Source organism: Rhinopithecus roxellana, chromosome 2, assembly GCF_007565055.1.
Source record: "Rhinopithecus roxellana isolate Shanxi Qingling chromosome 2, ASM756505v1, whole genome shotgun sequence".
NCBI classification, from domain to species: domain Eukaryota; kingdom Metazoa; phylum Chordata; class Mammalia; order Primates; family Cercopithecidae; genus Rhinopithecus; species Rhinopithecus roxellana.
In genome coordinates this window covers 36,488,376-36,776,733 of record NC_044550.1, presented here as the reverse complement: position 1 = coordinate 36,776,733, position 288,358 = coordinate 36,488,376, and the positions used below count along the sequence as shown (strand labels likewise).

At 41.7% G+C, this 288,358-nt stretch overlaps 1 protein-coding gene and 1 pseudogene across 2 annotated transcripts; both read left to right on the top strand.

Annotated features, from left to right (window-relative positions):
* The first annotated feature begins 73,360 nt into the window (after nucleotides 1–73,360).
* Nucleotides 73,361–277,051, top strand: SHROOM3 (shroom family member 3). Of its 2 annotated transcripts, XM_010361721.2 has the most exons (10): nucleotides 73,361–73,576; nucleotides 200,895–201,026; nucleotides 222,973–223,104; nucleotides 231,250–234,415; nucleotides 241,393–241,466; nucleotides 246,554–247,435; nucleotides 248,692–249,180; nucleotides 251,794–251,944; nucleotides 264,717–264,989; nucleotides 272,615–277,051. In XM_010361721.2, the coding sequence occupies exons 3-10, from the start codon at nucleotides 223,046–223,048 to the stop codon at nucleotides 272,981–272,983; spliced, it is 5,463 nt and encodes a 1,820-aa protein (XP_010360023.2). In that variant the 5' UTR covers nucleotides 73,361–73,576; nucleotides 200,895–201,026; nucleotides 222,973–223,045; the 3' UTR covers nucleotides 272,984–277,051. The 2 variants fall into 2 exon arrangements, with proteins under 2 accessions (XP_010360023.2, XP_010359956.2); XM_010361654.2 differs by lacking the exons at nucleotides 73,361–73,576; nucleotides 200,895–201,026 and adding an exon at nucleotides 207,033–207,177 and having other exon boundaries at nucleotides 272,615–274,345.
* On the top strand, nucleotides 133,159–158,363 carry LOC104661972 (annotated as a pseudogene).
* Nucleotides 277,052–288,358: the final 11,307 nt, after the last annotated feature.

Here is a 288,358-nt window from a genome sequence, read left to right as displayed (position 1 = left end):
CGTACTGATACATGCTGCAATGTGGAGAAACCTTGAAAAACATGCTCACTGAAAGAAGGCAGACACCAAAGGCCACATATTGCATGATTCCATTTATATGAAATGCCCACAACAGGGAAATCCATAGAAATATAAAGTAGATCAGTGGCTGCTGGGGGCTGGTTTGGTATAGAAGAGAATGGAGTAGGACTGCTAGTGGATATGAGGTCTCTTTTGGGATGATGAAAATGTTCTGAAATTAGATAGCAGTCCTAGTTGCACAACTCTGTAAATATACTATAAGCCAATGAACTATTCAATGAAAAAGGGTGAATTTTATAGTATGTGGATTTAATTTTATGATATGTGAATTACATCTCAATAATATATGAAGCATGAAACTTTATTCAATAAATATATTAAACATGTAAAATTCAATTAAAGTTAAAAATGAAATATAGGGAAAGAGAAGAAGACAATGAAGGAAGATGGAAGAGAAAATACTTGGCTCAAGAAAGAAAATAAGCTGGGTGCAGAGGCTCACATCTGTAATCACAGCACATTGGAAGGCCAAAGCAGGAGTATCACTTAAGCCCAGGAATTCAAGACCAGCCTGGGAAACATAGTGAGACCCCATTTGTTAAAAAAAGTTAAGGTGCGGTGACTCACACCTGTAATTCCAACACTTTGGGAGGCTGAGGTGGGCAGATTGCTTGAGGTCAGGAGTTCGAGACTAGCCTGGCCAAAATGGTCAAACCCTGTCTCTACTACAAATACAAAAATTAGCCAGGCATAGTGCCGGAAGCCTGTAATCCCAACTACTCGGGAGGCTGAGGCAGGAGAATTGCCTGAACCCAAGAAGTAGAAGTTGCAGTGAGCCAAGATCATGCCTCTGTACTCCAGCCTTGATGACAGAACAAGACTGTCTCAAAAAAAAAAAAAAATTTAGCTGGATATTGTGGCATGTGCCTGTAGTCCTAGCTACTCAGGAGCCTGAGGCAGAAGGATCAGTTGAGTCCAGGAAGTTGAGGCTACAGTGAGCCAGGATGGTGCCACTGCACTCCAGCCTGGATGACATAATGAGTTGTCTGAAAAAAAAGAAAAGAAGGAAGGAAGGAAGAAAATGAAAACCAAACAAGAGAAGAGAGGCTGATTCCATGATTTTCAACACAGTAGACATTTCCATTGTTCTCTGAGGCTCCCTTGGGCTCTGGTCTTCAGAATGTTATTGTTATTATAATAATTATTATTTCCTTTAGAACTTCTAATGAACACATTGACCATTGCTTCCAGGTTTTCTAATTGTCCCTTGCCCTTAAACTCCTCAGTGGCTTGGGTTTTATTCCAATAGAGCAGAGGATATGAAAGATTTCTTGGTTAATGTTTCTTGGTTTGCAGTATCAGTCAGTGTTGGATTTTACGTCTAAAAACTATATAAACTCAAGCTGAGACTTGTCTGGGTGTAGACTTCCTATTGCCAAATTTAATTTTATTATTTAAAGTCATGTTGAGAAGTCAAGTAGGTGGTCTTCTAAGCTAGGATAGACTTATCAGTCTCACTTGCCTGTTACTATTTTAGGAGGTAAGTAATTAATTTGAGATATTAGGCATAAGCTGGTCTTGATGTGTTCTCAAACTCCAGGTGGGTAGAAAGCTCAACTGTCGACACAGGGCCTGGCATGGGAAATGATTACATGGGAAGCCATAGCTAATAACCAGAAATGATACTTCATAATAAAACAAAGATAATGAGAGAGATTGAGAGTCTGGTTAGTGTGTGAAACTAGCAGTAGACTGAGAGACTTAGAGGGAAAGTGGGTTGTGGTCCTTCTTTGAAGTCACCACAGAGTCTTTCTGCTCCTTCACCCACTATGGTTAGTCAATCACCAAGGATACTGACTTTACCTCCTATTATTACTTAAATGTATATCTCTTCTCCATCATTTCTCCTGTTCAGTTCCTCTTCCTCTCTAGCCTGGTCAATTGCAATAACTTTGTAACATGTTTTCTAGACTGTAATATTGCTCCTATTATCCATCCTTCCAACTAGGAAAGTAATATTTCTGAAGTCCAAATCATGCCATATCCCTACCCTATTAGTTCTCTGTGTTGAGATCAGATGAAGCTATAGGCAGAGATGCTCTTATGGCATGAAGGACTGGGGTTCCCTTGCAAGACCATTAGAATTTACCTTATCTGAGCCCCTACTCAGGAGCCTGGAGGAATCGCTGAACTGAATGGTCTGAGTCAGCTGATACTCTCAGGTAACAGCACTTTGCTCATAATATGTGAAAACAGGAGCATGATTAAAAAAAAAAAGCAACCAAAATCACCAGCTAATAGATATTATGCAATAAGCACATTACAGAAACACAAAGTCCTGGTGTATACAAACAGTGCAGTCCCTGAGGACAGTCTAGCCAATAACTACACTTAAGTTGGGTCTCCAGATCTGATTTTCTAAGTTTCTGATCCTGCATCCTTTCATAAACTATAGCTGCTACCTCCAATCCCAGCTCAAGTCTCATGAACAAGAAATCTGTGAAAAAGTTTTACAGGGAGGTTTGAGAACTCCCTCTGAGCTAGCCAATCCACAGTCTTGCTTTCAGCCAAACTTCCATCATACCCAGATTTTAATGATGAGTTATTTATGTTCTCACTTAAGGAAATCCTTTCCTACCCTTTGAAACTTCTATTTATCTTGTTATTAAAACTGTCTTCCAATAGATTTCCTGCTCCGATACGACACACTTGGTGACTTTCTCCGTCTTACAATGGGATTAGATATTTAGTGCTGAAAGGATCATTGCAAGGATAGCAATCAAGTTTCTTCTCAGTGACAACTGCTTGGTCTTGTCTGTTGTAAAAGAACTTTGCTCTGAGCTTTGATAAATGGAAAATGTCCGCCAAGGGCCCTGGTGGGAAAGAGTCCGTGTGTCTGCCCGTCCTGGATCATACCCTTGTCATCCAGGAACTAACAAGTCACCCCAGTTTACATGCAGTTGGCATTGGATGGGTGTAGGCAAATCACCTGGACTATCAAAGATAGAGTGTCTAAAAAGGCTCACTTCCTCCCCATCCCAGGTGGTAACACTGCATCCCGAGTACAGAACATCCCTAACCCTGCATGCCCAGGGTACTGTTCTCAGCTCTGCTGGTCTGACCAGGTAGCTTCACAGAATTCTTGCTTGGCTAACTTGTAATTTTTTGACATGATGTGCTAGATAGATAAGATTTAGGATTCTTATCCATACAAATGAAACTTAAAGAATTTCTCCTGATTGAGTTGCTTAGGGTGATTTTTTTTTTTCTTTTAAATATATTAAGGGGATGTTGAGGCTGTAGTCAGTGGCTGATGATTTGAAAATTTCTTCAGCATGGGTTCTGTTCTGCTAATTCTCAGACCAATGAGGGCCTGTGAATGCTAGCAGAGAGAGGAAAAGGCTAGGGTTTTCAGATTAGTACCCTGGACCGGAACTTATTACCATGTGACCTTGGACCACTCATTTAACCAAAGCTTCCCAGCCGTTCCCCATGGAAAGGAGGTGGATTGAATGACCTCCCAGCAGCCTCACCAGGATATTGTGGCTACAGCAGAACAAGGGCTGCATATAGAAGTGGAACATGAAGACTTTTTCCTTACAAAGTAAATGATATGAATTGACTGTGGTAAAGTTTCTAATTCAGATTTTTTTTTTAGTCCAGAGTGACAGCTTTTAAAATGAGAAATTTATTTAAGTTATAAGGAAATATCTATCAACCCTCAGAAATGGCAAGATGATTATTTTGGTTTTGTGTGTGTGTCTGTGTGTGCGTAATCCTAGTGGAGGGTGGGAGCTTGCCTCTTAAGAATCATATGAAATATCAAATTATCTCAACTTCTGATAAATAGGGGGAAAGAGAGACGTTTTGAGGGGTTCAAACTTCTATAATTCTTTAGACATTTAACCCCCCAAGAGCAGGGACTACATTTATTCATTTGCAGTATCCTCCACTCCATGTCAGCATCTGGCACCTAATATGCACTCCATAAATGTTTGTTGTGGTTGAATGAGAGCATTTCCCCACATGTCTTTGAAAGACAGAGGCAAAAAGCAGAGCGTCTCATTAACAGACAGGGTTTTATTTAATTTTCCCCTCCCCTCTCCTTCCTTTTTGCCTGCCTTCCTTCCTTCCTTCCTTCCTTCCTTCCTTCCTTCCTTCCTTCCTTCCTTCCTTCCTTCCTTCCTTCCTGCTTGCCTTAAATAATCTGAATGATTTGAAAGAATCAAAAATGGCTCTTCACATTTGGTAGGGCTCTATGGAGCTTACCTGAAAGTGAACATGTTTCTAAATGTGTGCTGTAACACATCTGGGGCCGGGCACCCAAGCCTGTTCCTGTGTACTCTCTCATTTGCCTAGAAAACATAAATATTGATACAGGTCAGTGAAGCAAACTCTTGAGGGCTGTATTGAAATTCTTTTTATTGCAGGTGATGTAAACTCAATGAAGCAAAAAGAAGATATTTATTGAACCAGTACAAAAAGGGCAGGGGCAAAGAGATTACATACCCTAGAGATCACTGGAAGGGAAACAAGAATGGAGCTAGGAGTCTCCTTTTCCCAACACTGCCTCTCTCTGCTTGTTTTCTTCATTCACACCAGAGTCTGGGTACACAGCTGGTGAAGGCTCAAGATGCAGCATAGCCTTGCCCTCGGAAGACAACTGAGAGCTACAGTCTGGTTGTAAGTGAAGAAATCCCAGCAAAGACTTCTGGTTGGCCGGGCTTAGGCCACATGCCCACCTGGGTGGCCAGTGAAACACTGGTTGGGAACACCTTAGAATCACCGACTGTAAAGTGGAGGGTTATTCCCCTAAAGAAGGGATGCCTTTCCCAGAAAGGAGGGTTCTGGATAAACAAAGTGCATCTCTAGGGGCCAGGGAGTAGTCATAGAAACTATGGACCAAAAGATAGCACTTGCTGACCAAGAGGCCCCAGTTTACTCCTAAATGTTCAGAGGGCGCATTTAACTTCAGTGACTTCAATCATTTCTGTAAATTTTGGTAAACAGAAAAAAGAAGAAGAAATAGACAAAATAGAAAAATAGCAATATAAATGATGCAATCAATTCAGTCTGATATTCTACTCACTGAGTATATATCCCAAAGCAAGAATCAGGGACATCATGAATCTCATTTGGTCTCATTTCCCGACAGAACAAACATCTTTTCCTTTATCTAGCACTGAACCAGAAAAGCAGAGGGCCATTCCAATGCCGGAGGGAAATTGTGCCGAGCTTATGAAGAGGCAGGTGCCAAAATAGTGCTTTCCTAGAAGATTTTTCAGGACAGTCTTGACTATATGTGATTTTCACTGTATACACTGATGAATTTTATAATTTAAATGTCCATAAAATGCGGTGCCTTTTAGGCTTTTTGTATGTGCATCTGGGTGTATTATTCAGAATGAAATCTCTTTATTGAATCTTTCCTATTTATGAGAATTGGGTGGAAATGAACAGGACAACTAATGAGTGGATTTGTGAGGTGTGAGGTGTGACAATACTATAACAGAAGATTTTGTGTTGAGCTTCTTGTATTTTAATCATTTCTTAAAATTCTGCTTGATGCTTTAATGGATGTATTTGATTATAGACACACAAGACTAGCTTCTTTTAGGTCATCTAATTTCATTGTCCAGCTAATCCTTACATCCCAAAGAATTATCCAGAGTGGAACTGAATACTCCAGTAATCAGGGACACCTCCCATTCAAAGCAAGCCTTTGATCTTCAGATAACTCTGACCATTAAAATGATGTCCCCTGTACCTTAAGCCCAAATCTGAATTCCTATAATTTATACTCTTTGATAATATATCTCTTTCCAGGGTCAAACAGAAATCGTCTAATGCGTCTGCCTCTTGGCAGCATTTCAAGACTTTGAAGAGACCAGTCATGTCCCAACAAGTCTCTTGTTATCTTCTTTTGCTTTATTTTCACCAGCTGCTCCTGATGATGATGATGATGATAACAACACTAATAATAACACTTAACAATAATTGGGTGCATATTATGTGCCAGGTGTTCTAAGCAATATATATATATATATATATACACATACACTCATACAAATCTCATAACAATCCTAGAAGGTATTATCCCCATTTTACAGATGAGGAAACTAAGGCCCAGAGAGGTTGAATAATGTGGCTCAGAGAGGCCCAGAGAGATTAGATAATGTGCCCAAAGTTATACAGCTAGTGAGTAACAAAGCCTAACTTTGAGCTCAGGCAATTAGGCTCCTGGGCCTTCCTTTGCTAGGTAACACTACTCTGAATGTAATCCAGGTTGTCCCCATTTCTCTTAGAATAATGTCCAGAAGTGGATACAATCCTACAGGATCTGTCTGCCATGAACTATTAATGCCACTCAAGTTTTCATTAGCTATATACTACACCTCCTTCTAAACACTGAAGCAAAGAGGAGCTCATCCACTTCCTTAACAAATGTGGTTATACCTATGCCATTTTCAGTGTGTGGAGTTAACTCGCACCAAGCCAATCAGATCAGTAACCACAGCTTTTCCCCAATATTTGGGCAGCTAAAACTAGGGACCGCTATCATAGCAGAGAATTCTCACTGTGTATGAGAATCATAGACTTCTGTTGTGGTAACAAGGGGCTACTATTTCCATCTTTGGCTGTGGAATAGCTTTCTGTGGCTGCTGCTAAGCTCAGGAGAGTTAGCAAATCATATGCCTTCATTACTAGTTGGTTCTGTAACAGGAGTCTTTTTTTAAAAACTCATTCAAAACCTAATCTCTAATATTCCCTTTAAGGGTTTGATTAAAGTTGAGTACCTTTGAAAAAACACTGACATGATTAAATATGGTGGCCAGAAATCTATTTACAGTCAATAAGCCAGTAAGGCCTGGGGTTTCAAGAGATGTGACGCCTGTGTGTATGTGTGTGTGTGTGCACACGTATGTGTGTTGAAAGATAGACAGTTTTCAGAATTATTTTATGATGTTGCTATTACAAACATATTAGCTAACTCTGGAAACTGGTCTAAATTGCTGGGACCTAAATAAAACATCTTAGAAGACAATTATGGCATTCAAGTCAGTAAGACATCATTTGCTTTGTTTTTAAGTGTTCTATACAGCCATCCTGATAACAATATTCCAAAGCTGTTAAGCTCACATTGCATTCTATGCAAGCCAATACCACTCTGCTTGCACAATAGTTTCATAGTTTCACACAGAACAATGACATTGTAGAAGTGGGGACGGCAAAGTCATTGTGCCCCAGTGATGCCCATGATTAATAAAAGGTGACGTAGGTGATTAATCAGAAGTTGTACATGTTGCCAAATTTACAAACTTGTGGATTTCAGTATAGATCACTGTACTTTATAAACCTCTCATTCATTCATTCAATAAACATTTAAAGGTTCACAAGCCCATTAAGTACTGGGAATACAATAAAACATAATCCTATACTTTCACCACGTGATCAACTTAATATTACCAATAAGGGGGATTGGTAAGCAAATCAGTGTCATAATGTGCCTCCTGATGTGATGCACTGGGAAGGACACAATATCACCCTGTGGTTCCTGCCAAGCATGCTTAACCTCAGTCTAATCATGAGGAAACAATCAGACAAATCCAAATTTTGGAGTGACATATGAAACAATTAAACTCTTTTAAAATGTCAGTGTCTTGAAAGAAAAAATAACAAAAAAAAGGTAGGGAACTGTTGGAGGGTAGAAACATGATAATTAAATACAGTGAATGATCCCTGATTGGATTTTTTTTTTTAATGTCATTATTAGGACAATTGAGAAGTTTGAATATCTAGTCTATATTATATATGAATAAATACTTTATTATATGCTATATATTATATATTATATACTTATGATTAAGTATATATTATATACTAAAAAGTACCAGTGTAGCTTTTTTTAGTGTGATAATGATATAATTATATGAGAATATCTTTATTCTTAGGAGATACATAATAAGGCATTAAGAGGTAAAATGTCATGCCTAAAGCTTACTTTTAAATGGTTCTGTTGGCCAGAACAGTGCCTAGGGCATTGTTTTCAGCTCTGCTGGTCTAAGCTCTGACCAGGTTGCTTCTCAGAATTCTTGTTTGGGGCAGTGGCTCATGCCTGTAATCCCAGTACTTTGGGAGCCTGAGGCAGGCAGATCACCTGAGGTCAGGAGTTCAAGACCAGCCTGGCCAACATGGCAAAATCCTATCTCTATTAAAAATACAAAAAATTAGCCAGGCATGGTGCCTGTAATCCTAGCTACTCAGGAGGCTGAGACAGGAGAACCGCTTTAACCTGGGAGGCGGAGGTTGCCGTGAGCTAATATTGTGCCACTGCACTCCAGCCTGGGCAACAGAGTGAGACTCTGTCTCAAATAAAAATAAAAATAAATGGCTTAGTAAAAAAGAGATTATATATATGGCTATAGTAATAGCTATATTAATATATCTTTTATTGTTCACATTATACATGTATTTTCTATTAACATCTATATGAACATCTATATTACATGTCTAGTATATCTCACTATGTATGGTTATTATATTAGTTTCCTAGGGCTACCAGAACACATTCTCACAAACTGGGTAGCTAAAAACAAAAGAAGTTATTCTCGCACAGTTCTGGAGGCTTGAAGTCTGAAATCAGGGTGGTGGCAGGGCTGTGCTCCCTGCAAAACCTAGAGGGAGGACCCTACCCAGTCTCCTCCAGCTTCTGGTAGTTGCCAGCACTCCTTGTCATTCCTCGGCTTGTCGTTGCATCACTCCAAGCTTTGCTTCCATCTTCATGGGACATTCTCTCTGTATGTCTCTGTCTAAACTTCTTTCTTTTTGTAAGGACCCCACTTATTGGATTAAGGCCCATCCTAGTTCTGTATGACCTCATATTAACTTGATTGTATCTGCAAAGACCCGATTTCCAAGTAAGGCCGTATTCCCAGGTACTGAGTAGACCTGAATTTGGGGGACACTGTTCAACCCAATAAGGTATATAAATATATTACAGAGGGAGAGGGTGGGGTTATAGGATGGGAGCAGGTACAATGTAGCAAAATATTAATAGATGATGAATTTTGGTGAAAGGTAAGTGAGTGTTCATTTTGCCCTTCTTTCAATGATTCTAAAGTTTGAAATATTTCCAAATAAATTAAAATGTGGGGAAAATATACTGTATCAAAAAAAGACATTGCCTTTGTTCTTCAGGCTATGTCGATGTTATGGAGGACACTGGAGCGAATGCCTCATGATGATACCACTGCGGGGCCCTGCAGGAACAGGGAAGACAGCAGACAGTGCCAGCTGTGCTTGGAAATGTTAGGAAGCATTTCCATGAGAAGCGACAGCCAGTTGAACACAGTTTTGAAGGATGGTGTCAGAGTCAGAATCAGGGGTGAAGGTGCATCTGGGGAGCTGCCAGTTGACCCGAATGGTTGGAACAAGGGGCATGTGTGTGACAATGGTGGTGCCGAGGCTGGAGAGAGGCAGGAAGCCTGTTATCCACGATGCTGCACCGTGAAGACTGGGGGAGCTGTGGCAGAACTTTAAGCAAGGTGTAACCTGAGCAAAGTTTTGTTTGAGGGCTGAGGCTATGAAGAAGCTTGAATACAAACTAATTGGAAGACTGGTGGGACAAGGGGACAAGCCAGATGAGAAACAAGGCTAAGAAGAGTAGAGAGAGCAAGGGCAATAGCAGGAGGTACAGGGTTCCGGCAAATGTTTGTTTTTATAAGAAGAGAGAAACATAAGCATGTGTATATGCCGAGGAAGAAGAGACAGCAGATTGGGGTAAGCTGCAGATCCAGGAGAGCAGAGATGATGAAGGAAGCAAGTCCTGGGACATGGGACCCAGAGCACAATGGGAAAGAGCCCTGTTTCTACTGGTACAGTGAGCCAGGGACTGGGGAGAGGGGAGGCATGGGCCTCAGATCTTCTCAGGACCTCAAGAAGAACAAGGGAGAGGGGAACAGAGACCAGGCAGGGACAGAACCATAGAAGACTGACTGAGGTGGACAGGAGAAAGAAAGAGAGTGAGCCCAAAGGAGGCGAAAACAGGGTTACTGGTGAGGGAATTGGGAAGCAAAATGATGAGTCTTGGTTGGAATGTTATCAACTCAGGGATCAGTATCCTGCCTTAATTAACAAAACAGGGTTTCTCCCTGCTGCATCCTCCAGGCACACCTGGATGGGGCGTGTTAGGTTTCACCATCAACCCTTACAAGGGCTGATTCAATAGATTTGTGCCCAGGATTCCCAGAAAACAGGTTTCCATGAAAGCAACTGATACAGAGAGTTGGGTTAGTGGGTAGCCCTTCACCCTGCCCCCAAGAGCTTTTTATGTGAGTTTGTTTATGAAAGGGAAGGACGTCCATCATGCCATTCCATTTAACTGTTAACTATCCAGGGGTTACGGTAACACACAAGGCTGATGAGATGTGTAGGCTCAAAAACAGAGCAGGCCAAAGGTAAGCATGCCAGGACCTAGAGCTGAAATGATTTTCTCTAAAATGGATTTCTTTCTCCTTTTCTCACTTCTGCTTCCTTGGTGAGAGTGCCATTTGCAGTCCTTCATGTGGTTCCCAGACTTCCCTCCTTCTAGAGTTGAATCCAGTACAAAAGAACAATCATCTCTAGCATTTCTGCCAAGTCCAGCCTAAATGAGCATAGGGGCAGGTGATGTGCTGACTGCTTGGGCCAGGTCAGGTATTTTCATTGGAACTACCTGGGGTAAGGGTGGCAAAGAGGGGTCCCCACTGAAAGAGGTCTAGGCACAGGTAACAGGAAATAAGCAGAATCACAGAAACTTGTAGCATTGGGTTTAGTTCCAGAGAGCCGCAGTAGGGCTTTTAAATGCTTTTGTAAAATGAGACATTCACAGGAAGTTTGAAAAAATAGTACAGGGAGAGGAATTTGACATCGGTACAATGCATGTGTAGGGTTCCTTGCCATTTTGTCACTTATGTAGACTCTGTAGCCAGCAGTGCAATGAACATATGGGACTATTGCACCACCACAAAAATCCCCCTCATGCGACCCCTGTCTAGTCATACTCATTTCCCTCCACCCCACCATCCCTAACCTCTGGCAACCACTATTCTGTTTTCTACTTCTAAGTTTGTCATTTTGAGAATGTTACAAAAATATCATTCCTTTTAATTGCAGAGTAATATTCCATGGTATGGATGGATGTAAAACACTTTGTTTAACCACTCACCTTTCCAGTTTTTAGCTATTAAAATAGTGCTGCTGTGAACAGTTGTGCACATGTTATTATGTGGACATAAGTTTCCATTTTTCTGGAATAAATGCCCAGGAGAGTGCTAGATCATATATTTTTAAACAAACTACCAAACTATCTTCCAGAGTATCTATAACATTTTTCGTTCCCACCAGCAATGTATGAGAGATCAAGTTTCTCCGTATCTTGCTAGCATTTGGTATTTGTATTAGTCCGTTCTTATGCTGCTCTAAAGAACTGCCCAAGACTGGGTAATTTATAAAGGAAAGAGGTTTAATTGACTCACAGTTCCACATTGCTGGGGAGGCCTCAGGAAACTTACAATCATGATGGAAGGCAAAGGAGAAGCAGGCACCTTCTTCACAGGGTGGCAGGACAGAGTGAGTGCAAGCCAAGTTATAAAACCATCAGATCTCGTGAGACTCACTCATTATCACGAGAACACCATGGGGGAAACCATGATCTAATTATCTCACCTGGTCCTGCCCTTGACACATGGGGATTATGGGGATTACAATCCAAAATGAGATTTTGGGTGGGGACACAGCCAATCCATATCAGTATTATTACTATTTTTTAAAAAATCATAGTTATTCTAACAGGTATGTAATGACATCTCAATATGGTGTCAATTTGCATTTCCCTAATGACTAGTGATGTTGAACATCATTTCATGCACTTATTTACCATGATGTAACCTCCGCAGTTGGGTGTCTCCTCATGTCTTTTGCCCATTTTCAAATTAGATTTTTTTTTTCTTAATGCAGAGATTTTTAAAGACTTTTAGTAACATTCTTAGAGGCTTTTAAAAATCATTCTTCCAAGTACAGAATATATTTCAATTCAGCTGTCACTAGCAGGATGTTAACTCTAAACCCATCATTGCCTCAGCATGGATGCAGGACCCAATCCTCTGTTATTCAACACGGGCATTTTCCACACATATCACATTCAAAAAAACCCTGCTATATCCTCATCTCTTCCCCAGCCATTACCTGAACCTTACCCCTGAGCTAGAATCTCCAGAGCAGCTTCAACTTTAGCCTCTGGAGTTGCTCCTGACCTTATAATTTGCTATTGCACCACTAAGCTGAAACCAAGAGTTGAAACCACGCTTTGGGAATTATACCTCTTTTGCTGGATCCACATGCCCTGTGATATAAAAATAAATGTCGGCCAGGCACGGTGGCTCACGTCTCTAATCCCAGCACTTTGGGAGGCCGAGGCAGGTGGATCACCTGAGGTCAAGATTCAAGACCAGCCTGGCCAAGATGGTGAAACCCTGTCTCCACTAAAAATACAAAAATTAGCCTGGCGTGGTGGCGGGTGCCTGTAATCCCAGCTACTCGAGAGGCTGAGGCAGGAGAATCGCTTGAACCTAGAGGCAGAGGTTGCAGTGAACTGAGATCGTGCACTGCACTCCAGCCTGGGCAACACGGTGAGACTCCATCTCAAAAGAAAAACATAAAAAATAAATGTCAGTGTGTTCCTGTGTACTTGTTCCCCTGTGCACCAGCCAGTTTGTAATTTGTCTCCTATCTCAAAAGGCAAAGAGTAAATGGAAAAGAGTAGAAACTTGAAAATGTGACCCCCTAAAGACAGTGGGTCCCCCTTTGAGCATCACTAATTTGCAGGCACAGGAAGGAAATAAAAGAATGTGGAAGAGAATGTCTACAGGAGGAAGTCTTGGGTACACTGTACACCACATGGGACAATAGCCTTCCCTAATGTACTCAGAGTCTCTGACAGGTTATTTTTAACTGCCACATTGTCAAGTAAATGTTTGCACTTTGATAAGTGTCCTGTCCACTGGCTTGTTCTAAACTCTGGTCTGGGAGCTTACCAGAAGAGCCTAGGAGTGGTATGCAAGAGAGAGAGCCTGGATGAGTGAAATATAATAATTGTTTAGCTGCCAGCCTTGATGTCTATGACAGATCAAACAATCCGCTTGCATTGTGTTTCACTGCTTGCATCACCTGGTCATGAGTTGTCAGTGGAATTTGTGGAATGGATTGTTCTCGCGGAGTCACCCAATATCCCTGAACAATGGGAGCATACATTCTTAGTTTTATATAAGAGCTAATAAGGAACGTTCCAGCCACCCGATCGGAGGCAGGGAGCTGTTGCTGATGCTTGCCTACTTGTTCTCCTTCTTTCTCACTTTCCCTTTCTCCTTCTCCTCTCTGAAGGAAGAAAGAAGGGGGCAAGGAGGGAAGGAAAAAAGATCCATTATGTAGAGGTCACTAGAAGAGTGACACCACAGGTTGCAGGGAAGATAAATATGAAATATGGAAAATAAGGGGTACTCTGTGGTTTTCCCTTCATAGAATTTGCTCTTATTTATTTATTGGTTCTTCCTCAGTGAATAACCTTCTAGAAAAAGGCATCAGGCTGGGCGCGGTTGCTCATGCCTATAATCCCAGCACTTTGAGAGGCCAAGGCGGCGGGATTGCCTGAGGTCGGGAGCTTGAGACCAACCTGGCCATCATGGTGAAACACCATCTCTACTAAAAATACAAAAATTAGTTTGGCGTGTGGGGCATGCCTGTAATCCCAGCTACTTGGGAGGCTGAAGCAGGAGAATCACTTGAACCCGGGAGGTGAAGGTTGCAGTGAGCCGAGATAGCGCCACTGCACTCCAGCCCGTAATGCTGCAGGAGTGCTTTTCGTTGCACGTAACAGAAAACTAACTCCAACTGGGTAAAACAAAAAAAGAGATTGATCAACTCAGCACTGCAAAGTTCAGAAGTAGTGGTTTCAGTGTTGGTTTGATTTAGTAACTTGTCATTTTTTCTTTACCTTTTATGGTGTCGATTTCAAAGGAAGGCTGGCTCCATGCTACAGGGTTCATTTCCAAAAACAGGCAAGTCTTTTTCACAACTCGTGATGAGGAGACTTGTTCTTAATACTGGATGGATCGCCCATGACCAGCCCCGCTGGCCAGGGAAGTGTCACGTGCGGATTGGCTGAGGCTTGGCTTTCCTGAACCAATCCCCACAGCTGGTGGTGGAAGGGCCCTGTTGATTTAGACGCCATGGTTCTTCACAAGCGAGGGTGAATGGATATTGGGGCAACAACTGCAATGCCTGCTACTACATCTTCTTAAAAAGCTATTCTAATTTCTGCACTGATGATTAAAATCCTTTAAGAGAGCAACAAGCCTCTCATTCTGAAACTTGAGATAAAATCGAAATAGTAACAGTGAATTAATTTACACTGAAACATGTTGCAGGAATAAATTTTTACAATAACATTTGTCAAGTGAGGCAAGGAGTAATTTTATTTCTGTACAATTGAATTAGATTAATTTATTAACCCCAATTTCTACTTGGTAATAGAAAACTATATCTTTCTAATTCAAGCTAAATCCAATTACTTCTTGTTTAGAACTCAGTCTTTTCCTCCTCCTCCTCCTCCTCCTCCTCCTCCTCCTCCTTCTTCTTCTTCTTCCTCTTCTTCATTTTTATTTTTTAGAGACAGGGTCTTGCTATGTTGCCCAGGCTGTACTTGAACTCCTGGGCTCAAGCAAATCATCCTGCCTCAGCTGCCTAAGTAGCTTAGGACTATAGGCTTGCTCATGCCCAGCAAAAGTCAGTCTCTTGAATTTGCATTCTTTTGAATCTCTTAGTTATGGCATAAATCCTACTACTTAGCAGGATTTATTCTAGGTCTGGACTCCAGTCATATGATTTGGAGGGATTTTCTCAGCTTTAGCAATACAGAAATTGAATAGTATGGTATGTTCAAGCTTTGCTTGTTATTAATTTTGTTTGTAGAAATACACTGGGCACAATTTGTGCTGGGTCTCCTGATCTAGTTCTCTTGAGGTGTTCAGTAATATGCGGAGATCTAATACTCACTTTTCTTCAGAGATTCTCATTTTTAACATTGAAAAGAAATGGTCTTGTCTGAAAAACTTTTGCTTGTGAAGCATATGGAAAAGCATTTAGGAATAAATGACTACTGCTTCTGCTGTTTTGGCAACGGGTTAGTGTGATAACACAGAGATTAACAACATGTTGGATAAACATTGGTAAAGCCCAGCTGTAAACTTTTAGGGCATGGTTTTGGAACTTCACGTTCGTTTTGCTTTTTCTGTGGGGTATCTGCTTTGTGAGGTGGTACCTACAAGTTCAGAGCTTGTAGAACAAGGCCTTGATCAGCTGCTGTGATGGCCAGGTCACAGCCACAGCTTCATTTTTCATCCTCCAGGGTCTTGTTAATCTTCTTCAGTGCTTAACCGAGGGTAATTCCATTGAAATGGGTTGGAGTTCCGTTAGGATTAAAACTCCTATGTGTATCGGTCTGCTGTCTGTAGTCTATTTCATTGCCTTTCCTCTCTTCTGAGCAGATATTGGATCTAAGCTTCTAGGTGAAGAAGCAATAAACACTCATAAGATGAAAAGTATAACTTGGAGGAAGAAACCCCAGGGAAAGGTTTTGTCTCCAGGTAAATGGACAGATCACATGAGATCTTTAATTCCCATGCCTGTACAAGCTTCCGTAAATGACACATTTTGCAGAGAGGACCAGATTGACTAGTAGCACTCAGAAGAGAAGGCTGTACCTCCATCCTGTGGGTGACTGGGGACCACCACACACGGGAGGCTGGGTGCTGAGGAGTGAGTTGGAGGAATATCCTCCTAACTAGCTTCTCAGTGGACTCAGATGTATAAAAAGAAAAAGTTGTCAAGGAATGTACTTGTTTTCCCAGATTGTCCTAGGGTACGTTAATTAGCCTAAAACGGCAACTCTCTATCTTTCTAGTGTAATAATAATAGCTGTGCTGTTTGCTTGACTCTGTGATTTCTACCCTTAAAACCCTCCCACTCAGTGTACATATAGCAGAATCTTCTTACAGTGTAACCAATAAGATTATAGGATTTATATTAATACATTAGTCTAATGGTGACCCTAAAAGCACAGAACATTGAAAGTACAATCCAATAGGATAACCCAGTAACGTGAGCATTTGTTCTGTGTCCCAACACCAGCATCACAAAGTGACTCAGCCATAGTCACTCTTCAAATAAAAACAAATATAATTCATCCTGCAGAGCTGTGTGTGAGAATTTTACATTATATAAATTGATGGTACCCCTCAGTATAAACAGCACAGTCTTTGTAGGCACAGCCTTGGGTTTAAGCCTCACACTGGTCACTTTCTTAACCCTGGCAAGGTAATTAACCCTATCCAAATCAGAGCTTTCCATCCAGTGCACCATGAAGGGTTTACAGATGTGCTGAGAGACTGGTCCTCTCAGTTCTTGAGGAGGTACTTGCTGTGATATGAAAAAGACTAGAAACGTTGTCATCATCTCAGTTTCTTCATCTGTCAGTCATAATTGTATTTTTATCATGGGGTTGCTATAAGAATTAAATATAGATGTCTGCAAGGTGTTCAGTACAACACTTAGTAAGTGATTACCAAATGACAGCATGTCTAGTCCATACAGTCCTCGGCCAACCATTCACTTTAGCCAGCATTTGAAAAATGTCTGAAAGATAATTACTTCCAAACTACTGCACAAAGAGAATCCTGAAAGTCGTGAGCAAGACCATCCAACAAGTAATTCCTATCCAGGAAAGTCAGGCCATCCTAGATTTAATATAATGATGGCCATTGGAACAAATTCTAGCTTTGCCTGCCAACTTGCTCTTTAAGGCATCCTTCTTTCACAGTAAGTAGCTAGAAAAGTATGAATGCTTCAGTTCCCTATTCCACTGAAAATAAAATGATTTCCTCAAATTTGAGAGCTGTTACAGTTTATTTCCAATATACAATAGTACCCCTGGTCCACAGGGGAGACATTCCAAGACCCCCATTGGATGCCAGAAACCATGGACAGTACCGAATCCCATTGTCATCAATTGGAACACATTTCTGTTCGTGTCTTTCACCCACAAACTTAATGCCTTTTCCATCTTAACTGAGCACTTATCACACACTGTGGCCATAACTTTTGCAGTTTGAGGTGTGATAGCAAAACTAGCATGAATTTGTTTTTCCCTCTTCCCAATTTCATGGATAGATTTATTCTTACTGTAGATTTTAGCAACCTTAGTATACATTTTGTTTTTTTTCTAAAATCAAGAACTTCCACTTTTTCACTTAGCCAAACTTTATGTGCGGTTTCTCTCTGGTGTATCTGAGAGCATCACCAATGCTCTGGTGATTGCCAGCAGTACTGTACTTTAGAACCATTATTAAGTAAAGTACTTTAGAACAACAGTATTCCTGTACTTTAGAACCATTATTAAGTAAAATAAGGGGTACTTGAACACAAGCACTGTGGTACTGCAACAGTCAATCCGATAACTGTGACAGCTGCTGACTAATGGACAGGTGGCATCTATAGTGTGGATACACTGGACAAAGGGAGGATTCACTTCCCTGGGCCCAATGGAGTTGGACAGTGCAAGATTTCATAACTCTACTCAGAATAGTGCACAATTTAAAACTGATGAATTGTTTATTTCTGGAATTTTCCATAGAATATTTTTGGACCATGGTTGACCGAGGATAATTAAAACTACAGAATGCGAAACCATTAATAAGGGGGAATCAGGGCCCATATTATTATTTGTCCTCACACAGCTGGGTCTTGATGAGCTATCATTTTATTTTGTTTTACCTCTGGGGACCCTGGGCACAGTTCCCTATTCTGTGCCTACTCTGGGGACACGTGTATTAGGGTCAGAGGTGGCAAGACCGTCTGTAAAAGGAAATTGAAAAGACATTTAAAAACCTAAAGGAAGATTAGTGATTTCCCAGAGAAACTCAATAGCAGATGTCACTAGAATCAAGAACCATTGCTCTCATGCCTGGAAAACCTGTTTCCAAAATGTTCCCTTTTGCTGCCAAGGGATCAGCTGCTCCAGTAGTTCAGCATCTTGGCAACAGTGGGAAGAGGACAGAGGTGAAGAATCTCTGGGCTTATTAGACATGACCTTAGAGAACACTCATGTGGCAAAGCAGAGAATGAACCTACAGCGGGTGCAGGATGTTTGAAAGCAACACACTATGAAAATGTTTCATATTTAAAAAACAAAGTAATAAGCATGTAAAACGCTACCTTCTCTCCTAAACCAAATCAGCTGTTTGGATGTAAAAAATAATAACCAAATATTACATACACTTAATTTTTTAAAAGGAGTTTACTGGGAAGCTATTAACAAAATAGAAATTAAGGAAGTCTTACTCAAGCTGAGTTTTGTTTTTGCAACTGCAGAACGCACTCCCATGTCTGGAGTAGTGTCTGAGAGCACAGAAATGGGAATCTGAAAACTGGGTTTCCAATAACTGCTTTGCAAATTTTTAGCTCCATGACCCTGGGTAGAACAATCTTGATGCATCATTCCACACCTGTAAAATTATTATTTATAAGGTTCAAGAGTCTATGCCATGAAATTCAGAGACTCAGGGGTCCAATAAAGAGATTATGCATGAAAAGATCTGGCCCAGTGCCTGGTATGCAGTAGGCGTGCCATGAGGTAGCCTCCTGGTGTGTGTGTAAAGCACATAGCCCCAAGATTTCAGGGCTGAGTGGAGCCTCATGGATTATTCCATATTTTCTATTTGTCTTTGTATGTTTCCATTTGGATCCATTGTGCATTGATTTTAAAGATTAAACTCTCATAAAACAACCTCAGTTTCTGCATTTCTAAGCTATTGGGGGTAGATAGGACCTTCAATGAAGCCCCGAAGTCCAAATATATGTGCTTACCACGGTCACAGTGCTACTATGTGACAGATAAATTGTCTGTTTAGTTGTCTATGTCCCTTGACAAAGAATTTCTTGACATACAGGGACTCCCACTTTTTGAGCTCTGTATCTCCAGGACCTAGCACAACATCTGATGCAAAGCAGTGGCTCGATATATGTTTATTGTTGTCATTGACCATTGAAACATACAAAAAAAATGTAGTCTGATTGAATTGAATTTAGGCTTATGTGAAGAAATAATAAGTTACCAGAAGAGTGGTGTCCTGGTTAAAATGGGACACATAAGGGCAAGCACTTGCCATTGTCACCCAGTCCTTCGGGGTAATCAACATCCTTAGCCCACAGTTTCTCATCATAGTCACAAGAGAAATGCAGTCTCTGAGGGGTACTCTACCTGTTGTCCTGGGCCTACCTATCCACAAATCTATTCCTGCACCTTTCCCAGAAGGCTAACCCCTGCAGGCTACACTCTCAGTCTCCCTAGTCAACTGACTTCTAAAAGGAGAAATTGGCGCTTAACGTGACACACGCTCTGCTGTCCTCTTTTTGACTTCCTCCTTAAGGACCATGGAAAAGATTTACTCCTCCCGGATCCATTTTTGTATGATAATTAAAGGGCCCTTGTAGCAAATGGACTAAGAGCTTCCCAGGTCCAGCTCAATACCCCTTCCTTCCAAAAGATCATCCTATTCCTGCGTGGCCTCAGTGGTTACTCTCTGGTCTGAACACACATAGCACTTCGAGTTTCTAATTCATGTTTAATACTTGAAATCTACTACCTGGCATTGCCATTTATCTTTTTTGTAGGCCTTTCATTTTCAACTAGACTATAAGAGAGTAGACTCCATTAACTACATGTTTTGTATCCTCTACGCCTAGCATACAATAGGTACTGAAAATACCAGTTTTTTATAATGGTACTGATGAAAAAAATTACCATTCCCACTGGATATTTTTAGCCATTGGGAAGGCTGTGCCTAATGGACTTTGAAGTTAACCTGAGCCTGAATTCTGATTCTTCCACCATATTTGATATTTAACTTGGGACAAATTCTTTCCATTGCTTCTTTGAAAATGGGAGCAATATTCTCTTAGGATTATTTGGATAAAATATATTAACTTCAGACTGATTAGCACCTGGGTAACAATCCCAGCTGGAAGTTATGGTGATCCTGATGACAATAATAATACTTGAGGGGCTGCTGCATAATATCCTGACCAACATTTCATCCCAAATTTCCACTGTAGGAAGTAGAAACCAGACGTGCCAAAACATTTTAAAATAGCTATTTTACTGAAGTGATTTCATGTTTATAGAAAACCAGCCCACAATAGAAATCAGCCCCTCGCTGACGGTTTGTGGTCATTTGATGAATGGCCCGTCATCATAAAATAAGCAGGGAGGCTGGCTGGGAGGCACGCCACAACCATTTTATTGGAATGACTTGGTTGTCACTGCATCCCCACACCCCTCTCTCTCCTACAGCACAGTTTTGAGTGATTGAAGTTAGTTTGGGCAAGAATTCCAGACAGGGAAAAGCAAATAAGTGTGTCAGGAGGTCAAACGAGAAGAATAAGCCAGAGACGGAGGAAGAAATGCGGAGCTGATAATTGAAAGACAATGGATGTGGGGGTGGGTTACAGCAACACAGTGGGAGGGGGATCCAGACCCCGAGTTTTCTCAGGCATCTGAGTGAGACCCAGGGTTACAACTCATCTTACAAGATCTATGAAGCATGGATTTCAAAATATTTGGGCCACCCAGTATGGAATTTGGGCAAATGGCACTGTTGAATAAAGCCATTGACAAATTACTTTCCTTTCTTTTCCTTCACTGGCAGGACCTTCTGTTTATGCCTCCTGAGATGCAAAACTGGAAGGAGTAAATTTGCTGACAAGTATCCATGTGCAGGGACACTTGATGGAATTTTTATCATGCAAAAATAGTCTCGGATGATGGGTTGAGAGATTGCCAGGAATGTCTGGAATCTAACCCTCAGTTGAGCATATAGAGGTTTCATTTTAAGGTGGTGTCAAGGACAAGAACTTATAAAACTAAGCTGTATTGATTTTTTTTTCTTTGCAAATATTTGAATTTTGTAATAGGCATTCATTCCCAGCATAATCTTAACTAAATAGGAGGCTGGAAATCTGTGACGTAGTGGACCAAGGTTAGGTTTTAAGGGTAGGATTTTTTTAGTTAGACAGCTAACACTAGAGGTTTATACAAGATCATAACTTTAATCCCTCCATGCCCCTGTTGTCTCATCTGTAAAATAAATATAATCATCATCATCCCAAAGGTTGTAAGAATTAAAGCAAATTATAAAGGAAGCAGCCCCTGGCCTTAGGAGACCCTCAAAGTTTAAATGTCGTTTTTCTTTTCCCTTCTCTCTCTTATTTCAACCTCATTCCTATCCAACCCCAGGAATTTTCTCTGATTTTCTGTGTATCTGACAGAAGCAGCCTTTGGTGAACTTATAAATAATGCAGGCAAGGCTGGGCGTGATGGCTAACGCCTGTAATCCCTGCACTTTGGGAGGCTGAGGTGGGTGGATCACCCAAGGTCAGGAGTTTGAGATCAGCCTGGTAAACATGGTGAAACCCCAGCTCTACTAAAAATACAAAAATTACCCAGGTGCGGTGGCAGGAGCCTGTAATCCCAGCTACTTGGGAGGCTGAGGCAGGAGAATCGCTTGAACCCGGGAGGCGGAGGTTGCAGTGAGCCAAGATCGCACCACTGTACTGCAGCCTGGGTGACAGAGTGAGACTCCATCTCAAAATAATAATAATAATGCAGTAGAAAAGGGAGTGAGCCATGTAGCTACTGAGAGGGAGGTATTTCAAAGAAAGAGCTCATCAAGTGCAAAGATCACACAGTAGATGTATACGTGGACATTTCAGAAAATATCAAAGAAGCCAGGGTGGCAGAAGGAGACCAATCCCGAGGAAGTATGGTAGGAGAAGAGGTCTAGGAGATCCAGAGGGGCAGAGTGTATGATTGCCCGTATATGGCCTTGAAGGCCAGTAAAAGTACTTGAGCTTTTACTCTAAGTGGGTTGGGAAGCTGCTAGTGGTTCTAAGCTGATGAGTTATGTGTTTTGAAATGATTCTCCTGACTGCTATGTTGAGAATATGCTATAGGTCAAGGATGTGGAATGAGGAGGAGAGGGGCACATAGGCAGAAGCAGGGACACCAGTTAGGATCTCACTGAATAACCCAGGCAGGAGGTCAGAGTAGGTCAGTAGCAGTACAGGTCATGAGAAGTCATTAGAAAAGGTAGAGCAATTTAGGCTTTGCTGACGAGTTCAATATATAATGTGAGAGAGATCTTCTTAAGATTTTTGGTGCTTATGAAGGAGCTTTTTTGTGCAGGTAGTTGTTAAATTGGTGTCCTTGCAGGGGCATTGGGGGATGATGGGTGTAGAGCCTTCTATTCTGCCATCTTGCTACACCCCAAGTCAGCAGTGTTTTTTTCAGGCATGATAAATTGAGTATTCTAAAGGTGATTATGGTGATGGTTCTACAACTCTGTGAATATCCTAAAAGCCATTGAATTGTACATTTTATCTTATTTTATTTTTGAGAATGAGTCTCCCTCTGTTGCCCAGGCTGGAGGGCAGTGGCATGATCTCTGCTCACTGCAGCCTCTGCCTCCCAGATTCAAGCAATTATCCTGCCTCAGCCTCCTGAGTAGCTGGGATGACAGGCATGCACCACCACTCCCAACTAATTTTCATATTTTTAGTAGAGACAGGGTTTCACCATGTTGGCCAGGCTGGTCTCGAACTCCTGACCTCAGGTGATCTGCCCGCCTCAGCCTTCCAAAGTCCTGGGATTATAGGAGTAAGCCACTGCACCCAGCCTGAATTGTACATTTTAAAAGGGTAAACTTTATGGTATGTAAATTACACCTCAATAAAGCTGTTGGGAAAAAAAAAGGAGGAGGTGGTCAGAGAGTAAGATGCTTAAAATTGAGAGTAGGGAAGATATCCACATTGGCAATGACAAGAGCTAGAGTCTGACCATGGAAGTTGAGTAGCCAAGATGGCTTGGAGGAGGAGTCAAGGAAGACAGAGGCCCAGGTACTGGAAGAACATCTGTGAGGATGTGGGTGTCACTGAGAATGGTGGCAAGAGTCATGTTGGTGAGAGGTCTGACAGTGAGCTGGGGGGAAATCTTCACCAAGTCAGGAGTGACCTGAGGGTTTGCAGATGACTACAACAAGGAAGCATGGCAGGTGGGAATCTGATAGCAAGATGTTCCAACTGGGTGTGGTTAGAAAAAAATGTTCTGGAATTTGAGTATTGGTGAAGGACTTCAAAAATCTTTAAGTATTAAGGGCCTACTGTACTTTTCCTTAATTAATTAATTCATTCATTCATGCAACATGTATTTGTTCTTTTGGGGATACCATTATCTACTCATTTGGTCATATCTGCAGATGCTCCCAAATGTGGTGGAGCTGGCTTTTGATGGTCAGAGTCCCAGATTCTGTTATAATAATCTCCGTTCAATGAGTTCCCCCAGGACCTATTACCCACTAGTACAGTGGAGGGTTGTTCTGATCAGTATGCAACCTTTCCTTGATCACTGTCATCATATTGGCCATCATTATTCAGTTTCACTAATTTGGTATATGGCATTATGTTTCTTAAGCAGTAGGGAGCTGCCTGTTTTAGAATTAGATGGAAGAATGGTTGATAAGCTTTGTCTTTGGACAGATCTGGGTTTAAATCTTAGCTTTGCTATTTATAACTTCATAACTTTGGGAAACTTAATCTTGCTGAGTCTTAGTTTCTTATCTACAAAATATCTACCTCATAAGTGTTGGTGACAATTAAATAACATATGTGTGTCAAACTCCTAACAGATAGTAGGCACAACCAGAGATGTTAGTTCTCTTTTCTTCCCCTTGTTTTCCTTCCTTCACCTTTATGTTAATGTTGCTTCTGCTATTTTATTTCCAGCTTCTATCATGTCCAGGGTCTGGGTTTTGATCAGAAGCCTTCCTCTAGGGATGGCTGAAATTATCAAGCCAGCTTCCAGATTAGCATAGAGTCACTCTGTTTACTTAGTATGCCATGTTATGCTTCTCAAGGTGCTTTATAAAATGTTTCTAATCTTACTCTTTAATACTGTGAGGTATATAAGTGAGGCATTAGTATTCCTAATTTATGGAAGAGAATATAAGGTACTGAAAGTAACTAACATTTATTGGGCATTTATTAAATATCATTTTTCTAAATGTTTTACATACATTAACTAACTTTATCCTCACAGCAATCCTGTGAAATAGGTATTATTAACTTTGTCTCACAGGAAGGGAAACAGGCACAGAGAGGTTAAATAATGTGTTGAGGGTCGCATAACTTTTAAGCATGGGAGCCGGATTTGAACCCAGGCAGTCTGGTTACAAAACTTAACCAATATATGGCCTCTAATATAAGACAAGTAAACAAATTGTGTGGAGCTTGTGAGTGAAGAAATCCTTTTGCCAGTTACTGTTCAGGTATCTTTCTGGCCTCTGAGATGGAGTTTCGCTCTTTCACCCAGGCTGGAGTGCAGTGGCCGATCTCAGCTCACTGCAACCTCCGCCTTCAAGCCATTCTCCTGCCTCAGCCTTCTGAGTAGCTGGTATTACAGGGGTGCGTCACCACACCTGACTAATTTTTGTATTTTTAGCAGAGACAGGTTTCGCCATGTTGGCCCAGCTGGTTTTGAGCTCCTGACCTCAGGTGATCCACCCACCTCAGCCTCCCAAAATGTTGGGATTACAGGCGTGAGCCACAGCGCCCGGCCTGGCCTCTGGAATCTTATGGAGATGGAAAATATTGGTAGCTCACAATGATAACTAATAGAATACTATTGTTATCTTCAACAGAAGGAGGCCTTCCATACCTCCTGCATGAGTTTTATTACCCTGTTTCCTTCTAGCTCAGCCACCCCTGAGAAATGTTTTGCTGAGACAAACAAGACAGTCCCTCTGAGATAGTAGCAATAATTGCCACTCTTGTCCTATTTTAGTCCTGCTTGTTGCAAGCCAAGTTCTAATATTAATTTTTTATTTTTTTTTTTTTGAGATGGAGTCTCGCTCTGTCGCCCAGGCTGGAGTGCAGTGGCTGGATCTCAGCTCACTGCAAGCTCCGCCTCCCAGGTTTACGCCATTCTCCCGCCTCAGCCTCCCGAGTAGCTGGGACTACAGGCACCCGCCACCTAAGCCCGGCTAGTTTTTTGGTTTTTGTTTTGTTTTGTTTTGTTTTTTGTTTTTTTTAGTAGAGACGGGGTTTCACCGTATTAGCCAAGTTCTAATATTAAAGCCAGTACTACAAAATCATAAACACTCTCAATATCATAAGTCTAAACACATAGGGGAAGCTTTGGAAAACTTCAGGAAACAAGTAATTCATGAGGTCAAAATCAATCTCATAATGATCAAGTAGATTTTTTTCTTTGGAAGCAGAAGAATATCTGGCCTAAGATCGAACCATTGGGCACTCATGAAACTTAGAACAGTGGAACTATCTAGTCAGTTACATTGTGGATTATTTACTAAGTGCTAGAAATCTCATAGTTAAAACATTTCATCAGGAGTAGATAATCAAATGTTTAAAATATGAAGAGATTTGTTTTTTTTTCTTCTTGCTGGCACTGATTTAGTTTCTAACCACTAGAATTTCTCCCAGACCAGGAGTAGAGAAAAAAAAGAAGAGAAAACTAGAGCTTAACTATTTTAGTATGTTAATAACTTTGATATGAATCTGATGAAGAAAGAGTTGAAAATTGTTAGCTAAAATGAGATAGGGCATGTGTGTGCCTATGTGTATATTTAACTATTGTCCTGTGAGTCCTATTCCTATTTGAATTGGCGATAAAAAGTGGGCTTACCTTATATACTTACAAAATGCATGCAATGCATATGCAATTTGTTTATTTATTTACTTTCCAAAGACTTAGTCTCTCCACTGATGTTAGTTACTGAAAAGAAGTTCTCTTTTCCTTATTTGTAAAATGTTTTACATATTCATCCCCTCTATGTATGTTATAATAGATGTTCTACACAGATATGCATATTGCATATACATATTATGTTTCCATGAATAAATACAGCAGAATTTCACTCTAAGGGATGAAAAGATTATGACTTAAACATAAACAAACTGAAGCAATTCAAAGGATCTTTCTTAAGAACATGGAATAAACGTGCTAACTAAGATGGCTGAAATTATTTAAGAAATTAGGTAAAATATACATAAATTCCTTTACATTTAAAGAAAATTTTTAAAATTAGATAAAATATAAATGAATGCCTTAGGCTTTGATCTGAATGCAGCAGAAAAAGGGGATTGAGGCATGGCTGGGGGCCAGCTAGACTTGGCCTCTTGCTCTCTGAATGGCCCTGGTTCATCCCCTCTTTGAAGTTGAGTAGAGTTCACTGGGCTGAGGCACACTATAGTGGCAGGGGCTCGGGGTATTCATGAGAGGGAAAAAAGTCGCACTGCACTTTCTGAGAAGGCCAGGATTCACACATGTGGGCACACACACACACACACACACACACCCCAACCAGGAAATGGAGAATTTTGCCCTTGTCACAGAATAGGCGTTCTCATGGCCCCTCCGCACATTTCAAGAGACTTTGAGAAACTGGTTTGGGGCTGGAACTGTTTCCCATGCCTCTTTCTAAGATCTGAGAGACCAGTGCCCAATTTAGGAGAGTTCAAACACCAGGAACACAAAAGACTCAATTTGGAGTGCAGCAGCCTCTTGTCTGTCAATCCTATTTGCTGAACCTGCTCCTCCTTCAGTGTCCTAAAACGGGATGGAGCAGAGGAAGGACTGGGAATAAGGACAGGAGGCCTCTATGATGGTGCTCATTCTCCTTGCATAAAGAGGAGATGTTACTTCTTTTGAGGATGTGTGATTTTGTTTCCTACCTCCCCCTACAAACCATCGTGATGAGGAGGAGGACGAGGATAGTGATAAAGGCCAACAGCATTTATTGATCCCTGACTGTTGGGTATTATTCTAAGCTTTACATTCATCACCATAATCTACTTTCATTCTCTGAACAATCCCCAGCAGTAGGTGCCATTATCCTCACCTTCCCTGTTTCTCAGGAAAATAAACTGAAGCTTAGAGGAAAGAATTAACTTGCTTAAGGTCACACAGCTAATAAGTGATTATGGTAGATAGAATAATCCACAGAGATGTCCACATCCTAGTCGCTGTGACTACGTTGTGTTATGTGCCATGGGAAATAAAGATTACAGATGGAATTAAGGTTGTTAATCAGCTGACCTCTAGATTGGGGAGATTCTCCTGGATTATCTTATCGGGCCAAATATAGTCACAAAGATCCTCATAAATGAAAGAAGCAGTAGAGTCAGTGTTAAACTGGCGCAGAGTGAGAGAGACTTGATGGCCATTGCTGACTTTGAAGATGAAAGAAACCATAAGCCAGGTCTGTGGAAGGCTCTGGAAGCTAGAAAAGGAAAGGAAACCAATTCTCCCCTGGAATCTCCAGAAGAGAACACAGCTAGCTGACACCTTGGTTTTAGCCTAGTAAGTCCCATTTTGCACTTCTGACCTCCAGAACTGTAAAATACTAAATTTGTGTTGCTTTAAGCCACTAAGTTTGCAGTGATTTGTTACAGCAACCAGAGGAAACTAATATAGTGGTAAAGCTGAGGCCTGAAGTCTGGCCCTAGACCTTCTGGTGCGGAGCTATGCCTTGCTCCTTACAGTGCAGGCCTTGGTAGAAAGGAATAGACCACTCTGCTGAACAGCTCCACCAGACAGGCCCAGGCCTAAGAGACATCAAACAGATCATGAACACTCCAGAAATGGCAGACATTCTGTCCTCATCCAGCCAGGGAATGGTGGGGTGGGGTGAGCAAGTTCTCTTCAAAACACTGAATCCTTGGGACCATGGTATTCCCCCACTGATCACTTTCATTCTGTCTGGTCCTTCAGGGAGGTAACAGACTAGTCGGGGGCACAGTCAAGGTAAACCAGATAAGTACCTTACCGTGGGATAGTGCTATGATAGAGTTTATGGAAAAGCATAGGAGAGGCATGCTACCAGTCTCAGGGGCTTCAGGATGGCTCCTTGGGAAGGTGATCACTGAACTGAGTCTTGAAAGGTGAGTTTGGGGGTTGTGAGGCTGAGGGTGGTAGAGGAGGAAGCTGCACCTGGAAAGTCCTGGAGGTATACGAGAGTGTGGCTTACCCAAAAGTTGCACATGGATGTCATAGGACTAATTTATTTTTTATTTGTTTGTTTCATCCTATCACTGGTAAGACAATATTTGTATCAGTCAGAAGAGACCAAGTCAGGCTACAGTAACAAACAACCCCAAATCTCGTGGCTTAAACCACAGGTTTATTTCTTGCTCATTCTACATGTCCATGGTGCGTCTGCAGGGCAGCAGCTCATTTTAGTTTCCCAGTGACCCTAGCTGACAGAGCAGTCATCATCTCAAACATTATCAGTCACCATGCCAGAGGGAAAGGAAACTCTAAAGGATCTCTGCCCGGAGATGACATGTTTTTTCTGCTCAAAATATACTGACAAGAAATTGTTTCATGACTCTACCCAGCTGCAAGGGTCCCAGCCTAGAACTCAGTGAAAAAGAGCATTTCCTCTGCAGCCAAGGTAGAGAGCCAGGAATACTTGTTGAACAGAATTAATGACCACCACTGTGTCTGTTAGCCATTTAGCGTGCGACACTGTTCAACCAAACACCAAACAATTTAGAAAGACTGGTATCCACCTTCTTAGACTTCTTACTAGCCACTAGTGCCCTAAGTCTTCTCTAATCATGAATTTCAATACCATTATCCTCACTGTTCTACAATGACTTCCTGTTTTTATACTACACACCCATGACTTTTCTAAGAAAGCATGTTTCCAGTTTGCTTTTGCCATCAAGAAGCTTAGAGTCAAATTTGCACTATAGTACGTTCCAGGTAGCCCTTATTATCTGCAAACAGTTGGTACCAGAAAAAGTCTGTCTAAGGGAATCCACTGTAAAACAGGGAGCAAAATATGATGTTAGATAATGCAGAGCTGAAAAACAAAACAAATGAGTATGAAAATAAGTTTACTTAATTTTACTTTTAAAACACATCACATTGCAACCATGTGCTAATTCTCAGCATGAAAAATTAACCTTGTTGACTTTTTGGGTCCTAGCTTCCTCAAAAAATTTTAAGATAGCTCAATGGCTTATTCTTTTTTTTTTTTTTTTTGGACACATAGTCTCCCTCTGTGGCCCAGGCTGGAGTACAGTGGCACAATCTCGACTCACTGCAGCCTCTAGCTCCCAGGTTCAAGCGATCCTCCTGCCTCAGCCCCCTGGCCTTTTTTTTTTTTTTTTTTTTTTTTTTTTGTATTTTTTTGTATTTTTAGTAAAGATAGGGTTTCACCATGTTGGCCAGGCTGGTGTTGAACTTCTGGCCTCAAGTGATCTGCCCACATCAGCCTCCCAAAGTGCTAGGATTACAGGCGTGAGCCACTGCAACTGGCCGGCTTATTCTTTATATGTTGACTCTTTTGAGAGATATTCTAGTTAACTATGCAATGGATTTGCATTCTATTTGCTAGTTGTATTGGTTGTTTGCAATCCCACAGCCAGCTAGACTGCACAGACATTGATGGAACAGCAGGAGATTGGAGCTGGTGCTAAACTGCAGAAGCTGTTAGAGTGGGGCCTTGTTTTATAGCTGGTCTCTTCACTAGTGGATATTTCTGAGTTAGGAAGACTTTGCCTCCCTCTGAAACCCTGTAACTGTGGAGACCTGGATAATAAATACCTAGATAGAGAATGAGAATCACCGTGTGTGGAATGCATTTCTTGGAATTAATCTTGTCCTTGGCTTTTATTTTTTTACTTTTTTCCTTTTTTTTTTCAGATTCCCTCAACTACTTTCTTTATTTTTTTTGTATTTTTAAGGAGTTGCCTCAGATCTTTTGTAAGAGGAGGCAGGGTATAAACACACAATGGACATGAATATTGACTACTCAACTTTTTAATTACCCCCAAACTTGTTTTTTCAGAATCAGCCACCTTGGGGGAGATGGGGGTCTGTGAACTTTTCTTAAGGCACTGAGCAGAGTTGAGTGGCTGAAGATGCTTCATTGAAGCTTGATGTTTATCCTACACTTGTGGTCGGCTCCTTCCTCCAGGGAGCTGTAAATCAAGAACTGTGGGTGTTTCTTGATTTTCCGAGGCTACAGATCATTTAGATGGTCCACGGGGTGTCACTGGGTAACTTCCTGCTCTGGGACCTCTCTCTGAAATGGAAACTTCCCTCCAAAGGAGAGACTGTCTCCTATTTCATTAACAAATCAAGTTAACTCTGGTTCTTCACTTTAAGAAAATAACCTATCTCCTACCCTTGGCAAATTTCCTCCTCTTGGTCTCATGCATGCTGTTGCTAACACATGTATTCTTGTGGAAACAGTAGAAAAATATTAAACCTTTAAAATAAAGCCACAAACCCCTGCAATTCACCAAACAAACCTCTATGGAGTCTTTGCTCTTTGTAAGGGACTTTCCGTGTTTGTTCATGCAATCCTCACACCAACCCTGTGTGGTTAGTCTTATTGCTCCGATATTTAGTTGAAGGAGATGGATGCTCAAAGAAGATGCAAATTTCACCCAAGATCATTTAGTATTGGAAGTGGGATTTATACCCATGCTGGTCTGACTCCAGAGCTGCCCATCTTTATACGCCTCACCACTGCCTCACCTCTTTTCTTATGCTTCCCAGCCAGGTTATAAAACTTGGAAAAGAACAGCATACCTCCTATCTAAAAAATAACAAAAGAAAGTCATTCTGTAATTTCTAAATAATACTAAGTGTTGCAGATGTATTTTAATTTAAATAAAACTATGGAATTTTCCCTGATGGTCATCTTAAGTGTGAGAAACACACATTTTCACTTGTCAGGGTCATCTCATTGTAACGCAGAGCAAACAACATTATCTGTATTTTATAGATGAGAGACCCATCCAGGGTCCTACAGATAAAAGGGCCACAGTTGGGATTAGAGCACAGGATTCCTGACTCCTAACCCAGTTTACTTTCTTCTACTACAATACACCCCATTTATGACCCCAAAAAGGAATGTTCAACAGTATAAACGTAATGATTTAGGATGAGATGAGAGGTAGGTGGGAAGAACAGGAGGAATCACCTCCGTACCCTGTGGCACTCATTGCAACCCATGGAAATGTTTCTCTGTTTTAAAGTCCAGCATTTAGTTCTGGGTTCCAAAACAATGCTGATTCATTTCATAGAACCTGAGAACCAGAGAAAGATCCTGGGAGGAACTTTTATTTATTTGACTTTATTTCATTGCCCTCACTTTATGTTCTATTCAAAACCAAGAATGCCCACTGGGTTGTGAGTAATGACAATTTCCAGAGAATAGAAAATAATGCCCAAATAGCTTTGAGAGATTCTTGATGTCTTTTGTTATCCACTTGCCTTTTTATCTTTTTATATTTTGCTCATTGCTTCCATACAATTATCGCACTTATAGAGAGCATATTTTTCCTCAAACTACCAACTTCACAAACAGCAAATGATTTGTAGGTTATGTTGCATCAGCTGTGAGTGACTGAAGTGCCCCTCCCTCCCATACCCCTGCCTTTATCTTTATCCAGGAATGAAAGTAGCCAGGAAAGGCAAAGAAATCATTCAAGAATTTAAACATAAAATGCTGGTGAAATTCAGCTGTGGTAGACTTCTACCGGATGAGTTTAATGTTAATTAAAATTCCAAGTGGAACTGTATGTAAATGAATCATTCCATGTTCAGTTTTACGTAGCAGGGTCAGTCAGCTCCCTGCTCCACTGGCAGTGTGTGCCAGCTCTTTTTCTCATGTGTAAGCTGTGAATGCTGTTGAGCCTGTAAACCACTATAATAGGTTCAGAGACTTTAGGATCCCTGAAAGAGAAGGATCAGAACACAGCAGTGTTGAGTGTCAGGTTTCTCGGGCACTTGAAGGATTAGGCAGGACAAGTGAAGTGTTGCTTTAGGGACAACTATCTGGGAGATTCTCAGAGGCAGCAGGCTGGAGATTGCGGTCTTTGAGGTTAGAGTCTTCAATTCTAATCCCAGCTCTATTGTTTTACTGACTGTGCAACATGGAGCCAGTCATTTTCTTCTTCTGAGCCTTGGTATTCTCATTTCTATAAAAAGACAATTATAATAACCTTATTGTGTTGTTGTGACAATTAGTTTGATGCAATAAAGTTACTGGAACACGAGAAGCCCTCAACAACCAGTTGCAATTATGATGATAATTAATTTATCCATGCAATAAATAGTGGGCACTGCTATGTGCCCCACACTGTTCTGGGCATTGGGGATACAGCAGTAAACAAGACAGACACAAATCTCCGCCCTCATGGGGCTGGCATTCCAGTAGAGGACAGACAATAAGCAAGATAAGTTAAGTAAAGAATAGAGTTCATGGCCAGGCGCGGTGGCTCAAGCCTGTAATCCCTGCACTTTGGAAGGCTGAAGTGGGTGGATCACTTGAGGTCGGAAGTTCGAGACCAGCCTGGCCAACGTGGTGAAACCTTGTCTCTACTAAAGATACAAAAATTAGCTGGGTGTGGTAGCGTGCGCCTGTAGTCCCAGCTACTCGAGACACTGAGGCAGGAGAATCGTTTGAACCCGGGAGGCAGAGGTTGCAGTGACCCAAGATCCTATCACTACACTCCAGCCTGGGTGACAGTGCGAGGCCCTGTCGCAAAACACACACACACACACACACACACACACACACACACACACACACACGTCATGAATTAAGTGTTAATGAGAAAATAACAACGGGAAGGAAGATAAGTAGTATTAGGGGAGGCTGAAATTTTAAAGGGGTAGCTAGGAAAGTCCCCCTCTGGAAGCCGAATTTGTTTAAAGACCTGGAGGAGTTAAGGGAAAAAGTCAAATGGTTCCCTGGGGGAAAAACATTCCAGGTTGAAGGAACAGCAGGTCCAAGGCCCCTGAAGGAGGACAGTGCCTGCCATGCTCCCTGTGCCACTGGAAGGCCAGGGGCTGGTATTGAGTGATCCAGTGGAGAGCACTAAGAAGTGGAGCAGCAGGGAGGTCAAATCCAGCAGGGCCTTTGGTACAGAGGGAGGACTGCGGTTTCTCTTCTGAGTGTGACAAGGAGGGTCACAGGGAGGGCACAAACCCTGTAGAAGCACAAAACAGGACCAATCCCCATAACAGCAGCTCCACCCTTTCTCATTTACATTGGGTTAGAGGGGTTAAGCATAAGGAAAAAAGATGGGCCTGGCTTTCTGTGCCTCCAAGCACCACATCAAGCTGTGACATAGGCATCCAACACTCTCCCTTTGTGCCTACACCTGTATTTTTTAATGTACTCTCGTCACAGTGTATATCACCATGCTGTTCTTCAAAGTCAGTTTCCCCAGTATTTGTTCAATAAATGTTTACTGATCACTCATTGCGTGCAGGCACTATGTTAGGTGCTAAATAGTACAGCAACATAAAAGGCTGTAAACAATTCAAAAATCAACCCCTCACATGTCAGAAAAGGAACACTGGGTCATCAAAGCAAAATCAACTTCTCCTATAGGTGTGGGTACATTTAGGATCTGAGAAGGGAAAAAGTGTGCTTAGGTTCCGGGCTCCAGTGTATGTATACACACCCTCTCCTTAGCTTGTTAGCTTAGGGATTTCCCACCCTGTTGCACACGGTGTGTTATCTGAAGTCATTTAACCTGTTGACAGTCACATTCTTGGAATAAGTAAGTTCCATGCAGGTGAACTTGGACAAACAATGCCAGTAACCTTTTTAGCTGCTGGAGTAATTGGTCCAAAAGTTTAAAATAATAAGCTTCATTTTCCACTGAATCTTGTTGACAGGCATTATCAGCAGGGCTTGGAGTTAGAAGAGTATAAATCTCTTTGATGAATAGTTCAAAAAATTATTGTTAAACTTTTTGTAAACAAAGTTTTTTTTTAGTCATAATAATGGTTTTAAGATAAATTGTGTAGCTAATTGATAAGATGTATGCATTTAGTTAGCCTCAGTACATGGAAATCAAATGTGTTGTTACCAGTGCATCAACAAACGCACCTCAGTATCTTAATTTATCATTTGTGATAATAAATGGAGAGAACACCGTAGATTAAGGTGATTCACAGCCTTGTTCTAGCCAATGGCTTCAACTTTCTTTTCTTTTCTTTTTTTTTTTGTGAGATGGCGTCTCGCTGTGTTGCCCGGGCTGGAGTGCAGTGGTGTGATCTCGGCTCACTGCAACCTGTGCCTCCTGGGTTCAAATGATTCTCCTACCTCAGCCTCCTGAGTAGCTGGGATTACAGGCGTGCGTCACCATGCCTGCCTAATTTTTGTAATTTTAGTAGAGACGGGGTTTCACCGTGTTGGTCAGGCTGGTCTCGAACTCCTGACCTTGTGATCTGCCTGCCTTGGCCTCCCAATGTGCTGGGATTACAGGTGTGAGCCACCGCGCCCAGCAATGGCTTCAACTTTCTTGGCAACGGAGTTTATTGTAGGAGTGGCCAACAAATATCACACCCACTGACACTGATGCTACCAAATAGAAAGGTCAGCAAAGGGCCAGCAGCAACAAAGGGAGAGGAGGGGAATGTGAGGGTCCTAAGGAATCCACAGGCTGATGCAGCATCCCTTAATCCAGTTAACTGAAATGAGTTAGACTAAGAGTCTATACTTGGCCTTCAGCTGGCTCAATTCAAGGCTTTCCTTGGACCTACTGGGACTCCACCTTTAGGAGTGGTTCCTCTGGAGGAATCCCAGCACCAGGTAAACTTCCCAGGGCTCCTTTGACTTGCTGGAAATTGCCTGACCTCCAAGGGAGTGTTGTTTAAATGGATCAATTTAAGCACAGAAGGAATCCAGCTTGATTTGTGTGTGTGTGTAAGATTTTTTTTTTTTATCAGTATAGGCTCTCTGAAATGTCCCAGTGAATATGTGTGGTTTTTAAGCACAATGATATGAAATATATTAAAAATATACTAGAATGTAAGCTCTAGGAAAGGAGAGAATACAGTGTTTCCTTCGTTGATATTTTCCCAGCCCTAGAACTATGCCTGCCAATGATAGATGCTTAAAAAATATTTGTAAGATGAATGAAAGAATGAATGTGTTCACCAAGTTTCTGATCTCAAAGAGTTTAGGACCTAGAAGAGCAGATAGGGCACAGTCAGAAATACCTACGACAAAGGTAGTGACTGAGGCTTGTCTCAAGACAGAAACCATTAAGAGGAGAGGGTGAAATAGATTCTGCCTGGGTTGATAAGGAGACATTTCATAATGGAAGAGTATTTGGAGGAAAAAGGAGGAAAAGGAAACAGGAAACTGGAAATATGGGATGGGTCTTCTACAAAAGATCACTGTTAAAGAAAAGTTCTGAAAATCTTCTTTGGTAATAATTAAAACCCCAAGACAACATGAATCCCTGAGAGACAGTATGGAGAGATGTGAGAATCAAAACATGAAGTAGAGGCCCATCAAACGTTTGACAAATAAGTGCCATTTCAAAAACATCATCCCATGACCCAGTGCAGTGGCTCTCATCTGTAATCCCAGAACTTTGGGAGGCTGAAGCAGGAGGTTTGCTTGAGCCCAGGAGTTCAAGACCAGCCTGGGCAACACAGTGAGACTTGTCTCCACAGAAAATAAAAAAAATTCCCCAGACATGGTGGCACATGCCTGTGGTCCCAGCTACTCAGGAAGCTGAGGTGGGAGGATTGCTTGGGTCCAGGAGTTTGAGGCTACAGTGAGCTGAGATCATACCACTGCACTCCAGCTTGGGCAGCAGAGAGAGATTCACTTGGGGGCTAGGATGAATTTTTTTTTCGAGACAGGGTCTCCCTCTGTTGCCCAGGTTGGAGTGCAGTGGTGCAGTCTTGGCTCACTGCAACCTCAACCTCCTGGGCCCAAGCGATCCTCCCACCTCAGCCTTCTGAGCAGCTGAGACCACAGGCATGTGCCACCACATCTGGCTAATTCTAAAAGTTCCGTGCAAAATGAAGAGATTGTGAGGAACTCTGTAAATACAAAAGGTTATAGAAATAGTTTATAAGAACAGTGAACAACAATGAATCTCTTTATGACAGTCTTCCTCATAATGTTTGCTTTCACATCAAATCAGTCATGAGGACATGATATAAACTATACAAATGAGCTTTCTTGACTTCCTTTTTTAATATAAGAAATCGATTGTTTCCTAGGTCTCATTTCGTTGAAATTGTTGGCAAATAATACTGAGGGGATGCAATTCCACAAACTGCAACGTGAGCAAGACTGTATCTACAGTGTTCATCACTGTACTGCCAGCTTTTAGCACCATATCTAAACACAGTAGAGGCTGTTCATAAATATTTATTCAATGAATGAACCAATATTTTCTGGGTGGGTCCTGTGTGCAAAGCTCTGGAGAGCCATTCTGGGGTAGGTAAGGATGGAGTCATGATTTCTTATGAAGTCTTTTCAAAGACTTCACAGTCCAAGGTGGGGATGGGTGGGAGTGTGAGTGGGGAACAGACATAGATATAAATAGCTTTGCTGAAAGTCAGGGTGTGTAACCACAGCAGCATGTTCAAGCAGTATAAAAATAATAAACTATTAGATGTCACTTTACATTTATGTATTATTTTGTCCGTTTGATTATTCAAAAATGGGAAAAAGAAGAATTACTTCTTAAAGGACAGATTTCAGGGGTGAAGGAGTCTGGTGGGTATTGATGAGGGGCCTGGAAAGAACTTGGCCTCAGAGGATGGGTAGTAATTGTAGCTAACCTCTATTGAATAAGCATTATGTGCCAGCACTGTTTAAGCATTTTATTTGCATGAACTCATTTAATCCTCACAATATTCCACATGATAAATACTATAATTTTACAGAAGAGGAAACTGAGGCACAGCACTTGCTCAAAGTCACATGTCTAGTAAATGACAGAGTCATATAATCTGGCTTCAGAGTACACACTCTTGACCATTATAGTATTTTGTAGTTTCTATTGGTGGTTCAAGAGTGCAGCTACCTTTTTTTGGGAGAAATCCAGGTAGAAGGAAAGCCTGAGCAGCTAATGTAAAGGTCTTGAGGAGAGAGTGTACTCAGTGTGTATGGAAAATGATGAATTTGCAGAAGGTTGGCAGGGAAGTTTAAGAGGATGAAATGGGTAGAAACGCAGGAGGGAATCACCATCAATACAAGATGGTTACACACACCATGTTACATTTACACTGTAGAATATTATACAACAAATAACCAAGATGTTCTAGTAGAATATTTTACGAACGGAAATAGCTTCATGATTTATGGAAACACTAGCCAGCATTTTTGAAATCTTATGAGAAACCAGAAAATGTGTTTATCAATTCCTGTGGTTTACCTCATTAATCCTCACTGCAGTTCTATGAGATGGGTAATATTATTAATCCAACTTCGTAGATGATGAGTCTGAGGCTTAGAGAAAATAACTTCTTCTTATTTGGTTTACTATTTGAATCCTCAGACTCTTAACCACTTCACTTTAGTGCCTCTCTGTTAAGACATTTGAAGAGATATGGATAGTGTGGTATTATTTTTCCAAAAAGAAAAAAATACATATGAAATTCATAAACCAAACAGTAAACAGTGGTTACCTTTAGAGAGTAACATGGAGGAAGCAGTGGTAAGGCTTTCCCTTTTCCCTTTACATACTTTCTACATTATCTTCATCCTTTACAAGGAATTAATATTTAATAATTTAAGTATAAATTAATAAATGTTATTAAGAAATAATTAGTGCATATTGATTTAGTGTATATTTTTAATACTTAAAATAAATCTAGGCTTTAACATTTTTAATTGTTATTTATAAAATAAAAGCTATTTTATATATATTAAAATAATATATATTGGCCGGGCACAGTGGCTCATGCCTGTAATCTCAGCACTTTGGGAAGGCCAAAGTGGGAGGATCGCTTGAGCCCAGGAGTTCAAGACCAGCCCAGGCAACACAGCAAAAGCCCATCTCTACAAAAATACAAAAAGTAGCCAGGCCTGTTGGCATACGCCTATAGTCCCAGCTACTCAAAAGGCTGAGATGGGAGAATTGCTTGAACCCAGGAGGCTGAGGTTGCAGTGAGCTGAGATTGTGCCACTGCACTCTAGCCTGTGCACCAGAGCAAGAGTCTATCTCCCAAAATATCTATATATGTATATAGATAAATCAATTATATAATATACATATATAGATATACCAAGAAATTATATAGGTATATAGATATGTCTATATACATATACATTCCTCATTATGTTTGCTATATACGTATACATATATGTATATAGATATCTATGCATATATATCTATATATGTAGATATGTCTGTATAATATAATTTATATATGTAATATATGTATATATATAATTGTTTGGTCTATTTTATGTATCTTGAGACCTATTGAAGATTTTTGAACATGTGGGCAATTCTGGAGAGTAATTACTAAAAAAAGAGAAAATATGGGTGAGATTTTGTTTACTGAGTTTTTGTTTTTGCTTTCCCCTTTACTTCCCTTTCATTGTCATTGACGTCTATAAGTATCCATTGGCATGTGACCCAGATCGAGCCTTGTTTTCGTCTGTTCCCAAAGCATATGATGAATTTCTAACATACTACATTACTAACTTGTTTATTATGCTTATTGTTTGCTTCCCTCCTCGGCCTATTAACCTAAGCATCAGAAGAGCAAAAGGCTTTTGTCTATTTTGTCCAGTTTTATAGCCCAAGCACTTGGAAAAACTTCTGGTGTAAAGCAGGTGTTGAATAACTTTGTTGACTGAATAACAGCACGGGGTAGTTTTGTTTTGTTTTGTTTTTTGAGACGGAGTCTCGCTCTGTCGCCTAGGCTGGACTGGAGTGGAGTGCAATGATGCAATCTCGGCCCACTGCAACCTCCACCTCCTGGTTTCTGTTTTTGAGATGGAGTCTCACTCTGTCACCCAGGCTGAAGCGCAATGGCGTGATCTCGGCTCACTGCAACCTCCACCTCCCAGGTTCAAACAATTTCCTTCCTCAGCCTCCTGAGTAGCTGGGATTACAGGTGCCCACCACCACACTCAGCTAAGTTTTGTGTTTTTAGTAGAGATGGGGTTTCACCATGTTGGTCAAGCTGGTCTCAAACTCCTGACCTCAGGTGATCCACCCACCTCGGCCTCCCAAAGTGCCAGGATTACAGGCATGAGCCACCGTGCCAGGCCTACCTCCTGGTTTCAAGCGATTCTCCTGCCTCAGGCTCCAAAGTAGCTGGGATTACAGGTGTGTGCCACCACACCCAGCTAAGTTTTGTATTTTTAGTAGAGACAGGGTTTCACCACACTGCGCAGGGTGGTCTTGGACTCCTGAGCTCAGGCAATCCACCTGCCTCAGCCTGCCAAAGTGTTAGGATTACAGGCGTGAGTCACTGTGCCTGGCCGGTATATTTATTTTTTAAGAGCAAATATTAGGTTCACACACACACGAAAATAAATGGAGGGTACAGATATTTCCCACATATCTGCTGCCCAAACATACACACAGCTTCCCCCACTATCAAAATCCTGCACCAGAGTGGTACATGTATTACAACTGATGAACCTACATGGACATCTCATATCACCCATAGTTTATAGTAGGTTCACTCTTGGTGCTGTACATTCTATGGGTTTTGACAAATGCACAAGGACATGTGTCCACCACTGCAATATCGTATAGCATGGTTTCACTGCCCTAAAATACTCTGTGCCACCGTATTCATCCCACCCTTCCCTCTAACCTCAGCCAATGCTGATCCTTTTACTGCCTCCCTAGTTTTGCCTTTTCTAGAATGTCATACACTTGAAATCGTGCAGTATGTAGCCTTTTCAGATTGGCTCCTTTCACTTAGTAATATGCATTTAAGTTTCCTTCATGTTGTTTCATGGTTTGATAGCTCATTTCTTTTCAGTGCTGAATAATATTCCATTGTCTGAATGTACTACTTTATGTATCCAATGAATTATAATTTTAGAACAAGAAGTAGGGTAAGAGGAGTTCAACTTATTATTAATTATTATTATTATTATTATTATTATTATTATTATTTGGAGACGGAGTATCACTCTGTTGCCCAGGCTGGAGTGCAGTGGCGCAATCTCGGCTCACTGTAAGCTCTGTCTCCTGGGTTTATGCCATTCTCCTGCCTCAGCCTCCGGAGTAGCTGGGACTATAGGCGCCTGCCACCATGCCCGGCTAATTTTGTTGTATTTTTAGTAGAGATGGGGTTTCACCGTGTTAGCCAGGATGGTCTCCATCGCTTGACCTCATGATTCACCCGCCTGGGTCTCCCAAAGTGCTGGGATTAAAGGCGTGAGCCACCGCGTCTGGCCAGAGGAACTCAACTTCTAATGCAGGGGTCCCCAACCCCCAATCCAGGGACCTTTACTGTGGTCTGTTAGGAACCAGGTTGCACAGTAGGAGGAGACGAGTAAGTGAAGCTTCATCTGTATTTACAGCTGCTTCCCATCGCCTGCATAACCACCTGAGCTCTGCCTCCTGTAAGATCAGTGGCAGCATTAGATTCTCATAGGAGCCCAAACCCTATTGTGAACTTCACATGTGAGGGATCTAGACAGCACACTCCTTATGAGAATCTAATGCCTGATGCTCTGTCACTGTCTCCCATCACCCCCAGTGGGACCATCTAGTTGCAGAAAACAAGCTCAGGGCTCCCACTGATTCTACGTTATGCTGAGTTGTATAATTATTTCATTATATATTGTAATGAAAAAATAATAGAAATAAAGCATACGATAAATGTAATGCGCTTGAACCACGCTGAAACCATCCCCCTACACCCCATCCTTGGAAAAACTGTCTTCCACAAAACTGGTCCCTGGTGCCAAAAAGTTTGGGGACTGTTGTTCTAAAGGAATAAAATAGTTGTCCGGAGTGGACTTTTTAAAGCTGTAAGGTAAGGGCTGGGGTGATGTCCTGAGCACTGTGGGATAATGGCCTTTGGATGGAAACTGAGTTCCTTCATTCATTCAGCTGATGTTTATGAGCACCCTCCCTGGGCAGGCACGGTGCTGGTGCTTGAGGGTGTGGACACCCAGAGCCAGTCCCTGCCTTCTCACAACTTTCCCTCCGGCTGCACGTGCTGGGGTATGGCCCTAGCTGGTCTGTTGGGCTCTGCAGGGGTCCAAGCTGGGCTTGGGATAACCCGACAGACCCCAGGCCAGGGGGAAGCTCACTGGTGGCCGTCGCATCTCTCCCTCCAAGCAGGTTGAAGAAGGGGGCAAAGCAGACACCCTGCGCTCCAAACTGCAGGCTGGGGATGAGGTCGTGCACATCAATGAGGTGACTCTGAGCAGCTCCAGAAAGGAGGCAGTTTCCCTGGTGAAAGGATCCTACAAGACCCTCAGGCTGGGAGTGCGCAGGTAGGTGGCAGACCCCACCCTGTCCCTCCTACCACCTCACCCCACCTCTTTCCCTACCCTGCCCCACCTCTGGGAAAAGAGATTGGGTTGGTAGCTTGGCTTTAAACCTCCGTGTATGGATCCTGCCTTTTTTTTCTTCTTCTTCTTTTTTCTTTCCTATCTTGTGAGATGTGGGGAGGAAGCGGAGTGAAGACATTTCAGACACTGCTGTCCTTTGAAACACTCATTTCCCAGTAAGTATTGGCTTGTCAGGGATAGACCTCACTGGACTTCCTAAATTTTGGAGCCTGATAAAAAGTGACACTGATCCCAGATGTGGTCAGAGCTCCAATGAGCTTTTTGTCTGGTGGGACTAGAGAAAGCAGTTGGCTTGGAACTTTCAGTGGTATTTTGGGAACCACAGCTACACCACAGGGTTCTTCAAAACAGGCAGATTCCCTCTTTTGATATTTTGTTTTCTAGTCTCAATAGTGGTGGTTCCTCTGTTGGGAAAGTGTTGGGTTGTGTTTGATTTTAATGCCTTAGCATCAGAAGCTTTGTACTCCCAGGAACCAACTCTTGGTGGAGGAAATTATGGAAAGGGGAAGGGAATTGAATTATTTTTTTGATCTCTATTAGTAAGCACTGCCTGAGATATTTTACATATCTTAGCTCATTTAATCTGCACATGAACCCCATGAGATAGCTAATCACTATCCTTTTTACAGGTTAGAGGTTAAATAGGTTACTGGAGGTAGCCAAGCTGATAAGTTGAAAAGCCAGAATAGAATCTAGATTGCCTGATTCTATTTCAAGCCACTTGAGCGTCATTATCTTGACCTGCTAAGTGTTAGGCCCAAATATTTTGCGTATTTGAATATTTCTTCCTTAGATTTCAGCTGCCTCACATAGCAGCCAATGTTACAGTATTTGAGAATGTTCCAGTTGGCTGAGACTTTAGGAGTCATCAATGAAGCCTCACCATTTTCAGGTTGTAGAAAGTAAGCTGATCTTTCATCATGCCACAGACGGTCTCTTAAAGATCCGCATTAATTCATTTCTCAAATGTTTGCTAAGTGAGCCCATGCTCAGGGGAATAGTACCTCCTGCCAGCCACAGAAAACACAGCCATGACTGTGGTCCCACTGTGTCTCCAGGCTCTAGTGACTCTCCTTAGTGTGCTGGGATGTGTCTGGTCTGTCTTCAGGGCCATCAACAACAGTTGCTTCTCTGGTGGTCAGTGATGCAGAGTGGCTCAAAGTATAGGCACCGGATTCAGACAGACCCAGGTTCAAATTCCAGGGCTGTCACCTGCTAGCTGTGTGAGCGTGGTCAAATTACTTAACCTCACTGAAAATTCGATATCCTTATCTTTAAATGAGGATTTAAATATATGTATTTATGCCAAAATATGGCAACAATGTAAGTATCCATGGAGGGACAAATGTATAAAGAAAATGTGGTGTGTATATATGTACACACACACACACACACACACACTAGGAATATTATCCAGCCATAAAAAAAGAAGGAAATCTTGCCATTTGCAACAGTGTAGATGAACCTGGAGGACATTTTGTTAAGTGAAATAAGCCAGGCACAGAACCATAAAAACTGTTTCATCTCACTTATACATAGTGTATAAAGAAGTCAAACTCATAGAAGCAGAGAGTAGAATGGTGTTTGCCAGGGACTGGGGCATGGGGAGATGTTAGTCAAGGGATACAAACTTTTAGTCATAAGATGAATAAGTTCTGGGACTTAAGGTAAAACATGGTGACTATAGTTAGTGATACCGTATTGCTTACTTAAAATTTGCTATGAGAATAGATCTTAAGTGTCCTCACTACACATACACACACCCACACAGGTAATTGTGTGTTGATTAATTTGATTTTTGATTGTGGTAATCATGATACAGTGTATACAAATATCAAATCATCACATTGTACACTTTGAATATATTCAATTTTTGGCAATCGTATTTGGGCAATCCAACATACTTTACAAAGTGATTGGAAAGATTAGATGAAACACTCTGAGGTAAAAAGAGATGCTGCTGCTATTATTTCTATTATTATTGGCCAACTCTAGGCATAGGCTCATTCCTTGTGGATCCAGATTTGAGTAAAGTAAGCAGTCATCTCAAACATGGGGCTGATATTTCAAACAGATGGGTAGACAGGTTCAGAACCATGGGGCCATTCCTTGTTTCCAGAGAGTGCTGAAGGTTTGGAACTCGCTTTGGCATTGGAACCCAGGAGCCCAGTTTGGGAACACTGGGCATTGATCTGTTGAGTACTAATGGCAGAATCCACACTTCTGATGTGTTTCAACATGACTGTGGTGATAGATTGGCCTCTGGAAAGGGCTGCTCTGTTTCCTGCTATGAAGAATAATCATGGTGACTTCTGGTAGGCCTTCTAATAGATGGTGATATAAGATTTGAATTACTTCTTCTAGTAGAACCTTTGGAAACAGATAGTCATGGGGTTGAAATCTGGTCTAGTTATTTGCAAATTGTGTGACTTTGGGCTCTCTAAGCCTCAGTTTCCTCATTTGTGAAATGGAAATAATAATTCCTGCCTTGAAAGGGCATTAGTGAATTAAGCCTAAGTACGGGCCGGGCGCGGTGGCTCAAACCTGTAATCCCAGCACTTTGGGAGGCCGAGACGGGCGGATCACGAGGTCAGGAGATGGAGACCACCCTGGCTAACACGGTGAAACCCCGTCTCTACTAAAAAATACAAAAAACTAGCCGGGCGAGGTGGCGGGCGCCTGTAGTCCCAGCTACTCGGGAGGCTGAGGCAGGAGAATGGCCTGAACCCGGGAGGCGGAGCTTGCAGTGAGCTGAGATCCGGCCACTGCACTCCAGCCCGGGCGACAGAGCGAGACTCCGTCTCAAAAAAAAAAAAAAAAAAAAAAAAGTGTAAGTACATAGTAGATATGCAATATTTGATTATTATTATTCTGGATTAGGCTAGAGAAAGACACGTGGTAATATGGGAAAGTATTGTCATAATACCATATATGCTGACTCCCTGGTTATCTGGAGGCCCCCCTTTCATTCTCTTGGTGAGTTTACAACCATTTAAGGGCTGCTACCCAGACTTACAGGTCTAGAACTGGTCACGACTGTCTCAGAGTTTGTGGAATTTAGGAGTATTAATTCACAGTATCCAAACTCACAAGAAACTGAAGGATATAAACCAGAATGCTACTACATTGACTCATTTTGAAAAGACAACTATAAGTGGAAAAGTATGCCATATGGACCAAAAACCAGTATACAGTACTTTATCCCTACACGAAAACTAAACGGGAAGTCTAATTATAGTCAAGAGTTTGCATAGTGCTCTCCAACTCCACGTGAAGAGAATGGTTCTGTAGGCACCAGTATATGCTGGGATCCACTCCGATGGCCAGATGGTCCATCTTCCTATTAGGGGCTTGGCTGCCAGGCCGCTGGATATTTACATCCAGGAGCAAGGGCCCTTTCCCCTCTGGTCCCCAGGGAATCATGCCGCCAACTTTCTCCTCTCTGTTTTCATTCTCATCAACACCAAATCCCCTTCCTGATTGACACATTCTTTCTTTAGGTATGCTAATGCAATCGATAAGGTTACTGAGCAGTTCTTGCACTTTCTGCTTCTGGTGTGGGAAACATTTTGTCCCTAAGATGCCTTTTGAATATGTCTTATCTCATCTATTATGTGTTGATTTTTATAGTTGAACTTTATAGTTGAACTTTAAAAGGGAAAGGAGGATGCCTTTACATCTGACACATGCTTATAGATGGGGATTATCAACAAGCCTCAGGAGACATGGATGAACATTTCTCCCCTACCTTGCAGAGATCCGGGTGGAAGCCTCTTTCCTCTGGATTAATCTGGCTTTGTATTTCGTGGTGCCGTCACTTTCCTGAGAAGTCTTACCTTTATATCCTGGCACACGTCATCGTCCTGAGATTCTGTTTCCTTTGATTTATTCATGACAGAATGACTAAGGACATTTCGTTTATTAGCTTTCTTTTTTTCTGTGTGACCTCTATACTTTTAAAAAAGATTGGGGTGACTTCCTGTAAACATAATAGGAAGGAGGGTCTGTTTCATAGATAAATCATTTGGGTAGTCAGAATGTATATTTTGGCAGCCTTGTACCTACCTCTTTTTCTCTTAAAGTTATTTTGGGTGGGCGAGGGCAGCACCTCATGTCAGGCTTTCACATCCATCATAAAAATGTCAAGAACACAGAGCAGAGTAGTAGTATTTATATAAGTTTTGGGATTGTCTTACCCAGTGACCAAAAACAATCAAAAGTAGAAACACCTTCTTAAAAGGCTACAGTGACAAGAGAAATGCAAAGCCTCAAGTAAATTGTGGGTCAAAGACTTTCAAAGATCTGCTGACCCATAAAGAAGGCCGAGTTTAGCACTCTCCGGGAAGAGGGCGTGAAGGGGGCGGTGTGGATGCTGCAAGAACAGAGTATGTGTCTGCTGCTTGATACACGAAGAGTGAAGGTTAACAGCTAGTAGTGGATAAATGGAGAAGAAATGATAAAATAATAAGTGGGTCAGAGAAAAAACATTCCCAAAGGAAAATAAACTGCTCCCAGTTGCAGGAAAACCCTTGTGGAATGCAAGGACAGTGCAAAGGATGTTAATTAGGAAAGCAGACATGGACACAAATGAGAGTCATACTCCAAATCCTCCCTGAAATCAACAGAGACTTTATCTGGCAGATAATGTGTAAAATAGTTGTCCAGGAATTGGGTAACCTTTAAATAGAAACTGACAAAGGAAAGGGTCTTCAGATTTATCATCCCTGAGGGTAATGGAAGGTGCGTTTAGTATAAGGAATGCTCACTGCTGTTTGTAGATAATCTAAAACTTGAATTAAAAAAAAAAAATAGGAGGCTATATTTGACTCCCAGAACAGATTGTTGGGGTTAATTGCTGTGTATTCATCTAAACACATATTTTTACCCTGAGTTTAGACGCAGACTCCTATCCTGAATTGGATTATCAGAATGGCCTTAGAATAAATGAATCCTTAATCCCAATTCTGATCTTTTCCCCAATTTCCTTGGCAAATCTAACCTTCCAGCCTTCTGCATTAAGGTGCTATTTATTTTATTTATTTACTTATTTATCTTTCATTAATCAAAAGAAAGCTGGAGGTGCTATTTTTGCCAAATACTATCCTACTTCTAAATTTGTTATAAATGTATTTTTTGTGTTTTTACTTGTAGTTGGCAAAGAAAAACTTGAGTATATTTCATTTTAAATATTTTGTACTTTTTTATAAGGCTGTGCAAGCCAGGCAAAAGTCAGAGAGGGTATATGAGATAGTGGTGTCCAGCACTACCAGATTTGAGATGGCCTGGGTTTGAAGTCTCATGGCATAGATACCAGCTTGGTGACCTTGGGCACGGAATTTAATCTGTCTGATTTTTGCCTCACAAAATTGTTGTGAGGATTAAATGAGAACTATGTGGGTATGGTGTTTAGTACAGTTATTAAATTATGAATCTACTGAAAACAAATTGCATATTTGTTAAGTAAATTATCTCTTTGACTAGAGATATGTTCTAGAGATTAAGTTCCACCTTAACCTCTAGAACATAGCCTATGAAATGGGGCAGTCCTAGTTTAATGGGAAGACTTTGATGGGGAAATTACCTTTCTGGGCATCAGAGAGAGCAGAGGGTGGGGAAAATTGAGCCCCTTTTCAAAGTGGAATCTTACTCCCAAACCTTTCCATCACCTCTGCAAGTTTGATGTAGTCTTTCTCCTTCCCATCAATTTATTCTATGAGTTGATGTGTTGGAAGGAAACATTTATTTTTTATTTGACTGAATATACGTGTGTAATAGTAGTAGTAGTAGTGGTGGTGGTAGACCATATTTTACTGGGAAAAGAGAGCTTGAGGAGAAAGCAGCATTGAAAAAGTAAAAAACAATAAGCATCTGCCTAAAATATGTGTATGCCAGGCTATATGACTTGCCCATGTAGAGGTGGCTAGAGTGAGAATCTAGATCTTATGACTTTCAGCCCATGGGTCTCTGCCTGGAGGTAGAAATGAGGGAATTGCATCCAAAAATAGGTAAGGGCTTGTCCAAGGCCACATGCTAGTGGCCAAAATGAGAGTCTAGGTCTTTGAGGATGTAAGTCTTGGGGACTTCTGGCCCCTCAAACAGTGAAATCATGAACTAGTGCTTTCTATTCCACTGCCTCCTCCTTTTAGAAATATCTGAGATGTTGCCAGGCGCGGTGGCTCAAGCCTGTAATCCCAGCACTTTGGGAGGCCGAGGCGGGCGGATCATGAGGTCAGGAGATCGAGACCATCCTGGCTAACACGGTGAAACCCCGTCTCTACTAAAAAAATACAAAAAACTAGCCGGGCGAGGTGGCGGGCGCCTGTAGTCCCAGCTACTCGGGAGGCTGAGGCAGGAGAATGGCGTAAACCCGGGAGGCGGAGTTTGCAGTGAGCTGAGATCTGGCCACTGCACTCCAGCCTGGGTGACAGAGCGAGACTCCTTCTCAAAAAAAAAAAAAAAAAAAAAAAGAAATATCTGAGATGCAAAAAAAAAAAAAAAAAAAAAAAAAGGCAAGGCCAGGCCTGGTGGCTCACGCCTGTAATCCCAGCACTTTGGGAGGCCGAGGTGGGTGGGTCACCTGAGGTCAGGAGTTCAAGACCAGCCTGATTAACATGGTGAAACCCCGTTTCTACTAAAAATACAAAAAATTAGCCGGGAGTAGTGGTGTACCCCTGTAATTCCAGCTACTCAGGAAGCTGAGGCAGGAGAATTGCTTGAACCTGGGAGGCGGAGGTTGCAGTGACCTGAGATCACGCCATTGCACTCCAGTTTGGGCAATATGAGTGAAACTCTGTCTCAAACAAACAAACAAACAAACAAACAAAACCTCAAAACAATAAAAACAAGGAAGCTTATGTTTGATTCATCTAAGAAAACATTTCGAATGAAGAGGTGATTCCCCACTGACCTTGAACTTCCTTTGGGAAGGAAACGCACTGCACTGCTCTGGATGCCCAGCTGACTTGAGTCTCTGCAGTAGCCTCTGGAAATAAAACTATGTGCTGCATTAGTGGCTGCTTCCTCCCTCCTAACAAAAATGGTGATGAAATTAAGTTCACCAAGACCCTTGGGCCCACACTCCCCTGAATTCACCCTCCCACATTTCTAGGGTTAACAGAATAGTTTCTTTTTATAAACTAGTGAGATGACATTATTACAATGGAATGGGACGGTTGGCTCACACACTTGCCACCTCCGTGTCAGATTTCTGTGACCTTATATTTCTAGATTGAATTGCAAGACTGTAGCTCACCCAGGATTTGCAAGTCAATGATCTAATGAACTTTTTGAAGTCCTCTGAAAGGATACAAAATCAACTCCATTAGCCATTAGTAAAAAGGGTTGTGCAAATCAGTGCCTTTTCCAGCTCACGGTTACAGTTTATAAAGGAAAATAATTTTTTGGAATATTTTCACTACCACCTCCTCATTTCCTTCACACTGTTTTGCCACTTCTCCACCCCCTCACCTGCCTAACTCTATTTCCTGAAAAAGCATCTACATTCTTACAGCAGTTTGAGATTAACCACCTGATGTCTCTTTCTGACTATTTTAAAGCAGTTTAAAGAATCAATTTATTAAAAGCTTTAAAAGCAAATGGAACAGAACTCCCTATTTTTAAGGCAGTAAAGTTGAAAGGAAGGGTTGAAACTTTTCTAGAACATAAAAAGCATATTTTTTCTTATAAATTGACAATCTGCAAGCCAGATTGTGTAGCACGAAGGTGCCAGTTCTCAGATATGAGATTGCAAACAGCATGAGGAAGACACTATATCATCTGGATTCCAGTCTCAGTTCTGTTGTGGTCTGGCCGTGGTACTGCGGTGTTACTCAATCCCTCTGAGACTAAATTTCTTCTAAAATGGAGGAGAACAGTTCCGTACTGAGTTGCTATAAGGATGAAATAAGATAGTATATATAAAAATGTTTCATTGTACTAAAATATTAATCTTTATTCCACGAGGAGCTTCTGTTGTACAGTCTCATGAAAATTACCTGACCACATTCTCTTATGATTGCTCTGTTTAATGGCACTGATTTGACTCATTTTTGTAAATGAGAACAAATAGGTTTTAAAGCTCTGATTGTAACCTTTTTGCTAAGAGGAAATGTGGCTTTAAAGGACAGTACCAACTAGGCCCAAGTTCACAACGGGATTTTGGAAAAAAAGGCCATATTATCTGGAGAATTTAAGTTGAAAGAGTTCTAACGCTGAACCATGTCGAAGCTCATTGGTGGAAGGCTGAGCTCCAGGATAGGAAGCTCAGATTGCAGGAAGGGGCTCTCTACACAAGTGTATTTGCACCTTCTGGTGTTTTTTTGTCCCAAGGACTGGTCAGGTTATACAGGCACATGTGACCCAGGCTGAGCAATTTGAAAACATAATGTTCTTTAGACAGCACAATGTGCTGCCTCTGGAAAAGTTATGACATCAAAAGATAACTATCAAGTGGGCGGGCAGTGGGAGGTGAGGACAAACAGAAAAGGTGCAGTGACCTTTTTATAGGCAATTGCAAAACTGGTCTTGAAGCTCAAGGAACTCACCTCTGTGCATAAAAGTGTGGCCTCCTCTACCTCTCCTGGACACAGAAGACGAATGAGAAATATATTTGTGCCATGGTAAGTTCCAATAACTGACTTTCAAGACATAAAAAAAGGCCCGATGCTGTGCTCTGTGGTTAACTCCTGTATGAAGGGGCAGGAAGGCAGGAGGAAAGCACAGGAGCTGAAGTGGCAGTCAGCGTGACAGGAAGTATCACTCTGTGGTTCTGTGTTGGGAGCATCTCATGTCTCAAATGTTACCTCTCACCTCCACATGTCTCCTGAAGAGCTGTGACCACCCTCCCATGCCCCACTCTGCTCTCCCATCATTACTTCACTCATCCTGGTCATCTGCTCTTTGAAGTTCTTAATTTGGGCAAAGGGCTGGCAGATACCTGGGTCGTGAGTACAAATCCCAAACTGCAGTACAGTTTGCATCTAGGATTACACTTCCCTAGAGGGGAGATCAGTATAACTGAGAACTGTGGTAACTTACCCTTCTAAACATTTTTTCCAGTTGAGCAAGTGGTTGAGAGGAGAGGAAGGAGGCAGCTGCAGTGGCCTCTGACCCCCAGAAACTTTTCCAAGAGGCCTGGCATCATGGGAATTTGCTCAGTATGCTTTGAGGAGGCATTTCAATCCTGCTGGGACCATTCTCAGAGCAGTTTTTGGCTTCTTTGGAGTTCTAGGCTTGAATGTCACTGTATAGAAGTATAGTATTTTATTTCCTAACCAGTTGTTCCTTCCCATGGAAAATTCATGTAACACATTATTAGGTTTCCGGAGAGGTATGCAATCAGACTCCCTTACCGTAATGAGGAAGGGGACATTTTTTTCCCCTGTAGCCCATAATGATAACCACTATTTTTACTCAATGGGTTACATATGCTTACTGGCTATGCACTAAACACTAGCTTCATACAAAGGAATGCTCTATTGTTCCTAGTGAAGGAGGTTTCATTCTTGGGCTAGCACAGCTTTACTTCAGACAAATGTATTACAGACAGAAGCCAACCCTCTATACCCAACCACTAAAGAATGACACTCAAGGCTGGGTACAGTGGCTCACGCCTGTAATTCCAGCACTTTGGGAGGCCAAGACTGGCAGATTATGAGGTCAGGAGTTCGAGACCAGTCTGGCCAACATAGTGAAACCCTGTCTCTACTAAAGATACAAAAAATTAGCCGGGTGTGGTGGGTGCCTGTAGTCCCAGCTACTCGGGAGGCTGAGGCAGGAGAATCACTTGAATCTGGGAGGCAGAGGCTACAGTGAGCTGAGATTGCACCACTGCACTCTAGCCTGGGCAACAGAGCGAGACTCCATCTCAAAAAAAAAAAAAAAAAAAAGAATGGCACTCAAATATCTGTCTGAGCCTTTAGGATATGAGGTCTGAGTTCTGCGATCACATAAAAGTTGTGGTGGAATCTTTCCCCCCAATTTTAAATTTGGATGCATCAGCTAGAACAAGTAAGTTTGGATGATTCCCATTTAGAAGATGAACCAAATATTTGGGACTCTGAATCCTTGAATCAAAATGGCTTAAAGCTACTGCTTCTTAAATTGGGCTATACATTGGAATTACGAAGGGAGTTTTAAAACAGCAATAACAACAACAAACTAATTCCTGACTCCTACCTCCAGAAATTCTAATTTATTTTATTTTACTTTATTTTTTGAGACGAGATCTTACTCGTTGCCCAGGCTGGAGTGCAGTGGCAAGAACACAGCCTCGACCTTCTGGGATCAAGAGATCCTCCCACTTCAGCCTCCAAAGTAGCTGGGACTGCAGGTGGAAACCACCACACCCAGATAATTTTTAAAATTTTTTTGTAAACGGAGTCTCGCTTTGTTGCCCAGACTGGTCTCAAATGATTCTCCCACCTTGGACCTCCCAAAGTGTTGGTATTACAGGCGTGAACCACCAAGCCCAGCCTCAGAGATTCTAATTTAATAGATGTGGGGGTGTGGCCCTGTATTGGAAACTTTAAAAGCTCCTCAAGAAAAGGGCTGGGTGCAGTAATCCCTGTAATCCCAGCACTTTGGAAGGCCAAGGCAGGAGGATCCCTTGAGCCCATGTCTGCCTTGAGACCAGCCTGGTCAACATGGCAAGATCCTGTCTCTACAAAAATTAGCTGGGCATGGTAGTGTGTGCCTGTAGTCCCAGCTACTCAAGAGGAGATTGAAGCTGCAGTGATCCGTGATTGAGCCACTGCACTCCAGCCTGGGCAGCAAAGCAAAACCCTGTCTCAAAAACAAACAAACAAACAAAAAATGGATGGTTGCATCTGTACTGAAAATGTGCAGCCTTTTTTTCTTGTCATTATTCCCTAAACAATGCAACAGTGATTTACGTAGCATTTACATTGTATTAGGTATGATAAGTAATCCAGAGATGATTTAAAGTATACAGGAGGATGTGTATAGGTTATATGCAAATATGACATTATTTTATACAAGGAACTTAAGCATCCATGGATTTTGATACCTATGAGGGGGTCCTGGAACTAATTTCCCCATGAATACAGAGCTACAACTGTATTCACTTATGTCATCAGCCCCCTATGTTTCAAAAACCACACTTTGTATAGCGTTAGCGTAAATCCCCCATTTCTTGAGAATAAGGGGTAGAGAAACGGTTTCCATAAAGGATTGTTAAATACCACCCCCTCCACATATCCTTAATGGAAAATCAGATCTTCGAAAGTCCTGGCAAGCTGCGTCCTGTTCTGTTTTTCTGTTTTATTTAATTTAACTGCTCTAAGATCACAAGTGTCCTATGAAGGTCCTGGAGAAGAATCTTAAAGTATAGGTTTGCGGGTTACTGAGAGCAATAAGCAGGCTCTTAGCCTTCATTAGGCAAAGAGAAACAAACACCTGGTTCCATCTGACTTGCGATGAACTGTGGGTTCTTTTTCTTTTGATCGTTGTTTATTAAGATGGCTACCTCAAATATGTATTTGTTACCACCTGTCTCCTCATGGTTCTGTTGCTTCGGGCATCTTCACACGTGGCAGTGCTAAAGAGCCTCGTTAGTCTTTGGCAAAATTATATCTCTAAGACTAGCATCTTTGCGCTTTTGCCAGTAGCTAAAATGTTTGTCTAATTGTATTACCTAGTCTAGAGGCCTGTGCCGCTGTCCACAGACTAGCTGCCAGATTACTTAGTACAGTTTGTCAGTACATTTGAAAAATGCAATTTTTCTACTCCCCTCTTATTCTGCTGTCAAACTCGAGTCTGATGCTGTGTTTGCTTAGTGGGTGGGATGTGTAAAATTATAATGCGGGGACGGTTGCTTGGTTAGTGTGTTTATTGTTTATGTAGGAGGGTTGCTATGTTGTTTTCATGAAGACTGTGATGCTAAGAAGCATTTTTAAAAGATTCTTTGGGGGCTGAGTGTGGTGGACTCACGCTTGTAATTCCAGCACTTTGGGAGATCGAGGTGGGTAGGTCATTTGAGGTCAGGAGTTTGAAACTAGCCTGGCCAACATGGTGAAACCCCATCTCTACTAAAAATACAAAAATTAGCCAGGCATGGTGGTGGGTGTCTGTAGTCCCAGCTACTTGGGAGGCTGAGGCAAGAGACTTGCTTGAATCCGGGAGGCGGGGGTTACAGTGAGCCATGATTGTGCCACTGCACTCCAGCCTAGACAACAGAGTGAGACTCCATCTCAAAAAAGTAAATAAGTAACTCAAACGATTCTCTGGGTGTTTCTTTAAAGGTGTGTCTTAGGGATGAGCCACTATTTTTTTTTTATTGTAAATAAGTAGGGACCCACAAGCCCTGGACACCTAAAACAATCTTTCATGGAATTTTCTCAGGAGACATTTTATATGTCCTTCACCCTCGTAACTTAAAGAAGCAAATAATTAAGAGACCCATTGTTTTTTACTGCTGGTTACATGGTACTGAAGAATTTTGGTTTTTTTTTTTAACTAAATTAAAAATTTCCTCAATTATCCCCTTTGACTTGCTCCCTCACTTCCTTCAGGTATTTGCTCAAATGTTAGCATCCCCTGCACAGCCCATTTTAAATCTCAGTCCCCTTTCTCCTGTATCCTCACACCCTCCTAGTCTTTATTTTTTACCTGTCTCTCTCTCTCACACACTAGAATATAGGTTCTTCGATGGCAGGGATTTTGTTCGGTGTGGCATCCCCAGTGCTTGGAATGGTTCCTGGCACACAAATGTGCTCACTGAATGTTGGTGAGCCAGCTCCGAGCCAGGCTGCCTGACATTGCCTCTCAGCTTTACAACATTTACTACTGAGGGCCCTTGGACAAGTTAATTGCCCTCTGCCATTGTTTCATGACTTGTAAAGTGGGGATAGTAACAGTTTCCCCTTCATGGGTATAATAAATTGCTGTCTAAATCTTGGCTGTTTTTAATTACATCATCCAACAGGGTTAGTTATTTTTCCTGCATTAAGAGCTGCTGGATGGGTAGTCTGCACTTATTTTCCCTTCTATTCCCTATGGAATATGGTCAATAGTTTCATCACTTAACTGACCACACTTTTCTCCTGTATCCCCTACCAAAGAAGGATCATATTTGAAGTTTGTTTTCCCTTCTGTGAAATGAGATCTATCTGATTTCCTCCTGCCTTAATGCCCCTATGTCTCTTCTTAGTAAGGTAGCCTATCCCAGCCCTTGTTCGGGAGTGAGGTCCCCAGGAGCCTGGCTTCAGGGGTGCTTCTTGTAGCAGGACCCACCCTTCTCCGTGTCCTCAGCTTCCTCAAGTCTCACTGGAATAGGCACTCTTTGCAGTCACCTTGTTATTTGGAGGTTTGGATTTGTTTCTAATACCCCCACCTCCTACCCCTCAGCGGGCAGTGCTGTGCAGTGGTTAGGAGCACTGGCTTTGAATCTGATAGAACTTGGTTTACAACCCTGACCATTCTATGAGATCTTGGCCAATGACTTCACCTCTCACTTTTTTTATCTGGGAAGTAAAAACAACCATCCACACTTCATATGGGGGTTGTAGCTATAAAGACAACCTGTGTATAGAAAAAAACTCAGCCTTAGGTTTGACACACTGTTATCAATCATTTCATTCATAAGTTCAACCATAGTTATTGAGCAGGTGCTGGCACCAGTTCTCAGCAAATATGTGCTAAATGGAGGCATTTCTATTTTTCACTAAGTGGCTTTTCCATACTGTTAGTTGTTTTATGGAGTAAAAGAGCAGATCCAACCAAGGAGGGTTTGGGGCTTATGTTTCTCACCAGTGAAAGTTAAACTAAAATTAGACCGAAATCCACTTTGTCAGAAGCAATGGGAAAAGGTGACTTGCTAATAACAATGGATATAAAACTTTAGCATGGGGTGGATGGGTGAGAGGTCACTGGCAAGGCTTCTCTCCTGACCTGCAGAGAGGTCATTCTGGAGAAACTGCTGCCTGCTTTATGAAGGTCAAAGCACCCATAAATGAAAGGACTTAGCCTTAGGTCACAGGTCTAGTAAACCGCAGAATGAGGAAGAGAAGTCAGGCTTTCTAGCACCAGCCAAGCCTGCTCTCTCAGGGCTTACATGAATATGTAAAACTCCAAAAGCCAGAGCTCCTTTTTGCTTTAATCTTATGATATTTTCTTTCTTACTGATGGCAGGAAATGGATAATTTGAGATATTCATGTTTTGTTGGATGATTCTCCCTTATCTCTCTGATACATCTTTCCAGTTTTCCTAGCTTCTTCCTGTAACAGTTTTTTTCTTTCCTCAAAGTGTGGACTTCAGACAACTTGCATCAAAACGGCTGTGGTGTCTATTTAACTTGCAAATCCTTTGGACCTTTTCCTACATAAGACTGTCTTGAGGGGTGCCCGCCTTTTAACATAGATGCCAAGTGATTCTAACACCCACTGAAACTTGCAGCCTCTAGCCCTAAGGGAGTGGACAGGCTCTTCTCTGGCAGGGTGAGGTCAACCCCATGAATCTTCCCTGTCTCATTGGCCCATGTAAGAGACAAAAGGATGAGATCAGTGTCCATTTGAGCAACTCCATGGTTATTCTTGAAAGTCTCTAGCATCGTGCCTTTTCTTGGCCTTGATACATGGGTAAAGTTCAAAATTCAAATTTTCTACTTCAAATGAAGTTTGGGGATAGTTTTTATTTCTGTGAACTTCAGAAACATTTTAGAACACAACCCAAATGCTCAGAAATGTTAACACACACACACACACACACACACACACACACACACACACACACACACACACCAGTACTTCTCAGCCTGCCACCTTTCCAATGGCAGAGCAACCTGCAGCAGTTTCTAAAAATAGGCCTTTCTGCTACAGGTCACTAAGCAGGAATGGCCTCCATGTCACTCTGTTTACAGTTTCACATCTGACACCTTCATAACAATAGTGCTGACTTGATGAGGCATGAGGACCAACATCAGTCTGTGGGAATTCCTGAGAAAATGCAACCTGGGGCTGCGGCTGGTGTGCATTCAGTGGCATCCCCACCAAATCCAGCCGTGTTTGGATTCAAGGCCCTTTCAACATTTGCTTCACGATTCCTCATCACCTTTCCATCACTGTCTCAAAGTCAGGGGCAGAAGTCAAAAACTCCGAGTCACTCCACAAGACAGCAATGAATAGAAACATGAGCTCATGTTCAGGAATTTAAGACTCACCGTGTTTTCTTTCGTTTTGTTTAATCTGTCTTGCATTTCTCCTCTTTGCAAACTTGTGGGTTTACAAAGCATCATCTAGCTGCAAATTTAATTTTAGGATCTTTCAAGATAATGCTCAGAAAAAGCAAACTTATCTTTGCTATTTTCAGGATAGCCCTACAACAGTGAGAGGTCTTTTCCTTTTGTGTAATAATTCAGGCACCTTCCCGTCCCAGTCCCTAAGTGTGCAGACTACGTGGGTGGTATTAGAATTACAATTTCTTGGGATTAACATTCTAAAATTAAGAAATGGGGTAAAAGAATGGGGGCACTTGACATTAAATATACATGAGGTGATTGCACTGGATCACTGGGCATTCACATTCATAGGATTCCTAGTAAGTTCTGAAGAAGTGGACCTATTGGTATCAATTCAGGATCCTACTTACAGGAATCAATTTTGATTTGCAAACTTAGCCTGCTATCTTTAAATAAATAATTCTAGTAAGCTCTCAAAATATTAGCTTTGGGTGTCTAAGCATTTTCATTCTTTGATTTTTTTCTCACAACCCCAGTAATAGGGATTATTACTACCATATTTTACAGATGAGGAGATAGACTTGCAAGAGGGCAGTCTTATCAAGGGGATACATGTATTAAATGTGGATTTAAACTCCAGTCTATCTGATGCAAAAGCCTAAGCTTTTATGTCAGTAAAAACTAGTTCAGATGAGCTGGTTTTCAGTGATTGCTGAAATCCCTGAACTAATAATATGTGTTCTTCAGTCTCTGGGAGAACAGGAGTTGGGCTTGGCCAATGCTTTTATTTGTTTTGCTTTAAAGAAAGCACACACTGGGGCCTTTTGTTTTCCCAGTAGTGTTGATTCACATTCCCTAAATAAATTAACCTTCCCGTCTTGTCTCACTCATTTGACATTAGCAAGTTTACATGCCAATAAAAATAGAAATGGGAGAAACAATAGTGCAAGAAGAGAGAAGTGACAGAGGCTTTAGAGCTTTAGAGTGCACCAAGACATGAACACAAGCTCATCATTTTCTACACTCCTTTCAAAACAAAACAAAGCAAAACCCCACAGCTTGATTCCAATCACAGTTTGTTCTGTGATTTTATAAGTGGTTGAAATGCCTGATTAATATTGAAATGTTGGAACATTCATTATTTTGTAAGAGAATAGTTGAGACTTCCAATACGATTTTATCATTTCTCTTCCAAATAGTGGAAGCTTGATAAATGATGGTGAGATTCTGTACTAGTCTTACTAGTACTTATTCACAGATCTAGAAGTCTCTGTGTCCATTATGGGATGGGCTCTGTGTGGGTCAAATATAGCTTCTGAAGAAGTTGAGATTTGTCTTTGTGCTCTGCTATTAACAGTACCCTAATGAAGCACTCAAGCTACTCCCATCTTCTCTCTGCTTCCTCCATACTGCGCCCCCCAGCCCAATCTCCCTAAAATCTTTCCTTCCTGAGAATTGTTTCTCCACATCTGCCTCTTTCCTGGCTCCTCATCCAAACTTGCCTTTGCATTTCTTACTCCCTCGGAGCCTTGCTCGGAGATGATTTGCTAATCTTTGACATGGCTAAGCATAGTAAATGTCCTTTGAGAACAATACAATCTTACACTAACATACGATGGGAACAATAAAGCTACTATTCATATTTTAAAAGGCAATTTTGCACGTTGTCAACATCTTACCATAAAGGAGTGAGTTCCCGTGGTGTAATCTCAGTGACAAATTGGTTGGAGCTATGTATGTATAGATAGGTGGACCACTGTATACCGTGATAGGTGACAGGACCTTCAGGTCATGGGCAGAAAGTAATCTGAAAGGCTGACCTTGGCCACTGCAGCCTGCATGTTCTGGGGCATCCTGAGATCTCCCTGTGTGACTGACACTTCCCCTGAGGACTCTTCCCAGTGTAGTCGGTAGGAAACCTTAGTGGTCAATGATGGTGGGCCAGAGAGGTGAGGGACAGAGGATACGTCAGATATCCTAATAGTATATATAGTTTAAAGGCTCATTTCATAATTTTGGGAGTTGTTTTCTAGGGATATTGTGATCATTCAAATGTAGATATCTGCATCTTGAATATACTGGAAAAAAAGTGATTGGCATGTTTCAGGGGCAGCTCTAGCAGTATAACAGTGTATGGGTTTACCCCTTTATGGATTGTGGGTAGGAAGAGTTTTATTCTGAACTAGTGTTCTCTGCTACCCAACTGTTTACGAAATATGAACACAGGCTGTGCTCAGTGGCTCACGCCTGCAATCCCAGCGCTTTGGGAGGCCAAAGCAGGTGGATCACTTGAGGTCAGGAGTTCAAGACCAGCCTGGTCAACACGGTTAAACCCTGTCTCTACTAAAAATACAAAAAATTAGTCGGGCATGGTGGCACACACCTGTAGTCCCGGCTGCTTGGGAGGCTGAGGCAGGAGAATTGCTTGAACCCAAGCAGAGAGGTTGAAGTAAGCTGAGATGGTACCACTGCACTCCAGCTTGGGTGACAGAGGAAGACACTGCCTCAAAAAAAAAAAAAAAAAAAAAAAAAAAAAAGACAGAAAAAAGAAAAGAAATATGAACACAAGCTTGAAACCCAATAAAATTGAGATTTAGATCTGTTACTTGCCCTCAACAGGCACAGCAAGGCCAGATTTAACACTTAAAAATATAGATGTCCTGTTAAATTTGAATTTCTGATAATGAATGAATTTATTTTAGTCAAAGTAGGTACCCAATTTTATCTACCAAATCTAGTCACAGGAGAATTTAGATGTATAGAAAAAAATGTAGGTTCCTTGTCTTCTTTAAAAACCCACTTCTGCTGGTTGGCAATAATAATAATAATAATAAAATAATAATAATAATAATAATAATAATTTTTATTCCTAGCCAAGTTAAAATCTCACCTGGTCCAATCATTTGAATAGTCCCTTAAAGGGCTCAGTCTGAAATAAAATCCTCCCTTGCTCAGATGTCATCTTTTTTCTCCACTGCCCAGCTGTCTTGCTATAAACACTGTCTGGGGGTTTGGAGCAGTGGTGAGTGCAGGTCTTTGGCACCATCTCCCCTGGTCCCTTGGCTCTGTCCATAGCCTTCCCAGCCACTGCTGGCCTCCAACTGGTAAATCCATGGTCAGCCATGGCCTGGGCAATGCCCCTGGGATTGCTGGCAACTCCCCACTTACAGATTCAGTCTCTGCTCAGCTCCCCTTAGCTTCAGACAACTTAGCATCTGCCAAACTCTCATCCCAGCAACTCCTGACCCAGGGCCCATCCCAGGATCATCTCACCCCACCATAGTTGCCTCCTTGCAAGTCTGCTGGTTGCTGTCTGATGTCTGAGATTCTTCCTTCTGTCTGGACCTCTAGAGACCTTGGAATTGAGCCAGGCCAGACCTACTCCAGTGACCTTCTCCTAGGGTCTCAAATGGTGCAGTGGAGCCAAGGTTCCCTGAGCCCTTTGACATTCTCCTCACTTAGCTCATACACTTGCCCTCTCCTCCCTGAGGCTGGAAGAGAAATCAGAACTTGGTCCTCACAGCTTGACTTGCCACCATCTTTTCCCTCATTCCCACAAGTTGTTGAGATCTTGGAGGCTGGGTTTTCTCACTATTTCTCACTCTTCTCTGTGGTTCCCTACTTCTATAACTCCAAGCTTCTTGTCTTAGTTGGGAGGGGTATCTTCTTTGGACTATGGGAAAATTTTGACAATTAGAATCCTCTAGGCCTAACCCTGGATGGATTACAATGGTTGTCAAAAGTGTGATCATGCCCAGGAACTTCTGGAAAATACAAATTCCCAGGCCTTACTCTAAGCCTAATGAATCGGGAACTCTGGAGTTTGAGCCTAGCAATCTGATTTACCAAGTCTTCCCCATGATTCTGATGCACCCTAAAGAACCATGGCATTAAATATTTCAGCAGATTTTCTCTCTCCCTCTCTACCACCCCTCTCTTACCATTTTTCATGACTAAAGTCTTATTAGACAGACCGGATACTCCCTCTTAATCTAATTGATTGATTAGCTGGATAAACTCAAATCATTTTATGATTAAAAAAAGAAATTTATAGCCTTAAAAGCAAAGGAAATTCTGATATGTGCTGCAACATGGATGAACCCTAAGGACATTATGCTGAGTGAAATAAGCCAGTCACAAAAAGACAAATACGATAAATGATTCCACTTGTATAAGGTACCCAGAGTAGTCAAATTCATACACACAAAATGTAGAATGGCAGTTGCCACAGGTTGGGGGAGGGGAGATTGGGGAGTTTTGTTGAGTAGGTACAGAGTTTCAGTTTTGCAAGATTAAAAGAGTTCTGGACTTTGGATATACAAAAGTGGGAATACATGTAATGCCACTGAAGTATACCCTTAAAAAACGGGTATACCAGCAAACCAAATTCAACAGTACACCAACAAGATCATTTATCACAACCAAGTGGGATTTATCTCTGGGATGCAAGGATGGCTCAACATACACAAATCAATCAATACTATATATCATCTCAATAGAATGAAGAACAAAATCATATGATCATTTCAAGTGAAGCTGAAAAGGCATTTGATCCTTTCACGATAAATATCCCTTCATGATAAAAGTCCTTCAAAAAACGGGATATAGAAGGAACATACTTCAGCATAATAAAAGGCATAGATGACAGACCCACAACCAGTGTCATACTGAATGGGAAAAAAATGGAAAGCCTTTCCTCTAAGAACTGAAACACAACAAGGCTACCCACTTTCACTACTGGTATTCAACATAGTACTGGAAGTCCTAGCTACAGCAATCAGACAAGAGAAAGAAATAAAGGGCATCCAAATTGGAAAAGGAAGAAGGCAAATTATTCTTATTTGCAGATAATATGATCTTATATTTGGAAAAACCTAAAGACTCCACCAAAAACTAGTAGAATTGATAAACAAATTCAGTCATGTCACAGAATACAAAATTAACATACCAAAATCAGTAGCATTTCTATTAGGTTGGTGCAAAAGTGATTGCAGTGTTTGCCAATAAAAGTAATGACAAAAACTGCAGTTACTTTTGCACCAGTTACTTTTGCATCAGCACTTTGGGAGGCTGATGAGGGTGGATCACTTGAGGTCAGAAGTTCGAGACCAGCCTGGCCAACATGACGAAACCCCATCTTTACCAAAAATATGAAAATTAGCCAGGTGTGGTAGTGGGCACCTGTAATCCCAGCTAGTTGGGAGACTGAGGCAGAGAATTGCTTGAACCCGTGAGGCAGAGGTTGCAGTGAGCCAAGACCGTACCACTGTACTTTAGCCTAGGCAACAGACTGAGACCCCCATCTCCAAAAAAGATTAAAGACTTTTTTTTTTTTTTTTGAGACGGAGTCTCGCTCTGTCGCCCAGGCTGGAGTGCAGTGGCCAGATCTCAGCTCACTGCAAGCTCCGCCTCCCGGGTTTACGCCATTCTCCTGCCTCAGCCTCCCGAGTAGCTGGGACTACAGGTGCCCGCTACCTCACCCGGCTAGTTTTTTTTTTCTTTTGTATTTTTTAGTAGAGACGGGGTTTCACCATGTTAGCCAGTATGGTCTCGATCTCCTGACCTCGTGATCCGCCCGTCTCGGCCTCCCAAAGTGCTGGGATTACAGGCTTGAGCCACCGCGCCCGGCCAAGATTAAAGACTTAAATCTAAGACCTCAAACTATGAAACTACTAAAAGAAAACACTGGGGAAACTCCAGGACATTGGAGTGGGAAAAGATTTCTTGAGTAACACCCCAAAAGCATAGATGACCAAAGCAAAAATGAGCAAATGGGATCACATCAAGTTAAAAAGCTTCTGCCCTGGGCGCAGTGGCTCACCCCTGTAATCCCAGCACTTTGGGAGGCTGAGGTGGGCACATCACCTGAGGCTGGGAGTTTGAGACCAGCCTGACCCACATGGAGAAACCTCATCTCTACTAAAAATACAAAACCAGCTGGGCGTGGTGGAACATGCCTGTAATCCCAGCTACTTGGGAGACTGAAGAAGGAGAATTGCTTGAACATGGGAGGCGGATGTTGCAGTGAGCTGAGATCGTGCCATTGCACTCCAGCCTGGGCAACAAGAGTGAAACTCTGTTTCAAAAATAAATAAATAAATAAAATAAAAAGCTTCTGCACAGCAAAAGAAATAATCAACAAAATCAAGGAACAACCCACAGAATGGGAGAAAATATTTGCAAATGACCCATCTGACAAGGGATTCATAACCAGAATACATAAGGAGCTCAAACAACTCTATAGGAAAAAATCTAATAAGCCGATTTAAAAATGGGTAAAAGATCTGAATAGACATTTCTCAAAAGAAGACATATAAATGGCAAACAGATATATGAAAACATGCTCAACATCACTGATCATTAGAGAAATGCAAATCTAAACTACAATGAGATAGTATATCATCCCACCTGTTAAAATGACTTATATCCAAAAGACAGGCAGTAACAAATACTAGTGTGGATGTGGAGAAAAGGGAACCCTTGTACAGTGTTGGTAGGAATGCAAATTAGTACAATCACTATGGAGAACAGTTCAAGGTTTCTCAAAAACCTAAAAAGAAAGCTACCATATGATCCAGGAATCCTACTGTGGGGTATATACCCCAAAGAAAGGAAATCAGTACATCAAAGAGGTATCTGGACTCCTGTGTTTGTTGCAACATTCTTTACAATAGCTAAGATTTGGAAGCAACTTAAGTGTCCATCAACAGACGAATGGATAAAGAAAATGTGGTACTTACACACAATGGAATATTATTCTGCCATTAAAAAAAAATGAGATCCTGTCATTTGCAACAACATGGATCAAACTGGAGATCATTATGTTAAGTGAAATGAGCCAGGCACAGAGAGACAAACTTCACATATTCTCACTTGTTTGTGGGATCTGAAAATCAAAATGATGGAACTCATGGACATAGAGAGTAGAAGGATGGTTACAGAGGCTGGGAAGGGTAGTGGGAGGCTGGTGGGGAGGTAGGGATGGTTAACGCATACAAAAAGATAGGATGTCTAAGACCTACTCTTCAATAGCACAACAAAGTGATTATAGTCCATAAAAATGTAATTGTGCATTTAAAAATAACTAAAATCGTGTAACTGGATAGTTTGTAACACAAAGGATGAAGGCTTGAGGAGATGGATACCCCATTCTTCATTGATGTGATTATTATGCATTGCCTGCCTGTATCAAAACATCTTATGTACCCCATAAAGGTATACACTTACTTTGTAACCACAAAAATTAAATATTAAATGTTAAACTAAAAAATGGGTAGGACGGTAAATTTTGTTATAAATATTTTATCATAATTAAATTTTTAAAAATAAAAATAAAGGACTTTGGTGATTAAAGCAAAAATAAAAACTGAGTTAAAAACAGTTGAAGCAATAGGTATTGATTTGATGAATGGTGACATGGCCAGCTCAGCTGATTATCCATTGAATGTAATCCCGGAGGTTAGGGTTCAGAACTGAATACTGGAAAAGATGCTCCTGGTAAACATGAGTATTTCACCAAACCTTAACTGAATTTCTAATCTACCTAAAGTATAAGAAGGAGCTGGTCAAATAGATCTGACTCTAGCATTCCAAAAGGGAAACTGGTGTCAGTGTGTCTATTGAGATAAAAGATAATCTATACTTAAAATTTTTGCATATCACAGGCTAAAAAGCCCTCTGTGTAAATTAATTCCTAGTGGTCTGTATCTTTCTACATTAAAAATATTGGCAAATAGCTTCTCCCCATCCACCAAAGGGACGAGGTGCTGGAGAGGGTCTGATTGTTTACTGTTTACTGTGTGCTGTTGTCAACAGTACATTGGTTAACTAGGAATTCTTCTAAGTCCCTTCATTGCCCTGTTCTTCCAATCATTTGACATCAGGTGAATGGTTCCAGCCTCCCTAGAGGCAACAATAAAGGACAGGGACTGGTATTGGCAGATGGTGAGGCTTTAGAACAATACCTCTGCCTCCTGTTATTTGCCTACCCAATAAAATAATATTCTTTAATATAACAATTCATGTTTCTCAATCTTGTTAAAGGATGAATTAAAGAATCTTTAGAAAAAATGCTCCAGTCTAGGTAAAATCTGAACTTATTATGCATAGCACAGCTTCAAGACAAGTCCCCTATAACACCTTCACAATCCAGTTGCCAACATTTAGCCCCTCTTATAAGAAAATCTGCAGCCACCACTGTTCTAATTCTATTGCCATGCTGCATAAATTTTCTGAGAGGGAGAAGAATCTTTAAACATCAAATTCTGTCACCTTTCTCAAAACTATATTCATATAAGACAATGTTTCCGTAAGCCCCAGGAAACTGGTTTAGGTAAATAAAGGTAGATAATACCTATGTTAATAAAAGATAGTGATATATTTTCTCCCTCTTCTTTTTACTGTGTTCATTAAGTTTTTTTTAAGTACCTAGGTAATGTCATCTTTTAATAACCCACACCTCCACCAATCCTTATAATGTAAATCATTCAGAATTTAGATTCTAAATTAAATAAGGTTTATTATGCTCCTGGCTAAGAAAAGAAGTTTATCATTGTGGAAGAGCTAAGAAAACACACCCCTAATTTTATGGGGAGGCTATGTAGTGCAATGGAAAAGTACTTGAACTTTGGAGTAGCCCTGCCTTTGAATCTGGACTTTTCACTTATTGGCTGTGTGAATCTAGCTGCATAACTTATTACAGGCTCAGTTTCCTTTAGCTATACAGTTGGAAGAAACTTTATCTAAATTTGTATCTCAGGGGGTTTTGTGATACTTACATGAGATCCTCTATGCAGAGTGACAAGCAGGTACTTGGCATATGGTAACCGCACAAGAGATGGTGGTTATCAGACAGAACAGGTGTGTGATGGCAGTAATCACCAGAGCTCTCAGCTAACTTTGTGAACTGCATGGGATTGTTGAGTTTACCATCACTCTTTTTGGTTGTACCTTATTTATTTGAACACAGTTTTATTTCTTTCAGACCCAATGCAACTATATCTGTTATCGGTTTCTCATAATTAAGATTTGAACGAGACAACAACAGGGTCTCATTTATGATGTAGACCCAAGGTGGGCTGGAAAGTCTGGAATAAGCTGGAAAAGTCTTGATGGAACCTTTTGTGGGTGTTAGAAATGTTCTATATCATTTTTACTCTTTACATAGATTAGTACACTTTATCCATTCTGTGTATGTTACATTTTAATAAAAATTTTTAAATGATTTGATAAGGATCACAAGACCTACCCATACCAAATCCACCATTAAAGCAAGTTGATTTTATTTTATTTATTTATTTATTTTTTTGAGACGGAGTCTTGCTCTGCCACCCAGGCTGGAGTGCAGTGGCCGGATCTCAGCTCACTGCAAGCTCTGCCTCCCGGGTTTTTTATGCCATTCTCCTGCCTCAGCCTCCCGAGTAGCTGGGACTACAGGCGCCCGCCTCATCGCCCAGCTAGTTTTTTGTGTTTTTAAGTAGAGACAGGGTTTCACTGTATTAGCCAGGATGGTCTCGATCTCCTGACCTCGTGATCCGCCCGTCTCGGCCTCCCAAAGTGCTGGGATTACAGGCTTGAGCCACCGCGCCCGGCCGTTGATTTTATTTTTAATAAGCCTCACTGAATTTAATAAAGTTTTTTGTGAGAATTAAAAAATGACATCTGGCTGGGCATGGTGGCTTACGCCTGTAATCCCAGCAATTTGGGAGTTTGAGACCAACCCTGGCCACATAATGAGACCCTGACTTTACAAAAAATTTTTAAAAATTAAAAAAAAAATTAGCTGGGTGTGGTGGTGCTTACCTGTGGTCCCAGCTACTCAGGAAGCTGGGGTGGGAGGATTGCTTCAGCCCGGGAGGTCAAGGCTGCATGAGTCGTGGTTGTGCCACTGCACTCCAGCCTGGGCAACAGAGTGTCTCAAAAAGTAAATAAATAAACAAACTTACACAAGTACTTGATCTACAGATGTTTGTTTAATCCACATTAAAAATCTGGAAGTTTTGCATAATCTGGATTTCTGGCTTGTGGAGAAGTCAGACGATCTGGCAGCAGTGAGCTGGAGCTGCACGCACCCACGTCTAATGAGGCATTCCCTCTCCAGTTTGCCTTGGGGCTCCACTGTTTCCTGTGATCCTACACCTGTTGCTTTGCTCATTTACTCCACCTGCCTGGTCTAGTCAGCATTTGAGTTTGCCAGCCTGGTAGCACTAACACTGGTGGGCCAGTTATCTTCTTCATCTCCAGCCAACTGACAAAGCTATCTTTTCCAATGGAGAACTGGTTGATGATTTTTAATCCTAAACCGGGGAAGGAGAATCATTGTGTCTTACTCTCTTTGATCTCTCCAGTCCATGGCAAGCACTCATGAAATGCTTGTTGAGTGAATGAAAAACGCTGCATCATGTGCTGACTACTTGTTTGTATATATCTCCTGTCACATTTCTTTTCATGGCAAATGGGTTTGTTAGTCCCACTGTGATTCAAACCGTCCTTTTCTACTATAGCACAAGATGCAGAGTTATGAAAGTGAAAGGAAAAATGTTCTCCTCACTGTCAGTTTAAATCATGATTTGAAGCAGGTTTCATTGTACCAAATTATCATCAGGCTAATTGCTTGACAGCCTCTCTCGTTACTGCTGGCTGGCGCCATTCACCTGATCCCCTCTGCTGATATCTGGCTGGGGGAGGTGTGGCATATCCTCACTAAGGAGAATACTGCTACCCGGAAAAATACCCAAAGCTGCTAAGCATCATACATGCCATCTATGTCCCATTCCAAAGTTGCAGTAAATCCAATATGTGCAGTAGTGTTTAAGAGCATATGACTTGAAATCAGGTTACCTGGCTTCAAATTCTATTACTACCAGTTGTTAGTTTTGTGACCTTGGGCAAGTATTTTTTTCTTTGAGATGGAGTTTTGCTCTTGTTGCCCAGGCTGGAGTGCGATGGTGTGATCTTGGCTCACTGCAACCTCTGCCTCAGCCTCTGGATTAGCTGGGAATATACGCATGTGCCATCACACCTGGCTAATTTTGTATTTTTAGTAGAGATGGGGTTTCTCCATGTTGGTCAGGCTGGTCTCAAACACCGACCTCAGGTGATCTGCCAGCCTCGGCCTCCCAAAGTGCTGGGATTACAGGCATGAGCCACTGCGCCTGGCCGATCTTGGGCAAGTTTTTAATCTCTCTGTGCTTGAGATTCTCCACCTGGGAAATGGCGATAATAATAGTACCTCCCTTGTGGGGTGGTTGAGAGAGTTAAAATATGTCAAGTACTTAGTATCCTGACTGATGCCTAGTAAACATTACATATGTACTCTACTAAGTACATATGTAATTATATAAATTAACTGATATGTGCTTCTACCTTTCCACCTTATTTATTCTTTATATTAGCTGTGTAATTGTCCCAGAGATTGAAATGAATCATTAATAATGCTATAGTTTGTGTTCCACAATGTTTTTTCTCCAAGAGGTATTTTTTCATTCCTAAGAATAAATTGTGAACCCAAATGTAACTCCTTTACCTCCTATTCTTAGCACTAAATGGTAACTTGGTTTTCCCTGTCTGGGATGTTGGGACTTTGAAGGGATGATTGAGTTCAGTGCCTTTAATTGCTACCTTCTGGCCAATAATATTCTTGTGAAGAAATACCTTGGTTTCCCCAAAGAATTAAAGAATGTGGAAAGAGAGAAATAAGAACAGGGGGATATGATTACTTTAGGCCAGCAGAATAGAAGCAGAATTAAATTGAAAAAATGTGTTGATTCTCATCTGTAATGCCAGTCATTTTCATTTGTGTGCCTTTTGATTTCTGTATCATAAGTGGTTTATGTCACAGTTATTATACTGGACAGGTATTGTATAATAATACTTTGGACTTAACTGACATCTTTTATGATACTAAGAAGCCTGGAGCCATTATCTCATCAAACTTGTTAAAGTTAGGATGTCATCAGACTGGGATAAAAAATGATTGCCTGAGTGCAAAATGAGCATTGGGCTCAGCTGCTGTGTGTCTGCTTCCCTTACAGCGTTTTCAAGGATCTGACTCTTTCAGACATACTTAGAGTTCAACAAATACAATTTCCCAGGAAATTAAATGAAAATGGGCTAGAAGGGAGAAACTGAGCTTATTGAGTTTCTATCTAGGCTCACTGCCCAGTTTTCTTTCAGCCTGAAACCTGTATGTGGGAATTTGCAGAGTTGGGCTAAACTAATCATGAACCCCACAAAAGTTCATTTACTGTCTAACACATCATCATCATCTTGGACCTGGTCTCTACCCTCGCCATTGAGATTTATTCTACAATCCCTCTTCCTTCTAAAGATGCAGTGTGACTTCCAACAGTAAGATGTACAGGACACCTGTTTTACCTGAATCTTTTGCATATTTTGTAAAGTTGATTTATTAAGCACCTAATAAATGCCAGCCATTGCTCTAGGTGTTTGGGACTCAGCCATGATAAAAATCAAACACCTCTGTCTCATGGAGTTGACATTCTTGTGAGCAGAAGCAATAAATAACAAACACAATACATATGTAAATGAAACAGTGTGTTAGAAGTTGGTGAGTGCTCTTGGAAAAGAAAACCAGACCAAGAGTTCAAGAGGCTGTTTCTATCTCCCCCATTCATAAATTTCCTAAGTTCCTCCTGGGAGTTTAAATGCCTGTGCCCTACAGGCGCATTTAAACCTGCCTTACACAGAAAATCAATCTACCTTACAACACCTAGAGAATAGTTTAACTGTTATGGACAGACACAGAAAAAAAAATCAAAATGAGCAAAGAAATCAGTCTTCATTATTTTGTGCAGCTTTCCCACCGTGGAACTTCATCTCTAATCCCAAACAAGCACCTCGCAAGGACATGTGCAAATCATTAAGGAAAAATACCAGCGGAAATCTGGTGTTCAGAAATCAAGGCTATTCATCTTGGTCTGCAGTTCATCAACAGAGTAACATAAAACTCTCCTGCCTTGGGCTTATAAAATGTTAATTAGGAGAAAACAGGATGTGCTTGAGTAGATGAACTACTAGCTTTGAGAGAAAAAAATAAAAGCACCATATTCAAACACTCATCTAGTATATTCCTTTTTATCCTCTCTTCACCACAACTATTAGGACTAGGAAGACACTGAGTGATGTTCTGGACCAGGGGCCTCCTCCAAGGACGACGAACAGAGCCTTAGACAATAAGCAACGTGTTCAAGGTCACGTGCTAATCAGTGGCAGAGCCAGAAGGGAAAGCAAAGTCCCCTCCCTTCTGGTCCAGTGTACAGCAGGGTCCACAGCACTGCTTCCAGATTAGATCATCATTACTTTTTCCAACAAGAATGGCCTAACCCTCTGCAACTGATTGCCAAAGAATCTGGGAAGGGAGAAAGTGACAAGTCAAGATGTTTGTGAAAGCATTCCACATGAGGAACAGATGCGTTTGTTTTTGATCACAGCTGAGTCTGAATGCTCTCTAGAACTCAGATGTGGAGAAAGGAGGAAATACAAGATGGGGCTGTGGGCAGGTCTTACTGGGCTGGGGGAACAGCGTGGTGTGGACAGTCTTCCTTCTAAATGAGGGGAGCTGGTGCACATTCCAGTGTAAAGAACATCTTATGAACCAGAGTAGTCTGCACTGACTCAGGACGGCATAATCTCCAGATTTGAGGACCCCAGACCTCACCATCCTTCTGTCCATGAGTGGCCACCCAACCACCCAAGGGTGAAAGGTCATGCTCTATGCTCTCACTTCAGGTCATGATGAAGGTAGGAAGAGCGATCATCCAGCCCATACCACCACGACTGGGTAACACTGGAGTTCTTCCTGTAGACCAAGCACTATGCTAAGTGCTTTTTCATAGCATCACCTTCAGTCCTCACATCAGATAGGTACCCATTTCAGAGGATAGAAAACTGATGCTTGGAAAAGCTGAATAATTTGCCTGCAATCACAAAGCTGGTAAATGCAAAGCCTTTATCTCAGAGGGTGGTGGTTCAAAGCGTGGGCTCTGCAGTCAGATTGCTTGGGTGTGCATTCCAGATCTGCTGCTTGCTGGCTGTAAAATCTTCAACAAGTTACTTAACTTCTGGAAGCCTCAGTTTCCACATCTGTAAAGTTGGAGGAATAATTATAATATTTACCTTATAGAATTGTGGTGATGATTAGAGAATGTAACATGGTAACTACTGACACATAGTAACTACTAACTATGGGTCAACTGTAGGTTGGAACCACATGAAATTTCTGTTGTAGTGAACCAAAAATTATCAAATATTGGCAATTTAATATGCTTCAATCTAATATTATTAATAGGCATCCATTCTTTGTAAATAGCAATGCTTTCCTTATTCATCTCATAATTTGTGAAAGGACAGGTGATTTAATTGCTTTTAACTTTTACTTGTTTAATTTCCCTAAAGAGTGACATAGAGGCTGGGTGCAGCAGCTCACACCTATAATCCCAGCACTTTGGGAGGCCGAGGCGGGCAGATCACCTGAGGTCAGGAGTTCAAAACCAGTCTAGCCAACATGGTGAAACCCCATTTCTACTTAAAAAAATACAAAAATTAGCCGGGCGTGGTGGCACATGCCTGTAATCCCAGCTACTTGGGAGGTGGAGGCAGGAGAATCTCTTGTATCCAGGAGGCAGAGGTTGAAGTGAGCTGAGATTGCGCCACTGCACTCCAGCCTGGCAACAGAGCAAGACTCCATCTCAAAAAAAAAAAAAAAAAAAAGTCACATAGATTTCTTTTACTGTGACATAGCATCCATGAGGACTATGTGTGCAATATACATGGTTACCAGAGCCAACAACATGTTGAGGATGTTGTCACAGAAAATCTGGAGCAGAGGTGAATCTGAAGTAAGCTTAAATTGGACAGAACTGGACTATGAGGAAGTGACTGGTGACACGAACAAGTCCACTCCTGGCTCCTGTAAACTACTGGGAATGTTGTGCTGTTTTCAGGAATGGCGTTCCCATACTAGCCAACTGATTGTGATAAACAAACATCAAACATGACCATTCATCATTCCCCATAGTAGAGATGAGGTCTGGTCCACAGCAGGAGGTTATTAAATTTGATATATTCAAAATGAATTGCATGGCCTGGCTGCTCTTGAACTCTGGCTTGCTGGGAGTAGCCTATGATAGAAGGAAATTCCACTCTGTTGTGGTGTTTTGGGGAGGTTGCGTGGTGGGGAGAGGAAAACATAAAGCTGGGATAAGAACTGTGCTTTCCTAAGAAAAAAGGAGGCTACTTTTGAACGAATGCATCTATGATGCCAGATCTAGCGGGAGGCTTCTCTTCCTTTGAAAGATGGTTCTGTACCCCACCCCATTCCTATCCCACATTTGCCTCAATTTCATTTCCTTATATTTCACATTATAGAGATATAAATAACTGTGCAACTCAAGTGGAACATTCTGGAGAGACAGACTTTCTAGTTAATACAGGAACAATCTTTCAATAAAATCAGTATCACCATTGAAATGCAATGATAACTTTGAGGATGCTTCAGACTTTCTTGGTGTCTGGAATGATTACTACTGCTTGTAGAAAATAATGCCACTGTGAGTTCAGAATTCTGTGTGTGTGGGGAGGGCGGCATGCTCTCTTTCTCTCTTCTTTCTTTCTATGCCTAAAAATAACCTGCAAATCTTGTTCAAATTCTTTCGCAAGGAAATTTATAAGTTGTCTGTGTATTCTATAATTTTTTTTCCCATCATGATGGCTCTAAGGAAAATACATTTACATACCCATAAACTCAGACACTCTTGGAGTCCCATTTTCTTTCTGTGTGTGCCTTTTCTCTCTCTCTCTTTGTGTCTATGGTTACTGTTAAGCTGACCCCTACAGTCTGGGGCAAATACCAAACTTGAATTAAGCACTACTTATCCATACAGCTGCGAAGGATTGCGGTTTCAGGGCCTCAGATGATAGATTTAAGTAAAGTCTCTAACTGGATGGAGTTTAGGAAACCTGTTATGATTTCATCTACAAAGGCAGGCTGCATCGCACCCCATTGTGCTGAATTCTAAGATGCAATGCGGTGTTGTTGTTTTGTCTTTTTATGAGCAGCATCTTTATTATAAATGATCTATTTTTATGTCTATGATTTTTATAATACTGAATTTCATTGTTGAGATCAATGACTGTAGAAAGATCTTTCTTTATTGTTCCTGCCTCTTCTCCCAGCGTCTGCAAGAAACTGTTGCTTGCAAAAACCATAGCTAATTAAAAATTGAACTTAATTAGCTACAAAGAAACCCGACTGGCAAGGACTGGGAGGAAGGGCAGATAAGGCTGCCTACGCTGTGTTCTTCTTTACCTTCACTTTAATGGTCTTCACAGCACGTCGTGTTTATGAGTCAGAGGACCCTAGAGCGACACTTGTTGGGGACGGGCAGGACACCACAGCCCGACAAGCAGCTCCTGCGAGTGGCGGCGGGAATGCACGCCAGAGCCGGAGTGCCAGAGCTGTGGAAACCGGTTCTCAGGTTCTGGCCGAGTGGACTTCCCCTTACATCAGCGGGCCTGCTCCTGTCAGGCAGGCGGCCGGCGATTGGCCGGGAGGAGGCAGTCATTCAAACTGCCTTTTGTGCTTGGCTAATCAGGGCAGCCCAGGTTCCCAGCGGAGGTGCGTCTGTGGTGTCAGACACCTGTGTCTCAGCTCTGCCTTCCTCGGGCTGGCTCCTGTGGATCCTTCCTGGGCCAGAACCGTGCCTCTAGGCCACCTCCCCCAAGCCACCAAGCTCCCGAGGTGGGCCAGCCTTGGCCCAGTGTCACGCAAGACAGAAATGTCCAACAGATAACTGAGGACAATGGACCTGCCTGGGCATAGACTTCCTTAAGGTAAGTCCATTTTAAACCAGCGATTTCTCGATGACATTATTTGTCCGTCGATGTTGGCAGAAATGCCAGTATTGGGAAGATAAACTAAAGATAGCTAGGGAAGTTGTTCAAGTTAGGCCTTTATGATGAAATCACCAAAGTTTTGAGCTGTCAGATATGCTGACAAAATAATATAAAAGAATAAATAAAGACGTACATGGGGAGGAGAGAGCTTGACAAATGACTCTAGTCCTCCCAGGCAACGGGCACTTTTTCCTATTTGATGAGAAGCTCAAGTGATAACAGAGTAAAGTAACTTTTAGTTAAGGCTAACAAATATATATGCTAACTTGTATAATAATACCAAGTCAGAGTCAGCCCGAATATCTTGGCTCCCTCCAATCATGCAACCTCAGAATTTATAGCCTGATTTTAACTTATTTTTAAAGCTATCTTTAACTTTCTCATTTGGGATATGAAGGCAGCTTTTCTTTTTTAGGCTTGTTCAACATGGGTGAATCAATGAATTGCACTTCAACAGCAAAACTGGATTGTATTGATTGGTGGGCTCACTCTTCTCATCCTTTATGTTTCAGAGCAGGTCGGATTATAAATACAAGCACCTACATTTAAGCAACAGTTGAGATGCTTAGGAATGTAATTCTGTGTGATTCTGATTAAGCCTAAACTGTGCTCTAATTTAATTTTACTGTAAATCAACTGATACATACTTCAGGGACCATCCTGTCTTTTCTCTGGGGTTGCTGTCACCATATTTATAACTTGAGGATTTAATAGTTGAAGATGGATAAAAAAGACTGGTGGTTTGATACTAGTGTTTTCACCCTGTTTTGTTTTGATAGGAAGGAAAGTAATTTTCCCTTGGATTAAAATTGTTTTTTCGTTGAAAACATTCTGAAAATGGGTAAAGTTCTCTTTATAAATCTAAAGAGGTTCTAAGACTATTTTTCCCACCTCATTAATTTCAAGGATGTAAACACCTTCATGAAAGGAAGGTGTTTACCAGTTCTCAATGATTCTGTTCAAGTGATAAACAGCAATAGGGCAAACAGGTCATTCAAAATCTGTGTTAATCATCCTCAAATGTGTTTTTTTCTTCCAATGATTATAGCCAGTTGGAGTTTTCCATTTTTTTCAGCAGTAGCTAAAGTGTCTTCATAAAAACATTTTCCTATACTAAGATAACACATTAGTAACATTTAATATAAATATAAAAAGTACTGTTTTGATTAATAAAAGCACCAGAAATGGCATTACTCAGCAGATGAAATATGATCATCACACAAGTCTATAGCAATCACTCAAAAATATAATGTATATGCAAGTGATTTTAAAATATAGATCCATAGGTAGGTAGAGAAAAAGTGAATTTATAAATGTTGAAGGAGTTAAACAGAAATGAACATAGGAAAGCTAAATAGATATTAAACATTTAGCATTGATTTATATTTTAAAAATCTACCTTTGCTTATGAATTACAACCTAGAGAATATATGTAAATCAAAGGTAATTTCCTGAGTTAAGGATAAGTCATTTTTTGTATGGAAATGGATAAATACCCTAATCTTATACCTTAATGTTAGCCCTAATCATTGTCTTCCATAAAAACCCCAGTATCCTAAAAAGGTACAGAAAGGGAGAGAGCGGGTTGAAAAACTTCTTAACAATACTTAAAAAGTAAACAAAGTCACAAAACCCACGTTTCATATTAAGAATGTAGAAAGCCCTTGTTCATGTCTGCAGAGTACCAGAGGACTCCAAATATGTAATGTAACACATTCATTAATAACTATGATAAATAGATATTTTATGCCAAGAACAATACCATTAGAGAGTTAGATTGGAGGGCAAGGGGATTAAGTATCTTAAGTTTATTGTTTCCCGAGTGACCATTTTTAAAAGCCTCCTTCCGGGAACTGTGGAATGCCTGCCAGGCTTCCGGACTGCTGTCTGGTGAGGGTCCCTACTGGTGCTGTGGACACCACAACACACAATGGGGCACAAGAAAGCCACGCAGCCTCCCCCTCCCAGACACACGCTGTGCACCCCATTGGCTCTGCAAATGGAAGGCTGCAAACATCAGACACCTTCCTCTCTCTGTTTCTGTCTCTCTCCCCTTCTTCTCCCCACAGTGTCCAGCCTGGGCCCCTGACTTTTCCTGGGGCTGGAGAGGCCTGTGAGTTCAGAAGCTGAACAGCTAGCTGGGTGAAGACCTCCCTTAGCTCAATGTGCTCTGGCTGTAGGGAATAGACAAGCAAGCTGAGTTTGGGTAGCCCTAGACACATGGGAAAAGAAATAGCTTCCTCACCTGCTCCATAGATGACTTCATTAAAATGTCACTCGTTAATAGGAAAAAGGTAGCACTCCTTGTTAGGCCAAACCCCTAAAAGGCATGTTTGTTAGAAAACAAAAAATAAACAAAAAAATCCCCAGCAGTCTTAATGATCACATTTTGGTGACAGGTGGTAAGGTATGCTTTCGGACAAATGGATGATTTTGGAAGGCATGAAGCTAAGCTGTCTCACACCATTTTGCTTCTTAGTTCGACTGACTGGTTTAAAAAATGAAACCCAAATGATAGCTGCAGAGCGGTATTGGGGGCATATCATCTGATCTCATTGACATAAACGCTCTCAACAAACTTGTGTGAACCGAAACTGATAGAATGACTGATGTTCCACAAGTGATCAAGAGACTCCTAGCCGGGCACGGTGGCTCATGCCCATAATCCCAGCACTTTGGGAGGCCAAGACCTGAGGTCAGGAGTTCGAGACCAGCCTGACCAATATGGAGAAACCCCGTCTCTACTAAAAATACAAAATTAGCTAGGCGTGGTGGTGCATGCCTGTAATCCCAGTCACTCAGGAGGCTGAGGCAGGAGAATCACTTGAACCCGGAAGGTGGAGGTTGCAGTGAGCCGAGATTGTGTCATTGCACTCCAGCCTGGGTGATAAGAGTGAAACTCCGTCTCAAAAAACAGAAAAAGAGACTCCTGGCATCAGTCACTGAAGGAGGACTTCGCTTCTGCATTGGAAGCCTCGCTTTAAAGCAAAAACTCTGGTGTTGGAATGTAAATGAGCCCCACCCTGGGAAGCTATGGCTGCTCAGAAACACTTGGTTTTTTTTCCAAGTACCAAAGCTCCCTAGAGCTACCAGTAGACTCCGCCCACTAAAACCCGTGTTCAGCATTGCCCATCAGCCCTCCAGGGCAATCAGCCTCTGAAGGGAATCTCCAAGTTCTTCCCTTATCTTTACTCACAGCAGTGGAGGCCTGGTCTTAGTGACCTGATATTTATGCAATTATTTCTCAGTTGTTTATTAATTGTGGATCACTAGTTCTTCCATCTGAGGTAGGTCATATATCATTATCCTAGTTTGGAAGAGAGAGAGAAAAAGAATGAAATGGAAGAATTTGTCCAACACTACCAAGAAGTTAGTGAGAAATTAGAACCGCAAATACCATGCGGTTTTCCTTTCATTTTTGTCTTTCTGTCAAAAGGGAAATCAGGGATCCTTAAACCTTTCCCTGAGCAGTTCTCTCTGGGCACTAAAATGCTTCAGGCCAAAAATATGCTGGTTCTCTTAACCAGATGACTCTGTGACTGAAAGAGAGAGCATTAAAACAATGAAATGAATTGGGCGTGTGCTCACCTGAACGACTCAAAACTCCAGTGGGTTGCTGGTAAACTTTTCCTGAAGCCTAAATTGAGAACACCACCCTCTCTCCTCTGGCTTTTTCCTGGAAAGACCTGATCATTTCATTTATAACAAATTTCAACCCTGGCCCCTTGACCAGGGAGGCCAGCTGCGGGTGAGCCGTCTGAAGGTGGCTGGCCTGCATTGCCTCCGAAGGTATTTCAGGAATGTTAATGGTATGCCTGAGTGGAGGCCTCAGAGCTCGGAGCTCAGGCCTGAGAACTGTTCTTGTGGCCATCTGTTGTGGCCCAGGAAGTCTCATAGCAACAGCTTCTCAAGAATGGTGCTTTTTTTTTTTTTTTAATTAAAATTAACTCACACAAAACCAAAAAACTGCTCCATTGCTCAAGAAGAATCAGGACAGCATTCAGATTCTTTCTACAGAGTGATGAGCTTTTAAGCAAGAAAAGCCCCCACATCCTTCATGCCTGTTCTTTAAATGAGCAATTTGTACTTGGTGTTGAGGTCTTAATTTTTTTTTCTCCCCCAGGGTAAAATTCTTTTTTTGGAAAGGAATGGAGGTGAAAACAAGTTTCCAAGGCTGTGGAGAAAATAGTCAGCAAAAATATGGTTAAGAAAAAAGTGGTCAGTTTTTTGAGATTTTCCTGGTATTTGTTGCTCTCAGTGATCCTGTCAGCAGCTGCATTTTTTCCCCTCTGTAATAATGTGAGCTTTATACGCCTGGCTATTTAGTTAGTGAAATGAGCTTCAGACAAAGACACTGATTTTACTATGATGATGTATGCCCTCCGGTATGAATCTCTTGAATCTGTGCAACAGCCGACCTCAGAAAAAGAGATAGGGAAAGTAATATTTGTAGTTCTATATTTTTTCATTGATGAGACATTAAGTTAGTCATTTACAAAAACTGAGGATTTTCCCTCAGGATAGAAGACACTGTAAAATGATAAATACATGAAGCCTGGGCAGGCATGCCAGACAGAGACAAAAGAATTCTATTCTGTTCTGCATTGTACCCCTTACCAGGCTATTTCAGGAAGGCACACAGCCTCTCAGATCACAGTGCCTCATCTGCAAATTGGATTCCTGCATTGTTAAGGAGGTTAAATATAATCACCTAAAAGGAACTTGGGAAAAGATCCTTGAATCTGAATGGCATCTATAAAGAAGTATTATACGCTGTCATTCTTGCTGTGGCACAACCCTGGGAAAACATTTTCATGAGAACTTTTAGATCTCCTTCATTTTTCAGTTTGGCACATTTCCCTCAAGTTTTGTGACAAAAAATTTCCCAGAAGAGTTGTAAAATATTCCAAGTGATTTTTGACTATTGTTACATAATTCCAGAATATGGAACACACTTGGAATACTTCTTTTTATTCTTTACTGGTGGTGTGTATTGCTACTTACGTATTATTCAAATGTAATACATTGCCCTTAGTAATGGCGCCAACCTCTACTTACGAGTTATTTAGATCTAATACATTGCCCTCAGTAATGGCGCCAGCCTCTACTTATGAGTTATTTAGATCTATTACATTGCCCTTAGTAATGGCGCCAACCTACCTGGAAAGGGATATGTACTTCAAGTTTGGTTTCTGAAACACAGGTTCCTAATGAGGTTTTTCTTTCTACAAAAGGCCTCTTACCCTCTTTGTGTGTATTGCCTCCCATATACAATATAACCACCACATGTTTGTGAAGTGCCTACCATGTATCAGCTGGGTTTCTAGGTACCGTGTTTAGAACTGTGAACAAAAGTAGACAAAAATTCTGGCACACATTCTAGTCAAGTGATACAGGTAACAAGTCAGATAACACAAAAATATGTCAATTGTATTATAGGCTAGAAAATGATAACTGCTATGGAAAATACATAAAGCAGAGAAGTATGTCATATGATGGCAGAGAGGGTATTGCAATTTTCTAGGGGGTGGTGGAAGGACCTGCTAAGAAGATGATATTTAAAAGAAAACTTGAAAGAGGGGAGAAAATGAGCCTTGAAGGTTACCTGGGGAGCACTGCTGACAGAGAGAAGAGCATGTGCAAAGGCCCTGGGGCAGATGTGTTTGGGAAAGAGCTGGGAGACCAGTGTGGGTGGAGCAGAATGTGGCAGGGGCAGAGAGATAGAGTGGGTCACTGGGAGGCAGTTAGCTTTTACTCTGAATAAATCCTAGGAGAACTTGCTTCACAGAGCAGTTGTGAGCATTAAATGAAATAATTTGTGCAAAGCCTTCCATAGAGTGCCTAGCACACAAAAAATCTTCTGTACTTGTTAGCTGTCATCCATTTATTTATTATTACCACTATGTAGTCTGGGATTTAAGGATGGAATGATGTGAGCACACAGCACAGAGCTTTGTTCTGATCAAAGTTAATTGTTTCTTATGAGAATTAAACTCCCAACCTTGGCCTCTTAAATATTAAATTCTATCAGCTGAGAAGGTTCCAAGTTCTATATTGTCACACCTACAGAGAAATAAAGCTTACTTTTAAAAAACTGGCCCTGATTAAACTAAATCATTGTTTCCATTTTGAAAGTACCAAGTCCATGCTCTCTAGGGACAGGTGTATTTTGAGATATTTGGTTCCAATTTCAGCTACAAAAGTCTTGTTGAATTCCACTGAATTCGCATGATCTCACAATGTACTCATGTTTGAGTCTTGATATCAATTCCCTTTTCTAGGCGGCAGGATTCGAGGTAGGGAGGAGCATATTGCAGATACAACGAAAGTAAGGAGTCAATGTGCTTTTCTTCTCCCCAGAGTCCAGAAGCAAGATTACCTTTGAGGGCACTTCAGGGACCCTTTCTCAAAGTGATCTTCCTGGACACCCCTTTGAATGTCTAGATTCTGTTGATATCCTCCTTTGAACCTGAGGGACTTGGGTCATAACTCATGTCTAGTAATGACTAGCTCAGGAAATTAGAACAAGTCAGGGAATCCTTTTCTCCAAGCATATGAAGCCATCATTTAGTGTCAGGGATAGCCTTGCTCCAGAACCACCATAAGCGATTTGGGAGCAACAAAAGGAATTATTGATGATAACTACAGATGCTCAATGAATGAAAAGATCTGTCTAAAAATGTGCACCTTCATTGTTGGAAATACTTCAGGAGAGGCTGATTAATCAATCAATAGTCAGAGGGGTTTGAGCTTATTCACATGACATACCCAAAGAACCTCTTTGGAGTTAAGGAATAACCCCTAGTGGATTTGGGATCCTACCAGAGATCATGTAATTAATGACCCAGAAAGGTACCATGTTTTTACCTCTTCAACCTGAAGACAGTAAAGAACATGGATGATATAATTTAATATAAATCTAAAAGAATGATAAAACCACCCATGATGACTGGCCCTATTATTTATTTAGTTGGTCAAGTTCTAATCTTTCGGCTTCATGAGTTCCACTATTTTTGATGACATATGTTGTATATTTTTAGTTGTAAATCAGTAATCTTTATGGCATTCCTCTAATTATTAAGCAATGTAAACTCTTTTTAAAAATTTGGGTGAGAGCTTGACTTCTAAGATCCCTTCCAAATTTGTGCTTCTGCTTCATCCTTCTAAGATCTGCTTATTAAAAACCAAATTATTCAGGAAAAGTCACCTTAAATTCTCTTTAACTGACGCCTTAGTTTGGGAATTCTGAGAGCCAGAAACAACTGATTGTAGAAGCCCTATTTCACTTAGGGACAGTGAAATAGGGTCATTTTCCTGCAGTGTCACCCTGGTCCTGGTGCCCAGAACCCCAGTTCCCAACACTGATGATGCTGTGTCCCTGTTTGTAGTTTCCAATGTTGTCACATCACTACTGCTGGCTGCCAGGTTGCTCGGTTATGATCAGTGGGTAGAGTGGACTGAAGCTCTTTTTTTCTTTTGGAAAAATGTTTCTGTAGTGCTTATTACATTCTCAGTGATTCGCAAAAATGCTATCTCTCTTAACCCAATGACAGAGCTACAGTTTTTGTCCCCATTTAACAGGTTAAACAATTGAGATACAGGGAACTAATCCAAAGTCACACAGTGACAGGAACTTGAATCCAGGTCATCTGTCAACGGAGTCTGCTTTTAGCTGCTACACTGGATTTCTCATCCACAAAATGTCTAATCCTATGTGCACTTTTTATTTGTTTTAGCTCTCCTGTTGATTTAGAGGGAAAACTGATATGGCATATTATTACACTTTATTGCCCTCTGTGAGGGCAGAGAACATAACCTATTGATACCAGTGCCTAGAGTAGTGCCTGGTGCATGCAGATACTCAAATATTTGTTGACTGAGTGAGGGAGTGAGGGTGTGACATGAATAAACAATAGTAAGGCCATAGAAATGCCTTCCTAGTCTCAAGAGTCACAGAGATGTATGTAATCACAGGATGTCATTTACATAAAAACTTTAACTTTGAAAAGTTAAAAAGCATAAAATTAGAGGTGAGGACATCATGGGACAATTACAGTGTTTGAACCAGTGTCAACAATTTCATCCCTTGTTAGGTACTCATTCATAGTTTAATTAATAAATCACATTGCACTGGAAGTGTACCTCCAAAGGACCCTGATGTCAGACTAACACCTGCTATGTGACAATTGGGGAGGGAACAGGGAACCATTGGAATGCCATGAATTCCACTAAATCAGGGCTTTACTGTGTGATCTGGATTTGGTGCATTTAACAAATGGACATTGAAACTCACAGATTTGTTATGGAGTAGAGAAAGGAAGCCTGAGTCTTGACAATGCCAGTGTCTAAGGGAACCTTTGGGTGCAATGAACATAAACTCACTTACACCAGCTCAAATAAAAAGAGACGAAGATATCAAGATATGAAGGAAGCTTTTGAAATCCAACTGTAGGAAGCCAGGAACACCTCAACGTTAACCTAGTGGTAAAAAGCTCTTAGAGTCAGAAGGCCTGTGTGTGAGTTCCAACCTTGGCATTGATGAATTTGTGACCTTGGGTAGGTTACCTAACAATTCTGAGCCTCATTTACTTATCTAAAAAGTAGGGAATAATCAAAGTTTCTACCTTGTTGTGTTATTGTATAGTTTAAGTGAGATAATACATATAAAGCACTTGGAACACTGCCTGACATGTAATAGGAACTCAATAACCATTAACTCTTATTATTATTTAGAAAGTAGGCAGCTATTCACCTTCTTTTTGGATTGTATAGTTGTTCATTTCAGCTGACTTTGAACATCAGTTCCATTGCTTTGTCCGCAGACTGGCTTTCTGAAAGACATGGTGCCAGGGTTAATTTAATGGCATAGTGATGTCATCAAAGCTCCAGGTTTGTCTGTATTTTCATTCTACTACCCTTAGCATGATGATTTTCTTCCTTACGTTTGTTCCTCATGGTTGCAAGGTGTTCGCTGCAGCTCCAGGCATCATGTCCTCACAGAGCCTTGTCCGAAGAAGGGAAGGAGTTCTAGTTTTGTGTATTTCATCAAGAATGAGAAATACTTTTTAAAAAATCCTCCTGCAAACTCTCTTTTTTTGCAAGTCAGATCTCATTAGTTAGGCTTATGTCCTATATCCTTGTCTACACTAGTAACTGGCAGGGAGTCAGATTACCATGAATAGTATAGACCAGGCAATGGTTAATCCCTTCGGGTGATGAAGGAGCTCACTTTCTGAGCACATCATTATCTGATGCTGCAATGGAATCAAAATTATTCTTGTGGAGTAAAACAGGGAACAGTGACCACTGAGTAAACAATTATGAGGGCTGTTTTAGATAAGCAAGTGTCTAAGCCAGGCGAATCAGAGTATTTCTTTGGAATTTTCTCTTTTTTTACATGGAGTCTAAGAGGAGGCAGAACTCTTGCAGTTGTTAATCTGGGATAAGGTAAACCTGAAGTTCTCTGCTCTGTGGTTGTTTTCTGCGTACTTTACCCCTCCATGCACACACACTGAATCCTATTGCAAAGATAAAAGTGAGGTCTTTTTTTTTCACCTTGCTCTATCTATATACTTTCATGCACCACATAATAACATTTGGGTCAATGACAGACCCCATGCATGACAGTGGTTCTGTAAACTGATAATGGAGCATACACAGAAGTGATATACAGTACTTGATATTGGCGCTGCAGATCAAGTAGGGGAAATGTTTGATATTCAGTAATGTGCTGGGACATTTTCGTATGAAAAATTAGAGAGCCAGGTCTGGTGGCTTGTGCCTATGATCCCAGCTGCTTGAGAGTTAGAGGCAAGAGGATGGCTTGAGCCTGGGAGTTAGAGGCTGCAGTGAGCTGTGATCACACCACTGTACTCCAGCCTGGGCAACAGAGCAAGACCCTGTCTCTAAAAAGAAAAGCAAAAGATGTTGCATATAACATCTAGGTTTGTGTAAATACTGTCTATGATGTTTGTACGATGAAATTGCCTAATCAGGCATTTCTTGTCACATATCCCCATTGTTCAGCAATGCATGACTGTGTCTAGATGTATAGGTAGGTAGATAGGCACAGAGAAACACACACACACACACACATACACACACACACACACACACACACTCCAACAGATGCTGCCTCTCCCAAGAAAGAATCTGACAATAACTTCCAGTCCCTGAGGCCATCTCCATCCCTGGCCTTCCTAAGAAATTCCCTTTTTTGCTTGAATTTCTCTGTGGGTTCAGTGTCACTGTGTCATTTGCAACAACAATAACAAAATCCCATCAGAAGCATTCTCCTAAGCTTCTGGGATTCTGTCCCCCATATCTACTAGTGTGTGGCCCTGGCTCACCCCAGAGCCATCACTGGACTCTACTCCATGTGCCCCACAGCTCTAGAGCCTTATCACCCGATAAACTCAGCCTTGTGCCAGCACCAGGTCGCACCAGCAGCAATGCGAACAGCTCTGCCTATAGCTGAGGAAGAGCTGGTCTAGCCTCACCCCTTCAACTGGGGCTTGATCGGGACCTGTTCTCCTAGAATAGATGGTAATAGAGAGACAGTAACCTCTATCTCTGATAAAAGGTTTAATATCTTCCAAGTCTTTTCTAAAGCGACTCAGGGAAAGAGACCACCCTACTGACAAGTACATTTTTTTCATAAATAAAATGACTTGATTTCAGATATACAAGTGCCTTTGACAGGGAGTTTAAATTTGGTGGCTGTATTCCTTTTGGCCTGACTTAAATAGGAGAAGAGAATTGTGGATTCCTATTAGTGGGAAATTAGTAAAGGATTCGAGGAGCAAGTGACTAGGAGAGCAGAGTGAAGTAATAAACAAAATCAGTGTGGCCATCGAGGCAGGCCAGTTGGACTAATGAGAAAAATCCCTTGGAAGGTGGAAATAGGAGACATTGAGACTGTCATTCAGGAAGTATGGATATATATATTTTTTAATGTTTGTTTTTACTATTTGTTATGATAATGGTATAAACATTTGTGAAAGTAGAGTCCCACAAATTCCCACGCACCCACCCTCCAGCTGGATGGCTCTTGTTAAGTAGAACAAGACAGGGAGGAGGAGAAGATGAAAGAAAGGAGCAGGATCCAGTGAAGGACAAAATGTTCAGTGACAGATCTATTAGTGAACTTGTCGAGAGGAGACAGGAAGCTGAAATCCAAGATGTTTATTCTTCTTAATCATAGGTTAATGAAATAATTGCTAAATGAGATCTGGCTTCTAGCCATTTGAGTAGGGATTATGTAACTTGAGGAAGCAGATCCCGTGGTGTAATCTCCAAATTGCTGGGTGTCGGGGAAGCAAAAGGCCCCCATATAACACGGTGACAAGGCTAAGACAGCAAGTCAGCATTTATTTGTTTGTTTGGCATTTAGCAACTATTTGTCTACAATCTCCCAGGCACTGTGCTAGGCTTTGTGAGCATGCAAATCTGAAGGACCAGGTTCTTGCTTTCAGAGAATGCAACATCTACTGGTGAAAGTAGAGAGGAAAATCTATGATTATAACAGGCATGCTATAATGAAGTTTTTCTGGTAGCATAGAAAAGATGAAAGCTTCTTGCAGGAGGATGATTGTCTTGATCTTTGGAAGGATGAACAGGCGTTTGGTAGATGAATTTAGTGAGTGAAAGCATTCTAGCTAAAGTAGCTTACGCAAAGGCAGAGAGGTACTCAAAGAGAACCTTAAGTCAGGGCTGCAGGGCTGATGGCATACTTGTGACCTGCTAAAAGACAAGGTGGGGATGGGATAGGGGTGGCCAGGAAGTGGGGAGCAGGGGCTAAAGTTCAGCCTGGGCTTCGCCCCCTGGTGCAGCTGTATCCACCTGGAGGAGGTGTCTTTTTCTGGTTTGACAAGGGGCCACATGGGCAGGGGGTAACCCTGTCTGAGTGTATTTAGTATTCTTTGACTAAAGAGTATGTGTGAGGATGCTCATGAGTTTGAACAGAACCCATAAAGGTGATGGGGCATTAATAAATAATTAAAAGGCAGAGTAGTGACAAAATCAGACTTGTGCTTGCGAAAGACGATTCTGGCTGCATTTTGGGAGGTGGTTTTGAAGATGTTAAGTCCAAAGGAAAGTAAACTAATGAGAAAAGGCTGGAACAGGTGAAAAATAATGGGGGCCTGAATGACAGCTGTGGGAGGGGAAGGAAAGGAAGTGATGCATTGAATATCCAGAAGGTACAGCAGGTAGACTTGGTGATGGGCTGGCTGCTTGAGTGCAGGGGAGCAAGGCGAGGAGGATGACTCCTAGGGTTTTAGCTTTAGCAGCTCAGCGGGAGATTATCACATCCCAGTAAAGATCAATAAACCCAAGAACTTTGCCGTAGTGTGTGCTGAGGTGTTACCTGTTGAATAATAACAATAAAAAAGTTCTTTATATAATCATGGTGGTTAAAGATTAAAAGGAGGGCTTCAGTAGTAGCTTTTGAGACAGAGGAAAAAGACCTTGATCCTGAGTTGTGTCCCTTCAGAGAATGAGCAATTGATATGAAAGGGAACTGTAGGGTCTTTTGCATTGTGATCCCATTCAAGTACAGCAAAATCTCCTGTAGTGGATAGTTTGCCCAGTTAAGATAGGTCGAAGAGTAATGCCCAGCTGCAGAAAGTTAGTTCATCTCCTTTATTCTTTCTTTCCAGATGAAAATAATATAAATCTCGGGTACCTTAGACCCTTTCTCATTGTTTTGGAGAAAGCAGTTTTTTGTTTTGTTTCTGATGGTGGACATGTCAGCAGCATTCTTTCTGTCTCCCTGTGCTTATCGTGATGGTGTCCTAGCACAGGCTTTGAAGTTGAATGGTCCTGGGTTTGAATTCCTAGTTCATCACCATCTGTCACTTTGGGCAGAATACTTATCTCTGTGAACCTCATCTGTAAAATGTAGGGAAATATGGTTTTCTCATGGAGCTGTTATGAGGGTTAAGGGACAACGAAAGTGGAGTGCTTGGCATAGGATCTGCAGGCCACATGCTGGTGACGAGTGGTGGCTGTGGAAGTGAGCTTTGTTGGTGCTACTGTACTTCTTATTAATGCCAGTGTTCAGATATCAAGAAAAGATATGACACCTGGAATCCCAGCACTTTGGGAGGCCGAGGTGGGAGGATCAACGAGCCCAGGACAATGTAGTGGACCCTATCTCTACAAAAACATTTTTTTTTTTTTCTTTTTTGTTTGAGACGGAGTCTCGCTCTGTCGCCCAGGCTGGAGTGCAGTGGCCGGATCTCAGCTCACTGCAAGCTCCGCCTCCCGGGTTTACGCCATTCTCCTGCCTCAGCCTCCGAGTAGCTGGGACTACAGGCGCCCGCCACCTCGCCCGGCTAGTTTTTTGTATTTTTTAGTAGAGACGGGGTTTCACCGTATTAGCCAGGATGGTCTCGATCTCCTGACCTCGTGATCCGCCCGTCTCGGCCTCCCAAAGTGCTGGGATTACAGGCTTGAGCCACCGCGCCCGGCCTACAAAAACATTTTTAAAAAAAATTAGCCAGGTGTAGTGGCACACACCTGTAAGTCTCAGCTATTCAGGAGGCTGAAGTGGGAAGATGGCTTGAGCCCAGGAGGTCAAGGCTGCAGTGAGCCACGATTGTGCCACTGTCCTCCAGCCTGGGTGACCAAGTGAGACCCTGTCTCAAAAATAAATAAATAAATAAATAAATAAATAAATAAATAAATAAATAAATAAATAAGATTTGCTTCTGCAGCCTTTGATTATTCCTTGGGCCTGCATCTATTAGATGCTGACTGTATATATCACGTTGCCTTCTTTGTGGGTTAACCTGAGGAGAAAGAGTTCCATGCCACGTGAGTCAAAGAGCAGGATATAAACGTGGCTTGCTCCTTCCTGACGTGTCTTGAGATACTGTGCTGTATGCCTGGGACAGAGAAGCATACCATTAGACTATAGAAATCACTGGAAAGAAAGCAGAAAATTGTGGTACTTTCGGCTTTCACATGATTAAGTTGTTTTCCTCGGATACAATAGGCCACTGAAGCTACACTTGATATTACATTAATAATTCAGCAAACCACATTAATTAACTACCAGCCCATGGCTTCAGCAGCTAATAGCACCTAAAGAAAATGTACTTCAACTTTCTTATCAAGAAATGGTCTTGATAAGACACCAGGTGACTCTAACTTTGGTCATTGCTCTGGAATGTTCCTGATGGTGCTGCCAGTTTTCATTGCCCATAGGTGCAATATGGAAATTTTTATAAATACTCCCATTAAACGCTTTTACAAATTAACAACATTTTTATACTGTATTGTAACTGAAAACGAATGAGTATTTTTCTTATCTCACCTGTAGAAAAGGGAGTGGTGAGAATTCAGGAGTTAATATTGCAAAAATACCTGAGATAAGAAATACGTGTTGAAGTATTACTGGTTTTGATTGCCACTGAATCCTCATGAAGCAACCACAAAAATGAAACAGAATCAGGAACTAGGAAAAGTGGAAAGTCTGTATTTTTATACTACTCTAAAATCTGTAAGGTTGGTGCAAAAGTAATCTCAGTTTTTGCAATGACTTTAACGGCAAAAGCCACAATTACTTTTGCATTATCCCATGCCTTTGAGAAGGAAGAGAAGTTTTCAGAGTGTTTAAAATTAGCCACCCATAGTTTGCTGTAAAAGGGACATAAAATTTGGTGATGGTTAAAAATGTACATCAGTGGTTCTCAGCTAGAGGCTATTTCCCTCCAGGGGACATTTAACAATATCTGGAAACATTTTTGATAGTCACAACTGTGTGTGGTGTGGGGAGGAGGTCATGCTACTGGCATCTAGTGGGTAGAGGTCAGGGATGCTGCCAAAATCCTGCAATGCACAGGAAAGGTCCCCCAATAGAGAATTACCTGGCCCCAGTTCTCAGTAGCGCCAAGGCTGAGAAACACTGAGTAAAATAACAGCTGTTGGGAGCTTCTACCACTGTACTGTCTCTTTCAGCAAGAAATTAGCCATCCTGTTCATTCAAATTATTTTCCTCAGGTTATGTAAGGAAAATGTACTCCTCTACTTTCTTTTTTATTTATTTATCGCCCAGGCTGGAGTGCAGTGGCGTGATCTCAATTCACTGCAACCTCAGCCTCCCCGGTTCAAGCGATTCTCCTGCATCAGCCTCCCTAGTAGCCAGGACTACAGGTGCGCCACCACGCCCAGATAATTTTTTGTACTTTTAGTAGGGACAGGATTTCACTATGTTGGTGGCCAGACTGGTCTCCAATTCCTGACCTCAGGTGATCCATCCACCTTGGCCTCCCAAAGTGCTGGGATTACAGGTGTGAGCCACCACACCCGGCCTTACTCTTCTACTTTCTTATAGGTTTAGTCTGGACTATCTTCTTCATATATAGCTCTCAAATTGTCAGACAATTCAGTCCCCAAAGTCTTCAGGCCAGGTGCTTGAAAGACTGTAGGTGCAAAAAAACAACAACCAGGTTGATTCAAGGGTTCACTTCTCAGCTGACTGGTTCAGCACCCTGTGGACACACAGCTGTTTTGTGTTGATAAAGATAGCTAAAGAAAGAAAGAAGTTGGTTGAGGAAATGTCTTCACATTTCACCACTCCCCTTCAAGGAAAGGGAAAGTTGGCTTTTCAAATACTTGCCAAGCGTGAAGCCATCCAGGAGCAATTACAGAATGTTCCTTTCAATCTTTCTCCGCTGTTTTCCTTGACTTATTTTATGAAGTATTTATTGAGTACTTACCATCCCAATCCTTATGATAAGTACTGCTCCTAATACAAAGAAAACTCAAATGATTTTAAGAATAACTAAAAAAATTACAAAGTCCTGTAGGTGATGACCTACAGGAAAAAGAAATGTTGGACAAAGGATTTCTCTCCTAGATTTTATGAATTTATATCTTACAACATATAAAGTTAAATATACATTTTTCTATGCATGTGTCTATTGAAAACTGTTAAAATATAGAAATTTATAATAAATGATACAGCCTTATGTTAATTTTCTTGATTTTTTTCCCCTTAGAATGCTTTTGCTTTGTCTGGAAAGATTACCCAGTTCTGGGGCTTACTTAGTGGCAATATATTGATATATAGTAGGCAAAATTAATTTAATTACAATAAATAAGCTTCGTTATATGAAATAGGTTGGTGTTAAATTGGATCTCTCTTGGTCCAGCCTCTAGGAAAACAAATTACTTTTCATTATGATAAATGTGAATGTATCTCCAGATACTTCCGTGGAACTCACTGTACAAATATGACAGAAGAGTTAGTATGGTGGACCCTGGAGCCAGACTGCCTGGATTAAAATCCTGGCTCTGCCACTGACACTCTGTGACTGTGCAACCTTAGACAGATCACTTCCCTCCTGATACCTCAGTTTCCTTATCTTCAAAATGAGGATAACAGTCATAGTATTTTTCTTAGAAGGTGATTATAAGAATTGAATGAATTATGCATGTAACTAGCACATAGTAAATGCTCAAGATACATTATTTTTATTGTCATCATTATTGTTGCATTGTATTTTATTTTTCTGTATTTGTACTAAAGATGGACTAATGGATAGAGTCATTGCAGCTTGCCCAAGTGTAATGCGGTATAAACGTACCTAATTCTGATTCCACATGTTCCTTGAGATAGTTATCTTTTAAACACACATACTTGTCCAGGCGTGGTGGCTCACACCTGTAATCCCAGCACTTTGGAAGGCCAAGGAGAGTGGATCATGAGGTCAGGAGATTGAAACCATCCTGGCTAACACGGTGAAACCTGTCTCTACTAAAAATACAAAAAATTAGCTGGGTGTGGTCACATGCACCTGTAGTCCCAGCTACTTGGGAGGCTGAGGCAGGAGAATCACTTGAACCCGGGAGGTGGAGGTTGCAGTGAGCCAAGATTGCTCCACTGCACTCCAGCCTGGGTGAGAGAGTGAGACTCTGTCTCAAAAAAAAACAAAAAACAAAAAGCACAAACAACAACAACAACAAAACTGTACATTGCAACTAACAGGACATTTATTGATTGATTTGTATGAGCAAAGCCTCTAACTTTCTATGCAGTATGACCATATAAAATAATGGAATAAGACCACTGTCTTGTATTCTTTTTTTTTTTTTTTAATACTTTAAGTTCTAGGGCACATGTGCACCACATGCGGGTTTGTTACATAGGTATACATGTGCCATGTTGGTTTGCTGCACCCATCAACTCGTCGTTTACGTTAGGTATTTCTCCTAACACTATCCCTCCCCAAGCCCCCAACCCTGCAACAGGCCCCGGTGTGTGATGTTCCCCTCCCTGTGTCCACGTGTCCTCATTGTTCAACTCCCACGTATGAGTGAGAACAAGCATCTTGTATTCTTTTTTTTTTTTTTTGAGATGGAGTCTTGCACTGTCTCCCAGGCTGGAGTGCAGTGGCGTGATCTCAGCTAACTGCAACCTCTGCCCCACTGGTTCAAGTGATTCTTCTGCCTCAGCCTCCCGAGTAGTTGGGATTACAGGCACCCACCACCCCATCTCTTAGTAGAGATGGGGTTTCACTATGTTGACCAGGCTGGTCTCAAACTCCTGACCTCGTGATCTGCCCACCTCGGCCTCCCAAAGTACTGGGATTACAGGCCTGAGCCACTGCGCCCGGCTGCATATTGTATTCTTAAGCCTCTAGAGCATCTCAGTCTTCAGGGAGCAGAGGACATATATTAGAATTGGAGCCTCTGGCTACCTTGGAAGAGGATGCTTTCAATTCTTTTAGCCCGTTGTAATACTTGGGGGCTATTGGTTGATTGTGCTTTAAAGGATGTTGATATCAAATATGGTCTGGCTATATTTATGCCAAGTTGCTGACATGTGTAATATTTATTGTTCCTAATGCATGATAGGATCAAAATGCTGTACACAAACAGGTAAAGATGGTTTTGCAGCTTTGGGTTTTCAATTTATTTTCTAGAACATGTCTCACCTGCTCTCCTACATAAAGACGCATGATTGCTTTTGAGCTCAACTAAATTTAGTGTGGTATCTAAGTTGTCTGTGTGTTATTCTGGTGAGCAAAGGTGCTTGATCAAAATGATCTCTTGAAAGTTTGAATGTCCTCGTTAAAATGTTCAAATGGGAACCATCCACCTAAAGGATACCATGAAAATATTAGAAATCATTTTTTTAAGCATTGATGTTGGTAATTGTTAGACAATGTCTGAAACTTTTGAAATCATAACCATCTAAGGCAGCATAGGAAAGAGAAATAGTAGGGATGTTGAAACACTAAAATAGTAAGTTTTATAAGACAAAAGTGACCTTGCATTCAAAATAAGATTTCTAGCAATTTATTCTGTTGATTTTAGATTGAATTTGTAGTAAGTAAACAATTACCAGACTATATAAGGCTAAGGAGTTACTTGTCTATAAAACCAAAAATGTGAACTAGTTTATCTCTAGGGTACATTTTGTCTCTAAAATGCCAAAAATCAATCTAATATGTTTCCCTGGATTGAATTCCTCAAGGGTCAAGGTGCATGCACCTTTGATATAGTGCTGAACGAAGCATTACTAATAAACATTAACTGATTTGGATTTAAATTCCTCTTATACAGCTCAAATGCAGGCTTGAAAAGTAATGCCCCCATGGCGGTAAAAGCATCAGTATGAGTGTACATGTGGAAAGATTTGTTGTAGGAAGATCAGTCAGCCCTATTTCATGATGACTTCAATGGTGTCGGTGCAGCAGTGGAGTCATGGCCATGACAGCATCATCAGAGTGAACTTTAATTAAAAACAAGTGGAGAAATCAACAGCCAGGATTTATCCAGGAAATAACTAAATGACATACAGCCCGGAAGAGAGATATCGAGGCACCATTTTATTGCATTCTAGTGGGAGAGAATAGTTCTCATTATAAAAATTCTAAGAAAAGTTGGAAAAATAATGAGCACTATAAATTAGATTTGAATTTGGCATGCCTTTTAGCCTCAACACATCCCATTCTGTATCCCCTTAAACTGTCAGAGAATAGGCAGGTATGACTCGTTCCTCAAACTTGGGTAAGCAGAAATTAAAATAAACCTATTTAAGAAATAAATAGCAAAAGGAAACTATAAAGAAATCATCAAATAGAATTGCTTAGTTGTTGAGAGAACTATGTAACTTAGCTAAGTGACAACAAAGGGAAAAAACCTAATTAAGTTGCTGAAGAGGAGGAAAATATTTTTTCAGTGGCACAAATCCCAGAGCAAAAACAAAAACGAAAACAAAATGAAAAGATGTTTGCTTTTAAATAGATGGGAAAAATCCTTGTTTTCTAAAATGTGACTTTAAAGACACTTGGTAAAAATTCTAATAGCTACAGTTAAATTTCATTCTATAATAATACTTTTGATACAGAATCACTCTTTATCATTTCATAGTTCTGAAAATGTATTAAAGGCACAATACTCTCTCTATATATATACACACACATACATATATACATATATACACATATATACATATTTATACATATATACACACATATATATATATTGTTTTTTTGAGACAGAGTCTCTCTCTGTCGCCAGGCAGGAGTGCAGTGGCGCAATCTTGGCTCACTGCAACCTCCGCCTCCCAGGTTCCAGCGATTCTCCTGCCTCAGCCTCCTGAGTAGCTGGGATTACAGGCGCCCACCACCACACCCAGCTAATTTTTGTATTTTTAGTAGAGACGGGGTTTCACCAAGTTGACCAGGATGGTCTTGATCTCTTGCCCTTGTGATCTGCCCGCCTCGGCCTCCCAAAGTGCTGGGATTACAGGTGTGAGCCAACGAATACTATGTATTTTAAACAAACAAATATTTTTAAGTGTTATGCTTACTACCGACTGCTGCTTACCAGTGTGGTGCACATTAGCTACTCTGAATGTCAGTTTTTGTATCTGTAAAATGGTAGTAAAGGCTGGGCACAGTGGCTCACACCTATAATCCCAGCACTTTGGGAGGTGGGTGGATCATTTGAGGTCAGAATTTCGAGACCAACATAGTGAAACCCCATCTTTACTAAAATACAAAAATCAGCTGGGCCTGGTGGTGGGTGCCTGTAATCTCAGCTACTTGAGAGACTGAGGCAGGACAATCACTTGAACCCTGGAGGCAGAGGTTGCAGTGAGCCGAGATCACACCACTGCACTCTAGCTTGGGCAACAGAGCAAGACTCCCTGTCAAAAAATAAATACATACATACGTACATAAATAAATAAAATGGGAGTAAAAACTTTTACCTCTAGAGTTCTTGGGAGTATAAATTACATGCATTATACATTAAATTACATATGTAGCATTGTACTGGGTAGCTGGCAGGAGTCCAAAAAATGCTGTAGCAGCTTGCAGATCTTGGTATGTTAAACTCTACTCTGACTCTGACAATTTGCATTTTTTTTTTTTTTTTTTACCAAATCAGCTCACTGTACCTCAATTTCAAAATCTTCAAAAATGGCAATGTGTTCAAAAATGTGTGTGTGTGCACGTGTGTGAGTGTGTGTAATATTTATATGTGTGTGTGTGTGTGAAACATTTGAGATTTGCAGTGTGATCAGGAATATAAAGCATCTTGGGAAAAAAAGATGCCATTCAAATACAAACAAATACTCATCATTTCCTCCAGTTTTATTGACTAAAAGCATCAGTTGCAACATATCAAAATCTGATCTATTTCTGTTTTATGGAATTAAAGCTTGATTTAGTACATGTTTTGTGGTCCTTCTGGGTCTAGGAGATGAACAGACTGAACTGGAAATAAACAAAGCCAAGAAGCTTAAGCTAGAGGGTAGAGACCTATTCACTCCCACACCCTGAGGAATTTATGACCAGTAAGTTGCTCTCTAATGAGCACAGAACAAGAGCATTGCATCTTCTCTTAATTAGTTTGACAGATAGTCATTTAAATTTGAAAAGATTCCCAGACTTGGGATAGCAAAGGCAAGTCTTGAATTCCTTTTGCATCTTAATTCTGTTTTTGTTATGGTGGCTCTGGGGAATGTCAATATCTGAAGACAAATAAAAATTCATGTCTTCATCCAGGGACCTCCACATTTTCTATTTATTACTGACCACAAACCACCAGGTTTCAGTTTGCAGCTGTAAAGTCTAACACAAAAGCAACAGGTTCTGCAATAATGCTATTGGTGGTTTCTATGAGGGGTGAATTTTTTTTCTCATGGTCAATAAAGGACAGAGTTTCAAGGCAGGCTTTAAATAGCTATCTTTACATCAGAATAAGTCACTACATGGGCATCACAAAACCATGAATTGCTTTTACCCATAGGGCATACTTGCCACCAGCCCTTGGTAATCCATGGAAATGAGTAATTGGGAGACCTTATATATTCCCAAGCCCTTTTAATCAATAGTAGCATTAACCTTTATGAAGGTTGTTAAAATATAGCAAGAGTACTGATGACATACTTCATTTTATCATGCTTTAACCTCTAGCTGTGCAGGCTGTTCACTCTAAAACAGTGCTCTGTTAGGTAGCAACAGGGGCCTGCAACCCACCCCTACTTCACTGGCCTGGCCAGGCATCTGTGAGGCTGACTACATAGGCTGAGGGATGCCTTCTCCTCCTGCACACACAAAAAAGCCTCATATGGGATGGTTGTGGACCTGACTGAATAGAGCTGCTACTGAGGAAATGTCCAAACATACACAACCTTGGGAAGAAGGCACAACACTTGCCTAATCTACCAAAGCTCAGTTTTTAGCTCTCGAGTGAGGGCATTCGTTCATCAGTGAGCCTGGTCCAGCTTCACTTTGGCAAGTGTCCCCCACCCTGTCTCTCTCCCCTCACTACCATTTTCCCCATTACCTTAGAGCAGATTCCTTTTATTCAATAAACTCATCGTAATGAAGCCAGAATGCAACATTCAAGGAAAGGGGGCTGGTATTTGAGTTCTGATTTAAAGAAAAAGAGGCAGAGCTTGCAAAGCATCACCTGTTGTTCTCTCAGTCCATTGGCCTGGTCATTAGATTATACTCTCTGGAAAGCTGATTTGATTGACTGGACAGAGATGATATAGCATAACATAGCATAGCATAGCATAGCATAGCATAGCATAGCATAGCATAGCATAGCATAGCATAGCATAGCATAGCATAGCATAGCACAGTGTCAGATCAGAAGGCCTGGGGGAAATCCTCTGCTTTACCACTTAGTGGAATAACCTTGAGCAAGTTACCTCATCTCTTTGAGAATCCATTTCTGCCTTCATAAAACAAGAATGATAATATGAGGCTCGGGTGAGTTAATACATGTAAAGTGCCGAACACTTGCTTTGGAAAGCAGTGGTTCTCAAATCTTGGGGCCTGGACCAGCAGCATTACCTGGGAGCTTGTTAGAAATGCAAATCTCAGATCCCAAATAAAACTTAGGAGTATAGGAGAAAATACTTGCAAATAAGATGTCTGACAAGGTGTTAACATCCAGAATATATGAAGAACTCCAAAACTCAACAACAACAGCAAAACAAGCACTCTGATTAAAAAATGAGCAGAGGACTTGAGCTGACATTTTTCTAAAGGAGATATACAAATGGCCAATAGGCACATGAAAAGATGCTCAATGTCACTAATCATCTGGGAAATTTAAATCAAAACCACTATCAATAACAAGAAAGTAACAAGTGTTGGCAAGGACATGGAGGAATTGGAATGCTTGTACACTGTTGGTAGGAATATAGAATGGTGCAACGGTAGGAAAAACAGTATGAGTATGACTCAGAAAATTAAAGGTAGGATTGCCATATGATCCAGGATTCTATTTCTAGGTATACACCCCAAAAAACTGAAAGCAGAGTCTCAAAGAGACATTTGTCCACCCATGTTCATAACGTTATTCACAATAGCCAAATGACAAAAGCAGCCCTAGTGTCCATCAGTGGATGAATGGATAAACAAAATGTGGTACATATATACAATGGAATGTTACTCAGCCCTAATAAGGAGTCAAATTTTGACACATGCTACATGACACAAGGTTCATAAACGAACCTTGAGGACATTATACTAAGTGAAATAAGCCAGCTTCACACACACACAACTACGTGATTCCATTTACATGAGGTACCTAGAGTAGTCAAACTTACAGAGACAGAAAGTAGTGTGGTGGTTGCCAGGGGCAAGGGGTTTGGAGAAATGGGAATTGTTTTTTAATGGGTACAGAGTTTCAGTTTTGCAAGATGGAAAGAGTTCCGTGGATGAATATTTGTGATGGTTGTATAACAATGTCAATGTACTTAACACTACTGAACTGTACACTTAAAATGCTTCAGATGATCATTCTTATGTGTATTTGACCAGTTTTAAATAGAAACTCAGTGGTGGCACCTAGCAATCTGACAGACTGAGTTGTAATAGTTCCTCTAGGTAGTTCTTTTTCTTCTTTTTGAGATGGAGTCTTACACTCTTTCCCAGGCTAGAGTGCAGTGGCGTCATCTCGGCTCACTGCAACCTCTGGCTTGCAAGTTCAAGCAATTCCCTTGCCTCAGCCTCCCGAGTAGCTGGGCTTACAGGTGTGCGCCACCATGCCCAGCTAATTTTTTTTTTTTTTTTTTTTTTTTGCATTTTTTTAGTAAAGACGGGGTTTTGCCATGTTGGCCAGGCTGGTCTCAAACTCCTGACCTCAAGTGATCCACCTGCCTTGGCCTCCCAAACTGCTGGGATTACAGGCATGAGCCACTGCACCAGGCCCCTCTAGGTAGTTCTGATGCTTGCTCAAAATTGAGAAATACTAATACAGAGCAAGCATTTACTAAATGGTGGCTGATATCGGCTGGGCACTGTGGCTCACTTCTGTAATCCCAGTGCTTTGGGAGGCTGAGGTGGGCAGATCACCTGAGGTCAGGAGTTCAAGACCAGCCTGGCCAACATGGTGAAACCCCCATCTCTACTAAAAATACAAAAATTAGTTGGGTATGGTACTGGGCACCTGTAATCTCAGCTACTTGGGAGGCTGAGGTAGGAGAATCACTTGAACATGGGAGGTGGAGGTTGCAGTGAGCCAAGATCACGCCATTGCACTCCAGCCTGAGAGACGAGTAAAACTCCATCTCAAAAATAAATAAATAAATAAATAAATAAATAAATAAATAAATAAATAAGTGGTGACTGATATTATTATAATCATAATTGTTATTGTTATGTATTATCAGTAACATAAATAATGCTCAATATAGTTTGATTTCTAGTATATTTCCTAATCTAATTTTGAAAATTAGTCATATTTGGAAAATTTTACGAAGTGAATTAGGATATGCAATTAACAAGAACACTTCTCTAACCATTCAACATTTAGGAAAGCTTGTATATGTTTATAATTTCCTGATAACTGAATGGAGAAGGGCAGTTATTTCATTTCTGGAGTATACATTGAACCTTGCAAAGTCAAGTGATCCTTTGTCCAGGCCTCTAGTACATCATAGTCCATATAGACAATCTGTTTTGGTTTGTTTGTTTGTTTGTTTTAGAGACAGGATCTTGCTCTGTCAGCCAGGCTGGAACACAGATCACAGTTCATTGTAACCTTGAACTCCTGGGCTCAAGCAATCCTCTCGAGTAGCTAAGACTCAGCCTCCTGAGTAGCTAAGACTACAGGTTTGTGCCACCATGCCCAGCTAATTTTTATTTTTATTTTGGAGAGATGGGGTCTTACTATGTTGCCTAGGCTGGGTTCACGAGATTCTCCTGCCTTAGCCTCCTCCCAAACTGTTGGGATTGCAGGCGTGAGCCACTGCAACTGGCCCTCAGAATCCGTATCTGACCATGTTTCTCTTCAGGATCAGAAGTCTTTAAAAAAGAAATGTGAAAAACCAAATTATGTTGTAAACTCTTCATTTCCTTTCAAATGACTCCAGTCTATCAGCATAGACTAGATGTTAAGAGCAGTGTTAGCAGGCAATTAAGTCTTTTATGCCCATCCAGCACATTTACCTAAATAGACAGTCTAGAATATCATATATTTACACCATTATGTATTCTGTCTGGAAGTAACAATATAAAAGGTAGCATTAATGTACTTTTTTTCAGTAGATGCTACTGAACTTTGAACATCTTATTAGCCTTGAGTTTAGATTTTCAAACTTGTCTCAGGAAGCTATTGCTACCTGGTACCCATTTTGTTTTATTTTTATTTATCTTTTAGAGGGCAAGAAGGTAATGGCTTTAAAAAATCTCTTGGGCAAGAAAGGGGAAGACTTTTCTGCAAGGAAAATGGATCATACTTTGTTTTCCTTCATAAAGGGTAATGAGGGTATAATCTCAAAGCTACACTTGACCATCATCTGTCAAACCAAAGCAAATAAGTCAGTGCCCATCTTTCCTTATTGTAAAACTAGAAGAGAAGATAACCACCATGTGGCTGTTGTCTAGCCAAAGAAAACCACCCTCATTTCAGAAAATGTTTACTTTTTCACTCTCATTGAGTGATATACCATCAAGGTATGAGTTAGATGTTGGCATTTTGTGGAAAGGTTTTCTTTGTTTAGCAAAACCACAGCTGTTCATTTCTGGTAATTTGAATTTCCTAAAAAGTGGCCATAGCTTCAGAATTTGATTTTTAGTAACCTTTAGCAGACTAAGAGTTTTTCTGGTTTGAAGATTATATTTAAACACACAAAAAAAAGTAGAGTGGTTTGTGTTTTACTTTATGTATTAATGTGAAATTTGGAGATGAAGCCTCTTTGTTGCTTAAATAACTGCATCCCCTCGTTTTCTGCTGTCCACTTTTATATATTTCCTAAACATCCACAAATCTCGATATACTCTTATAGTGATTCTTATTTTGTTTGTATGTGTGTTTTTTCCAGTAATGTACACCTTTGGGAATCCACCCCCAGCTTTTCCATTATTTCTTCTGTAATTTGGGTTTTATTTTAAAATGCTATTGGCATCCCTGCAGAGGAATCCTGCATTACCCCTCTCCAGATCTTAAGGTTATCTCCCTATTCTGTTGATTGAGAGATCCAAAGTCAAAGGTGAGTCAGGGATTTGGTGTGCAGGTTCTCACGATGAACATGTTTTCTCCAGACCCAGCTGGGGGGTTAAGATTCAGGCAGCTGGTGATGAGAGGGGCTGCTTTCCTCCAAGTTCAGTAGCCCTCCCTCAAATGAGAAACTACTTCACAACAATCTCAACCCATTTGTCCTCCACTGTGGATGGGGATGGGGGGGGAATTGCTTGAAGAGTTTTAAGGTGATTTTTTTCCCTTTAAAAAAATTGCAGTAAAGTATACATAACATTAAATTAACCATTTTAACCATTTTAAGTGTATAATTTGGTGGCATTAAGCACATTCACATTGTTGTGCAACCATCACCACTACCCACCTTTAAGTGAGTTGAAGATGATTTTTTTAAAGTCACTTCTTGCCTCCGCTCACAAATTCCAGTTGACTTTGTGCGCCTCTCTGTCTCTGTCTCTGTCTCTCTCTCTCTTAAAGTCTATGTTATCGTTCTGATTATTTAACTTGGAGAGTGTGAAGGATTCTTTTTTTTTTTTTTTTTAACACTGCATGATGAATTGGTCTCAGTGGAATTCAAACGATCTCGTTGTTTTGGTTATTTCTTATCGGGAATGCTGGATTTTTTTCTAAGAGCCATGGCAGGGGTGAAGGGGCACAAGGGAGCCACCTCCTTTTGAGTCAGTTTAGCAAAAGTGAGAAAATGGTGGGGTGATGGGAAGTCATTCCTGCAGATATATTTGGGGTGCTAAAGGGGCATCCTGGCACCCTGAAGAAATTGAGACTCCCAGTTTTTACCTAGTGAACCTTCTGGCTGTACTTTAGGGCAAACTTCTTGCTGTTTCTATATTTGCTCTCCATTGATAAGAACTTCTTAAGGTCACAGTGTCCTTGGGTAACGAAGCCAGGCAGAAGAAAGTTCTTTAATCTTTACCTAGTGTGCGTGGCATACCAGGAACTCTACAAAGGAAACACACGGAACATGCCCAGCCTCTAGCTCAGCTTGACTTGGAGAGACTGCCCATCAGGCACACCCTGTGCTGGCTCCAGCTTCTGGAGTTTCTGGGTTATCATACCTGAAGGGATTATCATCTTCACCCAGTGTCCGGATCATCGGCCACGGAAGTTTGTTTGTTCAACACAGGCTGAATCAGTTCCATGTTGAATAAGAGACGTTTTCCTTCTTGAAATATTCTTAGAACAATGTTTTCATTTTCTCCAAGGAAAAACTTGCTCAGACACAGTTCTTTCTGATCCAAACCCCCTGCTCGCTTCTGCCTCCTCTCATTGTTGTAAAACCGAAGTGTTTCTATTCCTCTACTCTAAACCCGCTCAGAGGGAATTCTGCCTTTTGATTTGGAGGTATTTTTTCCTTCCACATATGGCAGTATCCAGTAATAATATTATACATCTAAAGGAAGGAGCAGAATTTTAATCTGTGTGCAGCTACATGTATCCTCCTTCTCTCCTATGGCAGGATTTTCTAGTGAAACCTCTGGCTATTGGAAGATGATATTAGGCATAGAACTAGTTTGTTTAGCCAAAAAATATATAAGTGGAAGCAGTGCTCATGATATAGGAATATTTAAAACTTTATAGAGACAATCTGAAGACCTAACTGGTGTGTTAGTCATTAAGTTTTAACTCCCTTTAAATTGAGAATGAACCCAGGGACCAACATTATGAGATGCTAAGTAGCTTCTAAAGGGATTTACTGTCAGACTTTAAAGTGTTTTCTTTTGGCCAGAGCTTTAGTGGTCTTCATATAAAATATCAGCTGCCATTATTATTAAACTTTCTATACTGAAAAATAATTTAGTATAATAATGATATAATTTCAGGCAAGATTTAGTTCCATTTTGCAAATATTTTTAAAAGTAGGCTGGGCATGGTGGCTCACACCTGTAATCCCAGCCCTTTGGAACACTGAAGCAGGAGGATCCATTGAGCCCAGGAGTTTGAGAACAGCTTGGGCAACTAGCAAGACCCCATCTCAATCAATCAATCAATCAATCAATCAATCAACAAGCCAGATGTGGTGGCATGCTCCTGTAGTCCCAGCTACTTGAGAGGTAGAGGCAGAAGGATCACTTGAAGGCGGGAGTTTGAGTTGCAGTGAGCTATATGATTGTACCACTGTACTCTAACCTGGGGAACAGAAAGACCCTGTCTCCAAAGGAAAAAAAAAAGTAGACACTATTGAATAGCCAACTAAGTTAGAGCTGAATCCATGTAGTATCAGTCATCCTAGCATCTTATGAGATGGGTAAACGCCAAGTCGGTCAGCTTCTATGTTATAAAGACAAAACAAAACAGAGGCAGAAGGGAGAATTCCCAGCATAATGAGTTGGTGGGGGCATTGTAGGATAGGTAGGTAGTTCAGTGTCCCTCCTCAAATATCCCTAACTTCCACCTCACCATTGGGTCCAGTGCAGGGAACTCTTCTACAGTATTTCTGCTTATCCAGACTCTCCTTGCATGGTTTCCCACACTGGACAAGTCAGCTCATTTCTTACCTGCATGGTTCTAATTGTTAGAAAGTTGAAACTGTGAGTCCTCAACACTCTACTTTCAATAATCGCTGGCCATACTCATAGCCAAGACAAGCTGTTATTTTATGCTGTCAAGTTTTAGAACACATATGCAGAGCTCACATAAAGCATTTACCATGGATTGTTAGTATTTTAGCAGAGTTGCAAGGAGTTGCAAGGAGTCAAGTACCAACAGTACATGAGAAATGTCATATCCATCTCATTAACACCTCCTTTGCTTTGATAAAAAGCCCTCAGGTGGTCTTGGAAACATACTACAGATGTGCAGCTCGGCATGGAAATTGGAAAACTCAGATAGGACTTTGATGGAAGTCACTCACTCATTCAAACCTGAATCTTCAACTTCCATTCGACTCCTCTTGTTATAATGTTGACAGCAAGAAAGAGAAGGCCATACCTAGGTTCAAGGAGTGGGCATATCTGAGAAGAGGGCTGGGGGATAGCTGGTCACTCAACTACGGATTTTATTGCCCATGCTGTATCTTCAACTTCACTCCTGAGGAAATGGGATCAAGAACAACACAATATCACTTTTGCTCAGCAAGCCACTATATCATATAATCACAGAGCTAGAAGGCCAACCCCAGTATTTTACAGATTGTAAAACAGATTTAATAGCCTTTGACAGAAGGTTTGTAAACCTAAATGGCTACCGGACCAAGAAAGAAACACAAATGAATGGAATGTTCCAGGTGCAAAATCTGAATGGCCCTTTGTTTTTGAGATGGAGTCTCGCTCTGTCGCCCAGGCTAGAGTGCAGTGAAGTGACGCAATCTCGGCTCACTGCAAGCTCCGCCTCCCGGGTTCAAGTGATTCTCCTGCTTCAGCCTCCCAGTAGCTGGGACTACAGGCGCCTGCCACCACCCCCGGGTAATTTTTTATATTTTTAGTAGAGACGAGGTTTCACCGTGTTAGCCAGGATGGTCTCGATCTGCTGATGTAGTGATTCACCTGCCTCGGCCTCCCAAAGTGCTGGGATTACAGGCATGAGCCCCTGAGCCCGGCCCTAAATGGCCCTTTTTTCAAGAACACAATAAGGAGTGGTGAGGACTGAGGCAAATGGAAGACTCATGCCCCATCTAAAGGAGTCAGCTGCTTCTCATCTCTAATAGGTTCTTTTTATTTTTATTTATTTATTTTTTATTTTACTTTAAATTTTGGGATACATGTGCAGAATGTTCAGGTTTGTTACGTAGGTATACATGTGCCATAGTGGTTTGCTGCACCTATCAACCCATTATCTAGATTTTAAGACCTGCATGCATTAGGTATTTGTCCTAATGCTCTCCCTCCCTTTGCTCCCCACCCACTAACAGGCCCCGGTGTGCCATGTTCCCCAATAGGTTCTTATGATGAAGGAATGCAGACCCGGTGTTGCCAGAAATCTGGATTTTTAAGTGAATGATCACAAATGACTCAATTTGAAATTTGAAAGCATTATGTGGAATATCACGGTATAGGCCAACCAAAACAAGCCTAGGAGTCAAATGCCATTTGCAGATGCTGGCCTAGGGTCAGAGAGGCTCGTGGAAGGGTTGTGTCTGAGTAAGGGCATTTGAGATGGGACTATGAATGAGTCCAGATGGTTTTCTACAATGGGCCTTTGCCAATCTCTTTCCTCTTCTCCAGAAGAAATTGGAGAAGCTTTGTGCCATTCTGGGAGAAATGCCTGTTTCCCTCTGAGATCAAGGAGCTTATCAGTGTGCAGAGGAGGAAGCTAGCTGAGAATAGGAGTGTGGAGCATGGATACAAAAGCAGCAAGGACAAAGCATGAACACAGGAGAGCACGAAGTTCTAGCACATTTGAAGACATGCCTAAACTCTTGCCATTAGAACCTTCAACATTTTTCCCCCTTTCCTGAAATCGTTCCTTTGCTTACTGCCTATTGTCAGTACTGCCTTCAACCAAAAACGTAGTTAATGGATTTGAAATCAACACTCTCAAGTCTTAATACACCGTGTTACCTGTGACTTCGACTGACATATCCTCTCCAGGGGATCAGATGGGAAAGGTGCCTGACAGGAACACTGGAGAATTTCAGTCCTAATTTGAAATGAAAGATTTAAGCCAACTGATGTCGAAACGTAGTGTGTTCAGAGGACCTGCTGGAGGAATGCAGTGTTGTGCCTCTCCCCATTTATCATGATGTTTACAAATCCTGTTAGAAGTTGAAAGTAAATTATCATCCTGCTGCTTAATGGCTGTTTTTTAGCTAAGAATTTTGGAGGTGATTGAGCATGAACCCATCACTGTGGTCATGTGAAGGAGTGGAGGGAAAGGAGTGGGGGAGGCACCAGGGCATGCATAATACTTGATCTAGGAAAGGTGCTCATGGTCAGGTCTGGAAAGTCGGAAGCACCTGTCCTTCAGATCATTCCTATCCCCGTTGAATGGCTTATAAAATGTGGGGTGTTTCACATTCACATTCATTGGGATTTGAGTTTTGATCAGGAGACAGGATCAAAGAATGGTCTGGTCCCTCCATTTCAGACATGTGTACAAATGTGAGTGGTGCATCAAGTGAGGAAGACAACGCCTTTGCTTCAAGGAACTCCATGCTAATCTCTCAGGCTTCTCGGTCATCATATCTGAGAATATTTATCTTAGAGGAGAGAAGACTCAGAGGGGTTGTGTCTGCCTTCTGATACTTGAAAAGACTATTATAGGAAAGCAGGATTAGACTCCAGAGGGCAGAATTAGGACCAGTGGGTGAAAGCTAAAGGGAAGCAGAAGTCAGTTTGACATTAGATTCTTTGAAAACAAAAAAGGCCTGGGGTTGAACAACACCTTGGTGGCAGATGTTCTAAAAAAAGCATTGCAGCATCATACGGGGATTAGATAAGATGAAGTTCCTGTTCTTATTTAACCTTGAGATTCTATGATTCGAATCTGGTTTGGAATCTTGAATGGACCAACCCTCATGCATTTTCTGCTTCCTGGATCATAAATAAAGTTTTAAAAACAATCATCAGGAAAAAAATTACACAAACAATAATCTGATTTGTACACACATGTTCATAGCAGCATTATTCACAATAGCCAAAAGGTGGAAGCAACCAAGTGTTCATTGATAGATGAATGGATAGACAAAATATAGTGTATCCATTCATATGTGTACACACACACACACACACACACACACACACACACACTGGAATATCATTCAGCCTTAAAAAAATGAAATTCTGACTCATGCTATCCCATGGATGAAACTTGAGGATATTATGCTAAGTGAAATAAGCCAGTCACAAAAAGACAAATACTGTCTGATTCCGATTATCTGAGGTACCTAGCGTAGTCAAACTCATTGAGAGAAAAAGTAGAATGGTGGCTGTCAGGGACTGGGGAAGTGGGGAAGGGAGAGCTGTTGCTTAATGGTGACAGCTTCAGTTTTACAAGCTGAGAAGCATCCTGTGGATGGATAGTGGTGATGGGGTGCAGCATATGGATGCACTTAACACTATGAACTGTACACCAAAAAATGGCTCAGATAGTAAATTGCATGTGTATTCTACCACAATTTAAAAATACCTAAAGAAATAACAATAATTGGTTTACCAATTGGATTTCCCTCCTGCAGAAGTTAACATGGAATAGATAGTAAAGTTAAACACGTAATAAAAGAGATACAAAATGTGAGCAAATCTCCGAAGTCAAAATTAAATGAATGTGTATTTAAAATCAACCCGTTTTGCATTTGAAAGGTGAAGTAGCACTGTATTTTAACTGGATGAGTATTACCCGCAGTGGTAAAGAGCACAGGCTCCAGCGCCAGAATCCTGAGTTCAAGTCCTGGCTCTGTCTTAGACTAGACGTTGGGGAAATTACTTAATCTCTCTGTGCCTCAGTTTCATTATCTGCAAAAATAGAGTTATTTGTGGGACAAGTAAGAGGATGCATAAAACATTTAGAACTGAGCATGGCAGATCATGGTAGATTAATAATGCTAGCCACTGTTGTTGTTATAAGGCAGAATGAAAGTCTGTGTTTACAGAGTTGACCTGATGTACTAAATTTTACTCATTTTTTTTCCCCTAAATAATTTATTTAATTCAAATAATAACCATGTTGGAGTTTGAATGATATATAATACTTTAACTGAATATTTTTCTGTGCTAGTGGGTGATATTATGAAAATTATGAGAATGATGATACATTAATACAAAGAAGTTTTTGTAATCTAAGGAAATTTACTTTTGACCACAGTCAGATATTTTTCAGGCTTTAACTTTGTAGACTTACACTAAGATGTATGACTACTTCATTGCGTTACAGAAATGTAATTTAATCATCTAAGGGTTTTTGCTTTGTTATTAAAGTTTTAATTCTCTAAGGTATAGTGTGAGGCTAATAGTGTTTTCTGAGTTCTAGGAATTGGCCCATATTTATTGTATTTTTTTTTTTTTTTTTTTTTTTTTTTGAGATGGAGTCTTGCTCTGTCACCCAGGCTGGAGTGCGGTGGTGTGATCTTGGCTCACTGCAAGCTCCGCCTCCTGGGTTCACACCATTCTCCTGCCTCAGCCTCCCTAATAGCTGGGACTACAGGCACCTGCCACCATGCCTGGCTAATTTTTTGTATTTTCAGTAGCGATGGGGCTTCACCATGTTAGCCAGGATGGTCTCGATCTCCTGACCTCGTGATCTGCCCGCCTCGGCCTCCCAATTATTGCGTTTTTAAACCAAGAATTAATATATAGAATATTAATTAATTTTTTAAAAACTAAATTTAAGGTACCTGGATAGTCCTGTAAAATCTAAAATTTTTAACACTAAAATATTAACTGTTAGAATGACAATTTGAAACTCATAAACACATAATATATTCGTTTACTGTATATTAGGTTTGAAAATTATGTATACATCTATCTCCACATTAGTGTAATTTGAGCTGAGCTTAGAAACAAGATGCTGGCAAGCATGAAAAGTTGAACATCATGAACATAAATGTGGCTGGGCACAGTGGCTCATGCCTGTAATCCCAGCACTTTGAGAGTCCAAGGCAGGAGGATTGCTTGAGGCCAGGAGTTCGAAACCAGCTTGGGCAACACAGGGAGACTCCATATCTAAAAATGAAAATTAAAATAATTAGCTGGGCGTGGTGGTGTGTACCTATAGGCCTAGCTACTTGGGGAGGCTGAGGTGGGAGGATCACTTGAGTCCAGGAGTTCAAGGCTGCAGTGAGCTGCTATGATCATGCCATTAAACTCCAGCCTGGATAGCAGAGGGAGACTGTCTCCAAAAACAAGTAATTAATTTTGTTAAAACCATACTGTTACATAAGCAGTTAGTATATTAAAGATGTATGTAATGAATATTCATTCCTCAAATATTTATTTATTTATTTATTTATTTATTTTTTTTTTATTATACTTTAAGTTCTAGGGTACATGTGCACAACATGCAGGTTTGTTACATATGTATACATGTGCCATGTTGGTGTGCTTCACCCATTAACTCGTCATTTACATTAGGTATATCTCCTAATGCTATCCCTCCCCGCTCCCACCACCCCACGACAGGCCCCAATGTGTGATGTTCTCCTTCTTGTGTCCAAGTGATCTCACTGTTCAATTCCCACCTATGAGTGAGAACATGTGGTGTTTGGTTTTCTGTTCTTGTGATAGTTTGCTGAGAATGATGGTTTCCAGCTGCATCCATGTCCCTACAAATGACATGAACTTATCCTTTCTTATGGCTTCATAGTATTCCATGGTGTATATGTGCCACATTTTCTTAATCCAGGCTGTCACTGATGGACATTTGGGTTGATTCCAAGTCTTTGCTATTGTGAATAGTGCTGCAATAAACATACATGTGCATGTGTCTTTATAGCAGCCTGATTTATAATCCTTTGGGTATATACCCAGTAATGGGATGGCTGGGTCAAATGGTATTTCTAGTTCGAGATCCTTCCTCAAATATTTTTTGATTCCTTGTTATGTGATGGCTACCCTGCTTATCAATAATACAGATTGAGGACTTAATTTTTTAAATCTTTAAACTTTTTATTTGAAAATAATTTCAAACTTAATAGGCAAGTTACAAGAGTAAGAACAGTACACAAAGCACTCATTTGTGTACTTAGGCCCCCATTTACTTTATCACATATCTTATATACTGTAATATTTTTTGAACCACTGATGATAAGTTACAGCATGGCCCTTTTATGCCTCAATATTTCAGTGCATATTTCCTAAGAACGTGGATATTCTCTTTTATAGCTACAGTACAATTGTCAACTCTAGTAATTTTAACATTGATATAATACTTTATTGTCTGAATTTCAGTTTTGTTAGTTGACACAATAATGTCCTTTATAGCTTATTTTTTCCTTCCAGTACAGGATCCAATCCCAGGCCAGGTATTGTATTTAGTTCTCATGTCTTTTTGTTTATTTTTTCTTGAGACGAAGTATCATTCTGTTACCCAGGCTGCAACCTCTCCCTCCCAGGTTCAAGCAATTCTACTGCCTCAGCCTCCCGAGTAGCTGGGATAACAGGCACCTGCCACCATGCCTGGCTAATTTTTGTATTTTTAGTAGAGACGGGGTTTCACAGTGTTGGTCAGGCTGGTCTCAAACTCCTGACCTTAAATGATCCACCTGCCTTAGCCTCCCAAAGTGTTGGGATTACAGGCATGAGCCACTGTGCCCAGCCTTCTTTTTCATTTCTTTTAATCTGGAACATGTGCCAGCCTTTGTTTAATGAATTGTCATTTTTGAAGAATATAATCCTCCTTGTTTTCAATAAAGGACCAAGAACACTTAATTTGACTTTCTGATCCCTATTGTGTTTGAATGAAAGATGATTTACTCTGTTGGATTCTCTGCAGAGCCCTGTGATCACAGTGCTGAGTCCCTGTGTCATGGTACTTCAGCCTGGAATATGAGGTTTCTAAATGGACCAATCCAGTTTTGGGAGAGCAGCCTGTTCTTAAAGAGGGTCATCGACCAAATGTCTTCACATTGTAGTGAAATTTATAAACATACAAGCATTTGCCTAAATATTTCTGAAATACTGAGTAATCCCATGGTCTTTTATTCAATTATTTTCATAGAAGTGTGAAAGCCAGTAGTAAAAGAGCTCAGGGGTGTATCCAGAAGTTCAATGGAAACATGGGGATACAGACTTACTATCTAATGAGCGGCGAGCTACTGTTTTTATTGTAAGAGACAGAGCTGTAATGGTTTAGAGGAAAAGTGGTGATGATTTGAATTAGGGGGTGGTAGTAGAGTGAAGTAGAGGGGACAGTCGCACAAACCCAGAGGACTTTAAGAAACAACAGGATCAGCCAGGCATGGTGGCTCATGCCTCTCTAATCCTAACACTCTGGGAGGCCAAGGCGTGTGGATCACCTGATGTCAGGAGTTCGAGACCAGCCATGGCCAACATGGCAAAACGCTGTCTCTACTAAAAATACAAAAATTAGCCAGGAGTGGTGGCTCATGCCTGTAATCCCACCTACTCGGGAGGCTGAGGCAGGAGAATTACTTGAACCTGGTGGAGGGGAGAGTGGGGAGTTGCAGTGAGCTGCCACAGCACTCCAGCCTGGGCGACAGAGCAGGAATCCACCTCAAAAAAAAAAGAAAAAAGAAAAAAGAAAAAAGAAAAGAAAAGAAAAAGAAACAGAAACAATAGGATTTGATTTGATCACTAATTGTGAGGAATGTTTGAAGCTCATCGACTTGTGGAACTGTGAGATTATTAGTAGAAATGGGCAATTTGGGAAGACAGTCTGGGACTTTTTTGTTTGTTCTGGGAAAAGGTGGTGATTTTGGTCTTGGAGAGGTCTTGGGCTCCACTGATGAAGATGTCCAACAGGCAGTTGGAAATGTAGAATAAAGCCAAGGAGAGCATCCAAAGATATGGGATGCTAGAGATATGGGAATTATCTACATAGAGGGTGACCATTAAAGATGAGAATGAATGGGATCCCCGAGGGCGAGAGCAAAAGTGCCCAGGAGAGGAGGGCTGGTACCTTGATACTTAGAGGAAGAAGTAAACCTAGCACAAGTGACAGGTGGAGGACTAATAAGAACACACTGTTTCAGAGGCCAAGGGAAGAAAGTTTTAAATGGAGGGAATGGTTGGCAATGCCAACAGCAAGGGAGTGTGTTTACACTGAGAAAAGGCAGGCAGATTTGGCAATGGAGGTGGAGCCGTTTGGACAAACTTGAAAGCCCGACTACAGGGGATTAAGAAATGTGAGTGGAGAACGGGGAGGCAGAGGCTGAAAGGGCAGGGGGCTGTGTGGCAATGTCCAGCTCTAGAGGCAGTGAGAAGATGGGGACGTAGGATCACCAGGGCGAGGAACCCCATGACTGTCTTCCTGTGTAACTGTCAGTCTTTCATCGTAGTGAGGAGGCATTTCTCCACTCTTTAATGACTCTTTTAAATCATTCAACAGTCACTTCTACCCAGAAGCAGATGAAAGGATGAAGGGCCACTTTTCCCTGGGTCAGCAGGAGAAAGCACCTTATCAGCACCGTTATGTGATTTGAGGGGACTAGGATTAAAACCCTTAAGCATCCTGCCCTCCAGGGAAATGTGGAAACCTGAAGCAGCCCTTATAACAGAAAGAGTCGAGAAAAGTGAAGCTGGTTTGTATGGGATTTTTGTGGTTTTCTCCATTGATTTTTCATTTCTACCTCCAAGAGCCTTTTATTGCCAAGTATTAAAAAAAAAAAAAAAAAAAAAAAAAAAAAAAAAAAAAAGCCTCCTGACAGCCAAGGGCAGAGTCTCAGCACTGCAGAGAACCTCACACTGGGCCAACACCTGCCCCAGGAAGTTACCAAATGACTAGCTCAGGTGATCATCAGACTGTTCCAGAAACCCTGTCAGGAGCTGCAGAGTCACCTGGTACATTAGCCTGGCAGGCCCAACACGTCCCTTCAGAGAGGCTGGACTAATGCTGATTAAGAGAAAACACAAACAGTACAAAGAAGGATTGCTAATAGGAATTATTTTACACACTTCTCTAGTTCCCAAACCACCACCTTTGCACCAAAGCAAACTTAGCTATTGAGCCTTGGAGGTTATTTATTTATTTGTGCAGTGGTTTAGGTGAAGCTTGATTTTCTCACTGTCATTCTTTCCTTTTCCTTCCACCTTAGGGAATAGACAGACCCTCTGTCACATTTTTATAAAGAGTAGTTGTCCTGATGTTTTCAAAGTTGGGCTGTGCCTCAGAAACAAAACAGAAATTACAAAGAAGTGTGTGAAATGAATCAGTGTGTTAACATCTGAACTAATATGGAGTAAGTGTTTGTGGTGCTTGCTTCAGAACTGCATATTCAGCATGAGATATAGGTCCCAATTGCCTAAAGAACCTAGTTTCAGTGTTTCCTTTAGGTCTGTGACAGTTTGAATGTTCTTTTTGAGACGAAGTCTCGCTGCTCTGTTACCCAGGCTTGTGTGCAGTGGTGCAATCTCCGGCTCACTGCAACCTCTGCCTCCTGGGCAAGGAATTCTCCTGCCTCAGCTTCCCGAGTAGCTGGGATTACAGGCACCTGCTACCACACCTGGCTAATTTTTATATTTTTAGTAGAGTCGAAGTTTCACCATGCTGGGCAGGCTGGTCTTGAACTCCTGACCTCAGGCAATCCACCCACCTCGGCCTCCCAAAGTGCTGGGACTGCACATGGCCGAATGTTCTTCCATTCTTTATATCCCATTTAGTTTTGGGAAATTGGACGACTACACTTAGTTGTGCTGGAGGCACTCCTATGCTTGATGTCAGAATTACACATTTTCCCCTATGCACTTTTTCTTTGTGAATTTGTCTTTAAAGGACAACCTCATCAGAATGGACTCATGTGGTACAATACTAGTTTGCAGAACCATAGCTCTTGTATTCAGTCTTACCTTCTTTTCCTGGAACCACATCTTTTACTTGAATGTCAATAAAATGGCCCTTCTCAGCAACAGAACATTCTTGACTCCTAAGGCAGGGAAGGAAGCCAGGCACTTGTACATTTGTTTTCAAATGAACTGGTTCTTATATTGTAAATATTTAACCATTCACCATAGTATTCCTACCAAAGTTTCCATTTGGTTTTCAGTTAATTCCATTTCTCACAGGCAGATAAAGGCTCTTTCACTTTCCAGAACCCTATTTTAAGCAAATATAGATTATATTTTTGGCTCAAGAAGGAACAAAAACGTGGAATTTGGAAGGCATATTTTTTCCTTGGTTGAAGAAAGGAGGCCACGGGAAACTAATTCCACCAAGAAAGTATAATGAATGTTATGGTAAATCTTCATGATGGCCATGAATATTTTTATTGTTCCTACCCTGTCTTTGCTTAAATTGCTAGGGTTGTGGCACAAAGCTGGGTTTTTTTCTTCTCGGTTTATAGTTTTAAGAGTCAGGAGGGAGGGACATTAAGTGTAAAAGCTACTGAAGAGGGCCAGGTGATCTTATCTCTTTAGTGAAAATGACTGCAGACAGCTTCCTTCCAACTTTTGAGTTATCTGGGTTCCTGAGTGTCCATTTCTCACTGGTGTTTGCTCTCAGGATGAAACTCTAGGAATGCGTTAGGCAAAAGATTATGATTTACAGCTTACCGCTGTTTACTCTTTTAGTAATATATTTGTTTTAAGGAAAATACCTCCTTATAACACATTTCATGCTTTTGACTTAAGTTATGACTCCTTTTTCAAGTCTGGGATATATTTTGCTTCCAGGAGATGTATTTTGGTCCTTTCTTTTCCTTTTCTTTTCTCTTCCTTTCTTCCTTCTTCCCTATAACAGTTATCTCCTGCTGCCCCAAGTCTGTGGACAGCAATGCAAAAAGTCAACCAAAATCCAAAAGTCTAAGCTGATCCCTCCGTATACCAGCTTTAAGAATGTCTGGGTCACTTGGACTACAAATGACTTTTAAGGTCAAAGACCATAAGCATGAGTCAAATTGGAAACATTACCTTGTAGAGCCAGTCTGTCTGCCTGGTCACTTAGCAGTTTATAAAACTTGACGCCTAGCTAGAAAGTTAATTGCCTGAGGTTCCAAGGAAAGCACTGGGCTACCACTCAGAATCCTCCATTTACTACATAGCCCAAACGATCTGGCTCTTTTCAAGGAGTTAGCAAGAACATTCTATATTTTCCTTATCTAATATGTACAAATATTTCTTTGAAGAAAGATGACATTTTAAAGGTTCTTATTCAATTACAACTTCCTAAATAAATCACTTTTTCCCCTACTAACTGACAAACAGGATACAAAACTATTTTCTTTCAAGATTATTATGCCTCTAAATCTTTTTCTGTCTCTTTCCTATTTAGCTTTGAATTTGCACAAAACACCCAAGCATTTTTCAGCAGTGTGAGCTGAGAGTGTGGAATTGAATGAACATGCCTGGGATTTGAAATGAGAGATCTGGATGGGGAAAGTGGGGAAATATATTCTTTGCATACCCAGATGCACCATAACTGAGGATTCGACATTTTCTTTCTAAAGCATGCAGTGGAGATGGTTTATTTCTGAGAGAAATTCTATTTTAGTTTTGTTTTGCTTTTAACCACTAGCATGTTCGTATTTGTCATTCTTGTACATGGATTTTAAATTTAGGTTATTTAAATTTTTCTAACCAAGTATTTTTCAAATATCCACTTATGTTGGAGAGAACAGGACATTCCAAAAGAGTTACCTATAGTATTTTTAACACATAAATAAAATGATCATAAAACCTTCACATGTGCTTTTTATTTCTCATTAAATACCAGAGGGAAAGGCGATTGCAGGCGTGCAGTATTCCGACATTTCAGCGTGCTGCACTCCTGTCCTTCCATCGTCTGCGGCCACATCTGTGATCACTGTCTTGTGCTTGCCAATAGAGGTTTTCTTCTGGATGCTGTGTCTGCTCTTGGTCTTGTGGCTTTAACACCGAAGCGCTGTTGTCTGCAAAAGACAGTACATTAGAGCTCCAGAGTTCACTCAGCTGCCTGCTTTGCTCCCGTGGTGACTTCATTCTTGGGAGGCTTTTAGGTTTCCTAGGAGATGAAGCATGAGCAACATTTGCTCCAGCCTGAGTAATTTCAGAAGGCCTTGAGTCCTGTTTTGTTATTTGGGTTTCCAAGGGTGGGTGAGGGGCATGAGAATTCCCATCAGGGGCAGTTACCACTACACGTGAATACTGGTATCGGGAGACTCTCTGTTACATTTTTATCAAGAGTGCTTATCGTGGTGTTTTTAAAGTGGGGCTGTGCCTCAGATGCCAAACAGAAATTATTAAGAGGTGTCTGAAATGAATCAATGTGTTAACATCTGAACTAATATGAGTGTGTATGTTGCATATTCCAGAGCTGCCTCAAATTCATTCAGGATTTAATAATATTGAACACTGGAAAGACTGAATTAAAGCCAGATAAGACTTGCTATATTTACAAAATTTTTTGATGTGGTCTACAATGGATTTTAGTATTTTTCTGAGTAAAAAAGAATAATAGCATATGATTTATAATTTTTGCCTTTATGACCTATTGTTTCTTCATGAACCTCAGTACAGTGATATTGTATTATTATTGGAATTGAAAAGGTTCCTATGTAAGCCTTGCTTGGTAATTCAAGTACCCTTGAATTGTATAAGGAGAGCACAGACATTTTAATGCCAGACTCCTAGTTTGTGCAGTACTTTTGGGCTGTAGTTCCTATGTCACATGAGATCATCAGCCAAATCTTTGCCAGGAACCAAAATCATTTCCAAACTACAATAGCAGTATGGTTACAGTTTCAGCTTCATCAGCCTCAAAGTAAATTCTAATAAGTGCTATCAAACATAGTTTAAAATTTCCTGGTGAGAAACTATAGTCCTTAAATTTTTTGTTTTCAAATTTTTTACCTAACCCCAAATAGCTAGCTTCTTGGTGTTATACAGCTATGCCAAAATAAAATACAAGAGAATGTTCTTCTTTTGGGGATATGAAACAAATCTTTTCATTTTCAACAATGATAACCAATCTCTCTGTCTCCCTTCCTCTCCCTCAACCCCTCACTTCCCTCCCTCGCCTTCTCCCTCTTTAGTCCCTCCTCCCACCTACCCTCTCCCTCTGTCTGTCTTTTCTTGCATTACCTAAAGCCCTCATTGCTCCACATCTCATTAAGATGAAGTCAAGATTTACACATAATACACGAGGCATTTCTCTCCAGCCTCACACCTGACCACAGTGTCCTTCTTTTCCTACTTCACACTCCAATCACCGAGAACCACATTCGGTTCCTGAGCATACTACATTTTTTCCGTCTTCCTGTGTGTTACTTCTCTAACTAGAAGGCTCATCCTCCCCTCCCTAAAGGCTGGCAAGTATTCTCACGACATCATGTCTTTGTTTACCCCTATAACTAACCATATTGTATTTAAACTTCTCTCTTCCTCTTTAGACTCTAAACAACTTGTGAGCAAGGACTGTTTTCATCTCTTCCACTATTACTTAGAGTCTAGCACAGTGCCTGGCATATAGTAGCTATACAGCACATATTTGTTGAAGGCTCAATTGAGTCTAGTTGTCATTCAGTTTGTTTTACACATACAGCAACTCTCTTTACCTTTTACTTTATTGTTGGAGGGAAGAGAGCAGAGGGCAGAATGTGCCCTGTGGTGTTTTATAACTCTGCAGGAGGCAGCTCTTTATAGTATTATATAGATTTCAAATTGAAGCACAAAAGGGTTGTGATGAGGAAGCACATACGTAGGGCTGCTTCATCAGGCGAACCCTAATTCATGTACAATTCAATACTGGGAAATCAAAAGAAAGGAAAATCACTCCCTCCAAGTAGTAGAAATGATAGTGGGATTTTTTTTATCTCTAGGTGGAGATTGTTTTAAAATTTGCCTCCAGTCTGCTACATTAATTCTATTTGCCTGAATATTAATTGTGGGTATTTAAATAAGACAAGTTGAGTTTCACAAATGCTGCTTGCTGCTACATTTCCACCAAAAAGACGGCCTAAAACTGTTCTTTCTTAAACTATTCCTTCTTAAATACATACCCATTGTCTATCTCAAACACTGCTTACCATTCATCCCCAAGTTGTACTAATAAGAAAAATTTTAGATAACCATGATTGCAGTTATGAAATTGCTGGGATTATGAAATATAATCTTAGTTTAACATGCATGGGTAGAATTACCTAAAGTAGCTGCCATTTATTCAGAGTCAATGCCAGGCATTTTATTTGTGCCATCTCTGATCATCTCAACAACTCTGATAGGTGGGTGGTATTGTCCCTCTTTACAGAGGAAGGAATTGAGGCTCAGATTGGTGAAACACCTTGGCCGAGATCATCTATCAAGTGGCAAATCTAGGATTTGAAACTTGGTCTCTTGGTCCAAAAGCCCTTTTCTTTATAGCATATTTCTCTTCCTCAATTAAAGCACTATTGTTTTCTCAGGCATTGAATGTTTGTACATGTCATTTTAGAATACTGTTCTTTGTATATACCATGATGACATCATGGCTAATGGGCTACCAACAGCAGCCTTCTTGAATTCATGCCCACAGACAGCATTGACAGAAATTTAGGATTTTAATCCAAGGTTGGGAGTCTTCCTACAAAGACCAAATGAGTAGGAATTGCCAAACAGATGAGTCTATGATTGTGTTTCCCAGATTCTAAAGCCGCATTACAGTATATAGATTGTGTGTGGCTGTGTCATATTATTTGCTTCTGTTACGATCCCAGCACTTTGGGGGATGCTACTACGGGCTTTTTCTCTGAATATTATTCTCAGATTTTCTCCCAACTTCCAGACTCAGGAGGTAAACTCATGAACTTCTGGAAAGCAACCTGCAGGGGGAGATCCTAGGGTTCATGTAAAGCTTACAAAATAGTCTAAAACTTGGGTCCCAAGTCAGACCCTTCAGAACTGTGGCTTTGTTTCTGGAATAAGATACAACAAACAACCATGTCTTTAGTAGAGACTTGTGGCTGAATTAGTTCTAATATTTTAAGAAAACTTAGTCTCAGGTCTTGTAGATATGCCAGCAAGATGTCCCCTAGGTAGGGATTCTACCCAATATTGTGTTCTCTAATGTTTATATTCTGTACATGATGGTACTGACAAGGATTTAGGGAGAATGCCTATTTTAAGCTGTCTGGAAGTCAACTGCCAAGAAAGTCAGCAACCTACCTTCCTAAAATTATCCACAAAGCCTATGATCATCATAGGTTTAAAGGAATACATATTCCTCTGTTTTGCAAAAGTCTTTTTTTTTTTTTTTTAAAGAAATGGGGTCTTGCTATATTGCCCAGGATGGAAGGTAGTGGCTATTCATAGGCATGATCATCATGCACTGCAGCCTTGAACTCGTGGTCTCAAATGATCCTCCTGCCTCAGCCTCCCCAGTAGCTGGGACTATAGGTTTGTGCCACCATGTCCAGCACAAAAGTCTTATTATTGACTTTTATTCACAAAGGTAATTCAAAAGGTAGGGCATTGACTCCAACTTATAGAAGCTATAAATATTAGCCCCAAGTGAGTTCCTATAATTCAACACTGGCAACCTCCCCTTTGATGAGGATGTCCTTTCAGGTGATTCTTTTTCCTTTCTCTGTCCTGGATTACCATGTAGGCCTTTTGAAAGTAGAAATCCCACTTTATAACAGTTTGGGCAGACTAATAGGTCTGTATGAAAAGGCATTGAAAATATGGGCATGATTTCCCCAAAAGAAACCTAGAAACGGCTTTAAAAATTTTTAGAAAGTGAGATATGAAAAAATTATAGAGTTAACATTGATGTTAGGAAAGTAGTCCAAGAAGGGATCTTAGATCTTACGTTAGAATGATATTTGGCTACTTCTTTCACTATTAGAAAATTAATTTATATAGATCACCAGATTTTTCCCTGTTTCTGAAATCCTTGGCTCACTGAGGAAATAGCCTTAAAATCAAAGAGAGCAGGTTTATCATTATTTGCCCCTGTGGTTCAGTGAGCAGGTTGGATCTCTCATGCGATTCTTGATATGAGGATGGGATCAACCAAGAGGAAATGTGAACAATGGTTAGTGAACCTTAAACAAATTAATGCGTTTCCAGGAAGTGAATACAGTGGGGCACAGACGTTGGGATTACTCCTAACCTGCAGTGATACTCGTCCTTTACTTTACTTAGCAGATACTTACCGTGTCTTTGTGCCGGGGATAAAACATGCCAAAATCCCTGCCTTAGTTGGGATTATATTATATTCAGGGTTAGGTATAGATAATAAATGTTAAACATAACTACTTTATAAAAAGTAATTTACACGAATCTTTTTTTTTTTTTTTTTTTTTTTTGAGACGGATTCTCACTCTGTCGCCCAGGCTGGAGTGCAGTGGCCGGATCTCAGCTCACAGCGAGCTCCGCCTCCCGGGTTTACGCCATTCTCCTGCCTCAGCCTCCCAAGTAGCTGGGACTACAGGCGCCCGCCACCTCGCCCGGCTAATTTTTTGTTTTTTGTTTTTTTTAGTAGAGACGGGGTTTCACCGTATTAGCCAGGATGGTCTCGATCTCCTGACCTCGTGATCCGCCCGTCTCGGCCTCCCAAAGTGTTGGGATTACAGGCTTGAGCCACCACGCTCGGCCTACATGAATCTATAACTAGAAAGAATATTTGAAGGGCATTTAAAAATTATAAGTATTAAAATAAAGAAATAGTATTCAAAGATTAGTGCATGGGAAAAAATGGAGAAGAGGATCAGGAGTTCTAGAGTAGGAAAAAGGGGGACAGGCTGATTTTTTTTTTTTTTTTTTGATACGGGGTCTTGCTTTGTCACCCATCCTGGAATGCAGTGGTGTGATCTTGGCTCACTGCGGCTTGGACCTTCTGGGCTCAAGCAATTCTCCCATCTCAGCCTCCTGAATAGCTGGGACTACAGGTGTGTGCACCATTATCCAGCTAAGTTTTTTTTTTCATATTTTTTGTAGAGATGGGGTTTTGCCATGTTGCCCAGGCTGGTCTCTAACTCCTAAGCTCAAGGGATCTGCCCACCTTGGCCTCCCAAAGTGCTAGGATTACAGGTATGAGCCACCATGCCCAGCCGGTTGTAATTTTAAATAAAGAAGTGAGGGTAAGCCTCAATGCCAAAGCAACATATGAAGGAGATGAGGATGGTAGCTATGGGGACATCTAGTAAAGGGAATTGTCTGTGCAAAGACCCTAAGGCCAGGACCATGCCTAGTCTGTGTGAAAAAGAGCAAGAAGGCCACTGTGGCTGGGGCAGAGTGAGAGGGGGAGCATAGTACCAGATCAGGTCAAAGAGGTAATGGGTGTGTGGGGAGGAGTGGATCACATGGGGACTCGCAGCCTGTTGTAAGGACTCGCTTTTATTCTGGGTGAAATGATGAAACATTGCAGGGTTTTGAGCAAAGAATCAACATAATTTGGCTTATATTTTAGAATAATCACTCTGGCTATGAAGACTGGAGGTGAGCAGGTAAAGACAAGGCAAGGATTCCAGAGGCTGTGGCACGGATCCAGGACAGAGACGCTGCTGACTTGGACCTGGATCATAGCGGGGGAGATGGGAGATGCTGTTGGATTCTGTATTTATTTTGAAGGTCGAAACAACACTATCTACTGGAATGTTAAATGTAGGGTGACAGAAAGAGAGAAGTCAAGCTTTTAGACTTGAGTACCAAGTGGCTGGAACTGCCATCAACTGTGAGATGGAAAAGATGAGAAGTGGAACAGGTGAGAAGGGTTTTAAACATTGTAAACTGTGTATAGCTACTAAATCGGGTGAAGATGTTAATGAGGCAGATTGGTGTGTAAATCTGGTGTTTAGGAGTGAAAACTGGGCTGGATGTGTGCATTTTGGAGTCCTTAGCCTATATATGAACCAGGAAATTTCCATGGGAAGTTGCTAATCCCTGGAAGTCCCGTCTCTAGAAGTTGCAGTCAATGATGCAGGACTCAGTCTAGTCCTCTGGCCAAGCTGACCTTGCCTTCTATTGTCTTTTGACTACAGTAACACTGCACCAATCATAACCAGCTACACTCGCTAGTTTCGTTGTTTTGCATTTACTGGTTCACTGTATTTTCACACCATGCACAGCTAGAACTAGGGGTCATCTACTAAAAGCCTCTCATTTTACAGATAAAGAGACTAGGCTCAGAGGAGTTAAATGACTTGCCCAAAATTTCATGAAATGGTTACAGTGGGACCAGGAGTGCCTACCTTTCAGCCCAGTCCTCTTCCTTACACCAGCTAGAGCACTTGCAGCTTCATTAGATGCAGCAGAAAAGGTGATAACAGAAAGGTAAAGTCAGAGGTCATTTCTGCCACCAATTGTTTCCTTCAAAGCAAAACTCTAGGTAGTAGAGCTCTCCTATGCATTAACTGGTGGCACTTGTATCCTGTGTAGTAAAAAGCCACAGGCGAAGTCTAGCAGACCTGCTCTTGAAAGGAGAGTCTGAGAGAGCCGAGTTGCTCAGGCCAGGTTTTGGATAAATCAGGGAGTGACCATTGGATTATAGGAAGCTGGGACATGGGGAAATCATTTTTTTCCATTCAATCAGTCACAATAAAGTGATTTGCTTCCTGTTAGACAAGGAAACTTAAGGAAGAAGGAGAAGAAAGAGAATGTGGGTGACTCTGCCATGAGCTTTTGAGGATTCTTGATAATGAATTGGAGAAGCCTGGAAAGAGCTAAAGGAACATAGAATTGAACGTACTTTTTATTTGACTGTGGATTACAGTTAGACATATACTCCACTTGAATTTGCCCCTAGTTCCAGCACTTTCTTAGCTATTGTGAATTATGTGGATGGGCTACTGGGTTCCAATGGGCCATCATGTATAATTTGTAAACTGCTGTTACACTTAGAGAGAATGAACTCATTGAACAGATATTCATGGAGTGCAGGCATGGGAATTGTAGGATGAATAAGATAGATGAGGTATTTGTTTTCATAGAATTTACAGTCTCATAGGGGTATACAGACAAAAAACAAATAAGCAAAGAAGATAGGTTCAGACAGTAATAAGTGCTATGAAGAAAATGGAACAGGGTCTTGGGATAGAGAGAGATTGAGTGAGCTACTTTAATAGAAGGGTCAGAGAAGGACAGGTGACTTTATTTTTCTTTTTTGTATTTATTTATTTTTTTGAGATGGAGTCTTGCTCTGTTGCACCCAGGCTGGAGTGTAGTGGCACAATCTTGGCTAACAGAAACCTCTGCCTCCTGGGTTCAAGTGATTATCCTGCCTCAGTCTCCTAAGTAGCTGGGATTACAGGTACCCGCCACTATGCCCGGCTAATTTTTTGTATTTTTTTAGTAGAGATGGGGTTTCACCATATTGGCCAGGCTGGTCTCAAACTCCCAACTTCAGGTGATCCACCCATCTCAGCTTCCCAAAGTGCTGGGATTACAGGCATGAGCCACTGCACCTGGCCACAAGGACACGTGACTTTTGAACTGAAACCTAAATAATAGGAAAGAACCAGCCACATAGAGATGTGGGCCATTCCAGGCAGAGAGAAAAATCCCAAGAGCAAGGGCCTTGACTTGGGAACAACATTAGCAGTATGACAGCAGCACAGTGAACAGAGTTGGGGCCACATCACGTAGGGCCTCATAGGCCATAGTAAGAATTGTATTCTAAGTATAGCATGAGGCTATTGGAGCATTTTGAGCAAAGGAACAATTATTATCAACTTTTTTTCTTGAAATCACACTGAGATTCCTTTTTTTGAGGAAATAGCGTCAATGAGGGAAAAAGTCGAAGCAAAGAGGGAGACCAGTTAGGAAGTTATTACACCAATCTAAGGAGATGGTGGTAGCTTGCCTTAGGGTGGTAGCAGTGAAGACAGCTGAAGTGATGGAATTTGGGACTGATAGGATCAATTGACTTGCAGATGGTTGAATAAAAGGATTAAGGGAAGAAACGATGGAGGAGACATTGGGTTTTATCTGAATAATTTGGATGGTAATGGGATCATGAGTCAAGATGGGGAAAACTGGAGAACAGCACGTTTGTAGAGTAGAGGTTGAGGGCTTGGGAACAGCAGAATTGAGAGTTCTAGTTTAGATTTATTATGTTGTATAGACCAATCTGACATCCGGGCAAGTAATTGTATGAAAGAGTTTGGAATCTGAGGGACAGAGACAGCCAGAGAGACAAAGTTGAGAGTTACCAACTTTATATAAATAATATTTAAGGTCAAAGGACTGGAATCCCTCATACTAGGAAAGAATGTAGATAGAAACATGAAGACCAAGCCCTGGGACACATCAACCTCACAAGGAGATGGACCCAGCAAAGGCTACTTAAAAGAAACAGTGAGTTGGGGACAAGGAGAAAAACTCAGTAGGATGTGGTAGTGTGCAAGTCAAGAAAAGGAAGTGTTGAAGGAGGCAATAGTGAGCTGTGATAGATGCTGCTGAGGGGTCCATGACATCAACACAAATCATTGGCTTGGCAAGAGGTGACTTTGATAGAGCTGTTACTGGGGATGGAGGGGGAAGAAGGCTGAACTGCAGTGGGTTGAAGGGAGAATGGGAAATGACAAAATGGAGACAAGTACAGACGATTTATGTTTGGAGTTTCTATCACCATTTTAGCTAGTGATATAGTAATGAGGCAGGACTACAAGCAGTATTGCTAGAAAAAGTCCCAAGTATTAGGCTTTAAAAAGGTGAATTAAAACTAATACATATTCCTAGGAAATTGGATCTGCTGTGTCTACTCGGGGGGATTAAGTTTTCATGGAGACACCTTGGTGAGTATCCATGCTGCCCTTACCACTCTGGAATACTAATTTCTTGGATCTTTTTCCTGCAGCTCTACCCCTCAAATAGAACAAAAAGCAGTAATAAGAAAAACCCAGCATTTATAGAGCACATAGTGTGCAGTTTAAAGGTGTTTTTGCTCATTTTATCCTCACAACTCCTCAGGAGGTAGGAGCTGTTATAATCCGTTTTTGATAAGTCACATGACTATTCTAAACTCCAGGTGATCAATTGGTAATTGAAATCTTGCAGCTGGGCACAGTGGCTCATGCCTGTAATCACAGCACTTTAGAAGGCTGAGTCAGGGGGATCACTTGAGGCCAGGAGTTTGAGACCACCCTGGCCAACGTGGTGAGTCTCTATGTGGTGGCACACATCTGTAGTCCCAGCTACTCAGGAAGCTGAGGCATGAGAATCGCTTGAATCTGGAAAGTGGAGGCTGCAGTGGAGCGCCACTGCACTCCAGCCTGGGGGACAGAGTAAGACTCAGTCTCAAAAAAAAAGAAAAAAAAAAGAAAAAGAAATCTTGCAACCCACCTTATTCTACTTGGGTTGGGTAGTGCCTTTGTTTCAGCAAAAAAATCTTCATTTTCTCTCTCTCCTTCTCACCAAATACCAAATAGAATGTTTAAATAATAGCATTGGGATTGGAACCCAGGCAGTCTGGGAGTTCCAGGCCCCCTAGTCTCAACCAACATGCTATCCTTTAATACCAGGCAAATGGAAGGGAGACTCCGGAAAGGAAAAGCAGATGACATTTTATCAAATCAGTATCGGTACAAAATGACATAGATGTTATAATGCATTGAGCTAGAATGGGAAATTTTATCCTGGAGACCCCTTCTTGATGGTGTTTTTAAATCTGTGTGCCAGTAGAGCCCATACTAATGGAATGCTAGTCCTCAGCATTCTCCCTTAACACCCATTCTCACTCTGCTAATAAACTGTCCCTCAAAATCAAAATGAGAGTGTTACATATATACTTTCCTTTTGGAAAGCATTTTGGTATTTTTCTACCTGACAGCTAGGAAAACAGATAATTGATTGATTTGTTGCCTTTATTATTTTTAAGACTGCCTCTTATTTTGTGTGTAGAATTAGGGGCATTTCCTGAGGAGCAATAAGCCCTCAGGAGGAGACCTTATCCACCAAGGTATAGAAAGGCCTAGCAGCCATTGGTGGCCAGGAAGTGCCCTAGACTGGAATTCTTTTTATTGTTCTAATCTGAAAATGACAACATAGAACACAGCCAGCAGCATGCAGCATTTTATTATGGTGATGCAGCTTTAATTGGTATGTAGAGGGCATGCCTGTGAAATTAGTCCTTAGTGTATTGGCCAATCAGATCACTTTCAACATTTCTCAATGTTTAGTTTCATCTTGTAATTAAGTAATAATGATCATTTCCTGGCAGCTAATGACTAGCTAGAGGAGTCAGAAGCCTCATTAGGTTTATAATTTATCAAACTCTAAGCTTTTCATCAGTAGTGTTGCAAAAAGAGAAAGCATCTTCAAATTCTAAAATGATTCAAAACAATCTCTAACCATATTTCATATATGTATTCACTTGTTCTTTGAAGGCTGACTTTATTTTTAAACTTTTAAAAATAACTGTATTTTATTATATAAGCAGGATAAAATGTTTGTGTGACTTAGAGGGAGAAGGAAAGAGATGTATTGAACTGGGTTAGCACATACACACACACTCTAAAAGCAGAATTGATAGACCGTGTTTCCTTTAAGAATCTTTTTGTGACAATTCCACACCCTTTCCTGAGGCAGGCTTGACTATCCATTAATTCCAGCAATAGCATCATTGTATTTACTCCACAAATATTTATTGAGCACCTACTATGTGTTGGGGATTATGCTGAGGATACTGCAGGGGCCAGAGGAGAGTGGGGGGAGATGGGAACAAAACCTCCTGTCTTTATTAAGCTGATATTATCATCTTAAAGTTTCTGTCTTCAAAATTACCCTAGAAGACTGCAATTAGATGTGTTCAAAGAGGGCAAGCTAAAGGTAGAGGAGGACCCTCACTGAACCATGTGGACACCTTGTCTCTGACTGTCTCCTTATCCATATGGCCATTACACAGTAGCTCCAGCTTCTGCTAACTCAAGGGTCACTCACTGATCAACCATGTTCGGGGGATTACAATCCTCCTTTTGGTGAGAGAAAGTGTAAATCTCTTCTCCTAGTTTGAGACCTGCTCTCTCTTCATTTTGGGACTTGACATGAGCTGGTCATGAAAGAAAAAAACCAGAACCAAAAAACAATGGCTTCTAATTCCAACTCGTTTCCCCTTGAGTTCCTAATGGTTGGGGCATTTATTAAATAAGTACAGCCTGATGGAGGGACAGCCAGACCTACCATTCAGGTTGTGGAATTCTAGAAATGTGAAACTCAGGGACTCTTCCAAAGGAATTCTGTCCTGCCTAAGTCAGGTCCGAAAGGCCTCTGGAGAAATGGAACAACAGCCTATGTGTACTCACTTTTCGTCTTTCATTGGAGTCTCTCCTGGGAATCCCTCAGAGATATTTTCTGTCCACACACTCATGAGTTCCTTGAAGCAGAGTAACCTTAGGTGCTCAGAGAAACTCCGTGGTTCCTTCACCATAGGAGCAACTCCAGATGTGAGGTCCTCTGGATCAGCAGGGATGGCAAAAGCATGCAGCAGAGCTCCAGGGAAACTGCTGGCATTTGGTTTGTGCTGTCAGATCAATCCTAGGATTTCAACATCAGAAACATTGTCCTGTGTGAAATCTGTGGGCATTAGCCCTGGTGCCTCATGTAAAAGTTAGCCTTCTGGTATCCAAACCAATTATCTTCGTGTTAGATGCTTCATAACCAAGAATTAGGACTTCCCAGCTCTCATGTTACCAAGTCCAGTTCTCCAAGATGGTTCCTGGGAATGCTTCTCCATGTCTGAGTACCTTGCCCTGAGCATGTTTCATAAATGGATAAAATGTGTGATTGATCTCCCTTTTATTTTATTGAAAGCTTGTTTTCTTCTGTAGCAATTCTGAAATTTCAAGATGTTCTTCATTAATTTGTTTTAATTGCCATGTGACAAATATTTCAAGAAACATCCAGCTATTTTAAAATTTTTGACAGACCTCATGGTGGAAAGACATACACAGAGCCCTACTTGTTTAATAAATACTCCAACCATTAGGAACTCTAAGGAAAAGAAGTTGGTAATTATTTAATGAACCTTCTCTGTAGTCACTTTCACATAAAGTATAGCTAAGGACTCAGAAGCAGCCTTTTACTGCAGCCCTGAAATTACTATTAGTAGTAGTTTAAAATCACTTTTCCTAATGTGCCTAGCAGTCTCATTTGCCTATACCACAGGTCCTCAAATAACATTGTTTTGTTCAACACTGTTTCACTATAAATTGATGAGAAAAAAAAATGGATTTCCAGCTGGGGTCACTATCTGTGTAGAATTTGCACTTTCTTCCCATGTCTGTGTGAGTTTTCCCCAGGGACTCTGTTTTCCTCCCACATCCCAGGGATATGCATGTTAGATGAGTTGGCATGTCTACTCATTCAGTCCCAGTCTGAATGAGTGTGGGTTTGTGTGTGAGTGCGCCCTGTAATGGGATGACATCCTGGCTAGGACTGGTAACCACCTTTCACCCTGAGCTGCTGGGATAGGTCATGGCCAACCAAAGCCCTTAACTGGAAGAAGTGGGTAAATAATTATTTTACTTGTTTTTATTAATCTTTCTTAAATGCATACATAGTTCACATTTATTTCAATGATTAATATTAGAAGTTCTTTGGTCTTTATTTAGAAGTTTGGTGATGTTTTTGTGGCCAGGAATACACCATAAGAATTTAACTCTTGTTTCTATCAATTAGCCTATGGTAGAATTGGTTTAACTAGAACTCATTTTGCTTAAGGTCGTAGTTTTTAAGAACCTATTAACGACATTAACTGAGGACTTACTGTAATTGTCCAAGGATTATAGCCTTTGAATTCATTCCTGGATGAGAGAAAAGATATTTCTATGATATATACTCCTATTTAAGAAACCAGGGGTTTTCCAAAGAAAGAAAATATCACAGTGCTTCTCTGTCTGAGCACACTGTATCAAGAAAAGATGGACCCACAGAGGTTGAACCAAACTCTTGCAGATGCAGTAGGCACAGCCTCTCTGTTTCCTTATTGTTTTTCTAGGTCTAATGAAAACATAAAGACTGAGGGCTCGGCCCCACCCTGGTAATATGATCAAGAACGGAACTGTGGTAGTAAAAATGAGAACATCAGAAGAATCATTATATTCAGGGGGAAAGAAAGGCCTCAAAAGGGAATATTACTCTGAATAATTAATGCTCCTTTTCTCCTTTTTCCTGTGTGAAATTCAATGTTTCCTTTATAATTTTTTGAGAAGAAGGCTGTGCTCAGGATCTTTAGAAGCTGGTGGTAACTTCACAATCACTGGCTCCATCAGGCAATGAGAGACTTGCTAAAGGAGAAACAAACTGTGAAGGTAAAAAATTCTACCCAGAATGGCAACTCTGTGTGCTTCAAGAATGAATCCAAGTTTTGGAAGTCGTGGGAATGTGTTCAGTCGAAACTTTTCAATTGCTTGCACTGGGGAAACCACCCTCATCACTAGGCCTGGGGATTATGAACCAAAACCAAGGACTCCAGCCTCTGAGTCAGAGGGAGTGCCTTGGAAGTGAGGATGCAGGGAACTGGGCTCAGTGCCTCTCCTAAAATACCTTTCCCCTCCTGGAGGTCAGGTCTGGCAGGGTTTAATGACTCAATTTGTGCCCTGAGTGGCATCTTGGTAGCTCAGGGGAAGTAGCCAACACCACCCAACACAAACTGGGATTGGAGGTTGGGCGGGGTGACGTCAAAGAAAGCTTTTGCCAAGCCTGTTACATGAGTCAACAGATAGAGACTTCCATCTCTGCTTTCGTTCATCCTGATTTTTTAATAGCACCAAATATATAGAAAATCCAGAAATGAATTATATGATGTTGTATATTTATAACAGATGTTAGATGGTTGGTTGATTAGTGTTAGTTATTTCCAATGCATGGGTTGCCTCTGACATAAGTGTTGAATTAAACAAATCAAAAATATTTTTATATATACCTAATATGTACCCCAAAAATTTAAAAATAAAAGTAAAAATAAAAAATAAAATATTTTTAGTAAGCAGCATAGCAAGACCCCGTTTCAACAAAAAAATAAAAAAAATCAGCCAGATGTGGTGGTACACATCTGTAGTTCTAGCTACTCAGGAGGCTGAGGCAGGAGGATCACTTGAGCCTAGGAGTTCAAGGCTGCAGTGAGCTATGATCATGCCACTGCACTACAGCCTGAGTGACAGAGTGAGATCTCATGTCTTTAAAAAAATTTTTTTTTTTAGTCAAAATATCCTTTCAAAAGGATATTTTTAAAGGTTAGTTTTCTGGCATACAAAGCGAGCAGACCAAATGGGTTCAAAACTTTAAATAGCATAATTTATCCAGGAAGACCTTTCCTTTTTATCTTTTCCTGTGCCTTTATCTGCAAAGCTCTAAAATGGCCTTCAGGAATAAGGCAAGATAGCTAATATTTTTAAAGCGAATTCAAGAGCAAGACAGAAATGAAATGATCCCTTCTTATCTTCTCCTTCCTCCGATACCTCTGCAGTCTGACCCTAGGAAATGAGTGCTATGGGGATCAGATCAAGAGAGATGATTTGTTTACTACCTCTGAAGAAACTTTTGCTAACCCTAAACATGACCTAACCTCTTGGGAAGGGAGGGGCATTCAGTCTTGAATGACACAGACCAACCAAGGACTCCTATGGATCTGTAAGCCCTTACCCGTGTGGATACCGATGTGAGCTTTGGGGAGAGAGAGAATCGCTATCCCCCCAGACAGCGTAAGGCAGTCCCCTTGAGGCAGCCACAAGTCAACTGCTCACATCTTTGGCTAGTGCCCCTCAACAGACTAGCTCTAGTTATAAGGAGATGTTCTAAATAACCCTAATGGAACAATCCGCAATCACTTACTGAGTACCTAATAAACCCATATATAACTCCCTGCTACCTACATTTGAGGTAGATAGCCTCTGAAGAGCCTCTGGATTCACAAAACCCACCCTGAAATGAATATTTCTCCAAAAAGTGCTTGAGGTTTCTTCCACATCCCCACATCCCAGCTCCCTTCCCTTTCATGCCCACAGCAAGGTCTATCACTGCAAATTGGCGGTGAGGCAAATTGGCTGGGAGGTGCACCTACATGGGGGAGTTCTATTGTTTTTATAACCAGTGCCAGCTCTGAGTGCGTGGTGAGTAAGAGCCTCTTCCTCTTCCCTCTGGGCTGCCCTCCTCTCCCATGCCAATCTCATTGTTGGCCTGTTGCGGATATGGTGGTAAGCAAGGGTGGCTGCCTGGCTCTGATGCTTCCCAGACTTGGGACCCAAAACTCAAGAAGGCAACGAAACATGTAAGTGAGGGCTTCAGGGGCCTGTGTTTCCTATTAGCCAGTATTCCTGCGTGAAGCTTTCTGGGGAGAAGGAACAAATGAGAAGACACCACTACAGCATTACTCTTCCTTCCCCCGTTAAGTAAATGGCAAGTTCTTACTTGGCACACAAGAGTAAAATGGATGTTGACTGCCTCTTCCAGTCACCTTTGGGCTGATTTTAGGTTAGACAACCTTTTCCCTAAAGGAATCTTATTTCTGCAAACTTCTTTTTTTAAAACTCGAAATAATGTCTGCTTGTTCACTCTTATGTTAGAAAGTTATAATACGAGAGTAATTATGGTTACTCTTGTAACCATAATTTTGCTTATATATTGGTTTTGCTATTTTCCTTTCTGAATGGTGTTTGTTTTAGATTTTAGCTCCTCTCTTGTGTTATGTTGCTAACATTTTTGTCAGCTGCCAGATTATTACAAGCAGATAAAGGGGGAGTTTTCTTCTAGAGAGACCCCCATAGTTCACGCTCAAAGAATTTGTTTTGTATACCCTGTGGGGGCGGGTAGGAGGGCAATAATTCATTGGTGTCTTTGTGTGTGTGTCTATGTGTGTTGTCAGCTGTAATCTGCAAAGATTTCTGCATCTTTAATCATAAAGATCGCTTTCTCATTTTGTAACATGATTTCTTTTCAAACTTGTCATGTAATTGAATCCAGCTTCGAGTGACACTTTAAAAAATGCTCTCCTGCGTCAGAAGTGCTTCTTTAAACCAGGTGCTCTTCACGCTCACCTGCTGGCGTGTTTGATTAGCAGCCAGCCACAACCGGGTGCCAAATCCATTCTAAATATGGGAGCCTGTGCTTGAGAAGACTAGTCATACTAATTATTCAGACCTCCTCCTTGGAAGTAATGTACCAAAATCACAGAAGCAGAAAAGCCAGAAACAGTATGAGGCTTGGTATTGAGGGACCATAAAATCAGAATTTTGCCTCATAATGTTGTTTTGTTCTTGGGTACGTCCTTTCCAGTTATGAGCTCACCAGCCCTTGCTCTGTCTCTGAGCTGGTTGGCATCATTGCCGTTCTACAGATGGAGAATGGGAGACGCAGCTGTGCAAGCCAAAATGCCCAAAAGCCGGATGATCTCGCTGACACTGGGAGCCAGCACCCCTGGTGTCTCTCTAACTCCTTGCTGCCTGTGAATCTGCAGCTTAAAAGCAGAGAGCTGGAGGCTTAGTCGGAACCACCTAGAGTTGCCGCAAGCAATCTGTATTTGAATTGCCTCTCAGAGGCCAGGCGAAACCAAGTAGTGGGTCAAACTAAAGGGGCTGCATGCGTACCTAAATGGGAAGAAGGTTAAAAGTGAAGAAATGGGGGATCGAAGTCCAGGAATGTAGGGAATATGCTGGAATATCCTTTTTATGCAGACCATCCCTCTTTTAACTATGGGCTGAAATATACAGGATAGTATCTGTTGTACAGAAATTACAATGTCCCACTGGTAGGAAATATTTCAAGTAAAGCCAATGTATTAATTTAAATCATTAATGCAGGAAATATTTATTGAGGCTCTCCCATGAGCCAAGTCCCATAATATTCAGCTTTGTAATTTAAGTGCCTATCATTCAGTGGATGGACAGGAAGGATGCCTTGATGAATGGATGAACACATATTGTTCATGAGATTTTATTTTATTTTATTTTATTTATTTATTTTGTTTTGAGACGGAGTCTGGCACTGTCGCCCAGGCTGGAGTGCAGTGGCGCGATCTCGGCTCACTGCAAGCTCCGCCTCCCAGGTTTATGCCATTCTCCTGCCTCAGCCTCCTGAGTAGCTGGGACTACAGGCGCCTGCCACGACGCCTGGCTAATTTTTTAATTTTTTAATTTTTTTAATTTTTAGTAGAGACGAGGTTTCACCGTGTTAGCCAGGATGGTCTCGATCTCCTGACTTCGTGATCCGCCCGCCTCGGCCTCCCAAAGTGGTGGGATTACAGGTGTGAGCCACCGTGCCGGGCCATGAGATTTTATTTTAAGGCCTCTCCATCTTCTCCCTGCTCATGCTCCCTTGGGACAGCCCATTCAATCCGACAGAGACACCTGTTTCACCCCTCCCAGAACCACCCACCCACAGGAAGGAGAATTTCCTTAATGAAGGCAAGTAAACACAGGCCTATATGCCCATAGGGAGGAAGCCTTTGTGTACTTTTACCTAGATTGAATCAGGGAAAACCATGTCAGGAAGAAGGGCACACCCTAGCCAACGCACAGAAGTAACATTTGCATGTTACAGGCTTCACCCCAGCAAGCCTACACACAGGTGCATAATCTCTGAGCCAGGCAACCAGAGCAAATTTGCCTTCATGGTCTTCAGAGCTCCACCTCCCTTCATTCATCATCTCTTGAGCTTGCTTCTGAAGGTCCTAGCTTCATCTTGGACATAAGCAGCCAGGATCTAGGAAAGGCTCACCAAACACCATTATTTATTGAATGCCCTCAATGCATTGGCCTCAAACCAAATGCAGAATTAGATTACTATCCCTGACCAGTCGGTTCACATTTTAAACAAATAAATAAGCAGGTAGAGGTGAACTAAATAGAAAGGAAGGTGGAAATATACTCCAGGGAGAGGCTGGTGGTGGGGAGGGGAAACTGGTCAGAGCCTGTCATTTTCAGAGTTAAGTAGGACAGGATCTCAAAATATTTCAGATCCAGCTCCATGTTTTTGATCAGCCAGAAGGAGGGCAAATTTGGTTGAGAGCAGGAAAGATGAGCCACACACTTCATGCCCTCAATGTTGGCTCATTCTTTCCTGATTGTTTCTATCTTTGGGCCACTATTGTGTCTTATATGTGCTTCTGATATAGGCTATGGCCAATGTACTTTGTTACAAAGTAACAAAGCAATTATTTGTTTACTTTCTATCTCTTCTAATGGATCATGAGCTCAGTGAGGGCAAGGACTTTGTCTTCCTCATCTCTGAATGTCTAAAGCCTGATCAATAAATGCTTGTTGAATATACATATGACATCCCTAACCCCCCAAAACAGGGTAAGGATGACTGCAATTGGGTCTCAGATTAGAACAAGGACCAGGATTTGAGGTGTTCAAGGAATTCAAAATAGAGGTGACTGGATTTGAATGGTTGACAGCTTTCTTGAATATGCAGTACGACACCACTGGGATTTTGAGATGATGAGATTAAGCGGGTTGGGAGGAGGCCAGTCACTGGAAGCAAAGGCTCAGGATTAGGAATGCTCTTGTGGTTCTTGGGGAACAGTGAGTGGACCAGAGGCCAGTGTGTGAAGGGTCAAACAAAGTTGTTTGAAATTTAAACTTCTGGCAATGGGAAACCACTGAAGCCATTTAAGCCAAGCTGTAAAGAGATAAAAGGAAAATTCAAAAGAATTGAATCCGGGTAATAGGTTAGAGCGTGAGGTGCCAGGAACAAGGGCTCTATGAAGGAATGGAAGCCACTACCCATGAGTGTGATAAAATGCTGATCTGGGTGGGGGAGAAGGGCAGTGGGAATAAATGTTAGGATTCTGGAGTATTTCTGGGGGAGGAGAGATTTGAGATTAATGTATCATTTGGATCCAGAGTTTTCTCTCTAAATAAGGTTAAAAGAATGGGCTGGGCACAATGGCTCATGCCTGTAATCCCAGCACTTTGGGAGGCCGAGGTTGGCAGATCACCTGAGGTCGGGAGTTCGAGACCAGCCTGACCAACATGGAGAAACCCCATCTCTTTTAGAAATACAAAATTAGCTGGCCATGGTGGCGCATGCCTATAATCCCAGCTACTCGGGATTACAGTAGCTGAGGCAGGAGGCTGAGGCAGGAGAATTGCTTGAACCTGGGAGATGGAGCTTGTGGTGAGCCGCTCCAGTCACCTGGAGCGACTCCAGGTGAGTCACACCATTGCAGTCCATCATGCCATTTTTTGAGACTCTGTCTCAAAAAAAAGAATGAGGCTAAATTCTTTATTAGGTGTTTGCTATATGCCAGTCACTGTTCTAGGCATTTTACAAACAGTAGCTCAACTCATCCACAGAACACCCCTTTGTAGTATTACTATTGGCCCCACTCGACAGATAAACTGAGGCACAGAGAGATTAAGGCACTTGCCCAAGGTCATATAGTTATAAGACAGAGAGACAGGATTCAGACCAGGAGTAAGGCTGCTGAGGCCCAAATCTTAACCATAAATACCTGCTTCAGCAGGTTCATGGGAAGATTTAAGGTATGATGAAGGAGGTTCTAAACAGTGATATTTGTTATCATTTTGAAAGGAGACCAGAGAAGCATTTCCTGCATCCATTTTCCAATCATCATTATTAATTGCCTACTCACACACAATTTAAGGTGATCAGTATATAGTAAAATTTAAAATCCATAATAGGATAATATGTTTCTTATTTTGCCTTTTAAACACTGATTTTTCTCATTTAAAAATTAATATTTATTGTAAAAATTCAAATCTTACAGAAATAACAGATATAGAGTGGATATCCCATGAAATCTTAATTACCCCCCCAACCCCCAAATCATTATTTACTGTTGTACAGCTCTTGTCTTTTTTTTCTCTGAGACAGAGTTTTGCTCTTGTTTCCCAGGCTGGAGTGTAATGGCGTGGTCTCAGCTTACTGCAACCTCCATTTCCTGGGTTCAAGCCATTCTCCTGTCTCGGCCTCCAAAGTAGCTGGGATTATAGGCATGTGCCACCACACCTGGCTAATTTTGTATTTTTAGTGGAGATGGGGTTTCACCATGTTGGTCAGGCTGGTCTCAAACTCCCGACCTCAGGTGATCTGCCTGCCTCTGCCTCCCAAAGTGCTGGGATTCCAGGCATGAGCCACCACACCCAGCCCACCTCTTTTATATAGACTGCTGTATTACCATCATTTATGTCAATAGTAATCCTTTTTTCCCAAAGGTGATCATACTGTTTTGTAACATGCTTTTTCACTTAATAAATAGGACAGCTTTCCATGTCAGGACGTATGCATTTTTTTTTAAGTTTTACTTTATTTTATTTATTTATTTATTTATTTATTTATTTTTATTTTTTGAGACGGAGTCTTGCTCTGTCGCCCAGGCTGGAGTGCAGTGGCCGTATCTCAGCTCACTGCAACCTCCGCCTCCCGGGTTCACGCCATTCTCCCGCCTCAGCCTCCTGAGTAGCTGGGACCACAGGCGCCCGCCACCTCGCCCGGCTAATTTTTTTTGTATTTTTAGTAGAGACGGGATTTCACCGTGTTAGCCAGGATGGTCTCGATCTCCTGACCTCGTGATCCACCCGTCTCGGCCTCCCAAAGTGCTGGGATTACAGGCCTGAGCCACCGCGCCCGGCCTATTTTATTTTTAATTGAAACATAATAATTATATATATTTAAGGGATAAAATGTGATGATGTGATACATGTATACGTGGTGTAATAATGAAATCAGGGTAATTAGCAAGGATATACAGTTTTATATAATTTCCTTTAAAAGTTTTATAGGATTCACTTTCACTTTCAGCATCACTCCATCTGGATTCACGTTCTTTTGCAACTACCAGAGCAGCAGGTCTGATGTGACCTAGATTCTTACCTCAATGCCACTTTTGTTCCTTTTGTGTCTTGGACAGTACTTAAGGAGAAGCAAGTTCAAATGGGGCTCAGTTTTCTGTTTCTGTGAAAACAATAGAAGCTAGCACTTATATAGTACTTATTATGAGCCAGCAACTGTTCCTAGCTCCATTGCACAGATAAGGAGACTGAGGCCTAGAGAGATGAAGTAATTCACTTGCTCAAGGTCATATGATTAGAAAGTCAGAACTTGAACACTGGCTCTTTGACTCCAAAGCCTGCATATTTACACCACACTGCCTCTTTATCTCTTTTACAAGTCTTTTACCTAAACTAATTAATATAAAGTGGCTTCCATAGCATCATGCGGTCAACCATGGTGTAAAAGTCAATAAAGATAAGCCCTGCCACTTCTCTCTGTGGCACATCTAGCAGCAGAAAGCAGGGAGTTGTCCGAAGGAGCAGCTTCCTTTCTGCTGCTTCTCTTTCCAGCCTCTCCTCACTGGTCACTGTTACCCTTGAGTTTGACCCTCAACATCCCCAGAGGATGCCTCCTAGGACTCCAACCTCATTTTGTGTCTCTACTGCTGATGGATGCCATGAGTGGAGTTGTCGACCACCTTGGGTGAAGTGGTGGTCTCCACATCCCAACTGGGCAGCACGATGGCCACAGAAAGGCTGTATCTACCCACCCAGCACAACACATGCAGAAATTTCAAAAGAGCCTATTTAATTAGATGAGCATAGATAAATAACTCTGGGAGAGCATCCTTAAAAGGAGTTTGGTTTTTTGTTTTGCTTTGTATTGGTTTTTGTCTAAATAAACTAGACTGCTTTAACATACTGCCTCTTTTAATGAAATAAAGTAATTGTCTCCTTAGCTGTGTGCTAGGAAAGCCAATACAAAGACATATAAGAAAAACCCCACAGACCTAGATTCCTAACACCATTCATATTTGATCCCATTCTCAACATATCTCATTATATACATGCAAATATTCCAAAATCTGGAAAAATTCCAAATCCAAAACACTTCTGCTTCCAAACATTTCAGATAAGGGTTACTTCGCCTGCCTCATACTCCCCGAAATAGGCATCTTCGTAGAACTTTAGGGTGAGAAGGGGACTGAAGATTTCAGAAGTTCTATTTCTTCTCTGATACATTTTCCAACAGTCCCCCACAGTGGGCGACTAGCTTCCATCTGAACACAGCCAAGGAAAGTGAACTCACTAAGTAAGAAAGTAGACCATTTCATTTTCAGAACCTGTTGAATTGCAACAATGTTCTTCTTTATGGTAACTCCATATCTGCTGTCCCAAAACTTCAATTCTTTCATCCTTCTCAGACCAAACAGAAAACATCAAATAGTTTTTATACTTTACCACCTTCCAATCTTTAAGAATAGTCATCATTTCCTTGCCACATTGTTTCTTTTCCAGGTTAAGGTCTTTGATTCAATCTTCACCTATTATTCCCATGTCACGATCTAGCATTTTGGACTGTTAAGGTCCCTCTTCTTTGATATGCCCTAAAACGCATGTAACAAAATATCACATGTACCCCATAACTATGTACAGATATTATGTATTAACAAAAATAAATAGAAAGAAATCAACTGGTCAATTTATTTTTCTTCAAACAATAATACAGGAAGCCGGGCGGAGTAGATCATACCTGTAATCCCAGCACTTTGAGAGGCCAAGGCAGGCAGATCTCTTGAGCCTAAGAATTCAAGACCAGCCTAGGCAACATGGTGAAACCCCATCTCTACAGAAAAATACAAAAATTAGCTGGGTGTGGTGATGTGCACCTCTAGTCCTAGCCACTTGGAAGGCTGAGGTGGGAGTATTGCTTGAGCCCTGGAGTTTGAGGCTGTGGTGAGTAGTGATCATGCACAAGTTGCACCCCAGCCTGGGTGACACAGCTAGACTCTGTCTCAAATAATAATAATAATAATAATACAGAAAAAAACTATGGACCTAGATATGTTATTTTTTGTATTGTAGTATCTTTCTTACATACCAGTTTTTGTAATAATATTTATCCACGATACCATCTGTAAGATAGGAATTGTGTAAAAATAACAATGCTGGCTATGCACAGTGACTCATACCTGTGGTCCTAGCACGCTGGGAGGCTAAGACAGGAGGCTTACTTGAGACTAGGAGTTCAAGACCACCCTGAGCAACATAATGAGACCCTGTCTCTACAAAAAATTTAAAAATTACCCCGGTGTGGTGGTGCGTACCTGTGGTCCCAGCCACTAAGGAGGCTGGGATGGGAGGATTGCTTGAGTCCAGGAAGCTGAGGCTGCAGTGAACTATGAGTGCACCACTGCACTGTAGCCTTGGTGACAGAGTGACACCCTATCTTTAAAAAAGAAAGAAAGAAAAACAAAAAACCAATGCTTAACTTTTCATAAGTGTCGGAGTAACAACCCCTGTGGTATCAAATATTGTGGCCTGTTAAAAGTAAGAGATCAAATATTGTAGAGTATTTTTTTATGCCAGTGATTCTTTGAAATGGATGGCTAGGCTGTTAAAGACCTGGGTTTTTTTTAGCAACCACCTCCTCACCCTACCCTTTACTGCCATCTTGATGGAGTCATGTTTACATGAATTTCTTCAGATCGCTTTGAAAGAGCTTACTACTTCCCTCCTCCACTGAGGATTTAGGTACCCACTCCAGATCCAGATTTGGTTTTGTATCACTAGAAAAATTGTAATAGAGTAGATCTATCTGAAAAGGCTTTCTTTGATTAGAAACTGTAACCATGTAGATGTAAGATGTGATTATAACTTTAGACTTACCTGGAGAAGTTACTGCTGCAATATACAAGGCAACATGTGGTGGTGGACATATGAAGGTGGAAAAATACATTAGATGTCCTTATATCATTTTCTAAAAAGCATATGATGGGGGGGGGGGCTGTATAGGAGAGTATCACAGAAAATTATCACATATAGGAAACTATTGTCAAAATTGACAGTGCCCCTCAGTCATTGACTGAATAAAAAAAGGAGGACAAAATTCTTTAAGACAAATGAACTTTAAATAAAGGCCACTAATTATAGCAGGGAATGTGTTGGATAAGAGTAGGTATATGTAATTACATAGTAATTATGTTGAAAATGTAATCACATGCCACCGGCTAGCTAGTTAACCATTTTGCTGGGGGATGAATTCAACCTCAGCAACCATCTCCTTCTGATCTCAGAGACCCACGTTGACTTTGTTAGAATGTGTGATATGGTTTCTTCTTAGAAGGGTGACCTTTTTCTGGCCAATTAAAAGGTGCTGCTTTGAGGGTATTGGAACCCATACTCAAAGGGATAAAAGGAAATTGAAACTTCTATTAAAAGGAGCTAATGATGCCTGGAGCAGTGAGGATTAAAAAAGAACAAAGTCAGTTTTAAAAAGATCCCCCAAATCAAAGAGCTGCTTCTCTCATCAAATACCAGAAGACAGCAAAATGATTTTTAATGAAAAGTGGGGCAATGGATTCAGCCTTTTCCCTGCATCCTGGGGCTTCAATCAAAACCAGTTGAGTAGTTTTGAGCAAAATTCTTTGAACATTTGGGATAATTATGCTACCTAAATTTGACATGGTGTTATAAAAGGTAAACTAGCTTTTCTCCCAAATTAGATAGTCAAGAAAAATATCAGAAGGATAACTCTAAAAAATCATGCATATAAGAGTGCTTTATAATTGATTCCCCATCTGACACAAAATAATTCCTGGGTTAAAACCTAGCATTTTGATGATAGACGTATAGGAAATCACTGTCAAAATTGTCCTGTGGTGGACAATTGTTAGGTGATTGCTGTGATTGTAATTAGCACAACCTTGGTAGGTTATACATTCCTTAATACACTTTATTATCACCATCTGTATTAGTCTACTTGGGCAGCCATAACAAAATACCACAGACCATGTGGCTTGAACAACAGAAATGTATTTTTGACAGTTCTGACGGCTGTAAAGTCCAAGATGAAGGTTCTTGCAGAATTCAATTTCTGGTGAGGGCATTCTTCCTGGCTCGCAGGTGGCTTCCTTCTCATTATGTCCTTACGTAGCTTTTCCTAGGTGCATATGCTTGGAGAGAGTTAAAAAAATGAATTCTCCAATGTCTCTACTTCTAAGGATACTAATCCTATCTGATCGGGGCCCTACCTTTAAGACCTTATCTACAAATACAGCCACAGTGAGAGTTAGGGCTTCAACATGAGAATTTGGGGAATACATAAACATTTAGACCAGCAAATCAAAACTACAATGAGATATCTCACCCCAGTTAAAATGACTTACATTCAAAAGACAGGCAGTGAAAAATGCTGGTGAGGGTGTAGAGAAAAGGAAACCCTCATATGCTGTTAGTGGGAATGTCAATTAGTACAACCACTATGGAGAACAGTTTGGAGCTTTCTCAACAAACTAAAAAGAGATCTACCATATGATCCAGCAATCCCACTGCAGGGTATATATCCCAGATAAAGGAAAACAGTATATCAAAGAGGTATCTGCACTTCTGTGTTCATTGCAACGTTCTTTTTTTTTTTTTTTTTTTTTTAAGTATTTTTATTTTATTTTTTTGGCAGAGTCTTGCTCTGTCACCCAGGCTGGAGTGCAGTGGCATGATCTCAGCTCACTGCAACCTCTGCTGCCCAGGTTCAAGCAGTTCTCCTGCCTCGGCCTCCCGAGTAGCTGGGGTTACAGGCGCATGCCACCACGCCCGACTAATTTTTGTGTTTTTCATAGAGATGGGATTTCAGCATCTTGGCCAGGCCAGTCTTGAACTCCTGACCTCATGATCCACCCATCTTGGCCTCCCAAAGTGCTGGGATTATAGGCATGAGCCACTGTGCCAGCCTCAACATTCTTTACAACAGCTAAGATTTGGAAACAACTTAAGTGTCCATCAACAGATGAATGGATAAAGAAAATTTATACACAGTGGAGTACTATTTAGCCATAAAAAAGAATAGAACCAGTCATTTGCAACAACATGAATGGAACTGGAGATCATTATGTTAAGAAATAAGCCAGGCATAGAAAGACAAACATTGCATGTTCTCACTTATTTGTGGGATTTAAAAATCAAAACAATTGAGCTCATGGACATACAGAGTAGAAGGATGTTACCATAGGCTGGGAAGGGTAGTAGCGGGCTTGATGGGGAGGTAAGGATGGTTAATGGGTAAAAACAAAATGGAACGAATAAATAAGACCTACTATTTGAAAGCACAACAGAGTGACTATAGTCAATAATAACTTAATCTTATATTTGAAAATCACCTAAAGAGTGTAATTGGATTGTTTGTAATTCAAAGGAAAGATGCTTGAGGGGGATGGATACCCCATTCTCCATGATGTGGTTATTTCACACTGCATGCCTGTATTAACACAGCTCATATACCCCATAAATATATATATATATCTACTATGTACTCACAAAAAATAAAAGTAAAAGTATTTTTTTTAAAAACCACTTAGTCCGTACCACCATCCAACAGTAAGCAAGAAGTCAGGGAATCCCTGGGCTTGTCAAGGAGCTGGGTTTCCTGCTACACTTGGATATCAATGGCTAATGTCTTTGCCACTTAAAGAATAGTTGGGAGGGTGGCTGTCAAGCAGTCAGGAAACCTAAAAGCCAGCTAGTGCTGCATTTTCAATTTGTTTGAATTATAAATGAGTTAACTATCCAAGACAAAGAGCATAACCAGTAGAAGCCTCCTCCTTACAAATTTGCTTGAACTCCCAAAAGATATGTTTAATGGCAGTGTAACCAATGGGGAAATTCTCTGTCATAAACCATCAGTTTTGAACATGAGTCATCTATACAGCAAATCGGGGTATTGGCAAAGGAAGCTTCACAGTGTCCAGCTTTACTGCCCCTGCACTTCAACCTGCTATGGTGGCTAAAATCATTATTTTAGAATTGAAAATTTTTTCTAGAAAGCTGGTCATTCCTATTTATACTGGGACTCAAAGCTACCTAAGGAGCCCGGGATGCCTCATCTCAGCTTGGAAATTCTAGAATTAATTATGTGTTCTAGGATGAATTAAGTGTTAAATTCAATTCCAGAAAGGACACAACCATTTTTGTGCTCGTACGTATTAGGCTGAGGCAAACTTACCCAGTGTTGGCAGTTGGTTTAGCGGTTTAATAATTTGAGCTAGATAAAGAAAAAGGGAGTTGTTTGAGACAAGAAAGATGGCTCTTCTCAAAAGTAAAAGACATCTGGACTGATAAGAGGGCAACTGAGAGAGGAGCTAAAGATAACCAAGAGAAACTGATCATAAATTTGCCTCAAGGTTCAGACAGGGGGTCATGCAGTTGAATTATAGACAGGGGTCATGGTGGCAGCTTTAGAACTTGTATCCTGATTCTGATGCCTATAGGCAGCCTCCATCATCATGCACCCATCTCCAAACATTGGGAGGTTGAATATGCATGTATGAAAAGAATTGCCCAGTATAAACATGTATTATAGGTTACATACAGTTCATGGGACTATGAAGTCCCTGAGAAGTAGCTCAGCCTATGTCCCATATCACAGGCTCCTGCCTTAACTGTGTTATGTCAAATGGCCAATAAAACTCTTGCAACAGCATAAAAGTTTTTTTTTTTTTTTTTTTTTTTTTTTTTTTTTTGAGACAGAGTCTCGCTCTGTCACCCAGGCTGGAGTACAGTAGCACGATCTCGGCTCACTGCAAGCTCTGCCTCCCAGGTTCACACCATTCTCCTGCCTCAGCCTCCCAAGTAGCTAGGACTACAGGCACCTGCCACCACACTTGGCTAAGTTTTGTATTTTTAGTAGAGACGGGGTTTCACCATGTTAGAATGGATGGTCTCGATCTCCTGACCTCGTGATCCACCCTCCTTGGCCTCCCAAAGTGCTGGGATTACAGGCGTGAGCCACTGCGCCCGGCTGCACAGCATAAAAGTTTAAATTTTTACATTTCCTTATGATCCCAGGGAGGCCAGGCCTTCCTGGAGAGGGTATTCCAGGTTATGAGTTCATGCAAAGTAAGAGATATAAGAGATATATTTGAGTCTCTCTCTCTCTCTCTGTGTGTGTATGTATGTGGTGTGTATAAGTGTGTGTGTGTATATATATATACACACACACACATATACACACACATATATAAAATATATATATGACTTAAAAAACATTGGCTGGTGAGCTAATATATGTTTACCCTTATGATCCAGGCATTCTAACTGGTTGTTGAGGGATGTAGACTTGGAGCAGACATATGGTGTGGTGAGAGAAGAGATGGGAGGAGAGAGCCATGCATCATATTCCATTGATTCTGAGTAGGTCTTTTGCTATATTTACAGTCTGATTTCAAAGCTAGAACTGATCTCCCTTAAGTCTGAGGCTGTGAAATGAGCTCATATTATGAAAAATTGCTCAATAAACAAAGAAGTATACCATACAATTGTATGGTTTATATTGAGTATGATGATCATTTCTGCCACTTGCACCACTAAGCAGTCAGGGTTAGGAATCCTATATTGAGTTCTTCCATGTGCCAGACCTTGTTCTAGATCAGGATTTTTCAGCCTTGGCGCTGTTTCTGTTTGGGGTTGGATAGTTCTTTGTTGTTAGGGGCTGCCCTGGGCATTGAAGGATGCTTAGTAGCATCCCTGGCCTTTACCCACTACATGGTAGAAGCATAGCCCCCTCCCCCAATTGTGACAACTCAGGTGTCTCCAGACATTGCTGGATGTCCTCGGGGAGCAAAACTGCCCCTGGCTGAGAACCAGCATTCTAGATACATGACATGTGGCATGACATGTGGTGTATGCAAAAAGCATGAACTGCAGAGTCACATTCTTATCTTCATTTCTTCATTCATTTTATTTAACTAATTAATTTTTTTGAGACAGAGTCTCACTTTGTCACCCAGGCTGGAGTACAGTGGCACGATCTTAGCTCACTGCAACCTCTGCCTCCTGGGCTCAAAGGATCCTCCCACCTCAGCCTTCTGAGTAGCTGGGACTACAGGGCCATGCCACCACACCTGGCTAATTTTTGTATTTTCAGTAGAGACAGGGTTTCTTCATGTTGCCCAGGCTGGTCTCAGACTCCCAGACTCAAGCGATCTGCCCACTTCAGCCTACCAAAGTGCTGGGCCTATGGCCCAGCTGAGCCACCACGCTCAACTCATTCATTTTATTTATTGAGCCTTTGCAACATGCCATGAACTGTGCTAGGTGATGGGGATACAAAGATGAATAAGGCATGGTTTTTGCCTTAAGTAGAAGACTCTAGTAATGGAGAAAAACTCATACATAGATAAATTACCAATCAACGTGGTAAATGTAACAAAATAGACATGATAACAGGCTTGGGTAGAGAGTTCCTAACCCAGCTGGGCAGTAGAAGCTGGAGGCATCAAGGAAAGCTTTCCCGAGTTGCCTGGCCTGAACTGAGCCTTAGATAAGTGGGTGGAGGAGGTGAGGACACTGAAGCAGAGGTGTAATTCAGTGATGCAGAGTTAATGTTGAATTGTAAGGTAAGACACAGGTGAAAAAGCCTGGTGTGTGCTGAGTGTTGGGAAGGGAACATTAAAAGTCTGCAGAGGTAGACAGGTGACCTTGTCTGGCGTTCTGAGAGTTTGTACTTTATTCTAAGAGGTGGGGAGCCATTGAGAGGCTTCAAGTAAGGAACTGGTTTTTGTTTAAACCGGTTGTCTTGACAACCTCTACCTGCTGGACTCAAGGGATCCTCCCACCTCAGCCTCCCAAGTAGCTGGGACTACAGGTGTGTGCCACCATGCCTAGCTAATTTTGGTATTTTTTTTTTGTAGAGATGGGGTTTCACCATATTGCCCAGGCTGCCATGCAGAGAATGGATTAAAGGAGCACAAGAGTAAAAGCAGGGAGACAATTTAGAAGGCCAAGAGGTAATGAGGGCTTGAACTAGGGCAGTGGGAAATAGGGGACAGGATTTGGGAAATATTTCAGAGATAAAACAGTATGATTTAGTGACTCTTTTGATACAGGAGATGAGGAAGAGGGGGAGGGTTCAGGATGATTACCTCTCACAGTTGGGGTGCCACCATCATTGCCTATCCTATAGGAAATACATAGTGAGGGTAATTATTGTATTATGCTATTATATTAACTTATTTATCCCCACTTTGCAAATGATAAAATTGAGGCTCAAAGGAGAAAGTTGCTTAGCCCAAAGTCACACAGCTATTGAGTAGAGAAGCCAGGATTTGAGATCTATTTGATTATTTGACTTCCAGCCTATCATACTATGTGGCTTTGGCTAAGTATGGATTAAAGTGGTGAAAATGAATCATTCAGAAAGTAGTCGACTTGGTTACTGTTGGCCTTTATGCTTGGCAGGTGCTCAGTATTTGTTGAAGAAAGGAATGATTTTAATGACCATTATACTAATATATTTACATATCATTTTCATGTATTTCAAATTAGAATCCATGAGGGGAAAAATAAATAGCTTATCCAATATTACATGCAAATATCCCCCACCTGAGCTGCAGCTTTAGTCTCTTCTCAGGTTCCTGCAGCTACAAGTGAAGTCTTGAGGTCCCCTAGTCCATTGTTCTGCCTCTGTTTAATCACTCACCATGTTCTCTTTAGACACAGAGCTAAGGACACAGGTATAGCAAATACTTGTTAAATGATTCAGTCATTTATATGTTTTAGCATCACCATTACATTCTGGGCCAATAAGAGGACCTTCAGTCCTATTGTCATTTCCATCCAAAACTATTAAATGTTACCAGGACCAAGAAAGACTGTTGGGCAGGAAAAAAGGGATAAATGTCGCTGGGCTAAAAGTAGAAACTTATGGATATTGTTAAGATAAACACAAAGAAATTCCTGTGTTACTTTTCTCTAGGGTTGCTCCCTTAACCTTTCCGTCTCCAAGTCCAGACTTCAAAGCTCCAAGAAAAAACAAGATACAACAGTGTAGGATTAGCTGCCCAATTTACTTATATTTTAAGAAAGTGTCCAAAAAGGCCAGTTAAGCCTGTCTGACAGCAGTGACAGGTCTCATCGTCACAAATTTCAAGAATGATTATAGCCTGTGACCTGTGATGGCTCCAAAGGCCGTAGGAATTGCCAGGGAATGTCCCTGGTATTTATCTCTCAGGATCACCTTCCTTCTCACTGCTAGGGGAGTCAGTTCTGGACCTGGATGGAAAAGGATTCCCAGTACCCCAGTTAATATAGCTGCTTACATCTGTTATCTGTGCACGTGAGGTTTTATACCAGACCTGAAAATAGAGAGACAGTCACAATTTTGTATTCATGAAATTAGAGACTCATGTAGACCATTCTGCTGTGGCCTGTTCTTACCCTGCTGTATCAGAGATTCCTTGGTCTGGAGTCAGGGACTCAGGCATAGTGAGGGCGCCAGGAGAGCCGGCAGGGAGTTCCTCATTTCTTATTCCTGCTGCTCCTGCTTCAGTTCCGACTATAAGGAAACTCATGGAAGTATTTTTAGTGCATTTGTGGTACCAGAGCCCCTCACCATTCCCAAAACAAGGCTTGACTTTCCATCCCATACTATAAGCAGAGTCTTATACTATGGTTCCTCTCAGGAATTACCGCTGGGCAGTAGGTTATTAATAGTAATAGTTCACACCCAGACCAATTTAAAAGAAACAGATTGTTTCTTTTAAAAAATCTTCTCTGCATTTAAATTACAGGTATTTATAATGTTTCTCCACTTCTTACCTAAACACTGGATATTCCTTCAGGTTAAACTCCCTTGAGCTATATTTTTCTTTGCCTGCTGGATTTTATTCACTCTTCATATCTCAGTGTCATAGGCCCTTTCTAACCCTCACTGAGTTGCATAGCACCTAGAAAAAGCCCTTCTCACTCGATTGTAATACAATTGTCTGTTAAAGACCTTAACATTTCTTTGGGAGCAGAGGTGGTTTGCATTTATTGTAGTATCTCCAATAAGGCACATGCAGTGGGATGTCAAAGAAGGCTTGAACTGAGTAGGAGCACATCCTAACATGCAGGGGTTTTGCAGGCCAGTAGACATGGACCTGTACCAATGTCTGTCTCTTACCAGCTGCATAATGGAAACATTACTTTGTCTTGCCGAACCCACATGAAAAATGGAAATAATCATCTTACCTTCAAGAGTTGTGAAAAGTCAAAGTAGATGCTTAATAAATATACATATTCGCTGGGCGCGGTGGCCCACGCCTATAATCCCAGCACTTTGGGAGGCTGAGGTGGGTAGATCACCTGAGGTCAGGAGTTCGAGGCCAGCCTGGCCAACATAGTGAAACCCCACCTCTAGTAAAAATACAAAAAATTAGCTGGGTGTGGTGGCGGGCGCCTGTAATCCCAGCTACTCGGAACGCTGAGGCAGGAGAATCGCTTGAACCCGGCAGGCAGAGGTTGCAGCGAGCCAAGATCACACCATTGCACTCCAGCCTGGGCAACGAGAGCAAAACTCCGTCTCTCTCTATGTATATGTGCATATTCATTTGATCATTATACTAAGTTGAAGATTAAAAATTCTTCCCAAAACATTTATGCAAGGCTGTTGATGGATGGTGAGAAGTCTTAATCTAAGTATCAACATATTTTCTGAAATAATTTTGAACACTGTGAGTGGCAGACTGAAAGAAACATAGTATTTGAAGTCAAAAGACTTGGTTTGATTCAAAATTTTGTGACCTTTCCTCCTGGTGAGTGACATATACACTCATTTATAGCCATTCATGATGTTCAAAACTATTTGCCTTAACTTGTCCCTGAATATACCTGCTCATTACTAGCGCTAACATTTTTAAATGGAATATCAGTTACTACAAGCAATCAGTTATAATTGCTTTCTTTTGGTTCCAAGTGTGCTGTGCTCTCCTAAAGTTCCCAAATAGTGAGGGTGCTGCTGTTTGGGGGCGGGGGGGTCCCCTTGGAGTTTAGGTTCTGTTTCTGTGGTGCAACAGTGACATCCATTGGCCTGTTATGCTAATTATAGAAGAAACCTGCTTCTCTGCTCTGTGCCTGTTGAATTTTCTGATATAAAGATACAAAGAGAACAAACTGTCTCTGGGCCCAAGTAAGACAAGCTAGTGGTCAACACCTGGTCCCCTGCAGATTGGGCTGGTTTCAGGACCCTTCCCAAGGATACATGTTCTAAGATCAGCACCAGCTGGGTGTTCTCTTCTGGTCATGTGGAGATAGTCCTGGAACTGGTCCTCTCCATGGAGTTCAGTGCATTCATCGGGCTGCTGGGAAACCATTGGTTTGGGCTCTAGCATAAGCCAGGGCAAATCACTTTGCCTCTGGACTTTTCCACATTGATAAAGTGAAGTTGATAGCAATACCTGCTTTGTAGTTACCAAAGTGCTCTTCCATGCATTTTGTAATAACTTCCCACAATCCCACAACAATTGGGAAAATTAGGAAAGCACAGATCAGATCTGCTTAGCATCCACCGACTATGAGGATGTGAAGCTGGACACCAAATTACAGGGTTTCAAACCTCAAGCCTTGGTGACTTATGCTTGCTGCCTTAGTTGGAATTAATGAAATCATTACAGAAATTCCTGCTTCATTTCTGGAAGAGCCCTCAGGGGAGGTTCTAAAAATGGAAAATCAAAGGAAAGGCTATGTGGCTGGATGTGAGAAATTGAGCAATGAGTCAGTATTTTTAAGTAGAAAAAGATTTACATTGCTGGTTTCCATCTCCATAAAGAACATAACAGGAAATAACAAGACTAAAAATATTTATTTTTGCCTAATATGTGTCAGATACTCTGTTAAGCATTAAGAATGGAGGATAAACTAGACAAACTGTTTCATACCATTCAGAACCTCATTGTCAAATGAGGGATACAGAGCAGGAACAGTGAACGATATATAATAGCGTGGTAAGTGTTACATCAAGCATTCCTGCAGCATGCTACCCTTCCAAACCCCCTCCCATGTATGTATGTGTGTGTGTGTTTGTGTGTGTGTGCACGTGCCCGCGTGTGTGCTTGGTAGGATCCAACTAGTGACTAATGTAGGTACCTTTGGATGGATAAACAGAATAATAGCGTCAGTTCAACTGGAAGCCAAAACATCAAACATTTTGCAATATCAAAACCAAGCAGATTGCAAAACTGACACATCAGATACATACCACACACAAAAACAAAACCCAAGGATTCAATTGCACTTTGTATCATTTCATAGTAAATCTCTTTTTGGAAACAATTAGGGAATTCGTAACTAATTTGTGGTGGATGTAGCAAAACCCAGCACTGACTCACTGGTAAAGTCTTTTCAAAGCACTGTTATGATTAAACAAACAAAAAAAAATGGCTCATCTAAAAATGGATCTCATTCAGATCCCATTCTTCCTTCTCAGTTGGTCCCCTAACAGGAAAAGCTTGGTTCTGGTGTCCCCTCTGATTAAATGGTCTCATTGGAACCCTCATTGTAAATACTCAAGGCCCATCCTTCAGCCCCCTCTCCTCTCCCTCAAAACACTTCCTGATGTGAACTGACTGTTCCTCACTGGAGAGCCTCAAGTGGATGGATCACTCCCCACTTACAGGTGGAACTTTCTGAGGACAGAAGCCAACAGCAAACCCCAGGCACCTTGCCAAGAGGCCAGGCCCCGTGACTGAGTTCTTTACTCCCCGACCATCTAGCCATCTGGGCTCCTTTGGAAAAAGTGGAGCCCACAGTTTAAAACATCACTGCTCATATTGGTCATTTGGGTTTAGAGCCATATGTTAGACATACTGAGATTTTAGCCTACAATTGTTGGCTCTCTTTGAAATTCTTACATATGTGTAACAAGCACCAAAGTATATGTCAGGAATCCAGTGAAGTTACTGTGGGCTTTGAGAAGCCTTTCTTTCCTCCTCTCCTCTCCTCGCCTCGCCTCACCTCTCCTTTCCATCCTTCCTTTCTTTCCTTTCTTTTCTTAGATGGAGTCTCGCTCTGTTGCCCAGGCTGAGGTGCTGTGGCATGATCTTGGCTCACTGCAACCTCCGCCTCCCAGGTTCAAGTGATTCTCCTGCCTCAGTCTCCAAAGTAGCTGGGACTACAGTTGTGCGCCACCACACCAGCTAATTTTTGTATTTTTAGTAGAGATGGGGTTTCGCCATGTTGGCCAGGCTGGTCTCGAACTCCTGACCTCAGCTGATCCACCCTCCTTGGCCTCCCAAAGTGCTGGGATTACAGGCGTGAGCCACCACGCCCAGCCTGAGAAGACTTTTTTCACAAAACAAGAAAAGATATGTTCATTTTGACTGAAGCAACCCATCTAAAACATGCATATGCTAAAGAAACCAAGAATGAAGCTGTGCAGGGGTATTCCCAGAGGCTGTGCTCAGATGCTGGGTATCACTCGGAGGCCACCAGACTCGAGAGTGTGAAGCTCACTGCCCCTGCCCACCTCACACACACCTGTCTCACACATGTCAGGGCACTGCCACCTGCTTCCGTGCACCCCAGCCCCCTCCAGGGCCCTTCTTGCTTGGGAAGCTCCAGCACAATCAGCATCTTCACTGTTCATCTTTTAGCAATTTGTACTTGGGCATAGAATAAACCCACAAGGAGCCCTTTGCAGGACTATCTGATTAGGTGCATAGACTGATTTGAGGTCCTCTGTGGAGGTCTCACTGCCCAAAAATCTTTCACCCAGCTGCTTAGGGTCCCATATCCCTCTATGAGGGGCTCATCCATTTGAGTTAACTCTTACCCTGTCTGTTTTTTAAATAGCTCCCCCTAGGAGAGAGTCATCAACACCTCAGTGATAACTAGTCTATCACATATTGGTTGAATTAGTTTTTAAATTTATTTTAATTAATTTTTTTGAGATGGAGTCTTGCTCTGTTGTCTAGGCTGGAGTGCAGTGGAGCAATCTTGGCTTACTGCAACCCCCGCCTCCCAGATTTAAGCAATTCTCCTGCCTCAGCCTCCTGAACAGCTGGGATTACAGGCGCCCGCCACCACACCCAGCTAATTTTTGTATTTTTAGTAGAGACGGGGTTTCACCATGTTGGTCAGGCTAGTCTCAAACTCCTGACCTCAAGTAATCCACCTACCTCGGCCTCCCAAAGTGCTGAGATTACAGGTGTGAGCCACCATGCCTGGCCTGATGAATTATTTTTTTTCGTTTGTGGGTGGTTTTGTTTTTTGAGACAGAGTCTCACTCTGTCACCCAGGCTGAAGTGCAGGAGCACGATCATGGCTCACTGCAGCCCTGAACTCTTAGTCTCAAGTGATCTTCCCACCCCAGCTTCCTGAGTAACTGGGACTACTGGTATGTACCACCATGCCTGCTTAATTTTTTACTTTTTGTAAAGACTGGGTCTAACTGTTACCCAAGCTTGTCTTGAACTCCTGGCCTCAAGTGATCCTCCTGCCTCAGCCTCCCAAAGTGCTGGGATTACAGGTGTGAGCCACTGTACCTGGCTTAATTTGTTTTTAAAGATATTTTTATTGAGAGATTATTTATTTATTTATTTATTTTTTGAGACGGAGTCTTGCTCTGTCGCCCAGGCTGGAGTGCAGTGGCCGGATCTCAGCTCACTGCAAGCTCCATCTCCTGGGTTTACGCCGTTCTCCTGCCTCAGCCTCCCGAGTAGCCAGGACTACAGGCGCCCGCCACCTCACCTGGCTAGGTTTTTTTTGTATTTTTTAGTAGAGACAGAGTTTCACCATGTTAGCCAGGATGGTCTCGATCTCCTGACCTCGTGATCCACCCGTCTCGGCCTCCCTAAGTGCTGGGATTACAGGCTTGAGCCACCGCGCCCCGCCAGAGAGATAATTTATATAAAATGTGTGAATCTTAAGTATTCCAGTTCCATGAATCCTGACAAATGTATTCACTTGTGTAATCCACATCCCTATCAAACTATAATCCATTTTCATCACCAGATAAAGTTTCTTTGTGCCCCTTTCCAGTCCACTCTGCACCCCCAGGCACCTACTGTTCTGGTTTATTTCACCATAGATTAGTTTTTTCTATCCTAGAAATTTGTTAAATGAAATAACACAATATATACTCTTTTTTATTGGTATTTTTCACTCAATGTAAGGTTTCTGAACTTTATCTGTGTTGTTGCTTATATTAATAGTTCATTGTTGCCGGGGGCGGTGGCTCAAGCCTGTAATGCCAGCACTTTGGGAGGCCGAGATGGGCGGATCACGAGGTCAGGAGATCGAGACCATCCTGGCTAACACGGTGAAACGCTGTCTCTACTAAAAAATACAAAAAACTAGCCAGGCGAGGTGGCAGGCGCCTGTAGTCCCGGCTACTTGGGAGGCTGAGGCAGGAGAACGGCGTAAACCCGGGAGATGGAGCTTGCAGTAAGCTGAGATCCGGCCACTGCACTCCAGCCTGGGTGACAGAGCAAGACTCCGTCTCAAAAAAAAAAAAAAAAAAATAGTTCATTGTTTATCCATTCTCCTACTGATGGACATTTGGACTGTGTCTAATTTGAGGCTGTTATGAATAAAGCTGCTATAGATATTAGTGTACAAGTATTTTTGTAGACATATGTTTCATTTTTCTTGGGTAAATACCTAAGAGTAAAATGCTGCATCATAGGGTGGATGTGTGTTTGATTTTCCATACCATTTTCCAAAGTGTGGTACCATTTTGTTCCATAACCTTCCCAACATGTGGTACGGCAGTTGTGTTAGTTTTCTATTGCTGCATAACAAATTATCACAAATGAAGTGTCTTGAAGCAGCCTTGATTTATTAGCTCACAATACTCTAGGTCATAGCACCTAGAGTGCATGGCACCATTGGGTTCTCTACCTAAGGCCTCACAAAGCCGAAATCAAGGTGTAGACTGAGTGGGGCTCTTATCTGGAGGCTCTAGGGAAGAGTCTGCTTCAAAGCTCCTTCTTCTTGTTGGTTGAATTCAGTTTCTTATGGTTGTAGGATGAAGTCCCCATTTCCTTATTGGCTCTCACCCAGAGCTGCTCTCTCTGCTCCCAGAGGCAGCCTACATTTCTTCTCATATGGAACCCCACACACCCATCTTCAAGTCTGCAAGATGCATTGAATCGCCTCATGCTTTGAATCTCTCTGCCTTCCTCTTCTACTGCCATGCAGAGAATAAAAACTCTGCCTTTTAAAAGGCTCACCTGCCTGGGCCAAACCTACCTGGATAATCTCCTGTATCTTAAGATTCATTGACTTGGGACTTTAATTGCATCTGCACTTTCCCTTCACAATCAATGTTTGAATAACTAGGGGACAGGAATCTTGGGCCATCTTCAGAATTCTGCCTACCATAGCAGTCCATGATGAAGCCCTAAAATCAGAATCACTTTTCATTATCCAGCTGCTTAAGAATTCATGTATATTTTCCTTCTAAAGAAGCGTACCTACTGTAGTTTCAGTAATTGCACTCCTGTGGTTCGAGCTACTTGAGAGGCTGAGGCAGGAGGATTACTTGAGCCTACGAGTTCGAGGCCGCAGTGGGCTGTGATTGAGACACTGCGCTCCAGCCTGGGTAACAAAGCAAGACCCTATCTGAGCGGGAGGGAGAGGGAGAGGGAGGGGGGAGGGGGAGGGGGAGAGGGAGAGATGGGGAGAGAGAGAGATTCACAGAATTGGTTACGGAGAGCCATGTCTCTAGATTCCTAGCCTAGAACACTGTCTACTACACTCTAATCAATTCTTGCTTCTAGAGAGTGTCTAATCCTGTAAGGGGACTTTGAGGTTTGGTAATTTAAATCACCATAAAAGTCTCTGGAAATCTAGAAAACATTTATTGAAAATCATGCATAGATAGTTCCAAATCAAAATTTTTAAACTGGCTAAATCTATTCCAAGAAGAGTTGTGTTTTTCAGCTTGAAACCAACTGGGTAGGAAGGAGCCATTGGGTCTGGCATGTTCATGCCTAGATGTTAAGATCTTAGGATTTCTCAGTTGTGTGTTTGAAATCTCATTCAACCTGGGGACCCTGAATTTCTCCCTAGTAGAGAATAAGTAATCATAGGCCTGACATTCAAGATACTCTCATAAGCCTTTTATTTTTCAAGATGGATTCCAGAGAAGTTGGTTGTGAAGCTACACAACTTGCTAAGTCAAGACTAGAATCCAGGTTTCCTTGTTGCTATACAACCAGAGGTAATAACCAGCAGCAAAGAAGCTCAGTCTCTGGTGAGGCTGTGCTTTGTTTGGCCCATAGATTGTTGTTGTTCTTGTTGATTTGGAGATGGGGTCTCACTGTGTTGCTCAGGCTGAACTCCTGGGCTAAAGTGATCCTCCTCCCTCAGCCTCCTGAGTAGCTGGAATTATAGGTGCACACTGCCGCACACAGCTTTGGTTTTTAATTGGATTAATTTTTTCCCCAATATTTAAAAATTGGAAAACTTTACATAAACATCCAGATGTCCAGCATTTTCCTGAAAAGTTGGGAACTCAGGTAGCAGTGGACCCACTTTCTGCAGTGTAACAGTTGGGTTAGAGTGGTCCTTTTAAACAGGACGCAAGGCCTTCAGTGGCCACGGTTCCAACTGGTTCACTTTCCCCATTTACCTTCTTGGTGTCTGTAGGAACTTGAGTGTTGACACCTGCCTCACCCCAAGCTGCAGTTCTGAGACACCTGGTCTGACTGTTTGAATAATTTCTTATCTGGCCTATACATACCAAGTGTGTTTGGCTCTCATTTCCTGGCAGTTGAAAATAATAAACCAGATTTTCAAAGCGGGTGAACTACTTGCTGGCTGTAAGTCTGGCTTCATTGAAATAACTTTCTGTGTAGGCCCATAGTCAGTTACCACATGGGATCCTCCTGGCTGTCAGCATTCATGTAATTTCAAAAAGTATCCCTTTCCTTATGTGCCAGCTTACTCCTCAGAAAGTTCTGACTTTCAATGAATAAAACATCTGATATTTGTGAAGTCAAAGAGTTTGCCTAGAAAAGCCGCTTTCTCATCTAAAGGGCTTACTGAATCTAACTTCTTTGGAGAACATCTGTGTAGCCATATGAAATGAATGCAGGCAGTTGTTAATTGATAATTCTTCTTGAGTTTATGCAGCCAGAATCTCTCATTGATTAATAGTTGTGATTCTCAATCTTAGCTGCACATGACAATGATCTTGAAAGCTTTTAAAAATAATGATGCCTGTGCTACAATGAAAATAGTCATGATGATGATGATGCCTGCCATTCATCCCCAGAAATTCTGATTCAGTTGGTTTGAGGTTGGTCCTGGGCCTCTGGGTCTTTATGCTTTTGTTCCTGTTGTATTGTTTTATTGTGGCAAACACACACACACACACACATACACACATACATTAAATTTGTCATCTTAACCAGTTTTAAGTATATAGTTCAATAATGTTAAGTATATAAAAGTTATTGTGCAATCGAGCTTGATAACTTTTTTATCCTGCAAAACTGAAACTCTATACACACTAAAAACTCCCCATTTCCGTCTTCCACACCCTCCGGCTGCACTTTGGTTTTAAAGGCTTCCAGGTGATCCAGCACGGTGGCTTTTGCCTGTAATCCTAGCACTTTGGGAGGCCGAGGTGGGCAGATCACTTGAGCCCAGGAGTTTATGACCAGCCTGGGCAACACAGTGAGACCACATCTCAAAAATATATATGTTAAAAAAATAAAGGCTTCCAGGTGATTCAGATGTGCCTCCAACCTTGACTTGGAGGGAAGGATTCCCACCTCAAAGGGGTTCTAAGGATTTTACAGTTCTTACCAGGGTTTCCACAGCTGCCAATACCATCCACAAATAGATGGGATGGGTTTTTTGTGTACACAATAGTACCAGGACTTCTGATGAACTTGAGTACAGTTAGCCTCTGCCTCAGGCCTCCAACTGTGGAACCACCTCAACTTGGCTGCAGTTTTGCCTATGAAGTACTCACTCATGCCATGTGGCCTGGCTGGGATCCATGGTTTTTTTTTTTTTTTTTTTTTATCTCCTATCTCTCTGCCATTGATAGCTTGTGTTTCATTTCTTGACCCACCCTCAATACCAGTTGAGGGTGGGGTACCTGGGAAGGTGTACCAGGAAGCTGTGGCATTCCAAGAGTTCTTTGGATTTGGACTTGGACTTGGACTGTCAAAAGAACCAGTCATCTGGAAGAGAGCCCAGATCCATACAGATTTCCTGCACCAGCAGTGGTGAAATTCAAGGCTTTGCCTGGAGTGCTGGACTGTTCTATGGATTTGGCTGCTTTTTGCCACATCTACAATAATTAAAATGGTGTTTTGTGATGTTTGGGGCTGTTTAAGCTTACTTATTTTATTAACTTGATTCCTGGCACTTTCATCTGTCTCTCATGATCCCAATAGAATAGAAACATTGTCCTGTTCTGGTAGTTTCCATGAGCTGCCTGCTTTGTTCATCTGTGGAAAACAGTTGTTTTGAGAAACAAATTCAAGTTGATGGAGTTAGGACCTGGCTTGCATCCTTTTTTGTAGCATAAAATTCAAAACCTCTCTCTCTTCTTTGCTGGTGTGTGTCTAATCTTTCTCTCTGCCATCAGGCGTGACATCCTGACCCCACGCCATACCTTCATTCCCTGATAAGCGCTGCCCTGGCAAGTTCCGCTGCATCTGTGCTGACCTACCTGACCTGGCATACTACAGAAATCTTTAAGTGCATTAGGACGTTCCAGCTGAACACTTTTATCACAAAACCAAACAAGACTGGGTCACCTTTAGGACCCCTATGGATTACTGGGAAAAAAAGAAAATTTTATGAGGAAAATTTGGGGTTGAAGTGTTTGTTGACTTATGGTGGTACCTCTAAAGTCCTTAAAAAAAGAGTAATTTTCTGCATTGTCGGCCTAGTGTTTAAGAAAAGTCCAGTGATACCCCAGTATCAAAGCTGCAGAAAGTTCTGGCCTCACTCATTGCAGCTGGAGCTTTGCAGTTTTAATCTTGGACTTGTTCATGTGATTACTTCTATTCAGATGCATCAATAGATTACAGTTTGCCTGGTGTAATCACGGCTCACTGCAGCCTCAACCTCCAGGGTTCAAATGATCCTCCCACCTCAGCCCCCTGAGTAGGTGGGACTACAGGCATACACCACTGTGCCCAACTAATTTTTAAATTATTTTTTGTAGAAACAAAGTCTCACTCTGTTGCCTTAGCTGGTCTTGAACTCGTGGGCTCAAATGATCCTCCCTCCTCAGCCTCCCCAAGTGCTGGAATTACAGGCATAAGCCATCATGCCTGGCCTGTTATGTGTTCTTTACAACATTTATTTTTTAAGAAGAGGAAATGCTAAGCAAATAGATGTTATTAAAATTGTAGTGCAAACCAAAACGAGAATGTGGGATGATGTTATATGAAGTATGATAAAGATCTTTCAATTCTTGTATCTTAATTTCTTAAAAGGAAATACAGAGCAGGCAGGGACTCAGAGGTATCTGCATACCCATGTTCATAGCAGCATCATTCATGATAGACAAAGGGTGGAAGCAACCCAAGTGTCCATGGAGGGACAAATCAATAAACTGTGGTATCAACATTCAATGGCCTATTATTCTGCCTTCAAAAGGAATGAAATCCTTTTATAGAATACGGCATAGGTGAACTTTGGGGACGTTATGCTAAGTGAAATAAGCCGGTCACAAAAGGAAAAATGCAGTGTAATTCCACTTACACAAGTTACCTAGAATAGTCAAATTCATAGAAACAGAAAGTAGACTGGTGGTTGCCAGGGGCTGGGGAGTGGGAGGATTGGACAATAATTGTTCAGCAAATACAAAGTTTCAGTTTTACAAGAGGAAGAGAGTTCTGTGGATGAATGCTGGTGATGGTTGTACAATAACATGAATGTACTTAATGCCCCTGGACTGTACACTTACATGTGGTTAAGATGGTTCACTTTATGTTATGTAGGCTGGTTTTTTTGTTTTGTTTTGTTTTGTTCTGTTTAGACAGTTTCTGATTCTGTCACACACCCCCCCCCCCCCCCCCGCCATGCAGTGATGTAATCACCGCTTACTGCAGCCTCAACCTCCAGGGCTCAGGCAATCCTCCCACCTCAGCCCCCTGAGTAGCTGGGATTACAGGCATGTGCCATCATGCCCAGCTAATTTTTAAATTATTTTTTGTAGAAACAAGGTCTCACACTGTTGCTGGTCTTCAACTCATGGGCTCAAGTGATCCTTCCTCCTCAGCCTCCCAAAGTACTAGGATTACAGGCATGAGCCATCATGCCCAGCCTGTTATGTATTCTTTACAACAGTTTGTTTAAAGGGGAAATGTTAAGCAAATAGAAGATGTTATTAAAATTGTTGGCCGGGTGCGGTGGCTCACGCCTGTAATCCCAGCACTTTGCTAAGGCAGGTGGATCACGAGGGCAGGAGATGGAGACCATCCTGGCCAACATGCCGAACCCCCGCCTCTACTAAAAATACAAAAAAATTAGCTGGGCATGGTGGCGCCCGCCTGTAGTCCTAGCTACTCGGGAGACTGAGGCAGGAGAATCGCTTGAACTGGGGAGGCGGAGGTTGCAGGGAGGCGGAGGTTGCAGTGAGCCAGGATCACACCACTGCCCTCCAGCCTGGGTGACAGAGGGAGGCTCCATCAAAAAAAAAAAGTTGTGCAGGTGCACGCAGGGTGGGGGGAGGGAGCACATAATGTCAGGTACCCTCTCTCTTGTCCACCGCTGCAGCCTCCTTCTGCAGCTCCTGGTGCTGCTTGCGTGCTCGTTCGGTGAGAACCTGGTACCTCTTTTGTGAAGTGGCAGCTGAGGAGACTCCGGTGCTTGCCATGGCGAAAAGCCCAAGGAAGGAGTCAAGACTGAGAACAACGATCATATTAATTTGAAGGTGGCAGGGCAGGATGGTTCTGTGGTGCAGTTTAAGATTAAAAGGCATAGGTCGGGCGTGGTGGCTCACTCTTGTAATCCTAGCACTTTGGGAGGCTGAGGCAGGCAGATCACCTGAGGTCAGGAGTTCGAGACCAGACTGGCCAAAATGGTGAAATCCCATCTCTACTAAAAATACAAAAAAAAAAAAAAAATTAGCCAGATGTAGTAGCACATGTCTGTAGTCCTAGCTACTCAGGAAGCTGAGGTAAAATTGCTTGAACCCAGGAGGCAGAGGTTGCAGTGGGCCAAGATCGCCCTATTGCACTCCAGCTGGGGCGACAAGAGCAAAACTGTCTCAAAAAAACAAAACAAAACAAAACAAAAAACAAACAAAAAACAAAGAGGCATACATCACTTAGTAAACTAATGAAAGCATATTGTGAACGACAGGGATTGCCAGTGAGGTCGATCAGATTCTGATTTGACAGGCACCAACAAATCAATGAAACAGACACACCTGCAAAGTTTGAACTAGAGGATGAAGATACAATTGATGTGTTCCAATAGCAGACGGGACGTGTCTACTGAGAAGGGAACCTGCTTCATTACTCCAGAACTCTTTTTTTCAGACCAACATGACATTCTCAATTAGAAAACTGCAATTTGGTTCCACCAAATCCTGACTACTACAGTATAGTTTTCTCTATTATTTAATTTCCACCTTCCCCATTCCTTTATTGCACATAAAGTAACTGGTATATGTGCACAAGCATATTGCGTTTTTTTAACTAAACAGCCAATGGTATGTTTTGATTGACATCAATGGTATGTTTTGATTGGAAACGGGATAGGGAAAAATAGTGACCCTGTGAAAATGCCCCCTTTCTCCTTTAGTGGCATGCTCATTCAGCTCTTATCTTTCTATTCTGGTAAGTTATTTTGCTTTTACTGTTTTAACAAAAAAAAAAAAAAAAAAAAAAAAAAAAAAAAACATAAAAATCCTTGCATACCTTGTTCAATTGGAGAATTTTAATGTTTTTCATTTATCCTTCTTAAACCAAGGACAGTTTTATAACTTTTTTGTACGTAGCTCTTACATGTAGGGGAATCTGTCTTTAAGTGGGGATAAATTACTGTAAAACAAACAAACAAAAAAGGAATCCTATGGCTGGGCTCAGTGGCTCACACCTGTAATCCTAGCGCGTTGGGAGGCCGAGGCAGGCAGATCACTTGAGGTCAGGAGTTCGAAACCAGCCTGGCCAACATGGTAAAACCCTGTCTCTACTAAAAATACAAAAAATTAGCTGGGTGTGCCTGTAATCTCAGCTACTCGGGAGGCTGAGGCAGGAGAATCGCTTGAACCCGGGAGGTGGAGGTTGCAGTGAGCTGAGATCGAGCCACTACACTGCGACAGAGCAAGGGTCTGTCTCAAAAACAAAACAAAACAAAACAAAAAAAGAGAATCCTAGATACTTTGCCCTTCAAGTATCTTGTTTAAATAAACTTTTTGCTTAAAATGAAAAAAATAATTGTTGTGCAAACCAAAACGAGTTTGTGGGATGTTACATGAATTTCTCTGGTCAGATTTATATAGAGGCGAACCTAAGTCACAGAGAATTGTTTTTATTATACCTGAGGAATGCATCTTAAACACGGGACATGCTGCTCAAAAATGGGCCTAACTTTGTCAGATGTTTTAAGGAAACTAAGGTTCCACATCCATGTGCCTACCTGCCAACTGGGCACACCCACACCATATCTCATAGGCACTTGCTTCAGACTGAGGTAATCTTTCTCATCAAAGCTGCTCTCTTTCTAGTCTTCCCCATTTCTGTGAATTAGGTATCATCACTCATTAGTTGCCAAGCTTGAAATCTGGGCATCTTCCTTGCCCCCTTTGTTTTTCTCACAGCCTCACACATCTAATAAAAATTAACAAGGCCTCTGTCTGTCCACTCCAAGACTTTTACACAAATGTTCAAAGCAGAATTATTCATCATAGACCAAATGTGGGAATAATCCAAGTGTTCAACAACTTGTAAATGGATAAATGAAATATTGTATTTCTATACAATAGAATACTATTCTACAATAAACAGGAATTAACTATTGAAACATGCTGCAAAATGAATGGATCTCAAAAACATTATGCTAAGTAAAGGAAGCCAGACACAAAAGATTACATATTGTGATTCAAGTTATTTGAAATATCTAGAAAAGGAAAATCTATAGAGACAAAAAGGAGACCAGTGATGCCTGGGTTAGGGGTGGGTGCAGGGATTGGGGTGAGGGAATTTTGGGGGTGATGAAAATGTTCTAAACCTGGATTATGGTGATGGTTGCAAAACTCCATTTGTTAAAAATCATTGAATTGTATACTTTTTTTAAAAAAGGCATGTTATTTGAAAAATGACTTAGATATTTTATATTGAGTCAAACAGATTTATTATAGAAAGAAAAGCAAAGAGCATAACTGTATAAATCAAGAAAGAGATTTTGGCTAGGTGCAGTGGCACATGTCTGTAATCCTAGCACTTTGGGAGGCCAAGGCGAGTGGATCACTTGAGCTCAGGAACTTGAGACCACCCTGGGCAATATGGCAAAACCCTCTCTCTACTAAGAATACAAAAATTAGCCGGGCATGGTGGTGCATGCCTGTGGTCTCAGATACTTGGGAGATTGAAGTGGGAGGATCACTTGAGCCTGGGGGGTCACAGTGAGCTGAGATCATGCCACTGCACCCCAGGCTGGGTGACAGAGTGAGACCCTGTATCAAAAAAATAAATAAAAATAAAAGAGTTTCAACAAAGATTAACAAGACCTATCCACTCCACTTTCTAATTTTTCTCCCTGTCCTCACCTCTCTTTTAATCCCCTCTGCTATTACTCTAGTTTAACCTATTTATTTGTTTGTTCAACAAACATTTGACCACCTACTATGTGCCAGGCACTTTCCTAGATGCTTGAGGTATAGTAAACAAACCAAGCAGACCCCTGGCCTCATGGAGCTTACATGCTGGCAATAGAGGGGCCAACATCACCTCCAGGTTGTACTCCCATGGCTGTGCCCTGACTGTTCTCCCTACCTCTGGCCTTGCCCCACTCCATCAGTGTCCACTACAACCATAGTGATCCTTCAAGAATGCAGATCTGATCCTGTCCCTCTGCTTAAAAACTTCCAATGGCTTCCAGTTGCCTTTTGGATAAACTTCAAACTCCTAACCAGGACCTGACTGTAGCTGTGTATCTGGAGCTGGTGGGGCCTTTGTGCCCAGGCTGTGTGCCAACCGTAACCACTTCTTCCTTTGTGCTCTCCTCCATCCATACTGGCATCTTCCCTTTCCTAGGTCTGCCAGCCCTCTTCATTCTCTTTGCGAACCCAACTCCCATTTAATCTCTATATCTCGGTTTAGAATCCTTTTGTACTCCCTCAGTTCCAGTTTAGAGGGCCTTCCTATAGTTCCCCAGACTGCCAGACAGATTTCATCACACAGTTCCCATGGAAACATAAAACATGTTAATAAAACATGTTAGGTGAATGAACAGCCAGAAACATCCAGAGAGAGACAGGTTGAGCTGATACAGGTTGAGTATCTCTTATCCTACATGCTTGGGACTAGAAGTGTTTTGGAGTTCAGATTTTTTTTTTTTTTTTGATATGTTTGCACTATATTTACCAGTTGAGCATCCCTAATCCAAAAATCCAAAATCCACAGTGTTCCAGTGAAAATTTCCTTTGAGCATCACGTCAGTGCTCAAAACGTTTCCGATTTTGAAGCAGTATGGATTTCAGATTTTTGGATTAGAGATACCCAACCTGTATTGACTTTTGTTACTTATGTGATAACATGGCCCCCCACATTTAAGGGAAAGGGTGTTTTTCAGAGTTAGGAAACAGGAGCTTTATATACAATTTCCATGAAGGACACAGTGAGAAAGAAAGTCAAGATGATTTATCCCTCTAAAAAAAATGAACATAGCAAGATTTTCCAGTCTAATTCTATAAATGAGATTAACAATGAAGTGATATGCATACAAAGTGCTAAGGTCATTTGGCTAAAATAAACTAAGGGTAATATTTTTAGAGAGAAAAGAAAACCAGAGAATAATTCTATCCCTATTGTTGACACTGAAGATATTGCTTCAGCAGGCATATATCTTAAATGTTTTTTTTTTTTTTTTTTGAGACGGAGTCTCGCTCTGTCGCCCGAACTGGAGTGCAGTGGCCGGATCTCAGCTCACTGCAAGCTCCGCCTCCCGGGTTTACGCCATTCTCCTGCCTCAGCCTCCCGAGTAGCTGGGACTACAGGCGCCCGCCAGCTCGTCCGGCTAGTTTTTTGTATTTTTTAGTAGAGACGAGGTTTCACCGTGTTAGCCAGGATGGTCTCGATCTCCTGACCTCGTGATCCGCCCGTCTCGGCCTCCCAAAGTGCTGGGATTACAGGCTTGAGCCACCGCACCCGGCCCTCTTAAATGTTTTAATTAAATTCTTTTTACTGGAACTTATTCTGTTACTTCAAATTAGGGACCAAAAAAAAAAAAAAAAAAAAAAAAAAAAGAATACCCTGTTTCTCTCTGTTCACCAGCTTCTTTTGATAGGGACAGTAAGCTCAAACTGTGTGACTTGAAACTTATTTACTCCCCAAAGAAAAGCTAGTTCTATTTTACTGTTTTGTAAAGGATACCTGCATTTTAATTTGGTGAAAAAATATTACTTGCCTTAAGGGGATTCTGCCTCATTACCCTTAAAAAAGTTATCTTCCCCCCAAATTTCCAAACTAAAGGGAGCATACATCAAAATAACATCTGCTGTCTGACACTTTGGTCAAGAAACACCCATTTCAAAAACAAACTCAGAACTAGGCCAGATTTTTTTTTTTAAAGTCCCTTCCCAAATTAAATCAGTCAATATAAACAGCTTAGCCTCCCCACTGGATAAGAAAGAAAAAGTGGGATGGGGTGAGGGTGGGTAGGTAGCCCAGGTAATAAGTAATTGAGTTGGGTTCCTTTAGCTTCTCATTTTGTCTGTCTCCATGACTGTCTTCAACTGTTAGCTCTATGAATCTCTATCAGACTTGAGTTGGAATCACACTGTGTGATTAGGGACTTAATATAGTCTTATCTGGGTCTTCGAAAGCTTCTTTTGCCCTTATATATTATACCAAGGTAATTTTAAAAATAATCTTATTGGCCAATGGTTTAGAAAGAAAGATTTTTTTCTGAAGAAGATCCACAGTTCTCCTCTCTGCTTCTGTAGTCTTATATTTTTCTATTTTTTGTCCTTTTTGTCCACATAAAGAGAAAAGATATTTAAGGTTAACTGCTAGGCAGCTTGCTGAGAGAAAAAAGGAGAGGGTGGAGGAGTGCGGTAGGGTTTAAATAGCAGCCAAATTGAGCAATAGTGTATTTTCCTCTGAATTTGGCTATTTTCTTCTTTTTCATACTCGTTCTTTACTGTGTTTTTGTTAAAAAAATTTTTAATTGTGATGAAAAATACGTAACATAAAATTTACCACCTTCACCACTTATAAGCATGCAATTCAGTAGCGTTACGTATATTCACATTGTGGTACAATAGATCTCCTGAACTTTTTCGTCTTGCAAAACTGAAACTCTATATCCATTAAACAACTCCTGTGTCGCCACTTTACTGTTGTTTTAAAAAATATTTATTTATTTGTTTATTTTGAGACAGGGTCTCACTTTGTTGCCTAAGCTAGAGCGCAGTGGCACAATCATAGCTCACTGTAACATTGAACTCCTGGGGTCAAGTGATCCTCCTGCCTCAGACTCCCAAGTAGCCAGGACTACAGGCATGTGCCACCACACCCAGCTACTTTTTTTTTCTTTTGTAGAGACGGGTCTTGCTATGTTGACCAGGCTGGTCTGGAACTCCTGGCCTCAAGCAAACGTCCCATCTCCACTTCCCAAAGTGCTAGGACTACAGGCATGAGCCACCATGCCCAGCCTTACTGTTGTTTTTGAATTAGAACTAAAAAGTTGGACTCTTCTGATTCTGTATAATGTTTTCATCAATTCATATGTCAAGAAGTCAACATTTTTAAGTATTTTTAATATAAGAGATACTGTTTTCTATGAACAGTGATCTTACATTTCTACAGGTTATTTATCTTTTCTTCTCTCCTACACATTTTCAGGTAGGTGAGAGAGGAAATCATTCACATCCTTGAACCTTTAGCCACCTCTCTGACTCCTCATAACATGAGGATTGAGGCTGAGTTGTCCTCTAATAGTAGGAAGCAGAATAATCCTTTTTTCCTAGATCATATGTCAAATTTCTTTTCTTCTCTCTCTCTTTCTTTTTCCTTCCTTCCCTCCTTCCTTTTCTTTTCTTTTCTTTCTCTCTCTCTCTCTTTCTTTCTTTCTTTCTCTCTCTCTTTCTTCTTTCCTTCCTTCCTTTCTTTCATTTTCCTTTCCTTTTTTTTTGTTTTTTTTGTTATTTTGTTTTAACACAGGGTCTTGCTTTGTTGCCCAGGCTGGCACAATCTCAGCTCACTGCAGCCTTCACCTCCCAGGCTCAAGTGATCCTCCCACCTCAGCCTCCCAAGTAGCTGGGACTACAGGCACACATCACCATGCCCGCCTAATTTTTGCATTTTTTTGTAGAGCCAGGGTTTCTCCATGTTGTCCAGGCTGATCTTGAACTTCTGGGTTCAAGCAATCCTCCCGCCTCGGCCTCCCAAAATGCTGGGATTACAGGCGTGAGCCACCACACCTGGCCATGTCAAGTTTTTAGAAGCCATTTCTTACCTTCTCCCCACTCATCCTCCTCATTACCCCCACTCTTCAGCAACTGTGGCATACTAGTCTCTGGTCTTAGGGTTCATACCGCCTGCCAGGGGTCCTTCTTGGGTTGGCTCCAGTTTTCTGAAGTCTGGCAGTTAGTTAATAAGAAAACCAGGGATATAAATCATGGGCTTAGACAGTTTCCTCTGGGTATGCTTTTAGGTTCTGTCAGATTTATTCATTCCTCTACATGAGGAAGAGACCATTGTTCCCTTCAGACATGAATATGAACACAGACCAGAGATAAACAAGGTGGGGTATGGGTAGGGAGTGGAAGGGAAGCTCAAAGTCCAGATGCTTATTAGTCCTGGTGAAAACACACCCATTTATGAAGAGCGGGGATCTCATGATGGATAAGGGGACAAAAAGCAGAATTCTTAACCTGGCAACTCCCATACTAACAGAAGCAGGGTTCTCACTTGTTAATTCATCATATTGACGTACCACTGGTATTTCTAGAAACAGTTTTCAAAGCATTATTTGTTTTGTGATCTCAGTAGTTTCAAACCTCCAAAGGAATATTTATTGGAGATCTGTTATCTACCATGCCTTGTACTAGACACTGTAGGCACTCAGATGAGTAAGAAAGATGTAGTTCCTTCCCTCAAGAATCTTACTGTCTAGTTGTCAAAATCCTGGAGTCTATTATAAGTAGAGGCCAGGCACGATGGCTGATGCCCATAATCCCAGCGCTTTGGAAAGCCAAGATGGGAGGATCACCTGAAGCCAGGAGTTCAAGACCAGCCTAGGCAACATAGAGGCCCCATTTTTATAAAAAATTTTAAATTAGCTGGTCATGATGATGTGTGCCTGTAGTCTCACTTACTCAGGAGTCTGAGGCAGAAGAATCCCTGAAGCCCAGGGATCCCTTTGAGGCTGCAGTGAGCTGTGATCATGCCACTGTAATCCAGCCTGGGTGACAGGGTAAGACCCTGTCATCAATCAATCAATAGATACATAGTTAGAGGATAGATAGGTAGGTAAGTACATAGATGATAGTAGAGAAGGCTGAGAGCTGACACAGGCTGAGGAACAAAGTCAGGGGATCCTAAAGTTATTCAAGGGATTAAACAGGATAAGGAAAATAAAACACTCAGCAGACTGCCTGAAACACTGGCCAATAAATGGAAGCTGTTGTCAGTAGCAAGAACAATATTCAGATAGATTAGCCCAGGAGTAGATCTCGTTGGGAATACAGGGCATACACATATGCTTCTCAGCAGTTTTATAAGTACCAAAAGTTTGGTTCATAAATTCGTGGAAAAAATGGCTGGAGCAACTGAGAAAAGATCTTGGAAGAATGGGACTTACAAAAACAAAGAGGGACAAGGAGGACAACCTAGCCTTATAAAAATGAGGTGATGGGCATGTGTCTAGTGTTCTAGGAACATGAATTCAACCATACCTGTGTGCGCTACTCACCATGTGGTATCAGAGATGAATGAGGCAGAATCCCTGCTCCTAACCCACTTCATCTAGGGGGGAAGATTTTTGTTTTAATGGTATCAATAGCTTTATTAAAGTTAAAATGTGATAAAGGCTATAGTAGATTATTGAATGATGCAGTTTTGAACACTTAGAAAAGAGAGAAGTTGCTTTTGGATGAGGATCAGAGGCATTTCATTGAGAAAGGAATATATTTTGCAGGTCCTGGGAGATTGGCTAGAATTTCCATAGCAGAGATTGGCGTTTAGGAAAGGACCGAAACTCAGACAAAGGAAAATGGAGGGAAACCAGGACATGCTTGTAAAATGGTAATTATTTGACTCATTAAAGGTCGTTAGAAAAACTCTGACCCTTGGAGATCGAGACCATCCTGGCTAACACAGTGAAACCCCATCTCTACTAAAAATACAAAAAATTAGCCGGGCATGGTGGCAGGTGCCTATAGTCCCAGCTACTCGGGAGGCTCAGGCAGGAGAATGACCTGAACCCGGGAGGCGTAGCTTGTGGTGAGCCGAGATCTCACTACTGCATTCCAGCCTGGGCGACCGAGCGAGACTCTGTCTAAAAAATAAATAAATAAAAAAGAGAGAAAAAAGAAAAAAGAAAAAATCTGACGCTTATAGCTTAGCAAATTAGGATGAAATCAGGCAAAGTTATGTGAAAAGGCACAATTTTTAAGGAAAATTTGAATAAATTCCCATTTACTGAGGAAAAATCATTCTGGAGACATCTGGGGCTTTGTCCATCCCCCTTTAGACTTATGAGGTAAAAAGGGTTTATATGTACCTTGGTTTTTCTTAGTGCCCTGAATAGGAATAAAGTCTTTGCCTGCAGAGAATGAATGTGTCCACTTTCCATTACCCTCTGGGAGATAGCAAACTTTGTCCTCTTATTAAAATAGTTTAACCTGCAGCACATCTTGGTTCTCTCACACCAGGGTGGTGTGAGAGAAAAGTGTGGGCTTTGCAGTTGGGCAGGCTTCTCTGAGTCTACATTCTCTGCCTTCTTTACTGTTGGACCTTGGGAAGTTACTTGAAAGCTGAGCTTCATTTTCTCTTCTATAAAACAGGACTGATAATAGCTACCTTAAGGTATTATTGTAAAAATTAGAAAAAAAGTATATAAATAACCAGACGAGGTGAATGGCCAGGCGGCACAAAATACATGGTGGCTGCTTCTCTTACCAATAGACTATGGCGCAGCTTTTTGTGGGCAAGTGTGTCTGTCTGTATTGCCATGATTTTTGGTCTACAATGAAGAAATGGCAGCCAAGAGCCTGCTAGAATCTGCTCAGGACTCTGTTATCTTCTTGCCTTTGGCCAATACAAGCACATGTTGGACACCGCCCAAATGTGCTGACTATAAGAACTTTAAAAACATATTTTCCCTCCATCTTATCTTCTGGTTTCTAGGCAAAAGTGCTGAAGTATGTGGAATAACACTCACATCCGGCTTGGAGTAGAACAGTTTCCTGAACACCTAGGGGGAGAAAGTTGTGCTTAAAAGCAAATAAACTGGAAAGTCAAGAAAAATTTTCCTCTTGCTTGAATCTACTCGTGAAAATCTAAAATAAAATGTGTGATTTGAGGCAAATGAAAGAGATCTGAGAAAATTAAGTACTCTGAAGAGTTATCATGGTGGTTACTTGCTAGAATCCCTTTTAGAAGCACATTGTTTGTAGGTTTTTAAAGAATAAGAGAGGCAAATTAGATTTTTAAAGCAATAATTTAAGTGAGACTGCCAAAAAAGGTAAACAGGAGCTACATTTAATTTCTGTTTTTCCTTTGAGAGCCAAGGAGGCCAGCACTTCAAGTCCAATGAAACTGCCAACTAGCTAATGGAAAAATTTTCTTTTCAAACATAAATATTAAGGTTTACAAGTAAACATAAGGGTTTTTTTTTTTTTTTTTTTTTTTTTTTTTTTTTTTTTTTTGCTGACATAGAGCACCAAATAAGACTTAGCCCCTTTTAGAAAATTTGTAGACATTTAATATCATATTGTCTGGACCTCAGTAGGAGTAAATCATCAAAGGAAGTCATTTGCATTTCAGGAACCCCAATTAGTTTTACCCTAGCAACTTTTCTTGCTTTTATCTCTTGAAGTTTCACTTTCATAGCACTTTGATTTTTTTTAAAGCAGTGTATGGCAATGTTGATGACATTTCAATATATGTAGTCAAGACTTCATATACCAAAGTGTTAAGAAGACAACTAAGTCAGTTGGATGGGTGTTTTGATGCTATGAATAAAAGTAATCACAGGTCCTTTTTGAAAGGCCCAAAATTCGAATATGATGCAAAGACATGAAGTGCCAAATCAATGAGCAATTTTTTAAAAGTAATTTTAGTTTTCTTGTTGATGTTTTTTCTTGTTATGAAGAAATCATTTTTGGTGTCTTTGACGATTCTCTTGGTCAGCGAAGCAGTTCTTAATAAATAAGTGATAAGTTTGTAGCAATGGAAAAACATGATGCTATCAGTCATTAAAACAGATTGCTATAAGTCATTTGTTCAACTTGCATGCCAATTTATGACAGTGTCACCTTTCTCTATTTCTAGTTCTCCTGTCTCCTTACTTATCACATAAGATTAGAGTCAGATACCTCAATCTAGTCTTAAAATCCCCCACCCACTGCCCTCCAGGCATGCTAGTGTCTTCCATCCCAGGTCTACTCTGGCTTAGTCTTTCTTCCTTTTCATCTCGTTATCTCCTACATTGTTTCCCTGACTCTTTTTTTTTTTTTTTTTTTTTGAGACGGAGTCTCGCTCTGTCACCCAGGCTGGAGTGCTGTGGCCGGATCTCAGCTCACTGCAAGCTCCGCCTCCCGGGTTCACGCCATTCTCCTGTCTCAGCCTCCCGAGTAGCTGGGACTACAGGCGCCGCCACCCCACCCAGTCATCAGGCAGCTTCTCAGACAGGGAAGCAGTATTTGTTAAAATACAAATTGCAAGCCAAGGATAGGACTGCACCGAATTCCATGCCTAAATCTTCTATGCCTCCCCTTCCTCATACCTCCCCCAAGCCTTTACTTAACTTCATCTATGTCATTAAAACATGAATATTTTTCTAGAAGAAAAAAAAAGCTTCCATTAGAACATATGGGATTATGCCCCAGAAAAGATTTCAGTCCTCAAGTCTTGTGCTTTTTGGACATCATCAATTAAAATACTCACTTGTCTCAACAGAAAATAATATTCTCACTTCTGCTCAGGCACAGGTTAGGTTCTGAATGCCATCCAGCTCAGCCTGTCCACCCTGCACACACCACCTCCCCATGCTCCCCAGGCACATTCTCCTCAGTGACAAGGACCTACCAGTATTTGAATGCACTCCAGTTGAACCCATGCTGTTAAGGACCTGTCACTCGTGGAGTTTTACCTTTCAGGATTCTGGGCCATCAGTACTCATTGTCGCCTAGATCACATGTCTTTTTCAAAGAGTCAAATGCCCTTCACATACCAAGCACACTTCACCTTCTTCCAGAAGGTTGTTGCCGCTAATAGGAGGTGGCAGCTGTTAGTAATTCACGTCAACCCTGTTGAGAGCTTCAAGGTTGAAAAGGAAAAACACTTTCTCCAGCGCAAACAGCCAGAATCAGTTTCAAGCTGGTGAGGTTTTGTTGTTTGGATTGCAGCTTGACCTGTACCTTTTACAAGTGAATTTACAAAGTGGATTTTCTTCTCTGAAATTTTGCTTGGGGACCAACATTTAAATAAATACCACAAGTGAAAGACATTACCCTATTTCTCCCACATAATCATCACTCACCCCCATTCATGTTAAGTGCTGCCTGATTAATAAGAGCTAAAATTCAATACGCACTTCCTTTATGGCAGAGACTGTCCTAAGTGCTTCATATAAAGTATTACATCTCGAACTTCAGCAACTCTATGATTCAGATTCAATGTTTAGCTCTCATTTTATAGATGAGAAAGCTGCTTCATGGGGTAAGTGGTCAGCACAAGGTCACATCATAAGCACTGCAGCCAGGACTCAAATTTACATATTCTGCTTCAGAGACTACACTTTTAACCATGATGCAATGCTGTCTCAACTGAAATGGGATTCCACCTTGGTGACAAAGTCATTATGATCAAAATCAATGAGCCCGGCACCTCCTATTCAATATCCTCAACATGCTGTCAGCATGACGTCTTGAACAGTGCAGATCCGATCATGACACTGGTGTAAAAGTTTTAGTGATTTCTCTTTGCCTACAATATAAAGTCTAGATCTTGAAGATGGCCTAAAGGGCCATTATTTTCCATCATCTGCCTTTCCATCTATTATCAACTGCCACCTGCCCATGCCCTAGAGATGTTACTTGCAGTTCCACAATTGGCCTGTGCTGTTTGATGCTTTGAGATCTTCAAACTTTCTGCCCTGAACTATTCCTCCCCTCCTCTTAGTTAGCAAGTTCATGCACATCCTTCAGGACCTCTCCCAAACATGTCCTGCACATCCTTCCCTGACATAAATATCCTCTCCTTTGCTTGCTACCAACAGATAGAACTATTTATCAAAATTATGATAGCCACTATTTTCAGCTGTCATGTGCCAGGCATAGTATTGAACACTTAGCATGTTTGCTAGGTACAAATAATGAACCACAGACATAATTAAGTGAGAAATGTAACTGTTTCTTTAAAAAAAAAAAAAAACTGACCATAATTTCTATTTTGAGACCTCATTCAGCTGGGAGACAGAAACTTAGTATCAGCCAATTCAGGATCCCCTCTAGCTCCTGGGGTTGCAGCTAAGTTGTAAGAGGCTTAGGCAGAGTCTAGGATATGTGTGCATGTGTGTGTGTGTGTGTGTGTGTGTGCGTGCGCGCGCGCCTGCGCACGCGTCTGTGTGTCTGGATGAGACTGAACCTTTGGTATTCTTGTCACTATTCCCCATGCTAGTGTCTGGTTGGTGTCTGGTGTTGGGATGTTGGTATCTGCAGCCTTTTCAGATGGATTAGGAATCTGTGCCCTCTTGGCTTACCAGAAACAGTTTGCCTCTCCTGAACCACTCTGGACTGGAAAGATTGGTAGAAGGCATGACACTCTCTCCAGCCCAGGTGCGCCACACAGACATTTCTTTCATTTCCACTCTACGCTGGGCTCGCAGGGACTCTGGGACTGAGCCAGTTCTCCGGAGTGTTGCCTGGGACCAGGGACCACATCCTTTGTGCCCTCAACTCTCTCTGCCTCTCTGGAGCTTCCATCTTACCCCACGTAAGACCCCTAACTCCCCTCCACTTTCCCTCTGGCTCTCCTTGCCTTTCTTCTTCAGTCCTAGAAAGCTGTAACGTCTGCTGGGATGAAAAACTGGCTCTAATTGAGTATTCTTGCACACCTTAAGTCTGGCGCCTGGATTCCTTTGTTCTATGAGTTCTGTTGTGTTCCCTTGTTTTTCTCTGGTCAGTGAATGACACTGACTGGGAAGAAAGATGAAGGTTACTGGAAAAGTCAATGTTATGAGTAAGCAGTTAATATCTCACTGTTACCTTGCCCCCGGACACACACTCAATGATTATCCCATATTAATTTTTATAAAAACCTTCTGTGGAAGATGTAATTACCATTTTCACAGAGGAAAAACTGAGGCTTAGTGAGATCAACTGACCTCACCCCCAGCAGGCAAGATCTTGAATTCAGTCCACACTTCTGACCACCACACTCCACCATCCTTAGTACATGGGACTGAAATAATTTCTTTAGATACCTGGGTTTTCCACCACACTGTGAGTTCCTTGAAGTTAGGGTTGGACTTCATCCATCTTCATATCCCTATCCCTGGCATATAACAGGTTCTTAGTAGGTGGCAGTTGAATTGAAATGGGTCAAGGAGAGAGAAAGGAAGATAAGAAGGAAAAAAAAAAGAAAGGAGAATGAGAAAATTCCCTTATCTTAAGCTATTTTGAAACTTCCTGAATGATACTCTGCCAGCTTAAATGTAAGTGGAATGAAAAGTTTGATGATTATCTAAGTCATGTCTAGCACTGAGCTCTCCTTATATTATGCTGTCAAATTATTCTAGGCATAGAAATTAATTCCTTGTCTCCAGGAAAGAAAAAGGTGTAATGTGGTTGGTGACATAGCAATGACAAATGAGGAAAATGTGCATATGTGAGCAGTGACCAGTGTGGACAGTTTTTACCAGTCAATGCAGTAATAACTGATTTTTATTTACTTTTCTAGACAGTGCCATCCAAGATGCTGGTGGCATATAAATCTGATAACTTCTGGAATTTCACAGTTTTCCATTAAAATTTTATCTGAAAGCCCTTGTTTTACCACGTTACATAAAAGCCTCTGATAACAAATGTCATATTTATTTGCCCATGAATGTAGGTGAAGGGTAGAAGTTTTAGGCTGTGACATGCCCAAGTTACAATCAAGGTAGTTTTGCCAACTAGTTTTTTTTCTTTTTCATAATCATCTATATGCATGTGTTTTATTTTTAAAAAAATTTTTATTTGATGTTGTAACAGATAACTAGAACACAACATAAATGAAACCATAAAGTTAATCATTTCCCTGCCCCACCTTTCCCAGGTAACTTATATTAACAGCCTGGTGTGTGTTCTTCTTTGGGGTAATGTAACATTTGTGTTCTCGCACAAATTCTCATTCATAGAAGTCTGCTTTTTCTCCTTATAGTGTTTCTCCTGACCTCCCTCCCTGCCTTTACCCTCCAGCAAATTTCCCTCATTCCTTCCCCCTTTCTCTTCCCCATTCCTCATTCCTCCTCCATCTCTTTTCTCTCTCTTTCTTTCTTTTTTTTTTTTTTTTTTTTTGAGATGGAGTCTCGCTCTGTTGCCCAGACTGGAGTGCAGTGGTACCATCTTGGCTCACTGCAAGCTCCGCCTCCCAGGTTCACGCCATTCTCCTGCCTCAGCCTCCCGAGTAGCTGGGACTACAGGCGCCTGCCACCACGCCCCGCTAATTTTTTGTATTTTTAGTAGAGACGGGGTTTCACCATGTTAGGATGGTCTCGATCTCCTGACTTCATGATCCGCCCACCTCAGCCTCCCAAAGTGCTGGGATTACAGGCATGAGCCACCGCGCCTAGCCTTCTCTCTCTTTTTTCGCCTTCTCTGTTTTTCATTTTCTACCTTTTCTTCTTTCTTTCTCTGTTAGCCTTGGAGGACCCAGGCTCTTGGGAAATTGCCTTTACCCTCAAGGTGCGACAGTTGAGTCGAGTTTTGACTCTGAACATTTTTCTTGGGTTGTCTTATGCCTCAGAATAAGAAAGGAATAGAAATGGGTAGGCAGAAAGTAAAATATTCAGTTAATCAAAATTAACTTATTTGATGGAACTACTTTAGAACCCAGGATGCTTTTTAAAATTATTAAAATGTTTATTATACAAATGTAATTCAAAGAGTAAATCATAGTTCTTGTTTTAAAAAAATCCTCAAAGTCTATAGAAGTGTTTAAAACAAATGATAAATTTTTATTTATCACCCAGAATTCTTCTCCCTGCAATGCCACAATAGTTTAGCATTTCCTCCATGAAGTTTTTCTGGATATTTATAAAACATGTAACAAATATTATATGTACTGGTGGATGTAGACAGCAAATGGGAAGCTTTTTCACTAGATAATGTGGACATCTCTCCATGTCAACACATATAGGACCCCCCTCTTTCACTTTAAATGCTGCATAATATCCTTTGCAATGAATGTACCATTTTCTACATGAACACTTAGGTTGCTTCCAATTTACAGGATGCATTTCCAATCTTTCAACCAAGACTTCCCCAAAAGAATGCTGTCAATTCTTGTCTCCTTTATGACTTGGGGCTGCTGACCTGTGTGACCGTTATTTAACCAGTGACCCCCATCACCTTGACAGGGTCCTTTGTGTCCCGTATCTCCATGAAGACAAGAACTTGCTGGCTACCTTCACCCTCTGAGGCTATCCCTGTAGGTCTCATTCTGCTAGTATTGTTGCTCTGTTCTTTCCTAACCTTTTTGCCTCTGTTTAAACCTATACAGGTTTGATACAGGCTCCACGTACATTGTAGTTGACTGCTGTGCTAACATACTTTGGTAGTGGCATGGTGAATAACTTGCACCTACCTAGTCCTCCTCTCTCTTTTCTTTGGGTTCTCACCTGTGCAAGATTCTACATAGCTTTCGGGATAACAGCCCAGATGCATTAAGGCCTTTACTTGGGACCCTAGTCCTGAGGCTATAAAGAACAACAGAAAACCTGGAGGTGCTTTGGTCGCTGTGAAATAGCCGCCAACCAAAGAGACTTTATCCAGAGAGAGGGTGAGGCAGGTATCAGCTCAGAGGATCTGGGGGCTCACTGGCCTATTTAAGGGAAAAGACTGTGATAGACATGTTAAAAGGCATTTGAAAAGACAAAGTAACTCTGAGACGCTGAAAGAAATTACAGTTTTCCTCCTTCATGTTCACTACATGAAATAGATCATTTCTAAGGGGTTGGCGTGGCCTTGAATGCATTTCCCTAAAGTTTCCATTTTAACATCTTATCCTAGGACACCTAGGATGGTTGTTCACTTGTTTTTCATTTTGTTGTGAGTGGTTCCAAAAAATCAAAATATTTATGAAAGTGAATATTATGCTAGAAGTTATATATTGTTCACACTAAACCCCAACACCCATTTGAGAAAGCAGCACATCATTTGTTCCTCCTCATATTTTCTCTCCTAAGCAAACAATCTATATTTCAAGTGTGTTCTTTCTTTGTAGTGTGTTGTTTATATTGGTCATTAAACAGTTCCTAAAACTGACTTTCAACTTATACATAGACATTGTTTCTCTAAGGTGTCAACATTGAAAAGAACAGTATAGAGCAGGGGTGTCCAATCTTTTGGCTTCCCTGGGACACACTGGAGAAGAAGAATTGTCTTGGGCCACACCTAAAATACACTAACACTAACAATAGGTGATGAGCTAAAAAACGAAAAAAAAAAAAACCCACAAAAATATCTCATAATGTTTTAAGAAATTTCATGAATTTTTTTAAGACCACATTCAAAGACATCCTGGGCCACATGCAGCCTGCAAGCTGAGGACTGGGCAAGCTTGGTATAGATGAACCAGGGAATTTATTGTATGACTGTGGCAAGAAAGAGTTAATAATTATTTAGCAAAGATTCTTACATTTCAAATAATTGTTTTTCACATCAAAACTTTAGTTGGAATAATAGAAGGAATGTCAAACTGAATTGGTAAGAAATAATGGTAGTCTATTTCTAAGTAAAATTTAGTAATATTTTAAAGTATAGGCTAGGCGCAGTGGCTTACGCCTGTAATCCCAGCACTTTGGGAGGCTGACATGGGCGGATCACTTGAGGTCAGGAGTTCAAGACCAGCCTGGCCAACATGGTGAAACCCATCTCTACTAAAAATACAAAAATTAGCCAGGCATTGTGGTGTGCACCTGTAATCCCAGCTACTTGGGAAGCAGGATAATTGCTTGAACCAGGGAGGTGGAGGTTGCAGTGAGCTGAGATCGTACCACTGCACTCCACCTGGGTGACAGAGCGAGACTCCATCTCAATATAAAATAAAATAAAGTATAGAAGTAATCATAGACTTTTTTTTTTTTGAGATGGAGTCTCGCTCTGTTGCCCAGGCTGGAGTGCAGTGGCCGGATCTCAGCTCACTGCAAGCTCCGCCTCCTGGGTTCACACCATTCTCCTGCCTCAGCCTCCCGAATAGCTGGGACTACAGGCGCCCGCCACCTCGCCCGGCTAATATTTTTTTGTATTTTTTAGTAGAGACAGGGTTTCACCGTGTTAGCCAGGATGGTCTCGATCTCCTGACCTCATGATCCGCCTGTCTCGGCCTCCCAAAGTGCTGGGATTACAGGCTTGAGCCACCGTGCGTGGTCTATTTTTTTTTTTAGAGGCAGGGTCTTGCTGTGTTGCTCACACTGGAGTGCAGTGACACGACCCTAGCTCACTGCAGCTTCAAACTCCTAGGCACAAATGATCCTCCTGCCTCAGCCTCCCTATCATTAATATCTAGGACCACAGGTGCATGCCACCACGCCTGGCTAATTTTTTTATTTTTATTTATTTTTATCTTTTTATTTTTTTTTTGAGATGGAGTCTCGCTCTGCCACCCCAGCTGGAGTGCAGTGGCCGGATCTCAGCTCACTGCAAGCTCTGCCTCCTGGGTTTACGCCATTCTCCTGCCTCAGCCTCCCGAGTAGCTGGGGCTACAGGCGCCCGCCACGTCGCCCAGCTAGTTTTTTGAATTTTGTAGTAGAGACGGGGTTTCACCGTGTTAGCCAGGATGGTCTCGATCTCCTGACCTCGTGATCCGCCCATCTCGGCCTCCCAAAGTGCTGAGATTATAGGCTTGAGCCACCGCGCCTGGCCTTATTTTTACTTTTTGTAGAGATGGCGTCTCCCTATGTTGCCCAGGCTGGTCCTGAGTTATCCTCCCACCTCAGCCTCCCAAAATTCTGGGATTATAGGCATGAGCCCAGCCTCATAGACTATTTTTAAGTGAAATTTAGTTGAACATTTTAAAGTATAACAAATGTTACAAAACCAAATTGCCATAATATATAAAAAAGTTAAACTTGTGAATAAATTCAGAACCCAAATAATGTATGATTTCTAGATGTAGTCTTTTTAAATATACAATTAATTAAATGTATTAGACAAACTGAAAATGTATTAGCCTTTAAATTAAGATGAAATAATTCAAAGAATAAGTGCTGAATCTAGAATTTAGAGATGTATGACAGTCATCTGAAATTTCTAGAGCTTTTTGTCTGAAAAAGATACTCATTCTCATAGGTCCCTCCTAAGTAATCAACTGTAGTAAAAAAACAAACTTCTAAATATCTATATGTATACAATATGAATCAGACCCTTCTGAATATATTAGATCCTCAATAAGCATACTCTAATTTGATCTGATTTTAAGTATTTTTTGCAGGTTATTATATTTATCTTACATTGACATTTGGATTGGTAGGCTGAAATGTTTAAGAGAGAAGGGAGGAAACTGACTTGGCATAAATGCACACAGTGCTGTTCTGGCTGCCAGTGTTGTGGGTTCTGTCACTAACTCCCTGTTTTTGACTTAGGACCACCTGCGGGACCTTGCACACCTCATTCTGGTATACCTCTGTGCAGGTGGGTGCTGTGCTGCTCTACCATGTTGGGGACTTATTCCAGTCTCTCTGCTCTTTCCTTTCCACAACACAGTCCAGCACCAGAGGTGGCTTTGGGGAAGGAAAGGGAGCAAAAAAATGGTAGCCTATTTAAAAATGTCTTTTGAAAAGTGTAAATTTTAATGGCATGTGAATCATCTGTCCATTAAAATGTTTAAAATAAAAACTTTCAAACAAAAGAAAAATACAAATTACAAGTTCCAGACTGGCCATGTACACCCTTTCTAAGACAGGCTGTGCACTTTTTTCCTATGTGTAACTTTCTTCCAAAATATTTTAGCATTTTTAAAGCTTTATTTCTTCATTAATATACTTGATTTTAATAAAAAGTAAAATGCTTTGGATTCTAATGTGATGCATTATTTCTGAAAGCAGTCTTAATACAGGAACTAAAGGGCAGTGTGATTTTACAGAGAACATCTTTAATAGTGGCTGGGAGTTTACACATACACATACATGATATGTGTAACTATTTCAGGTCATTCTTTCGTTTTGTGAAGGAAGGGACAGACCACTTTGCAGGAGAACTGAGGCACCAGTTGAGGAAACTAACCCCCAGCTCATGCAGAGAGACATTAGCATACTTTTGTATTGTTGCTGAAATTTCTTCATGTCTTACTTTTGATCCCATGAGACAAGTTGTTTGTTTTCATCTAAAAATATCAGATGATGCTTCTATATTGCAGATACAAGTTAAAAGTGTTTTTCCAGAATCTATGTTACAAAGGAAGCCCAGGGACCTCTGGTCATAGTGATGAATTTCACTGGCGTAACATCCATGCTGTGTGGGAGGTGAGATTTGGACCCAAAGTGTGTTTTTAATCACCAATTTACAGTGATGTTTCACACAGAAATAGAGGGATCTGTTCCACCCTTATGAGATTTCACCTGACCCACAGCACTTAGAAAACAAGATAAGGCAGCAGCAGGAGAGGAGGCCTTATCTGTTCTGCCCATAGAACTCCTGGCTGTATTCTCCAGCTAATACTTCTTATTCCCCCCGCCCCCAACACACGCAGTGGCAGCGGCAATGTGCGTTATAAACTGCAGGGGCTGTCTATTTCTTCAAAGCTTAAGTTCTGGACATCACCTCCCTCTCCCCCAAACAAGATTCCCACAGGACATGAGGACACAGAACAAACCATGTTAACCTCTCTGCTTCCAATGCCTAGCAACAATGTTTGTGGTTACCCTATGACTGCGTGACAGGTGTGTATGTGTTGATACCTGTGTGTGATACCATAGGTAAAACAAAATACGGTTTTAAGGAAGATAATACTTTATGGCGGGGAGGAGCCTGTCCATGAAGGTTTCAGTAAAGAGGTTATTCAGCGGTTGCCGTGGCTGCTAATGCTCCTGCATTCTGCCAGGATATAAGAGCACAGACAAGTAAAGGCAAATGTGGTATCAGCTGTTTGGTAAGGGAGGTTTCTATTTCCTACCTAGTAAGGTCTTCTCTGTGTCCATATGTATATTTATTACCTTAAATATAGAACCTGGACATTTAACAACAGATTCTGCTTGAATTAGAATAAAGCCAATTTCAAACCTTACTGTTACTTTCATCTCTGAAGAAGACACGTGAGAGCAATTAAGAGAGGACTCTGAGGGGAAAAAGTTCCTACCTCCGTTGAAAGAGGCTGGAAGAACCTTTGAAGAAAGATGAAACTTAAACTAGCACCATCCCTTCCTTTAGAATATTAACTGGACGTCTATATCATAAATGCAAAATAAATGCAAATGGATTTTCTAAAATTCCAAAGTTTGCAAAGCTGAATCAAAAATCTCTTGAAATTACAGTCATGACGACCGAAGGAATCACGTCTCTTGTCTAATCAGAGACGGTGCTTATGGAAACAAAAACAGGCCGGTAAGGGAGGCTTCAGCGGCATTCACCACCACCTGCATCTCTGCTGTGACTTACACTGAGAAGAGGGTATGCTGAGAAAAAGGATGGCTATTTTCCTTGTAATGCGAGCTTTTTTTTTTTTTTTTTTTTTTTTTTTTTTTTTTTTTTAAGCTGTGAACTTTTTACCTTGTTTCATTCATGCTTCATTTGATCAATTACTAACTATATAGCCTCTGAAAAGCAAGCGCGGGCTTCTTAAAGTTGATATTTTGCTTTTGGATTCCTCTGCATTTTACAGTGGGGGGAGGGTAATTAAGGCACCTTTCTGATTGAATGGGCAGAGGGACTGAGCGTGTGTGCTTCGGTCCCCTTAATACCGCAAGGACCCGAGGACCGCGGAGGGGCGAGTGGAGCGCGACGCTTCCACCCCAGAATCCGTTTTCAAACCTTAGGGAGCCTTCTTTGCCATTGAAATGCAAATCCGGTCCTGAGCTCCCGGGCCAATCCGGGAGGCTTCCTGTGGGATTACCTGGTGGCGAGCAAGCGCCGAGCCAGCGCCGAGCCAGCGCGGCTCTTCGGGAGCGGCGGGCGCCGGGTGGACTGCGCGGGCTCGGGAGGGACGCGAGGTGTGTGAGCGCCCCGCATCCTCGGCGCCCCGCGCGGGATCAGCGTCCTCCAGCCGCGCTCCCCGAGCCCGCCGTGCAGCCATAGCAGGGGCGCGGTGGCGCGGGGCGCTGCTGGGCCGCCCATTGTTGAGCGCCTTGGGCCCCGCCGGCGATGCCCGGCGCCGCCTCCTTGGAGCGGCGGCGAGGTTTGAACTTGGCGTCGGCCTGGAGCCCGGAGCAGTCCTGGGGCGGCGGCCGCGAGGTGAGTGGCGATGGTGAGTGCGGAGGGCGGCGGGGCACGGAGTGGGAGGCGGGGGCCGGCCGGCTGCTTTCTGGAGCGCGTCTATTTCGGGCTCTGCGGCGACTCTGGAAAGCCCTGTCTCGAGGAAGGCTCCCAGGGGCTTTCACGGCCAGCACCCCGGCTGATGGGGGCAGGTGGCGTGCTCCGAGGGTCTCCTGACACTCCTGGGCCTTGACTTTTTATTAGAGAGGCAGTAGCTGCCACTCCAAGAGGAAAATAATTGTTGATTATTGACAGCATGAAAACTTTTCGGAAGAAATGATCTGTGAAATATTTTAATTTTGATAAATTGCTTCCCACCAGGGCCCCTGCTGTGTTGAGAACGCCTTGCCTTTCTTAATTTTACTGGATTTGTTTCTATAGGAAAGGTTCCTGAAGTGCGTTGAGGGGCACGCCTACCCCCAACCCCTACTTGCTCCAGATCTTAAGACAGTTACTTAAATAGTGTGTTCCTTGTCCTGCAGCAACACTTAAATCATGAAAATGAAATTATACCTGACGCCGGCTTTACTCCGAATTGCCAGAGGAATAAAACTTTTGCTGGTGGGACAGGGGAGTGGTTACAAAATTTCAACACCTGGAGCACGCTCTGGGGGTGGGATATTTTTCTCTTCCTCTAAGATGTATTTTGGCATTACCTTTTTCCCCTCTCCCTTTAAATAGTAGTGTTATTGTGGCACACTGTGTGCACGGGAGCTTCTGCACTGGGAGCAAATGGGTGCCCTGCATGCGGGTCATCTCCATGGAGAGATTGCTGTGATATCGGGGGTTCAACAGGAAGTCCTAGCACAGAGGCTTTTAGAGAGAGTTCTGTGCGTTTTCTGTTTTTAATTAGTTGTTTTAAAGCCTAGTTAAATGTCCATTTCCAGTTAAAAGCACCCTGGTCAGATATATGGCTACATCTTTCCCCCAAATAATTTCACCAGAAGTTGGTTTACATTTTACATTTATTTTGATGGTTATCTTTTTTTTCCAATTATAAAAAATTACACAATCGTTGCAGAAAAGGTGTAATATACAGAGAAAGAAGTAAACTGTTATAACAACATGTATGTTTTGTTTGCTAAGACCTAGTTTTTCACAGAATCCTAGTCATTTGAAAACTTTTCAGCTATGGACTTTTTTTTTTCCCTCCATTGTTAACAATCCTGATTTAGGAACTAAAGCTAGGAATTGACAAGGAAATAAACTTACTTAAAAAAATGTTATAACCAACAATAACTTATTCACATTGCCCATGAGTTGGAACAGAATTTATTGTGGCAATTTCTCTTGAATCAACTTCCTACATCTGTTCCTGGCAAATGGTTTCTGTTTGTGCAGCCTATTTTGTAAATACATCTCTCTACCATTAAGGTGAGGTGCCCAAACACATACCCGTTTCCAGTGCTTGTAGCTTGGCTCATATAGTTAATATGTTTATTGGCTTCTGCATCACAACTACCTCACCATACATTTGATAAAACCCTGGAGAAGGTTACCAAGGGATGTTGTAGAGAATTCACTTCCCTGGAGATTTTAAGAAAAGGATAAACATCCATCTGCCTAGGATGGCTTCAGAGCAGTACTGTCTGGATAAAGGAAGACTAGGTCACCACTCTGAACCTCAAAATTGAGGAATTCTAAAATTTGTTTAGAATTCCTCAATTTTGACCTGGGACCAGGTCCTCTGTGACCTGGGACCAAAGCAAATTAAGGTTGCCAAAAGTACCTGAGCCCAGTAGGAGGTAAAGCCTTGTTTTGATTTATGTGAAACAAAGGTCTTTCTTTGGTAACAGATATGTTAAATTATTCTTAGGAGTTATCAATCCTTTTCTATTGTGCATAGAAAATCAATGATTTAACTGCTTTCTAGGAAGGTATAGGTGAATTACAGTATCAATTCTGTGATTTTAAAGTAAATGAACTGATTCATGGGAATTAAAAGTTTTGCCTAAAAGGTGGGCAGGGTGTGTGTGAGGAGTGTGCCTGAGCTTTCTCCACTTTTAACCTAGTGTTATTTTTAGAATCCTGTCTTATATGTTAAATCTGGTTACATTTTCAAAACATCAACATTCTACTGTCTCTTCAGTGTTTATTCTTGCTTTCCCTTTGCATGCAGAACCCATATAGCCCTTTGACCAAAATCAGTTATTCTTGTAAGGTCTATTCGAGGATGTTTCCCTGGAGTGCAGCAGTGCTGAGGTTTTGCTGGTGACTTCCAGAAGGTCAGGATTTCATGGGTTGCCGCTTTGTCTGACCTTCTATTTGACAGAAGTATCCTGTAATTCTAACCACCGTGTGACCTCAATTGCCTTGACACCTTCCTCCCCTTCTGTAGTATCACTTGAACAGGAACTGTTTCCTCCTTCAGGATCACTGAGAGGGGTTCACTTTCTATGGAAGGTCATGTCAGAAAGAAGATTGGGAGATAGAACCTGGTGGCTGGGCAGTCTTCACCTTGCCTGAATGAGCAATGCCTACATTTCACAGCCTTTAGCTTGTGAGATTTCTTCATGCATGTCAGAAACTAGTTTTTTTATGCTGTTGTAACACCCAAAGAAGGAATAGGGGCATGAACAATGGTCATTCATTTTTTCAGCAATCATTTACTGTGTGGGAGGCATCTCAGGAACTGGCAATGGGTTCCCTGCCCTCAGAAACTCGTCTTATAAGAGGCAAAATGAAACATGTTAATAAGCTAGTGCCATTCTGAAGGTGTAGAGTACAGGGGATAAGAAATTAAGTTTGTTGTAAAGTTAAACATACACCATCCTATGACCCAACATTTCCACGCCTAGGTATTTACCCAAGATAGGTGAAAACAAATGTCCACAAATGACTTGTACAGAATGTTCATAGTAACCTTATTTATAATGACCAATACCTGGAAACAACCCTACATCCATCAACAGGAAAACGGGTAAAGAAACAGTGGCACATCCATACAGTGGAATACCACTCAGCAATCAATGGGAATGAACTCTTGATACAAAAACCTGGATGAGTCTCAAGAGCGTGTTAACTGAAAGAAGCCAGATACAAAATAATAATAAGCAATTCTATTCATGAAGTGCTAGAACAGGCAAAATTAATCTGTGACAGAAGTCAGTGGTTGCCAGTGGGTAGAGATTGACTATAAAGAGATAAGAAGGGATTTTCTGGAATGATGGAAATGTTTTATGTTTTGTTTTTCATGATGGTTTCATAGGTATACACAATTATCCACCCCCATCAAACTGAACACCTAAGACCTGTACATTTTATTGTATGCAAAGCATTACCTGAATTAGAAGAAAAACTTAGGTTCTAGAGTTAGACAAGAGTACACATCCCACATCTGCCTCTAGGCATATATTACCCTGGACAAGATAAATGCCTCTGAGCTGCAAGACATTGGACAATAATAGAACATCTTCATAGGGTTGTTGCAAAGATTGAGTTAATGACTGAAGGTACTTAGCTTAGTAAGAACTCAATAAATGTCAGCTACTATTTCCAGGCACTGTGATAAATATAATATGTGATTTTGGAGTTGATGATAAAGTATTTACACTTTTGTGAAAGCCATATCATTTAAGATTATCAAGGATCTTATATTTACTGGTATCCTTACCATTATTACTATACATACCTCCATTTTGATAAGTCTTTTTTTTTTTTTTTCCGAGACAGAGTCTTGCTCTGTCGCCCAGGCTGGAGTGCAGTGGCGCAATCTTGGCTCACTGCAACCTTTACCTTGCGGGTTTGAGTGATTCTCCTGCCTTAGCCTCCCAAGTAGCTGGGACTACAGGCACATGCCACTACACCCTGCTAACTTTTTTTTTGTATTTTTAGTAGAGACGGGGTTTCACCATGTTGGCCAGGATGGTCTCAATCTCTTGACCTCGTGATCCGCCCACCCCAGCCTCCCAAAGTGATGGGATTACAGGCGTGAGCCACTGCACCTGGCCCTTGATGAGTCATTTTTGAAGGTTGTGGGGATTTTAAATGTGAAGTTCTTGTGTACGTGATCAAAATACTACTGGGGTTTGGTTTTGCCAGCAGAAGTAAATTCCAAAGAGAGGAACTACCGACTAGGCAAACTCCTTTTTTTTTTTCCCCCTGTGGACTGATTTAATGATGATTGTCGAAGCTGAGCCCCCAGATGAGGCTCACATCTTCTGGGAATCCAAGTGAAAGGTTAACATACTATAGTCTCTTCCCAAAGATGTAGGTAGGAAAAAAAAAACTCAATCTATCAAAATTAATGTCATGCTTTTTTAAAAAAGGGACAAATTATATAACTTGAATTTTCAGTAAAATGCTTTGGACAGAGTGGTAAATTTATAATAGTTTATTTAATCTATTAAGCTTCAATGATTTAATTTAAGTTCAACAAATCATTTGGGAAAGATGTTATATATTTTGCCAACTCCAAGTGAGGCATTTTGTTGTTGGGTTGGTTTAATTCATTCAGTAAACATTTGTCAAACATTTACTGAGAACGCATTAGCCTCTGGGAATTCAATGATGAATAATAAGACATTGTACCCTCGAGGGTTCATAGACACTCCAGCCACAAGTGTGAATGTGTACACATTTCTTTTGGAATTTTTCTCAGAGCAGAGAGGTCTGTCTCGGGCTAGTCTTTTTGTTTGTTTTTTTGTGTTTTGTTGTTTGTTTTAAAAGCCTCCTGCTTACAGTGGAGGTTTAAAATCCTGGTTCCTTTTAATTGATGTTATTTTCTTAAACATTGGTGTTTCTCATTAAGGCTTCCCTTGTTATTCCTTACTAAAAATAGCAAAAACAAAATGTTCTTATATAAAGGCAGTTGAGTACAGTGGAAAGGTCAGAGACTGTGCAAGCAGAATGACCTACGTTTGAATCTGAGCTCTGCTACACTAGTAATTTGGAGAGTCCTTTAAGCCACTGTTTCCTCATCTGCAAAATGGTGATAATAATACCTTAAGAGAGGTATTAATATTTATTAGGTTAAGGCCATTATAAGGATTAAGTGACAGAATATATGTAAATATAACTAGGTTGGCACCTGATAGGTGTTAATTCCTAACATTTATTGAGTACTTCCTAGGAGTCAAGTACTGTCTAATACTTTTTGTGTTGACTGATTTTACCTTCCTCACACTCCTATGAGGCAGGCACTATTACTATCCCTTTTTAAAGGTGAGGAAACCAAAGTCACAGGTTAAATAACTTGCTGAGGGTATGGAGGTGCCAGGGTTAGGACCCAATACCATCCTGTCTTAATCCTGGATGAGGTCCATAATAGATGTCAACTATCTTTCCCTTTTAGATATGATTAATTAATGGATGAGGTCCATAATAGGTGTCAACTATCTTTCCCTTTTAGATATGATTGTTTTATACCAATAAGTGGAACTAACTAGTGCCCTGCTTATGGCTGCATGCAGATTAATACTGGTGGTGGGGGATGGTTGACTCCTTGAATATGTTCTTAAATGATTAATGGGTCTACCACCTTTGGGGGTTTGTGGGATGCTTGTTGGAAAGGCTCTAACGAACATGTATTTTCTTTTCCCAGCCCCTCACAAGTTCACCTGTCAAGTGGCCCACTCTGACACTATCCTTCGCTCCTTACCCTCAATGACTCCAATTAGGAAGTCAGTCGATTTATTTGTGAACAAAAAATTGGAGTATCATGGCTGCTTGTTAGAATTTGACCTATGCTTTGTGAGGTTTACGTAGGGATTGACATAGATGCAATATTTTCTTGGTCTCCAAAAAAAATAGCAAGGTAAGAAATGTGCCCCAGAGCACTGTTACAGTAAGAAGAAAAGTCTACCATTGATCCTGGATGTTTCATATTTCCTGTTTCCATTGGCATTTTCTCAGCTCCCAGATTCTGGAGAACCTTGAGCTAAAACTTTAAATAAAAATAAGTTCCAAGTGGTAGGTTGAAAATCCTACTGATTTAATGAAGACGAAGTCACCTTGACCAATTCATTAAAGTAATGTGTGGATGCTCAGGAGAAAAGGTAGTTAAATAAATATGGATCCTAGTACCTGTTCCTATGTGAGCCTTTTCACTTAATTTCTCCCCCAAAGTCCTGAGTGTTGTGCAAGATACTCTGGATTATTGGTCCTGACATCAGAGCCTCTCCACTGCAGTATGGGGTTAGCTAGGCAGCCAGAATCTCTGGACCATTTCCTCAACCACTCAAGTGGTGCCACGTTGGTCTATTTCCAGACCCATCGAAGAAGCCCCTCAGCATGCAGAGACCTTTGGACTGAAACCAGATGGTGCAGAAAGAAGCCCCTAAGCAAAGTGTTGCTTGCAGCCCTGTATCAGAAGGAGTGCCACTGTGTACCAATTCTGTCCATCCAAATGAGCTATATTATTTCGGGGCAAAATGACTGGGAAATGAAAGTATTAGGACTCTGCTCTCTGATGGGGAAAAAATAAACTGGAAGAAGAACCTACAAGGATCTTAGCTGTCTGCTTGTCCCTGACACTCTTGAGGCCTTGTGCCAGGCTGCTTTGCTGTGCAAAAGCTCCACTTCAGTCTTTTAGTCTGACTCACAATAGACGCACATGGTTGAAGTTAGGAGAATTGCAGGACTGTCACTGGAAGTCCCTCTCAGCCTCTTCACCATCGCCTCCAGCCTCTTTCCCTCTAACATTAAGCCCTTTGTGTTGGTTCCCATGGTTACCTCCTCACTACTGGCAGCTGGAATGTGATAGTGAGAGGAGGCTGCCTCCCCTACTGAGCCAGGTCTGGCTGGGGCGGAGGCCATTGATCCGCAGCTGGATTTGTGAAATGGGGTCACAGTCCAGTACCTTCTCTTTGTCGTGGGTTCTGTACCTTTCCCAGGCTTGACATATCAGGGTTGCAGTGGGAGGGAACGTGGTGGGTGATGGACTGCTCACAGGGCATGTCCTACCATAGGCTGGCCTGGCCTGGCCTGGCTGTCCCTGACCTACCAACCTCCTCCCTGAGGTCACCCTTCCCTGTGTGAATGCCCATTCGGGGGAAGGGGCTGCTCTGCCTGGTCAGATAAAAATGATTACTCACTTCCCTACCTGCTTTCTGCTCAGATTCTGTTCCCAATACCATCTGTTCTTAAGATAGTCAACATGAACAAGGGCGGGCTCCAGTCTGGAAAGAATTTGCACCAAAGGCATGTTTTCACATCCAGCTTGGAAGACCAGGCAGGCTCTGGGAACTGGGGGATAGCATAGGGATTCAAGGTTCAAGACGAGAGCAAAACTAGCTGAGAGGTTTTTGTTGTTGTTGTTTTTGTAAGAGACAGGGTCTTGTTCTGTTGCCCAAGTGGGGTGCGGTGGTGCAATCATATCTCACCGCAACCTCGAACTCCTGGGCTCAAACAATCCTCCCACCTCAGCTTCCTGAGTAGCTAGGACCACAGGCACATGCCACCACACCCAGCTAATTATTATTATTATTTTTTGTAAGAGATGAGGTCTCACTGTGTTGCCCAGGCTGGTCTCAAATGCCTGGCCTCAAGCGATCCTCCCACCTTGGCCTCCCAAAGCACTGGGATTAAGGTGTCAGCCACTGTACCCTGCCCTGAGAGTTTGTCTTGAAGCTATTTCCTGACATACTATTTGGAGGTTTCTTAAATTCCTTCTCATTTAGAGTCTGGTGGGCCCCAGGGTTGAGGCAGGACTTGGAATTACAGGTGGAAATTAAGCAGCCCTGGTGGTGAGGGTGAGGGGAGGTAGTTCCTAGTAGAAAGCACCAAAAATCAACACTCCTGAGGAATTCAACACTGGAAGAATTGTTATGCTCTTCTTGGGACAAGGCAAATCTGTTTTCAGAGATCTTTCAGCCCTGTAGGTATCTAACTAAGCACTTAAGTGATGCGATTGTGGGAGAAGGCAGTTAAGGGCACACTCTGAGCCTATAATAGGTTGGGTCCAAGGTTTACCACTTCCTTTGTGATCTTGAGCAGGTTATCTAAGTTACATTTGCTTCAGTTTCTTTTTCTGTGAAATGAGGACAGCACTTCATGAGGTTGCTGTAAAGATTAAATTTGTTAGGTAAAAATACTTTGTATGTTGTACAGCCAGCACAGGTGCCAATTGTAATGTTTTTAAATGTTTTGAGAATGTCATGCTAAACTGAGGACATAGATTTTATCAGTCCTACTTTGTGGTGTATATGTCAGTGGGTCCAGAATTCCCTTGGAGAGGACAGGAAAGTGCTGGGGTGAGCAGGAACATATAGGATGAGGAACAAAAGAATTCAACCGTTTATGACCTACCCTATAGTAACTAAGAGAAAGGAAAAACGAAGGGGTAAGTAGAAAATCAGCCCATGGAACTATAGTCACAAACACCTTGAAAAGGTCTACGGTAAGCTGTAAACCATTACTTTTCCACAAATGGGCTGCAGTTTGGTACCTTGATGTCCATGTAAATTGTGCACCTAAAGAATATAAAGTAACCACTGGGAAAAGCTGAGTCCCCCTTTGGGTGATAGCAAAGGCTGGAAACATTTAGGTTTGATATTTGGAGACATTTAAATAGCATGGAATGTCTATTATATACCCTAAAAAGCAGAACGAATCTTGGATATTATGGACACAAATGCATTTGGCACGAGCTTAAAAAAAGTGCATGTGAGCTTCTTTCTAAGACCCAATAATCCTCTTGGGCAAAGTAAGGATTAGGCCTCCCTCACAAACAAGGCAGCGAGTTCATTTTTGCTAAGATTCCTCAGCTGATGCCAAATTTAGCAAGGGACTCATTTTTCCCCCAATGAATGACAATCCCCATTTACATTTTTAATGTCCACTCCTTTAGGCAGGTCTAGAGCTGGAGCAACTTATTTGCATATAGATGGGAGACAGGACCCTGGATCCTACGGACTACATTGGGATCCCCAGGGACCTTCCTGAGCCAGCGTCCCTTTACCTTACTCACTTACAAAAGGGAAGGGGTCTCTTACCCCAGAGCCTGAAGTAGGAAGGACTCAGGGGCTGAAAAAAGCTGGGCCCAAACTCATTCTGTTTTAAAGACAGCCTTGAAGATGCATTCACCAACAGCCATCCCTGCCTAGTGCCTGCCACTCCTGCTGGTGAGAGGCAGACTCTAGGCAGCTCTTTTAGGTTAACTCTGTCATCCTTGACCTTGAGGAACCCTTCCTTTCACACCAATCACTGGGTCCTCTATATCTATTCCCAAGGAACTCAGGTAATGCCCTGTATTTGCTGTTCTTAGCTGCAAAAAACCCCTCCACTTTGGATTTAAATATTTATATTCCTCCCCAAAGGTTTTGGACGTTTGTAGTTGCCCTTTTTAAGGAATTAACCTATCAAGACACCACCATCCTGTCACCCTCCCCATGGTGACTTTCCACATCCATCTCCCTTATGTAGACCGCGTTGACTCAACGATGATAGCACCTGTCTTGTAATGGTTGTTAAGCCACAAGGTAGATAATACTTTGCACCCTTTTCACAGATGAGGTCCTGAGGTTCAGAGAGAATAGTGGCCAGGAACTGGCAGAGGTCAGATTAGAACCCAGGTTGATCTAGCTACAAATCCTGTGTTTGCCTCCCCAACAAGACGGGAAGTCAGAAGCTGTCTTTTATTCTACGCTGATTCCAACTCGGAGCCTGCACGTAGAACATGCTCATCCCTTGTTGATGTAGGTATGCAGATCATGTTTTCTTACTTGGGATTTGCCATGTATGCCCTCCCCCTGCTTTTTACCTTTGCTTCATCAACTGTTAAAGGTAAAGGGACCCCAGGCTCATCTGTACCAACCTCCTCATTTCACACATGAGAAAATAGGAGCCCAGAACATGAAAATGACTTGCTCATAGCAATACAGAGAGGGCCTAGTACAGGTGTCCTGGCTGCAGGTCCAGAAATGTTTCCGGCTATAATAGTGCATGTATATATGGCCTTTTAGAGTATCTACTTGACCATCCGTGCTCCTTTCTCTGATGTTTTGTGGGAACAGGGAAGAAGGATTACCAAATCGACTTTCCTGCTTTACTTCCACCATGCTTGTTGCATGTTCTCTTTCTTGCTCCTCTCCACAAGTAGCTCCTTTCCAAAGTGCTTTTCTGGAGATGATTAATGGTACTGCACCATGCAGCAGAGTCTAGGAGAGGCATGTCAGAGGTATTTTGACTGGGATGTGTTCTATGTGACCCCAACTTTACCCTTTCATGAGACTCCCCTGATGCAGGATGTTAGCCCAAATTTGTGGCTTCAGCTGAGGGTCTGAGCATTGGCTGAGTTATATTCATACTGATGTAGTCCAAGCAGAATATCAGCAACAGAGCTGTACTCTGGGAAGACAGTGATTCCCATTCAAATGAGACAAGAGAGATACTGCAGGGAACCCACCAGGAAGCTGGCCTCATGTCCACTTGGCATATTTTTATTAAACAAATACTTATTGGGCATCATCCAAGGAAGAGAACCACATGGGGCCAAGGAGTAAAGGAGAATCCCAAATAAGATTAAGACTATTACATCATAGTTAAGAGCATAGACTTTGTCATCAGCCAGATCTGGATTCAAATTCTTTTTTCACCAGCATTTGGACAAACTTCCTGCACTTCTTTGAGTCTCTTTCCTCATGTATGAAGTAGGGAGTAATAGCAGAAAGTCACCTGCCTTCAAGGTTGGCTGTAAGGATGGTAGGAAGCTGTGCACGTAACAGTTTGGCCCCAGCCTGGCTCAGAGCACTCCATAAGGTAACTGCAACTTTGAGGACTGATGCTTGGATACCTGCCCTCCGTGGGGCATGCAACTGGGGAAGCAAGCATCTACACAGACTGTGTGAAAGGGAATGACAAGGAAAGGGAGGCATGCTGATTGTGGGCTGCTCTCATGGTCTCTTTTCCCAGCACTTACGGTTTGTATGTATATATTTACTCCGTTAATTTTGCCTTTCTTCCCATTAATTTATAATTCCACAGAGGGAGGGATCGTGTCTGTTTTGCCACAAGTCCAGTGCTGATGTGTGGCCTGTGGTTAGCCCTTCGTAATAGTTGATTGAATGAATGGATGATTGGGCTGGGTATAGATGTGACCAGGCTCTGGGTTTCACCATGAAATATCTTTTTTTTTTTTCCGAGACGGGGTCTCACTCTGTCACCCAGGCTGGAGTGCAGTGGCACAATCTTAGCTTGTTGAACCCTCCCTCCACCTCCTGGGTTCAAGTGATTCTCTTGCCTCAGCCTCCTGAGTAGCTGGGATTACAGGTGTAAGCCACCACGCCCAGCTAGTTTTTGTATTTTTAATAGAGATGGTGTTTCACCACATTGACCAGGCTAGTCTCAAACTCCTGATCTCAAGTGATCTGCCTCCCTCAGCCTCCCAAAGTGCTGGGATTAGAGGCGTGAGCCACTGCTCCTGGCCCTGAAATATCTATCTTAATATATCCTGCATCATTTCAGCAGTGTGACTGGTGCTTGAAAGTTCTTAGGGCAGGAATGCCATCTGGATGTCAGGGGTAGGGACTTCATCATTTCTCTAGATCTAGGGACAGTTGGACTCGAGAGAGGGGTCTCATCTGAATTTCAGTAAGTCTGCTTTCTTCTTCTGAAGCTTTCTCTTTAAAGAGGCATTTGGTATTAAATGTCTGCTACTGTGTCAATGGACTTTTAGGATCACAGAATCCAAAGGCAGTATGGAACAAGAAAGCATAAAAATTAGAGTATGGGACCCTGCTGTGCCAATCGTGTAGCTTACAAGTCCTGACCTTGAGCGAATAACTGTCCCTCTATGAGGCTGTCTCTGCATCTGTTAAATGGGGATAAATAATACTTTCTTTACTTGCCTTTTAGGATTATTGAGGGCCAAATGAAATAATATTTGGGAAAGTGCTTTATAAGCTATGATCTGGTATTAAAGTAATGAATAATGGTTCGCTGCAGAGATTTGCATGGTTCTCTGGGAACGCTCATCTGTCACTGTAGACTAATGATAGAGGATAGGGAAAGAAAGGCCTAGACTGAATTTTTTCAGGAGGTATTTATCTCTCTCTACTGATACTAGTTTCACAGAAACCCTGCTTCTTCCTCCGTTGACTGTTTTCAGCAGTTATTGGAGCTCCCAAAGTAATCCCCTTCACCAACTAGTGTGAAGTCTTTCTACTGCCCAGATAAGCTCTCAGGATAGGCACCTCCATTTCCTAGAGAGGATTTTCCTTTAAAAATGTAGAAAAGTTAGACCCTTAGACTCATTCTATTAAGAAAAAATAAGGCTCATTTTACTTTTTCTGATAATTAAAATAATAAACATTAATTGTAAACAATTTGCAAGACATAGAAAAAAAGAGAAGAAAAATAGTACCCATAATCCTGTCACCCAGTAGTAACATTGTGGAATACTTGCTGGTGTTTTGTTTTTATGCATATATTTTATCTCATATGAATAACAAAAGAGTGATGTGGACAAATGGCAAGCATACATGGTTTGATATGTGGTTGATGCCTATCAAAGTATACAAAGCCCAGTAATCCTAAAAGGAATCTAATGGGGTAGGTAGTGGAGAGGGTAAGGCCTTTAGCCATAGCTCTTTCTACTTTTTAATTTAATTTTTCTTTTCTTCTGTAAAATAAGGATGATTATTGCCTCAAATGATAAGAAGATTAACTGAATTAGTGTTTTTAAAGCACAAATAATCTGGTACATACCATGTGCCCAGTAAATGTAAGTTTCAGTTCTATGGGTAAAAATTTAATAATTATTGCCAGGCACTGTTCTGATTGCTTTATACATATTAATTCATTCAAGCCTCACATCTACCCTTTGATGAAGGTGCTATTAGTATTCTTATTTTATAGAGGAGGAAACAGGCACAAGAGGTTAAGTGAGCTGCTCAAAGTCAAACACCTTCCTAGGTGACCCAGCCAGAACAGCACCCCAAGCTGCTGGCTCCGGAATCCACATCATCCATATACATTACACAGCCTACTGCTTGTCGGAGTTGTCTTAAGATCTAGGCTCTGCGTGCTTCTAGCTAGGGGCACACTGCTTCCATGAAGATATCATCTGTTCAGCTGTAAAGCCCTTGTGAGAGCCCTTGGTTTTCTTTTTTTTTTTTTTTTTTTTTTTTTTTGAGACGGAGTCTCGCTGTGTCGCCCAGGCGGGAGTGCAGTGGCGCGATCTCGGCTCACTGCAAGCTCCGCCTCCCGGGTTCCCGCCATTCTCCTGCCTCAGCCTCCGAGTAGCTGGGACTACAGGCGCCCGCCACCGCGCCCGGCTAGTTTTTTGTATTTTTAGTAGAGACGGGGTTTCACCGTGTTAGCCAGGAGGGTCTCGATCTCCTGACCTCGTGATCCGCCCGCCTCGGCCTCCCAAAGTGCTGGGATTACAGGCTTGAGCCACCGCGCCCGGCGAGCCCTTGGTTTTCTTATGCACTTGTCCTGGGCTACTAGCTGTGTCAAAGGGCTCCATGGGTAGAGAGACTGATGTCAGCAGTAAACTGAAGCAGATTAATATTTATTAGGTAGGTTAAAAGATTTGGCAGGTCATTTGGCTTTTTCTTCTATCCACCCTTTCCTCGTCTTTCTGCAAGGTTGACATAGAGGTCATTGGCTAAGATCTAGAGATAATTAAGCTTATGGTTTCAGAAAGAGTCAGAAACATGCTGAATGTTACTGGGGTATATTGAACACCTGGATTTGTTTGGCAAGTTTCAGGGGGAAATCAAGTGAAAAAAAGCAGCAGCCAGAGCAGGAGGTGCAAATGGACAGAGGTTTGAGACATACAAAGTGCATCTCTGCAGAGCTGAAGGGTTGTGTATGGGCCTCCTGTAATAAAACCAGCTGCCGACCAGGGTAGGTGAGCAGAAAGACAGGAGGAGGCTTTAAGTACAAATGAATGTCATGCCTATGACTAAAACACTAGATAGGATACAGGCCTGAGGGCATGCAGAGGGAGCTTCCTAGATGGTAAATAATGACTTAAAAAGCAAAAAAAGATGAGTAATGAAAGGACAAGACCCAGAAGGTTAAGACTTAAATGTGTAGGTTACAAAAGGTCAGTAACATTCGGAACAAGAGGGCCTTTAAAAGAAAGGGCAATTCATTGAGAATGTCTGTGAAATGGCTGATCAATGGTCAGTCATCAGAAAATGAAGAGCACCTATGTTTGGCTAAGAACAGAAATCTGTGCCTGAGGGCATCACTTCCTAAAATCTTCAGACACTGAAAAAGCCTCTAATCTAAGGTCTTTTCAGCCTTCAGCCTCCTGGAGACTCAAGAGAAAAAGTGCTGAGAAACCTACAACTATGACATTAGAGACCTGCGAACCCAAGAGAAGGGGGATGACAGGATAGAGATGCAATAGTAAGGCTAAATTCATGGATGAAGGACACAGAGTAGAAGAAAACTTGAAAACCAAGAACATGGCTTTAAGTAAGACAAATTGCCATATAAATGAGTGTACACACCCAGCATAAATCAAAAGGAATTTCTCTAAAGGATTCTGAGGACAAACTTAGCCCTGTATAAATGCATCCTGTCTACTTAATCACAAAAAGCATTCTGATTGCCTCCAAACATAAGGCAACAAAATTGCACTGAGCCACACCAGCTGTTTGTCGAAGGGGCTCGGCCACAGTCTCCCAACTCCCAACTTTTCTTGTCTGCCCCAAGAAAGCCTGCCACTAATGAGAAGGATCAAAAGTTAGGGCTAGATTCTATTTTCAGGAAGAAATCAACTCAGAGACTGATCTAGAAAGTAACTAGAAGAAAAGAAGATCCCACATTTTCCAAAACGGATATTATGAACAGTTTAATGCCCTTAAGGATTTAATGACATAGAACTTTGTTTTGGATGCATTACAATTATTTCCTTTACAGTTTCCTATGATTCATTCAGCAAATATGCATTGTGTGCCTATCACTGTGCTAGGCCTTGGGTGTATAGAAGTTTCAAAAAACAAGGCTGAAGAAAAGCCAGAGGTGGACCCTGACCTGGCTGAGCTTATGTCTTAACGATGAAGCAGACAATACACAAGTGAATAATTTCATGTGGTTATAAGTGCAGTAAAGAGAAAGATCGGGCTCCAGGAAAGAGTATTTGCATTAGATAAGGCAGTCTCTGAGGAGGTGATGTTCCAGTTGGGAGCAGAAACTAAGGAGTGGTCAGCCAAGTAATGAACTGGGAAGAATATTCCAGGCTTAGAGAACAGCATGTGCAAAAAGCAAAGAGCTTGGCAAGTTTGGGGAACCTAAGGAAGGCCAGTGAGGTCAGGATGCAGTAAGGGGAAAAGTTGAAGGAGGGGCAGGAGCCTGAGACCTCCCAGGCCAAGTAGGGGAACCTGGATTTTATCCAAAATGCATAGGGAAGCTACAGGATTTCCTCAGGGAATGACATCATCCATTTATACTTTTTGAAAGGTGGTACTGGCTGCTGGGTAGACACTGGATTGGAGGAGACAGAAGTGGAAGTGGGTGGCCAGTGAGGAAGCATTCCCTCCTGGATGAAACATAACAAAAAAGGAGGAAATGGCTGATTCTAACAGACAAAACCAAGCACTTCCCTAAGGTTGTAACAGCCCATGCCAAGGAGACATGATTCCTCCATCTCATCCTCCCCTTTAAGGATAAAATAGAAAAATGCAAACTCAATAGAAACCAGGAAGCAAAGGGACCTGGAGAGACCATGACTGCTGGCTCAGTTCCTTGTCTTTTACTCCAGTTTCCCCAGCCTTCCCTAATTTGTACAGTGTTCAAGAGAGCCCTAAGGAACTGAATGATATGGAATCCTTTCTTCTTGTATTGGCTGAAACTCAGTTCAGAAAGCAGTTAATGGGTACTATTAAAATACCAAATAGGTTGGGCATGGTGACTCATGCCTGTAATCCCAACACTTTGGGAGGCCAAGGTGGGTGGATCACTTGAGCTCAGGAGTTTAAGACCAGCTCGGGCAATGTAGTAAGACTCTGTCTCTACCAAAAACAAAAAACAAAAAACAAAAAAACAAAAAACCAACCATTAAAAATCAGCCTGATATAGTGGTGCATGCCTGTGATCCCAGATACTTGGGAGGCTGAGGTGGGAGGATCACTTGAGCCTGGGAGGTCGAGGCTGCAGTGAGCCAAGGTTGTGCCACTGCACTCCAGCCTGGGTGACAGAGCAAGACCCTGTCTCAAAAACGAAATGAAACAAAAAGCAAATAAGAAAGCAGTCAGTATATATTCTAGAGTTATGAATATTGTGTGGTAGGCGGAGCAAATATGAATGTCCTCATCATGGGAAGTAGAAGAAATATGTGGGAGGCTGGCCTGGCTTTCTTGTTTAACTGCCTGGAAGAAGAAAGATCATACTGCAGTATATTTTTTTTAGCCTCTGCTAAACTTTCTCAGGTCAGCTTTGATTCCTAGCTCATCACTCATAGTGGTAATATTGAGTTACAGGTACTGGAGAACAGCAAGAAACATAAACATAAAACAACTCTAAGAAATGTCTTGTTAGTTTTGCCAACAAGTTAACTTGTGAGTTAAAAGGAGATAGGAGGGAAGAAAGGCTGCAGATCTGTGGAACATTTAGCAGTACAGTTGACCATTGAACAACACGGGGGTTGGGGATGCTGACCCTCTAGAGTAAAAAATCCATTTACAACTCTTGACTACCCTAAAACCTAACTACCAATAGCCTACTGTTGACTGGAAGCCTTACAGTTGATTAACATATTTTGTGTGTTGATTAACATATTTTGTATGTCATATGCATTATGTACTATATTCTTTCAACAAAGTATGCTAGAGAAAAGAATTTTTTGTTTTGTTTTGTTTTTTGTAGTTTGTTTTTGAGATGGAGTCTCCCTCTGTCACCAGGCTGGAGTGCAATAGCGCCATCTCAGCTCACTGCAACCTCCACCTCCCAGGTTCAAGTGATTCTCTTACCTTAGCCTCCTAAGTAGCTGGGATTACAGGCATGTACCACCACGCCCAGCTAATTTTTGTATCTTTAGTAGAGATGGGGTTTCACCATGTTGACCAGGCTGGTCTCGATCTCTTGAACTCGTGATCTGCCCACCTCGGCCTCCCAAAGTGCTGGGATTACAGCATGAGCCACTGTGCCCAGCCGAAAAGAATGTTATTATACTAAGAAAATCATAAGGAAGAGAAAATACATTTATTCATTAATCAAAAATGGATCATCACAAAGGTCTTCATTCTCATTGTCTTCATGTTGAATAGGCTGAGGAGGGGTAAGAGGATGGGTTGGTCTTGCTGTCTTGGGTGGCAGAGATGGAAGAAGAGGTAGAAGGGAAGACGGGAGAGGTGGATACAGTTGTTTGAAAAAAAAATCTGCGTATAAGAGGACCCATGTAGTTCAAACTCCTGTTGTTCAAGGGTCATCTGTACTTTAGTCATTCAACAAATATTTGTTGAGCAACTCTCTGTGCCGGGCACTAAGCTGAGCTGGTTTATCTTTGTTGACCTGTGGAAGAGAGAGACCAGCAAGCTGGCAACTAGCAGCCAGTGTGAATTGCACTTTGAGGTGCATATCGATAGCCAGTGTGCTATACTGCTAGCACACAAGGGGCCACCTCACCCCGACTTCCACAGTTCCTCTGGGTAGAGGAAATGATGTCGAAATTGAAACCTGAAGGATGAGTGCGGATAAGCCAAGAGAGGATGGTACCTTTAGGGACCTGGAAGTAGCCCCATAGGCCTGGAGAGCATATAGTTTATCCCAGTATCTTTCACTTGAACTGGATTCATTGATTTTCAGGCTTCTACAGTGTATCATTGGTTATCTTTAAGTGAGACATTGTACCTTTTAGTATCTTTTAAGTAAAAATGACCTCATTTGGTAATATGTTTAGTTAATGATTCTACCATCACCATGCCCTATCAAATCTGGGTTAGTAATTCTAAAGCCTACACAATTTGTGGCATAAATTGAACATTTTAAAAACCTGCTAAACTGAAAGGAAGAAGAGTGAGTGGTTGACAGTACCAAAGGAACATGATTCCATGTATGGTTTGAGCAAATTTACATAACTTCTCTGTATCTCAGGTTGTCAATCTGTAAAATGGGACTTAAACCCTCATTCATTCTTTCCTTCATAAAAAAGTTATGGAAATAATATCTGGCACATGGGAAAGCAAACTTTTTTTTTTTATTTTAAAGAAACACTTGGAATAATCTGCCTGAGTCATGTATGACCATTGGAGCACCAGTGGGGCACCATTGCCTGATGAGGTCAGAGCACATTGCAGACTTTGTCTATGGCAGTCTGTTTTGAGGCTGTTAATGTAGTAACCTGAGGTGGGTAAGAAAGTATGCATTCTAGAGACAGCATGAGTTCAATGTACAGGTAAGGTGTTCAATGTATAGGTAAGGCAGAAGGAAGGAAGGGCAAAGAAACAATTCCAAGGCCCTGGTTTCTGGGATGACAGGCTTCCCAACACTCATGCCAGGACTGTTTTCTACCTAGGTTCACTATGGGTTTTGTGTTTTGTTTTTTGTTTTTTTTTGAATACATGAATTTTGTTGTTGTTGTTGAGATGGACTCTCGCTGTCTCCCAGGCTGGAGTGCAGTGGCGCAATCTGGCTCACTGCAAGCTCCGCCTCCCGGGTTCACGCCATTCTCCTGCCTCAGCCTCCTGAGTAGCTGGGACCACAGGTGCCCGCCACCACGCCCAACTAATTTTTTGTATTTTTAGTAGAGATGGGGTGTCACCATGTTAGCCAGGATGGTCTCAATCTCTTGATCTCGTGATCCACCCGCCTCAGCTGGGATTACAGGCGTGAGCTACCACGCCCGGCCTGAATATATGAATTTTTAAAATGTGTGTTGCCCAAATTATTCCAGAAAGAGTTGAAGGGAGGAAAGGTGTGCTTGGTGTGCTGGTGATTCTAGCACTTACTCTCTCCAACCTGATTTCTAGTTTGTGTGGTGCATCCAGACAGCTCAACCAGGTGGCCAGGCTCTTTCTGGCATCCAGAGCTAACCCATCCAGGGCAGGAGGGCGGAAGATTAGGAGGGGCAAAGATTAGCCTGGGGGTTGGGATTAACAACAATCAAAATGGGTTTCAGGATTCTCACACCCAGTTGCTAATTTCCACTGGTCCTCTAGAGGCGACAAGTAGTAGGACAACATGGTTTTGGGGGTAGTGCTGGGGTACTGGTCTCTGCTTTTCTGGGGTAGAAAGGAATCATGCATTGAAAATGCTTAAATCGATGGAATGATTTTATGTTCCTCATGCTTCCTGCTCTTTCTGGTCTGTCTGCTCTTCCTGCCAGCCCTTCACTGTGACAGCTGCCACTCCTAGCCTTCTGTCTCTAGGCATCTCCCAGGAAGGAGAAGTGGAAAGGAAAGAGAAAAGAGCTCAGTCTCTGGTGCCCAAGACATTGTGCAAAAAAAAAAAAAAAAAAAAAAAAAAAAGATGGAGTAAAAAAATGAGGACGTTATTAAATACTACAAAGGTTTTATGAAAGCTCAGGCCTGGTCTTGATTGTTTTCCCCCAGCAAACAAAGTTAGGGTCTAAAGGGGTCCTGGAAAGGAAAAGTCCCTCTCCTGGTTGTACCAGTGGGTGGTCTTGGAGGGTGCTGTTTACACTCATATAATCTTTACTGTCAGGTATTGGATGGTAAGGTATCTTTCAATCTACTTTCCAGTCACTGATTGTTCCTATGCACGCATTATATAGATGACAGAACAGGCGCAGAGAAGACAAAGTCACAGAGCTGCTCAGTGGGTAGAGCCAGGACTCAGACTCCAGAGCCATGCTCCTAACCGTGGTACACTGCCTCTTGGTTTCACTTTACAATGGATGACGAGCCTGAGACTCAGAATTTACTTGACCAATGTATTCAGTTCATTATTGACTTAACCTCAACCAGTTTTCAAACTTAAAGTCTAGCACTGTATCGAATATATCCAAAGCCAAGAATCCTGAATTCAGTGAGGAAAGTAATGTACAGAAGGAGGTGGTGGTGCTTAGATATAACGAAGGTAAACATGAAAACTTGAGCTTAGAAATGGAACCTCCCTGTTGGCCTCCTGGCCATCTCCCCCATGCTGTAGAATAAAAAGAAATCCTTTCATTTGCCTTAGGATTTAGGAAAGAAAGCTCTTTCACTTCCGTTCTGTGTTCCAGGAAATAGAAGGCCAGATGGACAGGGCTTATTCTTAACAGCTGTTCAGTAATCCCATCCCCTCTCAGCCAGGGCCTATGCAGAGGAGGCACGGCCTCATTTGTACCTTCTCCAGATTCCTGTTTATGGGCCCACCAGTCGGATCTCAGAGGCTTACAAAAATCCTTGAAGACAGAAATGGAAAATAAACCACTGGTTCCCCACAAACAGAGATGATGCCAAAACTTCAAAGCCTGATGCAGGGGACAGTGTGATGAGACATCAAGAGTACAGTCAGGATGCTTAGAAATTCATGACCTGTCACTGTCCGAAGGAGAAGAAATGTGCCTGTTCCCATGGTGGAACACATTGGCCATGTAGGGCTTAAAATTTTTCTCTGACTCCCTGGGAGTATGGAGGAAGAGAGTTATGGGAATGTGTTAGGGGCTGGGGGTGGGAGGGTGGATCTAAATGGACACACAAAAGGCTTGCCTCCCAGTGCAGTGGAATCTAAACAATCTGAAATAGCTCAAGCTCAAGAGTTGGCATGTGCTTCTGAGCTGCCACCCACTGAACAGAGCAAGGCCTGTTACACTTGGAGATCCCGCTCCTTAAAGTGAACTTGAGAAGCGAGGTGGCAGAGGCTTGGTTTCAAACCACCTCATTTGACAATTTGCTTCAGTGAATCTAGTTTTTTCCTTATTACCAAAACCAAATTACAGTGGAGTTTGTCTTTATAACAGTTAATATAACTTTCTGCCTTTTTGCTTAGAAAATCTGAGTTTTCTGAGATTGGGAAATACGCTTTATTGCTTCACAGGAACACAGATAAAAAAGGAAGATGCGACACTCAGTAGTGGATTCGCCTTCATGGGGCAGAGAACTTTGTTAGGTGCAGGCTTAGAACCCTGCACTTAGCTGTGCTGCTTTGCTCTGGCTCCAGGGTTCATTTTCATGTACTGTTTTGGTTTTTAAGATTCATTTGTGCTCTTGTCCATGAACACCATCATGCTCAGCTTCTTATTTTCCTATTTTTGACAGAGATGTGTGTGCAGACCCAGGCCATGCAGACACTAGTGCCTCTAACTTCATCAGCCCAGAACACCTCTCCTCTGGCCCCCAGCACAGGAAAGCAACGTGGTCAGGAGGGGTTAAACTTCGGCTGAAGCACAGGTAAGAGGCACGGAGGTCAGTGCTGGCATTTCAGAAAAAGAACTCGGTCCGAAAAGCCACTCAGCTGCTGGGAGAGCAGCTGGGGGCAAGGATGGTCAGGATACAGGCTGTTGAGAGAGAGAGGTAAGAGGCAGAACAAGGAGGCGAGATAGAAGCTCAGAGTTTAGAAGGATACTGATCTTATTAATGGTAGTTTACGCACAAGGTTCTAAAGAACTGTAAAGTTCCTGGGAGGTCATCCCAGGGTCCCCAAAATAGTTTGATTCAAATATCACTTCAAAAATACATTTATAATTATTTTTAAAACTACAGTTTAAAACATTAAAAGTGATATGCTGATGTTTTACACTTTGGAAATGATCAGTGTGCCAACTTGTACAGCAAGACTAATTCATCTTTGAACTGATCTACATTTAAAACTTCTCGGAGGAATGTCCCAAGATTCCAATGTAAGCCTAACAAAGATTTGTAGCTACTTACCCATGTGGGTCAGATTTTGAGAGTGAATGAACCTGAGTGCTTCCCGTGTGCTAGGTGTCCTGGCTTCACATGGGTTATCTGATTAAATTCTCACACCAGCCCTGTGAGGTTTGCACTTATAGAATAGCATTCAGCTAGGAGGCAGTGGGTTCAAATGCAGCCACTACACTATTGCCTCAGCATCAGCACAACAGTGCCTACTTCATAGGATAACTATAGGATTCAACAAGATATGGTATTCAAAGCACTCAGCACAAAGCCCACTCAGAGAGAACAAAAAATAGATGTTAGGTGGTGGTATAATGCTGTGTGGATATAATTATCCTCATCATTCTCATCATTATCACAGAAGTCTGTGTGATATCATGAAAGGCAGTATAATATGGGGAGTAAGATGGGGCTTGTGCAGTGTCAGACTACCTAAAATTCAAGCCTAGATTCTGCCACTTACCATAAACCCTCAGGCATGTTATAGAAGCTCTCTCTACTTCCAACTGTAAAATAAGTTTAATAACTGATCTGCTTCCTAGGGATGCTGAAAGGACTGAAAGAGCCGATACATGTCAAACACTAGGGCTGTGCCTACTATGTCATGAGTGCAACAGATGTTATCATAGTAACCAGTTATCCTGGTTTCAGTTTGGGAAGTTCTTTCATATAGACATATCGACTTGCATTATAAATAAGTAGGCTGGGCTCAGTGGCTCATGCCTATAAGCCCAGAGATTCAAGACCAGCCTGGGCAAAATGGCAAAACCCCGTCTCTACAAAAAATATAAAAATTAGCTGGGCATAGTAGCACACACCTGTGGTCCCAAGTACTATGGAGGCTAAGGTGGGAGATCACTTGAACCCAGGAGGTCAAGGCTACAGTGAGCCATGATTGAGTCACTGCACTCTAGCCTGAGAGACAGAGCTTCATACAAACATTATAATTTGGATTTATACAAATCCAGATTTGTATATTTAGACTATCTATGTTCAGTAATACACAAATATACATAAAAGAATTTCTTAATTTTATATAATAAAACAACACTTGTATTGGGGTGTTTAAGGTTCTTTGTTAGATTTTATTTGGAAAAAAAAAAAAAGATTTAAAAGAAGTTTAAACATACCGAAGGTCTAGGGAGGCCAACTGGCTGGTGTCTGAGAGTCAGGCCAAGAACAGGGTGAGATTTGCCAAGACCTCTGACTCAAGAGATTCAGTCAGCAAGGCTGCTCCCAGATGCATCCTAAGAAGCAGAAACTCCAAGGTTATCACTGTTTCCTTTAGCCTCCTAGGATCTTTAAAATAGAGAATCAAAATTTTCTCTTTAACAAGGAGGTGTCCACAGGGCCTGATAGGCTAATATAATGTCAGTGCCAAGGTCCTCAAGGTCAGAAAATAGTAGTTAGGGAGTTTCTGCTCCAGCCTGGAAGGAAAATGATCAAGACCTGAACTAAATCGATGGTGATGGGACAAGAGATGAGATAGATTTAAGATAAATCTAGGGAGGCAGAATAAATAGCAAATGAGAGTAGGATAAGGGAGAGAAAAACTAAAGAGTGACTGAGGAGTTTCTGGTATGAGGCACTTGGGGATATCTGTAGGGCCATTAGGACAGGGAAGGCAGGAATCACAGAAACTGACTGGGGGTTAAGAATATCAGCAATAGAATCACATAGACCTGGGTTTGAGCTAGAAATAATTAAAATATTTTATAAAACAATCCCTGAAAGTTAAGTGGAACAAACAAATGTATACCTACTTAATATACTTAGTATTCTAACCATAAATAAATCATCTTTATAACAAGCTGGGGTTGTTCTCATCAGTGTAGTCAAAGCTGGCCGATGGTGCCATGTCTGTATGGAGAACATAAGCGACAAGCAATTTCCTTTGTAAAAAGTCATGAGCTAGATGTTACAGACATCACTCCTGCTCTTGGCTGGAATTTTTACTCTTCATACACTAAGAATTTTACATGTATATGTCATATCTCCACAAATACAGTCATGTATTGCCTAATGACAGGGATACATTCTGTGCAATGTGTCATTAGGTGATTTTATTGTTGCTGAACATACTAGAGTGTGCTTACACAAACCTAGATGGTGTGACCTACACACCTGGGCTATATGGTATAGCCTAGACTATGGTGTAGCTCTTAGACTATGAACCTGGACAGCATGTTGCTGTACTGAATTCTGTAGACAATTGTCACACAATGGTAAGGATTTGCATGTCTAAACAGACAGAAATACGATGTAAAAGATAAAAAGGATATACCTACATAGGGCACTCACCATGAAGGGAGCCTGCAGGACTGGCAGTTGCTCTGGGTGAGTCAGCGAGTGAGCGGTGAGTGAACGTGAAGGCCGGTACTCTGCACTGCTTACTGTGCACTGAGGTTATGCCAAATTTATTCAAAATTTTTTCTTCAATAATTAATGTTAGCTTACTGTAACTTTATAAACTTTTAAAAATATTTGACTCTTTTGTATTGACACTTAGTTTAAAACACAGACATATTGTATAGCTATACAAATATTTTCTTTTTTCTCTCCTTATCCTAAAATCCTTGAACCTTTTTTTTTTTTTTACTCTTAAACATTTTTGTTAAAAACTGAAACACAAACACACACCCTAGCCTAGGCCGAACAGAGCAGGATCATCAATACCACTGGCTTCTACCTTTATGTCTTGTCCCTCTGGAACATCTGCAGGGACAGTGCATGGAGCTGAACTCTCCTGGGATAACACTGCCTTATTCACGAACACCTCCTGTAGAATCTACCTGAGGCTATTTCACAGTTAGCTTTTTTTTTAATAAGTTGGAATACAGGCTAAAATAATGATTGAAAGTATAATATAGTAAATATATAAGCCAGTAACACACATTTATTATAAAGTATTATATACTGTGCATGATTATATGTACTGTACTTTTAGATGACTGGCAGTGCAGTAGATTTGTTTATACCAGCATCGAAACCACGTGCGTGATGACTACAGCTTCACTAGGTGACAGGAATTTTTCAGCTCCATTATAATCCTACGGAACCACTGTCATAATGTGCACTCCACTGTTGGCTGAAACGTCATTATGTGGCACATGACTGTAAATTGTAAGCCCTATGTTAGTGTACTTCCTAATTTTCCTGTCCCCTAGAAGTCTCTCTGCAATCCAACTGTTAACTGATATGGGACTAACCTAGGAAATTGGAGTCGTTCTCCTCCAGTTACACTCAGATCCTACATCCTGTTTGTTTTGCTTTTTACTTTTTGTTTTGAAATCATTATAGACTCACAGAAAAGTTGTAAAAATAGTACAGAGATTTCCTGTATACCTGTCACCCAGCTTTCTCTAATGTTAACACCCTTTATAACCATAGTACAAATATCAAAACTAAGAAATCAGCACTGGTGTAATACTATTAGCTACAGACTTAACTTTATATAAACTATCAAGTTTACTCAGATCTCACCATTCTTTCCTATTAATGCCCTGTTTCTGTTCTAGGATCCCACATTGTGTTCCCTTAGTCTCCTCTGATCTGTGACATTTCCTCAGTCTTTCCTTGGCTTTTATGACCTTGACACTTTTGAAGAGCTCTGGCCAGTTATTTTGTAGGATGCTTCCTATTTGGGTGTGTCTGATGTGTCCTCCTGGTTACATTGAGGTTATGGCTTTTGACAGTACCACAGAAGTTATGTTGTTTTCTTCTATCTCATATCAGGGTTACATGATGTCAATATGTTTCATTACTGGTGATGGTTAACCTCGATTACTTGGTTATGGTGAAGTTGGCCAGGTTTTTCCACTTTAAAGTTACTATTTGTCCCTTTGTAATTAATAAATAACCTTGGAAAGATAATTTTCAGGCTATGCAAATATCCTGTTTCACCTCAAACTTTCTTTGCTGATCTTGGCATCTATCAGTGTTGCCTGTGACAACTATTACCGTAATGTTCTAAATTTGGTTCTTTATTTCTTTCATTTTTTCTACATTTATTAATTAGAATTCTTCTTAAAAAATAAAGCCTGTTTCTCTCCTCTACTTATTTATTCATTATTCATTCATGTCAGTAAGGACTCCTTCATATTTATTTTATCCTGTGGGTTATAATTCAGTATTACTGTTATTTATTTTGTTGCTCAAATGGATCTAGTTTTGGCCATTGAGAGCTCTTTTGAGCTGGCTGTGGTCTGAGTCCTGTCTGGAAATGTGGAAAAGGATGAGGTAGTGATGCCTTGTCCTTCCGCATAAGACAGCAGACCATGATGTGCCATCATCTTCTTAGGAGTCTTACAAATGTTGAAGTGGGAGGTTGGTGGTGGGCACTGAGCAGTTCTAATTTGTGACATGTCACAGAGGCCTATACTGATTTTGGAATTGGAAAGTGCTGGGGTCACCTCATGAGCTATTTTCAAGTCCAGTGAGTAACAGGTATATATATTCATAGCTCCTTCATTTTGGAGAAAATAGCCAGGAAGGATCTTCTCACTTATCTATAAGAAAAAAGAAAAGGCAGAAGCTAATTTCCCAGGTATATATAGGAGCCAGTGAAACAACCAAGTTAAACAGAGAGAGACACTTTTAGTGGTCCAGGGCTTAATATTCTCACAGATCCAATCCCACCCTTCCTTTCCTGCTTAGATCCCTGCATTCTCTCTTATCTGTCAATAGGAATTCTTATGATCTAACTTATCTTGGCAGAAACTTCTCTGTAAATCTATCAAGCCTTGGGCTAGGGTAGCTCAATGAGTCGGTAAAGGAGACAAAATGTTCTAGCTTGAAACTGAAGATTTTCCAAGCCGATGCTTTTCTCCATAAACTTCTCATTCCTTCCTCACCTTCCCCCGCAAGTCATTATAAAAATAGTCTGATGTAATAATTAAGCATTTACCCTTATATGGGGATCTCTGATCACCATGCTATGTGCTTCATAAAGTAAATCAAGATGAATGGATAATAGAAGCTCAGAATCTGACTCCTCTAATTCATTCTTAATTGAACAGCAAGGTTAGTTCTACTGGTGCTATCCCTTGGCAGTGAGTTCTGTCCCTGTACTGCTGAACTTAGTGTTTTCATGACAGTACACCTTAGGCAGATGCAGTGAGATGTTGTTATAGAACCACTGCTTCAGTCAACTCCCTAACTATGGGAGGCTTAAAGCAATTGGCGCTTTTGTAGACAGTGCATTTTTGCATGTGGAGGAGGGCATGTGTTTAGGAGAGAAGATCATTTAAGGAGACTTCCTGATTTCAGTTTGATGCATTCTATCATCAGATGATTTTCCTTGCTTCCCTCCTCCTCTTGCCCACAAAATAGAATTCCAGCATTTCTAAGCTATAGGCTATTGTCCAAGATGCCAGCTCTTCTCAGGGAGTCATTAAGGGTCACCTTCTCTTCTTCCCTCTTACAGAGCAGGAATTGAATTTTAATTGGCCAATTTACAGAGGGGACTGGCATGGAGAGTCCCTCCCACTTGCACTGAGCTGGGCAAGTTCAAGGCGGTTCAGGTCGTCCAACTGGAGGCACATGTAGTTGTTGCGAGGCTTTTACCATGCTAGGGGGAGCAGAAACAGCAGTAGCAGGGCAGAATGGCTTTTTATTCCACGCCTGAATATGACATCCAATTGGCCAGAGGGTTGCTATCTGGGATGTTTCTATTTGCCACAAGGTAAGTTCAGTACCGTGTTAGAATGCGATTCAGAATCTTTCATTGCAGGATCCTCCACTGACAAGGCTTTAACAGCTGTCTTTTTGATGTTGTGCTGTATCTGTTTATAAAGAAACATAACCAACTGCCTGTTAAGTTTAAACCAGTTTCTCTAAATTGTTACGAATATTCTCATTATTTGAATATCTCACATGATTTGGTGTACTATTAATATTTCTGTTCGGGAATTCTCATTCTCCTACGTATAAATACAGTTGCCCTATTTTTTATGATGTGTATATCTAGACTGACCTTTTATCGCATTCAAATTAACAAGTGCTTTGTGCTGTGTACTTCCTAGTTTTGCTTCCTCATTTCCCTGGGGAATTTCAGAGTAATCATTGCTGTTTCTTATGGGGGTGGTTATATACCTATGTACTAGTAGCCAAGTTCTCTATTCTCATTGTCAACATTTGTATAAAGAAAGGGAAGTTTTTATTTTATTTGACCTTCACTTATTCCTTCGCTGATGCTCTTCCTTTTTTTACATAGATCTAAGTTTCTGATCTATATCATTTTTCCTTTTCTCTAAAGAATTTTTAATATTTCTTGTAAGGCAAGTCTATTGGCAACAAATTCCCTCAATTTTTGTTTACCTGAGAGACTTTACTTCTTTCATCACTTTTGAAGAATAATTTCACAGGATCCAGAATCTATGTTGGTGTTTTTTGTTTGCTTGTTTGTTGTTTTTTTTTTTTTCCTTTCAACACTTTCAATCTTTTACTCCACTCTCTTCTTGCTTGCATGGTTTCTGAGGAGAAGTCAGATGGAATTCTCATCTTTGCTCCCCTATAGGTGAGATGTTTTTCCCATCTGGCTTCTTTCAGGCTTTTTGGCTTTATCTTTGGTTTTCTGTAGTTTGAAACTGACATACCTAGGTGTAGTTTTTCTGGTATTTATCTTGCTTTCTGTTCTTGGAGTTCCTGGATCTGTGGTTTGGTGTCTGACAGTAATCTGGGGAGATTCTCAGTCATTATTGTCTCAAGAATTTCTTTTCTTCTTTTCTCTCTTTCTTTTCATTCTGGTATTTCCATTACATGTATGTTACACCTTTTGTAATTGTCTCTCAGTTCTTGGATATTCTGTTCTGGAATTTTCTCAGTCTTTTTTTCTCCTTGCCTTTCAGTTTTGGAGGTTTTTTATTCAGATATCCTCAGGCACAAAGATTCTTTCTTCCGCCGTATCCAGCATGCATGTGTGGGGTGGGGGTACGGGAAAGGAAATCTCTGTAACTTTTACTCAGCTTTGATGTGAACCTAAAACTGCTCTAAAAAAATTTTTTTAAGTCTATTTTTTTAAAAAAGAAGACAAAAGGAACCTATGTGTATATTCTAAATTTCGAAGAAAAGGTATAGTCTTCTCATTCAACTTTGAGATTATAGTCATATATGAAAAGAATTATTGAGATTGCCAATTGTACATTATTTAACTCCATCACAATTGAAGATTTAAATACTTCATTATATGTTCTCTTATAATTCAAATTCAACTTTTATCCATATATAATCTTGACTTGAAATTTTCCTCCAGAATTATGCTAAATGCCAGCGCTTGCTTCTAGAGATGCCTTTACTTAAAATAGGACACGGTAAAAAACAGGTGGATGCAACAGTCATGGTAATGTTCTAGCTCTCTAGCTGACTTGAGTATTTATTTTATTTTTATAGGCATTCATTTTATTATTACGCCATGTAAAAGATAAAAAAGACAATATGAACTGCTTATATTACAAAATTTACTCATCTATATATAGATATTACAGGGCTGGTTTTTCCAGTTTTATTTGGCATTCTTTCATCTGAAAGTGAGTAAGAGAGAACGTTCTTCTGACTTTTATTCTCTCCAAGTGTCAGCTTCTGTGTGAGTGGTGGTAGTTAAACTCTCCTCTATTATAAAATTTATTGTGGAAATATTGGTAGGTAGGAATTGAGCTGGAGCAAGTGTTAAAGTCTTTTACATTTTCAGCTGCTTTGCCTTAAAACCTTCACTATTCTTTTTATTTCAGTTCCAGTAATATTTGGAAACTTTATTACAATGAAGTTTCTTTGCCAGTATGATTTGAAAATATAGATTCTTTTGAGCATTGTTTAACATTTTTAACTAAAATTAATGCCTTCTGTCTTTTCCTTTGTTTTCTTACTGACTTTAATTTCTTACTTGTGGCCTTTTCCTTTAAATGAAGAAGAAGACAGTGAAATAGAGAAGTGAAAAATATAACACAAGGCGAAATAAAGAAGTGAAAAATATAACACAAGGCATCAGACTTACTCCAAAAGAGAATTCAGTTTATTTGGTGTTAGAGGTCTGGGAGGGATTTGTTTTTGTTTAATGGAGTGGTGTTTAGAATAAATCACCACCAAAAGGTAAGGCTTCTGCCCCCCACACACAAATGGAAAAAACACAACCCTTTCTTCATTTGTTTTGACAAGTGCAAGTTTAATTTATTCTTTGGCATTGTATAAGAATTAGCTTAATTTTGAAATATATTGGTTGGTATTTGGACTCCTTTAAACTCTCAAAGGGCAATCTTTTATGGATTTCTCATTAAGGAGGAAGGTTTCCTGCTTAGGGGTAGCCTTCTCCTGGCACTCAGCCTCACCATCTGCTGGATAGAGGGGAGAAGCTCTACACCTTTTCCTGCACCCTGCTGAGCTGCTCCTCATTTGTCTGCCAGCAGGAGTCTTCTGGGAAAGCTCCCAGACATCTTCTCCCTAAAAAGCAATAGTAATTCAGGGGCACACACAATATTTCTAGCCCTCTGCAGCTATCTGAGCCTCTCTGAGATCCATGACAGTCTTGGGGGTGTTTGCATGTGCCCATCTGTGGAAAATAACACACCACCATGGAAGTGATTTCTCCTAAGTTTTAGCAACATATACTATGGCACAGAGAAACAGTATGGAAGAAAATTCTAAAATCATAATCTCTGATATCTGGAGAAATTGGTAGAAACCATCCTTCCTTCCTCCAACAAATAAAATGCCCAGTTCCAAATGAGAGTTGAGAAACAGAAATTATTTATTGGTAATTAGAAGTTGTGCTATTCTATTTATGCTGTGCTATTCTTTTGTAATTGAGTTTGTAAGTTAATAAAAGACAAAGATGAATGCTATTACACATCATAGATATTACAATGTTTGCATCAAATTCTGCTTGATTTTTATGCAGGTGTTGACATGTAGGAAGGACAGTTGAATATTCTGATTCTCTGTGTGTGTCATTGCTGACAAAGGGGATATAAAGAGGGGAATATTGGGAAAAAGAACATTTCAACTTATTATCCCCCAGCAATTGAATGAAAAACACCCACCCCTATTGCTAGCCCCTCTCTTTTATAGTAGTGTTTTCATGCAGTAATCAATAAAATTTAATCTTTAAAAACTGCTTCAGAATGGAAGATGGGGAGGAGATAACTAGTAGTGAAGGGGATATTGGGACAGACATGGTGGAATGGGGTAAAGTAGGATACAAGAAAAGGGGCTGTATCTTTTATGCCAGTTTTGGCGTTACAGCATTATGTCTGCATATTAGCAGACTTCACACTTACTGGTGATTCAGCTGTCAAAGCCAAAAGTCCCCAGGACATATTATCGGGATGTGACATTTTAAAAAATCTTTTATTTCCAGAAGGGACTGTGTGTTGCTATGAGATGGTATTACCTAATGCATACCTTTCTACCTACTGAACCACTTTTTAAAGACACAGATATTAATAAGGCAATTATGAAAAGCCTTGGAAAAGTGTTTTTTAGGGTTTTTTTTTTTTTTTTTTTTTGTGAATCCAAAAGGTCTGAGGGATAGCCTTGAGGAGCCTGGAAGTAGTTCTAGAAACAAGGAGTTGGCTGGGTGTGGTGGCTCAGGCCTGTAATCCCAGCACTTTAGGAGGCCAAGGCAGGTGGATCACGAGGTCAGGAGTTCGAGACCAGCCTGACCGACACGGTGAAACCCTGTCTGTACTAAAAATGCAAAAATTAGCCGGGCATGGTGGCAGGTGCCTGTAATCCCAGCTACTCAGGAGGCTGAGCCAGGAGAATCGCTTGAACCTGGGAGGGAGAGGTTACAGTGAGCCAAGATCGTACCATTGCACTCCAGCCTGGGCGACAGAGCAAGACTCTGTCTCGAAAGGAAAGGAAAGGGAAGGGGAGGGGAGGGGAGGGGAGAGGAGGGGAGGGGAGGGGAGGAACAAGGGGTTAGGGATGCTGTGGAGGGCTAAAGGATTTCTCAAAAATAATGTCTTTGCTAATGGAGTGTTGAAGGACAATGGCCACCTTTTTTCGTGTTTTGAAAGATTCTTGTTTGTTTCAACTCTTAAAACTTCGTGAGACCTTTTCTATCTCCTGTGAACATATTATTAACATCTCAACACCATCCGGATCTATGAGTGAAACAATGTTATGAGTGCAGCTCAGTGTTGTTTGACCTGGTCCCAGTTTTCCATTCCTATATGTTTTTATCAGTAGCATTTGGGGCCTGTCATTTTCCTATAAACAGGAAATGCCTAAAAAGGGATGTTGTTCAAATAGGCATCATCTGTGATTCGATACCAAAGAAGATAGAATCTCTCTCTGAATTCTTTCTTTACTTTTCTTTTCTTTTTTTTTTTTTTTTTTTGAGACAGAGTCTCGCTCTGTTGCCCAGGCTGGAGTGCAGTGGCGCAATCTTGGCTCACTGCAACCTCGCCTCCCAGGGTCAAGTGATTCTCCTGCCTCAGCCTCCTGAGTAGCTGGGATTACAGGCATGCGCCACCACACCCAGCAATTTTTGTATTTTTACTAGAGATGGGGTTTCACCATGTTGGTTAGGCTGGTCTTGAACTCCTGACCTCGTGATCCGCCACCTCAGCCTCCCAAAATGCTGAGATTACAGGCCTGAGCCACCACACCCAGCCTCCCCCTGAATTATTTCTATGGTGACCTTTAATTGTTCATACTGAGTTTATTTCCTTTTTAAAATGTGAAAGGGGTCAATTTAGCAGTAATTATCAAAATTGCAAGTGCATTTACCCTTTGAGCCAGCAATTCTACTTTTAAGAATTTCTGCAGACATTTCAACATACATAGAAAACATTATATGGACATGATCATTCATTGCAGCATTATTTGTAATAGCAAAAGACTAGACATGAAAAAGTGTCTACAAAAGGGGTCTGGTTAAACAAATATGATATATGCATATAGTGGAGTACTAGGTAGCTGAAAGGAAATAAAGGTATGAGGAAGCTCTGTAAATACTGATAGAGAATGATCTTCAATATGTTTGGGGGCTTTTATTTGAGAAGGGGGTCTCAGTTTTGCCCAGGCTGATCACAAACTCCTGGGCTCAAGCAATTCTACCACCTCAGACTTTCAAATAGCTGGGACTACAGGCATGAGCTACCATGCCCAGCTGAATATGTATTGTTGAATACAAAAAGCAAGGGATAGAACACACCATGAAGTTTCTTTTGGGAAAGGAGTGAAATGAGATTATATGTTCATGTTTGCCTGTATTTGGATAACAGAACACTGGAAAGATACTTAAGAAATTAACTACAGTGGTTAGCTTGTGGGGGCGAGAGAAATGAGTATGGTGGAGGAGGAATACCGGAAGTAAATATGGGGAAAATATGAAGACTTTATAAATTTTATAAATTTCGATGATGCATACATGGTTATTTATATTAATCCAGATACATTAATATATGTTTAAAATGTTTCATAAGCTAGGCATAGTGGTACATGCTATAGTCCTAGCTACTCAGGAGGCTGAGGTGGGAGGATTGTTTGAGCCCAGGAGTTCAAGGCTGCAGTAAGCTATGATCATGCCACTGCACTCCAGCTAGGGTGACAGATTGAGACCCTGTCTCAAAAAAAGATTTCATAATTTTAAAAATAGATGAGGAAAAATGGGGAAAAACAGCAGTGGCATGTAAAAAGAATCTTTAAAAACAATGCTTTACTATTCACAATAGCAAAGACATGGAATCATCCTAAAGGGCCATCAATGGCGATTGGATAAAGAAAATATGCTACCTATACACCATGGAATAGTATTCAGCCATAAAAAAGAATGAGATCATGTCTTTTGCAGGAACATGAATGGAGCTGGAGGCTATTATCCTCAGCAAACTAACGCAGGAACAGAAAACCAAATTCTGCATGTTCTTATAAGTGGGAGCTAAATGATGAGAAAACATGGACATATAGAAGGGAACAATACACACTGGGTCCTACTTGAGGGAGGGACTGGGAGAAGGGAGAGGATCAGAAAAAATAACTATTGGGTACTAGGCTTAGTACCTGGGTGATGAAATAATCTATACAACACCCCCCAGCCTATGACACAAGCTTACCTATATAACAAACCTGCACATGTACCCCTGAACCTAAAATAAAAAAAAAAAAAAACCAACGCTGTATCCCCAGCTAAGCACAGTATGCAATAAGAATATGATAAAGATCTACAATTCAAATATTTGAAATTTTAACTTAATAGACCTAATTTGCAGAATATATTGAGGTATTTTGTTTCTTTTTTGGGGGGTATGGGGGCGTTCGATTAGAACTTTGTTATGATGGACTTTGTCTCATAGTATTGTGCACTAAACAATAATGGATGGAAAGGTTGATGGGTTAGTAAGGGGTTTAAGAAATATGGTAACTTTTAGGCCGGGCGCGGTGGCTCAAGCCTGTAATCCCAGCACTTTAGGAGGCCAAGACGGGCGGATCACGAGGTCAGGAGATCGAGACCATCCTGGCTAACACGGTGAAACTCCGTCTCTACTAAAAATACAAAAACTAGCCGGGCGAGGTGGCGGGCGCCTGTAGTCCCAGCTACTCGGGAGGCTGAGGCAGGAGAATGGCGTAAACCTGGGAGGCGGAGCTTGCAGTGAGCTGAGATCCGGCCACTGCACTCCAGTCCGGGCGACAGAGCGAGACTCCACCTCAAAAAAAAAAAGAAAAGAAAAGAAAGAAAAAGAAATATGGTAACTTTTTTTTTGTGGTACTGGTAGTCTGAGTATATTTTGTATTCTTATACACTTGACTCAGGTCCAGTGGGTAACTGGCAGAGTTTTATAACACTGCACCCAGAAGAGCCTATGCAACATCTGTCATAACAGTTCGTTAAAGAACAGCATCAACCAGTTCTTAGAAATTTTTATTTTCCAAATTATAGTTGTCACTTTCTCCATTTATGCAAAGCATACCAATCTTTCAAGGTCATCTGAAGTCCCACTGTACTACTAAGCCTTCTGGCTGACTTCAGACCCCATTCACGTGAGCTTTTGGTGCTTGTATCCAAAATGCCTCTACAGCCTCGGTGACCCAATATGTTCTGAAGTTTATACCATCTGCTCTTCACTCACAAGGCTCTGGCTATACTCTGTTGTATTCTTTAAAAACCCAAACTCATTCTTCCTCTCAAGGATTTTGCATTCATTTTTCCTTTGGAGCTATATATTCTTCTCCCAGCTCTTTGCATGGTTATTTCTTATCATTTAGGTCTTGGTTTGAATGTCACTCGCTCATAGAGGCTGTCTCTGACTTAAACGGGGACTTTCCATCACACTCTCACATTACCCAGTTTTATTTCCTTCAGAACCCTTATAACTATATGAGAGTATCTTGTTTTATTTGCTTACTTGCTTACTCCCTGTCTCGCTCCTCTGCCTTTCCTACCTCATTGCATAGTGCTCCTTACTTGCAAATTAAAAGCACAGGCTCTGGGCCGGGCACGGTGGCTCATGCCTGTAATCCTGGCAGTTTGGGAGGCCAAGGCGGGTGGATCACGAGGTCAGGAGATCGAGACCATCCTGGCTAACACGGTGAAACCCCATCTCTACTAAAAAAAAAACACAAAAAAATAGCCAGGCATGGTGGCGGGCGCCTGTAGTCCCAGCTACTCAGGAGGCTGAGGCAGGAGAATAGTGTGAACCCGGGAGGCGGAGCTTGCAGTGAGCCAAGATCTCACCACTGCACTCCAGCCTGGGCATCAGAGCGCAAAAAAAAAAAAAAAAAAAACAATAAACAAAAGCACAGGCTCTGGAGACAGATGCCTGTATTTGGTAGCTGTGCTGCTCACTACATTTGTGATAGTGAACACGTTGTTTATTCTGTATTTACCTCACTTTCCTCATTAATAGCCCTGTATCATAAAGATAATATAAAGGCTAAGTGAGAAAATACTCGTCAAGTGCTTAGAATGGTGGTTGGCACTCAGTAGGCACTCAAATATTTTTTGAGTGAATGAATGATGCTCTAACTTTGTTTAACACTTTTTCTTGCATCTGAGCCTCCTCAACAAAATTATAAACTCTTAGGCCATCCATGACCTTGCAGAGCTCCAACTATAATTTAACAAGGTCGAAGGCACATAGGTGATGAGTGAATGCTGCTTAAAATACTGAATTACTGTAGATTGCTCAGAAACTTGTTTTGCATTCCCGAATCTCTCTGTGTTAGGGCAAAATCATCTAAGAAGGACATCATGTCACTTGCGAATTCCAGTTTCATCAGCCTACCCATCCCACGCAGTGAAGCTTCCTTGTTTGTGGTTAGGAATGCAACAAAAGGGCTTTGTTTGGATTACACCCACACACAAAACTTAGTTTGCTAAATTTTAAAATTAAACCATCTTCTGACTTACTGATATGCTCATGATGTGATGTACTTTAGGAAAATATTTCTTTATGTTCTTAAAGATCAAAGTGATCCCAAAATGTAAAATTAGCATGCCATGCTCTTTAGGAATGCTTATTAAATGTTTCCCATCATTGAAAAAGTCTGTAAATAGCTGTTTAACTTTTTTAAAAAAAACTCTCAAGCTACAGTGAATTATATTTTCAAAATGAGAGACTATTTTAAAAATACTTTGCTTTTCAATAGCTAATACATGCATATAGTATAAAATTTGAAAAGTTGCAAAATGAAATACAGTGAAAATAAGTTTTCCTTCCCAGAGGCATTGTATCTAGTTTCTTAAGTGTCCTTCCAAAAATACTCTTTACATTAATATGTAATTAACATGTGATTGTTTTCCCCCACATACTGTAGCAGACTGTACATGTAATTCTGCATTTTACTAGTGTAGCTTAATATATTTGGAGATATTTCCATGTCAGTATGTATAGAGATACTTCATCCTTTTTAATAGCCATTATATGAATGTACCACACTGCCACACTGAGTTAACTAGCCTGCTGCTAATGGGCATTTAGGTTGTCTTCCAATCTTTTGACGGATATGTTATTTTAAAAATCATTTGCTAGATGTCGCCAAGTTGGCCTTCATTCAGGTTGTGCTGATATACACTGGTGGGCTATTTTTGGTCATCCTTTTCAATCCTTCCCTTATTTCATCACTTAACTCCTATCTGTACATTATGGAAGAATCTTATAAAACAAAGATTTATCTCAGAAGCCTTCTCCCAACATATGTTCTGCATTTAAAAGAAAAGTAGGGTTTTTTTTTTTTTCATGTTTTTGTTTTTTTCAGGGCCTTTTGATTTACTTTCTCCCTGCCCAAATCATCTTGTTCTTAATCTATTAGCACTGTGATGAAACCTGATACTCTACCCAGGGCAAATAAATAGTTACCTCTCCAACCTCCTCCAAAGAAAAAGCTCCGAAGTTGAGTTTGCTGTCTTCGTGTTGCAAGTATTGGGCCTACTTTCTAAAGCACTTATTTTATCTGTACTGTAGGAATTACTTCATTTGGTCTTTCCCACAGAATATAACCTCCTTAAGGGCAGAGACAGTATCTTGGTCATTATTTCTTTAAAATGTCTGTTTAAAAATTGTTTAATTTTTAATTTTCTTAAATGGACATTTAATTGTACATATTTATGGGGTACATAACGATGTTTCAATACAAATAATGTATAGTGATAAGGATAATTAAATATTTTTAAATATCAGTTTCAACTCTTCTAGTCCTTATGTACCATGTCCCTGGAGCCCGACCCTGTGTGTCACCTCCCTCACTTCTCCCTCTTCCAGGTTAGGCTTCATCATGAAAACAGGACATTGGGTGCGAGGTCCCCTCAACTTTTCGTGCTACCTACACTCACATTTGCCAGCATCTGCCTTTCTTTTATCTCAACAGCACTGGCTTTCCTCCTCCGTAAGCTCATACCCTTCACCAGAGCGTTTGAATCCCATCCCTTCCTGCCTACTCCTGAGTCTTTAAGGAGTCCTTCTCCTGTGTCCTGTGTCATCAGATGGGCCTGTGCACACTCTCTGCCTTATAGGCACTTGCTTAAACTTCTCATTTAAAACAAAAACAGCAGGAACAAAACCTTTTCACTCCCTGGCTCCCTCCAGTCTTGTAGCTACCACCCTCTTCTCCCCTTTAGAAACAGGTTTTTGAAGGAATCATCTGCCCATACTGCCTCTGTCTTATCCCTTGTTCACCTTTAGCCCCATCCTAAATCATGCCATTGCAAGGACTTACTAGTTGCCAAGTCCAGTAGCCATGCATCTACCCTCATCACACTAACTTCTTTACAGCATTGCAGTGGTTGAGTTTCCTCCTCCTCCTCACTCTCCCCACTAGAAATCTGTGAGACTCCCATACTTAACTTGTTTTCCTCCCTCTTCTGTGGAAGCTCTTCTTGGGCTTTTTCCCAGGCTCCCTCTCCCCTAAATTTTGACCGTTCTCGGAGACTCATCCTTAAACCATTTCCTTTGTCTCCCTGTTCATTCTCCCCAAGTCACTTATTTTCTCTCAAAGGCCCTGTGTTTTGTGACTCGTAAATTTCTATATGCAGCCAAGCCCTCAGTCCTCTAGTCCCTCTCCTTGCCACACCTCTCCACTGAAAGTTCCACAGGCACTCATTCGCATGCCCCAGAATCAGCCATCTGCATCCTGCTCATTTTCTCTTCTCTCTCTCCACTCCCATCCCCTCCATCTAAAATAAAATAAATAAAATAAAATAAAATAAAATAAAAAATAAACCATCTCTCTGGAGGCTGGAGTGCGGTGGTACACAGTCATTGCTCACTACAGCCTCGAACTCCTGGGTTCAAGTGATTCTCCTACTTCAGCCTCTGAGTAGTGGGGACTACAGGTGGATGCTACCACACCCAGCTAATTAAAAAAAAAAGTTGAGCCCCCTGCCTCAGCTTCCCAAGTAATTCGGCTTATAGGCATAAGCAAACTAGAGGGTCTATCTGGAACCCCTGAAGTTATCAGTAAACATTGTCTCACACCTCATCTCCTTGACAGGAAAGGGCATCTTTTTTCCTGTGGAGCCTATGGAATTTATCAGTTTCTATTTCTCTTGGGTGGGAAAATCTTCTTGGCATCTAGCTAGGCATGGACAGATACTGTTAGGTGATGAAGCCACTGAAGAGCCATCCTTAGTGTGCTGGTCTGAGGTCACCGTCCATTGGTGTCCATTGGCTTCTCAAGGCCAATACCTAGTCCCAGGGCTAATTTCTACTACTGAGAGTGATTCTGCCAAAACTCTCTTCACTAAGTAGTGGGAATCAGCAGTAGGAAGATGACAGTTTGTTCTTTCTCATCTTTCTCCTAATGTATTTTGGGCCCACTGGGGTCTAAAGTGATACATACATGAAATGCCTCTAGGTATCTCATGCAAAAGAGACTTTATTTTTTCATCGAGCCTGGGCTTTTGCTATGTGATTAAGGAGTGGCATTTGTTGAGTACCTGAAGTCATATGTAACTGGGTTTAAACCCTTACTCCCAGGCTTACTGTGTGATTTGGGCCAGCCCCTGACGGGTTTAGAGCACAAGGAAGGATTTCTAATCATTGGATGGAACAAGGTGATAAACCAGGAATCTAAGTCAGTGAAGCAGCCTACCTTCAAGGAACTGGTTGAAGATGCAGCATCCTAGTTTCTGGGGACTTTGGTGTCCAAAATTAGAGAAGGACTAGCAGCAAGAATGCTGAACTGCTAAGATGCTGAGCCATGAACCCTCAGGTTCCCTGCCTACCTGCACTGAGAAAAAGGTTGATTCAGCCGGGCACAGTTGCTCAATTCCAGCACCTTGGGAAGCCAAAGTGGGCAGATCACAAGGTCAGGAGTTCAAGACCAGCCTGGCCAATATGGTGAAACCCCATCTCTACTAAAAATACAAAAAATTAGCTGGGCTTGGTGGCACATGCCTGTAATCCCAGCTACTCGGGAGGCTGAGGCAGCAGAACTGCTTGAACCCGGGAGGCAGAGGTTGCAGTGAGCTGAGATCGTGCCACTGCACTCCAGCCTGGGCAACAGAGCAAGACTCCATCTCAAAAAAAAAAAAAAAAAAAAAGGTTGATTCAACTTTAGAAGGCCAAGATGGGGGGGATCAGTTGAGACCAGGAGTTTGAGACCAGCCTGGCCAACATTGTGAAACCCTGTCTCCACCAAAAAAAATACAAAAGAAAAAAAATTAGCCAATCATGGTGGTGTGTGCCTGTAGTCCCAGCCTCCCACTCAGGAGGCTGAGGTAGGGGAATCGCTTGAACCTGGGACGCAGAGGTTGCCGTGAGCCGAGATTGCGCCACTGCACTCCAGCCTGGGCAGCAGTGCTGAACTTCAAGGTTTAGTGATTACATGGGACCTGTTAATGAAGATTAGAAAGGTATAGTGATATGGTTTGGCTGTGTCTCCACTCAAATCTCTACAAAAAAAAAAAAAAAAAATGCAAAAACAAAATTAGCCACTCATGGTGGCATGTGCCTGTAGTTCCAGCCTCCCACTCAGGAGGCTGAGGTAGGAGAATCACTTGAACCCAGGAGGTGGAGGTTGCAGTGAGCCGAGATTGCACCACTGCACTGCAGCCTGGGCAGCAGTGCTAAACTTCAAGGTTTAGTGATTACATGGGACCTGTTAATGAGGATTGAAGAGGTATGGTGATATGGTTTGGCTGTGTGCCCACCAAAATCTCATCTTTAATTCCTACGTGTTGTGGGAGGGAGCTGGTGGGAGGTAATTGAATCATGGAGGCAAGTCTTTCCCATGCTGTTCTCATGATAGTGAATAAATCTTACGAGATCTAGGTTTTAAAAAGAGGAGTTCCCCTGCACAAGCTCTCTCTCTTTACCTGCTTCCATCTATGTAAGATGTGACTTGCTGCTTCTTGCCTTCTGCCATGATTGTGAGGCCTCTCCCCAGCCATGTGGAAGTGTAAGTCCATTAAGCCTTTCTTTTGTAAATTGCTCAGTCTCAGGTATGTCTTTATCAGCAGCGTGAGAATGAACTAATACATATGGGGACAAGGAGGCAAACAAATTATCATATATTGGCTTCTTCTGCTGTTGATGTCTTGATTTTGCATCTACTTCATCTCTGTAGCCCAAGCTGTGCACCTGCTCCCTTTTGTTCCTTTATAGTTTCCAGGTGGGCAAGGTTTGTTTCTTTTTGGCCTATGTTTACCCCTGTGATTTCAGGTCACAGCCACTGCTCTGATGGCTCCCTTCCTCACCACCATGGCCAGGGTCTGACAGGCTGTGACCATGGTAAGTCTCAGGCCAGACTCTGCTATAATTATTGACTCAATACCTCTCTGGGGAGCTCGGGGCTGGGTGCCTCATCAGCACCAGCAGTTCCTGCCCATTCCCATCTCCCTCATCATTTACCATCCTTCCTTTTAGAGATCTCTAAAGGCTTGTCTCCCTACCCTGTCTACTCTTCATCAACTTATTAATAATGAATGATGATAATAAGACTTAACATTTTTTGAGCTCTTACTATGGGCCGGTTGTGTTTTCTCATTTTCAATCTCACAAAACCCCTGTGAATAGGTTCAACTATAATCTGCCTTTTATAGAGAAGGAAACTCAGGGCGATTAAGAAATTTACCTGAGGCCGGGCACGGTGGCTCAAGCCTGTAATCCCAGCACTTTGGGAGGCCGAGACGGGCGGATCACGAGGTCAGGAGATCGAGACCATCCTGGCGAACAAGGTGAAACCCTGTCTCTACTAAAAAATACAAAAAACTAGCCGGGCGAGGTGGCGGGCGCCTGTAGTCCCAGCTACTCAGGAGGCTGAGGCGGGAGAATGGCGGGAACACTGGAGGCGGAGCTTTCAGTGAGCTGACATCCGGCCACTGCACTCCAGCCTGGGTGACAGAGCGAGACTCCGTCTCAAAAAAAAAAAAAAAAAAGAAAAGAAATTTACCTGAGAGCTAAAAGCTAAAACCAGTGGTATTCAGTTTAACTGGATTAGAACCCAGGTTTGTCTTATCTCAGAGCTGATAGCTTTAGCTACATTCCAGCCTCTCTCCCTCTCTTGAGAGAGAGTTGAATTTTTCTCACTTTTCCTGACCTATTTGGCAACTCAAGCATTAGTCCACCTGACTACAGGCTCCTTCAATTCAGTAAATCTTTGTTAACTGACTGTTTAAAAAACAAAAACAAACAAACAAAAAAACACAAACTTGTGTATTTGTTTCCCTTGCTTCACACAAGAACATTTTCCTATCACCCTAATCTCTTTTTAAGGAGTTGAAATACATGTGTGTGCGTGTGTGTTTTAAGTCATCATCCGTTTTGAGAAGCTCTTCAGTGTCTGCTATATTTTTAAAGTTATTTTAGATTAAGATGCGGTTAATCCAGCCTCTGATTAATCTTCTCACTTTCTAGATGAGCAAAGGCTTAGCTAGAATGAGCTAGGCTTAGCTAAGAAGGGGAAGTAACTCACATAAGGTCAGACAGCAAGTTAATAACAAAGTCAGGGCAAGAGCCCAGATCTCCTGACACCTGGTCTAGTATTTTTCTGATGTCCTAATACATTAAATTTTATTGGCTTCAGGGGAATCGTTTTTTTATTTATATTACAAAAACTAATTTATTTTTTCATAGAAAAGGGATAGGTGCATTTTTAGCTACAAGGCCAAGTACAATGAGTTGGAATAACTTAACAGTTATTATTTTCATCATATCCAAATGGATTCCTGGATCCCATAAGTGTTTCTAAACTGCAGAAAAATCCTCCTACAGTCTAAAAGTTCAAGAATTTTCAGCATGAAATGCCTGATAGATTACCTGACTTTTTTTGCCAAAAATAAGGCACAGCAACTCTCTCCTGACTGACCTTCTATAGTAGTGCAAGCTTCCTTCCCGAATTCATTCTTCAGTGTTGCAGTCTGAAGGACACCCACATTTTCCCTTTGTCTTTGTCAATTCTTTGTGTTGTAAGGGCAGGATGTTTAAAAGTTGAAGTCATTGACTTGCAAAATGAGAAATTTTAGAGAGCATTTTGTTCTCTAGACCACGTAGCTTACAGCAGTGTTCACACTGAGGTTACTGCTAATGTTTATGCAGTTCTTACCAAGAAAGTAATAGTATCATTTATCCAGCAATAGGATATGACAGAGGACTTCAAAATCCCCAGAAAATGTTTTACCATATATCGAAAACCCTTTGGGAAATGGAAAGGAATTGCGGGCTCCCATTTTTATATATGGATAGATACGAGACCAAGAGGGACCAAGGCAACTCCGTGTGCTTTACATTAATAAAGTATAAAATGTTAACATGTAAGAAATCTAGGCAAAGTTTATGTGAGAATTCTTTACACTAATTTTGCAACATTTTAATGCAAGTCTGAAATTATGTCAAAATAAGTAAAAATTTTTACAAGTTAAGCAGAGAATAGCAATGATTAGTCACAGAAATAAGTAGCAAAATCTTCTTCTCAGTATTGACTTGGTTGCTTTTCAATCTCTGAGGACACAGAGTGTTTGCTTCCAAATCCACAAGTCACATCGGTGAGGAGACTCAGCTGAGACTTTGGCTAACGTTGGGGGGTCCCTCCTGTGTCTCCTCAGGCGCAGTGAGCCTGCAGGCCGACCTCACTCGTGGCACACAACTAAGTCTGGGGAGAAGCGACCCGATGCCAGCATGATGCAGATATCTCAGGGTATGATCGGCCCTCCTTGGCACCAAAGCTACCATTCCAGGTAAGTTGCTATAGCTGAGACCGAAGGGTTTCTTTCTTTCTAATGTCATGTTCCCAGAAAAGAACTTTTTCTTCTCTGTTTTGAGAACACTTTTTCTTATACTCACATTAAATATTAAATCTCTATCGGCTGCTTTTCTCATCCTCTTACAGTGTTTGACGTGTCTATGAGTTACCTTTATGTGCTGGGCTAAATCAACTTGAAGATCAGAATTATTTGAAGCACTGGCAGGCCATCTGAGATATTTATGGGGTCCATCAGTTCTCAGACATTTCTCCACTGATAGCACTATATTAGACAAATTGAGATTTTTCTTCCTTCAGTGCTTAAGTGTGCTTTCTGCTGTAGTCAAAACCGTATCCATTTTTATTCATGTGTTTGAACTCCCCACTTGATTTTGCTCTTTTAGTTAAGGTAGTTTGTCCATCTTAGCTCCAACGACACAACAACTGATGTACTGAGGACCACTCAGTGTATACATTATCTCATGTAGTGACTCATAGACTTCTTCAAAACAGATACAGTAGTATTAACCCCATTTTGCAGATAGGAAATTGAAGCTTGGGGCTGGGTGCAGTGGCTCGTTCCTATAATCCCAGCACTTTGGGAGGCCAAGGAGGGCGGATCACCTGAGGTCAGGAGTTCAAGACCAGACTGGCCAACATGGTGAAACTCTGTCTCTCCTAAAATACAAAAATTAGCCAGGTGTGGTGGCATGAACCTGTAATCCCAGCTACTCGAGAGACTGAGGCAGGAGAATCGCTTGAACCCAGGAGGTGGAGGTTGCAGTGAGCTCAGATTGTGCCACTGCACTCCAGCCTGGGTAACAGAGTGAGACTCCATCTCAAAAAAAAAAAAGGAAATTTAAGCTTGGAAAGATTAGTTTGTCCAAGCGCCAACAACTGATCAGTATCCAAGTCAAGACAAATCCAAGCCAGGTTTCAAAGCTGCTGCATGTAATCAGTAGATTATACTTCCTCTATTTTTCTAGCTACTGTTGTATGGGTCAAGGTTTGGTGAGGAAGGAGAGCCCTCACAAGTGGTTTAGGAGAGGGGTTATAGAAGGAGGGACCACAGCCTGACCACCACCGCACATTAGAGAGAACTAAGCCAGGACTCCCCTCCACTTCAGACTTGGGACCCATACAAACTGGAATCTATCTTCTGATCTCAGGGAGTCAGACTCCGTAGCTTATCACTTTTGGGAAATGCTTAGATAGAGCTAATGGTAGCAAGGTCAGGAAAATAAGGGTCACTTAGTCCTTACATACAAAGGAGGTGCAAGTGTTGGTGTGTGTGTGCATGTGTGTTGGGGGGAAGAGGGGAGGCTAGAAGCTTCTGGAAGGATTACTTAATGAACAGATGGTACCTATGCATTTGGCAAGGCCAGAACTCAATCACAGCCCTTAATGCTCATGTCTGGTCAAGTCAAGGGCCAAATCCTAGACCTCTCACTGATGAACAGTAGTTCATGGAATTGAACAGGACAAACCTTTCTTAGCATATCAGGGTAGGCTTTGGGCCACAGGAAGAGATAATGTCCTGGTTCCCTCCTGGTTATAGATGCTCCTCTCCCTTGCTCATGTCCCTCCCAATCACCCTGAAAGAAATTATTCTCACTGTCTGAGCCATCTGTTCTCAGAGAGCAGGTTTCCTAGCAGTGTCTCCTGACCCTTGACAAAGGCAGACTGCTTGTGCTTTACAGGCATGGAGGTGTTGAGGGCCTTTAGAAGATAAGGTGTGTGGAGTCTAACAATGAAGGAAGAATAGCATAGTGGTAAGGGACTAGGCCTTTAAGTCAGAGGTTTAAATCTCCCCTTACCCCTATGGTGTAAGCTTGAGCAAATCATTTAACCGTTGATCTTGGCTTCTTTTTCTGTAAAAATAACTAGTACCTACGTCATTGGATTGTTGTGAGGATTATATAAAATAGCATATGTGCAATTCTTAAGTACATAGTAAGCACTCAATGAATGATGACTGATTATAATAATTAAGCTGAAGACTTCAGGACACCATGAAACCTGGTACTGAACTTGATAGTGAATGGCCGACACACACTTATAAATGCAGGTGTGTATGTATTAACAGAGTGCCCTTCAACAGTGGGGTCTTTGAGTGTCCTTACTCCAAACCTTCTTACGAAGTCCTAAATCCGAAGCCATATTGTGACTTAAAAAATGTGCTGGCCCTTCAGCAGAAATAGCGCTGCAATCAGTGCTTAGAATGACTGCTTAGAGTAACTATGGTGAGCTCCGACAGGCCTCAGGGGAATGGGGCCATCAGCACCAGAAGTACAATATTTTCAAGGCTGTACTTCTGCACCTCCTCCTTCCTCCTCAGCATTCCAGCCTCCAGAGGGCTTAGGCAGGTGGATCTGCCCTTGTGTTGTATCCACCACTCTGTCTCTCTGATTCAAGCTTCAAAATAGTTCACCCTGACACAAGGACCGTCAGCACAAAAGCACTACATGGGGACAAAAGGAGAAAGGAAAGTTCAAATAACCCAAAACGTTACAGACGTGTGCATTCTCTCCTGCTGCAGCACAAACCACCCTGTGCTCTGTTCATTCCATGCCTGAGGCTTGCAGCTCTGGCAGAGGGCTTGGCCCATGCTGAGTTCCGCCTGTGGGGTCTGATCTTTGCAGCTGCAGGTGCAGAGGCGCCCCAGGTGTGTTTCTGAGGAGCACAGTGGCATCTAGTGGTCTATTGTGCCACATCAGGTGGCTGGTATCTCTCTGACAGCCTTAGTTTAAGTTCCAGAAACCAATCTCAGTCCTGAATTTATGGATCTGTTTCTTGTTGAGAAGCAGGCGTATGAGGGGGTGAGAGGATGAGGGAAGGACAGGAGTGAAGTGAGAGAGAAAGAGAGAAAGAGAAGTATGGAGAGACTGAGACTGAAAATGTGTAATTTAACTGTGAGCTAGGTTGGATTTGGAATTTCACTGAAATTGTATTTCAGCTGCCTTCTATCAGACCCTTGACATTCTGTTTTGCTGCCCTATGGAAATCTCACCCAAAGGTTCTGAAGTAATAAAGTACTTTAGAAGAGTCCTTGAAAAGTTATGTAGTCCAGCCCCCTGACAAGAGGCTGAAATAGCAATATCAAATCAGTGATTCATTCATTCAACAAATCTGTATGAGCACCCACAATATCTCAAATGCTTTGTAGGTATTGGGAATACAATGGTGAACAAGACATAAAAAGCCCCCTACACCACAATATTTGTTTCTCAAAATGTGTTCCTGGAATAACAGTCCACTAGATACTCCTTAGAAAAAAAAAGTTTCTGGGATCAAGTAAGTTTAGAAGACGTCTCTTCGTATTACATATTTCTCTTTTAGAACAACACCTGAAAAATGGTTTGGGAGAACAATAGTTTATAAAAGACTCAGAAATCTTGCAGTAAATAAAATTGTTTAGCTTATTTAGGTCAATATTTTCCAAACATATTTAATCATCTAAGGAATTAGTGTTCTGTGAGCACACTTTAGGAAATGTTTTCATACACTTTATTTTGTGCTCTATGTTTTAAATATTTTTACAATAACTTTTTGTGTGTGTGTGTGATGGTTTTCACTGTGTAGCCCAGGCTGGGGTGCAGTGATGTGATCAAGGCTCACTCCAGCATTGACATTCTGGGCTCAAAGGATCCTCCTACCTCAGCCTCCCAAAGTGCTGAGATTACAGGCGTGAGCCACCATACCTGGTAGATACCTGTGTTTAAAATACTTTTAAACACACAAAATAGAATGATATTGTAAGAATACATATATCTACCACAGAATTAACAAGCATTTTTTTTTTTTTTTTTTTTTTGAGACGGAGTCTCGCTCTGTTGCCCATGCTGGAGTGCAGTGGCCGGATCTCAGCTCACTGCAAGCTCCGCCTCCCGGGTTCACGCCATTCTCCTGCCTCAGCCTCCCAAGTAGCTGGGACTACAGGCGCCCGCCACCGCGCCCGGCTAGTTTTTTGTATGTTTTAGTAGAGACGGGGTTTCACTGTGTTAGCCAGGATGGTCTCGATCTCCTGACCTCGTGATCCGCCCGTCTCGGCCTCCCAAAGTGCTGGAATTACAGGCTTGAGCCACCGTGCCCGGCCTTAACAAGCATTTTATGTGCGCTTCAGTTCTTTAAATATTATAGATACAGTTGAAGTCTCTTTCACATAACCAAAGGGATATGATATAATGTCAAGTAGTGGTAAGTGCTGTGAAGAAAATAAAGCAGGGTAACAGGCACACAGGAGAGAAGAGATACTCTTTAGTTAGTTCCAGGAGGCCCTCTCTGAATGAAAGGAGGGAGTAAGCCAGGTGAAGAGCATTCCAGGTGGTGGGTGCAGCGAGTACAAAGACTCTAAGACCCTGAGATAGGAATAAATTTCCTGGGTTTGAGTTTCAGCAGGGAAACTATTATGCTGGAGTGCAGGGAGCAAGAAGAAGAGCGAAAGAAAAAGGCTGGAGAAGTAGTCAGACCGTAGTAAGAACTTTGATATACTCAAGATGCACCCCTCTTGACAGTAAGGCTGGTTTTATGTGAGTTGGAATTGTTGCAGGATTGAAAACCTTCATTCCAAGTTTTCTTACCCATCGTTAAAAGTGCCATTTTGGAGGTATCAATGGCAAAGGTAATAAAAATGAATTATTTCCAGACAGCAGTGGAAGAACTTATCCTAGAGAGTGATATCAGCGCCTCTATTCCCCAGGCAGCTTGGGAATGGTAATTCCGAAGGGACAGAACCCTCTCTGGGTAGGAGGGAGAGCACCTGACAGAGGCCTCCCATGGCCTTTCTACCTTAGGTTTGCTACAGGAAGGAACCCACAATACCCTTCCACTGGTCTGATTAGAGATATGTGTAACAGAGATTTCATATTTGTAGACACCATCTATATTTTAAGATATGTTAGGCCAGGCATGGTGGCTCACACCTGTAATCCCAGCACTTTGGGAGGTCAAGGAGGGTGGATCATTTGAGGTCAGGAGTTTGAGACCTGCCTGGCCAGCATGGTGAAACCCCATCTCTACTAAAAATACAAAAATTTGCTGGGCGTGGTGGCACACGCCTGTAATCCCAGCCACTCGGGAGGCTGAGGCAGGAGAATCGCTTGAACCTGGGAGACGGCGGTTGCAGTGAGCCAAGATCGCGCCACTGCGCTCCAGCCTGGGCAACAGAGCGAGACTCTATCTCAAAGAAAAAAACAAACAAACAAACAAACAAAGATATGTTAGTGATGGTATTTTCCCCACTCAGTAGTGTTTCAGTTAACTATCAGTTTATTTACTTTGATTTGTTGTGTGTGTTCCTAAGTTAGATTTGAATTATCCTTTCAATGAAGACTGCTAAAATTCTCAGCAGTTGGGAGGAGGATTACCTAATGTTTCCTACCTTCATAGAAATGGTGAATGAAACGGCCCTTACGGGGTTCCATTTCCCCTGGAAGTATTAGCTCTAAAAAGGAAGCAGACTGGGTCATACAGGATTATCCACAACAAGGCTGTCTAATGCCTCTTTAGTACAACCTCTTTATTTAGAAGGGAATGAAGAAATTCGGGGTAGAGGGTAGAATCTTTGACATATGCCATGCCATTGAGTACCAGGTCTGATTTCCCTGATCTGGCTGGTTTGGGAACTATTTCCTTCCTTTCTCCCTTGAATTTATACCTAGCCGTCCCAAAGTAGGATGTGCCATTCAGTAAGCTGACTTGTTCTGATACAGAAATATTACATTCTTGAGGAGAGCTGCTGGAAGTATGGTCTTCTTTTCCTTAAATTCCAGCACAAATTTGGACTCAGAATATGGTTCTTCTAGTCTCAACATATTATCTGGAGATATTCCAGCCACAAGGCATTATCACATACTTGGCCAATAAGACACTACATTTATTTACATGTGATCTAGAAATATAAGAATACATCATGAATTTTAATAGTGTTGAAATGCCTATCCATTTAAAAATAGAAAATCTTGGGCAAGAACTTCTAGTGATTTACCCTTCTTTAGAGAACAGTGAGTCACAAACATTGGAACCACTTATTCCTTCCTATATGCCCTCCCCATGTGTATATATAGAGAGACAGAGACAGACATTTTTTAGAGCAGTTTTAGTTTCACAGTGAAATTGAACAGAAAGTCCAGAGATTTCCCATATAGCCCCTGTCCCCATACATGCATAGCCTCCTCCATTATCAGCAGCCCCCACCAGAGTAGTACATTTCTTACAACTGATAAATCTACATTGACACATCATAATCACCCAAAGTCCATAGTTTATATTAGGGTTCACTGTTGCTGTTGTGCATTTTGTAGGTTTGGACAAATGTATAATGACATGTATCCACCATTATAGTATCATACAGAATAGTTTCACCGCCCTAAAAATCCTCTGTGCTCCACCCATTCCTCCTTGCATCGCCCCTAAGACCTGGCAACCACTGATCTTTTTATTGTCTCCATTGTTTTGCCTTTTCCAGAATGTCAGTCATGTAGTTGGAATCATATGGTTTGTAGCATTTTCAGACTGGCATTTTTCATCTAGTAAAATGCATTTTAGTTTCCTTCATATTTTTTTCATGGCTTGACAGCTTTTTTTTTTTTTTTTTTTTTAAGTAATGAGTAACATTCCATTGTGTAGATATACCACAGTTTATTCACCTACTGCAGGACAGCCTTGTTGCTTCCATGTTTTGGCAATTATGAATAAAACTGCTGTAAACATCCCTGTGTGGGTTTTTGTGTGGACATGAGTTTTCAGCTCCTTTTGATAAATGCCAAGGAATGTGATCACTGGATCTTATGGTAAGAGTATGTTTAATTTTGTACGAAACTGCCAAACTTCTTTTAAAAGTTGCTGCACCATTTTGCATTACCACCCGCAATGAATGAGAGCTTCTCTTGTGCCACATCCTCACCAGCATTTGGTGTTGCCAATGTTCTGGATTTTGGCTGTTCTAATAGGTGTGTAGTGGTATCTTGGTTTGGTTTGGTTGTTTGTTTGTTGTTTTTGCCTATGACACAGCCCTCAGGAGGTCCTGAGAACATGTTCCCCAGTATCTTGTTGTTTTAATTTATAATTTCCTAGTGACTTATGATGACAGCCTTTTCATTTGCTTATTTACCATCTGTATATCTTCTTAGGATGTCTTTGGCCAGTTTTTAAATCAGGTTGTTTTCTTACTGTCGAGTTTTAAGTTATATATATATATATATATATATATATATATATATATATATATATATTTTTTTTTTTTTTTTGAGTTTATAAGTAATTTTATTTTGAGACAACTTTCTGGAGTTTACAATGCCATGATTGATAGTCTTTTTCCTCTTCTCCAGACGGGCTCTGAAAACCATCTAGAGGAGCTTGTAAATGAGAAGGTCTTGCCCTCCTAAATGTATGAGGAGGCTTTGCTTTGGCTTTTGGAAGTCATCCACAGGTGATGGAATCCCAGCACCCAAGAGCCCCTATGATTAAGCCTTCTCATAAAGCTTCCCTTTCCTTCCCTCTTTCCCCTTCTCTCTGCCTCTCATGAGCTTTTTCTGACTCTAATTTCTCTCATTCAGCTTTGTGTTTAGCTTTCTTACCACAAACAAATTGTTTCTATTGCAGTTGAGATTCCAGGAAGATTGCCAGGGTGTATCCTTCAATTCCATAAAAAGGAAAGATATTAACTAAAAACATACACATGAGCACACAAAGTCTCCTTCACCCGTGCCTATTCTCTTACTAAGCTTTTCTCCTCTTCCCACAAACAACCCCAGTAGACACACAATTTCGGTCTCAATCACTCTTCCACCTCTCTCATTTCTTGGCACATGCAGAATGTCATTTCCAGCATGCAGCAAATCACATCAAAGTGCTGCCTGTGCCCAAAGGCCACGTGGCTTCCTCTGAGCTCCTCATTCCTCCTTGCTATCCTGGGTGATTAATTGGCGTGGAGGCAGATAGGTTAGAGTGTTGGGCAGTTACTCCTAGCAATGACAAACAAGGAGGCTGAGCAAGGTCCAAATATGGCCCTTTTTACCCACACTTCCAAACACCAAACCTCTTGCATAAGAGAACATTTATAAGCTGGGTCCTCTGCCTGTAAGCCTACTAAATGATAACAGCTCAGTGGTGCTGACTGCTTTGTCTCCCTTTCTTCCAGCTCCTCTACTAGTGACCTCTCCAACTATGACCATGCCTATCTAAGGCGGAGCCCTGACCACTGCAGCTCCCAGGGGAGCATGGAGAGCCTGGAGCCCAGTGGGGTATACCCACCCTGTCATCTTTCCCCTGCCAAGTCCACCGGCAGCATTGACCAGCTCAGCCACTTCCATAACAAGAGAGACTCGGCTTACAGCTCTTTCTCCACCAGTTCTAGCATCCTGGAGTATCCACCCCCTGGCATCTCTGCCCGGGAGCGTTCAAGCTCCATGGACAATACTTCTGCTCGAGGTGGCCTTCTTGAAGGGATGAGGCAGGCAGATATTCGCTATGTCAAGACAGTCTATGACACCCGGAGGGGAGTCTCAGCAGAGTATGAGGTGAACTCTTCAGCCCTGCTGCTTCAAGGTAGGGAGGCCCGAGCCTCAGCAGATGGTCAGGGCTATGATAAATGGTCTAATATTCCTCGGGGCAAGGGAGTGCCACCCCCATCCTGGAGCCAGCAGTGCCCCAGTTCCTTGGAGACTGCCACCGACAACCTTCCTCCTAAGGTGGGTGCACCCCTGCCTCCAGCTCGGAGTGACAGTTATGCAGCATTTCGGCACCGTGAGCGGCCCAGCTCCTGGTCTAGCCTTGATCAGAAACGGCTCTGCCGGCCTCAGGCAAACTCTTTAGGCTCCCTGAAGTCTCCATTCATAGAGGAGCAGCTGCATACTGTGCTGGAGAAGAGTCCAGAGAACAGCCCCCCAGTGAAGCCCAAGCATAACTATACCCAGAAGGCCCAACCTGGCCAACCTCTGCTGCCGACCAGCATCTACCCTGTACCTTCCCTGGAGCCACACTTTGCCCAGGTGCCTCAGCCTTCTGTGAGTAGCAACGGTATGCTGTACCCTGCACTGGCCAAGGAGAGTGGATACGTAGCCCCTCAGGGAGCGTGCAACAAGATGGCTACCATTGATGAGAATGGGAACCAGAATGGATCTAGCAGGCCTGGGTTTGCCTTTTGCCAGCCCTTAGAACATGACTTGCTGTCCCCGGTGGAGAAGAAACCAGAAGCTACAGTCAAGTATGTCCCCTCCAAAGTCCATTTTTCTTCAGTGCCTGAAAATGAGGAGGATGCCTCCCTGAAGAGACATCTCACACCTCCCCAAGGCAACAGCCCACATTCCAATGAGAGAAAGAGCACCCACAGCAACAAACCATCTTCTCATCCCCACAGCCTCAAATGCCCTCAGGCTCAGGCCTGGCAAGCGGGTGAAGACAAGAGATCTTCCAGGCTCTCAGAGCCTTGGGAGGGTGATTTCCAGGAAGACCACAATGCCAACCTCTGGAGGAGGCTGGAGAGAGAAAGCCTAGGCCAGAGCCTGTCAGGCAACTTTGGCAAGACCAAGTCAGCCTTCTCATCTCTCCAAAACATTCCTGAGAGTCTGAGAAGACACAGCAGCCTGGAGCTAGGCCGAGGAGCCCAGGAGGGTTACCCGGGGGGCAGGCCCACCTGTGCAGTCAACACCAAGGCAGAAGACCCTGGGAGGAAAGCCGCTCCTGACCTCGGGAGCCATCTGGACCGGCAGGTTTCCTACCCGCGGCCCGAGGGGAGGACCGGTGCCTCGGCCTCTTTCCACAGCACAGACCCAAGGCCTGAAGAGCTGCCTGCCGCCTCGCACCCGCACACATCCAGTCTCGGCCGGAGGGGGCCCGGCCCAGGCAGCGCCTCGGCTCTTCAGGGCTTTCAGTACGGGAAGCCCCACTGCTCGGTGCTGGAGAAGGTCTCCAAATTCGAGCAGCGAGAGCAAGGGAGCCAGAGACCGAGTGTGGGGGGCTCCGGTTTTGGCCATAACTATAGGCCCCACAGGACCGTCTCAACTTCCAGTACTTCTGGGAATGACTTCGAGGAGATAAAAGCCCATATCCGTTTCTCTGAGTCAGCTGAACCCCTAGGCAACGGGGAGCAGCACTTCAAAAACGGGGAGCTGAAGTTGGAAGAGGCTTCCCGGCAGCCCTGTGGTCAGCAGCTGAGCGGAGGAGCCTCGGACAGCGGCCGTGGCCCCCAGAGGTCGGACGCTCGGCTCCTCCGCAGCCAGAGCACCTTCCAGCTCTCCAGCGAGCCAGAGAGGGAGCCCGAGTGGCGGGACATGCCCGGCTCGCCCGAGTCGCCCCTGCTGGATGCCCCCTTCAGTCGCGCCTACCGGAACAGCATCAAGGATGCACAGTCTCGTGTCTTGGGGGCCACTTCCTTTCGACGCCGGGACCTGGAGCTGGGGGCGCCTGTGGCATCGAAGTCCTGGCGGCCGCGGCCTTCCTCGGCCCACGTGGGGCTGCGGAGCCCCGAGGCGCCGGCTTCCGCCTCCCCGCACACGCCCCGCGAGCGGCACAGTGTGACCCCTGCCGAGGGCGACCTGGCCAGGCCCGTGCCTCCTGCCGCCCGCAGAGGGGCTCGCCGGCGCCTGACTCCGGAGCAGAAGAAGCGCTCCTACTCCGAGCCCGAGAAGATGAACGAGGTAGGGGTCGCGGAGGAGGCCGAACCAACACCCCTGGGCCCGCAGAGGAAGAGCAGCGTGGCCGACCGGCGCCGCCTCTTCGAGCGCGATGGCAAGGCCTGCTCCACGCTCAGCCTGTCGGGGCCCGAGCTGAAGCAGTTCCAGCAGAGCGCCCTGGCGGACTACATCCAGCGCAAGACCGGCAAGCGGCCTACCTCCGCCGCCGGCTGCAGCCTCCAGGAGCCCGGGCCACTGCGCGAGCGCGCCCAGAGTGCCTACCTCCAGCCTGGCCCCGCGGCTCTCGAAGGCTCCAGCCTCACCTCAGCCTCCAGCTTGAGCTCGCTGCGGGAGCCCAGCCTGCAGCCCCGCAGGGAGGCCATACTCCTGCCGGCCACAGTTGCAGAAACCCCGCAGGCTCCCCGAGATCGCAGCAGCTCCTTTGCCGGTGGCCGCCGCCTCTGGGAACGGCGACGCGGGGACCCACAGGTACCAAGGGAGCTGCTCAGTGGAGCAAATGGTGGAACAAAGGGCACCCAGAGAGTGGATGAGACCCACAGGGAGCCATCCTCCTGGGGGGCCAGGGCCGGAAAGTCCATGTCGGCTGAGGACCTGCTGGAACGCTCAGACGTCCTCGCCGGCCCTGTCCACGTGAGGTCCAGGTCATCTCCCGCCACTGCAGACAAGCACCAGGTACGTGCAACCAGCAAGTCCTGGCCTCGGACTGTCCCTTCCTCCCTAGAAGCTTTAATGGGACTCCCCAACCCCCCACACTCTCACCGCCCCTCCCAGTTCAGGTTTCCTTGTGAAAACAGAAAAGTAGCATTTGTTTTCATGAGTTGAGTTTCTCAAGTGTCCCTGCCTGGTTTCCTTACAAAGATATAGGTATCTAGATTACCTATATTGTTATACAGATTATCTATCTATCTCCTTTTTAGGAAGTCACCACCTCTCAATGCAAAAATGCAAGGTTAGGAAAAATTAGGGATTATCTTTTTTGTTTTTTGTTTTTTAGTGGATTAGAGTCTGGATCTGAGTATTTAAAACGTTTTAGCTTTGCACCCTTTCTGTTTCTATTGGAACATAGAAATGTTTCTATTGCATCTACAAAATAGCTAGAGTGATTGACATTGATAGTCATTGGTTATTGAATTCCTGGCCCTCGACTAAGGGTGTGGCAGGTCCTGAGCTAAGTGTAATCTACATTTATTATTTCATTTAACCCTCATGATAATCCTGTGCAGTAGAGTATATTATACATGTCAGACCCCTGTCTCTCAGACTCCCACCTGAGTTCTTTCTGTGCATTATCCTGGTGAGGAGAAAATAAAAACTCAAAATCTCACATAAAAGGATTTTCTAATAAAGGCACCAAATGCTGCAAGGGTTATAAAGTACTTTCCCCTGAAAATTTTAAGCAATGCTAGGAATAGAAGCTGACCATTCTGACTCCTAGGAGCCTATTAATTTCCCCAATTCTTAGCCTATCCTCAGGCTTCACTTCCACTGGAGAGCAGTGGCCTGCCTCATGCTTCCCTTCCCACCAAAGAAAATAATAGGAATCACATACCTGTTAGCACAGGGAAGGAAGAACTCTGCTCCACTGCCCCCTCTCAGATTCTGCTGTTTTCCCTTTCAGAGAAGTCAGCCATTCAGCAAGCATCTGTAGAGCATGTGTTGTATGAAAAATGCTGTGTTACAGCATCAAAGGATACACAAAGGAAAAAAAGGCTCATGCCTTTCTGGGGTTCACAATTAAGCAAGGAATACGACCTTATATAAAAATAATTCTAATATGACTAGTGAATGCTTTGGGAATGGTGATCAATAATATGCTATGGTAAGGAAAGTGATTAATTCTGAGGTGATCTGAAAGTGCTTCTCCTGAAGGGAAATGGGATTTGGGGCCAGGATGTAAAAGATGGGCATGATGACAAGAGATTAAGCGAGAGGGAATACATTGATCGGAAGAAACCAGTTGAGACAAAGAAAGATTCAGCAGTTACTGGCTGAGAAGTTTGCTGCACTCTAGCACACACATACAAACTCCCTTCTGAGAGAAAATACTGTCCCTTCCCAGATGTTTTCTGTTTAGAATTGTACAGATATATATTCTCCCAGTATAAACCCCCGACAAATGTAGAGGCAACTTCCCATAAGCCTTCAGTAGCTTTTTACTCCTTCAGAATGAACAGAGCTAATTCCAACTCCCTATCCTACCACTAACACACATTTAAAATCCATGTATGTAACATACAATTTCATCTAGCTTGATAGATTTTAGCAGCTTAACTGCATAGCAGTCTAAACACCCTCCTTTCTCTCCCCATGTTTTAAAGAAAATAGAAATGCTTAGGTGAAAACCAAATCATTATTGTTTATTCCCCATTAGATATTGTTATTTTGTCTTAGAGGTTGGTTGGATGGCTGTCAATGTTATTTTATCTTTTCCCCCAAATATTTCTTAAGCCTGGTTGATTAAGAAATAAAGCTAAAACATGGGTGTTAAGGGAAGTGAAGAGATTCCTCCAAATCCCGATTAAATACTTTGTATTATTTGGAAAACTTTTTAGAAAAACAAGTGAATACAGAACAGTACTTGGGTACCCTTTTCATAAAGGGAATGCCATATTTAGATGTTATTTAATTTGGGGAATATGCAGGCAGAGGGGGAAATATTTCCAAATGAAATACTTCTTTTGTACTACTTTGCTCCAACAAATTCTGAAATTTCTGAACAATGCATCATCTCTTTTTTTTTTTTTTTTTTTTTTTTTTTTTTTGAGGCAGGCAGAGTCTCGCTCTGTCGCCCGGACTGGAGTGCAGTGGCCGGATCTAAGCTCACTGCAAGCTCCGCCTTCCGGGTTTACGCCATTCTCCTGCCTCAGCCTCCCGAGGAGCTGGGACTACAGGCGCCCGCCACCTCGCCCGGCTAGTTTTTGTATTTTTTTTTAGTAGAGACGGGGTTTCACCGTGTTAGCCAGGATGGTCTCGATCTCCTGACCTCGTGATCCGCCCGTCTCGGCCTCCCAAAGTGCTGGGATTACAGGCTTGAGCCACCGCGCCCGGCCGCATCATCTCTTATATTGTCACTGTGCCAGGACTGCATTCTTGAACTTCCTCCTGGTCTCGTGCACAGCAGCCAGACCCTAGCTGACTGGAGAAGCATCTCATGGCAAGGCGGTCTGCTCCTTGCATCCTCTTCGTCATCTGCCTTATTTGTAGTTATGATGAGTTAAAAATAAAACAAAGTTACTCTCACCACATAACTATTGTAGTTATTATATATATATATATTTCCTACTGAATACATTTCAAGAACATTACCAGTAAGCTTTTGGGAAGGTTTGTTAATCATTTTTCTCATCCTTGCTTTAGAGAATTCTGACAAGTGACCTTGTAGAGGCTGTCTGCCTGAGTTAAAACCAAAATGTGGAGTGTGTTTCTGCTGCTGGCTTAGTTGATACTATCTCCAACAAATGCTGCTTGCTCTTACCAGTCAGATGCTGACAGGGTAGGATTTTACAAGTTTTTGGCAAGGATTTAGCTATTTTTCAAAATTCTCATTAGTGAGGCCTTTCTGCCTCCAAAAACAAAGTCATCATGGAAATCAGTTCCTCTGTATATGACGATCCATCTCTGGCCTGAAATAATGACTGCAGGAGGCTACCATTTTGAACTACTTGTAGCCTGAGACCTTCTCATATATTTGGCAGGTCTGGCCTTTCTTCAGCCAGCTTGAAATCCTCTCTGAAACATGCAACCTTCCATTTTCCTCTCCGTAATTCTTCTTCATTGCAGAATAAATAGATATTAGTGGTAGAGCTTAAGTGCACATCAGACTCTTGCCTGTTGCCACTTTCTTTCTGTGAGATCTTGGAAAGCTTAACCTGTTAAAAGTGGGTAGGACCTGCAAAGCTACAGAAAGATATCCAACATTTCTACCTTAGAGACAGAAATGTATATCTGTTCATTGCATAGATTTAAAATATAGTAGAGCCTATAAAGAGAAACTCTTGGAGAAATAAGATTACTGGTGGGGATTTTTCCCCCAGATGCTAAGTTAGAGACTTCTCTGGTTCTCACAGTACTTTGTCTGATGTGTAACATAATCACTATGAGATGCTGTGACAAACCTTATTGAATTGCGGAGGAAATTGCTCAATGCATGGAACCACAGTATTGGATATAGACTTGATTCTGTGGAATGCAACATGTAAATCTTTTTTAGTACCTTTCTACACGCGCACGTTTAAGCTTATACAAAACAGAATCGACTTTCCACAAAATGTGAAGATACAAATAGCTAACAATAATCAAATTTTTGCTGTGTGCCAGTCATTGTATTGTGTTTTATAAGTATAAAGTTAGTCTTGGCTGGGTGCGATGGTGCACACCTGTAATCCCAGCACCTTGGGACGCCGAAGTGGGTAGATTGCTTGAGGCCAGGAGTTTGAGATCAGCCTGGCCAACATGGCAAAACCCTGTCTCTACTAAAAATACAAAAATTAACTAGGCATGGTGGTGTGCATCTGTAGTCCCAGCTACTTGGGAGACTGAGGCATGAGAATTGCTTGAACTCAGGAGGCAGAGGTTGCAGTGAGCTGACATCGTGCCACTGCCCTCTAGCCTGGGCAACAGAGCGAGACTCTGTCTCAAAAAATAAAATAAAATAAAATAAAATTAGTCCTCACATCTGTGCAATGAGGTAAATACTGTTATTATCTCTAAGTTACAGAAGAATGAACCAAGTCACAAAGAGGATACAAAATTTGCCCAAGGTAGTAGGGTGAGGTTTTGACCCCATACTGTCTGACTGCAGTCTTTAAGTCAATATACCATGCCGTCTCCTTGAATAAAAAGAGGCTGGGAATGGGGAAAGAGAGGCAAGAGTTAAACGTTCTGTATCTGAAAATATCAGCCAATGAATTTATTTCATTTTAACATTTATTGATTACTATTTCAGTCATGCATCATAGAATGGTCAAGGATGGACCAGATATGCGACAGTGGTCCCATAAGATTATAATACCATACTTTTACCATACCTTCTCCATGTTTAGAAACAAAAATACCTATTGTGTTGCAACTGCCTACAGTATTCAGTACAGTAATATGCTGTACAGGTTTGTAGCCTAGGAGCAATAGGCCTATACCATATAGCCTAGGGATGTAGCAGTCTATGTCATCTGGTTTCTGTAAGCACACTCTATGATGTTTGCACAAGGACAAAATTGCCTAATGATGCATGTCTCAGAACATATCCCTGTTGTTAAGTGACACATGACTGTATTTTTCACATCAGATTTTTCATAAGGATTTCTAGTTAATTTTAGTAGTTACTTGAAATATTCTAAAGTAGGTGAATATTGTTGTCTTCACATTTCATCAGTGACAGAGATACTGAGATAACTAACTTGGAACCCAAAACAAGAGGACTGAGATTCAGTAGACTTTAGATTTACATTATTATTTTTTATTTTTTATTTTTTATTTTTGAGATGGAGTCTCGCTTAGTCACCCAGGCTGGAGTGCAGTGGTGCGATCTCAGCTCACTGCAAGCTCCGCCTCCTGGGTTCACATCATTCTCCTTCCTCAGCCTCCCGAGTACCTGGGACTACAGGCGCCCGCCACCATGCCCGGGTAATTTTTTTTGTACTTTTAGTAGAGACGGGGTTTCACCATGTTAGCCAGGATGGTCTCGATCTCCAGACCTCGTGATCCGCCCGTCTCGGCTTCCCAAAGTGCTGGGATCACAGGCGTGAGCCACCGTGCCCAGCTGATTTACATTATTAAGTATGCTAAGAACTGGTGTATTTTTAAGTCAATTTTGAGATAATTAACAAAAATAAATTAGACAACAAGTTGGTATAATTCTATGCCTAGTATTTTTCCCATAGCCACTGTTTTTTTGCTGTAATTGCCATAATAAGTACTTTGTACTTCTTACCAGTTTATAGAAAATTAAGACTTGACAGTGAATATATGCTTAAATTAAAGCAAGAAATGCAACAGGAATTTATCTTCCTTGGACTTGTATCAGATTGGGAAGATATTTTCCTTTGTCCAAGTGGTATTCTGATTGACAGAAGATTCAGAGAATTCTCTCAATCATTTATTACTGGGTCTGATTCCTTTATTTTACCCACATCCATATAAATAGTTTAAGCTTGATATTGTAGGGGCCAAATCATGTGAATACAGAAGTTAGATTCATTGTCAAACTGAAATGCAAAGGATATAATAGGATATGAATATATATTTATACTTTACTGGGTTAGGAGCTCACATGGGACCTAGGCTTTTCCAATTAATTATTGGCAAAGTGGCACATTCATGTCAACATAGGGAAAAGTGGTGGGAAAAGACTTTTAAAGGACCATAAATTTCATGGAGAGCAGGAATTCTCATTCCCTACAATGATACTTGAGTGAATCAGAACATATGGAATTCATTTTTCTCAAGCCATTCAAGTCTGATTGCATCCAACCCAGCTGCCATTCAACCTGTAAAGATTCCATGGCAAGACCTTGGGCTTTGAAGAGATCATGGCTTGAATCATAGTTTCTCCACTTACTTAACTGTGAGCAAGATATGTCACCTCGCTGAGCTGCAATTACATACCCCGCTTCCAATTGTTAAAAAGATTAAGTTACAAAAAAAGAAAAGTCAAGTGCCTAATATTCCAGGCATATAATTTTTTGGTGCAGGGTACTTAGCAGAGTGTCTGGTACACAGTAAATACCCAGTACCGGTAGCTGCAATTATGAATGATGTTCAGGGGTTTGTTTCTTCTGCCTGCTATCACCTTTGACCCTTGCCATTGCTTGTTAGTTTCTCAGCCACTAAACAAAAACAATGAGGAATGGGGTGAAGAGCAGTTAACCCTTTGGGCAGGGTTAAATGGCAAAATAAATTACTGAAATTAAGTTAGAGATTATATATGGATTTATTTTTTTCTGGTTTTTGCTTGTCTCCTGTCATAAATAATTGGGAGTTGAATGTATTATCATCAATGGCAACATCATCATCTTCATCATGGACCTGAACACAGGGACCAAATTGTATACTGTCAAAAACTGACAACCCTTTCAGGACTCCAGGATATACCCTCATTGATAAAAAAACACTACCCCTGAAAAGTCCCTAGAGTTATTGATCTCACATGTGAGTGAACTTTTTCCCAGAACTTATTGCAACCCAATTACAATCCAAATTCATATCTTCACTAATTGTAACTAAGAACATTTGAGATTTTTGCAAAATGTAATAGTCTATCCTTTCACATCATCTCTCATATTTCCCTATTGCCATTTGAAAAGTTTGACCCATTGAATTCATTGTCTTCGTTATCCTATTTCAAGTTTAACAGTTGTTTTGAACTTCGGAGATAATCGTTAGGAGACTTCTCTTACTTAGGAAACATCTTTGTTAGAGGAGGCACCTGGTGAGACAGACTAAAGTTCAAATTCTGACTCTGCCACTTTTTTAAAAAAAATCTTCGGCTTATCTCCTGCATCGATGCCATGGGATTATGTAAGAGTGCCACCACGTGGCCTGACAATAGTAGGCTGCCAGTAAATAGGTGTTTTTTCTTTTTACCCCACCCCCTTGGTAAATTTAAACACCTGTTTATTGGCAGTAATGCTGTGTCTTTCTTGTGTTTCAAGGATGTGCTTTTGGGGCAAGACAATGGCTTTGGTCTTGTGAAGGATCCATGTTATTTGGCTGGTCCTGGATCTAGGTATGTATGTGTACTTATGATGCTCTCCGCGTATGAATGCTGGTGGTGTTAAACTACTCTTATTCCTTTCTACAAGAAATTGAAATATGATGTTGTATAGTGTCACATGCTTTTTTGATTTGTCTAGGCCACAGATAACTTTTTATTTTCCATTTAGAAATGATTTTCTTTGAGAATGACACTTGTTCAAAATAGGTTTTGAACATGTGCTATTGAGGACAAGGTAGACTTGGCTAACCAGTTTGACAACAGAATAATTAATGGAGGTGCTTTTCTCGCGCATGCCCCTTGGCTCTCACAAACAGGGGCTCCTGTGTGACTGATCTCATCCAGCTCTGTGTGCAGAGCATCATGTCTGGTGACCACAGTGCTAGGGAAGAATGGGCATTTCATGAACAGCTTCACAGAGGAAGGCAAACTGTAAGCATTGGAGGTGAAAAATAAAGCTCAAAATCATAATTTTATACATGTGGGGATAGAAAACAGAGGAAAGTCATTTTTTTAAAATGCCATCAAAATCATATTCTAGGTAGAAAAATATAATGAGCACTTTTTTAGAATTTAAAATTTTGAACTGTTCACATGGGATTTAATAAATTTCCAGAAAGGGTTTTTCTCTGAACCATGTACTCTGTATGTAGTTTTAATGCAGCATTACAGAGTTATCTACTTTAATCTATTATTACTAATGATAATATACCTACACCCTACCTACTCCTTTCCATGTTTTTAAGCCATTTCCTTAATTTTTCTGATATTTCATTCAATCATTGTTTCTACATTCACCTTCTTAATAACACAACCTAATACTGTCAAGTAGAAGCAGCCAACATGGTCAGGAAGTAGATATTAATTACCTGCTTTCCAGCCAAGATCAGCCTTCTACATTTATATGCTCTTGCTCCTATAGCTGTGTTGACAAGGAAGAAAGTATTCAAGGTGAGACTGAGGACTTTGGTTAGTTTGGGTGCATTAATTAAAAGCTAGAGACAAGGGAAAACTAACAATAAACTAGAGCACTGCTAAAGAAAATTGGTCTGAAATCAAAGTTGGAACTAAACAGCAAACAATCAAATAACCCTATTTAAAAATGGGCAAAGGTAAAAAAAGAACAAGATCATGTCCTTTGCAGCAACATGGATGGAGCTGAAGGCCATTATCCTAAGCAAATGAACACAGGAACAAAAAAACAAATACCGCATGTTCTCACTTACAAGTGGAAGCTAAACATTAAGTACACATGGACACAGAGAAGGGAACAATAGACACTGGTGCCTGTTTGAGGGCGGAGAGTGGTAGGAAGGTGAGGATTGAAAAAACTACCTATCAGGTACTGTGCTTACCTGGGTGACAAAATTATCTGTACACCAAACCCCAGCGACATGCAATTTACCCATGTAACAAACCTGTACATGTAATCCTTAAACCTAAAATAAAAGTTGGAAAGGAAAAAAAAAAAATTGAAGGTGACAGGTGAGTGGACTGCTTGTTGGCTCAGTGGCAATATCGACAATCTGAGAATCACAGGTAGCAATTTTGTGGGGAGGGGGAATCTTCCTCAACAAAACTAGTTCTGTGTTAAAAAAAAAATTATGAGCTGTAAAAATGCCAAAAGAATAAATATGACAAGCATCACATACCGTTGAATAACTGAAATGCTTGTCCGTTCTTCAGCAACTGACATTAGCATAGGTGCAGCTGCATGCCTAGTGCTTGCTGAAAAAGATATTGATAATTTCAGGACATGTAATTCTCAGCTGTCCTGGGGAAAAGCATAGGCATGGAAAGTGCAGCCCACAGGAAAACATGGGAGGGACTTGATCACAGATCCTGTACTATGAATTTTGAATACTAAAAATTCTGCTTGCAGCGTGTTTTTCTGACCACCACAACCAAGAAGACACAAAAAAAGTATAACACTCTTTTTTTTTTTCCTAAAGGCTTGCATGGTCTTTTACCATAGTCACTCTGTTAATAATAGTAGGAAGACAGAAATCACATCAACTGTGGACAATATTGAAATGTCAGAATAATTTGGAAGGTGGAATTTGGAAGAATGTGCCCTTTGTTCTCCATGGATGCTTATTAGGATCAGTTTTCCTCCATGCTGACATAATTCTCTCTAAATACGTGAAAATTCAGACTTTACATTAGTGCTTTTGTAAAAACATAAAATGTCCTAATTTATAGAAAAATAGAGATTTTGCACTGTTCAAGTTTTATAAGAGTTTGATGCCTTCATGGGTCACAAAGAGACAATAGTTATCATTATTATATACTTCTTTCCTGCTTTCAAACTATTCTCCATTCTTTTTAGCTTCCATTTTAAAGAAAAACACTAGAGGATAACAATCGAACTAAATTCAGACATTCACTTGTTAATTTCAAACATAAAAATTTACTTGTCTGTATAAAAATGGGCAAATGACTTAAATAGACATTTCTCTAAAGATGGCAGACACATGGCCAACAAGCAAGTGAAAAGATGCTCAACACCACTAATCATCAGAGACCTCAAAACCACAATGAGATGTTACCTCACACACATTAGGATGGCTGCAATTAAAAAAACGAAAAACAAGTGTTGGTGAGGATATGGGGAAATTGGAAACCTTGCACACTGTTAGTGGGAATATAAAATGGTGCAGCCATATGAAAAACAGCATGGAGGTCTCAGAACATTAAAAATAGAACTACCATATGATCTGGCAATGCCACTTCTGAGTATATGTCCAAAAGAATTGAAAGCAGGGTCTCCAAGAGATATATTGCACACCCATGTTCATAGCAGCAGTATTTACTATTCACCAAGAGGTGGAAACAACCCAAATGTCTACTCATGACAGATGATTGGATAAAACAAAATGTGGTGTAGCCATACAATGGAATGTTACTCAGCCTTAAAAAGGAAATTCTGCCACACGCCACAATATGACATTATGTGAGGTGAAACAGGCCAGTCACAAAAAGACATACTGTATAATTTCACTTGTATGAAGTGCTTAAAGTAGTCAAATTCATAAAAACACAAAGTAAAATGGTGATTTCCATGGGTTAGTAGGATGGGAAAATGGGGAGTTATTATTTAGTGGGTACATAGTTTTAGGTTGCAAGTTGTGAAAGTTCTGGAGATCTGTTTCACAACAGTGTGAACATATTAACACTACTGAACTTAAAAATGGTTAAGATGAAATTTTATGTTGCTTTTTTAGCCACAATTTTTTAAAAATGCTTTTTTTTAAAAAAGCAAAACAAAACAAAGGTGAGACTAATTGCTCTCAAAATCCATTCTTGAATAGTAGGATTCCTGGATACATATCAGCAAGACTCTGGGTGAGCCTCTCGGGGACTTGAACAAAGTCTTTTTTTTATCCAAAACTTCATTCCTAAAAACACAAAATAATCACCATGGAGAAGCATTCTCAACCAAGCTAAGCATTTACCACTGATATTATCTTCAAAAAGAAAATGCCACTTTAGTATAGTTTGTGTAAAGTAAGGTCACACAAACTAAAAACATCATATGAAAGTCTATTGGGCTGTATCTTTAAAGGATAAGTGTTATATTATTGTATGTTTTAGTGATGTCTCCCCCTTTAGAAAAGCCTCAAGATATACTAAATAAAATAAAGGCATCTGAATTAGTCGTTAAAACATCAGATTCCAGCTGACTCCACGTCCTCTTAAAGGATGCTGAGTTTAAAAACAGTTTGTATGCTACAGTCTGGAGAGCAGCTGGGCAAAGGAGACGTCACTGTTCAACAGACACTTGCTGAGGGGGTACTTGGTGCCAGGTATTAGGGATGCCAGGATGGATGAGAGAAGGGAAGAGCATCCCCAGCGAATCTCCTTCCTCGGGGTTTCTAATATGCCCATGGGGGAAGCCACCAGGAAGTGCAGAGTGGCTACTCTTCGCTATGGAGAGGTTCCTGGTAAAGAAACCATGTTTGAATGAAAGGGACCGGTCATCGGAAGGGAGGGGTTGCATCAGAGACAGAGGTGGGCCCTTTATTTCACCATCTGCATCTATGTATAATAAAGGAAAAATAAAGGCATGAGAAGAGCTAATTTGGTTCTTTGCCATCTTCTTCCACCACGCATTCTGCTTGCCTGGCACTTGGATGATCTTGTGGCAAGCCCTGTATTATTGCTCTGATGTGGGACTGAGTCACCGCTCCCTCAGAGGAGTCCGATCTGTGAGATGAAATGTGCCATCTGCGGTCCAGATTCACTCACATAGCCAGTCAGGGAACTGCAGACAGGGAATGTACAAATCACGGTGGGTTTGCTGGAAAGCTTTTTATCCTCACATTAACTCTTGCATAGCAGGCAGTGCCACAGACTCTTTTTTCTTTGTTTTGTTTTGTGGTTTTTTTCTCCTTTAGAACACAATAACAAAAGTTTTGCGAATTGTTGGGTTTTTCCTCGGAGTCTAGAGTACAGTTGTTTAAATCACCATGTACCATATTTGCTTATTATTGCCAGCCTCTTTCTCCAGAGGTAACTGTTTATTAGCTCCTTAGGTGAGCCTCTCCCCCTCCTTTTTATTTTTCATCAGATGAAATGAAAACACTAGGAGAGTAACCAAACATTGTAAATAAAACCTTCAAATTCAGCAGCCCATGCAAATGCTTTCAAAACAGACCTCCCCCATGGGGATTACACTGGGAGAGAAGAAGGCAGTGTTATTCTTCCCCAGAGCTGGGAGCTATTTCCTGAAGTAGTCCTAAAAGGGGCTGCAGAAATGTACTGTTTGTTTTTATATCCTGAAGCCTGTCCTCAAAAGCTGCCTTACGTTGCATGGCGTGTACAGGATGTGGGGGCGGTGAGAGGGTTAATAAAAGAAAATGCCTTGTGAACCCAGGCATTCCATGTGACATTTTCCTGTAGGAATTTATGCCTGTCGAGTACTAGTTTAACTTGGGTCTTCCTGTGAGCAGCCAGGGAGGACAGTGTGCAGTTTCTGGGGGGACGAAAGGAGGTCCTCCTTCCTCTTAAGTGCTTTTCTCATCTATGTAAGGAACAATGGGCTGCATGCTTGCCCCTTTCTTCAGAGCTGTAACCCTCCTGTCTGTGTGCTGTTCCAGGTCACTCACTTGTTCAGAAAGAGGCCAAGAAGAGATGCCGCTGCTCTTCCACCATCCCACCCCTCGTTGGGGTGGTTCAGGTTGCAAAGCCATTGGTGATTCCTCTGTTCCTAGTGAATGTCCTGGAACCCCGGACCATCAGAGGCAAGCCAGTAGGACACCCTGCCCCAGGCTACCACTGGCAGGAACGCAAGGGCAGCTCACAGACACCAGGGCTGCACCCCTGACCCCACTTGGCACCCCTCTGCCTTCAGCTGTTCCCTCTGGCTACTGCTCACAGGATGGTCAGACAGGGCGACAGCCTCTCCCGCCCTACACCCCTGCCATGACCCACAGAAGCAATGGTCACACCCTGACCCAGCCTCCCGGTACAAGAGGCTGTGAGGGTGATGGCCCAGAGCATGGGGTAGAAGAGGGAACGAGGAAGAGGCTCTCATTGCCTCAGTGGCCACTGCCTTCTCGAGTGAAGTGGGCCCACGCAGGCAGAGAGGACAGCCTTCCTGAGGAATCCTCAGCCCCTGAGTTTGCAAACCTGAAGCACTATCAAAAACAGCAGAGTCTTCCAAGTTCATGCAGCACTTCTGACCCAGACACGCCTCTTGGGACCCCGAGCACTCCAGGGAGGATCTCCCTCCGAATATCTGAATCCGTCCTGCGGGACTCCCCGCCACCTCGCGAGGATTATGAAGACGAAGTGTTTGTGAGGGATCTGTACCCTAAGGCCACGTCCAGCCCCACGTTTGAAACTCTTCCTCCACCCCCACCTCCTCCACCGAGTCAGGAAACCCCGGTGTATAGCATGGATGACTTCCCTCCACCTCCTCCCCACGCAGTGTGTGAGATGCAGCTGGACAGTGAGGACCCTGAGGGGCCGCGCCCCAGGTGAGTGAGCAGACTGGGCAGGTTTCCTTCACTAACAGCAGAGTGTCGTACCCCAGGTGGCCCAGGTCCTTCTGCTGGTCACAGAAGAGACCTGGCATGGAGATGTTTCTATACAGCTCAGCTCAGGAGAGTGTTCATCTGTTTGCCTCAGGAGGTAGTTGGACCAGTGTCATTGGGTACCGAGGAGTCAGGGTGGCAGAAACGAAAGCTGGAACCCAAGGGGCACATTTCACTTCTGGGGACAAGACAGGCTCAGGCGGTCCAAGTAAATCCCTCCTCCCTGGCTGAGTTCTGAATCAGTTAGGAAATAAGACAAAAGAGGAGGGCATATAGAAGACAAAAACATCACTTTTATTACTGACAGAGCTAACATTAAAGAATATGGCTTCAGATTGTAAGTGGGTCCCTTGATACTGAACCCCCAAGTTAAACAGGTTTACCTACTTCATCAAAGGTCATGCTAGACACACAAATACACATAGATATTAATATACACAGCCTTGAGGCAGCCTCAGTCTTGAAAGAGAAGAGACTGGGATGTGAATGCTGAGCTTCTCTTTCCAAAATCACTCCGTGTCCATAGGAATAAAGAGTAGGGCTCAAGATCAGTAATGTTTAGGGAAAACCTCTTGGAAACTAGGAGAATGAGAAAGAAGCATTCCCCAACATATAGTCCCTAGAACAAGTGATCTCTCAAAATACCAAAAAAACACATTGCCTGGCAGCACCTTTGGAGTGGCTTTCTTTAAACACCGCAAGAGTGACGTATTACCACTACCCCGTTAATGTAACCTAGACCTTTCAGAAATCTCTGGAATCTAACAGCAACATTCACCCAAACTGAATTCGTATTCCATCTTCCTCAGGAGATGACAACCTCCTGACCAGCTGCTGGGCTCAGGAGGCCCTTTAGAGTGCTGTGGTTTTCAAAAGATGGGGTTGACCTCAGAAATGTGACTATCTCACCCCACTCCTATGTATATATCTATGTATGTTTGTGTGTCTAGCATGAACTGTGACTAGGTAGGTAAATGTTTTTAATTGGGGGGGTTCGGTATCAGGAGACCCACTTACAATCAGAAGCCATATTCTTTAACATTAGCTCTGTCAGTAAGATGTGGAAAACGTGGAAGATGTGGAAAGCTACAACCCTGATATGGAAAGCTTCTCCCTCAGTCTTCCTCCACCCTCTTATCATCACCCTTCTCTTATCACTCTCTCTTTCTCTCTCTCTCTTTTTTTAATATCCCTGGCAGCTCCAACAAACTTTCTCAAGTGACAATTGCAAGGGAAAGGCACATGCCTGGTGCAGCCCATGTGGTAGGTAGTCAGACACTGGCTCCCAGACTCCAAACTTCTATCAAGGGTTCAGAGGCTGAGTCCACACCACCCTCCTTCATGAGTGTTCACCCCCAACTTGCTGGGTCTCTTGGTGGGCAGCCAGCACCCATCCGGACTCAAAGCCTCACCCATGATCCAGTCAATGGAACTCAGGGTTTAGAAAAGAAAGTCAATTCTGATCCTCAGAAGAGCTCAGAAGACATTAGAACAGAGGCTCTGGCCAAGGAAATTGTCCACCAAGACAAATCTCTGGCAGACATTTTGGATCCAGATTCCAGGCTGAAGACAACAATGGACCTGATGGAAGGTTTGTTTCCTCGAGATGTGAACTTGCTGAAGGAAAACAGCGTAAAGAGGAAGGCCATACAGAGAACTGTCAGCTCTTCAGGATGTGAAGGCAAGAGGTAAGTCCCTGGTGATGTCTTCAGAGAGACTTACAATCGAACTCCTTCCATGGGGATGATGATAAGTCTAGGACTAGTTGCCTGATGTTTTCCTACTTCCACAGCTCCTGACCCAAGAGTACCATTTTTATCTCAGTCTTGGAGGAATGGCTCTGGGAGGAAGGATGCGGGACAGATATGCAACAACAAAGAAAGTAATAGTAATAATGATAATAACTGCCATTAATACCCATTGTTCACGTTGTGTCAAGCATCATATTTATTTATTTATATCAACAGTATTTAATTTTCACAAGAAATTGCTGAGGTAGCTACCAATTTTATCTCCATTTACAAATGAGGAAACTGAAGTACAGAGGAATTAAGACCATGCTCACCAAGGTCATTGAACATGTGAACGATGGCACCTGGATTTGATCACAGCCCCATGACTGTGCCTGTCTCCAGCAATTACACAGCGTCCCCAGCTCAGCAAAGGTGTACTTGCCCGTTCTGTATCAGAGCTGCTCTGGCAGAGAGGCTCTCAGGGCTCGGTGCTGGGAAAGGAGCAAGGAGAAGTGGTGAGCGTGACCAATGTCTTGCCAAGACTGAGAGGGGAAGGGCTTTGTAAGGAGGAGAGCCTAGAGAAATAAGTTCACGTATTACACTGACCCTTACCTCTGAGGCATTAAGGTGGGTGTTGGCACAAATCCTGAAAATCAGGAAAGGTCTGAGTAGGGGCGCACTCTCTGGTTTGGCCTAGTCTGTGAGCCTCTACTTCTGAAGCTCCTTGAACCAGCCATGTAACACATGTCCCAGTGTGCAGTTCGTGTTTTTGATGCTTTTCATTTCTTTTGGATTACTGCAGTATTTTCTTGCATGTTTTATTTCCTTAAAAGACTACTATGAGAAAGATTGAGTAACGCAAACATGTACCCTAGAACTTAAAGTATAATAAAAAAAATAAAAATAAAAATAAAAAATAATATGAAATAGAAAAAAAAAAAAGATTGAGTAGCTTTTGTTTTCTCTTTAATTTTCAGTGAAATCTTTGTGGATTGACAGTCTGGGACTCAGCAGTTAGTGGCTTCCAGACTAAATAAAAACAACATTTTATCCAAATTTGGGATTGCATTTTTAAAATTTCCAACTGATCCTAACTAAATTACTAACAGGAACACCACGTTTCATTTTGTGGAGGAGAGAGAAAGGAAAGAGCTATGTGATACTTACAAGCTATTTGTCATGTTGTCAGAAGCTCTTCTGATTCAAGGCCTTAACTGTCACCTTGTCCATTCCCCCGCTTTTATTTTCAGATTTGGGAAATAGACTAATTGAGGTGAAGTGATTTATCCAGGGTCATGTCTTTAGCAAACACATACTGAGCACCTGCAATATGCAAAGCAATCCACTGGGTACTATGGGGACCCCAAAGATACGATTTTTGTGGTGTGCCAGCCAGTTCGCCATGGGTGGTTGCAGTATGGTCATTCTGTTCTCTGACCACTGGCTGTAGAAGGACCAAAGTAACATCCTTAGCAAAGTATTTCCTAGCATTACCACTGAAAATACATGTTTGCTCCATCAGTTTAGAAGCAGAATGGTCATGTAGCTTTTGCAGCACTGAGACCTTCCTGGGGATTTAAGAAATAAATAAATAAATAAAAGGCATGCGCCATCTCCTGGTGGAAATAAGCAGTGTCCTGTTGGGTGTGAGATGGCCAGTAGCCATTGTGAGGGTTTGTCAGATGCCAGAGAATCCCATTTGTAATGCGGTGGACATATCTGAAAACAAAAATGTATTAGAAAATCTTTTCCCTGTCTTTCAATTAACTGGATTAAATGTGGTCATTGTTGCTTACTGGGACAGTTATCAAGCAGGAAACTAGTAAAGATGATTTTTTGTGTGTGTGGTTCCTTATTTCATAGTAAAATGATGGGCTAGATGTTAAATAATATCACAAGATTGAATAAAGTTCCTCTCCAAGAGAATCTTACTTCCCTAGAGTCATTTATTCAGTGGGTAGAATATGAATTATAGGCTGAAAGGCAACTCAAATGTGGTAAAACAGAGAACACTAGATAGCAGGTTTCTCAATTCTGAGTTTTTTCTTCAGCCTTAAAACATCCCTATTATATTATCAATGAGTAGATTTTATATCTTGTATTAGTTCACTGCGGACCAGCAAACTGCAGATTTCCCAGGCTTATATGGGATAGCAGGCATACTTGAGAAGGAAAATTTTTGTGTGTTCAAGCAACAATACATAGTAGGCACTGGAAAGATTACATGTAACCAAAGAAGTATAGGAAATAATTGACCTAAAACCTGAGGTTTGTGCAGCACCTTGAAAATACTTTCACATTGATTGAGTCATGGTTCCACACTGCCTTTCTCTGAGATAACGAGTCAGTATCGTTCTTATATGAATCACAAAAGCAGAGAGGTTTGCCTGGCTTCAACAGCCCTGTACATAGTAATCACTCATTAGTTAACAGTTACTAGTTTATCCTAATTTCTGGGAAAGAAATTAAATAGAATTGTCACGCGCTTCTGAATGGGCTGACGTCTACAGTGAAACAAAGCCTCTGGCATGCTCTGTGTGGCTGTACTTTGTGCTCTTTCTGGCCCAGGAATGAAGACAAGGAAGCAGTGAGCATGTTGGTCAACTGCCCTGCCTACTACAGCGTGTCTGCTCCCAAGGCTGAGCTGCTGAACAAAATCAAAGAGATGCCAGCAGAAGTGAATGAGGAAGAGGAACAGGCAGATGTCAATGAAAAGAAGGTAAATAAAGAATGGGATGCCCTTGTTCTGCTTTCCCCAGAAAAATCAACAAAGTCCACGTAATCAGCGTGGTGACTGAGCCTCTTGAGGCAGGCGGGAAAGGACCTTCGCATCACCAAATTGCACCAAAATCATTAGACTTTGGATTTACATGGCACTTTAACCAATTTCCTCTTAGCTTTTCTGTGAGTAGGCAGGGCAGGGAAGCTACTGTCCTTTTCATTTTTACAAATAACAGAAGTGAAACTTAGAGGGATTATTTCTTAGAAGTCTCATAGCCAGGACTTGAACCCAAGTACCTAGCCTCCTAATCCAGCACCAGGACCCTGACACTGCTCTCAGCTGCTGTTTGGCCAGTGCCGATGGTGTGTGTAATTTTCATGTTTATGGTCAAAAGGAAAATGTAAAAATCTAGAAACTTTTTTAGGGAAGGAGGCCAATTGTCAAATGACACTTCTGAGAAAAAGTAATATTAACGTTTATATCTTCCCCAGCCCTCTTTGCAGGACTTCAGTGAATAGTTTGAAAGTGCAGTGCTGGAATCTAGTAGTTAGCATTTGATACTCCTACAGAGATTTCAAATGTTAGACACTTAAAAAATGACCGTGATGATGCTGCTGTCTTCCCACATGCCATGGAGATCTAAACTGGGCTGTGTCTGCAGGGGAGAAAGTTCTCGCCATTCCACTTTCTCTATAGCACCAGAGGGGCTGCCTTCTGCTGTGCTTGTAGCTCTCTATGCAGCTCGGGCATGTGTGCTGCAAAGGAAAGCTTGCTTGCTTCTTTCTGAGCCTGGAATGTAAGTGGTTTTCAGTGATCCTGATTCCAGGAGAAACTTTCTAGGGTGATTTTATTTCATTTGCTCTACAATGTGTCCCACACTGTCTTGTCTGTTGGAATGAAACCACAGGATACAGACCCGAGGAACAGAGGGTAATTGGACAGGAGGGATCTTTGCAGCACCTCTGGCTCATGGCTAACATGCTGATGCAACCATTGTAGTAGCAAGTTCCCTGCTAGCCCAAAGTTTTCCTATGTACAGACTTGTCATTGTATACCCCTGATATATACCTGTCCCACAGCTAAGCACTTCATTTAACGGGTCCCCTGATTGCAAATAAGACCACTTGGCCTTTGGTCTGTCTATATTTATCCCAAAGAGAGAGCTATGTATACACCCTTACATGTACCAGGTTGCCATGGAATCTTTAACTGAACATTTTACACAATTTTTTTGTTTTCTGCCTGTGGGCATACCTGCTTGACAGTTGCAGTGTGGCAAATACTCATTGCTTTTCCTCCCTATCTTAAGTTTTAAGTGTTTTTTTTTTTTTTTCTAACTTTTTAGAATCGGGGGCATAGGCAGGTTTGTTACAAAGGTATATTGCATGATCCTGAGGCTTGCTGTATGATTGTATGCATCATCCAGGTAGTGAGCATAGTATCCATGTCCTTTGTCCCTTTTCCTTCCTCCCCCTTCTTTTATTCCCCAGTGTCTGTTCCCATATTTATGTCCATGTGTACCCAATTAACTGTTTTCCCATGACTTTCAATTATCACCCTCTCACACTAAGCATTATATGGCAAAAAGTATTTTTAGATTGAGAATATGAAGAAAGAGATAATTAATTCATCCTCACAGGAAATAGGTAGCATGTATTTCATTCCAAGTGCGGGCTATGTGTTTGGTTTTCTTTTCAACACAATGCTGTACTATCTTATTTGCACAAAACTCCTCTGACACTTGTATTGCCACATTTTATGCTAATCAGAATTAGAGAGCTAGGGTCACACAGTTAATAGATGCTAAAGTCAGATCTAACCTTATGTGTTTCTGACCCTAAAGCTTGCTAAAAATTGCTCCCAGGTCATCTGCCTTTAAACCTTGCTGCCCTGGGAACTGAGCTAAACTGGAGGTTCTCTGGGTATAACTAACCAGAGCTAGAGTTTGAGATTAAAACCAGTTAAAACCCATTTTAAACCAAAAATATGAGAACAGCAGTGTCTGTGACTTGAGGACTGAGGAGTTTCGAGTCATTTGGAGTGCCTTTTTGGGGAGTCACGGGCTTAGGAAGACAAAACCTCACTCAGGGTGAAAGGGATCCTAGGGAGAGGAAATGTCACAGCCACATAACCAGGGCCTGGCACCTAGCACGTGCTCAATAAACATTTGTTTCATGAAGTTATAAAGTGCAAAACTCCCAAGTTGAATTTTACCGTTTAACTGAAGAAAAATATCCAGAAGGCCACTGTAGAAAGATTCTAGGATTAGAGTCTATGGCCTTGCTATCCTGAACACATCTGATCTCAGAAGGTGACCAGGATCGGGCCTGGTTAGTACTTGGATGGAACATCATGGGATTAGAATTCAGAAGAAAAAAAAAAATCTGGAAGTTAAGCAACTAGCTTGACTTTTCTTGACCCTTTTTTCTTTGTAAAATGGAAGTGGTAATGATCTCTCACATAATAGTTGTGGGGTCAAATTAACTGATGGATATTAATGTGCTTTTTAAGCTGCAGGGTGTAAGAGCATATCATATCTTATTAGAGAATTGTTAAAGGCAATGTCATGTAAGTATGCAAATGTTGATGGCATCTGATATCTTTCATGTTAAGATGTTCAGTGAGAAGGTGCCTTATTGCCAACAAGGCTAGGCACTTTCCTAAATCAGACTCTTATAAGGAAAAACAGCTCACATTTGTTTTCTCTCTTCACTGTGGAAAATGTTGCCCACAGCACCAGGGGGATGATACCCACTTGCCCCGTGGGCTTATCTGGCTCCTCAGGGAGAAAGAAAGACGAGAAAAGGCTATTTAGTTAATGAGGCCTCCATGTCCAGTTAGAATTTCCTTTGGTTCCTTCTTCCTTCAGTTCTGTCTTCTAGGGCTGCAAGTGGCCTGAGGGTTTGCATCACTTTGTGAGTGTAAAATGTTAGGCTCATAAACACTTCGTGAGAACACGCCTTCTCTGTTTCAGACACTGTGCTCTGCCTTGGGCATACAAACATGAATAAGACACTGTGTCTGTTCTCCTGGAACTCTGGACTGTCAAGGGAGGTGGATTATTTTAGTACTACATTATTGATCTTCTGACAGACACATGGACTATGCTGGGGGAGCCCAAAGGAGCAGTTCCTAACTCAAGAGAGTACAATCAGGTTTTACCTCCTCCAGGAAGATAAAACCTGAGATCAGCATTGAAGAATGTATCGACGGGAGTCAGAAGAAAAGGGGCATTTGAGACAAAAGGAGAAGCGTAGGGAGAAACTGAAAGATACAAAAAAGCATAGAACGTGTATGGTAAAGAAGGGTGCTTCAAGTAGTTTGATATTTTGGAATGTAACAAGGGCTCATGATTAAATAAAAAATCACCAAATTTAGGCCAGGCATAGTGGCTCATGCCTGTAATCCCAACACTTTGGGAGGCCAAGGCAGGAGGATTTCTGGAGCCCAGGAGTTAAAGACCAGCCTGAGCAATATAGTGAAACCCTGTCTCTACCAAAAATATAAAAAATTAGCCAGGTGTGTTGGTGCATGCCTATAATCCCAGCTACTCGGAAGGCTAAGGCAGGAAAATTGCTTGAATCCAGGAGGCAGAGGTTGCAGTGAGCTGAGATCATGCCACTGCACTCCAGCCTGGTGACAGAGCGAGACTCCATCTCAAAAAAAATTAAAAAATTAGCTGAGCATGGTGGCATACACCTATGGTCCCAGCTACTTGGGAGGCTGAGGGGAGAATTGCTTGAGCCCATCAGGCAGAGGCTGCAGTGAACCAAGATTGTGCCACTCCAGTCCAGCCTCAGTGACAGAGTGAGACCCTGTCTCAAAAAAAAAAAAAAAAAAAAAAAATTACCAAATTTAGAAAATAACAAAGGAGGGTCACAAACAGTACGAGATGAGGCTGGAAGGGTTCACAAGAGCCAGCAGGTCATAAGGTCATGTAGGGCTTTGTGTGAAATGCTGAAGTTCAGATTTTATCATGACAATGGAGAACGCTTTGAGATTTAGTTTGTTGTAATACTACAAGTATAAACTTGTAGTTTATAAATGTGTAATTGAATTTTCATCAGTATCACTTACATTTACATATCTGGTTTGGAAACACAAAGTTTTAAATAAGTGATGTTGTTGAAAACATCTGTTAATATATTCAGCAAAATGCAGTTTTCTTCCTAAAATACAAAAAGCTTTTCTAATGATGGTTTAGAAAAATGAAACTTGATCAATATCCATTCTCCAATATTATTTTGAGGTAGAATGTAGCCTTTGACCAACTTTTGCAAAGTAATAATTTGTTATTTAAAGTTATTAATAACCTAAGACATATATCTAGGCTAGGAACTAGAGTCTTGGTTTACTAATAACTATTTTATAAATTAAAAATAACACTTTAGTTTTACTTTGATATTTCTATTTATATATCCTAGATGATGAATAATAATATTCCAAGTAAATGTAAGTATCAGTTAAAATATGAAGCTTTCATTGTCTGAACTTCTGATATACATAAAACTAAAGACAGTGTAAATAATCAGAGCTGTCAATCTTTTGGCTAAAGCCTGCCTTATTATTAAGCAAAATTCTACTTAAACCGATCACATGATTCCCTGTTCTGAAGGCCAACAGACTTTGGCTTCAGAAACTTAGAGGAATGTTTCAAAAGGCAAAAGGAATCTGTTGTTCCTCTGAGTCAGCTTTTCTCAGGAGATCACTGGTTCTCAGCTGCCCATTCCTGCTGCTCTTCCTTCATTCCTGAAGTTCCAGCTCTCCCTCTGGTCTGTCTTCCTTTCAGTATTTATTTTAGAATCGGTCTGCTGATAACACATTCTTTTAGTTTTCTCCATCTAGGAATGTCTTTATTCTGCTGTCACCCTTGAAGGGCATTTTTGCTGGATGTGGAATTCTGGGTTGACTCTTTTCTTTCAGTACTTAACAAATATTCACTTTCCTCTTGCTTCCATGGTTTCTAATGAAAAATGCACAGTCCTTTAAATATTGGCTCCTCCTGTATTCAATGTGTTGTTTTCCTCTGGCCACTCTCTTTAGTCTTTAGCATTTTGATTATGATGTGGACGGACTTAGTTTTGAGTTGATCGTATTTGGGGTTTGCTGAGCCTCTTGATTCTGTAAATTTATGTCTTTCACAAAATTCTGGAAGTTTTCAGCCATTCTGTCTTCAAATATTCTTAATGCATTAATCTCTTTCCCTTCTCCCTCCAGGACTTTAGTGACTAGTGACACAGTATTTCAATGACGGTTCATATTGTCCCACAAGCTCTGTTCATTTTTTTTTTAATCTGTTTTCTTTCAGTCCTTCAGATTGGATAATTTCTATTGGTCTGTTTTCAAGTTCACTGACTTTCCTATCTCCATTCTGCCAGTTATTTTTTTTTTTAATTTCAAATATTATAGTTTTCAGTTCTAAAATTTACATTTAAAAAATAGTTTCTATTTCTTTGCTGAGAACGTCTCTCTTTTCAAAGTTGTTTTAAAGACTCTTATAGAGTCTGGGCACAGTGGCTCATGCCTGTAACCCAGCACTTAGGGTGGCCGAGGCAGGCAGATCCCTTGAGTCTAAGAGTTCGAGACCAGCCTGGCCAACATGGTGAGACCCCGTCTCTACAAAAAAAAAAAAAAAAAAAAAAAAAGAAAGAAAAAATTAGCCAGGGGTGGTGGTATGTGCCTGTAATCCCAGCTACCTGGGATGCTGAGGTGGGAGGATCACCTGAACCTGGAGGGTCGAGGCTGCAGTGAGCTGTGATTACGCCACTGAGCTCCAGCCTGGGCAACATTTGGCAATCCCAACATCTGGGTTATCTCAGCATTAGCATCTGTTCATTGCCTTTTCCCCTGAGAATTGGTCACCATTTCACTGGTTCTTTGTATACTGGGCAATTTTTGTATTGTATTTTGAACATTTTGAATACTATGCTGTGAGGCTGAGTTCTGTTAGAATCCTTTAGAGAATTTCTTTTTGTTATGCTTTAGTTTTAGGAGGCAGTCAACCTAGTTAGGTTTAGCCCGCAGGTTCTGTGTTACCCTTGGGTGGTAGTTCCAGTGTCAATTCCATTTTCAGGGCCATTGCTATATTGTACCAGTCTGTCCCACGTGTGCCTCTTGCAGAGGTTAGTCTGAGACTCGAGTGTCATTTCTCAAAGCTTTTGCTGTGCTGCTGTGGCTATAACCACAAACGTGTAGACTGAAGGTGTGCTGAGGACTTGTGTCTGCTCCTGCACAAAATGAGGGCATCTTCTTTCTCAGCTCTTTCCTGTCCAGTGTTAGCCCCACACTCTCTGGTTGGAGAGAGAGGCTCCCCTGGTATTCTGTGCTGCTGTGCAGTTCTGCATGACCAGGACCACCCTCACTGGAAAAGAGGGAAAGATAATGGGGATTCTCCTCACACTCTTTGGACAACAGGGTCTCATTTTCCCAGTTCCTCTGGCCAGAGGGAAGAGTTTTCTCTTGGGGTTCGAGAACCTGTGCCCCGCTGTGCAATGCAGCTCTGAGTACAGCCACCCTTGGGGACAGCTGGGAGAAAAGAGAAAAGAGAGCAGGTTGGAAAAGGACAGGATTTCCTCCACACTCTAGCTCACAGAGGCCCCTTTCCTAGACCTCTGGCTTTAAAGGCAGGGTTTTTGCTACCGTAGCCTCTGAGCAGCTCTGCACTGGGCCTGTCCTTGGGTCAGAGCTACAAAATCAAGGACAGAAAACAGGAAACTCACTCACCCCCATTATGGGTTGCACTTCAGGCCTGACTGCCTTCCCCCATCACTGCTATGGTGAACCTTTCAGAGTCCTCTTCAGAATCTAGAGATTTTAATTGTGATAAGGAGGAAAGGCTGCAGTGGGCTGGTGCTGCTGTCTTGGCCCCCACAGCCCCAGGGTTTGTGACAGAGAGACATTTTAGAGAAGTCACTCTGGCAGCTGCGTGTGGAGTCGGACAAGAGGAGGGTGGACGTGGGGTCTCATAGCCCTCTGGGAAAGTAGTGATATGGGTCTCAGGGACAGTGCAGTAGGATCAGTGAGAAAGAGGGCCATTAATAAAAAAGTAGGAGTAAGATGGGCAGAACCTAGTGACAGATTAGATGCAGAAAATGGGAAAGAGAAGAGTCAAGGATGACTCGCAAGCCCCAGGCCTAGCTGTCAGAACTCAAACGGAAAAGTGGGAGGCCATTTGGGGGAGAGGAGATGATGAGTTTAGTTAAATTTGAAGAGATTTAGTATTGTTTCTAATGGGTTATCAAAGATCCCTGTTAACTGCAACGAAGAGACCATACTGAGTAGATTGGGTGGCTTTCTGGCCATAAGCCTTCCTGAGATGAAATGGTAAAGAACCATTGTTGATAGAGAATGTGCTGGAGAACATCTGAAATGGCAGCCAGGTCCCTGTGATCCTTCTGCTTTAATGAGGTTACACAACATGGGATGGAGCTTTGATCCAGTTGTTGTCACTAGGACAGAAACTGGCCCTGCCTCACTGAGGGTGAAATTCAGCTAAAGAAAGCAGAAATGGCTGCTGCAGCCTGCATCCTTCCTTTTAAGACTAAAGAAAGAAAGATACCAGCAAAGCCTATATGGTAGAAATAGCTTTATCTAGTCCTAGTTTTTACAAGCTAAGCTGAATTCCACTCTATTCCTAAGTCCCAACCAATTGGCTAGTCGTCCCGAATTACTCTTAAGACAGAGACACACAGAGGCCAACTGTGTGTGTAGAGTGATGTTATTGGCGACGTGGTCTTGTCAGGGGAAGGAGTATTCCCCCTACAGACATCTATCTAATATGAGTGGTGTGTCATCTTCAAATTGTTGTCTAATCTTACGACTGCACAAAACATAATTAGAATGTGTATAATACTTTCATATTTTCCAAAGTGATTGCATCAGCCTTCAACTCTTCAAACTTCTGGCATCCATTTCAACATTCATGTCTCGAAAAGTCGAATTTCTAGAAAATGCTTTTTAAAAACTCAATAGTGGAAAGAAACAAGGCTTTTCTTTTTATCCTCATGGTTTTATTTCTCTTATGACTTCTTTTGAAACTAATATCGTATGTTGTGATTTCCGCCAGCCTCGTGTGAGCCTCATAGTATTCTTATGAGCTATTTTAATATAGTGATGAAAGCCAGATGATCTGCGTTTAAGCCTGGCTCTGTGACTTACCAGCTGTGTGACCTTGAACAAGTTAAATAACCTCTATCCTCCTCACTTTCCTCATCAGTAAATAGGGATAATAATAATACCTCTCTCACTGGGTTGTTGCAAGTAGTAATTGAATGGTGAAACACTTAAATGGTGTCTGGCACAGAGAGAGTTGAATGATTAGACATTATTATTAGTTTTCAGCAGGCGTTATTTTCTTCTTGCTGTGGATAACTGAGACACAAAAGGTCAAGTGACTTGCCTGATGCGGAATTTTATGTCAGATCCTCCTGCCTCCTTGTCCACTGTTCATCCTGCCACAGGCAGGAAGTGGGGAAGGGTCCAGCAGGACGTTTCTGCAGAGGATGAGGTGGGAGGAAGGGTCTGCGAAGCTATGTTTGGAGGAAGAACTCTTATAAATAGCATCTCACACAGGGTGAGCTAACAGTTTATGCCAGATGAGAAGTGGATAAATGATTTTAAAATTAAGTAGCTCCTGAGAGACTAGTGTGTTATTTAAAACAAAACACACCTCTTCTCCCTCCCCCGGTGAGTTATTCTGATAGAAATTGGTAGGTTTTTTGGAAGAGATCTGCCTGGCAAAGAAATGGCTATTTAGTACAGCCAGCTTTCCCTTGCTGCTATCAGTTTCTCAAATTCCTCTTAACTGCATTTTTAAATTCAAATTCTCATATTTTAAGGGGCTTGTTAGGGTTTTAAAAAAATTCAAATGCCACCTACCTGAGGAACATTCAGCCAGGAGTGACTGATGTGACCACTCAGTAATTCTGGCCTTAGCATCTATGGCTGAGCTGTGAGATACCACATTATAGTCCAGCAAATATTAATGACTTTCCAAAATCAGAATGCCACAAAATGTATATTGGTTCTTTCCACAGAAGCCTCCCTGTGTCACTTCTATACATTTTCATCTCATTCTGTTCTTTCTTGTACCATGAAGCCTGAGGTACACACATGCTCCTGTGACAGATTTATTTATGGTTCTGCCCAGCACTGATGTCTCTGAAAACCAAAACAGGGTCTGGGAAGGAAAGATGAGGTAGGTTGGACAGCTGTGTCTGAAGCCTGATTGCAGTTCAGCTGGGTCAAGTTATTTTGACTCTTCCAGTCCACTGAACCATGCTCACCTCAGGGCCATGCCTGCAGTGTTGCTGATCTGCTTAAGTGCCCAAGAGAGCTTTTCAGCTGAGTTCAGCAGCAAATTTGAAAGGAAGAGTTCTCTCATCACTCACCCCCACATATAAGAGCAAACTACTTATCCTTCATTTCTGCCCACTTGCAAATTGATAAGCATCACACACATCCTTTAAAATACCAGCCTCTGGCTGGGTGTGGTGGCTTCCACCTGTAATCCCAGCACTTTGGGAGGCCAAGGCAGGTGAATAACCTGAGGTCAGGAGTTCGAGACCAGCCTGACCAACATGGTGAAACGCCATCTCTACTAAAAATACAAAATTAGCTGGGCATGGTAGCAGGCGCCAGTAATCCCAGCTACTCGGGAGGCTGAGGCAGGAGAATCACTTGCACCCAGGAGGCGAAGGTTGCAGTGAGCCAAGATTGCGCCATTGCACTCTAGCCTGGGCAACAAGAGCGAAACTCCATCTCAAACAAAACAAAACAAAACAAAACAAAAACAGCCTCTGAGAGCCACAGGAGGAGTTTTAAATACAATGAGGCCACATGAAATAATAGTTTAATAAGTGTTTTAGTTCCTTCCAGAAATGACAACACATACTACTAGTTTCCAAAAAAGTCATTAATAGAAATAATGAAAAACAGGCTGAAAAAAACCACCTTGTTTCTTTCCACTATTTAGTTTTTAAAAAGCATTTTCTAGACATTCTAGAAATTCTGCTTCTCAGGACATGAGGTTGAAATGGACGCCTGAAATTGGAATGAGCCGAAGGCCTTTTCCTGAGGGTGGAGTGATAAGAATGTTTTGCCCTGATAACTATCTCTTTCAATTTGGTATAACCCGGTTGTCTTTAAGTGTCTTCCAGTAACATCTAGAGCTACAAGCCTAGGAAATGTACCCTACAAGTTAAAAATTCCTGGGCTGACTTCACGTAGATGACATTCTCTCTCATCTATCTGAAAAACAGGAATGATGACATTTGACTTGTCTTAACCCAGTCCAGCAGGAATGCTGGGAGGTAACAACAGCATGCAGTGTTTATTTTTCCTGTTACTTTGCATTTCAGTATCCTTTCCATCTTCTCTATATGAGCTGATATCACAGTGAAAGATCATCACACCCTGCCAGGCATTTTGCTGGAGGTACATAACATGTTATCTTGCAGGTAAATTTCATAGCTTCCAGCCAGAATTGCTTTTTTGGAAAATGAAATTTTTCCAGGAGAAGATAAGAAAACTTAAATTATTAATATTAAGCAATTTTAACAGCTTGAGGAAAACCAAAGATTATAACCTGTGATGAGATGGTGCAGCAGATATGGATTGATTGATTGATTGATTGATTTAGAGACAGAGTCTCGTTCTGTCGCCCAGGCTGGAGTGCAGTGGTGTGATCTAGGCTCACTGCAAACTCCACCTCTCAGGTTCAAGCGATTCTCCTGCCTCAGCCTTCTAGTAGCTGGGATTACAGATGCCCACCATCACACCCAGCTAATTTTTGTATTTTTTTCAGTAGAGATGGGGTTTCACCATGTTGGCCAGGTTGGTCTCAAACTCCTGACCTCAGGTGATCCGCCCACCTCGGCCTCCCAAAGTGCTGGGATTATAGGCATGAGCCACTGCACCTGGCCTGGATGTGAATTTTTTAGCCACCTGCAGCCTCTAGGATTAGGCAGATTGAGAAAACAACAAGATGTCACCATTAAAGCCAGAACTTAGACATTTCAAGGACATTATGAACCTCACTCACTTGTGAAGTACCTCTGATGCTCCAACTCCAAGATGGGCAGATTGTGGAGAAATAAATATTTCCCTAGTCATTGTGATTACATTCTCTGGTGCTGATATTGAAATAGTACACAAGTTGTCAGTACCCTTCAATTCTGTTGGTCAAAAATAGGTTTTTCCTGTTTTATTTATTTATTTATTTATTTTTCCTTTAAAATGAACATACACTTCCAACATAGAAGTTGTAACCTTTATGTTTAACCAAGTTTCCAGTTGAAGCCAGTTTGGGGTGTGTGTGTATATATACACACACTGATTTTAAATACATATATATATATAGTATGTGTGTGTGTGTACATACAGATAATTTTTGAGCTGGGACCTTTTTAGCAGTTAAAAAAAGTTAAGTTTTAACTAAAAAAGATTGTCTTCTTTCCATCTAGCTATTTTAGGCTAAGAGAAAAATGAGAGACTAATTACAAAAACCGTGTAGTTTAATTTCTGTTTTGCAAAAGAAGCAGTAGACACTTAATATAAATGAATTCAAACTAGAAGCCACTAAGACATTTACTTCCTTCAGTTAAATATATTGGGTATTTGCCTCACTGTTTTATAAGTATGAAAATATGTGATTAAGGTGTCAAATTGCAGAGCTCTGATAACTGGAGACAGGGGAGGTAGAACAAGGAGTTGATTTTCTGATAAAAGTCTTGGTGTCAATTTCTAATGATTATACATGGGTGGCCCCTAAAGTGAGGCTGACTTGAGTTCACGGCAGCCCTACCTGATGGTACGTGTGCACCATTAAGCCATCTTAGTTTCCTCCCTTGTTATAGGTAGATAAAACAGTATCTACTATAAGATTGCTGGGAAGACTAAGTAACATAATCAATGTAGAATTTCTCCATATGTATGGCACATATCAACTGCTCTACAAATGGTAGCTACAGTTAATATTCAACTCAACTCTAAGACCTTAGGCGAATCCCTTAATTCCTCTGACCCTTGGCCTCTGTATTTGTAAAATAAGAGTACTGTTTACTCTACCTGCCTACTTACCCATGGTATTGTCATGAGGATCAAATGAGAACATGTCTTAAAAGGACTTTTAAAAATGAGTAGTTGGCCAGGCACGGTGGCTTACGCCTATAATCCCAGCACTTTGAGAAGCCGAGGTGGGTGGATCACTTGAGGTCAGGAGTTCAAGACCAGCCTGGCCAACATTATGAAACCCATCTCTACTAAAAATACACAAATTAGCCAGGCATGGTGGCTGGCGCCAGCTATTTGGGAGGCTGAGGCAGGAGAATTGCTTGAACCCAGGAGGCAGAGGTTGCAGTGAGCCAAGATTGTACCATTGCACTCCAGTCTGGGTGACAAGAGCAAAACTCCATCTCAAACAAAAATAATAATAATAATAAAGAATAGTTAAGAAACCAGTTAGCTATATATATATATATATATAGCTAAATATCAAATATATCAAAGCTATATATAGCATGACACAAGGGAGAACATTACAAGGTTGTGTGTAATCAAGTGTTGGCATATGAGGTTTAGAGAAAAGCAATGGTAGACCCTTAGGGAAAGAAGGCTATTATGGCATAATATTGGGGGACACTCCATATAGAGGAGGGGGAGGGTATTCAGCTGAGCCTTGAAGACGACAGAAGGCGGCTGGGGGAGGTGACTCCTGCTTCCACTGGCACCTCCTGTTGGCTGATCTTTGTGGTCTCATCTGTCATTTCAGGCTGAGCTCATTGGAAGCCTCACCCACAAGCTGGAGACCCTCCAGGAGGCGAAGGGGAGCCTGCTCATGGACATCAAGCTCAACAACGCCCTGGGAGAAGAGGTGGAGGCTCTGATCAGCGAGCTCTGCAAGCCTAATGAGTTTGACAAGTATAGGATGTTCATAGGGGATTTGGACAAGGTGGTCAACCTGCTGCTCTCCCTCTCAGGGCGTCTAGCCCGTGTTGAGAATGTCCTTAGTGGCCTTGGTGAAGATGCCAGTAATGAAGAAAGGGTAGGTGGCCTCATGATGCAGTTCAACAGGTTCTCCCTTAGAGTCCACATACACAGAGAGGTGCCATTAGATGCCATCCTTTCTCTCAGGAAGGTTTGGGGCAGGGAGAGAATACATATATAGGTAACCAAGAAACAGAGAAGGCATCTTCTGTGTCAAGATATAATGCTGGCTGGGTGTGGTGGCTTATACCTGTAATTCCAGCATTTTGGGAGCCCAAGGCAGCCCTGGCCAACATGGTGAACCAACATGATGAAACCCCGTCTCTACTAAAAATAAAAAAATTAGCCAGGCACCGTGGTGCATGCTCGTCATCCCAGCTACTCGGGAGGCTGAGGCAGGAGAATCACTTGAACCTGGGAGGCAGAGGTTGCAGTGAGCCAAGATTGCACCACTGCACTCCAGCCTGGGTGACCACCTGAAAAAAAAAAAAAAAAAAAAAGATGTAATGCTGACACTTAATGTTCACGGAATTCTTGGGAAAGTAAAAACCACAGGCACCAGAGTTTCTTTCCTCCCAACTGTCTTCCTTCCTTTCTTTCAAAAAAAGATAAAAACATGATGAGTACATTGAAACAGGGAGGGGGCAGGAACACAGGCTCAAGGCTCCAGGGCATCTTACAGGAGAGGCCACAGGCACTCAATGAGGATGCACTGGGGTGTCTCCACTGCACCCCCTCCTTGAAGGAAGGGTACAGGGGGACAGGTAACAGTGCTGACCCCGCTGGAGACAGTTCACCAAGACCTTCCACCTGTCAGGCACTGTGAGCTTATGCGCAGTCTCATGGAATCCTCACAGCAGCCCAGTGAGGGAGCTAGGATAGGAGTCCTACTGCAGACCCCAAGTTGTATCACTACATTGAACAGAATTCCAGAGCTACAGAGCATTCTTCGTCTACTCATCTGTACAGCAAATAGTTAATGGAGGTCTCGTGTGTGTCACTTAGTGGTCTAGGCACAACTGGGATACATTTGTGAGCAAAGCAGACAGATCCTACCCTCCTGATACTGAACAACAAACAGTAGACACAATTATCTTATATATATGTGCACACTGTGTGTGTGTGTGTACATACATGCTAGAAGATAGAAAGTACTCCAGCCATGAAGAGGGGCTCCTTTTCTTGTCTATGCTACCATATTTTTCTTTTTTTTGTTGTTTTTGAGACGGAGTCTCACTCTGTCACCCAGGCTTGAGTGCAGTGGCACAGTCTAAGCTCACTACAACCTCTGGCTCCCGGGTTCATGCCATTGTCATGCCTCAGTCTCCCAAGTAGCTAATATTACAGGCACGCACCACCATGCCCAGCTAATTTTTGTATTTTTAGTAGAGATGGGGTTTTGCATATTGGCCAGGCTTGAGCTCCTGACCTCAGGTGATCCACCCGCCTTGGCCTCGCAAAGTGCTGGGATTGCAGGCATGAGCCACCACATCCAGCCTACCATACCATCTTTCTTTTTCATTGCTCTCATGGATTCTCCAATAGTTTCTAATATATTGCATTAAAAGGAAAGATGTCCTTTTTCAAATAGATTTTAAAAGGATTAGAAAAAGTCTGGATCCTAATCATTTAGGAAAGTGACTCAGCATTTAGGAACTCTGCAGCACCACTCTCAGCATCTACCTCATGTCAATGTGCTGAGTCAGCTTCCTTATCTAGAAATTGTCTGATACTACCTAACTCAGAAGTGTGTCCTTTCCTCCTTTCTTCCACTCAACAAACAGCTAACAGTAGCCTGTCAAATATAAGGTGCTGTGTCTGCTGGGGACAAATGCTGACTAAGACACCGGCCCTGCTCTCCAGGAACTCACAAGTTATGGAGGAAAGCAGTATGCAGGAGCAATTGTGTGCTGGTGCTGAGCATAGTGAGAAACAGCCACCAAACACTTCTCAGTTGGGGGAGTGTAAAGCAGGAAGGACTTCACACACTGGCACATGAATACAGTTTAGAAGAACCTCTTAATTCTAAGAGGACTGAGAGGGGAAGGACCTCACCATTTAGAAGAAATACCATGGATAAAGTCAAGAAAGAGATGCCATTTAAGAATTGATTTGCATGTGGTTTGGTATGTCTAGAACATACAGTGATTGCTTCGTTGGTTTGTTTTTAAAAATAGTGAGCTAAGGCTGGGCGCAGTGGCTCACACCTGTAATCCCAGCACTTTGGCAGGCCAAGGCGGGCAGATCACGAGGTCAGGAGTTTGAGACCAGCCTGGCCAACATGGCAAGACCCTGTGTGTACTAAAAATACAAAAATTAGCTGGGTGTGGTAGCGTGTGTCTGTAATCCTAGCTACTTAGGAGGCTGAGGCAGGAGAATTGCTTGAACCTGGGAAGCGGAGGTTGCAGTGAGCCAAAATCACACCACTGCACTCCAGCCTAGATGACAGAGCAAGACAGTCTCCGGAAAAAAAAAAAAAAAAAGTGAGCTATAGGAATATTAGAAACTGACAGAAAGTACATGGCTCTATCAAAAGGGATAAAGAAGAAAGTTCAAAGAAGATGTGGGAAGGATTAAGGGGGAAACCAGGAAAGGGTAATGAGGGCTCCTCCCCTTGTCTCTCACCCAGAGCTAGCATCAGCAGGAAAGCATTATCGGCCTCTTTCTGAAGGAGCAAGGGGAAGGGAGCCCTGATCAGAACCATAGCTGTAGCTGCCCCACAGCACTGAGGCCCTGGTGAAAGAATGCAACCGCCACTAACTCAAAGCCTGGCACAGAGGCAGCCAGGGATACATGCCACAATTGCTTTTTGCACTCTCCAGTGTCTTTTCCATCACTCCCCCTGGTCAAATCCAGACAGCAAGGGAGCCCAGTGGATGCAACCCCTAGAGTTCAGATTCCCTCAGCACAGGGCAGAGGAGAGCGGACCTGGAGAGGCAGACACAATATCCAGCACAGAAAATCATCACAAAGACCTTACCGCAGTCATACCCTAGACTTTAGACTTCAGCCTGTAGGTCAGGAAGAGTCATGAACTAACTTCGTGACTTAGTCAGCCTGGGGAAGGGCAAGATTGATGTTAAAATAACAGTTGGGAGGCCAATTGTAATAGTCTAGACAAGGAGGGTTTATGCTATTGATGTAGACAATTGTCCTGGGGATAGAGAAGAGGGAATAAATCAGAGAATGAATTTGGATCAGCAAGGGGCATGTTAGATGAGGGGAAGGGTAGAGCAGAAAATAATTCCAAGTTTCCTATTGGGCCATCTGGATGAATGCTCTAGATATCTGAGATAAGAAAGACTAGAGAAGTTTCGTTAGGGCAAGATAAATTGTTCTAGAACCGAATTAAATTCAACACTTACATGCACGCCTCCACTCTTAAATACAAGTAAGTTTGCTCACCTGACAAATACTACAGCAGTACTGTTTTTTATCATGATTGGTCTTTGTTAAGAAACTAAAACTATAAGTAGAAATGAGAAAAGGAAGAAAAATAGTTACCCAATGAGGAGTAGTGAAGACCAGAATTGGGGACGAGTATCTACAAGGCTTCAGCTGAATCTCTTAAAAAATTTAATCTGAAGCAAATATGAAAAAAGTGTTCATATTAAGATATGGCACCATTAATGATAGGTATACAGAGTGATGGGCATTCTCTATACATTACTGATGTCTAAAATATTTTATATATTTTTTAAGGTAGGTGATGAAAAAATTCTCAATTTTTTAACTTATATCTCTATGGTACTTTGAAAGGCATCTTCATTCAAATTCAGTCCCTCGGGTTTTTTTTGTTGTTGTTGTTTAAGGTATGTTTTTCTGCTTAGGGAAAGGAAACTTATGCCAATAAGCCTTAATTCTTCACTTTTCCCCCAGGCATTATTATGTAAGATGTGACAGGCTAGTTTAGGGAGATTTAGGGCAAAGACACATGAGCCTTTGATAACTCTACATAAGCTATTTATACTGAGGTATACTTAAGTGATCTTATTTCTTGATTTATTTTCATTTTAATTTTCTGCAATCACTTTTTAAAAATTTCAGTAGGTTTTGGGGGAACAGGTGGTGTTTTGTTACATTGATAAATTCTTAGTGTTGATTTCTGCGATTTTGGTGCATCCATCACCCAAGCAGTGTACACTGTACCCGATGTGTAGTCTTTTATCCCTCACCCACCTCCCACCCTTCCCACTGAGTCCCTAAAGTCCTTTGTACCCTTCTTATGCCTTTGCATCCTCAATAGCTTAGCCCACTGAAAACTGAGAACATACAATGTTTGGTTTTCCATTCCTGAGTCACTTCACTTAGAATAATGGTCTCCAACTCCATCCAGGTTGCTGCAAATGCCATTATTTTGTTCCTTTTTATGGCTGAGTAGTATTCCATGGATGTGTATGTGTGTGTGTGTGTGTGTGTGTGTGTGTGTGTGTGTGTGTGTGTGTGTGTGTGTATAAACCACAATGTGATACCACCTTACTCCTGCAAGAATGGCCATAATCAAAAAATAATACATGTCAGCATGGATGTGATGAAAAGTGAACACTTTTACACTGCTGGTGGGAATGTAAATGAGTACAACCTCTATGGAAAACAGTATGGAGATTCCTTAAAGAACTAAAAGTACACCTACCATTTGATCCAGCAATCCCACTACTGGGTATCCAGAGGAAAGAAGTAATTATATGGAAAACACACTTGCACACCCATGTTTATAGCAGCACAATTTGCAACTGCAAAAAAGGGAACCGGCCCAAATGCCCATCAATTAACAAGTGAATAAAGAAAATAAAGAATATATACACACATACATATATATGTATATATACACATATATACACATACTATATATACACACACACATATAAACACATACCACACTTTCTTTATCCACTTGTTAATTGATGGGCATTTGGGCCAGTTCCCTTTTTTGCAGTTGCAAATTGTGCTGCTATAAACATGGGTGTGCAAGTGTGTTTTCCATATAATTACTTCTTTCCTCTGGATACCCAGTAGTGGGATTGCAGGATCAAATGGTAGATATACTTTTAGTTCTTTAAGGAATCTCCATACTGTTTTTCATAGTGGTTGTGCCAGATTACATTCCCACCAGCAGTGTAAAAGTGTTCGCTTTTCACCACCTCCATGCCAACATGTATTTCTGATTATGGCCATTCTTGTAGGAGTAAGGTGGTATCACATTGTGGTTTTGATTTGCATTTCCCTGATAGAGATGTTGAGCAGTTTTTCACGTTTGTTGACCATTTGTCCATCTTCTTTTGAGAATTGTCTATTAATGTCCTTTGCCCACTTTTTGATGGGATTTTTTCTTGCTGATTTATTTGTAGATTCTGGATATTAGTTCTCTGTTGGACACACAGCTTGCAAAGATTTTCTCCCACTCTGTAGGTTGTCTATTTACTCTGCTGTATTTTGCTGTGCAAAAGCTCTTTAGTTTAATTAAGTCCCATCTATTTATCTTTGTTTTTGTTGCATTCCCTTTTGGATTCTTAGTCATGAACTCTTTGCCTAAGCCAATGTCTATAAGTGTTTTTTCTGATGTTATCTTCTAGAATTTTTATGGTTTTAGGTCTTAGATTTAAGTCCTTGATCCATCTTGAGTAGAGTTTTGTTTAAGGTGAGAGATGAGGATCTACTTTCATTCATCTACATGTGGCTTACCAATTATTCCAGCACCATTTGTTGAATAGGGTGTCCTTTCTTCCCTTTGTTTTTGTTTGCTTTGTCGAAGATCAGTTGGCTGTTAAGTATTTGGCTATATTTCTGAGTTCTCTATTCTGTTCCATTGGTCTATATGCCTGTTTTTACACTAATACCATGCTGTTTTGGTGACTATAGCCTTGTAGCATAGTTTGAAGTTGGGTAATGTGATGCCTCCAGATTTGTTTTTGCTTAGTCTAGCTTTGGCTACGTGGGCTCTTTTTTGGTTCCATATGAATTTTAGGATTGTTTTTTCTAGTTCTTTGAAGAATGATGGTGGTATTTTGACGGGAATTGCATTGAATTTGCAGATTGCTTTTGATAGTATGGTCATTTTCACAATATTGCTTCTACCCATCCATGAGCACAGGGTATGTTTCCATTTGTGTGTGTCATCTATGATTTCTTTCAGCAGTGTTTTATAGTTTTCCTTGCAGAGGTCTTTAACCTCCTTGATTAGGTATATTTCTAAGTATTTTATTTTTTTGCAGCTATTGTAAAAGTGGTTGGGTTGAGTTCTTGATTTTATTCTCAGCTCGGTCGCTGTTGGTATATAGCAGTGCTACTTATTTGTGTACGTTGATTTTGTATCCTGAGACTTTACTGAATTCATTTATTAGATGTAGGAGCTTTTTGGATGGTCTTTAGGGTTTTCTAGGTATAGGATCCTATCATTGGCAAACAGCAACAGTTTGACTTCCTCTTTACCAATTTGGATGCCGTTTCTTTCTCTTGCCTGACTGCTCTGGCTAGAACTTTTAGTACAATGTTGAATAGCAGTGGTGAAAGTGAGCATTCTTGTCTTGTTCCAGTTCTCAGGGGGAATGCTTTCAACTTTTCCTTGTTCAGTATAATGTTGGCTGGGGGTTTGTCTCCTTAATTACTTTGCCTAAAATGTCTGAATGGTTAAATATAAATTTTTTTAATTTAAAAATGATATTATGTGTCAGCATGTTGGACAGAGAACCACATTAAAGATAACGTATGCTACAATATCACAGAGAAGCATAAGAAACTCTTAAGAGTATGACATTGCCATCATTGTTCAACAGAATTTCTCTCATTTTAGATTCAGAGGCCTGCAAAAGAGAACTGAAAAAATGGAAACTGACTTCTTCAGAGATGGGAAATATGATGATCTCATTATTATTATGAATTAGAGGTTCTCAAACTTTAGCCCCAAAAGAATCATCTGGAAGCCTTGTTAAAACAGGTTACTGGGCCTCACCTCCAGAGTTTTTTATTCAGGAGATGGAAGAGGGCCTGAATCCTTGCATTTCTAACAATTTCCCAGGTGATGCCACTGCTGCTGGTCCAGCAACCACACCTTGAGAACCACCATATTAGTGTATATACTCAAATTACCTTGATTTTTTTTTTTTTTTTTTTTTTTTGAGACAGAGTCTCACTCTGTCACCCAGGCTGGAGTGCCATGACATAATCTTGGCTCACTGCAACCTCCGCCTCCTGGGTTCAAGCAATTCTTATGCCTCAGCCTCTCGAGTAGCTGGTACTACAGGCATGCACCACCATGCCTGGCTGATTTTTGTATTTTTAGTATAGACGGGGTTTCACCTTGTTGGCCAGGCTGGTTTTGAACTCCTGGCCTCAAGTGATTCACCCGTCCTAGCCTCCCAAAGTGCTGTAATTTGAGGCGTGAACCACCATGCCCAGCTGATTATTGGTTTTTTAAGTCAAGAATCCGAAAGCAGTTTTATCCCCAATTTAATGTAACACCAATCAAACTGAAGCTACCCTATGATGTTACAAACTAGAGAATGCTGTAATATGTAATATAAGGATAATAAGCTGATTTTCAAAAAGTTAGCCTCCTTACTTAGGAGTGACAATAGGATTAGAGCTTAGATATTTCCCAGTCCTGTCAGAGGTGTCCTTGCAGGGAGTCCGGCTCTTTTCTCCTTTTCCCTGGCCCTCATTGATCTGTCCGATTTTCCCTGGCAGAGCTCTCTCTACGAGAAAAGGAAGATCCTGGCTGGTCAGCATGAGGACGCCCGGGAGCTGAAGGAGAACCTGGATCGCAGGGAGCGGATAGTGCTGGGCATCCTGGCCAATTACCTTTCAGAGGAGCAGCTCCAGGACTACCAGCACTTTGTGAAAATGAAGTCCACGCTCCTCATCGAGCAGCGGAAACTAGACGACAAGATCAAACTGGGTCAGGAGCAGGTCAAGTGTCTGCTGGAGAGCCTGCCCTCAGATTTCATTCCCAAGGCTGGGGCCCTGGCTCTGCCCCCAAACCTCACGAGTGAGCCCACTCCTGCTGGGGGCTGTACTTTCAGTGGTGTTTTCCCAACATTAACCTCTCCACTTTAACCTCTTCTAAAATACCCAACCAAAAGATCACTGTTTCTCTCAACTCTATTTGATCTGAAAAATGTTTCATTACAAACCACTGTTTGAACTATCTGGGTTATTGGTGTTTGTTCTGGATAAAAGGAAAAAAATTCTCTTCAGGAGGAAGCCTTTTTCCTTCTTGCCCTTCCTGATTGATCTTCTGAGAGCTCGAATGCTGCTGGACACGTACCCCTTTCTATTATTACTTTGTAGTAGAAAGAAAGTTAATGAAACTGAGAACTGATTGGAGGGTGTTTGATCATTTAGTTTTTAACAGGCTGAGGCAACACGGATCAGTGTGTGTCCCCCTCAGGAATGTATCCACAGTGGCCTTCCTTGCTGGTAGGCAGTGTATCCTGATGGCAGGGTACAAGTACCATTAATGAAGGGTCTGCAACATAAAGCCTTAAAAAGACACACACTAAGAAAACTGTAAAATCTTGAACATTGTTATTTATATTTTTTAAAATGGAAAAGATCATTATGTTTGTTGTGCTAACCACTTACTTGATTCTGTTTTGTGGTGGACGTAGACGATTACGTTTGAGCTTTGTATTTTGTGAAAACCTTAATGAAATGAATTCCAAAGATAGTCACGTTGAGCGTGAAGACTTTTTTTTTAACATTCCTGTCTTATTTTTACAAACACGAGCAGGCATTCTGCACTTCCACTGGACCGAGTATGGGGGAGTCCTGTTCCCCTGCTCTTTTCCTATATCACACCTTCCCTAGGAGGAAGGCCTCATGCACTGCGGTATTGCATCATTTCCTAGTGCTTCATGTCATTATCACTGGTGGGGAAACAAAGCTAAATTTTATTAAGAAAGACAACAACTCTCAGGCCTATATCATAGGAGGAAGACATCCAGAATCCAACAAAATTCAAAACGGAACCCATGCTGTTCTCCTGAACAAGATTTGGGCTAAACACGGCCTGTTTATTGAGACTGTTTTAATGATGCTTTAAAAAAAAAAAAGTTTTCTAAAATGTCAAACCTGTCAACCACACTTTGATTAAAAACTCCCTCCTTAACCTCTGAAGACTGATTTTGCTTTATGGTTTTTCAATAATAACATTTCAGAGGTTACTCTGTAACTCCAGTTGTAAGCCTATAAAAACGAAGTGGAAGGCCGAGGAGTTATGGGCTGGCAGCCAGGCTATGTTTACAGCTACTGGAGATAGCAGTAGCCTAATACTTTGAGCAGATGGTACATCCCAGGCTGTGCTGTAGGTAGATCTGTTATTTCACATTTGATCTGTGGCTGGTGGCCACTTTTGTTGATTTGGGCTTACGAGTTTCATAGTAGCCAGTGTTAGAAAATTGGGGGAGTAAAATTTTGCATTAAAAAAAAAATGACAAGGGAACCAAATGTCCCTTCTCCCCTTAGTACATTTTAATTACTTAATGAAGTTTTATCTCCTAGGTAAGAATATCAAAATTATAGTTTGGGTCTCCGGTAGAGGTGTGTTTTGATTAACTTATAAACAACTGGCCACCCAGAAGTTTCCTTTGCATAGTCAACCAAAGCTATGGCTTTGTTCTTTGGAGCTTATATACTGCGTGACTCCATTGATACAAATAAGACAGCACCTTGGTTTCCCAGGGGTGTTTTCATTCAGAGGTCCTGTCTCCCAGGGAAGCAGTAGAACCAGTGACGGCATTCAATAGCCACACTGCATGGTCATCAGTCTTAGGCCAACATGGGCCTGAAATTAACTCCATCAGTAACTACCTGCATGTCTTGCTGATACTGAATGAGCCCTCACAAGCCAAGCCAGGTAGAAGCCAGCCAGCAAACACCTACAGCTATTCTTAGTGAAATTGCTCAGAGGAATCCAAGGGGCTCCCAGTTCCCAACACTCTTCAAGATAACCATTTTTCACAATTTGACTGGGGAACATTTTACATATTCAGTCTTTCTCAATAACTTCTATTTATTTTCTTGAGAAAGGGTCTTACTGTGTTGCCCAGGCTGGAGTGCAGTGGTGTGATCACAGCTCATTGCAGTCTCAACCTCTGTGGCTCAAGCCATCCTCCTATCTCAGCCTTCCGAGTAGCTGGGACCACAGGTGTGCACCACTATGCCTTGCTAATTTTTTGATTTTTTGTAGAGACAGGGGTCTCGCTATGTTGCCCAGGCTGGTTTCAAACTCCTGGGCTCAAGGGATCCTACCACTTTGGCCCCAGAAGTGCTGGGATTACAGGCATGAGCCTCTGCACCCACCACTTTTCTAATTTATAGACATAAAAGTGATTGACTCCCACAGCACAGTAACAGGCAATGCTGCTTGGCATGCCGCAAACATCAGAAAGCTTGTGACACTCCTAGGATTGTATCCATTCTTTCATTACATGGAAACATTGTTCTGTTATGTGAAATGGGTAAGGCACCAAGTGAGACTTTGAAATACAATTTTTAGGTGAATGTGATATTTATTGTAGTAGGGCTTGACCTCTGTGCTTTAAAGAAATCACTAACCAAAATTTCAAAGTTTCATTTTAAATGCGTTTAGCTAGAAATCTATGTATTTATCCCTTTCCCATTTTGCATTCTTCTCCCACTATTTTTAAAATGTCATTTATAGTAGAAACCATCCTTCTTTCTCCCAACAGTATCCTTTGCCAAGACCATGAAAACAGTCAGGAGCATGTTGGTGGTCAGGGTTTCAGAACACGTGTGATGTCGCTGAGAATGTTTGTTCACAGTCAATCATTGTCTCTGTGGATGTGATCAGTTTGGAGATATACTTGTGGTCAGAAGTCAGGTGAGATAATTTTGCAATACTCCAAATGCAGATACTCTAGCCACCTGCAAGGTTCCAGGAAAGGACAATGTCCTGTGGGAAAATCAGGAGGCCTCCACTTCCTGGGCCATTTGAGAAGTTCCTGGGCATGTCACTACGTGTTGGTTGACTCAGCCATTTCTCAAGCTGTTTTGTTTCTTGCGGTGGCCACTTAACCCCAAAGAATGAAGGCAGGATCCACAGCGAAAGTGCCTGAGTTTCTCTACGAGACGAGACGGTGTCAAAACCAAACATCTTTTCCTTTGCTGTAGGGGAACATTTTAGGGTTTGTTTTGCACAGCTGGTTTCCAGACTAGAAGATTAACAAGTGTGGGTCCACCCCTAAGAATCAGTGGCTGTCTTTTTAAGGTGAGGAGTGTGGGCTTAACTGAGGTCCTTTGAGGGAGCTATAAAGGAGAAACAGCCTGGGACATCCCAGTTTTCCTATTCTTCCACTGTTAATATCTCATCTAAAATAATTCATGAGTTTAAATGGTAAATATATGCTTTAAGCTCTACCTTTAAACTCATATGTTATTCAGGCATCTCTTATTAAGATAGTGGGTCTCTGGATACCCACGGAAATGTTGGCTTTTTATTCTTACATAGTTCCAGATTTACTTGTCTTCAGTTTAATTGTCCATGGTAGTGCTGGCTTCATTGTTAGGTTGGAGTTATTATTTTCCTTTTGGAACAACAGGAGTTTTATTCACCTATTAGAAAAAGGAAGAACTACAGCCAGAAATAACTTCATTTCCTAACAAGGTATAAAAAGTGGTCAGGTGACTGTGAATGTGCTCTTCTACACAGGAATAGATTATTGGAATAAAGTATTTCCTGCTGCCTTAACTCTTTGGGATGCATAGGATAAAATGATAAAGACCATTTTAATATCAGAAAGGGTTGTCTTATTAATTTCTAAATAAAACTTCACATTTCTTAATGGGGACCTCATTCAGAAACTAAATCATGGTTTCTCAAAGTGTGGTCAGGATACGATCTGCATCAGAATCCTTGGAATGCTTGTTAAAAATACCAATTGCTATGACATAACCAAGTCTGCTGGAATCTGCATTTCAGCAAGTTTCCCATGTTATTCTGATGTATTTTAACATTTGAGAGCCACTGCCAATCATCTGTACAGTTCCTACTGTTATAATCACAATAAGACTAACATGAATTTAATAATCTGAATAATTTTTTAAATTTAAATAAAAAACTGAGAAATTGAAGTTAATTTAAAAATAAAAATAACCTTAGAAGTTGAAAGTCCTGTCATATTTATTCTATTAGCTATATAAGTTTATACTGTCTCCACTACTTTTATGTAATCACCAAGGTTGTGATACAGATTTTGTCCCCTGTTCACTCTTCCCTAGATCTGTTTTAAACAAGTTATGCACTTATTCTGATTTAATTGCACTAATTATTTTTCCTCAAAAGGAATCAGTTTTATCACACGTTGCCAGTAATTTTAAGTTCTGCCCTGACTGAAATTAATCAACTGGCCTTTTCAGTGGGAACTTTACTGATTCAGTGGGAATCAGATTCCTGTTGCTTCATCACAAATTTTATCCTTCATATGAATGAGAACCTCTCCTGGTGTGGATTTGACAATCTAGCTAATGAAACAAGACTGTGTTCATTTCCTTTGAGAAATGAAAGCAGCTGTCACCCAATTTTGAAACTCTAAAATCAAAATTAGGCAAGAAAAATGTTGTGAATGAAAAAACTGGCTCACTGATTCCTACTTCGTTCTATAAATTATTCTCTAAGTGGAAAGGCAGCTGTATTTCTTGCTAAGACATCAGCATTGCTATTGCTTTACAGTAGGCTGAACGGGGGAAATATAATTTATATAAAGAGTTATTAAATTCTGATAAATGAGTGACGATAGGACATAAGGAAATTCTGTCTGGTATCCTAGAGTTAAGGAAGAGTACTCAAGGAAAGACAAGCTGGGAAAGAGTCCCAACCCTGAGGTTCAGACTTCCTTGGAGAACTGAACTCGACCCACATAGCAGGGAAGTTAGCTGCTTTGCCCAGGCTGGAACTGCTCTGCAGTCCCTGAGTACGTAGGAAACAACCCTCCAGAGTGCAGGCAGGGTCAGTCCACCAGCAATCAACGGCCTGGCTGTGCACAGAGAGTGAGGGCCTGCAGCAGGCGTGATGCATTAGTGGGAACCCTCCAGGTCACAGGTGATCCGCACAGGATCTGCAGAGAGTGAGGAGCCAGTGTGGGCCGAAGGCTTTCCGGGCACTGATTCCTGCAGGAATCTTTCAGGGCTCAAGTTTGTAATCCACAGGCCCAGGAGAAGGTTATGGCCAGAATGAGGCTGCAGGGTCCCAAGGCACCACCAATTGTAGGCAGTGGTTGGAGCAGAACTCCATCATATGTCCTCACACCCATACCACTGACCCATCAGGCAGCAGCCACCAACGGCCCCAACAGCGCCCCCTATGGAAAGAGCTTAACATCGTGCTGACTGTAAAGGAGAGATGCTTAAAAGGACCCCCCTGCCCATAACCACAGACACTTGATTGAAGGGTTAATCCGGAGCTGAGAGCCAATAAATTGATAGCTGTCACAGACACATTGTTCTACATATATACCCTGGCATTATCTTCTGATATCACATATAATTTTATAGTTGCTGATTCTGTAAGAACCATTCCTCAGATAATAAAGAAAACAGTGCTTATAAAATGGACAACATATCTCTTGAAGGAGATGTCACATGGAAAGCAGTTTCTCATTTATGTTTTCTTTAAATGTGCTCCATACACCTATATTACTCCAAGTATCTAAAGAAACAGATTTAGATTCAGGCCAATTTAAGAGCATGTCTAAGGTTTGTTTCTGTTGAGGTCTCCCTCTGCTTAGCTCTGTCTCTGTATACCTCTGTGTGTGTCTATGTCTCTCTTGGTGTGTCTCCACATATGTTTTTCTCTATCCCAACATCTGCAACTGTCATACTTTCCTGCTCATTTATTCCCAAAATGATTCATATTTATACATGAAGTTCAGTGGTGCAAGCACAGCTCACCACAGCCTTGAACTCCCGGGCTCAGGTGATCCTCCTGCTTCAGCCTCCCAAGTAGGTGGGACCACAGGCATGAGCCACCACACCTGGCTAATTTAAAATAGTTTTGGCAGAGATGGGGTCTCCCTATGTTGCCCAGGCTGGTCTCAAACTCCTGAACTGAAGCAGTCCTCCTGCCTCAGCCTCCCAAAGTGCTGGGATTACAGGCATGAGCCACCATGCCCAGGTGTGTTTTGTTTTTTTTTTTAATTTGAAAGAAAAATTAAGAATCTCACCTCAAGTTAAAAAAAAATCTAAAGATGTTGCAAGACTGTTTATGTGTAAGAATGAATGAGGGCTATTCCTCATCTCTAATTAGAACAGAATATAGGAATTGGCTTTATTTTGTAGTGATAATAATTGATTTGATAAAAAAGGAACAACTCAAAGACAGCTCATGGACACCGGCATGAGAATTTTAAAAGGCCATCTTCCCTCAAAGATTAAAAGAAAAAGAAAAAAAAAGAAATAGAATACCTAACCTTGTACACAATGGTTTAGAGCAGATTTATTTAAAAGGCAGGAAGGTAGTCTGATGTCCCTTCCAGTGAAAGCAGATAGGCAGAAAAGGAACTTAAGTTTAGGATATGAAGAACAAACAACATCTTCCAAGTTGCCTCAGAAGGTCAACCTCAGTTTGATAATGTATCACTGAATGTGGTTTTTGTTTGTTTTTTGGTTTTTGTTTTGTTTTATTCTTTCGAGACAGAGTGAGCCCGTGCCTTTGGGAGGCCAAGGTGGGTGCATTATTTGAGGTCAGGAGATCAAGACCGGCCTGGCCAACATGCTGAAACCCTGTCTCTGCTAAAAAAAAAAAAATACAAAAATTAGCCAGGCATGGTGGTGCACGCCTGTGGTCCCAGCTACTCTGGAGGCCGAGGCAGGAGAATTGCTTGAACCCAGCAGGCGGAGGTTGCAGTGAGATGAGATTGCATCACTGCACTTCAGCCTGGGCAACAGAGTGAGACTCTGTCTCAAAAAAAAAAAAAAAGTAAATCCTTCTTGCAAATGTCAGTTAAAAGCTAACTAAGGAGTAAAATGTGCTTAGGAAGAAGAAACTAAGAAAATCAATTTACAGTGTGGGGTTAATTAATGTGCCTCTACAGGTAGATATGTAGGGAGGGAGGTACAGCAGGAAATCTGTGTTCATCATTACTCTGGATGATTAAATATATGCGTTTGCATAGCTAATTGAGAAGATATATGATATGTCTGCTAATAAAAGTACAACTACAGCTCTTCAGATCATACTGATCAGAAATCAGTAGAAAGTACCAAATAAAGACTTCTATCTATAGGAGATTTATGGCATTGAGCAAAATGGCCAACTGGAAGCCCCTGGTGCTCATCTCTCACAATGACAACCAGAACAATGAATAAACAACTACATTTTAACAAAAATAAGTGAGAGAGAGTGCCACAGTGCATCAGAGAAGTAACAGAAACCACAGTGAGCAGAGAAATTCAGGATGGCCAAAGAGAATGGAAGGAAATCCTGAGCCTCTACTGTCCTGTCTCCTAACTGGGACTAGCTGGGAACCAGGAAGAACTTCTCCTTATGGTGAGGAGGTAAGAGGACTCCATAAATCCCCATCAGCACCTTGGATATCTACAAACCTCATCACTGGGGTCCCCTGCAGTCCTCACAGGCACTCAGCCCAGCTGGGGGACCTGCCTGGAGTCCACATAGCTGTGCTCCCCAAGAGAAGGAGCGAACACCATGCTGTGCCCCACAACCCACATGGCTACTGTGTTATACCACCTTGGAACTGAAACCACAGCTGGAGTGTGCCTTGCTCCAGGGGTGCATAGCCACAGCTCCCTTTCATCCCTGAGCTAAGCTGCCACTTAACCACCCTATCCCAGTGACCTGATAGCCCCAAGCTGAGCTGCAAGTAGCTGTTACAGCTTTCCCATAGGGCCAAGCAGAAGTGGAGTCACTCCACCTACCCCTACCCCTGCCCTTTCAGGCCAGAGCTGAGGCGGCACCCTGCCTCCCTGCAACAGTACCTAAGCCGTTCAGAGTAGTCACTCTTCCCCTACGCTTAAGTTGAAGCAGCACCCTGCATCCCAAGAAATGATGCCTCGGCTACCACTCAGAGAGGCCATGCACCCTAGGACTTAACACTGATGCAGTGTCCTGAAACTGAGGGAAATGGCCCTGGGCCACCCAGAACAGCCATGCCTCCCAGTCCGGAAGCAGCACAGCCCCTGGGGAATTGGTGCCTTGGCCAAGCTGAGCAGCTGTGATCACAGGGCTGAGCTGATGTAGTACCCCACGTCCCAGGGAAAGAGAGCAGTGGTTGAGCTGAGACACCCTGCCCCACAGGCCAAAAGACTCCAGTACCCTGTGCTTCCTTGGGGCTGGACTAGCTCCCTCAAGTCTGAACTGCTGAGATACCCCTCTTCTTGGGAAGTGAAGATATCACTTGCTGTTCCCTGCTCCCCCAAGGCCCAAACGACAGATGTGCTCCACCATTCTGGGACACTTGCTGCCACTGCACCTGGCCTCTCACTCTGGGACACTGCCGAGTCCCACCATCCCACGGTCTAGAGGAGGGGTATCCAATCTTTTGGCTTCCCTGGGCCACAATGGAAGAAAAATTGTCTTGGACCACACGTAAAATATACTAACACTAACGATAGGTGACGATAGCTGACAGACTTAAAAAAAAAAAAACTCAATGTTTTAAGAAAGTTTATGAATTTGTGTTGGGCCACATACAAAGTCATCTGGACCACATGTGGCCACACACCATAGGTTGGACAAGCTTAGTTTAGAGTCACTACTACACAGTCACCTTATGGGACCTGAGTTGCCACTGAGCCCTATTGGCTCAAGTTCCCAGATTGCAGGGATCTCCTGCCCCCCAGGCCCAAACCTCCAGAGCACCCTTGTTCTTCTTGAGTCTGGCCAGTGGTGTGCCCTGCACCCAGTGGAAGAACCATCACCACAACCCTGCCTGAGCTACAAGGGATGACTCGGAGTTACTGATTCTGGTGGTGTGGGCAACCTACATCCAACCCTGTCACAGACAGCAAATCTACACCCCAAGACCCAAGTGCCACAATGGGTTTGTGAGACTCTGAGCCCTACAGCTGCTCTGAGCACCTGCACCTCAAACCCAGCGCTGACGCAGCTGCTTGTAGACCATGTCATACCTGACACCAAGAGGAATCCCTTCAACTCTCCCCATCGACTTGAATATAATAATAGAAGAAGACTTCAACACCCCACTCTCAGCATTGGACAAATTATCAAGACAGAAAATTAACAAAGAAACATTGGATTTAAACTGCTCTTTAGATCAAATGAACCTAACAGACATTTACAAAACATTTCATCCAACAGCTGCACAATACATATTCTTTTTATCAGCACATGGGATACTCTCCAGGATAAACCCCATATCAGGCCACAAAACAAGTCTTAAAAGTTTTTAAATAATTAAAATTATGTCAAGTATCTTTTCTGACCACAATGGAATAAAAATAGAAATCAATAAGAAGAACTTTACAAATATGGAAATTAAACAACATATTCCTGAATGACCAATGGGTCAATGAAGAAGTTAAGAAGGAATTAGCCAGGCATGGTGGCTCATGTTTATAATCCCATCTGTTTGGAAGGCTGAGGCAGGAGGATTGCTTGAGCCCAGGAGTTCAAGACAAGCCTGAGTAACATAGCAAGACTCTATATCTACAAAATATATATTTTTTAAATTAGCCAGGCATAGTGGCAGTCTCCTATAGTCCTTGCTACTCAGGAGGCTGGGACAGGAGGATTGCTTGAGCTGAGGTGTTCAAGGCTGCAATGAGCTACGACTGCATTCCAGCCTGGGGAACAGAGCAAGATCCTGTTTCTAAAAATATGAAATAAAAAAAGGAAAAAATTTGTAAATGTTTTGAAACAAATGAAAATAGAAACAACATACTAAAGCCTATGGAAAACAACAAAAGCAGTATTAAGAAGAACATTTATGGCAATAAACACCTACATCAAAAATGTTTAAAGGTTTCAAATAAATAATGTAACAATGTATCTCAAGAAACTAGAAAAGCAAGAACAACCCAAACCCAAAATTAGAAGGAAAGAAATACTAAAGATCAGAGCAGAAAGAAACAAAATTGGGACTAAAAACAAATACAACTAAAAAAAAAAAAAAAAAAAAAAACCAGTGAAATAAACAGTTGGTTTTTTGAAAAGATAAACAAAAACTGACAAACCACTAGCTAGACTAACCAAGAAAAAAGAGAAAAACCCCAAATAAAATCAGAAACAAAAAAGGAGACATTACAATTGACACCACAGAAATACAAAGGATCACTAGAAACTATTACAAACAACTATGTGCCAAGTTAGAAAACCTGGCAAAAATGGATAAATTCCTGGACTATACAACCTATCAAGATTAAACGAAGAATAAATAGGAAGTCTAAATAAAGTAACAAGATTGAATCTGTAATAAAAAGTCTACCATCGGCCGGGCGCGGTGGCTCAAGCCTGTAATCCCAGCACTTTGGGAGGCCAAGGCGGGCGGATCACGAGGTCAGGAGATCGAGACCATCCTGGCTAACATGGTGAAACCCCGTCTCTACTAAAAAAATACAGAAAACTAGCCGGGCGAGGTGGCGGGCGCCTGTAGTCCCAGCTACTCGGGAGGCTGAGGCAGGAGAATGGCGTGAACCCGGGAGGCGGAGCTTGCAGTGAGCTTAGATCCGGCCACTGCACTCCAGCCTGGGCGACAGAGCGAGACTCCGTCTCAAAAAAAAAAAAAAAAAAAAAAAAAAAGTCTACCATCAAGGAAGAGCCCAGGAACCAATGGCTTTTCTGTGGAATTCTACCAAACATTTAAAGAAAGACTAATACCAATTTTTCTCAAACTCTTCCAGACAATTGAAGAGGAAGAAATTCTTCCAAACTCATTCCATGAGCCCAGTATTAATATCAAAACCAGACAAGGACGGACACACACACGCGCACGCACACACACACACTCCTATAGGCCAATATTCCTGATGAACATAGATACAAAAATGCACAACAAAATAATAGCAAACTGAATCCAGCAGCACATTAAAAACATCATTCATCATATATAATCAAGCGAGATTTATCCCACGGATACAAGGATAGTTTAACATATGCAAATCAATAAACATGATATATCACATTAATATAACAGAGGGCAAAAACCATATGATCATCTCAATAGACACAGAAAAAGCATTTGATAAAATTCAACATACCTTCATGAAAAAAACTTTCAACAAGCTAAGTATAGAAAGAATATATATCAACACAATAAAGACCATATATAACAGACTCACAATCAACATCATGCCAAATGAGGAAAAGTTGAAATCCTTTCCTCCAAACTCTGCAACAACACAACAGTGCCCACTTTCCCCACTTTTATTTGACACAGTACAGGAATTACTAGCCAGAGCAATTAGGCAACAGAAGGAAATAAAGGGCATCCAAACTGGAAAGGAGGAAGTCAAATTTTCTGTTTGCAGATAACATGATGTTATATATAGAAAACCCTAAAAAGCTGTACCAGAAAAACTCTTAGAACTGATAAATTCAGTAAAGTTGCAGTGTACAAAATGAACATACAAAAATCAATAGCATTTCTATACACCAGCAACAAAGTAGCAGAAAAAGAAGTCAAAGTAATCCCATTTACAATAGCTACCAAAGAATAATAATACGGCCGGGCGCGGTGGCTCAAGCCTGTAATCCCAGCACTTTGGGAGGCCGAGACGGGTGGATCACGAGGTCAGGAGATCGAGACCATCCTGGCTAACACGGTGAAACCCCGTCTCTACTAAAAATACAAAAACTAGCCGGGCGAGGTGGCGGGTGCCTGTAGTCCCAGCTACTCGGGAGGCTGAGGCAGGAGAATGGCGTGAACCCGGGAGGCGGAGCTTGCAGTGAGCTGAGATCTGGCCACTGCACTCCAGTCCGGCGACAGAGCGAGACTCCGCCTAAAAAAAAAAAAAAAAAAAAAAAAGAATAATAATAAAAGGCCTAGGCATAAAATGAACCAAGGAGGTGAAAGATTTCTAGAAGAAAAACTATACAACACCAATGAAAGAAATGTAAGAGGATGAAAAAAAAGAAAGAAAAGATATTCCATGTTCATGCCTTGGAAGAATTAATATTGTGAAAATGGCTATACTACCAAAAACTATCTACAGATTCAATACAATCCCTACCAAAATACTAATGACATTCTTCACAAAAATAGAAAAAAAAAAATCCTAAAATTCACACAGAACCACAGAAGACTCCAAATAACCAAAGCAATCCTGAGCAGAGCAAAACTAAACAAAACTAAACTAAAAACCAAAAACACCAAAACTGGAGGCCTTACACTACCAGGCTTCAAAATATACTACAAAGCTATAGTAAGGTACTGGCATAAAACCAGAGCTACAGACCAATGGAGCACAATAGAGAATCCAGAAATAAATCCACATATTTATAGCCAACAGATTTTCAACAAAGATATCAAGAACATTCATTGAGGAAGGGTCAGTCTTTTCAATAAGTGGTACTGGAAAACTGAGTATCCAGTTGCAGAAAAATAAAAATAGACCCCTATCTCTCACTATATTAAAAAAAAATCAACTAAATATGGATTCAAGGCTTGAATATAAGACCTGAAACTATGAAACTACTAGAAGAAAACATAGGGGAAAACCAGGTGCAGTGGCTTGTTCCTGTAATCCCAGCACTTTGGGAGGCTGAGATGGGAGGATCACTTGAGCCCAGGAGTTTGAGACTAGACTGGGAAACAGAGAGAGACCCCCATCTCTACAAAAATAAACATAAAAAACTAGCCAGGTATAGTGGTACACACCTGTAGTCCCAGCTACTCAGAAGGCTGAGGTGGAAGGATTGTTTGAGCCTAAGAGGTCAAGGCTGCAGGGAGTCGTGGTCATATCACTGCACTCCAGCCTGGGTGATGGAGCTGGATCCTGTTCCAAAAGAAAGAAAGAAAAGAAAAGAAAAAAAGAGAAAGAAAAAATCGTAGGGAAAACACTTCCAGACATTGGTCTGGGAAAAGATTTTATGGAAAGGATCTCAAAAGTACAGTCAACAAAAGCAAAAATAGACAAAGACAAACTAAAAAGCAAAAACTGACAAATATCAAACTAGAAAGCTTCTGCATAGCAAAAGGTAAAAATGAACAGAATAAAAAGACAACCTGCAGAACAAGAGAAAAATATTTGCCAACTATTTATCTGACACAAGACTAATATCCAGCATAAAAATCTCAAACAACTCAATGGCAAAAAACCTAATAATCTGATTTTAAAATAGGCGAATGAGCTCAATAAGTATCTCAAAAGAAGACATACAAACGGCCAAGAGGTATATGAAAAAAATGCTCAACATCACTAAATTTTCAACATCAGAGAAACAAAAATCAAAACCACAATGAGGTATCATGTCACTCCAATTAGAACAGCTATTATCAAAAAGATAAAAAATAAATGCTGGCAAGGATGTGAAGAAGGGGGAACTCATACACTCTTGGTGGGAATATGAATTAGTATAGCCATTATGGAAAACTGTACAGAGGTTCTTCAAAAAACGAAAGACAGAACTACCACACAATCCAGCAATCTCACTACTGGGTATATATTCAAAAGAAAGGAAATTAGTATGTCAAAGAGGTATCTGCATCCCCATGTTTATTCCAGCACTATTCACAATATCCTAATATGGACTCAACCTAAGTGTCAGTCAACAGATGAATGGATAAAGAAAATGTGATATATATACCCAATGGAACACGATTTAGCCACAAAAAGGAACAAATCTCTGTCATTCATGACAACATGGATGAGCTAGGAGGACATTATCTTAAGTGAAATAAGCCACATACAAAGACAAACACAGTATGCTCTCACTCATAGTGGAGGCTAAAAAAGTTGACCTCATAGAAGTGGAGGATAGAACAGTGGTTAGTAGTGGTGGGGAAGGGCAGAGGGGAGAGTGGGATAGCCTAAGGTTGGTTAATGGACACAAAAGTACAGCTAGATGGGAGGAATCAATTCTGCTGCTCTACAGCACTATAGGGTGGGTATAAGGAAAAACAGTTTATTATATATTTTTGAATAGCTAAAGCAGATTTTGAACATTCCAAATACAAAGAAATAATATGTGTTTGAGGTAACAGATATGCTAATTACCCTAACTTGATCATCACACATTGTATAGGCATGTATGAAAATATCACACTACTCCATAAATATGTACAATTATGTGTCAATTAAAAATAAGGAAATAAAAGCTACCAAAAGGGAATAATGTAGGGAGAAAACAGCAAAAAGACAAACCACATGATGGGAAAATTTTTTTGCAAATCATATACCTAATAAAGGACTTGTATCCAGAACATACAACTAACTTTTACAACTCAATAATAAAAACATAAATAATTTTTGTGGCCGGGTGCGGTGGCTCAAGCCTGTAATCCCAGCACTTTGGGAGGCCGAGACGGGCAGATCACGAGGTCAAGAGATCGAGACCATCCTGGCTAACATGGTGAAACCCCGTCTCTACTAAAATACAAAAAAGTAGCCGGGCGAGGTGGCGGGCGCCTGTAGTCCCAGCTACTCGGGAGGCTGAGGCAGGAGAATGGCGTGAACCCAGGAGGCGGAGCTTGCAGTGAGCTGAGATCTGGCCACTGCACTCCAGCCTGGGCGACACAGTGAGACTCCGTCTCAAAATAAAAAAAAAAAAAAAAAAAGATAATTTTTAAAATGGGTAAAGGATTTAAAAAGACATTTCTTCAATGAAAATATACAAATGGGCAAAATGCACATGAAAAGATGGTGATCATCATCAATCATTAGGGAAATGCAAATCAAAATAATGAGATATGACTCCATACCTACTACAATGGCTGTAGTTAAAAAAAAAAAAAAGATGAATAATAACAAGTGTTGGCAAGGATCTACAGAAAGCAAAACCCTCATATGTTGCTGATGGAAAATAGAAATTAGTAGAAGAATGAATAAGTAACAGAATATCTGTTTGATGGAGCTTATCTAGCCACCAGAATTCATGCTTATGAAGAGTTTGACACAAGAGAGGAACATAGTGAATTATCTCCACTGCAAGTTGCAGGGAGAGATGCCTGTGATGGGGCTATGTGCTGTAGATGGGGAGCTAGAAAATTTCACCCCAAAGTGGGTTGGGAGGGGTTGGTCATATAAGGGGAGCAATGCTTGCTTTGATAGTACTGAATCCAGAGGTGATGATGGAGGCATTGATTCCTGGCCTTTGCTTTTCTTTAACAGATCTTCAATTTTGCTCTACCAATAGTCAGTCTCTGTACCCCATCCCCTGCTAGGCTCAAAGCACCTGGGGGTGGCTTAGGTGGGGATTTAGCCCCTTCCATAATCTATATCAATTCCCTCTTTAACCATCCCAAATACACATAATATTTAAATAAATCTTGCAAA

Coding starts and splice junctions, on each gene's coding strand:
- SHROOM3 (XM_010361654.2), top strand. CDS start 207,098: ATGGCTTTTTATTCCACGCCTGAATATGACATCCAATTGGCCAGAGGG. Junction 249,181..251,793: donor TCAGGATGTGAAGGCAAGAG/GTAAGTCCCTGG, acceptor TTTCTGGCCCAG/GAATGAAGACAAGGAAGCAG. Junction 251,945..264,716: donor CAGATGTCAATGAAAAGAAG/GTAAATAAAGAA, acceptor CTGTCATTTCAG/GCTGAGCTCATTGGAAGCCT.